Source organism: Hippocampus zosterae, chromosome 6 (genome assembly GCF_025434085.1).
Source record: "Hippocampus zosterae strain Florida chromosome 6, ASM2543408v3, whole genome shotgun sequence".
Classification (NCBI taxonomy): Eukaryota; Metazoa; Chordata; class Actinopteri; order Syngnathiformes; family Syngnathidae; genus Hippocampus; species Hippocampus zosterae.
Genome location: NC_067456.1, coordinates 3,611,478 through 3,894,014, shown reverse-complemented (window position 1 = coordinate 3,894,014; position 282,537 = coordinate 3,611,478). Strand labels below are relative to the sequence as shown.

The 282,537-nt window shown below is 45.9% G+C and overlaps 15 protein-coding genes and 2 long non-coding RNA genes across 36 annotated transcripts in view; 8 read left to right on the top strand and 9 right to left on the bottom strand.

Annotated features, from left to right (window-relative positions):
• LOC127601820 (phosphatidylethanolamine-binding protein 4) overlaps positions 1-13,310 on the top strand; it is a 48,113-nt gene extending 34,803 nt beyond the window's left edge. The window contains exons 5-7 of the mRNA XM_052067489.1: positions 3,664-3,709; positions 4,460-4,570; positions 12,887-13,310. Coding sequence (XP_051923449.1) covers positions 3,664-3,709; positions 4,460-4,570; positions 12,887-12,978 — 249 coding nt within the window. The 3' untranslated portion in view covers positions 12,979-13,310. The remainder of the gene's footprint in view (positions 1-3,663; positions 3,710-4,459; positions 4,571-12,886) is intronic.
• A 147-nt stretch (positions 13,311-13,457) lies between these two features.
• On the top strand, positions 13,458-25,599 carry egr3 (early growth response 3). Its single transcript, XM_052067466.1, has 3 exons — positions 13,458-14,728; positions 18,369-18,953; positions 20,718-25,599. The coding sequence occupies exons 2-3, from the start codon at positions 18,800-18,802 to the stop codon at positions 21,794-21,796; spliced, it is 1,233 nt and encodes a 410-aa protein (XP_051923426.1). The 5' UTR covers positions 13,458-14,728; positions 18,369-18,799; the 3' UTR covers positions 21,797-25,599.
• A 719-nt stretch (positions 25,600-26,318) lies between these two features.
• On the top strand, positions 26,319-52,746 carry bin3 (bridging integrator 3). The gene is made up of 9 exons (XM_052069172.1): positions 26,319-26,566; positions 30,069-30,117; positions 30,774-30,814; positions 35,398-35,459; positions 37,671-37,807; positions 41,278-41,318; positions 47,617-47,758; positions 49,364-49,498; positions 51,285-52,746. Exons 1-9 carry the CDS (start codon positions 26,559-26,561, stop codon positions 51,429-51,431), a joined length of 762 nt encoding a protein of 253 aa, XP_051925132.1. The 5' UTR covers positions 26,319-26,558; the 3' UTR covers positions 51,432-52,746.
• A 74-nt stretch (positions 52,747-52,820) lies between these two features.
• acsl2 (acyl-CoA synthetase long chain family member 2) lies at positions 52,821-67,796 on the bottom strand. 2 transcript variants are annotated; one of them, XM_052069169.1, is made up of 20 exons: positions 67,675-67,796; positions 61,706-61,941; positions 61,513-61,627; positions 60,781-60,845; positions 60,616-60,717; positions 59,986-60,085; positions 59,682-59,860; positions 59,566-59,598; positions 59,162-59,213; positions 58,957-59,030; positions 58,591-58,668; positions 57,167-57,301; positions 56,948-57,082; positions 55,754-55,922; positions 55,018-55,106; positions 54,558-54,674; positions 54,288-54,431; positions 53,862-53,963; positions 53,714-53,785; positions 52,821-53,362 (listed from the first exon to the last, which is right to left on the bottom strand). In XM_052069169.1, the coding sequence occupies exons 2-20, from the start codon at positions 61,937-61,939 to the stop codon at positions 53,222-53,224; spliced, it is 2,136 nt and encodes a 711-aa protein (XP_051925129.1). In that variant the 5' UTR covers positions 61,940-61,941; positions 67,675-67,796; the 3' UTR covers positions 52,821-53,221. The 2 variants fall into 2 exon arrangements, with proteins under 2 accessions (XP_051925129.1, XP_051925128.1); XM_052069168.1 differs by lacking the exon at positions 67,675-67,796 and adding an exon at positions 65,362-65,560.
• LOC127602815 (uncharacterized) lies at positions 53,861-78,698 on the top strand. The gene is made up of 5 exons (XR_007962882.1): positions 53,861-53,957; positions 59,814-59,889; positions 59,976-60,052; positions 61,526-61,648; positions 78,107-78,698. It is a non-coding gene; the product is annotated as an uncharacterized LOC127602815 (long non-coding RNA).
• On the bottom strand, positions 68,765-79,910 carry prkg1l (protein kinase cGMP-dependent 1, like). 2 transcript variants are annotated; one of them, XM_052069170.1, is made up of 19 exons: positions 79,721-79,910; positions 79,540-79,651; positions 79,117-79,286; positions 78,007-78,120; positions 74,646-74,751; positions 74,022-74,085; positions 73,711-73,788; positions 73,505-73,596; positions 73,358-73,423; positions 73,207-73,284; positions 72,227-72,326; positions 72,011-72,150; positions 71,630-71,719; positions 71,406-71,547; positions 70,421-70,584; positions 69,666-69,788; positions 69,510-69,572; positions 69,108-69,174; positions 68,765-69,031 (listed from the first exon to the last, which is right to left on the bottom strand). In XM_052069170.1, the coding sequence occupies exons 1-19, from the start codon at positions 79,908-79,910 to the stop codon at positions 68,945-68,947; spliced, it is 2,046 nt and encodes a 681-aa protein (XP_051925130.1). In that variant the 3' UTR covers positions 68,765-68,944. The 2 variants fall into 2 exon arrangements, with proteins under 2 accessions (XP_051925130.1, XP_051925131.1); XM_052069171.1 differs by lacking the exons at positions 79,117-79,286; positions 79,540-79,651; positions 79,721-79,910 and having other exon boundaries at positions 77,996-78,108.
• Positions 79,911-81,815: 1,905 nt separating this feature from the next.
• Positions 81,816-84,678, top strand: ubl4a (ubiquitin like 4A). The gene is made up of 4 exons (XM_052068812.1): positions 81,816-81,997; positions 83,286-83,391; positions 83,545-83,762; positions 84,153-84,678. The coding sequence occupies exons 1-4, from the start codon at positions 81,950-81,952 to the stop codon at positions 84,261-84,263; spliced, it is 483 nt and encodes a 160-aa protein (XP_051924772.1). The 5' UTR covers positions 81,816-81,949; the 3' UTR covers positions 84,264-84,678.
• Positions 84,679-84,819: 141 nt separating this feature from the next.
• Positions 84,820-94,019, top strand: si:dkey-32e23.4 (dynamin-1-like protein). Of its 4 annotated transcripts, none has more exons than XM_052067706.1 (18): positions 84,820-84,989; positions 85,375-85,508; positions 86,233-86,374; positions 86,615-86,653; positions 86,917-86,963; positions 87,024-87,095; positions 87,397-87,483; positions 87,562-87,724; positions 88,608-88,728; positions 88,794-89,132; positions 89,341-89,461; positions 89,555-89,710; positions 89,883-89,972; positions 90,793-90,891; positions 90,958-91,074; positions 91,843-91,952; positions 92,036-92,195; positions 92,289-94,019. In XM_052067706.1, the coding sequence occupies exons 2-18, from the start codon at positions 85,407-85,409 to the stop codon at positions 92,343-92,345; spliced, it is 2,022 nt and encodes a 673-aa protein (XP_051923666.1). In that variant the 5' UTR covers positions 84,820-84,989; positions 85,375-85,406; the 3' UTR covers positions 92,346-94,019. The 4 variants fall into 4 exon arrangements, with proteins under 4 accessions (XP_051923666.1, XP_051923670.1, XP_051923667.1 ...); XM_052067707.1 differs by having other exon boundaries at positions 84,826-84,993; XM_052067709.1 differs by lacking the exon at positions 84,820-84,989 and adding an exon at positions 85,015-85,166.
• A 1,958-nt stretch (positions 94,020-95,977) lies between these two features.
• disp3 (dispatched RND transporter family member 3) lies at positions 95,978-110,264 on the top strand. The gene is made up of 21 exons (XM_052067694.1): positions 95,978-96,320; positions 98,841-99,642; positions 100,195-100,414; positions 100,497-100,633; positions 100,899-101,033; positions 101,125-101,285; positions 101,391-101,530; positions 101,793-101,884; positions 101,971-102,135; positions 103,347-103,508; positions 103,593-103,745; positions 104,387-104,523; positions 105,362-105,531; positions 105,640-105,770; positions 105,841-106,025; positions 106,122-106,248; positions 107,291-107,436; positions 107,513-107,672; positions 107,731-107,844; positions 107,929-108,101; positions 109,454-110,264. Exons 2-21 carry the CDS (start codon positions 98,850-98,852, stop codon positions 109,817-109,819), a joined length of 3,867 nt encoding a protein of 1,288 aa, XP_051923654.1. The 5' UTR covers positions 95,978-96,320; positions 98,841-98,849; the 3' UTR covers positions 109,820-110,264.
• Positions 110,265-115,232: 4,968 nt separating this feature from the next.
• Positions 115,233-148,998, bottom strand: bmp1a (bone morphogenetic protein 1a). Its single transcript, XM_052067696.1, has 20 exons — positions 148,746-148,998; positions 138,558-138,671; positions 137,486-137,611; positions 137,096-137,213; positions 134,170-134,348; positions 133,868-133,973; positions 126,095-126,219; positions 123,296-123,411; positions 123,036-123,138; positions 122,509-122,625; positions 122,030-122,175; positions 121,745-121,940; positions 120,304-120,429; positions 120,010-120,170; positions 119,702-119,882; positions 118,271-118,396; positions 118,053-118,180; positions 116,910-117,123; positions 116,559-116,809; positions 115,233-116,380 (listed from the first exon to the last, which is right to left on the bottom strand). The coding sequence occupies exons 1-20, from the start codon at positions 148,888-148,890 to the stop codon at positions 116,246-116,248; spliced, it is 2,913 nt and encodes a 970-aa protein (XP_051923656.1). The 5' UTR covers positions 148,891-148,998; the 3' UTR covers positions 115,233-116,245.
• Positions 148,999-149,719: 721 nt separating this feature from the next.
• kansl3 (KAT8 regulatory NSL complex subunit 3) lies at positions 149,720-162,921 on the bottom strand. 5 transcript variants are annotated; one of them, XM_052067698.1, is made up of 22 exons: positions 162,617-162,921; positions 161,391-161,665; positions 160,660-160,830; positions 160,488-160,578; positions 159,565-159,750; positions 159,350-159,478; positions 159,139-159,255; positions 158,954-159,052; positions 158,232-158,303; positions 158,072-158,146; positions 157,824-157,981; positions 157,687-157,750; positions 157,394-157,582; positions 156,841-156,994; positions 156,451-156,528; positions 155,275-155,448; positions 154,621-154,708; positions 154,266-154,393; positions 153,796-153,902; positions 153,013-153,217; positions 152,162-152,283; positions 149,720-151,381 (listed from the first exon to the last, which is right to left on the bottom strand). In XM_052067698.1, the coding sequence occupies exons 2-22, from the start codon at positions 161,600-161,602 to the stop codon at positions 151,352-151,354; spliced, it is 2,649 nt and encodes an 882-aa protein (XP_051923658.1). In that variant the 5' UTR covers positions 161,603-161,665; positions 162,617-162,921; the 3' UTR covers positions 149,720-151,351. The 5 variants fall into 5 exon arrangements, with proteins under 5 accessions (XP_051923658.1, XP_051923659.1, XP_051923660.1 ...); XM_052067699.1 differs by having other exon boundaries at positions 149,720-151,388; positions 152,168-152,283; XM_052067700.1 differs by lacking the exon at positions 156,451-156,528 and having other exon boundaries at positions 162,617-162,918.
• A 44-nt stretch (positions 162,922-162,965) lies between these two features.
• LOC127602587 (beta-microseminoprotein J1-like) lies at positions 162,966-164,191 on the top strand. The gene is made up of 4 exons (XM_052068816.1): positions 162,966-163,375; positions 163,518-163,602; positions 163,680-163,785; positions 163,872-164,191. Exons 1-4 carry the CDS (start codon positions 163,355-163,357, stop codon positions 163,999-164,001), a joined length of 342 nt encoding a protein of 113 aa, XP_051924776.1. The 5' UTR covers positions 162,966-163,354; the 3' UTR covers positions 164,002-164,191.
• Positions 164,192-164,985: 794 nt separating this feature from the next.
• On the bottom strand, positions 164,986-183,386 carry LOC127601948 (calmodulin-regulated spectrin-associated protein 1-B-like). Of its 3 annotated transcripts, none has more exons than XM_052067687.1 (19): positions 183,139-183,386; positions 181,549-181,712; positions 177,820-178,082; positions 175,993-176,154; positions 174,716-174,796; positions 174,469-174,501; positions 172,832-172,973; positions 172,502-172,641; positions 172,300-172,396; positions 172,085-172,208; positions 171,218-171,303; positions 171,049-171,133; positions 168,545-170,822; positions 168,131-168,267; positions 167,839-168,056; positions 167,077-167,179; positions 166,886-166,998; positions 166,689-166,807; positions 164,986-166,424 (listed from the first exon to the last, which is right to left on the bottom strand). In XM_052067687.1, the coding sequence occupies exons 2-19, from the start codon at positions 181,709-181,711 to the stop codon at positions 166,128-166,130; spliced, it is 4,641 nt and encodes a 1,546-aa protein (XP_051923647.1). In that variant the 5' UTR covers position 181,712; positions 183,139-183,386; the 3' UTR covers positions 164,986-166,127. The 3 variants fall into 3 exon arrangements, with proteins under 3 accessions (XP_051923647.1, XP_051923648.1, XP_051923649.1); XM_052067688.1 differs by having other exon boundaries at positions 171,218-171,300; XM_052067689.1 differs by lacking the exon at positions 174,469-174,501.
• Positions 183,387-184,903: 1,517 nt separating this feature from the next.
• LOC127602585 (beta-microseminoprotein-like) lies at positions 184,904-185,995 on the bottom strand. Its single transcript, XM_052068814.1, has 4 exons — positions 185,700-185,995; positions 185,510-185,594; positions 185,279-185,384; positions 184,904-185,181 (listed from the first exon to the last, which is right to left on the bottom strand). The coding sequence occupies exons 1-4, from the start codon at positions 185,718-185,720 to the stop codon at positions 185,052-185,054; spliced, it is 342 nt and encodes a 113-aa protein (XP_051924774.1). The 5' UTR covers positions 185,721-185,995; the 3' UTR covers positions 184,904-185,051.
• Positions 185,996-187,911: 1,916 nt separating this feature from the next.
• Positions 187,912-248,842, bottom strand: LOC127601949 (potassium channel subfamily T member 1-like). Of its 4 annotated transcripts, XM_052067691.1 has the most exons (37): positions 248,562-248,841; positions 244,795-244,843; positions 243,854-244,024; positions 227,287-227,325; positions 220,021-220,100; positions 219,068-219,173; positions 218,835-218,900; positions 218,011-218,059; positions 217,098-217,157; positions 216,048-216,122; positions 215,837-215,920; positions 214,383-214,477; positions 212,804-212,984; positions 212,546-212,710; positions 212,307-212,443; positions 211,169-211,232; positions 210,477-210,585; positions 209,676-209,784; positions 208,265-208,414; positions 207,866-208,101; positions 206,768-206,788; positions 206,258-206,471; positions 204,504-204,609; positions 204,254-204,426; positions 202,198-202,269; positions 201,153-201,287; positions 200,959-201,070; positions 200,773-200,874; positions 198,520-198,603; positions 198,297-198,425; positions 196,482-196,502; positions 196,068-196,368; positions 193,168-193,197; positions 192,860-192,922; positions 192,628-192,678; positions 189,534-189,618; positions 187,912-189,274 (listed from the first exon to the last, which is right to left on the bottom strand). In XM_052067691.1, exons 1-37 carry the CDS (start codon positions 248,626-248,628, stop codon positions 189,154-189,156), a joined length of 3,912 nt encoding a protein of 1,303 aa, XP_051923651.1. In that variant the 5' UTR covers positions 248,629-248,841; the 3' UTR covers positions 187,912-189,153. The 4 variants fall into 4 exon arrangements, with proteins under 4 accessions (XP_051923651.1, XP_051923650.1, XP_051923652.1 ...); XM_052067690.1 differs by having other exon boundaries at positions 200,773-201,070; positions 218,835-218,894; positions 248,562-248,842; XM_052067692.1 differs by lacking the exon at positions 193,168-193,197 and having other exon boundaries at positions 218,835-218,894; positions 248,562-248,837.
• On the bottom strand, positions 202,276-204,244 carry LOC127602592 (uncharacterized). Of its 2 annotated transcripts, none has more exons than XR_007962841.1 (3): positions 204,089-204,244; positions 203,001-203,152; positions 202,276-202,688 (listed from the first exon to the last, which is right to left on the bottom strand). It is a non-coding gene; the product is annotated as an uncharacterized LOC127602592 (long non-coding RNA). The 2 variants fall into 2 exon arrangements; XR_007962842.1 differs by having other exon boundaries at positions 202,276-202,606.
• A 933-nt stretch (positions 248,843-249,775) lies between the features above and the next one.
• On the bottom strand, positions 249,776-277,782 carry si:ch73-29c22.1 (kelch-like protein 20). 5 transcript variants are annotated; one of them, XM_052068802.1, is made up of 8 exons: positions 277,359-277,782; positions 258,335-258,495; positions 256,929-257,112; positions 255,215-255,358; positions 254,860-254,993; positions 252,514-252,725; positions 252,318-252,424; positions 249,776-250,758 (listed from the first exon to the last, which is right to left on the bottom strand). In XM_052068802.1, exons 1-8 carry the CDS (start codon positions 277,430-277,432, stop codon positions 250,701-250,703), a joined length of 1,074 nt encoding a protein of 357 aa, XP_051924762.1. In that variant the 5' UTR covers positions 277,433-277,782; the 3' UTR covers positions 249,776-250,700. The 5 variants fall into 5 exon arrangements, with proteins under 5 accessions (XP_051924762.1, XP_051924761.1, XP_051924763.1 ...); XM_052068801.1 differs by lacking the exon at positions 277,359-277,782 and adding an exon at positions 261,411-261,639; XM_052068803.1 differs by lacking the exon at positions 277,359-277,782 and adding an exon at positions 259,261-259,399 and having other exon boundaries at positions 249,777-250,758.
• Between the last annotated feature and the right edge of the window lie 4,755 nt (positions 277,783-282,537).

Below are 282,537 nucleotides of genomic sequence, written 5' to 3'. Positions count from 1 at the left end.
ATTATGAATCTAGACTCCAAACCGAACGGGTCCGTCTTCGGTATGAACAGAAGTTTGCACGCCATGACACACGGGCGACTCGGCGCAACGTGTATGTAAACGGGAGAGTTTTCTCGTCAGCTTGAATTCGCAACCAGCCCGCAAATGAATGAGCGCCGAGGCGACGACGAAGGAGGCACAATCGCGAGCACTTGGCTTCAGTGGAATTGGCGGGAGGCAGGCTACAAGTCCAGCCTCAGAAATAGAGCTGTGAACACCATCTGTCATGCTCTCTCTCCCCGTCTGTTAGCCTGACTGCAGGCAAAAGGGAGAACGACGCGCTCCGAGCCGCGCTTTGGACGGACGTGGGTGCTGATTATCGTAGGTGTGGGCTTGCGGGGTGTGCATGGGAGGGAGAGGCAAGAGGTGGATGCATGAGGAACTCGTGCCGACAAAAGGGAAGTACTCACCCACACACGAGAAGGGGGGAAAAAAAAGCAAAAGGGATGTTGGGCTAGCGGGTATTCCATGTTGAAACCGCAAAGCCTCCCCGCGGACTGCTCCCGTCTATTAACTTTTGCTCCAGGAGTCTTGCCGGAAGTCTTGGACATACTTTTCTCTAACCATTGCTCATCTTACCCGAGAGTAGTTTATCACACCTGTATCTGAGCAAACATTTGACATGGTCTGCCTTCAGCTGCTCTTTGCAACAGTTAGTCAAAAGCCACTTCCTCCAATTGAAGGCTAGATGGGATTTATGTATCGGACCACATTTATTTCTCATGAATATTGCTTTGAATGGTATATTTAAATGCGGTTTTCAATATCGGCCTAATTTTGCGGTATCGTAACAATTAAAATTGACGTCATTTTTGCCAGTACAGTATTGGTCCGATAATTATTATGCGTCCCGAGTTGTCAGATTTTTTAAAGATATCCTTTATTTGTCCCATAATGGGGAAATTACAATCAGAATTCAGAAAGGAAAAACGCTGGGTAGGGAGAGGAAAAAAAGAAACTTCGAAAAATTTCGAACCCATTGTGGCGGTGTATAAAAAAATTTGGACTCTGCCATTAAGCCCCGCCCCCCTCCCTTTGGGAATTGCAGAAGAAATGCACCTCATCGCTGGTTTAAACCTTTAACGTGAAAAGTATAATGTTGATGTAATTTATTCTTTTAATATGCGATCCATCATTTTAATGGTTCCATTTCCTGTTTTGTTTTGTTTTTCGGTTTCCTCCCTCCTACACGCGCCGTAATTTAAGTATTCCCAAATGACAGGGTGCAAGGTGGCATCACATTGTTTTTCTTATTTTAAAGCCATGTATATATGCTTTTTTTTAAGTCGTGAATTATGTTGAGTTTTTTTTTTTTTTTTAATACCTCCAAAAAATCTGTGTGCTTGTTTGTGTGGTCAACACAGAAACCACTTCAATGATTTTCACAAAGTCTCAGAGCAGAGCCGGAGAAAAGTGCAGATCCAGCATTCTTTCTGTGGAGGAAATTGTCGTATGTGTCGCGTACGCCGGGAAAATATCACAGTTTGATTACAGCTCACCCAAAAAAAAAAGTTCAAATCGATAATTCTGTTGATTCAGAATCTCTCTCCTTCACTTTGCAGTAATACCCAAGGCACCATCGTCTTCCTTCACATTTGGGCACATCTCATGTGACAATTGCAAAATCCGGAGCTCCTCGCTTCTAAAAACATTGAAGTTGCGCTCCATATAGGAGGGTGCGAGTCTAGAGGAAAACCGAGGTCCTCTACTAACAAAAACTGGTGGTGGCACAAGGTGGCCATAATTCTCTTAAGGCCCACAGCACCACTGTGTCCCGTTGATGTCTTTTAGTTCTCATCTCATCTCATACTACAACCAGAACTTTTTATTTTTTCAATCAAATAACCGACGCTTTCAATCAATGAGCAGTCACAATGTTTTTTTTTTTTGGAGTGCGATCTGCATCCCGCCTCCACAGTGGGCTCCCCTGAGGTAGGCCACCCACCACGTGAAAATGTCCTGTCGATGAGTGTGAGCATCACTCCCCTTGAGACCATCACCGAACTGTCACGACTGTCCGAAACAAGTGCGGCTTGATCGCAACCGGTCTGGTGTTGTTTTAATGGGAATACGTCGAAGAGAAGTATGATCGCGGCGCAGGGATCGAGCCATCGAGACTCGAGAAGCCGCACGCGCAAATGTTGACTGTGTTGCCACGGCAACGGGCTGGCATCCGACAGGCCGCGGGACTCTCGCTAGTTCTAAATAAAGCTTTTTGTTCTGGCTGATCATTGGGTGAAATGATGAAAATTCTCCCCTGCAGAAAGGACTCTTCAGAAAAGCCCCGCTCGTCGCCGCGTGTAAACAATGGCGGCGTACACTTGATATTTAAGCACGCAACCTCCCGAACAGCGGCAACGGGATTATCGACACAATGACTTGTGCGCCACATCACGCAATAATTAAATTTCAAAGCCCTCACTTGAGTAAATCTTCAACCGTTGCGCCGTTACGTTCAACAAAAACACGATTTATGTCATTCGCGAATGCATTAAACTGGATGAAGAGGGGCAGATCATCTTTGCAATCGTGTCATTTTTCGAGCAATTGTTAAGAGCTCAATAGGCTCGTCGTGCAAAATGCTTGTCGTCCCAATTTTATCGTGAGGGTTTCTGGGTAAATAGGATCCGGAAAGATTGATCATGATCATGGTAGGCTGATAAGGCCGCGTCAAATCCATCCCGTGACTTTCGCCGCGCGGCCTTTGTGGCCTTTCACGGTGTTGCATCGCAGTACCTCGGTCACCCTGCGGGGGGAGCCTGTGCGTGCAGGAATGGGCAAACTCGGGCTGAGGCTGCTGAGGCGAGATACTCCATGCCGCTGACGGGGACTTCCATGTTTACTTCAAGTGCTTTTCGGGCCATTTCACAGACGACATATTTAGCCCTTTACCTCCCACTCGAGGATGCGAGCGTCTCGTCGCGAGCAGCCAAGTCTATTAAACAAACGTTCCTGTGAGCAATTTGCATGGCGCGCAGCATCTGCGCGCTGGCCCGCGATGAGGGAGTTGAACTTGACATGTGCATAATTATTTTTGAAAATGCACATATGACATCTGATGAAGATGCAACCTGCTGTCTCCAAGCGCGTTTCTTTTCCCTGGAATTAATTCATTAGCTTCAGGTTTTAATTTATGACAAAAGCGGCGCCATGCAACAGCCTCGACCGTTATATTTGTTTTAGCAATGCTATCATGATCATTGCCATGGATATGAAGTCGACGAATGCTAAGCTTTTATGATGTGATGTAATTGTATCATTTATTTGAATCTTGTGTAGCTTTGGGACCTATTTTTGTTTTTTCTTCAGATGGAACCGTGGCCTCAGTCAAGGTGCAAAAAAAATTGTAGGAGCAGTTTCCTAATACGAGTTAGTGTTGGCACAGATGTCACAATGTGAATGACTGTTTTGTTTTTTTCACATGCTATGTTCCAAGAGTGCATGCAAGTCTGTGATGAAATCATATTTTACCATTTCTGTCGTTACTACGGATATCCGGCTTCGTGATCGGAATTTCCGGTCCGACATCCCGAGTTTTTGAGTATCAAAATTTCCTGCGTGTTTTGATTGAATTGAAATATTTGACAACAGCACCGATACAAGCTGACACGTTTTGTTTCATAGGGGTCCTCGCTGAAGAATGGAGCTTTAAAAGGGACCATTATTAATGGTAAGTGTCATTTTTATTGATTTATTTTTGGAGTTAAGTGATTCAGTTGACAGTGGACGCTTCAAAGTTCACCAAAAATGTTCTGGGGGGTGTGGGGTGGGGTGTGGGTTGAAGACGAGCTCAGGTGCAACTTTGTATTGCTCTTTTTGTGATGCCAGCCAAGAAGGATACCAAAAATGGCAAAAAGGTAACATGTCATGACAAAGTTGAACTCTGACCCCCAGAAGGGTCGCCGCTCGGCTGCCCTCAACAGTATGAGCGGTACAATTTCGTTTCAATGCAATTTTGTGTAACGCAACCAGCTTGTCGCCGAAAGCGCACTGGCTAATGACCAGCATGGAAGGATCAGAGAACCTTGCCAACACATCTTCAAGCGAGTGAAAATGTTTTGGTATTGGAAGGCCTTAAAAGTTGACCGGGTTGTGTTGCACTTATAGAGGCTCTATTATGCTATGACCGATCTCAGAGGATCCATTCTCTTTACACGACTCGCTCATCAATGACGTCTTAACCCAAAGCGGTAGGCGGCCTTCCATTGCCATATTTAAAATGGATCAATAAAAAAAAAAATACCTGACTCGATTTGCAATGACAATCACGCAGTTTGAGCTCAGACTTGCATCATTGCTATAATCACATTCATCGTTGTGTATGTGTGTAAGAGACGGCATTCATCAGCCTTCGCTTCGCTAATTCCTTTGTTTTTGTACCCCCACCCCCCCACCCCCACCTCCCTTCCCACCCATGCAGACTATCGTCCTCCAACGCCACCGAGTGGGACTGGTTTCCACCGCTACCAGTTCCTGCTGTACCACCAAAGCGACGACATCACGCCCGTCAGGCTGGACTCGGCGAGACGAGGTAATGACTCTCACAGGTCGCTCGACCTCTGACCCCCGAAGCCTCATCTATCATACGAGGGCTAATCAACGCAACTGCCAACGTGTTGTTGAATCAGCAAAAGAGGCAAACGCGGAAAGCGCAAAGCATAACATTTCTATACGTATCTAGCCCACTGGGAATGACGGCGGCCATCTTTGAGTCACTGTGGGAGGTATTTAATAAATAATAAAGTAAGTAAATGAGTAAAAAATATATATGTATACAATTCTCTGAGATGAAATACAAATGTGTTGATTAAGTTTTATGAGAAAAGACCGCAAACTTAGGGATCCATCCGTTTATCCTCATGAATGTCACGGGCGCGGTGGAGCCTATCCCAGCCGTCTTCGGGCAGTAGGTGAGGGACACCCTGAACCGGTTGCCAGCCAATCGCAGGGCACGCAGAGATGAGCAAATCATTCGCGCTCACAATTACACCTAGGGACAATTTTGAGTATTCAATCGACCACTGGGGCGCCCCCTACAGGATATATACAGAAATATTCAATGGAGTGCAGCAAAGGCAGAATTTGAAGTTCAAATGAAATTTTTGAAGAAAAAAAAACATCCACTTTACCTACTGTAATTCCCTTTGCTTAAAAAAAATAGTTTTGAAAATTGACCAACTTGGGTGTCGGTGATGAGTAACATCATGGAGTGTCTTTTGAAAAGACGTTTGTTTAAGGGTGAGCTGTCTTTTGGATTATTTTCCGGAGGTTTTTGTAACCCCAACCCGCTCCTGAAAAGGTGGGAACGTGCGGGCGGGATGCACAGAGCCCGCGCCGGGGAGGCGTGTCTGGCTGTCTCTTCTCGTCGGAGCCCGACTGAGAATTTGAGGTGCAGTTGAGGGCGGTTTGAGTCATGAAGGAGTGCAGCTGCCACTGTTTTTGGAGCTTTGACACCTACGTCACTAATCAATGCAGGCACCCTGTTTGATGTGATGGCTTTGGAGTTGTGCAGAAGCTCAAAGGATTGGCAAAGTATTCGTCATGTCAAACATGGTTAATACAGAGAAATCGTAACGTGAAGAACAGCCTGCTGTTGACAATATTTGATGACTTTTGTGCAAGCAGAAGAAGACATTTTCTGCCATCGGCTCCACTCCCCCCCGCCTCCCATTCCCCCTCCCCATTTTTCTCATAATGAAGCTACTTGGACCCACCCATATTTACTCTGGATTGCTCTAATTGACTTGGATTATTTCCTCTCCTTAGCAAAATCTTTTTACCGTTGAAAAGAAATCCAGTTATAAGTTTCATTCAAGCATAATGTAGCATTTTGTTTGTGCCACTTGTTGAAGGGATCATTGTCACTTTTTTTCTTTTTTGTTCTTTAATCATCGAATGTGCAATGATATGACGTCAATATTTGACAGAATTAACTTGGGATGGACATAATCATTTGAATTTTTTTTATTTTTTTGCTGCAAGATGGTGCGCAAGTTTTAGCAACGGGAACCTGAGCTCCATCAATTGTATGGCACGACTCCTCCCGGTGGCGTGTAGCATCTGCTCCTTACAACATTGGCCCATATGCAGGAGTTCAGAACAAATCGAGGTGTCTGATCCATCTCAAACAAACAAATAATTTGTCATCTTCCCCTGTTGTTTGCCAAGATTTGCTCAAATGCCTGAATTAGCTTCTTTTGGGCGGTCGTATTTTGATTGAACCCAAAAGATCATCGCTCTGCTTCCATTAAGGGCCACAGAAATCCGAATATTTCCTATTGTGAAACCGAGATTGGAGGATTTGGACTATTTTCAGTTCAAGAAATGGTGAATCCATCCAAATATTTTTGGGGGATGATTTGATGACCTGGGCGGCCCGGTAGTCCAGTGGTTAGCACGTCGGCAACCAAACAGTGCAGAGGTACCGGGTTCGATTCCAGCTCCGGCCTCCCTGTGTGGAGTTTGCATGTTCTCCCCGGGTCTGCGTGGGTTTTCTCCGGGTGCTCCGGTTTCCTCCCACATTCCAAAAACATGCGTGGCAGGCTGATTGAACACTCTAAATTGTCCCTAGGTGTGAGTGTGAGTGCGAATTGTTGTTCGTTTCTGTGTGCCCTGCGATTGGCTGGCAACCGATTCAGGGTGTCCCCCGCCTACTGCCCGAAGACAGCTGGGATAGGCTCCAGCACCCCCCGCGACCCTAGTGAGGATCAAGCAGCTCGGAAGATGAATGAATGAAGATGAAAGGATTTGATGACCTGTTTTGGCAGATCTTATTCCACTCACTCGTTCATTGGATGCTGTTTGTAAACCTCGAAACCCACGAATGACGTCAGCAGAGGATTGACTAATAATAACAATAATACATTTTATTTATAAGCGCCTTTCAAGACACCCAAGGACACTTAACAATAAAAAAAAAATCACAAAACAATACGAGAATAGCTGATTATGCCCATTCCGACTTGTCTGCTGCCACACGTTTATACTTGGAGGATTTTTGTCTCGCTTCAGTCGTGCACCTGCCACAATTGGACTGGCCTCCACTTGGCTTTGACAAGGTTATCCCCCCCCCCCCCCACCCTCCGCCCCCCGCTCGCACACGCACAAGCGGAGGGAATCCCATGTCTCTCCACCTCCTCCGTTAAGTATGTTCACTTATTAGCGTCTGTCCTCCCTCCCATGTGCTGTGACACAGAGCGCATTTGTCAAAGCCCGTGACATTAATTGATGTGATTTACAATGGGGAGAGCATTTAGTCGTGGGTGGGAGACTCCTAATGATCATTTTCCACTTCCAGCCGGCGCAGCCACTGACTCAATTTGATTGCAAATATGTTGTCCCTTTATTTATTTATTTTTCTTTCATCTGGGGCCACGTCTTTAGTTAATACAGGGAGGGGGCGCCGTCGCCGCTGTGAGGAATGGTGGGAGTCGTCTGCGTCTCCTGTGTTGAAGTTGTAAATGTGGGTCAGTGACCTGACGGAGACAGTTGGCCTTGTCGCACAAGACACCGCAGGGGGCGGATGGGGTGTGTCGTTCTGCGCTCTTGGCACCGAGAAGAGATCATAGAGAATTCCCCCCCCCCTTGTGCCAGGGTGGGGGGCGGCCATTGGGCTCCACGGCCCTCGTGATGCTTGCTAGCCACTTTGGCAAGCTGCTCAACATGCCGTGCCACCGGGTTTGCGAATACTGTAGATGTAATGGCGCGGCGAGTGGGGGGGGGGGGGGGGGGGATGTTCTCGTCTTTTGGGAACCCGACATCGGCATCGTTGGCTGAAAGCGAAGGTTTCAAAATGACAAGATTCACAATTCCTTGTTCACAAAATATGAACCTGATGATCATACGGCGTGAATGAGTGCATCGCAGTGCCGCGGCTTGTGTGGTGTTGCTCATCTTGCCTTCTCAAGCCCACACTGCCAGCTCAGCACACTCCACAGTAATTGAAGCCATTTGCAATGTTGCAGTGTGGTAATGGGCAGATCCATGTCTACCACCCACCCACAGCCTCGACCATTAATCAGAGCGCCGTGCGGTCGCACAGCCAGGAATTTTGCCTTGTGCAACAGAGAACACTTTGACGTTTTGGCTTCTAGTTTTTTTTTTTTTCGTTTTTTTTCCATCATATATACTGGATATTTGTCATCTCCAAATTTTGCTCCTTTAGGTTCCCTATGTAATATTCGGCCACTCCAAATAATCAACTTAATTACATTGAACAGTTCCTCTGTTAGACGTAGGATTTGGAGAAAAAATAACACGTGGAGGGGATAGAAAAAATTTAATTTGCGTTAGATTTTTATGCCAAAATTGCAGTCAGTTTTTTTCCACCCAAAAAAATATGTATATACGTTTTTTTGATTTTTTTTTTTTTTTTAAACGGGGACCCTACAGCTGAAAACCTGACTGAGATCATTTGTGAATTTTACACCCCAAAGTTAGTCAAGAACAACTGACACGCCTAAACACAACAATTATGTTCCCTCGGTGCAACAATGAATTGTTTCGGTCTTTATATTTATAGGAATGCGAGAAATCCTTCTTTATGAATGTTCGGACCCTCGCCTTTTATTAATGCTAATTATATACCACAGAATCCCGATCCTGAGTGGAGTTGCAATTGCTGACTTGTTTGAACTTCTTGAAACAGCAGACTCGTTGTGAATGTACAGCGCCTCTGCTGGTTATACCCAAGTACTGCACTCTATTTTGCCAGAGTTCAAGACTCGGTTCATCAACAACTACTTTTGCACAATCAATCTATTGATTCTTTTGCCCCCAATTGCATAATAAGGAACTGACAGAATAATAACTGTGAAATAATTTGAGTCTCAAAATCAAACAAACAAACGAAAAAACAAGCCCCGGTTGCTTCCCTTTTCTTGCGGCTTGACAGATGACGTCTGACTCTGGTCAGGTGACCCTGAATTGTCACCCTGGTGTCATTTGCATTCGATGGCTAAAATTAGCCACATATTAACCCCCAGCCCCCGCCCCCCGCCCCCCCCCCTAAAAAAATCCCTTTGAGAACAATCGCTTGAGCCATTTGGTACACCTGCATAATCTCAGGGTTCGCCATCACACCGAATCATGACAGAGACAAAAGAGGAGGCAGGAAGACACGCACATCACCTTCAGGATGCCCACCCCACCGCCCCACCCCACCCCTATCTGTCCTTTCCATGAGCGCTTAGATGGGAGCGGTGGAAACATGCTCGCCGCACTCCCAAACACACGGCGAGCCTATTTTAAGAGCGCTCGGAACCAGCCGGTGATAGCGCAAGATACTAAAAATTTGGATGGAGGGCGGCGCTTGCAGCAGGGAGAGTCTTTGTCATTCTCCGGCAGCCTTCGCCAACGTCCTGCATCAGTGTCAACGCACCTCAAAGTGTTTGTGGGTGTCAATGGAGTCAAATCTACCACTTGACTCGTCCTCCTAGTCAGAGCACGCTCGGTGCCCATCCGATAATGTCTTCTGAGAGTGAAGGGACCTTGTTTCCACACCTGCAAAGGGAATTTAGGCATCTGCGGGGGTGGTGCGCTATCTGCAACGGACGCGGGCGTTACAGGCCGTGCGCAGTCTTTCGGGGAGGTCACTGGGCTCTGTTCCCCTCGCGTGACGATCGGAGCCCTTTCTGTCAGGTCGTCTTACTCGCACGGAGCAGCCATTTTTGTTTTCTTACCATCCAGTCCGTTCATCCGTCCGTTCGTTTTCCACAGCATTTACCGTTGACTCACCATCACCACCACCACAATATAATTATTCATTCATCTTCCGTACCGCTTGATCCTCACTAGGGTCGCGGGGGGTGCTGGAGCCCATCCCAGCCGTCTCCGGGCAGTAGGCGGGGGACACCCTGAATCGGTTGCCAGCCAATTGCACGGGACACATAGACGAACAACCATCCACGCTCACACTCACACCCAGGGACAATTTAGAGTGTTCAATCAGCCTGCCATGCATATTTTTGGAATGTGGGAGGAAACCGGAGCACCCGGAGAAAACCCACGCAGGCCCGGGGAGAACATGCAAACTCCACACAGGGAGGCCGGAGCTGGAATCGAGCCCGGTACCTCTGCACTGTGAAGCCGACGTGCTAACCACTGGACTAATTAGCCATCTCTTATTGAATATGCTAGAAAATGGCTATTTTATTGCACTACCATTGATTAAAATGGTCAAAGTTGCTTCACCAATGCTAAATATCCCCCCCCTAGTCGGCACTTGCACCAACCACCTAAACGGTCACAAAGTTCACGAACCTTCAGAAGAGCAAACAACTCCGGTGACATCATCTTTCCAAACTCGATTATAAAGTCTTTAGAATCATGAAGGACCCCCCCCCCCCCAAAAAAAAACTACGAGATGACTAAGCAGTTTCATAGGCAGAAATGAATTTGCACATCCAAAACGAGCCTGCTCAAATGGCCATAACCTGTAATCTTTGACTCGTTATCGTCTCCCCCCCCCCAAAAAAAAAGACTTTTTCACTCTTGGTTCGACGTCGCTCAGGTAACCGCAAAGTGAGAGAAGAGGCGGTTTTACAACAATTTTCATACAGCTGAACATTCGAGAGCGTCAATAGTTCTGTTCTGTTCTCAAGCTTTTTTTTTTAAACACGTCAAATGGGTTAGTCATGAGTCATTGTCGGTTTGTGTGTGTGTGTGTGGGGGGGGGCGTGTTTTGACATACAAGGTTTTGATCCAGCTGTCATTTCCCCCACCTCCCTTACCCGCATCTCTGTTGGGATCAACGGCACTGACTCTGCTCTCTTATTTGCCGGGGCTCTGTGTGAAATCATTCAACAAAGCACTAGCGAAGACAAATAGCATCCAAATATGGTCGATGATGATTGCCTTTATTGGACGATACTTTAAAAAAAAAAAATTTTAAAGCCATGGCTTAAAGGTGCCTGAAATCTGAATGGATGGCTATGCGGGGAATCTTTCCCAGATGTCCTTTTTTGTGATGCCGGCGGATGTGGACCGTGTCTCCCTGATGGTGAAAACAGCCGCAAACGGCGGAGGCAACAAAGAGTTGGCCGCAGTAACGTTTTGTATCCGAGGCGGAGTCCGACTGAACTGCGAAAGTGTTCTCTCTCCAGATTTGCACCACTTCAACCGTTGGCTCACTTTGTATCGGATTCTTTTCCAATGCTGTCCAGCTGTTTTTTTTTTTTATGGCTCCAAATGGAACTAGAGGAATGTCAGCAATTTACCGTCCAGCAGAATATGCCCCCGTATAGGTCATTTAATACTCTGTGTTGTGTGTGTGTGTGTGTGTGTGTCTACATTTGTAGGGTTGACTGCCACAAAATGGCAACTGTGAATTGGTACTTTTTTTTCCCCCCTGTACAGGAAAAGAAAAACTGTTGGCAATTTAGGTTTCCAAAATCTTAAGCCATGATATTGTCATACCAGCCGGATGGCCGTCTGGTGTTTGTTTAAAAGGAGAGAGTGAAAGGGAGGGGGGGTGGGGGGGTGCAGGCGACTGAATCATATCATCTTGCCAATGCGTCCTTGCGTTCCCACCTCCATCATTACAGCAACATGTTTTATTTTCAGCAGCGCTGTTCTCTGTGACTCACGGCTCACTTAGGCCTTGGGTGCCTTCGGCGTCGACGAGAGCGCCGTGTTACCGTCCTCGTGAATGTTTGCGGAACATTGGTGCCTTGGTGCCTGACCGCAATCCGTTCTGCGACGCCGGTTGACCCCATTTGGTCGTCTTTCAAAACATTTTTTTTTCCCGTTGAAACAAACTCTTTTTAAATTTTTAACACAATTGGCATTTTGGAGCTAATATGCTAACATTTTCATCCCATTCAAAGACTTGCTGTCGACTGAAAAGCGCACACACACCCGTGCCAAAGGGCTCAGCTTGCAAACGTCACATGACCAAACCCAGAAATCGGGTGACCCATGATTGGTCGCTACGCGAGCGACCAATCATGGGTCTATTCTGTCCCTAAGATGGACAAAAACAGGTGGAGTGAAGGCAGCACCGTCACTGAAACGCAAAATTGAAAAGCTACAAAAGCGCTTCACGTCGCCCACAGCAACACTTCTGCTCAGTCACTTCAACGCACAGTTATGCTGCCGGGGTGGGGGAGCGGGGGTCACTTGGACACCACGGGAGTTTTTATTGCTCGAGTTCGACTTCATGCTAATTTCCCGTTTAAAAAAAATAATAATAAGGTTAGCACGTCGGCTTCACAGTGCGGAGGTACCGGGTTCGATTCCAGCTCCGGCCTCCCTGTGTGGAGTTTGCATGTTCTCCCCGGGCCTGCGTGGGTTTTCTCCGGGTGCTCCGGTTTCCTCCCACATTCCAAAAACATGCGTGGCAGGCTGATTGAACACTCCAAATTGTCCCTAGGTGTGAGTGTGAGTGCGGATGGTTGTTCGTCTATGTGTGCCCTGCGATTGGCTGGCAACCGATTCAGGGTGTCCCCCGCCTACTGCCCGAAGACAGCTGGGATAGGCTCCAGCACCCCCCGCGACCCTAGTGAGGATCAAGCGGTACGGAAGATGAATGAATGAATGACTCAAAAAAAAAAGCCAAATAAAAGTTCTTTAATGCTTGGTTGAAATGTGGCCGAAAATGGTGTGCCACAGGGCTCGGCTGGTGGGCTGATGTCATCAATTTTGATAGTGTCCTATGGCCCTACTTTTTCCGGAAGGTTTTGGGTTGGAGCCACTCCAAGCTGAAATCATGTCGCCCGAGATAAGATAAGAAAACCTTTATTAGTCTCGCAATGGAGAAAATTGCCAATTCACAGCAGCAAAGTTATGAAAGGAAGAAGTCGAACGACCAAACAAAAACAAAATGTTTCTATGTGTCTCTCCCTGTCAGGTCAATGGAGACTGGACGCCTTCGTCTCATTTTTTGAACTGGGAGAGCCTGTGGCTAGGGTGCAGTTTCTCACACAAAACTACAAAGACTGAAGATCCCCTCAAAGGTGTCCTTGACCCGCGGTGATGCGCAGTCAACAGGAATTGGAATCACTTTCAAGCTTATGAGTAGTATGAGTCTGTTTATCTTTCTCGTCGCATTACAATCCCGCTTCCTCTTTTTGTTTTCCCCTCTTGGTGGCTTTTGACGATCACATGATCCCGTCGTGCGAGATTTGCGGAATAAGCTTCGGCCTCACTGGGGATTTCTTATTAGTTTCCGAACGCTGCCTGACAAGAAAAGGAAAAGGGCCCGTGATATCACAAGCCGGCGTGGAAAGAGTTGCTTCTAAATCAGGGGAGGAAACACGTCACGGCCCCCCCCCCCCCAAAAAAAAAAACAACCAAAAAAAGGAAGTAGGAGGTGAAACCGAGACCGCAGCACAACCGGATGTTGCAGTGGAACTAAAAGTGACAGGGTGGCAGGGAGGGGAGGGGGGGGGTTGTGGACTCTAGTTTATTTGGTGAGGGGACTTACCACGTTTGTTTACATATTTCCACCCGGCCCGCTGTCAATTGGAAACAAAGTAACTTGGCGATGAAATCTTTTGATTGATTTCCTGAGGTAAAAGCCCCCCCCGCTATCTCAGCGCGTCCTTGACTTTTGACGTGACCGTTCCATTTTGAACTCTGGAGAGTCGCGGCAAAAAGATCCACCTGGAAGGTCAACTTTATAAGCCTTCCACTCGCGGATACTTTTCCAACTCCCGTGCCGCTTTGTAGCAGGGTGGCTCAGCGTAATCGCGAGGAGTATCGGTTTCTAACCGGCACTTCTCCTCTGGGATGGTTCTCGTATCAATACCCCAGATGTCTGGATTTCCATCGCCGACTTTGATGTTGTGATGATCGATCTTCGGTTGGGCTTTTTGATTGACCTCGGTTCGGTGTCTCCGCAGTGGTCCGGGCGGGCGTTAGGTAATGTTCCTTTGGTGGATAAACCAGCCTCGGTAAACTCCTGTGTGCCCTTCTGATGAACCCTCGGAGATCATTGATCAATTTTGTTCCGTGTCCGCTTTGTTTGCTTCCTGGACTTGGCAGTCAAAGCTGCACAACAACTGTTAAGTATCCATCGGGTGGAATATCGTCACTCTCCACCTCGATTTTTACCTGTCAAACATTTTCACAATGGGCAAATCGACTCTAATCCCACACTCATTGTGTAACATGCCAAATGGAAGAGAACTAACCCCCCCACCCCCCACCCCGACCCACCAATCCCCACATAAAACAACAACAAAAAACATCTACTTGGACTGCATTAGCAATCCGGTGCATTGCCAAGATTTTGACTTTCAAAATAAAACCGCCGCTTTGCTTCCATTCATATCTCGCCCCCGTGCTGCCAGAAACGACTGCATTTGTCACCCGGCTTCCTCGAGTGCGTTTTTTTTTTTTTAATTTTTACTCCCAAATGTCAGCGGTGTTGACAGACTGACAGCGGTCGTTCGCCGACAAGCGCCACCCTTGAGAATATTGCCAATGTATTTAATATGTTCCTAATGTATTCCAACCGACATTAATTAAAACCAATTTATTTAATCAACTGTGTTGCCTAACCGAGACAAAAGTGATCTAATAAAGCGCAATGACTTTTTCTTTCTCACCGTTTAAGAGTGCCGGTTGATTTCACTGGAGGATTGGGAACGGAAACGCGACATCAACAAGCTTTATTTGTGACGCTATTGTCTCGCTGCGCAGTGACCTAATGTTGGCTGTGCCGTGGGATTTCAATATTGTCCTCAAGGTAAATTCACTCACACTACCGCTTGTTTGTTTTAATCAACATTCAACACTGGAGAATGCAATGCCGGCTTTGACTTGTTGTTGCGTTAAGGTGTCTCCCCTGGCTGTGTTTGTGACACTAAGGCTCCTCAGAATATGAAGAGTGAAACACATTTTTGGGCCCACAATTCCTCAAAGAGTGACTCCTTGCCCTGATTAGCCAACATCCACAGAAACGTAAATGTGTCCCTCAACTAGATATAATTTCTCATCAAGGATCCCCCCCCCCCCCCGACCACCTCCACTAGCCTACCATCCACCCCCCACCCACACATGAAAACTAAAGAGTGAATGTTCGGAATCTAATGCAGAGCAAAATGTTGTCTGCGGTAGTGTCCTAATTCACAGACCGCGTCCTCTGAAGGCCGCATGACGTCACTTCTCGCGCGACTCGACCGTGCTTTATTTCCAAATTCGCAGGCTGCATAAACCGTGGCGAATTTGGTCAAGTTCACGTCAACTTTATTGTCAAACGTGTGCGACGTACAGCGCATATGAAATGTCATTCCTCTCAACCAAAGGGGAGAGAGGAGCCGCTGCGGGTGCCCGCGCCGCCATCAAAAGAACAGTTCACATAAAATGACTCAAGCGGCTCGGAAGATGAATGAATGAATGAATGAATGAATGAATGAATACAACACAACACATAAGGAGAGGCTTCATGTCAATTTGTACACCACCTGCAGTCGCGTCGCGCCGGAAGTGATGTCATGCGGCCGGAAACGCGGCCTCCCGAGGATGCGGCCTGTCAATTTGGAGACGGCCAGTATTCAATTTGTTCTGTTGAGTCAACTTCTGTTTTAGACATTTCTCTAAACGTTTCATTTTATTTGGCTTCAAATCCCATTCATTCATTCATCTTCCGAACCGCTTGATCCTCACTAGGGTCGCGGGGGGTGCTGGAGCCTATCCCAGCTGTCTCCGGGCAGTAGGCGGGGGACACCCTGAATCGGTTGCCAGCCAATCACAGGGCACACAGAGACGAACAACCATCCACGCTCACACTTACACCTAGGGACAATTTAGAGTGTTCAATCAGCCTGCCATGCATGTTTTTGGAATGTGGGAGGAAACCGGAGCACCCAGAGAAAACCCACGCAGGCCCGGGGAGAACATGCAAACTCCACACAGGGAGGACGGAGCTGGAATTGAACCCGGTACCTCTGCACTGTGAAGCCGGCGTGCTAACCACTGGATACCGGGCCGCCGCTTCAAATCCCATTTCCATTTAAATTCTAATAATCGTCCACGATGAATTGGTTGATGCACCCGACGTTAGTTCCCACTCACTCAATGTGTGAATGCGAGTTTGAATGGTTGTCACTCGATAGGATATGATGGCGTCAACTCCCTGCATCCCTTAACTCGTTCAGTACCAGCCAATTCCAGACCAACTCTGAAAAGACGTTTAAAAACGTCTTTGGGAGTCAATGAGTTAACAGGCCGAATAAACACTGTCCTCCATCTATAGTGGATTAAATAAACATTCTGTTACTGTCAGATTATCATGAATGTATTTACAGAAACAAAAATTTAATAGTTTCAACCATCAATTTTATTTTGGGGGTTGAAAAAAACCACTAAAGGAACAGCTTGAGCCTCCGTTCTGAGGCTTGGAAAAAGAAAAGGTGATTTGACTATGTAGCCCTGGGTTTTCCATGAGCTGTAGATGGTGATTACTTCCATGGAATCCCTGTGTGCAAATGAGCCAGGACGGTGCCGTCAAACATCCCACGTGACGCCGTGTTGGAAATGGTCTCTAGAACAGGAACGGGTACATGTCAGGTGGACCATCTGAGCCGGCCAACTTTCCAAGCAAACAATCACTTAGCCGCGCGCATCTCTCCTGATGGATGACGACGATATGGGCTGCACTGGATGTTTATCATGGACAACGTGCTCTGTTTTATTCGTTTGCATTGATAAACACCACAGCGCTCTTTTATCAGGTTTCCTCAAATGGTGTCTCCTACTCTAAGCGGGGTCCACTTGAGCAGAAACACCTTTCCTCGAATAGATACTTCCTCTCAAGGGCAAGAGAAAAACAAATACACACACACACACACACACACACACACACACTGTCAATCACAGACGCTGAGCTGACATGAGCTCGGCTGCTAACTAAAACGACGGCACCTGCCAGAGCCAGTAAACGCACTCAGATGAATGGATGTTGTTAATCAGTTCTCTCCCTGGTGTTATAGATGATCTGATAGAAGCTAAATAGACATGGCATATTTTCAGCGCAAAGTCAGATTGCATCGAGAATGGTTGTAAAGAGTAGTGCTGTTGATGGTATTTTAAGCCAGCCTTATTTTCATTGTTATAAAGTCGCTCGCTCGACTGCTTGTGTGTTAGTGTACGCACAAAGGCCTCCTTCAATCCACCTTGCTGCTATTTAAGGAAATCTGGGATTTACTGCACACTAGCGTTGCATAAGAGTTTTGTATGGTTATGTTTTTGAGACAGATTCGCACTGTAGAGTCCGCCAACGGTATGTTTAAGTCGATCAATATTATTAGACGCCAATAACCCCGTAACTGAATTTAATAGCATCGTTTATTTTCCTGTTTTGAGTGGCCAACCTGCGACGGGGAGAAGGATACTCCACACTGGTAATCAGCACACGCGGCACTACAACAGTGTGTGTAAGCCCCCAAAACGCAGAGCATGATTCAGACCAACCTACACTCTTTTTACACACTCGTGCTTCATTCAGAAGCTATTATTAATTTCTTGGGTCTGAATTTTCACTTTTCCTTTTCAGTCTTGTGGTGGGTATTTTTTTTCGATGCAAAGCTTTTTCATCCCTAGTCCAAAATAAAATGCATCATGTACAGTTTTGCCCTTTCGTTGACATGTACTGTTTATAAAGTATATACAGTGTGGTAAAAAGAGAAGTTGTTGCGATATTTTTAACTCGTGTTTCCTTCCCACAACTTTGCTTGGCAAAATCGGCGCCGTGACGTTTTGTCTACAGTCATTTTGTCTGCGGCTTGTGATCACTTTTCCACTACAACTTAACCCGGAACTTGTCCATATAGGGCAGAGGAAGGCGGGGAGGGGCGTGACCGGACGCCTCCTTATTTGGAGTTTCCACGTTGTGGCGGTCACGTGGGTCGACCTAACCCCGGCAGCCAAAGCAAGCGCGCCTTGCTGCCTTTGTTGACAAACCGGTGATGTGCGTCAGCCTGCGCTGTCCGTGCATGTTGGCTGTCTTTTTTTTTCCTTCTGTAGCCAAACGTTCCACTTACGAAGTTTAAACGTGTCAAATAAGTCAAATTGATGGAAGAACAGGAAAGCCATGCAATGTAAACATGGTATTCCCCATTCATTGCCTTATTTAAAAGGTAAACAAAAGAGGAACAAGGGACTTATTTTGCGAGAAGTGTATTTATTTACACATATATATCATTTAAGTTCAAACAAATAATTGATGGAAGTACATTTCAGCATCGGTGGTCTTCCGTGAACCTTTTGTAAGCACGCGGACAACAGGATTTCAAACCCGCAACCTCTGAAGTGCGAGGCGAGTGGTGATCACACACTCGTGCCCGCCCCACTTACCCCCCGAAGCCATTTCCTTCTTCCACTTGCAGTTTCCACGGGGTTGTCTGACGCGCGGGGAGCCTGAGGAGCCCAGCTCTCTGTCCTTATATGGGCATCTACGTCACGCCAAGGTTCCAGCCCACTATTAATGCCGCCACACTGAAGTCTCCCAGCCAGCTCCAATAGAGCAAGTACACCGCCAACACTCGTTTTTTTTTGCACAGTCCACACTGGAACCACAAGCAGCTCACAAAAGGTATCCACGTCGGTCATAACACAGTAGCCGCCGGGGTACACGGAAGTGGCGACGCCTCTGGAAGGAGATAAACAAAACGACGACAAAAACTTCGGAAGGCACCGGGAGCCGCCGCCGCCGCCGCCGCCGCCGGACCCCGACTCTTCGCAACTGCCTCCCGGAGGGGGATATACGGGCACGACGGTCCCCCCTCCTCTCACCCATGCCGGAGTGACTCGCAGTGCTATGACCGTGAAAGTGGCGGAGAAGCTTCCTCTTACCATGAGCAGTCTAATAAACAACATCCCCGACAGCCTGTACCCCGAAGAGGACGTCCCCACGTCGATGAACATTTTCACCAGCACGGAATCTATTAACCACTACTCGCAGATGAACACGGGTAAGAACAGAGTGCCGTTTCATCTTCTTGCATTTATTCTGTCTTTTTTTTTTAACTGAAGCCGAATTATTATTTTTTTTTAATGAGAGAAGGAAGTACGCGAGAAGTTGTGCCGGAGCACCTGTTAGCGCGCTGCTCCTCGAGCGCATTCCGCCGCTCGGTGCTCGAGTGTGACCCGAGTGGCGCGCCGGCCCCCGGCAACAGCGCGCACCTGTGGAACTCCGTCACTGCTTAAATTTAAGTTTTTATTTATGACGTGGCATAAATACAATCACAGATCATTTTAAAAAAATCTCCCGCATTTGATAATATTTAATACCGCATTCCCGTGATTACGATTTGTAGATACTATAGCGAAAATTCCCACATAGACCGCCGATTTATGGCAAGCGACGGAAACGTGACCGTTGGAATGACTTTTAAATAAGGGTGCATTCACAATTTAAAATCAAGCTATTATTGGACGCCGACTTCTCAAATCACAAGCGCTGACGTTTGACGCCGCTCGTTCTTCTCGACAAGACTGCACGCAAGGCCCGCGCGAAACCTCCTTTCGTGCGCCGAAACCGCGAGGCCCCCCGTTTTCCACCTTAATCCACATGATCGTGTTTATTTTCCTATTAATTCCGCCGACGTGAATCGTCGCAGTTGGCGCACGCTGGCAGGAAATCAATCTGCAACAATTGTGTGCGCGTCTTCATCCCCGCGCTGCGCACGTCAAGATTTTAATATTTACGCCCACCTAAATTGTGCTGACAAATAAAAGCAACGTCTTAAAAATATAGATGCGTCTATTCGCGCGCGCGCACGGTTTCACGTATAAATATCTCACACGCCTACACCCTATGTATAATTAATGTTAAATTAAAAGGTGACGGCAAATTATTTACACGTGAGACGTGCCATTTGTCTGCCCTAAAAAAAAAAGAATAAAACGAGACAATTACCAAAAAAAAAGTTCAGAATTATAAAACGGCTTTTACACAGCAAGTGCGTTCTCTTCATTCCCACCTAATGCGTTATTTCTTCCAAATATAATGGAATGCACCGTAATGATCCATATTTCTGTTTAAAAATGTCACCCGTGAAATGAGGCATCCATCATTAAAAAAACTGCTTTTAAAATAGCAACGGTCATTCGGTAGTATATGATGATTAAGCATTTAAGGTTTCCCGTTAGCTACATTCCTTTAATTTACAAGGAGTGATATTAAATCGCATCCTGTTCTTGCATTTTGTGTGTGTGTGTGTGTGTGTGTGGGTGTGTGTGAAATGAATGCCTCCTATTTCTGAGGTGTAAGGTATCAAATTCATTCCACATTCATGTTCCAATCTCGTGAAGCCCACGAATGCTTAAAAGTCCCCCACTCCTCCTCTGTTATGTACAGATGTGTGTCAAATCAGTGAGCACGCATGGTGCGGGAGGTGTCCCCCCCTCCCTTCCCGCCCCCCCTCTAAGGAAGTCAGATGATGTTACCACTGAGCTTGGCTGCCCTCCTGAGCGACACAATGGCTGGATCAAAGGGGGTGTTTAGGTTGTGATTTATGAGGGCTTGCGGGATCGCAGAGGGACAGTCGCCGCGGCTTTAGATGCACGATTCACTTCGCTTGACTTTAGCGCTCGGACGGCAGTCGCCTCTCCGTATGAAACTCCAACTTCTTTTTGATTGCGAGGTGAATTCGTGTAACTTTTTACAGTGTGCGCCGAGCGACGCTGAAGGAACCCGTGCGGATGACCTCTTTCTTTGTTTGGCTCTAACCTAGACAATATCATGGATATCGGCATGGGAAGCGAGAAAGCCGGCGCGGAGATTCACTACGGGTCCGGCTTCCAGTCCAACCGCAGCGGGCAGACGGTCACCTACCTGGGCAAGTTCGCCTTTGACACGCCTCCCTCGGGCGGCATCGGCGGCTCGGGCTGGTGCTCCGACAACAACATCATCAGCCTGGTCAGCGCGGGGATCCTGGGCGTCTCTCCGTCGCCCGGCACGGCCAGCGCCCAGACGCCGTCCTCGGCGGCCGGGATGGGAGGACAGAACTCGGACATGGAGCAGGTTTACGGCCCGCCGCTGCCCGCCTACTCCACGTGCGGCGAGCTGTACCAGGACCAGGTGTCCTTCCACCACAGTCCCGCCACCAGCACGGCTCTGGCGTACCCCGCCAACGACTATCACTCCACGTCCAAAGCCTCCATGGACGGCAGCCTTTTCTCCATGATCCCCGACTACAACCTCTTCCATCACCAGGGGGAAGTCGGCGTGATGGAGCACAAGCCCTTTCAGACTATGGACCCCATCCGGGTCAACCCTCCGCCCATCACTCCTCTGGAAACCATCCGAGCGTTCAAAGACAAGCAGCAGATCCACCCGGGTTTCATCGGCGGGCAGCAGCACGCCCCCTCCCACCACCCTCCCCCGCAGACCCTGACGCTCAAGCCCATCCGACCGCGGAAGTACCCCAACCGGCCCAGCAAAACGCCCGTCCACGAGCGTCCGCACGCCTGCCCGGCGGAGAACTGCGACCGGCGCTTCTCGCGCTCGGACGAGCTCACGCGCCACCTGCGCATCCACACGGGCCACAAGCCCTTCCAGTGCCGAATATGCATGCGCTCCTTCAGCCGCAGCGACCACCTGACCACGCACATCCGCACGCACACCGGCGAGAAGCCCTTCTCCTGCGAGTTCTGCGGCCGCAAGTTCGCCCGCAGCGACGAGCGGAAGAGACACGCTAAGGTTCACCTGAAACAGAAGGACAAGAAACCCTCCGACAAAGGCAACGGCGTGCTCGGGAACCACGGTTCTCCGCCCGGCGCCTGCGGGGGGCCCACCATGGGGCCCTCGTGACCATCACTACCCGCGCACGGACTGGAGTCTGACCCCAATGAGGACTCGGGACCATGGGGCCGCGTCCAGGAGAAGAAAAGCAACAGGTGACTCTTCCTCTCGCTCACATCCTCTCCTCACTCCCGTCCGTCTGTTTGGCGATGGAAGCCGTTGGTCCGAGCAAAAGGGGGGTCGGGGGGGGGGGGGGCCTACCGTGCCGACGTAAGAGAATCTTAGTACATTCCGCCCCCAAAAGGCTATTGCGCATCAAGGCTGGCTTTGCCCCCGGTTCCACTTTTTGTACATTTCTTAACTGAGAGCAAGCCAAAATTTATCGCAACCATCCGAGTAAAGAATGAGAGGAGCAAAAGCGAAAGGGTGAGTTGTCTGAGATGTATGCATTCATTTTACTAGGCTGTTGAAAAGTGCAATTTGGTCGTGTTTGTGTACTGTCATGGACACCGAATTAGTGGCACTTGTCTCTTTTTTTTTCTTTTTTTTTTAATTGATTTTTTTGTTACTGTGTAGTGTTTTTTTTAATGTTGTTTTCTCCAATGAATGTGCCAAACGTATTGTGGTAACTCAGCCAAGCTTGTTGTTCTTTTTTTTTTTTTTTTATTGTGCCTGATATTTGCCAAACATAACATGAGCGAGCTCGGCTTCCACGCAAGGTTCAAAGAAAGGCCAGACTCCAAACTATCTCCCGTTCTCATTTGACGACGTCGAAATATCCAGCGAATGGTTCATGGATCGTGCCGGTTACGTGGCTGCGTGCCAATTTAGAATTCCTTGCTGTGGCGTGAAAAAAAAAAACACAACAACTGCGAATTATTTGAGTTTTTAAAAAAAACAATCGGAAAAAAAACAAACACTGGTGTTTCTTTTGGATCCGTACTTTTCATTAGACAGCATTTTTTTTATTTGAAAGGGGTGCCTTTATCAAACTTGCACCAACGCTCTCCATTCTTAGTTCTCCAGTGACACGACACCACAACAAATATGCGACATTGTGTTGCAAACGGGCAGGATATTGAATTTTTCCCTTATACTTGCCAGTGTTGACATCCACTCTTGAAAAACACATTTGCTGGTTTGAGAATCCAAATGATGGGCAGCTAACAGAAGAAAGAAAAAAAAAACAATTCAATATCCAAATCCTTTTTCTTTTTTTTTCTTTTTTTCTTCTTTTTTTTAACGTGACGACTGAGCTAACAAAAGGGTTTCCTCGCTTGCTTTTGGACCAGATTTACATTTGTTTTTGCGGTCCACGCTGATGGAGGATAGTTTTTAAAGTTAATTCAAATATGTCATTTAATATAAGTGGGGGGGGGGCAATTGGGGCACCCTCCATTCATTGGTCAACTCTTCTTCCACTTTGCAGAAGGCTTAAACCACTGCTTTATCTCCTGAACTTCTGCATCAACCCCCCCCCCTCCCCCGCCGCCCTCCTCCAAGTGGTTTTAAGTTGACCAATGTGCTTGAAAGGAGGTTAAAAACACACATCACGTATTCTTCCCTCACATTTGGAACAAAAGACACACTGGGCTTCTTCCACAAATTGGTTTCTATATCACCGGTCATCAAATGCTGACCCCTTTTCTTTTCGACTTATGTAACGAAACAATTAAATCAGCAGAGTTTACTCAGAAAGGGAAACTAACGGCAGAATCCGACGTCGGTTGCCAAAAGGCCACGAGCTGTCAAGTGAAATGACATTATTTAACGCGCATTTTGGGCTGAATATCCCCATTTGTGCGGCAAGACTACTTGTCATTTGATTCCTCGAACTTTATGGACGATCGAATTATCGATGTTCTCAAGAACCATCGAGTTGGGCTGGCAGATTTTTTTTTTTTTTTTTGGAGCAATCAGCAGCGCTTGTAAAATGACACAGTCCATTGTGCTGGAGCGAGACTTGTCTACATGGCGTCATCAAGGGCGGGCGAGTGGATAGAGAAGTCGGGATGAAACGCAGATTGCGGACAAGCGCTCTAACAGAGAGCACGTTGTAGGAGAAGCGTCACTCTCTGCTGGAACAACCAGTTTTCACTGCCGAGCTTCCTGGCGAGTGTCCACTGACTTTCCAATTATTTGGGCCTCACGGGGTCTTTTCTCAACTCATCTGCATGGATAAATGAACAGGAACCCAGAGAATTGAAGATTAACTATACATTAAAATGTTTTAAAAATAGGGTAGGGGGGGCGGCGGGCTCGATTTAAATCACTGAAGTCACCATCGGGTCGTTGGCGAGAGTTCCATGAAGAAATGTCATGTAGCAGCTATTCCCATGCAGTACGCACAAAGCAATATCGTCTATGATGTGAGTAGATAGAGAAACTATTTTTGTTCAATGTATTGATGTTTCGAGCATTAGCCAGTGAACAATGCAGCGGGGGTGGGGAACCTTTTTTTTTTTCCTGTAAATTGACAACCAAAAATCGCATTTAACAATGGATTTAATATTTGTTTTATATACTCGGAGCATGTGCGGACGAAATTGAGCTTTTTTTTGATCGCAATCCCTCTGACGGGTTTCATTTGGTTGGAGAATTTCACAGCCTGGGTCAAAGGTGCTCGCGGGTGATTGGTTCCCCACCTCCGTGAAGAGATTTTTGAATATATTTGACCAAAAAGAAGAAGAAAAAAATGCTATTGTTAAATTGACACTTAGTGAGAATGGACGTGTGTAATTATATCGTGACTGCGGCCTCCTCGCCGTTGCATTGTGTTGAGGAATGCGGCGAGCTGTTTTCTTTCCATGACTAAATGAAGCCATGTAATTACAACCTCACATATTCAATATGTCATCGGTCGCATCCTCTTGACTGTGTTTGTCTTTTTTTGTTTTTGTAATGAACAGATGGATTCATGCTCTCCCTCATTCCCACCCCCTCACTTCTACACTTTGGTGGTAGCAGGAAAATAATCCCCCCCCCCCCCCCCCCCCGCCCCGTGTGAATCCTATTGATTCATTTTGTTTTGTTTTTAAACAGAATATTAAAACGGCCCTTTTCCGAGAACAATATTGTTTATATTTTTTACAAAACTGGAGGGTTGGAATATGCCTCATCTTCCTTCTCGGCTCCATGTTGGAAACGGTCCAACATCAGCAGCCATTTTGGTGCCAAACTGGGTTGCAGGGTTGGCTGATCAAAAACAATATGCGATGAAAACTCCAAATCACAGAGAAAAATAATAATAATAATGTGACCTCAGTCTGCTTGCGAGTGGAAGGCAGCCGTATGCTAATGTTTGTGTTTTAATTGTCCGACTGGGCTTGTGTGTAGATAGTTCAGGCTACTCACGGGGTGGCTTCAGGGATCTCGTGGCTATCTAGGCCAGTGTTTCTCAAAGTGTGCTAACCCCCCCACCCCACCCCCCCCAAAAAAAGGACTTATCAATTTCAAACCTGCACAACCTTTGAAGTTCAGCCAGTCCACTGGATTCTGTTGGGAGTAGTTACCAATGGTTTTGGAGGAGTAGGTGCCAAGCAGCGCTTTTCCTGAGGGAGGGGGGGGGGGGGGTAAAAAAAAAGTTTGAAAAACACTGATCTAGGGCAACACTACGGTGTTCACACGCGCACTGTTTTCTTTCTGTTGTGTTGTGTTTCCTTTTCATGGCAGTATATCCACATGTTTGCATGTGCACGGAAACATTCCCAAGCGCTGCCTGCCCGATGGTGTGGGCGGTGTTCATTTCTTTATTATGCATGAAAATACAACGGGTGGGAATAATGCGATACGAACCATTCCAAGTTGGACAATTTGAGACGCACACTGGGATAACTGTTCCGTTAGGTTTTTTTTTGTTTTGTTTTGTTTTTTTTTTTAAAAGAAAAACAAGAAGTCTTGTTTGACATGTCGTGGGTGTCTTTGGACAATTTTCATGTTTCTATTACCTTACAATAAGGTCCTTTTATGACGAGCTGAATATTGAAATGAATTTTACTCTATCCTTGTTTACTTGTCATGCAAATGTTTTGTCATTTCTATGTAAGTACTTGAATAAAGAAAGATACTGCATACTGAGCATTTGGTCCACTACACATCCATTTATCCACTTTTTAAATATATATATACTGGTAGTTTGATCCAAACGACAAGTTTTTCCCTTTTATGAAATCTGCCCAGCACTTGAATGCATTTTCCCAGCCTTCATGCATTCCTGGAAGGATTCTCACGAGCAGGTCTCCGTCCTCCACGTCTTCAAAACAGGTCCCCTGATGATGCCCTCGACCTTGTGAAGAGGGTTGGGGGGGAAGGATGATACAGCGCCAATTGCCAATTCTCGTGAGTGGGGAGGTTGGTCCAGCATGGCAATGTTCTTCTTTGCCAGGAAATGCCAGATGTTCAAGATATTGTTAGCAGGTACATTGTCCTTCCAACATTCTCACTTCTTCTCTCACACTCCGTGTAACAAATGCCACAGGGACTATTTGTAGATGTGGTGGTGGATCGTCTGGCCACTACTGTCTCGAGGGGGAAAGGTCATAGTTATGAAATATATCTTCAGTGACGCCAGTCCTGGAACTAACACTGCTTTGAACAAACAACCTTTTACATTCGTGCACAAAATAAAAACTATTCATGCCATGGTAAAAATTAATGGTTTTGTCATTTGGGTGAATTTACAAGTTTGAGTCGCGCTGCTTACTTCGGAGGAAACCCAAGTGGCTGATCCTCCAACTTCCTGTTCCATGCCCCGTAGTTTGGCCGTGAGGGATGAGTTCCTTGGAAGAAAACACAGCAACTCAATGAAACTGGATTAAAAATTCAAGCCAACATGAGCTGGTAAGTCGCTTTTCCACCCCAACTCGAACGATTGGATTGTGGTCAGTTTTAATGCAACCCGAAACGATACTTTAAAGTAAGCCGAGCCGGGCTTAGGCTATTTCCTGGTAGCTCTAACGACTTCAAGCTAAATTAGCGCTCGCTTCGACGAAAGACTTACACGCCGCTTTTATATATTCTGTACAACTTCACATATTCAACTGGTAGTTGTCGTGTGGATAGCTAAAGCGTTGTAACTCCGGGGGAACACTTTATTTATTAACCGTGTGAAAACAAGTTCGTGCTAAGCTAACTCGGCTTCGCTACACAGGCGAACTGAGGATTAAGCCAGGATACGTGTCAGTTTATGAATTTCAATTTTATTTTTTATTACGTGCTTGGTATTACCATGACTTGAATAAAACGTTCAACTTAACAAGCAAGTTAAGTCGTAAACAGCTCTCGTCATCTGTTTACATTAGTGCAGCTGTTCCCAGCTCACGTTAGCACGCTCGTCACAGTAACGCTGCACATATGATTGCAGTAATAGTTGTATTTATATCACTATATAGATTTTGCATTGTTATCATTCGTAAATGCACAACGTTGAAGAACGTTACTGACTGAAAAAAGTTTAAAAGTGAAAATAAAGTAAGTAAAGTAGGGCCAAGTGGGAAAAGGAAGTTGGCGTATCGATATCCGGAGCAGATCCGGTACAAAATAAAATGTCAGCAAATACTATAGTTTTCGACACCCAATTCGGTACACTTGCCTAACCCAATGAGACGCTATATCCAAAAACCTCACACTGTGACCTACAACAGCATGGACCGAGAGTAGGAATTTCCGAACATTAGTGCTGGCTTTTCTCTTAACCTTGTGACCGTGGGCATACAGTTGTAAATTGTATTTCATTTGATGCTCTTTTCATGTCGGTGTTTTATTTACATACATACTTACACATTTATTTTGTATGTTTGAAGAAAACGGGTGTGCTCTAGCTTAAAAACCTGACGTGAAAGAGGAAAAAATAGTTGTGGATTCTGCACTAAAAAATTGTTAAAAACAGTTGACGGACTAAACTCAACAAATGGACAAAAGCACATGAATTACTTATAGATAGATCAGTAGATGGATAGATAGATATCCAACCGTATGTTATGTTCATGAACGCAGCTTAAGGATTCAATGGGAGCAACATTAACAACCCTTTACATCCTCGGATGTATCCACACACAATCACTTTTTATGACACTTGGCACATTGTTGGTGTAAAACGGAAGGGCGACGGCTATCGAGCAATCAAGTGACATGGCGTCATTCGGTTCAGTCGGCATCAATGGCTGGCAAGCGACGCTTGGGCCAGCACGCACGTCCAAACACAAGGTCAAGAGTGGGGTGAAGCCGCCGTGAAAAGAGGTCTTTATGGACTCTGCTGAGGGCCGCATTCCAGCACAGCCCGCACACTTGCTCATATGACGTGACAGCTTTGACTTTGGGGTCACCGGCGGAACAATTCGGCTTCCCACCATCTTCAACCGGCGCTCTGTGCTAGCTGCAAGAGGCGAGGTCGCCATTGGCTCTCGCAGCCCGTGCATGATACTCCAGAAGACTGTCACATCTTTGTTCATGCCTACGTGCTTTTGAACGGCGGTGACGTCGTGCCCGTTGCAATAAATGTTGAGTGCGCACTTTGAACACATTGACAGCTCAGTTGAAGGAGCCGACTTCATCCTATTGAGTTCCCATGATGCCGTGATCACACCAACAATACTAGAACCTTTAACACCGCCTGCAAAATTGGACATTTTTTCTCACAGTTTTTCTGGCACCCAAACATTATGGAGGGACAAAACTGGCAATGTTACACATTCAGAGGTACGATCAGAGTTTAAAAAAAAAGTCCTCTCCTCTCTTTTTTTGTAACTGAACATAAATTGTACATGTGAAAGGAGCAGCAACAGTCCCGTAGTCTCAACATTGGTTGGAATTAAACTTTTCGTGCATCACCATATCACCATAACATCATGAAAACAATACCCAATTGACATCAGTAAAATACACTCATTAATTATCTGTAATAACTGTTAGCATAATAGTGATCGAAAAAATACCTGAGTGGACACTTTTCCTTCTTGGCTTTCCTTAGGGGAAGCAGCTATTCCCCCCCACATAGATAATAAGGTCATCATTGAGCAATCATTTGGCATTGCTGCTTTATACTCTGTTAATTGTCTTGTTGGCTGCGATGTGTGTGTCAGTTTTTTTTAAATCGTTTTTTTTTTATGTCATCAAATGGAAATCTACCTCACGTGTGATTTTTGCATTCCTTCCTGGTTGCACAACACGGCCCTCCATCACACCCTCTCTTTTCCATCTCATTAGACTACACACCTTTCTTTTGACGCAGCTGCTGCCTCACCCTGCCTGTCAGACACAACTGTCCATCATATCGCTTAGATTTCAGCCCATTAGCGCCTGTATCAATGACAACCCGGCAGCTAGCGCTTTGGTAAGGCACTGTTGGCTTCGCAAAGCACTCTGATGCTGCGGAGGTACTTATTAAAGCTGGCGCTCAGGGTTTGAAATGGGGATAAAAGAGTGTGTGTTTTAACTAAGGGCGAATAGTGTTCTGACAAAACTCAGGTGGAGGGGGGGGGGGGCTCAGACTTTATCCAACAGTGTAGAAAAGTTTTAGTTCACATATTTACTCAGCGGCACAGAATGACTGGCATTTATGAAGAGGTGCGGCGTTAATTAGACAACCTTGATTGCGCCAAGGGACACATTTTACGTTAGAAACATGTCACCGCATTTTACAACTGTCTTAACCGGTCAGCATTCTTTATTGATAGCACTGAAATAGAAACGGGGGAGAAAGTCACCCGGCAATGTTCCTAGCACCAGACGTAGGTGGGTATGCGAAGCAGGGGAAAATTCGCATGGCCATAACTTTTGTGGTGATGCGCCAAAGAAAAGAAACAAAAGTTGGGCGCACCAGTGCAAAAAGTTCAAGTTCAAGTCAACTTTATTGTCAAATGCGCTCTATGTGCAACATACAGCACAGTAGTTGAGAGCCCTGTCATTTGCATTTTCACACATACGTGAGGTTGTTACTCTGGAAACAAAAGTATTTAAAGAGATACGTTTCAAAGAGTTGTGAACACCCTGTGCAGCAGAGCCCGAACACTATCACCTCTTGCCGGGTCTGCTGGAACTATTTTCCACGGTGTCTGTGTTTAGTTTATCTGATTTAGCATTGGTCTGACATTCGCGTTCCTCTATGAACAGACGATTGTCAGCAAAGGTAATCCATTAAAGTCTGCCAGAGTGAGAGTGAAAGGGAGTGGGAGTGAGAGTGGGAGTGGGAGTATCGGGTACATGTTTCATGAAGTCAGTGTACATGGAATTAACATTTTTAGGTTGTTCTTATGAGAGGTCCCAATTCCTGTTCAGACCTTCAACTTGCACTCTCCACCAGTCATGCAATTGACGACAGATTGGCATCGTTTACTCATTTCAGGATTCCTTTCAAGATCGGGCAGCCCAAGAAGCAGATTGTCTCCAAAACTGTAAGTCGCCGCCAGAACCGTACCTACCTGCAGTGTGTGTATTTTACAAGATGGTCATTTACCGATAAAATATCTTCGCGCTGCAAAAGACCAAGTCGATGGTGATTGGCCCAATTGATCAGACATGCTTTCCTTGAAGCAACCATGAGTAGGTGTTCCAATCTCCCCTGTAATGGAACTCTGGTCCAAGAAATCACCGGCAGCTTCCTGTTTCGTTTTAGACAAGATCAGGAAGAGGTTCTGCGGCTGTCCCTTTGTCAACCACCTCCCTCGTTCGGGCCGCCGTATTTCCATCCAAAAGGCCCACAATGACCACAAGTTGGGAAGCCAAGCTGCCGCTCTGGATGAACGACGCTTTCTAGCCAATGCCTTGCCCAAGAGCACTGAATTAAAATGAGCAAACCCAAGCCCCATAAGAACCGACAAACAACTGTGAGCATGTGATGATGTCGAGTTGGTCCAAATATCCTTCTTCAGATTTATGCACTGGAAATTCAGCCTTAAAATGAGTTTCCTGCCGAGTGAGGTTAAAAATTATTTTTTTCTTTTCCAACACTGTATGCTCAGACTTTGTGATTAGCCATCTAGTGTGATCTCATCATTCAAATGCTGTTAAAAAATGAAATGACTGATTAAAAAAAAAAACTGTATTCCAGGTTGAAAGAGACTTTGAAAGAGAATATGACAAGCTGCAAAAGTAAGTAACCATTTGAAATGAAGATTCATTTTTTTCCCTTAATTTAAAACGAATGAACTTTTTGTACTGTAATTACTCCAAAGTTTACTGACGTTGAAATTCAGGTTTTTAAGCATGCAAATTAGAATTCACATGGTATCTTTTTCTTGTTGTTGATGTTACCATTTGTCCTGTTTTTTGGCAGCAGCAAAAAAAATATCGACGATCCACATTTAAAAATGTTTACTGGCCGCAATACTGTTGCTGTAACAAGGCACCCATGAATCCTTAAAAGATCTGACAACTGAGATTTTTTTTCGATTTAAATCAACAAAACACTGATACCAGTGGTTTGGTGGGGATTCCTGAATACCCAATACAATACAATACATGCTGATTTATATAGCGCTTTCACAACAGCGGCAGCAGTAACAAAGCGCTTCACAAAACAGTTAACATAAAGTAAAATAATAAACACAACACATAACATAAAACGGGCGGCCCGGTAGTCCAGTGGTTAGCACGTGGGCTTCACAGTGCAGAGGTACCGGGTTCGATTCCAGCTCCGGCCTCCCTGTGTGGAGTTTGCATGTTCTCCCCGGGCCGGCGTGGGTTTTCTCCGGGTGCTCCGGTTTCCTCCCACATTCCAAGAACATGCGTGGCAGGCTGATTGAACACTCTAAATTGTCCCTAGGTGTGAGTGTGCGTGCGAATGGTTGTTCGTCTATGTGTGCCCTGCGATTGGCTGGCAACTGATCCAGGGTGTCCCCCGCCTACTGCCCCGAAGACAGCTGGGATAGGCTCCAGCACCCCCCGCGACCCTAGTGAGGATCAAGCGGCTCGGAAGATGAATGAATGAATGAATAACATAAAACACGGACAGTCATGCAGTGCTTTGGAACCAGAAATTCCCTCAGGGTCTAGTGGAATCAATGGAAAAGACACCGAGTAGGAGGACCCTTCATCAGTTAAAGGTGTGGTGCCGATAGACCTCACACATGAGTCAGAGGAGCAAGCATGGACTGGCATTTTGGTGCTCCACCCTACAGATGCTTATCTTTGCATCAAGGCAAATCTTTGTCATAGAAAGCAGTGATTTCACCGAGGCTCTGGTCGCGGGTCAGGCTCGTGCTTACCTGCTTTCTTGTTTTACGAGGTATGATTAGTCAGTAATGGATGTGACATGACATTTTTGCCCTGTTCTTGTTTGCCCTTTTCTTTTTTCGAAGAATAAATTACACTCTTGTTCAGACACACACCGTGTCAGGATAGTTCTTGAAAAGAAAGAGATTCATTGTCATTTCATAAAGATGTTGTCGAACAATCAAAGCGATCATTTGAAAGATTTTTGCAATTCATTTTGAAGAAAGGAAAAAAAAACCCTGACAATGTTAAAATAACCTTTTAACCATCATACTCTGAAAACGTCCATATAAAGTGACGGCGTTATGAAGGGTTGCACCCGGACATTGTCGAGACGTATCAGATTCATATTCACATTTCGAGGAGGCCCGACTCTGATTGCATGCATTGTTTTATTCGATTTGACTGCTACGTTCTTTGAGGGAAGCCATATTCTTCCTTGTCACAAGCGGCGATTGTGTGGATTTGTATTGTTGATTTTTCCCAAAAGTAATTTTTTTTTATAGGAAAGTTGCAGCTTGATGGAGGGTAAGATTTAGGGCAGTGGGTCAAGGAGCAGCAGCTGTTCCATGAGGCCAAGCTATTAGCACCTTTTGGAATACGCTTCAAGCCTCACCTGACTCTCCTCACCCGCGCTCGCTTGCTCTCCGTTCGGTGCCGAGAGCCGCAAATCAACGACAACGGCGCTGAGGGAGAGAGCCATTGTCAAGCCAAACACAAATTCATCAAGTGAGCCAAGCGAGGAATGGAAAAACACACGCTGGCTTGTTTACAGGGTGACGTGCTTTCGAAAATGCATCAACACGAGGATGTCAATCAGTCGAGCCTAGCTAACCGTTTGAAGAACACTCGGTGCAATTTTGTTATTATTTTTTTTTTAATAAAAAGAAATTCCTCCGTTCGCAGCAATAAGGGGTAATGTGGCGTGTCCAATCCTCTCAGAACACACAGGAAGCTGCACCGCAATGACCAGATACTGATTAAATCCTGCCAAAAGTATTGCTAATAATGTTGGCTGTAGCGTTTTACCGCCGAAATCACAAAAGCACATTTGTGACTATGAGAAAACGAAGCTTGTGATTGCTTCAGAGGACATCTGATGCAGCCCGCGAGACCCACTTGCATCTAATTGGTGCGAGTGATATAAGAAGTTACTGTGGAGATTGTTCTGACAGAGCTGCGCCGTGAACAATAAAGCGCCACGTTGCATCATTTGTCGCGCATGACATTTTTGGAACAAACCTCCATCTGGTCGCCGGCGATTCTCTGTGAAATCCTTGAAAACGTCAAGAGGCTCAAAAGCGTGTTATGATAGGTATTAATTAATGAATTCACCCTACCTCCGAGTCCACATGTGTCAAACAGATGGCCTGCGGGACACATCTTGCCCACGCTGTCAAAAAAAAAAAAAAAAAATCCAGTCTGCTACACGGTGAGACTATTAATAATTATTATTGATGCACGTGATTCACAATGTGCGACACGTTTATGGTAGCAAAAGAATAAAGAAACTTTGAGTTGAAAAAAATAGTTTTTCTCCGCGCTGTCATTTTCAAAACCTGCGCTAGCTAACATACGCTAGCTTTAAAAAAAAAAGCTATGTTCTGGACGTTGTAAACACAGTCATGGAACAAATGTCTGAATTCTCGAAACACCTTTTTGGATTTTGATGCCAAAGTGTCACATGATCACACCCGATGGCAGTTGGTTTTTGTGCAACCTTTGAAGGCCAATCTTGAAAAAGAACAAAAAAAAATCGGAATTGTTTTCCGACGTTGAGGTACATTTTCAAGCCATTAAACTACCGCTCAATTCAAGAGTGATTAAGGAAAATTAGTAACGTCTGCGATTGGCTGGCAACCGATTCAGGGTGTCCCCCGCCTACTGCCCGGAGACGGCTGGGATGGGCTCCAGCACCCCCCGCGACCCTAGTGAGGATCAAGCGGTACGGAAGATGAATGAATGAATAGTAACAACGTCGGCGCCTCTGACCCTCATGATCTTTTGGAGTTTGCATTTCAACCCACTCAGAAATTAACAAAACGCAAGCAAACAAATCCATCGTGTTTTAGTGACGGCAATGCGGAACTGTGTGGGTAACTCATTATGTAATCAATTGTAGGTGAATGAGCCACTGTGCTTATTATGCTGCAAAAAAAAAAAAAAAAAGTCTAATGCATTTTTGCCCGTTATGTACGAGTTCCATATTCATTTTTTTTTGCCATTTGAGGAAACGACTCTTCACTTGCACCTTCACTTTTGATTTGTACTTGCAAGGCCCGCTTTTGTACACTTTACGCCAGGCATGTCCAAAGTCCGGCCCGCGGGCCAAATCCGGCCCGCGGTCGAATTTCATCCGGCCCTCGGCCCCTGTCATAAAATCAGTGCCGTCTGGCCCGCAGGTTGGGCGCAATGGAACACGTGTTGCATTGACTCTCGTAGACTGGTGAGTGATGTTTCATAGAGTACTGCTTCCCTCTAGTGGCTAAACGAGTAATAGCATTCACTAAATGAGTAATAGCATTTAGACACTAGAGGGCATCACTCACGAGTTAACAAGACATCACTCTGTGTTTATATTGATTGATTTGCACTCAGGAGACTTCTGTTTAAGAAAAAGTCAAGTGAATAAGCAGTTGCATGTGATGTACCCGTTTCAAATGAACCAAAAGAAATTCTTAAGATTGTTGAAATTAAAATAAAAATGGAAAGGTGAAACAGACTGGCTTACTAAAATTTGTTGAACAATATTGTTGTTCAATGTAAAGAATGTCAGCCAAGGTCGGCCCCCCGACATTTTACCACATAAAATCTGGCCCCCTTGGCAAAAAGTTTGGACACCCCTGCTTTACGCTCTTCATATCCTCGCCCGGATTTTGTCCTGCCCCTCCTCCCCGCCATCTATTCGCCTTCAAATGAGAAATCCTACAAAGCACGATCTGGAAATGAAACCTTAATTTCCTTGTTCATCAAACCAGGAGGAATGATGTGACAGCGGTCTCGAGGGAGATTGTAAACCCCTAGTTTGCCTCAATTGATGTAATGAGCGTCGTGTGTTTTCCTTCGACTCGTAATTGCCATTTTGAACACCCATCAATGGAATATGTACAGCGGAATGATGAAAAGCTCTAAATGCTTTTGGAGCAAATATAGTTGATGTTAACAAGAACACTTTGCCTTGTCTGGTTAATTATCTGAAAGATGCCATAATAACTTTATATGCGGAGTCACTGAAATGTGTAATTTCTTCTCGCAGCGCACTTTCCTTTGTCCAACTTTAGTCAGACTCTTAATTTGTATTGTTTACAATAAAGCAGTTCAACTCTCATACTTGGATTTTTCCGACCACTGTTTCCTGTTCTGTTTTCTCTTTTAAAGCCATTGACCCATATCTGCGGCTCGTATTGTATCGCCGCGGCAGATTGTTGCCGATAATCATTTTCCGTCTTGTCTTCGCGCAGGCTGGAGGATCAGACAAAAAAGCTTCACAAGGACATGAAGAAAAGCACGGAGGCTGATTTAGGTAGGTTCCGCCATCGTCGCGCACGGGCAGCCTCTTTTGTATGCCATCGATCGCTATACTTGTTGATTGGCAGGTTTTTCAAGGCTGCAAAGATATTTGTCTCGTCTCGCTTCGTTTGCCCATGTGCCAGATCTTGGAGCCACTCAACAAATGTGATGAAAGAATGCAGAGCGCCGCCTTTATGTTTCAAAGGGTTTTTTTTTTTCTCAGGCTTGTTGTGTGTGTGCAATTGCGCTTTTGCACGAACTCCAAAATGTAGATTTTTTTTTTTAAAAACCTTGTTCCGTTTTGGTTTTGATTCACTAACATGGTTGTTAGCCATGGTTTTGTGATTTTTTTTTTTTCCGTGTCATCGTTTCTTGTTTCATTATTTGCAATAGAGCGGGAGTCGTACATTGACTGAGATTTCAAAACCATTTAACCAATAGGAAGTTATGGAAATCAAAATACTTTCAAGTCAAACTATAATGGGAATCTTTATGTAGTTCAAGTGTGAACATTCTAAACCGGGAGCGCCCAACCAGTCGAACAGTAGTCCGTGGACTGGTCCTCTTGTCGACCGCGAGGCGTTTCGGAGGACAATAGTCTGATGTACACAATAAAGAATTAAAAAAAAAAAGTAGGTCATCTTTAACCTATTGTGGCGCGTCACAGGAAGTCGCTAGCGGTTAGCGGTCCGCAATTGCAGATAGCTATCCCAGCCATTGAGCTATATCTCATTTTTTGTTTATTCTCATTAAGAACTTTTTTGTTTGATCTGCGATACAACGATGCCAGCGGTAAAGAAAGGAAATCTGTGGTGTCAGGAGCGGCGTTTTAGAACGGCACACGCGAGCTAGCATAGTGATGTTTCTGCACTTAACGCGCTACAGAAGTTCCCTGTGTCAGGTTTCCTCCCACGAAGGTAGGCAGTGATTTCCTTTTCACAAACTCGCAGATCTAGCTGTCTTGTATCTGGTGTATTATTCTGTTTGGTTTGTGTCGGTTACGGCTGTTGCTCATCGTGCATGCGTGACGTGCGCGAACGGGTCGATTGCGGGAGGTTGGCTGCTCGAAAGTGTCCATTGGTGTGAATGTGAATGTTTATGTGGGCCTTGTGAGTGCTTGGCGACCAGTCCAGGGTGTATCCATGCCTCTTGTCCAAAATCAGCTGGGATAGGCTCCTGGCAAACCTTACGAGCCTATTGAGGCCAAGCGCGATAGGAAATGGTCCACTGTATGAGTATAATAATTTAAATCTTTTTGTTTGAGTATCCTGGGGCGGCCCGGTAGTCCAGTGGTTAGCACGTTGGGTTCACAGTCCAGAGGTACCGGGTTCGATTCCAGCTCCGGCCTCCCTGTGTGGAGTTTGCATGTTCTCCCCGGGCCTGCGTGGGTTTTCTCCGGGTGCTCCGGTTTCCTCCCACATTCCAAAAACATGCGTGGCAGGCTGATTGAACGCTCTAAAATTGTCCCTAGGTGTGAGTGTGAGCGCGGATGGTTGTTCGTCTCTGTGTGCCCTGCGATTGGCTGGCAACCGGTTCAGCGTGTCCCCCGCCTACTGCCCGGAGACAGCTGGGATAGGCTCCAGAACCCCCCGCGACCCTAGTGAGGATCAAGCGGTTCGGAAAATGAATGAATGTTTGAGTATCCTTCATTCACAGCTCATTCAAATAAGTAATCACCTCAGTCATCGCTTGTCCCTCATCATGCACATTTCTATCGACGTCACAATAGTATCCAGCGGCGTGTCACTTGTCAACTGGTGAGAAAAGCAAAAAACGCCACGCCGAAGTAATTAGTTGGTTGAAACCGGCCTCCGGAGAGAAGTACGAAAACAGACCAGTGACTCTTCCGCATTTGGAAAAAAGGCCATTTTCACCACGGTCCCTCCTGTCATCTCGCGTCTCCCGCAACGCAGCTCATTAGCGTGCATAGCGAAGCCATAATGTGCCGTGTATGCCACATGTCGAAACGAAGTGCGCCTTAACAGTAATTGGTGCCGTCATGGCCGAGATTCTCGGTGCCTTGGTGAATAACCATCATGGCGGTCGGGCCACTACGACCTCCTCAGATTTGGACAAAAGGGGCAACAGTGTGCCATCATTTGAGATGACTTTAATATTTCACATCTTGCTCATTTTTATTTATTTTTTACATATTTTGCATGTGATAATCAATGAGCTCAGATGTGACGATATCCATTCATCTTTATTTGTACGTGTTCCTCAGCCATGTCGAAAGCGGCGGTGAAGATCTCAGCCGACCTTCTGAGTAACCCGCTGTGCGAACAGGACCAGGCCTTTTTCGAGTCCATGACGGCTTTGGACACAGCCATGAAGACGATGGACTCTTTCAACCAAGAGAAGGTCAGAATCGCACACTATCGCGCTCGCGTTTGTAATCCTGGCTCTCGGAACTGGCTTGGCACGCCTCACGCAAATACGTGGTTTTTATTTTTTGGTCAATATTTCTTTTCATACATACATTAACTCCTAACGCTCCCTATATGTTTTACCTTGACTGCTTCTTTTTTTTTTTTCCTTTAAAGCGTCTTTGGCATCATCCCCAAAGGCTGTTTGTTTGACGTGACTCACAATTGTCAAACGCGACTCAGACAATTGAGGCCTTTGCTCGAAAATAGGCGCAACACAACTCGGAAAGCCTGTAAGCTTGTATAAAATACACATTCAACATTTTTACATGAATATTTCACATATTTATGCTTTTTCTGGCGTCTGTCTCCTGGTATTACTTGCTGCGAAACCCGGCGTTTCATTTTTCTCTTGTGTGTTATTTACATATAATTTAAAATTAATCGTATTTTCCTCTCTGAAAAACAGTCCAAATTATTTTTTTTAATATATATATATATTTTTTTTAAATTCACTAATCTATTTGTAAAATATGCAATAGAAACTTGGGTTGAAATTAACTCATTTCTTTGCTTCCAAGTCTTCCCCAAAAATTATTTTCTATATTGTCAGATGCGTGAGTTTCGTCTAACCGGAACTCATTCGCTACCGTTAACCCTCAAATGTGCTTGACATGCCTACGACATTGATTATATCGTTCATGGAAATGCAGCGCCGTCTGACCGCAGCACAAAATTGCACTTTGCAATCTGCCGTCGTTGTTTCCAGTCGCGCCGAGACAGACACAACAATAGCGACAACGTGGGGTGAGAATCTGAGAGGAAGTCACTGATAAAAGGTCATTTCAGCTCGTTTTATTCCTAAATAAATACGCTGGCTTACTCTCGTCGTTTCACAACATTTCGTCTTCCGTCTTAGAGCGTGCGCGAGTTTTTGAGGAGAATCATGGCCAGTAGTTTGGTTTTTTTTCTTAGTTTTTTCTGTTTTTGCTTTTTTTTGTGGGATCACATGACGCAAACTTGATCAAGAAAGCAAAAATTTAGAAAGTGCCACTGTTCTGCCATTTTAAACACAAAACCATAGAAGACATGTTGACTGGGCTGAATATTTGTCCGCTTTCTCTGTTCCTTCTTGATTCTCAACCTTGGATACGAAAACTGAAGTAACGTCTCCCATAGGGAATAATGGAAACGCAATGAATGTGTTCCAGACACCGACAAATTGCCATGCGTTTCACAGAGACTGTAGTTTTACACACAGAACATCATATCAAATAAATCTAAATCATTTGTGCGTGAGATGCTTCATGTCGTTGCTAAATTTGGTGGGATGGGGGATAAGTGGCCGACTCCCTTGATTTTGGTATAAAAACTCTGCAGCTGTACAAAAACTGTTAAACTGTGAAATGGATTAACGATGAGCTCACTTGTATGGACTCTGATTTGTTCTCTTGCTCAACTCAGTTTTGTTCAGCTAGCATATTTGGCCGCTTTAGGTTGCTCATCATATTTAACCCAACGGCAATCAAACGAGTGCACACGGCACCGTGTGGTCCATGACTTGTTTTGGCTTGAGTTCAATCCAATCACTTATTTTTTTTTTTTCCCTCCCACTCCCTGCGTTTCCTCAACATCCACACAATCAAATCGTCTCATCTCCATAGCAGCCGCGTTCATGTGTCGGTGAGCACAATGCGCAATTTCTCTGTAGACGGAAAAAGGTTGTTGATGCTCAACCGTGTGCGGCGTTTTGCTTCGATCTCGAGTCAGCCAGACACTGAGCCCCGGTCCAGTTGATGGACAACCTTCAGCTAGACAGGAACTGACAGCTCGTCACACCTGATATTCCCCCACTTCTCCCCGTCTGACTAAATAAACTTCCGAACCTTCATTCCGTGTTGACTTTTTCTAAAGTGGCTCAACATGTGCTCGAGGCGAGAAAGACGCGGCGAGCATTTTTTTTTCCCGCCGCGCGGAATCACCTCAGCTTCGCTCGCCGTTTCGCACATCGCCTGTGCGTATTCCGACGGCACCCACAGCGAAAACCCCGGCGCTCCTGCGAAAGCAGACACAAAAAGCAAAAGCCACCCTTGGCTCGGCTGCGCGCCGAGACGAGAAGCGGCGCCGCGGGGCCCGCGAGTGAGCGAGAAGCATCCAGCGCATGAAACGTGGAGCAATAATGAAGGCAGCAGTGGCCCCGGTCCGTGTGTTTATTTCTGGGGCTGAGGAAGGGCGCGCAGCCCCGCCGGCGCACGGCTGCCGAAGCTGAGCCCCAGTGTAGATGGCGGCGGCGCGGTAGAGGATGCTCCGTTTGGAGGGATATTGATTTCCTCTGCGATCTGCGTGTATTTTTGGGAGGCCTGTGTGTCGGGCTGGCCTCTGCCCCGTGACTCACTGATGGAGACTGCTGCTTGAGCGCCGGCCTCGGGCTCTGCGGGGCCTCCGAGGAATAGCGCTGCCCCCCCTCCTCTCTGTGGGAAGGGGCAGAGGGTAGAGGGCACCGGCATGCTTAAGCAAATCTGCCGCTGCTCTTCTTCTCCCTCCTCGCCCGCATGCTCTCACCTTTTAGAAGAAGCGGTGCCGGGTAGGAGCGGAGATGGGGGGTGGGCAGGGGGGGGGGGTTGTTGGTGTGAATATGTAAAACAAAAGACCATGTGAATTCCCATGCACTTGTTTGTTATTGCTTTTTTTTTTTTCCTTTTCCCCCCTCCAACCACAATCAGGCAGTCTGCATCTCAGCATTGCGTTGCCTTCTCATAGCTGGTCGGGGCATTTTCGCATGGCGCAGCTGCGACCTCGCTTCCGTTTGTTAGATTGCCGTATCAGCTGGCCTTCTTTCGATAGCGGGCAAACGTAGGATAGCTCATCGTCGTTATCATCATCGCGCGTAATCGACGCCTCGCAATTGTTCTTCCGTCCCTGTTCGCGTTTGCCCTTCTTGATCCGCGTTCGGCGTGTTTGCGGATGAAGCTCCCAACTGTCATTTGGAGTCCATGAAGAAACTTGATGAATCCTTTGCCAAGTTCTTGTGCTGAGGCTGGAGGCCTTGAAATGAGATGTTCGTTTACCTCCATTTAACACACACACACACACACACACACACACAGCGGGAAATCAGCGGGGCTTTGCTTTCATGTCGGTCCCCTGACAGGTGCATCCTTTTGTATATCAAGCTCGATGAATATTCAGGGGTTTCACCTCGGGGTTTGCGTGCAATAAAATAATCACCAAGTTTTTGTTTTGTTGTTGTGTCGTTTGTTTGTTTATTTGTTTTTTTTTTGCAAGCAACCCCCCCTCCCACCCCCCACACACACACCTTTTTTCCTGAGTGCTCTATTTGAATTGCATGTTGTCATTTGCGCCGCGAGATTGTTGCGAATGAGCGAGACGTTTAACCGCGAGTGGAGCTCAATTTGAACAATTGTAATTTGACGCTGACGTGTTTTCATCTTTATGACACTGCAGGTCAACCAGATCCAGAAGACCGTTATCGACCCTTTGAAGAAGTAAGTTTGTTTTTTTTAATTTATTTGTTTGTTGTTTATTTGTTGTTTGTTTGTTATTTGGCTTGTTGGACAGTCTGAATGGGGGCTGTTACAGGAACCAGAGCCTTCTTGCTTTGTATGTTGCCCCTTTTCAACTCATCATGGCTCTACTTTGCAATTTATACGTTCCCGTTGACAAACTCAGGTTCTTTCATTTTTTTTTTTGCGTGTCACTCTGAGCACTAGCAACCACTGTGTAAAAGCGAGGACAATACAGCACCGTATAGAATATATGAGGAGAAAAAAATAGGAGGCAAAGAAGAACACGTCGTCCGATGCTACGTTAGCTCTGTGTGTTAGCCACAAAATTCATTCATTCATTCATTCATCTTCCGAGCCGCTTGATCCTCACTAGGGTCGCGGGGGGTGCTGGAGCCTATCCCAGCCGTCTTCGGGCAGTAGGCGGGGGACACCCTGGATCAGTTGCCAGCCAATCGCAGGGCACACAGAGACAAACAACCATCCACGCTCACATTCACACCTAGGGACAATTTAGAGCGTCCAATCAGCCTACCATGCATGTTTTTGGAATGTGGGAGGAAACCGGAGCACCCGGAGAAAACCCACGCAGGCCCGGGGAGAACATGCAAACTCCACACAGGGAGGCCGGAGCTGGAATCGAACCCGGCACCTCTGCACTGTGAAGCCGACGTGCTAACCACTGGACTACCGGGCCGCCCTTAGCCACAAAATAACGTGACTAAAAAGAAAATACAAAACCCGCTTCGCCACAATATCACAAGCTATTAAATCCAAATGGGACAGGGCAATGAAGTCATAGTTCATGGCGCGGCGAAGCTGGCGACAGAAACTCTGCTTGCCAGACGCCCCCCGTCTGAGCGTGCTCATCATCCATTTTGCGGAGCATCATTTGCAGTCGGCCAACAAAGTGCGGGTAATCTCTTTACCAACTAGAAGTTTCTCCACGGGGCTGAAATGGCTCCTACTACACCTCCCCGGAAGTTGTGTCAGGCTGGTTAAAATAGTATCTGTGCCATAGTATCGGAGCATGTTTTTCAAGTCAGCTTGTGAGTACCGATGTATCGGCACCGATACTGGTTATCGACCATCCTTAATGCTGAGGACTCATTCGGAACAAAAGCAAAGATTTTGCACAGAGCCATTTTATGTTTTGGTATCTCAAGACGTACTTTCCGAGACGAGCTACAGCGTGCTCTTGGAAAAGAGAACAAGCGTCGGCGCATCGCTGCTTTGCTGTGCGTGTGTCTGGAAGACAGTTTATACGGTTCTTATTCCTAAAAGTCGCCCCCATCTGAGCAGGCAGAGAGTGCTATTCCATTCCTTCAGCCGCTTAAACACACACACACACACACACACACAGGCATGCAAAGCAGACGTACTTAAGGGAGTGGTTGGATGCTCCCACTCATCTTCCGGAGGGCTTGTTAAGGTTTTGCTTCCTCCTGTGGCTCCTCCCAGGACTTTTAAGCGTACACTGCAGAAGAGAGTTCTGGCACACTTGATTTTTCTCACAGGAGCATTTAATATAAGTTGAAACGGTCACCAGAACATAACAAAAAATAAATAAGCTCAACAAAGTACACATGATCCCTTTGAATCCACGTGGGTCAGTGTTCGTGTACGACTCCTTTTTTTTTTCTCCTCCTTTGCTCCGGTGGCGTAGAAATGACAGGATGGAATGGTTCTAATTTCCCCTTCCTGGTGGGCGGCAGGCGGACGTGTGGGCCGGCTCTGAATATGGCAAAAGGCCCGGCTTCCTGGGCCCACAAGCCGTGAATCGGTTGAGAAAAGAGAAGCGTCGCAAGATGGTTGCACGCCGATGCCGTGAAGTTTGCCATTAATGCCATCGCAGTCCGGAACCCTGTTAATGTCATCTCTTCATTCATTAACCATGCGCGTCGCTTTACAAATATTACTACTGTGCGACTTATTAATTTATGCAACAGTCCAGCTTGCCTAAAAGCTCAAATTATTTGTATTTTTTAAGCTTCCATTAAGATTCCATTAGTCCTTCACTAATGAACATTAGCCCCATTGTTTGATTGGCACCCAAAAACTATTAGCGATTTTGTGTTTGTTAAGAATTAATGGAAACGGTACCCGGCCTCAATACTAAAAAATGTGTGGTAAACACATAGGCGCTCTTTCCTCGGTCATCTCGGCCTCTGTCTTTTCTATCTTGTCGCCCAGATGTGCACTTAATCCACTCAGCAGGGTCCCTGAATGACATCACGGTGTTTATTTGAGGGGAGGGGATGGGAGTGCGTGGGCACGCAGGCATTCGTGTTATCTGAGCCTCCTAACCTTACCCTTTTGTACACTTTGTGGCAAGTCGAGTCTGTTTGGAGATTTGCGTTTCAGCTTGGGCTGGGATTGTGCCCCGGTGTAGGCCCGCAACCGACTGGAACCTTGTGCCTCAATGGCTTTGAGGTCTAGGGACTAAGATGGCCACACGGGAGGAACTTGATGGACCATTTTTGCCCTTTTCTGTAGTTCAGCTTCGGCAATCAAAATGTATTTTGGCTTTTAACACATCTTAACCGGGGGTTGCTCATAATTATGGAGGGCACTGTATTTCTGGCTTCAAATCTTAATAAATGCAGTTTTCACTTATAGGGGTGCGTCACTTCTCACATTTTAGCTTCTCGAGGTCAGGCTTGGTCCATTACCACGCCCCGAATAGTTGTATACTGTGTATTTAATAAAAAAATATATTTTGAAATGAAATGTCATGGAATTAGGGACACCCAAAAATTTAAGTGTCAAAAATGTGTATTTTTGTTAAGGAAACTTTTGGTACGAATTTCTTTGTATTTACTTTGGGTGACATAATGCAAATTCATTTAACAAAAAACAAATGCAAATCGTTGGCTTTAGTCTGCCACAAAAAATGCCCAGATCTTTCTTAGTTGAGAGACTACATTGAGCCTCAGTCTCATGTTTGATGACTGTTCAACCTCAAATTTTGGTTTCAATCTAGTGTATTTATTTTATTTTTTTTAATACGTTGCTTTCCAAAGTTGCCCTGCAACAGTGTTTTGGACCTAAGGGTGTTTGCTGTTGCTTTCTTTCCAAACTTGCAGCATGTGTGTTTTGATCAACAAAGCATAAGGCAAGTTGCTGCAGATCAAACTCCCACTCACGTGTTCGTCACGCGCGCGCACACACACACACACACACACACTCAACTGATTTTGAAGCAGGTTGAAGCCGTTGTGCATGCACACCAGCATGTTGACTTCCCTCTCTCTAACGCTCTTCATTTTTGGAACTTAGCACGTAAACAATTCCTGCTCCTGTCCTTCTTTTGTGGTCCGGTGTGTATTTTTTGCACTGGTGAGTTATGTGATGGCTCTGGTCGCAGAGGGACAGCCGGCTTCCTTAGACCCGAGGGTGTTTCGTCCAGACTTTGGCTTGGCTCGCTGGCCCGACTGCCCCCATTTGTGGACTGGCACCGCTTCCGAAACACGCGTTCTCAGCCAGAGGCTATTTCCGTCCTATCCGTTCACCACACCCTGACCCGTCACATGGACAGCACCGTGCGCGCTCCTGGCCCTCGGGTCGCCTTATTTCCACCGAGCCGACCGCATATTGAGGACCCGGCCAGCTAACCGCTGTCAGCTACAGCTTGACTCTAACTCGCGCTCCTTCGATATACCTTTGACGCCAGGAGTGCACAAACATTTTGCTGGTAGATCGACTCGGCTAAGTTGTTTTGAGTAGAACTACATTGACTTTCTATTGAACTTTAATTGACCTGACACACGCCGAGCATAAAGTACATTTATGGCGGGAGTAGCAAATTTTTAGTCGCCATTTCCAGAGATCGAAAAGCCTCTCGTCAGTTCGCCCCCAAAAAATATCCATACCTCCCTTCGCATCGCTCCTCTGTAGATATGGATGATTACAAGATTAGGCGATACACACTGGGTCACATTAACTTCCGCAAACACGACGTTTGTGAGCGACGTCGTCTCTTCTTCTGCTCATGCAGATCTCTTCGGCGATGCATACATGCATTCATACGCCACACAGAGTGCAGTTGCTTGAATATGTACTGCGAAACGCTTACACACACACAAAATATATATATGCAAGGGCCACATGGCCCTTTTTACTATAGGCGGACTCTTGTCATAAAAAGTTTGCACACCCCCGTTCTTATACAGCTGAGTCACACACGGAGCCCTGAATGTCGGCGTCAGACGTCAGCATCCACGGGAGAGGGCACTTGAAATCCTTTTTACATGCTGACGAATGAACGCCAACAACAGGCGAGCGTGCGGTGTGTCATGACAAAATTGGCCCTCGCTGACAGGTGTAGCGCGCACGTGAGAATACGCCGAGTCCCGGCGCGGTTTTGAGATCAGTTTTCCTTGCTGTGTCATCAATCGCTCATTGTAGGGGTGCCGTCATGCCCCGAAGGGCTGTTGCGTAATGCCCTGGCGCGGCAAGCATGTGCACACTGGAGCGCAGAGAGTAGACTTGAGGATCAACATCAAGCCCTGCCACGAACTGGGTCAAAGTGGTTGTTTATAAATAGTGTCGGAGCGTGGGCCGCGGGGGCCGGGCAGAGCTCCGTGATGTCACTCCAAAAGGCCACTCCTTGCTCCGCTTCCTGTCGGGAACAATCCCCGCTTGTTTGAAACCCAGCGCCGGCGCTCATCTCTCTTTACTTGGCCTCCCTTAAGATGTATCGGGGAGATAGACTTGTAATTTGGCCAAAGCCGGTTGGTGGCGGTTCCCCACATCAGGGGCAAGGGTGCTGGCGCGCACAGAGGAAACGTCAGTCAGGAAGCCCACATGTTGATCGTTTAATAACAGCACGGGGCAGCACACGGTGATCTCTTGTCGCAGAGCGAGAGCTCGGCCGATAAAATGCTTAAATGAGTCATTCGAAAAAGATAAATACGAGGAAAAAAAAACTATTTGTAGGTTTTGGTCAGTGACTCACCTATTGTAGATACCTCTGTGAATCATTTTGTGTCATTTTTACACTCCTACTCTAATCTAGTATCTTGAAAATGATGCTCATCTGTATCAGTTTTTTAAGCATTCGTTATTTAATACGAAGCAGTTATTACTGTGTATATGTATGTTTGTTTGTTTGTATGTATATAATTCATTCATTCATTCATCTTCCGACCCGCTTGATCCTCACTAGGGTCGTGGGGGGTGCTGCAGCCTTATCCCAGCTGTCTTCGGGCAGTAGGCGGGGGACACCCTGAATCGGTTGCCAGCCAATCGCAGGGCACACAGAAACAAACAACCATTCGCACTCACACTCACACCTAGGGACAATTTAGAGTGTTCAATCAGCCTGCCACACATGTTTTTTGGAATGTGGGAGGAAACCGGAGCACCCGGAGAAAACCCACGCAGGCCCGGGGAGAACATGCAAACTCCACACAGGGAGGCCACAGCTGGAATCGAACCCGGTACCTCTGCACTGTGAAGCCGACATGCTTGTATGTATATAAGATATCCTTTATTTGTCCGACACTGGGGAAATTTACATATATTACATACTGTATATATATATTATCCCTCTGACTCGCAATTCTGCCTCCAACTATGGACATGTTTTTGCTTTTTACTTTAAAATGACTTACCTTCACTAGAATCCTGTGTCAAATTGTGACCTGTGGTAGAATATTTAAGGTCAGGCATTGATTTGCACATGATGATTAATCGAGGCATGTTAACTTAAACTTTTTTTTTTCCCCTCATCCACGTACTTGTCCATTAACAAATAAATGAAGCACAACTACTTTGAATTTCACAACGGGAGGACTTGAGTGCCTTTGCGAATTGTTAAACAGAAATTAACACCCCAATACAATCAATCCATCTTGCCAAATGATATGATGCACAATGTGAGCACCACCCCCCACCCCCCACCACCGCCCCCATTCAAACGCAGCATCAAAAGCAGTCCAACAAGTCCAGCGATGAAGCGGCCAACTCTGTTGCTAAGTTACAGATGAGTCTTCTCCTATTTTTAGTGGCCGAGACTGAGATTCTCATGGTAAGAACCAGAAAGGATGATCGTTGTCTCAAAATGAAGAGTGTCAGTCACGGGATAACTCATGCAGAGCTGTCCTCCGGGGTTAGACAAATACCTCGACGAGGAACCTTATTTTTGCATTATGACTTCTATTACCAATACAATACAATACAATACATATCTTTTGCAAACTGAAATTCACATCTGCGTATTTAATGGCGCGGTCACCTTTCTGATTTATTGCAAGCGCACTTGCTGATCTTTTCCCAGGTACAGCGCCGTCTTCCCCAGCCTCAACATGGCCGTCAAACGTCGCGAGCAAACCTTGCAAGACTACAAGCGCCTGCAGTCCAAAGTGGAGAAGTACGAGGAGAAAGAGAAAACCGGGCCCGTGATGGTCAAACTGCACCAGGTAAGGCGAGATCACGTGGCCCGGCTGGATAGCGCCCCCTGCCTGCGAATCAGCAGGGGGAGCGGGGAGGGTGGGGGGGCACCACCACCGCTGACTGGATCTGAGCAAAAATAGTTGAGTACATGCGGGCACAGTCCATGCGCGCTCCTTCACCCACGCGAGCTAGCAAGCTCTCAAGTTTTCAAAAAGCCAATGCTGCACATCTACAGGCACGTAATTGAGAATTGGAGACACACACACACACACGTGCACACGCGCACCCGCCATGCCATTACCGCGGCGCGCACATTCACAGATAGCGTTGCCTAAGCTATTGCCGCTAACACATCCTCACATGGAGATCCACCCACACACATTGAGAAAAGCAGCGTCAGGGGAACAAAGACTTGAAGAGGCCCCCTGCACGCCTGCCCTTTGAATCCCCATGCACTCAAAGAGACGATCCGAAACAAAAACACACGGATGCCATTTCATTTTCAAATCAACTCGCTGAGGTGAAGAAAACCATGCCATCGTAATGCAGCCCCCGCCCTATTAAAAAAAAAAAAAAAAAGCAGCAGCAATATGCTCCATTTTAAATATACCGTCTCACTCCCCTCCATAAGTCTCACCCTCTCGCATATTCATCGTGTGTTAGGTGTCTACAGTAGACTGACTACCCACTAATACATTCACACACGCGCACACACACACACGCACCGAACTCGGTGGTGCTGGAGTCCACTCACAGCCAAGTCTGCCCACATTACCCACTCCTCCTCACTGTGGTCGTGATTACAGCCTTTTTTGCAGCTCTTTTCTCCGTGGGAATTAGGCAAATATCTTTCTCGGCAAAAAGCAGACACCAGTGACTTCGGTGGTTAGATTTTCCATAACACTAGCGTCCGATGTCACTTTTTGGGGGTGGGGGGGGGACAACTATTTTATAATGATGTCTAAAGATCAATCCAGTGGTGGCTTGAATTGACCCGGACTTGACCCAAAAACGCCTGCAAAAAATGGTCACATGCTTTTTGTTTTGTTTTTTTTAAACCAAGAAAAATGGCACTCTCCTGTATTTGTCTTCATGGAAACATACACTAATAAGGTAAAAAGAATGGAACAGTGTGTGCATCATGATAAGTCAGTAGGCGTTGCGCTGCTCTTTCTTATGTAAATACCAGAGTCAGTCTGATCCATGCTTACTACATGTAGATTTGATGCTGAAACAGAGAAGACAACTTCGCTGCAATCGTTTTTTGTAGTGGATAAAGAATATATGCCTCGGAGTATTGTTGCGTGCCATGTTGCTAACATTTGTGTTCACAAGGACGTTGGTTAAAGGAGTACTGCGACCTCTGTGCTAGTTTTATTAGCCCGTCTATGGTGTTTTGCATAGAGCGTTAGCATTAAGCTAGCAGAGTCTAGAAGGCAGTTTGGTGAAAATTCAATTCATTTTTTTTTAATAACTTCAATAAGGAATCACAATAAGAAGTTTGAAGCCTCTTTTGAGTAGAATTGTTCTCTCTCTCGATGTGAAATGATCTCGATGAAAAAAAAAAATCATTACACAACAGCCGCCGCATGTTGTATGGCGAATGACAATTCCCGGCGTCGTCCCCGCAGGCCAGAGAGGAGCTGCGACCGGTCAGGGAAGACTTTGAGACCAAGAACAAGCAGCTGCTGGACGAGATGCCCAAGTTCTACCACAGCCGCATCGACTACTTCCAGCCCAGCTTCGAGGCCCTCATTCGGGCGCAGGTTAGTGACTCGCAACTCATCGTCACGCCCCCCCGAGCAGCAGTTAAGTAAGTGAGCGTGTGCACGCCTGGCGGCACGTCTCCTTCGTAATGCGATTAACACCCCCCCCCCCCCGGTGGCGGCCCACGCTCGGGCGTTTGACTCGAGAGGGTCTCGTCTGTCTGGCTCCGGCGTGGCCCCAAACGTGAGGCTTCTTTTTTAGCAGCTGCCCCTCCCCGCACCAGAGCCGCCCCGGCCGTGTCATTTCCTCCATGGCACACTCCTGATTAGCAAACGAGATTATCTCAATCTGCGCTTTGAACTTCTCAGGACGAGGACAATTGAATCTTTCAATTTGCTCCATCCCCCCCCCCCCCCCCCCCCCCCCAAAAAAAAAGTTGCAAAATGGAAGAGGGGAAAGCGCGCATCGGATGAGTGAGGCGGTCACCCTGGAGGAAATGTAATTGACCATTTGAGTCTCATGAATGAGCGCTTACGCACATAACGCACGTGGGTGGCCGGCGGACCTCCCTCGGTTCCGTCCTCCACTCCCTTTTCTCCTCCAGTCCGCCGCGCTCGGCCTCTCCCTGCAGCGTCGGCGCAGGCACAAAGGCCGCCTTTGTTTGCTGCCGCGAGTCCCGTCCAGCGGCGCTTGTCGGGTCGCTGGGGTCCCACCCGTCCACCTGTACGCATGCCGATCAGATGTTTTGCATTTTTCTGCAGCATGTGGGCTCAGTTAAGATTTAAAAAAAGAAAAAAGAAAAGAAATGACAAAAGATTGTCTTTGTTTCTTGAAACATGATGAGCACATCCTGGGACCTGGGATATGAGGCCCGGTTCAAGTTGTTTTACAAACACCAACATTTTCGATGTTTTAGGGCCGCAGCTATCAAACATGTCCGTGTTCCGAGCACGATACATGTCACACATCTGATGCTGAGGTGGAAAAGTGCACACAGACGCCACGCTATTCCGCCTTCCGTCGGTTGGGTGTCAAGGGCAAAAAGGTTCCATTGAAAAATACCTTCACCCTTTGGCTTGGTGTTACAGCAACAAGTTATTTTTTTCAGGGGGGGTTGGTCATCATTTTAGTCTCCTGGTACAATAGCATCAGCATAGCACATCAACAAATCGTACAGTCTGCGCAGGGTGCTGAGAGCTTTCTGGTTCCTCGTACTTCCCCTTCAGCCTCCTCTCATGTTGCTCTTGTAGCGTGCTTAAAGTCTATTAATCATCCAAGCCGCTCTCGAGGGAGGCCTCGCTCATGAACTCCGGGAAGAATGGGAGGTGGGAAGGGTCGGAAAGGCTTTTGGCGAACGCTCAAGCTGACCCTTGTTCCGACTGGGAGGGGCAAAAAAAAAAAAAAAACCTAACTAACAAAAAAACTGGGTTCACTCATCACTGTATCGTTTGCTGTCAGCACTCTGCGTCGTCCAATGGCTGATCGCTTCTCCTTAGTGAGGTGCGGGGCCATCAAAGCCAAATTGCGTGATGCCATGGAGGCCCTTTTTAGGCTCATTAAGGGACTGACCTTAGAGCCCTTTTCAAAATAATAAAATCCGGATGCAGTTTTGCCGATTAAAAATCATGAATATGATTTTAGCGTCTCTTGAATCAGTCCCTGTGCATGATGTTGATTACGTACCCTGTACACTTATTTCCCCCAAAATATCCAATCGGACCTACATCAAAGTTAAAAAAATTTTCACCTTGATACTTTTGGTTGACACACAAACCCATTGAACTTCCACGTCGCAGCCTAACAGTGATCCCCCCCCCCCCTCCCCCCTCCTCCTCCTCTCGGCAGGTGGTGTATTTCACGGAAATGTACAAAGTCTTCAGCGAGCTGACGGATCAGATCGACCAGGCGGGCCTGACCGACGAGCAGCGGCAGAGGGAGAGCGAGGCCAAGCTCAACGAGCTGCGCGCTCTCTCCATCGTGGCCGACGACTGAGACGTCGGACGCTTCGCCAAAGGGAGGCGCCGAACTAAACTGGTTAGTCCTTCTCCACTGCTTGTTTTGTCGGAGGCCACATTAATGAAGCCATCAAGCCAACGCGACTTTACCGCTTTCCTCGAACGGTGGCCGTCCCGCAATCCATCTCCTAAATATAACAACGTATCTTCATAGATGTCGTATGCCCATTTAAATCGCCGGTTAGGTGCTTCTGTGTTGATTCGCAACGGTATCCGTAAAGTCATTCAGGTGTGTAGGACGTGTCATGTAGAATAAATTATATTTCTGACCATTATCTCAGCGAGTGCTATTCTCACACAGACTGTGTGAGCGCGCGCGCCCATTCCAAGTCTGTTACTACCCAAAACAGCAGCACCTCAGTTATCACTCCATGGTTGTGTTCCACTGTCGTGGAGTCATGCTTTTTGTTTTGAACTCCAGATTAATTGACATCAATTGTAGGACAGTACGATAATTCTGTTCATGATTATTTCTTCCATTCTTTTATTTTTTTGGTGCTTACAAGGTGCCTTCATTTGACTGTTTGATTTTATTTATCTATTTATCACGTAAAGCAGACGCAATCACTCTTCTGGTCGAGACTTTTTTTTCACACCTGACGTTATCTTTTCGTTCTCCGCGGCGACATCTTTGTGGCGCACGAAGCAGCAAAATGGCTCAAAAGTTAACGACTTGAAGAAGCGAACGGACTGTGCAGTCGGCCTCCATCAAAATCGAGCCAAGTGCTCCCTCTAGTGGACGAAAAAGCATGTGGTCCACTCTGCTAAAAGAGGTCAGAGGTCACAGATGTACACCGGGTGCTCTTACTTTCCCTTCTCGTGTCATACGATTTGCCTTGTCTTTGAATTATTTTGTTGTTTACTTTAACTTAAGCTAACTATTGATGAATAGTCTTTCGAGCTAATGAAGGCGGGATATTTTCAAGCATTGCCATGGAAAACACCCATATAATGTCTATTCTTTTAACGTGAATTTACTTGACATGTTATTTTTGGTGTAAAATCATTACTTGAAAACGGAAAACATGATTGTAATGTCAGGATAGATCAGGTTACTAATAATTTTATTTTCTTTCACCAAAAATACCTTACTGAAGTTACATTTTTCTTGCATTTACTTTTTTTTTTGTTTGTTGTCAGTGTGACAGTAATAACCCTTTTAAGCAATTAATTGTTTGTTTTACACCAGTAAATACTTTTACCACAGAGAGTTGGCTTTATTTGTTTGTAAACAAATGTGTTTTGTTTTGTTTTTTTGCATACATTAAGAAAATAAATGAGAACTGACTTTGCTCTTTTTGTCCCTTTACTGCGTTTGACTCATGAGTGCCCTGGGGGGAAAAAAAAGGACAAAACAAGTGAGAAATCCTGTTTGTATTTGTTTTTTATTTCACTAAACGAGTCAGTAGTGTCCACTTATTAGAAGCAAAACCGTATTTACATCGCATACATCTCTGTCGCTTGATTTCAATGGATCAAGTGAGGTTTATAAAAGCAAATTGAGGAAATGCACAACAAAGGCCTGTTACAAGTGAGACTTGGATAAACTTGGAGGAAAAGAACATCAAGTGTCTCTGAGGGGTACAAAAAAAACTTGTTTTGCCATTTTTGAAAGTACAACAGCGGGCAGAAGAGCAACGCTTTTGGTCCCATTAGATAATAATGTACACGTTAAATGTTGAACAGATGTCTGTAAACTACAGTGAAGTAAAAAAATGTACACAGTATTGAGGCACTTCCCCGGTGTTTCCAACGTTTCGTCTTTGCTCACACGGCCTTCATGCCGTACATGTTGGCGATCTGCTCCTGGAACAAGCGTCGGATGTCAGCGCGTCGGCTCTTCAGCGTGGGCGTGAGGAGGCCGTTGGCCACGCTGAACGTCTCGGGGTGCAAGTGGAGGTCTTTCACCTGGAATGCAACACAAGAGCAGGTCAGTACGGTGGCACCTTGCTAACTTTTCGTGACAGCAGTCTGCTAGCTTTACGCTAACACAAAATGCACAAGTACGCTAGGGTCGATGATGGCGGCGTCGTAAAGCTTCAAATAATGGAAATGAACATGAGCGCTCAGGACGGCTCTCAAGCTGGTTATGTAAACCTTCTTCAGTACTAATTGCTGCAACTAGGAGGGGAGGGGAGAACCAGAGAAGAGGTAAAAGGTACTCTTTAGGCCTAACGATTTCAAGGCACAACGCGAGTATGTACTGCGGTGTTTTGGAATGTGTGACATTTGGCTGAAACCAAGTGACGGGTTCCTCACTTGTTCAAAGGATTTGAGTCCCGCCTCCTTGCCAATCTCTCTCATGTCCTCCAAAACTGCCTTCTTTACGTCCTGCGAGAAAGACGGTTGATATATATTTATTTATGTGTTCAAAAAGTGTGACAAAAATATTTCATCTATTACTTACAGGAGTTTGACACAGTTCCTCATATGAGTCCACGAATCCTCGCTCCTTAGCCCAGACCACGAAAACCTCACGGTCGGGAACAACAATGCCTACCAGGTAAGACTGACCACAGGGGAAATGCAAGGAACAATCATTAACGTTCAAACTTTGTTTTTAAATGACTTTCGCTCATTTGTTTGTAAATGCTTTTGAAATGTTGTACTTTTCATCGTGAAGCACATTGAGTTACCTGGTATCTAAAATGCACTACAAGAACCCTTTTTTACAGGGGTGTGATAGTGAAAAATGAGAAAATAGATTTGTCCGCATTACAATTTCGTCTCAACTTCCAAATATTCCCCGTGGATACCTTGGTGAAATTTGGAAGGAAAATTGAGGAGGGCTCAAGTTAATAAGAACCTAGCGGGAGCAGGCAGCACACGGTACCTGTAAGCTATCTCCATGCACAAAAACCTGCAGCACAGGCGTACAGCGCGTGTAAATGTTTTCGATCTTCTCCGGGGCGACGTACTCTCCCTGCGACAGCTTGAAGATGTGTTTCTTCCTGTCAATGATGCGCAGCGTCCCGTTCTGATGGTGCAAAAACAGCAACAACGGGATTCGGGGGGTTTTGTTTTGCTTCACTATAAATGACAGACCAAAACTATAGAAAGAAGAAATCAAATTGACGTCTTGAGTTTTAGATGACAGACTTACTGGAAGCCACTGTCCAACGTCTCCACTGTGCAGCCAGCCGTCACTGTCCAAAGCTTCTGCCGTCCTTTCGGGGTCCTTTAAGTAACCTCGGAACACGCTGGGACCGCGGATACAGATCTGGCAATCAGAAAAACGCAAGAATCCGTAGTCAGCAGGCGCCGCCATTTTGTACATTTTTTTTTCAGGCCATGTAAAAACACAACTGAGATAATGCGGTTGCCAAAGTGTCCCTCTAACTGGGAAGCGGCTTTGTTCAGAATTAACTCATTCAGTACCAACCAATTCTAGACCAAGTCTGAAAAGACGTTTAAAAACGTCTTTGGGAGTGAATAAGTCCCTTTCAAAGTTATGTTAAATGGCTTTGTCTTTGACTTGGCGGGGGGCGTTTTTTATAATTAAACACCTGATATTTGAAGAGGGGTTTGGCGACTTCTTCCATTCACACATAACATATTCTCACCTCTCCCTCTCCATTCTTTGCAAAGTAGTTCATGTCTGGGATATCCACCAGCTTGACTGTAGCACAGGGCAGAGGAGCGCCAACGTGTCCTGACAAACACACACTAAATGTCACACCAGTAAAGGAAACCGTCTGTCCATTAAAAAAAAAAACAAAACAAAACAAAAAAAATTATATATAATATATATAAAAAAACTATTTTAGATATACTGTATATAACTTGGGCGGCCCGGTAGTCCAGTGGTTAGCACGTCGGCTTCACAGTGCAGAGGTACCGGGTTCGATTCCAGCTCCGGCCTCCCTGTGTGGAGTTTGCAAGTTCTCCCCGGGCCTGCGTGGGTTTTCTCCGGGTGCTCCGGTTTCCTCCCACATTCCAAAAACATGTGTGGCAGGCTGATTGAACACTCTAAATTGTCCCTAGGTGTGAGTGTGAGCGTGGATGGTTGTTCGTCTCTGTGTGCCCTGTGATTGGCTGGCGACCGATTCAGGGTGTCCCCCGCCTACTGCCCGAAGACAGCTGGGATAGGCTCCAGTACACCCCCCGCGACCCTAGTGAGGATCAAGCGGCTCGGAAGATGAATGAATGAATGTATATAACTTGGTTTTTTTTAAGTAAATAAATTGTGTGTTTTTCGGGAACCATAGAGTGCGTGTGTGAAAGGTTATACTTAATGAAAACTAACCACGAACCTACTATGTCACAAATTGACCTGAAATAGCCGTTCCCCAGCCTAACCTGCCGTCCAGTCTCCCGGCATGGAGAAGGTGCATCCCGCCGTGCACTCTGTCTGGCCGTAGCCTTCAAAAATGAGACATCCCATCGTAGCTCGCAGAAAGGAGAGCACCGTGGGGCAAATGGGCGCCGATGCGGTCAGGGCGAAGCGCAGGTTTCCTCCAAAGTTGGACTGGAACACAGGCAAGCCACGTGACTTTTTTTTTTTTTTAAGCAACAATAACGAGAGCGAGATCCCACTTCAACAGCAAGTCAGACCATATTTTTCCCATCGACCTCCGTCGAGCCAAAATGTTCCGTTGCCAGCGTGCGCGCGCGTGTCTCCAATACACTCCCACAGGCGCAATATGCTGCGTTTGTTTTTGGCACCGCTCACTGGAAGAGCTCAGCTTCTCCGACTAACTTTTCATGCAACATGGTGGACTCGCTGCAAGCTGCTTCGTGCTCTCTGTCTGCTTAAAGGCTGGGTAGAAAACATTGTTTGCTTTATTTCTGAAGCGAATGTAATCACGCTAGAACAGAATTTTAGTGCTGAACTGGCAACATCTGCTTTAAGAGCTTAGCATCTAAGGAATATATTGCCTCTTGCCCAGTGCACTGCAATAGACTCTAGCCAAGAAAATGAACAAAGCTAAAACTGAACTTTAAAAAAAATAAATAAAAACAATTTCCGCTAATGAAATTTAATAAAAAATGAAAACTGTCACTTCCTCTTATGTTTAAAAAAAAAAAAACTAAAAGTGAAAACATACTTCTCTTTCAGTTAATGTCATGCATGAGCATTTGACATTCATTTTAAAAGTATTCATTTTGGAATTGTACCATGTCTTGGCAGAAGAAGGGAGGTCAAAGCATCGTATGAGATTTGTAATTTAACAAAATGTTTTAGGTAATTTTCAGTAAGCCCTTTTTCAATCTTACACTTGGCAAACGCTTCAGATAAAAAAAAAAAACTAAACCTAACACTAAAACTAAGCAAAATTAACCTCAAATTAAGCATTTTTGAAAAAATGGACGAAGGAAAAATAATCAACCTGCTGTAAAAAACGAATTCAACCTGAATCTAAATAAGTGAAAGCCAAAATGAATTTAAAAACCCCCAAACTTTTATAAACCTGTCTCCAACTCACAGCGATCTGAATTACATAACCAAAGAGAAAAGAAGACTGTTAAAAAAAGGTCATTGGCTCCACCGACCTGAATACTGTTGAAGACCAGTTTATCCCAAAGACTGTTGTTGCGTACGAGGCCACTGCTGAGCTCGGCCTGCTTCCTCCTGACTGCAAAGTGAAGCAAAGCTCGCCTCAGCGGAGACGTCACTGAGCCCAGGATCTGAACAGGGAGCGGACTTGAAGAAACATTTTTAAAACGCAACCGGTGATCTGGCGAATGACGGGCGTCATCTGTAAAGCAGACCTTATCATAGATGCGGTTCAGCACACGGGGCACGACGGGGAAGAGGGTGGGCTTGAGTGTTTTCATGTCGTCCATCAGGAGGGAAATGTTCCCTTGGTAGAAGCCCACTCGAGCTCCGTGGCAGAACATGGATACCTGACGGAGGAATAGTCTTCATTTAGACGTCAGAGCAGCCGAAGAAAATAAAGACAGAGTCTAAGTACGAATGGACATTTGACCACAACGATGGAGAAAAAATTTACAATCCATTACCATAATTTCCACAATATTGTAGTTTTCATTTTCTTTGCCTTGAAATGTTTTGACACCTTTTTTTGGAACTGCTTTTAAGTGTTAATTATGTGAAGCACATTGCGTTATCTCGTGTATGTTGTGCTTATGTATACGCTGCCCAAAAACTCAAATCAATCAAAACTTGCATTATGCATCCACTAGATGGAGATCTGGTAACGGGAATACAATATAATACAGCTTTATTGATAGAGCTTTCACAACCTTTGCAGCTGTCACAAAGCGCTTTAAGGAACATTTAAAATACTACGAAGAAGAACTCCGAATTTTGATCCATATAGAAAGCGCATCGGGTTATAAGGCGCACTGTCAGGTTTTGTGAAAAGCCTATCGTTGCACCTTATAGTGCGGAAAATACGGCACATGGAAAACCGACATAATTCCGCACCGTCCCACATTACTTAGCAAGGAAAAACAATCATTCGGTGACCCTACAATATGCAAACTGCTCACCGTTATGTGCGCAAAGTGAGTGCCGCAAATGGCAGTTTACAATGCTAGTAGGCTAATGGCGCTAACTGATCTACGACCAGGGCGGCCCGGTAGTCCAGTGGTTAGCGCGTCGGCTTCACAGTGCAGAGGTACCGGGTTCGATTCCAGCTCCGGCCTCCCTGTGTGGAGTTTGCATGTTCTCCCCGGGCCTGCGTGGGTTTTCTCCGGGTGCTCCGGTTTCCTCCCACATTCCAAAAACATGCGTGGCAGGCTGATTGAACACTATAAATTGTCCCTAGGTGTGAGTGTGAGTGCAAATGGTTGTTCGTCTCTGTGTGCCCTGTGATTGGCTGGCAACCGATTCAGGGTGTCCCCCGCCTACTGCCCAGAGACAGCTGGGATAGGCTCCAGCACCCCCCGCGACCCTCGTGAGGATCAAGCGGTACGGAAAATGAATGAATGAATGATCTACGACCTTACGGGGTATTATAACTGCAGGATACAAGCCCATTTCAGGTTCTTATTTTTGTCATGAATTGATACTCTCATACACATTGATTGATCCCTCTTACACTCCATCATAGCTCACACGTCTTGCTTCTAACGGCGAATAATGAATAAACAATCAACGCTCTTGCAGCTCAATTGCTACAAGACGCCATTAATTAACTTGTTGATGAGTTGTCCTGCGATGAGCCCACCTGGATCATCCTCTCAAACATGTGTGCCAGAGGCAGGTAGGAAATGGAAACGTCTTCTTGTCGGATGACAAAAGAACCCTGGCAGAGGGAAAATAACAAGAGAAATGTATCAATCCTCCGGGGAGACATGACGCCTCGGAGGCAATCAAACACGTTGCGTGTTTTTAACCCCCTCCCTCTTGGGCATTTAGAAAGCAGAATGTCTTTAAAGAGGCAATTAGTTTAAGCAGCTCGCAGCCACATGGCCAATCAAACACTCAGTTAATCATACCATTACACACAGCGGGGAGGAAATAGAGGGGGGGGGACAGACACAAAGTAGACGTGAAGAGATGCTGTGGGAGGAAGCAGGGATGGAAGACGGACCTCCAGGATCTTAATGACAGAGGAAGTGTTCGAGGCGATGTTGCCGTGGGTGATCATGGCTCCCTTGGGCTTGCCTGCACATAAACAAACGAAGACATTAGTGGCGCGTCCCGAGCGCTTTGCGAGCTGTTACAGCGTGGGTCGTAAAAGACGCCGCCTGTGGGCAACGCTGCCGTGATGTGAGCAGGGGATGATTAGGAGGTACCTGTGGTTCCACTGGTGAAGCAAACCACGGCCAGATCCTGAGGCTGGGGGGGCTGAAGCGCAATGGAGGAAAAAAAAAAAAGATGAATACCGAACACCTCCACTAACTCTTGAAGCGTTCAGGGGGAATTTGCACGGCTGATCTTAATGGCCAATTTTTATTTTATTTTTTTTTATTTTATTTTATTTTTTAAGAGAGGGGCATCTTTTCACAAATAATACAAAACAATCCCAACATATCTAGTGTCACAGAAAAAAACAAATCAGCCATCAAATCATTTAATGTGTATAACACTTTAATACACTTTTTTTCTGCTTTTCGTGGATTGATGAATATCTCAGCATGGGACTAAAACATGGAAGTGTGTCACTCACATTGTGCAATAAGAAGAACAGAAAACTCACCAAAGGCTCTTTGAGGTTCTGCCTTCCGAGATCCTACCATATGCACAAGGAGGATGAACGTAAATATGAGTAAAAAAATAAAAATAAAAAGCCTTGAGTGTACACTGTCTGCTCACCATGAGCTGTGTCACTGTGAGAACCTCCACCTGGCAACCACAGGCCCTCTCGGCGAAAGCCTCGCTGAAGTCGTTGAAGAGAACCAGACAGCAGAGTTTGGGAGTGACGCCCTTCTCCTTATTCTCCAACAGGGAAGCGGCCTTCTCTTCGTGGTCGCACACCACCAGGGAGATCTCCGCTAAAGTCCACCGCCACACAAGCACAACTGTGAGTTCTACCAATCGGCAATCAATATCACAAATATAATTATTATCGGGGTGATATGTGCTTATGTTTTCATATCCCCCACATAGGACGTCTTACCCAAGTGGAGAATATGGACCATGGCCTCCAGCCCCAGTGTGTCATAAAGAGGAACCAAGGCCATGGAGTAAGTGTAGCAGGCCAGCTCTGTAATGACCCACTGCCGCCAACAGAGGGAGACAAAGCAGCACTTTTACACTTCCTTGCTCGGTCACTCAGATAACAGCTTTCAAAATGAACTAAAATGTGAGCCAAACTGAAAAAGAGACTCGGGGAAATTTATAATTATGGTTTTGGAGCTAATCTCATTGCTGAAATGGAGCAATTTTTTGCCCTTTTTAGTCTGCCAAAATGCTCTTGCCTGTCGGGTGTAATAGAAATGATGATTACAGCAGCCGACTTGAATGAGGAATCGCTGTCTGGAGACGCACAGTGCCTGCGGCCTCCACATATCGATTTATAAAAGTAAATACACTTTAAGGACACAAAGAAACGGCAAAAAAGGAACTTTAGAGCATCATTCTGGGCTTCCCAGACATGTTTTGTAGTGGACTTTGGTAGAAGTACGCTATGCCAATGTTATGAGGTCACAACAAAGAAAACTTGCCAGTTCATCATCTTGAATTTGGGTCTTAAAGATAGCATATAGCAATGTATTGTTTTTTGTTTATTTTTTTAAACATACTGTACCTCCGGTCTGTTCTGTGCAAATATACCAACAAATTGCTCGGGGTTGGGCTTGCAGCCTCGAGCCAGCAGACCAGAACCCATCATCTGCGCTCGTTCGGCCACCTGAAGGGTGCAAAGACAAATGGTTGAAACGTGGGCTTGAGAATACAAACAAACGTATCATACCTCAGTGTAGGATATCCACTCGTAAGGTTGGCCTGGCTTCCTGAAGCCAAGACATGGTGCGTTACCTAAAAAGTAACACGTAGTACTGTTATTGGTTATGGTTATGTTTTTACATTGTGTGTTATTTTAAGAGGGATGTGCATTATTTTAACAGGTGTGTGTTCAGGGTATCTATCGGATACATTTCAACAGTTTCAGTTGAGTAGTTGTTGATTGATGGGAGTGCCGCCGCTGAGAAAATTCAGTTGAACATTCCTGCCCTGTCTGTCCCAAATGATCCCATTGGTTCCTATTTTTTTTTCTTCTTCGGCAATTAAACTGAAGAGGCTCTGCAGGTAGAGATTGATTGATTGTTGAGCGGTGATCTTATCGTCAATACATCATCCCGAATCCCTATTTCACTACCCGCCCAATGTCGCAATGTCCTTTCGTCAGTTTACCGTGATGACCTGCGGGGCCCAATCACCAACTGATTTCATGTTGCAAACAACAGCAACTGTGGATGCTGATGGGGAGCCATCGGTGCAATGATGCTGCAGGCTCAAAGACAAGACGGGCTGATTGGTTATTGATTCATCATGTCTTGAGGAAATGGAGACAGAATAGGGTTGCCCTCGTTGGCCGCAACTTAGTACTGACTGGAGATGATTCACTCTAAACCCGTTTGCAATCTAGAGACATGAGGTGCGGGAAGTGCAACATCCAGTTTCAAACAATGATCTAACATTCCACCTGCAATCCTCAGGCCTCTCCGGAACATGTCATAAGCCGTCCTGGTGTCGTCATGGTAGAACTCCAGGAGCGAGTCATCTTGAAGGAGAGCTGATCGCCTGCAGCTGGGATCCCCCTACGGCATAACACCGCGACAGTAAGTTCCCCGAAACGACACCGAGCGGAGCCGCGGACGACGCGGCCACCAACGCACATTGACAGCGACAGACTGGGCCTGAAGGTCACAGGGAGGGCGCATGGGCCGCGGACGGGTCACCAGCCAGTATGTGGTGAGCGAGGCAAGGGCTCCGATACCGAGTAGGGACAATGAGGACAGCGAGAAGGACGAAGGCAGGGACAGCGGACACCAGTTTCCAGCCCGATCTGATTCAGAAACTTGAAGTCCCATGTTGGATCGAAGTAACTGTAACCACTCCTGGAAATTCATGGCTGAACGACAGACAGAAAAGTACAGTAAGTTTACCAACATCATATTTGAAAAAGAGGCTTCAAACTGTTTTTATTGTCCCTCCCGGTTGAAGTCTGCTGGCAAACAGAGAATTACACGTTTTTGTATCAGAACCACGTACTGTAGCTTTGCTTTGCTATCCGCTCGCTGAATGCTAACGCATGATAGGAAACGTTTAAGACGGGCTAACAATTAGCATCAGCGTCGCAGCGTTATAACATTTTAAACAACGGATATTTCAACACAAAGAACGGAACTGGACGTAAAAAAAAAAAAAAAAAAACAATACTCACATGCATATATTCGTGATCCTTTTGCAAAGAACGACTAATATTACTGCAGCTTTTAGAAGCTCTAGAGGGCCTGCTTGCTCCATGTACTGTACCGCCGTATGTCTGAGTTATACTGCCACCATGTGGCAAAGGTGCGCACACCAGAAGGAGCAGCACAACGTGCTGGTACATTGAAGTGAAGCCAAAAAAATGGGGCAAAAAGCCGAGAGTAATTCAAAACAATTTAGTGGCAGTTATTAAGTCTACAGGATATTAACGATTCACTTTTGCGAGAGTCATTGCTGTTAATTCCCACCTTTATAAATAAATCAATTAATTCACACACATTGAAGAAGTTTCCAATATTTGAAAATGAGAGACATTTTGCTACCCTAAAGTCAAACGTTTTTTTCCTCCGAATATTTTAAAGAGAAGGCATGCTTGAAAAATGACTGAATTAATTGCAGATTCAAAATGGGGGGTGGGGGGGGGGGACGCACGTTCCACAAAAGTGAGCTACCTCCAAGCCTCTGTGAGAAACTGTGTGAAAAGAACAACTCATGCTGGGACACACACTTGGCACTGCGCATCGACTAAAAGACAAACTGGAGCAAGACTCGGAAGTGATCATGACACCAATGCCCCCCCCCCCAAAACCCCTCACCTCCCTTTAGCCACGCCGTGCCAATTTTCCAATGTGAGGAAAGCGTCACCCTGCGTACGCTGTTTGGTAGCGAAATAGGGGGAGGGGGGAGGACCGTGTGATGGCCCCTCCTCCGCGCCCACCCCCCGTTTCGACATGTCACATCATATTGTTCCTATATTCTGACTGAATAGAAGAGGACGACCCCAAAGAGGGGAAAAACTTTTTAATTGAGACTATTTACTCCAAAATCTGACCCCCTCCACCCCCACCTCAAGTATTTTTCCGAATAAACGAGCACACACACACACACACACACACACACACAGACAACCCCTTTCTCCAACCTTTCACCCACTTTCTTTCTTTTTGACTCAGTAGGAGAGGGGAAGCTTGACAACGACTTGCCTCTGTGGACAAAGTGGTGCCCACACTCAGTTTGGCAGGATTCACAGTCGACCACAGACCCCCCCCCCCCCCGTTTACATGTCCATCAGCAAGCTACAATTTACAGGCCATCCGCAGGTTCAACTTTTTCCACTGCCTGCAGAGTTCCAATTATCACCGAGCCACTTTAGAACATTTCGAATGTTGTGTTCAGTGACATGATATAATAACCGGCCCGACTCAAAGGAAGACTCGACTCTGTTCTATCACCAGCAAAAGAAATGTATTCTTGACTAACGACCAATCAAGAACGTGGGTTGATTTCACCCAAAACATCCATTTCTAACCTAAAAGCGGAGAAAATCACTTTTTGTGAAAAGAAATACGTCCAGCAGAACAGCGACTTTGACACGTTTGTAACACCTCAAACTATAAGACGAAGACGAGAGAAAGGACTTTTGGTGGCAAAATAACATCAATAATTTATATACAGTATAGATAAACACCTTTTTTTTCTTCAAATGATGTTCCTCACCTAGTGAGTGGGAAAAAAAAATGGCACCTGACTCCAGTGTCATTAGTAAACGCGAAACTTTGTGGATGTTAACATGACTGAAAATCCATGCCTGAGGGCTAGCAAAACGTCATTTGTGTATCCTTGAAGCGGCCATTTTGGGTGAATAATAAGTCAAGTCAAGTTAACAGTATTTCTAGAGCACTTTCAAACAGCCATCGCTGCATACAAAGTGCTGTACATGGAGCGATTTAACATACACAATAAACAGTAAGAAGAATCGGTAATAAAGGCGGTAGAAAGCACCAAGCAGTAAAATCAAGAACAAAGAATATTAAGAGGGCCATGTGATTGATTTTGCCATTTTTATAAGCTTTGAACAGATGCTTTCTGAATGAAGAAAAAAAAATGACGGTTGAGGCATCCACTACCCCGCTCCCTCACCCCCCCCCCTCCCATATCTGACCACTATTGCCCTCCCCCCTCTTGTCACCCCCATTCATAAAGACAATTGTCAAGACCTCGACAGGCACCATTGTCTCACAGCTTCGTCTCGCAAGAAAACATCAGACAAAAGGCAGAGGGAAACATTTTGCCAATCTGTTTCTTATAGAACTGAAATGTATCTTTTCAATGAATAGAACAAAACACGGTTTGACCAAGATGTGGTTTTACATAGACAGTACACGGTTGTATTGATCATTCAAATTTGCATTTTAACGTGCTGCTGTTTCTGCTGCGGTGGCACTTCAGAAGTGGCGTAAAATTTGGAGTTGCATCACGACATATTGTCGACATATTGTCTAAATTGGGATTTGTGGTCGAGTCACTTTGCTGAAGTGACGAAAGGGAAAATGAATCCATTCATCAGTTGATTGTTGTGTATAGCGTTACTTTCAATGGGATGGGGGGGCGGGGCTCTCTCTTTTGGAATGTTCTGAACTTCTGTTTCACGAGCGCCGCATCGAGCAGAGGCAGCAAAGTAGTTGAGAGTGAATCAACGGCACCGATCGCGGATTCGTCCATTTCGCCTTGAAGCGCTTCAACAATTAACGTCGGCTAATTGAAACGGAATCTGTCCATTGATTACAGCGCTAATCCACATGTGTGACTGCCGCAAACCGAACTAGTCAGCATCGGAAAATGAACACGCAGTCATGAGTTTTGCCTTTTAGTCGGAAATTTTGAACAAATCGGAGGTCAACCAGTGCTACAAAACAGCTTACAGGTCCGCCTTGGAAGCTCCACTGCATTTTTCTCCAAATATTAGAAATGCCCGTTTGTAAAGCTTTACAGCTTGACACCATGATGAACAACAAGCTCAATAATAAACATCGCTAAAGATTTACACTCAATTGACTGTGCCAATCCAAAATTATTCAGGAACAAAATTGTTATACCCACTCATGCAATTACAACTAATGCAGAGAGCAGAACACGACACACACACACACACACACACACACACACACACAAAACTAGCACGCTAACAATGAGCTCCCCAAACAGGGCATACACACCTTACACTTTTTTTTAACTCCCCCTAAACCTATCTGGCTTCCTTCTGCCAACTATGCCGTGTTACCTTTTGTCGGCGACCGTCTGGAAATCCAGTGGAGTGCAGCCACCTCGTAGAAATTACACGAAAGCCAACCGAGCGCACCGATGACATCCTGCTTGAGCAACACAATAAAAGCCAAAGAATGCAGCTTCCAAGGCACGCGCGTAAGAGCCCGAGGCAACCTGCAGGTCTGTGCACATCCGCGCATGACATCAACCCAGAGATCAACATCGATAGGAAGAAATTTCTGAACTTGAAAAATGTTGGAGGTAGAGACGCGTTTTCCATGTAAATGCCCTAATCCGTTCCAAGCCCACCCCAAAATTCAGACAGAAATGTTTTCTAAAGCATAAAAATGCATCAAACTATGTCACAAATACATGTTACAATTACATCATTGCACAATAAATTGTTATTTTGTCAATGGCAGAGCAGCAATAAGTACGTTGCGTTCAGGAAACTCCTGTATTTTTACCTTTCGTATCTTGAAATTTCTTTTGTAACGAGAGGCAATATTTTCCTGTTGAGGCGTTTCCTAACTTGAAAACTTTGTCTGATGATATTACAGACTCAAATTCGCTTGATACTTGAATCCAGTTTGAATTTCAACTTTTTTTTTAGAGCATCGCCTGTGCAGTTTGCAGATTTTTTGTGTGTGTGTGACAAGTACTTCTATCAGTACAAGAAACAGAGACAGTAAATGTTTGCCTGACGTGAACGCCAGAGCTGCATAGTATCTGACTGACAATGAGAGCAATCCTCGGAAAGTCCTCCCCCCCTCCGCCCCGACCCAGAAAACTGCAGTTGGCAACACTGGGAGGGGGGGAAGTTTTAAATGGGCAAGCGCGTCAGCAACCCAAGGACAAGCTGGAAAAACGAATTCCGCGTTCCGTGCACCCGCAGCCTAGCGTGGCCGAGGGGGGAGATGAGGTCGATGGTTCGAGGGGACAAGTGAAGCTGGCTAGTGCGGCGGAGGAACAGAAAAAAACAGGAGCAGGAATGGAACGCTGCGTGTTTTGTAACTGTCATTCCCAGATGAAGCGTGAAAAAACAGACACATTCGGGCAAGTTTGTCTCTGTGAGAAGGGAAGACTGATTGACTGGTGAAACAAAAACAAAAAAATCCTGCATCCAGAAAAGCGCTCCACTATGAGCAGGAGTTATTTTCCCTCCTGGTGTGATCTGGGGTTTGGAAACTAGCAATGTTCATTTAAAGCTGTGATTTTGAGAAAAGAAAAAAAAACAAAAGCAGGAGTTACTTGCTACCATGTCCATTCTCTCATATTCCCATTAAGATGCCAGTTCTAAAAGTAGATGTATGTTTACAAGGCTTATATTCATGTTTAACATGCATTATTACGATGTTGCTACCCATATTAGTATGTTCATTTGTCAACAAAATCTCAGCGTGGCTGACAGAGGGCTTTTCCCCTTCGAAGTGCATCCATGTTCATTCTCTCGTACCTAAGATCTCATTTCTGTTGATGATAATGCTTTGAGTGCATTCATATTATCTCTATTTTTTTCCCTCTGGAGAGTTGTGCTTTATTCTTTAATCCATTTAATATTTTTCTTATTTTTAACGGGGGTAAAAATTAAATATTCATCAATATCGGCTAGACTTATATCGTGGTAATTTTTTAAGCATTATCGCCCAGCCCTATTTGCCAATTTCAAACTGTCATGTTTGTACAGTTAACAGTAATAAATGACACGGGTTCCTGTATCATTTTACTGTAATTTGTTTGAAACTTTAATTCTGTATCGCAAAGTGACTGTTGGGATTTTTCTCAGAAAAAAATTGTCTTTTTTAATTTTTTAATAATTTATCATTGATTTAATTGAAAGGTGATCTATCAAACGTACTCGTTATTTGTTCGGACACAGATTTGAGTACTCGAACTGGTATTGGTCTGTAAAAAGTGGTACAGTTTTCCTATTGCAGCGCCTCACATAAATCCGAACGACAGTAATTGCAAATTGCGAAATGACGACCTTGCTGGCTACGACGGTGCCAATCAAAATGGCAGGCAGGCTCTTTGTAACGGATGGCACTGGCTCGTGCAGGTGTACCTAATGTGGAAATACGTCGCAAAAGTCGAACGGTCACGTGTGGGGTTTTCGATCAAACGAACCGACGAAAGGCAATGCGATAGTTAAAAAAAATAAATAAATAAAAAGGCTTGGAAACACGAGAGGAAAGTTCGTTCATCATCCAGTGCGACTTTCCAGTCTGAGCAGGCGACGAAGGCCACAAAGCGCAATATTTACCAAACATTAGTGAAGTCTCGTAACAAGAAGAAAAGATATTACGCATGGAGGACAAAAGTAAATCACCTGTTATCCTCGAACTTCGCGCTTGATGGCTTCGCGCTCCAAAAGTACTTCACCGTTCATCCATCGCCAATCTGCTCACTCCAAATGTTTGCGCCGATTATCAACTGTTTCCTGTAGCAACTTTCAAATCAAAAGCTCGATTAACTCGCGTTGGCGAAAAGGTATTTTGAAAATAAAATACTTTATTTGGTGAGTAAAATATAATTTCTTTAATCAATGAAATACATGTGAAATCTGAAACTAGTTTACGGAATTCAGATTTTATTCTCAGAATACTGACTGTGAGAATTCTCACATTAAAGTCTGATTTCTGTGAGTAAAGTCAGCATTCCGACACTAAAGTCAGAATTCGGAGATAAAAGTGAATTATCCTCTAATCCTCTTCCATAGAATACAACTGCATTTCAATATAAGAAATAAAAATTGTCTTCAAATAATTACATCAAAATGTACTGCACACAAAAGTTGAATAACAAATCCACCTCAATATATATATATATATATATATATATATATATATATATATATATATATATTAAAACAATCACTTCTCAAAAACGAAATGGGATGGACAGTATGGAGATGAATTGACCTTCACTGTATGTGGACAGTGATTATTTTGTTTACCACAAGAGGGAACCCACATACCACAACCCACTTAAGAGAATCCCCCACTAAACGGTGTGGTCGCGACACTAGCATAGTACATATTCATTCGTTCATTCATTCATTCATTCATTCATTCATTCATCCTCCGAACCGCTTGATCCTCACTAGGGTCGTGGGGGGGTGCTGGAGCCTATCCCAGCTGTCTTCGGGCAGTAGGCAGGGGACACCCTGAATTGGTTGCCAGCCAATCACAGGGCACACAGATGTCAATTGATGAGCTGAAGGCCGAATTGTTTTATGATGGAGCCCTTGCTTGTAGTGCTATTTTATTTCTCTTGAAATCCAAAGACTTCCTATTCGTTCATTCTTACATTTTTGATTCTCCAAATGATTTTGCCAAGCTACAAGACACGGTTCCAATTAAAATCTCAGAATGTGGAGCTGAAGTTGTTTATTGCATCCGACTGCGATGACATCACAAATATGAGTGTGTGTGTGTTTGTTTTTAACAAAAGAATGAAACGTGCTCTTTGGGGACAACCATGTGTTCCTTATCAAACAGAATCTGGAGGTAATATAAAATCGATGTTTTTCCTGGCAGTGAGTGAATTGTTCTTGACGATTACCCCCTCCCCCCCCCCAAAAAAAAGTTCATCCATCATCAGAAGTCCTGCCATGTTGTGCATAGCTCGGCTGCATCTCCTCTATAGTGAGCACATGTACCGCTGCTATTCCACGTGTGTTTAACCTTAAAGACAAAGCAACATACAAAGAAATTAGGACAAAATATTCCCCCCCCCCCCCCAAAAAAAAAGAATGCTTACTTTGGGGCTGAGCGGTGGACTTAATGTTCTTTTACTTAGTCCCTCCCAGTTGAATCCTTCAAACCATCTGATGAAAGACAGGACATTGTTTTTCAAGTACAACATTTAAAACGTACTAAACAGAAAGGTGGGTAGAGTAGCCAAAAATTGTATTCAAGAGTATTGTTACATAGAAAAAAACTTGAGGGAAGTAAAAGAAAAAGGTTAAAAATGCACCTCCAAATAATTACTTGAACAAGCCTGTGACTATACTCGGTAATTGATGAGTAGCATCGTATTTATTTATTTTTAATCGGCGCATGTTATTACACCATAATGTAAATAATGAAAATAAGATCACAAGGCACCACTTTACTCTGAGTCTCAGGCTTGCGTCTGGCGAAATATAACCTGTAGTCTTACTTGTGCTTCTGAATGTCCTTGGCCCCGTTTCTTCGACTGCCTAGCCTCTCCGAGGGATTGTGCCTTGGCAACGGAGCAGAGAGGACATAAAAATAAGTACACCAGCGTGATTTTGTCAGTCAAGATGTAGCGCTGCATCTTTGGTGCTTTCAACACCTGCACAGCATCTTTATGAGACTGGAGGCAATCTTGCTGATTGCTTTAGGGAAGTCGATGTTGTCAATGCCGCGCACGGTCTCGCTGAGGAGCCTCATCGGGTCAACGTCGTTGAACGGAAGCCTGGGGACGCAAGTGGAGACACAGTTCAAATTCTAAAGTGGATCAGCTCTGAGGTTTAACAAATCAGAATTTGACCAACATTGACTACCGGTTGTGTCAAATAGCCCTTGTTGTGTAAAACAGGCCCTAAGAGTCGGCGAAAATCATATAGAATATATAGTTAGTTAGAAATCACTTTTTTTTCGGCATGATTTTGGTCATCTTTTTGTCATAGTTGTTGAAATATTTTATGATCACATAAGCTGTATATCTCAAAAGGGAGCTGAGTGATTGAACAGAAATGACATTATGATAACTGCTTCAACTTTAGGTCAGTCCTGTCTTCGAGTATGAATATATTTCTTTTTGAAATATTTTCAAATGTAATGGAGTGCGTCACCCAAACCAATGTAAACCCATCAGCAAAAGAAATATTCATATAAAAGTTCTTCTTTTCTTTGCTTTTTAATTCATGCCAGTTAACAAAAAAAAAACCTTTCTTTGGGGTTTTTTTGGGGGCGGGGGGTTATTTTGGATGATGGTCTGGCCCACTCAATAAAAGGGAAGTTGAGCAGTTTAGGGGAATAGATAGTGTATTGTTCCACTCGGTTTCAACCGCATAAGATAATAATAAAGTAACGTGTGAAACTCACCCACCACTCAGGAGCTCAAACACAAAAACACCCAAAGACCAAAAGTCTGCAGCTACACTGTGGCCTTTGTTGAAGATGACTTCGGGGGCCATGTAGCCTGGAGTGCCACAGAAGGTGTACGTCTTTTTACCCACTTCAATCTTCTTCAAACATTTGGAGCCCACCTGAGGTTGACAAATAAGGACATTCGCACTCAGAAGAATGCGAATGAACTACGTACTACTAACCAGCTAGCTTGCGCGGCGGCGAAAGAAAATGTCATTATGCACCACAGGAGGACATGCTCAGTGATTGCCTTAATGGCTGTTTTCGTTTAATTGTTTTATATTTATCGCTAGAATTGGACAAATATTTAATACAAACAATAAATACAAATATTTATTGTTATTACGACTTTATAGTCGGGACTGCGCCCTTCCGCGAAGAGTGGCAAAAAAGTGTAGTTAGCTAGCTAGCTAGCTCATGTCTTTTTTTTTCTTTTAACTTCACTGTTGTGAAGTTAAAAACTTATAGTGCCATATTGTGAACTTATAGTGCCATATTGTTGTATACGTTTGTCACTCAAGAGAAAATCCAGAAAGAGAGGAGCAGAAAAATAAAAGTTGGACTTTACTGTCAACGTGTAGCTTGGTATCGGCATGGCTGCATTATAGCCCCTGTTGGCCATGAGTTTGTGTACGTCACTGGGAGAAAGGTGAAGGAGTGCGGGGGGAAAGTCTAATGTGATAGCCAGCTTGTCGACAAGGGCTTTGTGTCGCCATTGCCATTTTGGAGTGCCTCATTGTTGTGGTGTGGAAAAATAGGTGAATTTGCGAAGTAGGGAGCCACAAATAAATGGAGGATTGCTGTCATACTACATTTCCATAGCTCAGTGGTAGACTGATACTTTCAAAGGTACAAATTCTGGTTACATCGCATTCGTGGGAAAGGAACTTCTTAAAACGGAAAAAAAAAACGTGAACTGATTATTCTTTGGTCCTTTTACCAGTTTGGCATATCCTCGCTCATCCAAAACAATATTTTCAGGCTTGACATCTCTATAGACGACATTTCGTGCATGGAGAAAGGTCAAGGCCTGCGTCACGCAAGCCGTGTAGAACTTGGTGCTGCTCTCATCCAGACAGCCTCTGTGGAATACGGTCACACTTTAGCACTTTTTGTTCAGAGATTTGAAGGTCTTGATCAACTTGCACTTTGAAAAGTACATACTTGTCTTTGAGCAAGCTGTAAAGATCCCCATGGAGACAAGCCTCGGTCAACATGAAGAGGCACTCGGCATCTTGAAAGGTTTTGTGCAACCTTGGATGAGCGAGAGAACATTCTTTATAGATTGGTGCTCCTTTTGTACAGTACATTTTTTCAGTAATCTAAAATGCTCTACAAAAGTGTACATGCCCATCTCAGCATTTAACCGTAGTAATAAACTTTGTCATCACATTTGGGGAAATACATTTGGTGTTGCCATTTTTAGAAATGTTGTGGATCCTACTGGAGCAGGCAGGTGTACCTAATTTTCGAGATGCACTTTCCTCTTTGAGGAACACGGCATGCAAACAAAACAGTCCTGAACAGCCTCTGAAGCGTGACTACCTGACTAGGAATGGACATGCGGCATCCATTAGGATATTCCGTTCTCTCACGACGTGCTCTCGCAGGCCGTTGTGGATAATCATCTTCTTGTCGAGGACCCTCATGGCGAAAAGATCCTTGACATTGCTCTTGAATTGCACCTGGAAGAGGCACCAATCAGGAGATAACATGACAGGAACACCGAAAAACGCAGAGGGCATCGAGAGAGAATCTCACCAGGTCTGTGTGACCAAAGTCCCCTGCTCCTAGAGTGCTGATTATCTGGAAATCGCTTAAGGTGGAGGATGCGAGCGAGGCGGGATCCTTGACTTCTGGCCTGCTCACAAGGGAAACAAATTGAGTCGGAGATCCTTCTTGAATGCGGTAGTGCCTTGTAGTTCCATGGCAGCTACATATCAAAAAGTGACATTTGAAGCGTGGTGCCAGCTTTGCGACTTTTTTTGCTACACTTCGCGACGATTTTTCAAAAACAACAAAAAGTAAAATGATTTTGAGTTTGACCAAAATTCTGGTGAACACATGCCACGCCATATGACGCGAGCTGCCAGCACACCTCAGCCTGTTTTGCTTTTACTGAGAGACTCTTTTGCTTTTTGAGACATTTATTCTTTTATTAGGACAAGAAGAGGGTTGCCATGAAGAACGCAAACTCAGAGGGTGTCCGAGTACTTTTGTCCAATACGAACCAGTATTTTAGTGTCTGAATAGTATGCAGATGATTGCCAGTCAGCAGAAGTGTTGCTTCATTCTTGTTTTATTTTGGTAAGTTTCTACTTCCTGTTTTATTGCCATTCCCTTGAAAGGAGTAGAATAATGACCACGTTTTCTGAATAAAGGTCCTTTCAATTGGATATTCTGGGAGTCGTGTTGTGCATTTCAGTTCATCTGAAACTGCCTTAAAAAAAAAATCAAGCGCGATATAAGCTGATTGAAATGCTGATTGGCTAGATCAAATCTGGTTTTATGCTTATTAATATGAAAATGCAAGATATTTGGGTGGCCCATTTGTCAGGAACGGACTTTTAATTGTTAAAACGGATCAACACAGATTCATACAAACTAGTTCAGGTCGCATTGTCCTTGTGTGAGGAAGAAGAAATTGCAAGCACTTGGATTTTGGCACGTCCGGGTAATAAAGGTTTACGACTGTGACAGTTTGGTCTCCAGGAACAAGTAATTAATCAAATTCTCCTTACTCGTCTTTGCATTCGGTCTTCTGTTGCGTCTCGGGACTGCTGTCAAACACCATCCCTCCAAGGATATCTCTGAAGGTCCTTGAAGGGAAAAAAATAAAACACTTGTTGAACTATTCCCCGAATGGCATCTATCATTGGTGTGATATCTTACTCTCTGTCGATGAGCAAACACGCAACGTCAGTGACCGCGATGACATTGGCAGCACTCACCTCCTCTCTGATTAAGGAGAGGACATTTCATTCCATGAAATTCGATCACAAGCTTGTGATTACAACTTAACCGATATCCCGCCTTTACCCCCACAAAGCTTTCTCTCCAAACCACTGCCTCTCCGAGAGCTTGGAGATGATTTGCTCTTCATCCCCTGCCTTCTTTTCGCTGATTTTCACCTGCGCAACCAAAATGGCAGTCGCACAAAAGCAATGAAGAAAGGCGACAAATTCGATCGGCGCTTTTTCCTTAAGCCGTGTTGACATTTGGCCCTCGTTGCGCCCAGACTTTACCTGGCCTTTGTTAATGACATAAAAGGTGTCCCCCGAGGCGCCTTGCCGAATGATGTAGTCGCCTTGAGTGTAGCGAGCCTGCGGAGAGAAAGAAAGACGAGAGAAACGATCAAACTGAACATAAAAGCTTGTTGATGAGAAACGGGGTCCAAAGTGAAATGAAGGAATTGGCGGGTGGGGGACCAAGAAATGATGATGGATAGCAAAGGTGATGTGTGTGTGTGTGTGTGTGTGTGTGTGTGTGTGTGTGTGTGTGTGTGTGTGTGTGTGTGTGTGTGTGTGTGCAATGAAAGTGACACAGCCTTGTGTACCTCCTCCATGAGATCACACATCTTCATGATGGCATCCTTTGGCAAGGACAGCAGCGAGGGAACACTGCAGACACCGGGCGGGATTCAATTACGGAGAAAGCAACCTCACGACAAGAACTATTTGTTATTTCCCACCACTCGCCAGTTAACACTGGTGAGCCATTCATTCATTCATTCATTCATTCATTCATCTTCCGTACCGCTTGATCCTCACTAGGGTCGCGGGGGGTGCTGGAGCCTATCCCAGCTGTCTTTGGGCAGTAAGTAACCCTGAACCAGTTGCCAGCCAATCGCAGGGCACACAGAGACGAACAACCATTCGCACTCACACTCACACCTAGGGACAACTTAGAGTGTTCAATCAGCCTGCCACGCATATTTTTGGAATGTGGGAGGAAACCGGAGCACCCGGAGAAAACCCACGCAGGCCCGGGGAGAACATGCAAACTCCACACAGGGAGGCCGGAGCTGGAATCGAACCCGGTACCTCTGCACTGTGAAGCCCACGTGCTAACCACTGGACTACCGGGCCGCCCACTGGTGAGCCAGTGATTATGAAACATTAACTGAGCTCGGATTTAAAGGAGAAAAAAAAAAAAAAAGACATCCATTGCTGACATCCACCTGCTCAGCAGCTCCGACGTCCTCGTGAGGCTGTTGCGGCCGCTCTGCATGAGCACGGTCTGGTAACTCTTGCGCTCGATAACCCACAGCTTGCTGTCCGACTGTGCTGAGGAGCAAAAAACAAAAAAAAAAAGTGGGATAGACGACAAAGGCGACACAATAAATCGACTTCCACTCGAGAAACTTGCGCGAAGGGCCTCGGGAAAAAAAATGTGAACACTTATTATTCATAAGCGGACGTTATGAATAGAGAAGAACATCTACCATAAATCTGATTTCCCTAAACTATAATTAAAATCTCTGGATGTCGGAAGCGGATGTTTGAATTAATAATGACATTCTCACTGGTTCAAAGAAGGTGCCTGTGAGCGGGGATGGCAGATTTCCACTGTCTGAACTTTTAAATCGTGTCCACGATCTGATTGACAGCGATGGTCGATATCTTAACCGCGCCATTAGAACACAATTATTAAGAGCGAGAGAGCTGTGCAGGATATTTTCATTTCCTGGAAGATGAAAGGCATACAGCTGACAGCTCTGTCTCCCGTTCCATTTTAAACCGATTCTACGAAGTAAAGGTGTTCAATGGAAAGAAAAAACTCAAGTCAATCTTTTGCCCGGCAACTCAAACCGAGTTTCTCCATCCACGACTTGACGAAAGCTAGGCTGGGTGAAGATCCAAAGCCACTTTTCAGCTACCGCAGGACGACTGCAAAATTCATTCATCTTCTGTACCGCTTGATCCTCACTAGGGTCGCGGGGGGTGCTGGAGCCCATCCCAGCCGTCTCCGGGCAGTAGGCGGGGGACACCCTGAATCGGTTGCCAGCCAATCGCAGGGCACACAGAAACGAACAACCATTCGCACTCACACCTAGGGACAATTTAGAGTGTTCAATCAGCCTGTCATGCATATTTTTGGAATGTGGGAGGAAACCGGAGCACCCGGAGAAAACCCACGCAGGCCCGGGGAGAACATGCAAACTCCACACACGGAGGCCGGAGCTGGAATCGAACCCGGTACCCCTGCACTGTGAAGTCGACGTGCTAACCACTGGACTACCGGGCCGCCACGACTGCAAAATATATTGTAAAATATATTGTAAAATTCTGCGACTGGTCTAAAAAGCACTGAATGGTTTGGATTTTGAATACATAAAGGAATGCTAACTGGATGCGGGTCAGGTCATAAAGCCCACCTTTCAAAGCAAACACGGTGAAGCACCGCTTAGCTGTTATGCTGCATGTAAGTGGAAAAACTGCAATGAGGGAAATACATGAAGTGCCGTAAGAAGTAAATCTTATTTACGTAGTAACATCCACATGCGCACGCACACACACACACACACACACACACACATACACACACACACATACCACACACACCGAGTTTCTCAAGCCATTTTCAGCAAGGCTAGGAGTCGATCCAGATCAGGGGTGCCCAAACTTTTTGGATCGAAGATCTACTTTTTGATCAATTAACCTCACGGGATCTACCCTTACCGGCACGCGCACGCACACACAAAAATTTCAGATTTACCTGCTTTATTTTATTTTTAAAAATTTTTTTTTGGTGAAAATGAGACTGATAAGGGGCGGCCCGGTAGTCCAGTGGTTAGCACGTGGGCTTCACAGTGCAGAGGTACCGGGTTCGATTCCAGCTCCGGCGTCCCTGTGTGGAGTTTGCATGTTCTCCCCGGGCCTGCGTGGGTTTTCTCCGGGTGCTCCGGTTTCCTCCCACATTCCAAAAATATGCATGGCAGGCTGATTGAACACTCTAAAATTGTCCCTAGGTGTGAGTGTGAGTGCGAATGGTTGTTCGTCTCTGTGTGCCCTGTGATTGGCTGGCAACCGATTCAGGGTGTCCCCCGCCTACTGCCCGGAGACAGCTGGGATAGGCTCCAGCACCCCCCGCGACCCTAGTGAGGATCAAGCGGTTTGGAAGATGAATGAATGAATGAATGAGACTGATTAGTCTGCAGCGTATATTAACACAAAAAATATATTACTGTACATGTACAAAGACACACAAATGGTTGTTTGTTTTTTTTTCTTCTCGACACTCCTCGGATCTACTTGGGGACCTGTCTTAGATCTACCGGTAGATCAGGATCTACCTAATGGGCACCCCCGATCCAGATACATCACTGGTCCACTTTTTCTTTTTGCCACACCCTGGCTGTACTTACTTACACAAGACAATCTAGTCACTTAGTCTCAGGCTCCGTCCTCCAGTCGTCATGGTGATGAGAGCAGTATATTACTGAGAATTCGAGTCATCATTATATCATTATAATCAGCAGTAAAATGGACCTTTTTAACCTTGGGGTATTTTTTTTTTGTCACTACATGGTCTTCAAACAAGCAAGACTATTAATGATGGTTGCAGATTGCAGTTTTTTTTTTGTATTGAAGTAAGTATACTTCCAGACATATTTCCAAGGTCACTTGAACAATGGAAAGTATTCCTGTGGATGATTGATCACAAATGCATTCAACACAAGGTTAAGCACAAGCGGAGGCTCATTTCCATTCGGCGGTCACAACATTAGGTACAATCGCAGGTTTAATGACTACGCCATTCCACGCGACTGCAATCTGCAACCACGGTAATCAACATTCAGTCGAATCGATACCGCAGTGACGGCGTAAATCACAACTTTCACATAACATTTCAGCTCCTGTTGGTATGCTGGCTTGTGCTATGCTAATGTGATCTTCCCAAAGGGTGACATCTTGTTCCATCTGTCAAGATCACAGATGGCAAACAAATAATTCTGATGCTGATAAAAAAAAAAAAAAGGAAAGAAAAGCTATTAGAGAAGGGCATGCCGCAAAGGGCGTTTGCGCAGCGTTGTCATGGCGTCCGGTTGCCAGATAAAGAGGGCAAACAAAGTTTTTTTTTTCAATTTCGGATGATCCGCAGCAGCCTATTTCCTTGCCAGAGCGGGTCACGTGCACACCAAGTTGCTTGACACGAGGTCCCTGCAATCCTCTTGTCACGATATGCTCGTCATTTACCCAAACAAAAATCCCGTCACAAGTGTGAAATTCACGGACCCACCTTTGAGATTTTCCGATTTATTATTTTTTTTCTGAACGTGGCATCGCAGGGAACAGATGGACTGTTTTAAATTCAACGCATACACTACGCCAGGAAACCATTCGGTCGGCGTGGCGTTCTCTGTGACCTCCAGCCGCAATACCCCTGCTTCTTATAATCCCCTTTCCCAGAAAATGAATCACATCCATACCTAATCTAAACATTGAAATGCCTCAACAAGCTGACTTATTTATAGCAGCCTGAATATATATATTAAAAAAAAAAAGAAAACAAGACAGACATACATACATGTTTGGTACCTGTGACGGTGTAGATTTGCGTGCAGTTGTAGAGCAGCGCCACCTCTCCGAATACTTCCCCTGCTTCGATCGTGAGCAATTTTTCTCCATCTTTTGTCAGGTCCAGCCTCCCCTCTGTGATGACACACACTCGATCAAGGCGGCGATCATCGGCAGTGCGCATGAGATCCGAAAACATCAAACAAAAAGTGATCTCTGCGCAATCAAACTATTCAGCTGTCAAGCGGCCGCGTTGGATATTAGACGCTTGTTAGAGCAACCTGAGACAAGACGGGTCGTCTTCATCCATTTGCTTCACTTTCGCGCGAGGGTTGAACGATTTTGAAAAAGAATATAGTCGAGGTGATTCCACTTTCAATATTGCAATTGCGATTTCATATGCGATTATTTTTTTTCAAGGTCCTGAACCGACAGTATCATCTACGTTTTTGGAATGATGTCGCCGAAGTAGAAAATTTCCCCATTGCGGGACAAATAAAGGATATCTTAACTTTAAAAACGACACAATTGCGAGGTGAATGTGAAAACTAAACACCTAAAGCTCAGAGATTCAAACCCCAAACGCAGAGGTGGGCAAACTACGGCCCGCGGGCCAAATCCGGCCCGATGGTCTTTTTAATCCGGCCCGCCGAAGGTTGGTACACAACTAAGGTTCAATGTCAACGACTGCATTCATTTCATTTGGACTTGTAATGACAGCATTTCAACGCCAGGTGGCACAGTTACTTGAATTGCAGAGCATAGGGAGGAAGGGGGAGACGATACGGAAGCCCGCATTCGCGCCAAGTCAAGCAAATCCTGTTCGATACAACGGAATAATGTCCTCTTAAAGTCTGAAAAACGTGCCGAAAAATGCAAAATACTGCTTTTTAAATTAAAAAATCCAATTAATATTATGTTGATATTTAGTTCACCCTTTTAATCCGGCCCCCCGTAATATTTTCTGGTTGTCATGTGGCCCTATGCAAAAAATAATTGTTGGGCCACACAGCCGTGTCATGCCAAAGGAGGAGTCTTGAGGACGGTGTCTGCGCTCGTTATTAATCATTTCAAGCACCCGGCAAATCCTCCGACGTGACAAACGTTGCCGCGCGATGAGCACGGCTTTACCTTGTACAACGTAAGCCTGCGAGCCGCCGCTGGTTCCCTGCTGGATCACGCAGCAGCCGTGACGGACGGTCGTGAGTTGCATGCGGGCCGTGACGGCTCTCGTTTCATCTTCGTTGAGGTTCCTCAACAGGTGACTTTTCAAAAAAGCGGCCTGGATCAACTTCTGACTCCTGGAAGCGCAGAGGGAGGAGATGCTAGGGGGGTCATTGATGCGTCATCGGAGTCAGCAATTTGGGATGCAATGATTTCTGTGACTCGAGGTACGACCGACATGGGAACGTTATAAACTCAAACTAATTGAAGGTTGAGGTCCTTCAAGGATCTTTTGCAGTAATGTCTCCAAGCCACCCCGGAGACCAGTTATTGCACCCCGGCCATGTTTTTTTTTCTTCTTCTTCTTAAGGAGAAAAACTGTTTACTCACTCCTCATTTTTGTCACATAAGGTGAAGCAATTCGTCGAATCCAGAGTGAAGGACTCTGAAATGACCGTCTTCTTGTTGGCAACTCGCAGGTCAGCACCATGACTAGAGCAGGCTGCAATGACCAAAAAAAATTTAAAAATCATATTGGCAAACCATCCAAAGAAGAAAATTGTACACCGACCAGCGCTGGCTGCCGAGGGTCCCGGCAAGACAACGGAGGCTCTGTAGCGATCCAATTCCTCCTGAAGTCTCCGAATGAGTTCATCCTTGGTGTCGAGTTCCAGCTCCAACTCATCGATCAGGGTGTCCCTCTGACGGAGCTCCTCAATCTTTAGTTGCAGGGCGAACTGAAGGTCTCGAAGCGTTCCCATCACCTACTTTTAATGGGCAGTCACACGTCACGTTGTAAGTGTTGCATGCAGCCGGCCACAAGTTGCAGCGATCTCGCTGCATTTGAGTGCATTCAATGCCGCTCAAAAGAGGATGCTTCCCGCTTGAATTGGATAGATAGATAGATAGATAGATAGATAGATAGATAGATAGATAGATAGATAGATAGATAGATAGATAGATAGATAGATAGATAGATAGATAGATAGATAGATAGATAGATAGATAGATAGATAGATAGATAGATAGATAGATAGACGAGCATGCACTTACCCTGTGGAGACCCATTCGACAGGTGCACGCAGACGTCCTCTGCAAGTGAAGAGAAGGATGATGCTCCCTCCTCTCCGGTTCGGGGAGGGGGGGGGGGGGTCTGGATTGAGACGGCAGCAGCCAGTCACGTGACCCAAGAGCCAGCCCGGGAGGCTGAGATGAGATGAGAGGGGAGCTAGGTCAGATCGGCTCTTTGGGATAGATGGGAGGGTTTTAGAGAGGCGAGACAGCATGAGAAATTGACTTTAAACTAGTGATGGCTGAAGCGATCATGGTTTACTGTAATGGTTATTGTAAAATAAAAGGGCTTACCGTTTTGTTTGCAGTGTTTAATGATTACGGGAGTGTGTGGTGTGGTTTGTAAATGTTTATTTCCGACTGTAAAATAGGTATGAGTTTTGTGGCCTTGTTTTTAAGTGAACCGAGGGTACTTTTTTCGATTCAGTTGCAGTCAAGCTTTCTATTGCGTTGCTGATTGGTTCATTTATTTATTTCTATTTCTATAGCCACGCCCCCAAACCTCGTGAGGATCAGTGGATCAGTTAATGGGTGGATATTTCTATTGCACTTGTCCTCATTAAGGTTGCGGTGGGTAAGATGGAGTCATCCAATTTCGGACAAGAGACGGGATACTCCTGGACAGGTTGCCATACTATTGAGCCAATTGACAACCAACATACAGTACATACAGGTGTTGTACACAATAATACTACTAATCATAATAATAATTCATTCATTCATTCATTCATCTTCTGTACCGCTTGATCCTCACTAGGGTCGCGGGGGGTGCTGGAGCCCATTCCAGCCGTCTCCGGGCAGTAGGTGGGGGACACCCTGAATCGGTTGCCAGCCAATCGCAGGGCACACATAGATGAACAACCATCCACGCTCACACTCACACCTAGGGACAATTTAGAGTGTCCAATCAGCCTGCCATGCATATTTTTGGAATGTGGGAGGAAACCGGAGCACCCGGAGAAAACCCACGCAGGCCCGGGGAGAACATGCAAACTCCACACAGGGAGGCCGGAGCTGGAATCGAACCCGGTACCTCTGCACTGTGAAGCCGACGTGCTAACCACTGGACTACCGGGCCGCCCCGTAATAATATTATTAATAATTATAATGATAATGATAATAAAAATAATAAGAAGAAGAAAAATACAACTTTTGTGAAAAAAAATACCTTCATGGCTCAAAGTTAAAGTTTGGAAGAAGTAACTGGTTAAGTATGATTGTTGTGCTGGTCCTAATAAGATAAGATATCCTTTATTCGTCCCACACTGGGGAAATGTACAGCCTCCAGCAGCAAGAATGTATGTAGAAAGAAGAAAGGAGAAAGAGAAAAAAAACAACAAACATCTTTCAATTAAATGCAATATGAACACAAAATGGATAAATCGCAGTACTATTTACAATTTTCCTTCACAATGTAATTAATGTATAATAAAGCACTTTTTCAAAAATGATCCGACATAATTTGGTCGCATATTATGTTGCTGACTGCTAAACTACGGTCCGTGGACCTTTGCGGATCTGGGGACCGTAGTTTGATAACTACTAACTTGCGGACAGCCCCCAGCAGCCGTAGCACATCCCGACCAGCCGAGGGCGCCCAAACGCAGCAGCAGAACGTGGGCCGCAGACGAAGAAGAAGCCCGAGTCTCCCTTAGGTAAACTAACCGAGAGATTTTGTCTCCTAATCGCCAAAGCGGTCGCCGTTCACTTGATAATAGTTCGATCCAAAATGATTCTTACTGTGAAGCCGCTTCAGGGAAAAGAATGCAGCGTCCACGTAAGTGTCCCAGTGTCTTGCTGCTGACGTGCTAAGCTAAGTGAAGCTACAGGCGGCTAACGCTTTTGACCGGTGTCCGTAGCCCCCCTAGCCGCTAACCGCTTAGCATGGTCCCTGTCATATGTTGGGCCACTTTTGACAATGTTAACCATCATTTGATTGGTACGGAGTTATGCTTTCTTATTTTCATCAATTGTCGCACCAGTGAAGGGGTGGCGAGTTATAAATCTGGGCACTCAACGGGGGCTTGCTAACAACAGCCAGACAAAGACGCAGACTAACGTTAGTGCCTAATCATGTGCTTAAGTCGGTCAATGTACCACTCTCCTACATAGCGGCAACTTATTTGTTTTTATATGTATTAACTTGATGTCTGGCTAAGCAGGTTCTACTACTAATAATGGTACCTATCATTATAATTATAATAATCAATAAATTTGTGTCGGAGGGCAGGAAGTAAAATGGCTGGTACGATGAATTTGTGCTTCCTCCTTTCTTCTGCTTGTCATGTTGTACTTAAACTATCAACAATACAGTGCTGATAGAAGTCAAACAGGATCCAGATATGACTGATAGTGTCTTCGTTGTATTTATAGTGGTAATAATGGCTGCAGGATTGAACTTGTGTGGTAACAATGGAGAGAAGACAGGCGGCAGCTTGAACATGATGAGATTCTATTTGGGAGTGATGATGGACAGACAAGAGCAGGACTGATCTCATCAGAGGGTCAAGACTGAAAGTTTCAGGTACAAAGGTAGAGGCCTTGTTCGCAGTAGGGACAGTGGATCCGCTGTGTGGGAGGATGCTGAAAATTGATTCACCGGGTAGGGAGGCAAAGAGAAAGAGCAAAGATTTCATTTATGGTTGTGGCCAGAAAAGGCTTGCAGATAGCTGGAGTAACAGCAGAAGATGAAGAGAATGGTTTGCTGTGGCATATGCCTAAATCGGGATAAATGAAAATTGCTTAAATTCAGAGGCACCAAAAGTATTCACAGTCTGCTTAAGTAGTAAGTACTGATACTTGTGTAAACAAAAACAAATTTGGTGAATTAGAATGACCGATTGAACCATTTTATTGCAGTGTAAATAAAGCAGAGTACTGTTGAATACTGTGGTTTAAAATGTCAAATTTAGAGAATAAAAAAAATCACGAGGAAAATAAATACTCAAGTAAAGATACCTTGAAAAAAATCTGTAACGAAGCATTTGTACATTGTTACTTCCCACCGCTGTTTAACTTATATCTCGGTCTGTCGTTCTTTGACCATGTTGTGTGTAATCTTCCAGGTGACTGAAGATGAAAAAGTTTCCACAGTGAAAGAGCTCGTGTCGGAACGTCTCAACATCCCTGCCGATCAGCAGCGGTTGCTTTATAAAGGCAAAGCGCTTGCAGGTACAGTACCTTTTTGTTAACCATGGTGCCTGCTCCATCAACCCAACTCATTTTTTTTACTTTTTAATCCACTGTAGATGGATACTGAAGTACATTATTCATCCAAAAGGAAAATTCCTTCTGTGTCATTGTGACCATCACTTGTCCCTTTAGATGAACACAAACTAAGTGACTACTCCATTGGGCCAGAAGCCAAATTAAACCTGGTCATCCGTCCAGCGGGCGAAAGGACCGGGGCTTCAGGGACGACGGCCATGTGCAGCAGCAACGGCAACATAACACAAGCGGGGGTGTGGCAGAGCGTGTCCACTATCCTTGCAAAACACTTCAGTCCCGCAGATGCTGCCAAAGTCCATGAACAGCTGATTAAGGTACTGTATCCGTTTAGTTTCGGACATGGGAATTTAACAGCAGTTCAATCGGCCTCACATTTATAAAACCAAAGGTCTGTGTAGTATGACAAAAAATAGGCTGCACTTTTGTAAAAATGTTCAGAGTAAAATTGTCTAAGTCAAGGTACCACTGTATTTGGATACAGAACAAAAGTCCAACAAAAAAAAAAAATTGTCTCCTTATTATACAATCCAATACATTTTTGCTGATATCGCACGACAGCTGCAACTTTAGCAAAGCGCTTCACAGATTATTTAACATGAAATAACAATGACACAATAAGATATAATCCTTTGATCATTGCATTTATTTAGCCCGTTGCCCATGCAAGAAGACGCGTTTCAACTTTCCATTTTCCTTTTTCGAAGGATTACGAGCGTTCACTCCGACAACTTAGTCTGGACGACATTGAGCGCTTGGCCAGCAGACTGCTTCACCCGGAAGTGGATGACATGGACACGACGTCGTACATGGACTGAGGGACAGCCGTGCCAGAAGCTGCCTGCTGTGAATGCTTGGACATGCTTAGAATGTGATGGGGAAAGCGCGGTGTGCCTAATCGGTGTGTGAGTGAGCTTTGGATATAGCTTGTTACTTCTGTTACAAGCACCGGCGTATCTGCAGAGAGTTGGTCTGTGTCATTAACACTGCAGTAATGTCACGGGGCCTCATCACACAATATTTGAATACAAAGGAATCATTCATGCTGTGGGTCTCATGTTTTACACCTCCCAGGGAAAGCAACTTTGAGGATATTTATTTTTCATGTGTGGGTGATGCGTGTTGTTTAGAGACAAGGCAGTACATTTCCTCTTTGTTGACTAATGACTAAGGATCATTGTATGCATTGTAAATATTCTGTTTATATTCAGATATTAAAAGCCAGACAACTTATTTCGGTGTACAGTACTCTTGTGTTTACAAAGCTGATCAACTCATGCAAAGGTTGACATATGCACGTTTAGAAGCGGGCTTTGGCAGGCGTGCCAACCAATCAGACGCCGCCTGAGGTTCTGCGTCGTCTGTAACGACCAATCAAATCAACGAAGACTAACGCGGTTACAGCCAATAGGTGATCAACCGAATCGGCGCTCGGATGTCGCTTTGGAACCTAAAACGAACATATTTAAACCTCTGTGTGTTATTTCTACGAACTATGACGGATCGACACGTCGGATGAGACGGGATATTGACGTTGTACGACGGTAGGTGAGAGACGAGCTCGTTTTGTTACCAGGGTTAACCGCAATGCTAGGACAACCTCTCACTTCCTGGCTGCGAACGTAGCAAGCTAACGTTAGCTGATGTGAATATCGGCGCCCCGTCGGCCTTCTGACGCCATTTATCGTCTAATTGCGATGTCATATTGACGATGCGTCAATGTAAGTATTTGTAATAATGTCGTAGAAAATATAAACACGTAGGGGTGTTAAATATTGCGCTTGGCTGGACGATGTGCCGCAGGGCTGCTGAACCCTCTCATCAGCACCACTCCCGATAGTTACATGAAATTCTTCCCTCCTCTTATTGCACTGTGATTTTTTTTCAACATGCTCACGAGTGCGCTTTTTGTTGGGTTTCTGTCTCCAGCTCAGTGAGTCCACTCTACTCTTGGAAGCAGGATGGAGACTTTGATTCCCACCATCAACCGTTTACAAGAGGTTTTCCTCACAGTGGGCGCAGAGATCATTCATCTGCCTCAAATCGTCGTGGTCGGATCTCAGGTGAGATGCTTCCCTTTTCATGTACATTTACTGGTCATCACGTAAGGCTCTCTTGCAAAAGGGGTGGAAAATATTGTTCCACCCCTTTTTTTCCATGTTTGTTTCCATGGAAAGTAAAGTTGGGGACATTTTAGAAATACTCAAAATCGGAAACTTTGGTGCCATATTCATATATAAATATGACAATTGTTGCACATTTGTCACCATCCAGTTCTACGTGTTCAATTCAGGGTGTAGGGTGCAAGATGCAAATTACTGTGACTGCGGTTTATAATATAAACATCTTTAACCGTTTTGCAGTGCTTTTCTTTTTACCGACTATACTGGCAATATAACATTGTTAAATTTATACTGTTCTCCAAGTTTGCATCACTACTCCTTTTTTAGTCTGCATAAGATACTTTGCAAAAAAAAAAAATACAGATGACTAAAAATCAGAAAGGAGCTGAGCCATACATCAGATTTTGGTCAGGATGTGGAAAAAGGCAGAATCTGATTTTTTTTAAAGTCCTAAAATACATTGCCTGGCAACTAGTTTTCTTAATTTCACTATGAATGCACATGAATGGCAAAATGCCAGCGTGAGCAGTACAAAACCAGAATTTTTCATTCAGCTGTGTCGGGTGGCGTGTATGTCATACGAATCCTATGACTGTGAAGCGATGAGTCAAGAGGTGGTGCCCACGCAAGTGTCACTGTGGTATGGTGACTTATCTCCAAACAGAGTAGCGGGAAGAGCTCGGTGCTGGAGAGTCTGGTTGGACGTGATTTCCTGCCCCGCGGCTCAGGGATCGTCACCAGACGACCGCTGGTGTTGCAGCTTGTCAACGTTGCACCTCTGGAGGAGCGGCTGAAAACTGAAAATGGTCTCTCGTGTCGTCATCATAAAGCAGATGAATTGAGAAAATGTTACAGAATTACACTTGACAAATATTCTGTCAAGTCATGATACTCACTCATCCTGTTGTATAGTTTTCCTCCTGCTTGGAGTAGCTTTTTATCTTGTCACTTCGTAATTGCTCACTGTTTGATATTTCTTTTCAGGCTTTCATCTTTTTGTACTAACACTCTTTTTTTCCACTTCTTTTTTTTGTCATGCGTTCCAGGAAATGGGGTTAAACAAACTGCACAAAACAACTACCAAGGTCTCTTCAAGTTCCTCTGCGCTTGTATTCTTCCTTCCTTCTGTCTCTGTCGTATTTGGTCTTAACAGTACACTGGGCAACTGCAAGCATAATATCAAAATTTTTTTGATTGTCTGATTCTTTGTTGAAACAGACTACATAGAGCTTCTGTATTTGATCTCATTTGGTTATGAAAGTTTAGCTACTGTTGTTGTTGCCAGTGGCTTCGCCTGTATTTTTTTTATTTTTTCTTGAGTCTAAACGATTCAATTTTTTCTCATTAGGTGTCAAAGCTGAAGAATGGGGCACCTTCCTGCACTGCAAGAATCAGGTATGCTGCTGATCTCCGTGCCGGACTTTTGAGCTTTTCCTCATTGTAGTCTTTTAAAAGGTGTTCACGGATTTTGGGGAAATTCGCCGGGAAATTGAGGCAGAGACCGAACGTTCTTCAGGCAACAACAAGGTGGGCAGGAAGCGCCGTCTTGATGCGCAATATGTTTTTAATCTCCGCGAAGGGCTGGGGGATAGGCCCCAGCACGCCCGCGACCCTCGTGAGGATGAGCTCTTCATTCACTGGTGTAACAAGTCTGTGCTCGTGTCTTTACCAGTATATCAATCCATTTTCTAATCCGCTCATGCTCACAAACGGTTGTGTGCGTGCCGGAGCCTATCCCAGTTGTTAACCGGGCCACCCATTGTGTCTTTACCAGGTTCAGATACAATAGCTTGATTGTTATTTTGACGCTTGCCTCCGTGTCCACCAGGGAATCGCTCCCGAGCCCATACATTTGAAGATTTTCTCCCCCAAAGTCCTCAATCTGACCCTTGTTGATCTACCCGGCATTACAAAGGTAAACTCACGTGTTCACACATTCGCATTCACAACCGAAGCTCACGTAATGAACTCAAACTGCTCGCTGTGGCCGCAGGTCCCTGTCGGGGACCAGCCCGAGGACATCGAGTCCCAAGTGCAGGAGATGATCTTGTCCTTCATCTCCAATCCCAACTCCCTCATCCTCTCGGTGTCCGCCGCCAACTCTGACTTGGCCACCTCGGACGCTCTGAAACTGGCTCGTGAGGTCGATCCAGATGGTGAGAGAGATGACGCGCAGCAGCCACTCACATTTTTTTTTTTTGCTTCGACGTTGGTTTTTGTGTTACGTAACGTGCTGAAAAGTAGGACACGAGCCACTTTAGGTCATGATATCCGCTGGTCTCGTCATCTTATTATGAGCACAACTAAAACGTGTTCACAAGCTGTAGTGCACATGTCAAAGCAGCAGATGGTACTAGATCTCCCAAATGTTTGCAATAGTCTTACAGTGAAACTCCTCTACAGTGAAATCATGTTTGCAGCAAGACATTTTTCACAACAGGGGGTTTTTCACTGTAGCACATTTGATCACAGATGTAAACACACACACACACACACACGGAGGAAGCAAAATAAATGTCTTTTATTTTGCTTCCTCCGTCTTTCATTTTGATCACTTTTACCCTCTCTTCCGGCGTCAGTTCTTGTCTTAGCTGCTTGACATCCAAAGGTCCGTTTTATATCCATTTTAGCAATGCAACATTCTTGCTGCGTCTGAAACCAACAATAACAAATACTTCCTGGACTACTGCGCATGTGTAAACCAGTGTTGCTGTTGCCATTTCCGAACGAAGCAGTAGAGGTCGCTGTTGGATTAGACTTTGTTGTAGTGAATCTCGTCGCGAGGCAAGAACAGAGAAAAATATTTCGTATAACGCAACAGTTTTTTTTTTCGTTGTATGGGGGGCAGGAGAGTGGGAATGGTGTTAATGCATGAAGATTTTTTTCACACTAGGGGGCATTTTCACCCACGTAGGTTTCATTGTAGAGGAGTTTCACTGTTACTGTGTTAAATCATTTCAGACCAATTAGGTGAAATTCGTATTGTATGCGGCGGGATTGGGAATTATTGCCTTCCATTGCGTTCTCGTGTCCCATCAGGTCGACGGACTCTGCTTGTTGTCAGCAAGCTGGATTTGATGGACGCAGGGACAGACGCACTGGAGGTACTTCTCGGTCGAGTCATTCCAGTCAGGCTCGGGATCATCGGGGTGGTTAACAGGTTAGCAATAACGATGAGCCCAATGCCCCACAATTGCCCACGAATTCATGACTTGACTCTTCCAGGAGCCAGCATGACATCAACACGCAGAAGAGCCTGGGCGACAGCATGAAGGACGAGCAGGCCTTCCTGCAGCGCCACTACCCGTCGCTGGCCTCCCGCGCCGGCTCGCGCTACCTGGCCAAAACGCTCAGCAGGCTGCTCATGCACCACATCCGAGACTGCCTGCCGGATCTCAAGACCCGCGTGACGGTTCTCAGCGCCCAGTACCAGTCGCGCCTCAACAGCTACGGTCAGCCGGTGGAGGACCACAGCGCCACCCTGCTGCAGATTGTCACCAAGTTCGCCAGCGATTACTGCAACACAATCGAGGGCACGGCTCGCTATATTCAAACCTCTGAGCTGTGAGTGTGTATGATGGTGTCAACAATCTCGTCTGTCAGTCCGCTCTCAGCACATCAAATTCCTTTGAGCAAATAGCACCGGAACATCCAGAAGTCAAATTGCGCCAAATAAATAATTCAAGTGATCGTAGTGTTTATAACTTTCAATCGGAGTTACATATTTTATACATGAGTCCCATGAAATGAAGGGATTCACATTGCCTTGCAGCTGTGGCGGAGCTCGCATCTGTTACATCTTCCACGAAACCTTCGGCCGCACTCTGCAGTCCATCGACCCCCTTGGAGGACTGACAGAACTCGATGTCCTCACTGCCATCCGCAATGCTACCGTACGTTCCCGCTTACTCGTATGATGTGTTCACGATAATGGGGAGACGGGGTGGCGGTTACTAATAAAACGTGTGTGTGTTTTTGCTCTTCAGGGTCCACGTCCTGCACTTTTTGTCCCTGAGGTGTCCTTTGAGTTGTTGGTGAAGCGTCAAATCAAGCGTCTGGAGGAACCCAGCCTGCGCTGCGTGGAGCTGGTTCACGAAGAGCTGCAGAGGATCATCCAGCACTGCTCATCCTTTAGCACGCAGGTAATATGACGACCCCTCCCGATGAGAAAGCGCTCTTGAACTGATCTAAATTCACAAATGAACAAATCAAGTTGAATTATTAGTTATGAAACTAAGTCAAGCTCTCGCAATAGTAATTATAGTCAACACGGTCTGTCCTATGGCGATCTTGTTTGTTTCTGATGTTTTCCAGGAACTTTTGAGATTCCCCAAACTTCATGATTCCATTGTGGAAGTAGTGACCGGGCTACTGAGAAAGCGTCTGCCAATTGCCAACGAAATGGTAATCCTCCTTTTAGTTGTTTTAAAAATGAACACTGGCGGTCCAGTGATTAGCGCGTGGACCTCACAGTGCAGAGGTACCAGGTTCAATTCCAGCTGAGGCCTCCCTTTGTGGAATTTGCATGTTCGCCCGGGGACTGCGTGGGTTTTCTCCGGGTAATCCGGTTTCCTCCCACGTTCCAAAAACATGCATGGCAGGCTGATTGAACACTCTAAATTGTCCCTCGGTATGACTGTGAGGGCGGGTGGTCGATCGTCTCTGTGTGCCCTGCGATTGGCTGGTAACCGGTTCAGGTTGTCCCCCTGCCTACTGCCCAGAGACAGCTGGGATAGGCTCCAGCACCCCCCCAACCCCTATCCTTGTGAGGAAAAGCGGATCATTCATTCATCATTCATCTTCCGAACCGCTTGATCGTCACTAGGGTCGCGGGGGGTGCTGGAGCCTATCCCCAGCTGTCTTCGGGCAGTAGGCGGGGGACACCCTGAATCGGTTGCCAGCCAATCACAGGGCACACAGAGACGAACAACCATCCACGCTCACACTCACACCTAGGGACAATTTAGAGCGTTCAGTCAGCCTGCCATGCATGTTTTTGGAATGTGGGAGGAAACCGGAGCACCCGGAGAAAACCCACGCAGGCCCGGGGAGAACATGAAAACTCCACACAGGGAGACCACAGCTGGAATCGAACCCGGTACCTCTGCACTGTGAAGCCGACGTGCTAACCACTGGACTACCGGGCCGCCTGAAAAGCGGATCAGAAAATCGCTGCAATTATCACTTGCTTTTCAAATCACTTCCACTTCTGCTCTTTTGCCAGGTGCATAATTTAGTAGCAATCGAACTCGCCTACATCAACACAAAGCATCCGGACTTCACGGATGCGGCGCAGGTCTCGGCATCAGTCAACTGTCAGCAGGTAGTTGATGTATCATCTCATATCCGTAAGAGAGTTCCGCCTGACTGACTTCCTGTGACCATTAAGGCAGAGGGCCTGGATGGAACCAAGCGCTGGAAGAATGACAAGGTTGCGGAGGAGAAAGCCCCAGCGGCGGGCTTTGGCAGCCCCGGCAAAGGGCAGCCCATTAACCTTCTTGACACGGTGAGTGATGGCAAACATCTTACGTAGCAGTCACCCGTACGCCTTTTTTGATGAATTGGATGTATGCTGCTTTTGAAGGTCACGTTAGCAACGATGCCTTCAAACAAACAATAAGAGTTACTTTAAATACAAAGTGAAAGTTTTTTTGTTTAGGCTGCTAGTTTTTGGGCTTCAAGAAACGAAGCCCTCTGCTGGTCGTGGGTAACTAATACAATCTCTGCGTCCTTCGCCTCCTTGGTCTCTGTAGCTGTCCAAGCTGCTTCACTTTCACAACGTATGATAGATGTCTGCCGCCATCTAGTGGCGGAGAGGCTGAAGCTGACTTTGGAGTCAACTCAAAGCAAGTGTCACTCATTCATCCATTCATCTTCCGTACCGCTTGATCCTCACTAGGGTCGCGGGGGGTGCTGGAGCCCATCCCAGCCGTCTCCGGGCAGTAGGCGGGGGACACCCTGAATCGGTTGCCAGCCAATCGCAGGGCACACATAGACGAACAACCATCCACGCTCACACTCACACCTTGTCACAATTTAGAGTGTTCAATCAGCCTGCCACGCATGTTTTTGGAATGTGGGAGTAAACCGGAGCACCCGGAGAAAACCCACGCAGGCCCGGGGAGAACATGCAAACTCCACACAGGGAGGCCGGAGCTGGAATCGAACCCGGTACCTCTGCACTGTGAAGCCGACGTGCTAACCACTGGACTACCGGGCCGCCAGCAAGTGTCACTATACCTCTGTATTTTTTTGACTTTATTTTCTCTTATAGGCAGTGCCCGTGTCCCGCAAACTGAGTTCCAAAGAGCAAAGGGACTGCGAGGTCATCCAGCGCCTCATCAAGTCTTATTTCCTCATTGTCCGCAAGACCATCCAGGACAGGTCAGATTCCCCCGCCCCTGCCTGGCCAGTGTTCGGCTTGTCCATCAAATTGCTATAACTTATTAGTGTGTCTGCGTGCGCAGCGTGCCCAAGACCGTCATGCATTTCCTGGTGAACTATGTCAAGGAGCATCTGCAAAGCGAGCTGGTGGGTCAGCTGTATAAGCAGACCCTCCTCCAAGACCTGCTCATTGAGTCTCAGGACACAGCGCAGCAGAGGACAGAGGTCGCTCAAATGCTGCAGGTAAATCTAACACACCTGTGTTTTTAAAAAAATATTTTTTCCCGTCCTCTTTGGCCAAAAGGCATTTATTCAACTCTTTTGTCTTTCTCTCAGGCGCTTAAGAAGGCCAATAACATCATCTCTGAGATCAGAGAGACACACCTGTGGTAGCTAAAGGAAGCACACACTCCTCACTTTCTCAACAATCAGTCTGTTTGTGTGTGTGTGAGTGTGTGTGTGTCGTGTGAGATTTTTCCTGGACCAATGAATTTTTTTTTTTTTAGCATATTTCAATCCATCGCTGCCCTAAAGCAGAACCGCCAGGGCTCCTCACTCAGGCCTAAAATGTTTTGTCACTTCACTGGCAATGTGAACAAACTCTCAAACTCCCCTTGTGTCATTTTATCACGCAATGTGTGTGTCTGCTTGTCATACGTGTACGTTACATTTGTAATATTTAAGTTTTGTAAGTGCGAAAATGGCCAACAGACTTTGAGCAGGTGCATTGCACTCCGTTTTAAAGCCAATTGCTGGCTCAAATCTTGTTGACCACAAGGAGACGGATCACCTGTTGATTTGGAATCGCGGTCCAATCCAAAATGTTTGAGAAAGTCATGTCAGAGCACGAGGTTTTTATTACTTGGCCAAGTTCAAATAGAGTAGGTGTAATTTCAACTATATCAAGACCCCCCCCCCCCCTCCCTCCATTGATCTTGATATTCTATTCTTGTTACAGGTAATTTAGGAGCACCTTTTTAGGACTCTCGTTTGTTATGTCAAGCTATCTTTTTTTTTTCTTCAGGGAAAGAAACTAATTTATTTTGTACAATATCTCATTTGGTACATGTTTCTGTTTCACAACTGTAATAGGTGCAACTTGTAAAAACTGAGCATCAAGCTTTTACTGGCAGGGATTTGATTTTGTATGAGACACGATTAAAAAAAAACAAAAAACTTGAAGGTTAAAGGTTAAGTACGTGTTCACTGGTCAAGCTTTTAGTGGTTGTTAAATGCCAGAGAAGGAATCCCACTGTTTTATTACAATGTTCACTTTGAGCGTCATGAGGCGGCGGCGGTGTGAATCTCGTAATGGAAGGCTCACATTCTTTGTCACAGTTTTGCTCGACATCATTTTCCTCCTTGCTTTCTATAGCTCACATGTCAGAGGCAGTTGATTTTGTTGCAGTATTGCCCCCCCCCCCCCCCCCCCTCCAAGTTTGGCACATGCCTCCCTGGGATCGATATTCCCTGGGTCCGTCTTCTCCCATATAGAAAGAATGACATTTTTTCACAGTGATTGAGTGGAGCTGACATTAATTCAATTGTCCGTCGTCCTGAAAGGGGGAGAAAAAAAATCTTAGAGGACAGAGAAGCTCTTCGCTGCTTACAAATGAGGAGTCCAATCGTTCTCATCCGAATACACCCAGCATACAGTAGAATACAGTATTTCCTCCCACTGTCCACATTCCCCCCCCCCCCCCCCCCCCCGCTGCCTTCACCCAAACTCCCTTTAAGAATTACTATAACAAAACATGACCCGACACGTTTCTTTGACTACCCGATGTATAAATGCTTGATTTGTCACTGTCGGTGTTAAGGATCATTCTTATTTACGGAACTTAAGCGCCATCCTCCAAATCAGGGATGTTATGTGAAGGGGTTGTGTGTGTATATTTTGCATGCGGTGAGAATGCAAAAGAGGAGCTGGTATGAACGATTGGGAATTTTGTGTGATTTCACTGTAAATTATTCACAATGCGTGGACTGCCTCTTGAGTTCTTGCCTGCCAATATTTGTGATTTAATGTTTTACTCCTGGAGGCCATTAAACTTCGGTGAAGGACAATGTACGGAGTGGGGACTTTATTGACGACGAATATACACGAGCACACACACACATATATGCACACGCGCTTAGCGAATCTTTTCATGTGTCCACTTGAAAGTGTTTTGGCACCACATTGTCAAAAATAAATACTTTAGTACTCGTACTCATACATCTATTCATACTGCATTTTCCCAAAAGTGCTTCACGTCACAGTCGCTTATAAGAAAATATACTCGAGTTCGTACTGTGCATCTCGACGGCTGTAATTCGGTCGCAGGCACAAAGCTTTTGTCGAAGAGTTCTGAAAGTGCTGTCTATTAGTTAACAACAATAATTATAATAATATCTTGAATTAAAATTCCAACGGGCGCCCCGGTAGTCCAGTGGTTAGCACGTCGGCTTCACAGTGCAGAGGTACCGGGTTCGATTCCAGCTCCGGCCTCCCTGTGTGGAGTTTGCATGTTCTCCCCGGGCCTGCGTGGGTTTTCTCCGGGTGCTCCGGTTTCCTCCCACATTCCAAAAATATGCATGGCAGGCTGATTGAACACTCTGAATTGTCCCTAGGTGTGAGTGGGAGTGCAAATGGTTGTTCGTCTATGTGTGCCCTGCGATTGGCTGGCAACCGATTCAGGGTGTCCCCCGCCTACTGCCCGGAGACAGCTGGGATAGGCTCCAGCACCCCCCGCGACCCTAGTGAGGATCAAGTGGGTCGGAAGATGAATGAATGAATGAATGAATAAAATTCCAACGATTGAAAAATAATTCCGACCCGTCAGAGAACCGTTATTGATATTTATGAGGTTAATTTGAGGTAGTCAATCTTAACTTTGAACTCATTCACTGTCTATCCAGTTAAAATGAATTTTTGACATATGTAGCTGTCAATGGCAGTTACGCTTTAAATAATAGAAACTATACTTATACAATGTATATTAGATTTGTATATTGGGTGGCATGGTGGTTGGCTGGTTAGCACGTCGGCCTCTCAGTGTCGAGGTGCAGAGTTCGATCCCACCCCGTCCCTTCCTGTGTGGAGTTTCTATGTTCTCCCTGTGCCTGCGGGTACTCCGGTTTCCTCCCACATTCCAAAAACATGCACGGCAGGCTGATTGAACACTCCAAAATGTCCCTCGGTTTGAGTGTGAGCCCGGATGGTTGTTCGTCTATGTGTGCCCTGAGATTGGCTGGCACCCAGTTCAGGGTGTCTCCTGCCTACTGCCCGATGACAGCTGGGATAGGCTCCAACCAAATGAACTGTTTTGAACAGCTCTACGGTGACACAAAATTTAAAATTGCCAGTGACTCAATTTCAACCAAATAGCTGAGTCAGAACACCCTGCTGTATAAAATTAAATGTGCTAATTTTTTGATGAACACTTTGGCCTGCTATGCTACTGTATTTGGGGGTTGCTTCTATGTTTTCAAACATTTTTCCAGGTGGGGCTCCTCTGTTAAAAAAAATGGAGAACCACTGATGGAGATGATAAATAACATTACACTCAATGTCAAGCAGATCCGCGGGAGGGAAGGCTGAGAAGTGAGCTGATGGATAGTTTGCTTATGTGGAGTCATTAATGTTAGATGAGAGGCCCTGCAGGGTAAGGCAGAGCCAAGACAAGTAACACACACACACACACACACACACCGTGAAATGAACCGCTTGCTAATAAACTCGTATTCCACATAATTATGCCCAACTGCCTGCACTTTTGTTTCCCACTGTAGCCAATCATTCTGATTTTATAAGCGCGCCTTCGCTTCAACCACGACCTGACTGGATGGTACCAACTCGGCCAAAATACCAAGGGGTGGGGGGGTTGTAGGGTGCTCTCCTATTACATCCCCCACTAAACAGCCCATCTTCACCCTCTTTGATCAGGTGAATCTGGTTGTGAAGATTTTTTTTTTTCTGCATTCCCATCATATTCTTGTTTGCTCTCTGCTGGCAGTGTGTACATAAATGATTTGGTACACTCCTTGCCTGCCTTCCACTCAGAACAAAGCCACGAGAGAGAAAGAGAGAGAGAGAGAGAGAGGAGGGGAGAAATGTCTCGCTGACTCTGTCGCCCGGACGACCAGCGGCGACGAGAGGAGAGCGGCGAGAAACGCCAGTGCAAAAAAATGCAAAACATAGGGAAAGCCAAATATTTTTCTTGTAGGAGTTGGAGTGTTGGTGGCTATGCTTGATGACTCATGACTATAAGCGTCACCTTTCAGGAGAAGCAGGAGGGGATGATACCCCAAAGCGCACATTGCGTGTGGACCCAGAAGGCCTGAACGGACCCCGAGTTCCCCCTCGCCCCCTCCCATCAGCCTCATGTAAGTGCTGCTTGGCTAACATTAAATCCTTTTTGTGTGACATGTTAAGGAGATTTCCTACTTGGACTCAACATAAAGCTTCTTATATGAGAATTGTGAGAGGTGTCCTGAGTAGAAATAGGCACAAAATGAAAAATAACAGCCAAGTACAAACAGGTGCGAGTGAAGGCAAGTAAAGGTCACGAGCATTGACAAAAGGTCGTCGGTGTGAACTCTCACTTTATTGTTGCAGCGTAGCCAAAGAATGGCATGAAGGATTTTCAACGTCTAAATGGTCAGCTAAAATATAGTTCTTCATTTTTATGTACATCGGAGCATCTTTCCCTGTTTAAATGAATGGAAATGCCATTAATCTGTTCCAGCTCCACAAAACCATAATTTTTTTTTGAGCATTTTTAGTACAAATAGAAACCTGCAGTTTTGCACTTTGTAAAGAAACGTACTGTAAAAACATTGTTAAATGGAATGTCATAAAACAACATATTTGAGGATTTTTAAAGTTATGTTCCCAATTTTTAACACTTTGGAATCGGTTAATGAATTGGGTCAATGGCAAATTTTAATCAGAGATGACTGGGAAAAAAAAAAAGTAAAATGTTGACCAGTGTAATTTGTAAAAGTAACAGATCCACATGGTTGGGCAATAGTATCGATGTGGGGAAAAGTAGGAAATTGACCAAATTTGGATGCAGGGGGTTTCTGTCCAACACTGCCAAAAATGTTTATTTAAAAATAGATATTTTTCCTCCTCTATTGTTTTTATGGGCTATGGATCTGAAATAGCCTACAATACGGTAGTGTGTAGTTACAGTATATACGTTTTGTATATATTTTATCACATGGTTAAAAAAAACAGTACATTTAAAAACCACTAAAGAAAGCCAACCTCCGTTTTTCATCCAAAAGCGATTTTTGGTGGTTTATCCCCTATAATGTAATAATTTTTGAGGGTTAAAAAATATATATATACGGTACATATTTTTATGTGTCTATTGGCCGGCATGTGGCGGCCCGGTAGTCCAGTGGTTAGCACGTCGGCTTCACAGTGCAGAGGTACCGGGTTCGATTCCAGCTCCGGCCTCCCTGTGTGGAGTTTGCATGTTCTCCCCGGGCCTGCGTGGGTTTTCTCCGGGTGCTCCGGTTTCCTCCCACATTCCAAAAATATGCATGGCAGGCTGATTGAACACTCTAAATTGTCCCTAGGTGTGAGTGTGAGCGTGGATGGTTGTTGCCCTGCGATTGGCTGGCAACCGATTCAGGGTGTCCCCCGCCTACTGCCCGGAGACGGCTGGGATGGGCTCCAGCACCCCCCGCGACCCTAGTGAGGATCAAGCGGTACGGAAGATGAATGAATGAATGGCCGGCATGTGCTGCTGGCATAGACACGATAGAAAATAGATGGACATCTGTCTCATGAAAATCATAGGCATGTAGATTACTCGTATAAATAGAGGCATCGGAGACAGAACGACTTTTTATTTTTTTTTGCCCACACATACACAGCTTGTAAATGGACTTTGTGTTGCTAACGCGTGCTGAGAAATGGAAGTGTTGAACAATGATGGCAGGCGCTAAACACAAGCTAGTTAAGCCAGCGGGCACGTTGCTTTGCAGACCTCGGCGCCTTCTTATCTCTGTTCGCAGCTTCACGACAAAGCGACAGCACTCCTACGAGTCTGCGCGATGGCACTGTCGCAATGTGCCTCTCGGGCTTTTTAATCTGTCATGTCTTCTTGTCACTTTTGATGTTGGAGTGCAAGAAGACGAACAGCTCGTCCTGTCATTGCAAAAGCAGAGAACATGGATTTTCTTTCAACAGATGATGCGGCGACGCTTGCGTGTGTGTGATCATCCGTCTTCCCTTTATTTTTTTATCGTCTTGTACATCTTCACTCTTGGCTTGTCATCATTTAGCACGATCACGCCTTTAGGCTAATCCCAGACACTCAAAGTAATCCTAATAGCATCGTCGCATCGGTCTGATTGGAAGAATTTGGGAAAGAAAAAAAAAATCAACAAATCGAGCAAGCACTTTGGTGTCGTTCATTGAGGCATGTCGATTTGAGCTGACGATTAGGCTGACTCCATTGCCGCTCGCAATGCTCACGGTTGAATTTAGTCGCGAATCATATGAAAAAGTGACACGCTCTACTGCTTAGGGCAACATTACATTGTCCTATGATATCGTATTATATAATGAACTCTTTCACTCCCAAAGACGTTTATATACGTCTTTTCAGACTTGGTCCAGAATTGGCTGCTACTGAATGAGTTCAAAAGGTTTCCCTCCATGTACCACCTCAAAACGATTAACCCCGCCCCGAGTACCACCATCATGACCAATATTAAAATACACAAGGGTAGTGGGCCTTCGTGTTCATAATCAAGGTTTTTATGATTGGGCGCAGCAGATAATGTATCGGAAAACGTTTTTATGTCCTCTTCATCAGCCGAACATCCCTGACGATTTTGCGTGCAATCGCATTTGACTTTTTACTTGACTTTGTTGATCCCTTCCAGACAACAAGGATGGACGCGGACGACGAGGCGCTGTTGTTTCACACAACCCGGGGAGTAGAGGAGGAGGAAGAGCAGGTGGAGGTGGCGACGGTTGGAGGTTTGAGGCACGCGGTGATAGGCGGGCCGTGGAGGCTTGTGGCCTGGGTCTACACGCGGCCCTGGGCCAGCGGGGCCGTCCTCGGGGGGTTTCTGGTCCTGCCCTGCGCCTTGTTTGCCTTCATGCTCCTCTACTGGCCGCCTCTGGACATCGACCTCTCCTACGGTGCCTTCGAAGTGCACAGTCACTTCTCTGCCGAGCGTTTCGACGCCCTCGCCGTTGCGTTGAAGACCCAGCTGGGCTCCTGGGACAGACGCAAGAGGGACTCGGAGGGCGGCGAGGCCGAGGCTCTGGGGGAGCAACCGAAGGAGAACCCGGTCAACAACGGGACACTTGACGACGCCCCCGAGACGGCTGCGGGCCATCAAGCGTCAGCCCGCCGCGGACGGCGCTCGACCCCCGACTACTACCTCCAGAGTCAGGCCTTGTGGAGGATCGAGCTGGTGTTCGTGGCTCAGGGCGAGGGCGACGGCAACATCTTCACTCCCGAGCGCCTGCGCACCATCCACGAGGTGGAGCGTCTCCTCATGCGGCACCCGCAATTCCCTCAGTTTTGCTGGAAGCCCGTGGAGGTGCTGAAGGACCTCCCGCTGGGGCCCTTGTACTGCTCCCCGCCCAGCTCGCTCCTGTCATACCTCTACCCCAGCGAGCGAGGTGGGAAGATCTACTACGACGGCATGGGTCCAGATCTGGCCGACATACAAGGTGAGCACACGGTAGCATCAAACGCCACCTTAACGCCTCTTTACCGCCACGATAGAAATCGCAGGTTTTATATTTGGAGAATAGAACAACATATAGGATGTGAAAGTTTGGGCGACGGGGCGCTCGACTGGTAAGCACGTCCGCCGCAGAGGCGCGGGCTTCCTTGCCTTCCTGTCAGGAGTTTGCATGTTCTTTCCCCGTGCCTGCGTGGGTTTTCTCCGGGTATTCCGGTTTCCTCCCACATTCCAGGCTGATTGAACACTCTGAATTGTGGTGCTCGACTGGTAAGCACGTCCGCCGCAGAGGCGCGGGCTTCCTTGCCTTCCTGTCAGGAGTTGGCATGTTCTTCCCCGGGCCTGCGTGGGTTTTCTCCGGGTATTCCGGTTTCCTCCCACATTCCAGGCTGATTGAACACTCCAAATTGTCCCTGGGTGTGAGTGTGAACGCAGATGGTTGTTTCTGTGTACCCTGCGATTAGCCGGCAACCGGTTCAGGGTCCCTCCCCGCCTGGAAACCTGACTGCCCCAAAGTCCACCTTACTTGTCCCTGCAGGTTCGTTGAGTCTGGCCATCACCCACCCTCAGTTCTACTGGTACGTGGATGAGAGTCTCTCCCCCGATCACCTCTCCTCCTCCCTCCTGCGAAGCGAAATCCACTTCGGCGCCCCTCTCCCATCCTACTACTCCGTGCAGGACCGAGCCGACGAGCAGAGGAGCCACTTCAAGGACTTTGCGGTGCAGTATGCCGAAATCCTGGCCAAGCAATCCACCAGGTCTGACCAAGTCTTGTCATCGGGTTGACAGCGGTGCAAGTCGTAACCTGCTCTCCGTCTTGGCCGTCTTTGCTGATGTCAGCCAAGTGAAGGTTCTCTACGGGGGAACGGAGCTGTTTGACCATGAAGTGAGGCACACCTTCAGGAACGATATGATGCTGGCAGTCATCAGCGGGGTCTGCATTAGCGTGCTGGTCTACGTCCTGACCTCTTTCTCTGGTACCATTGATAGTCATGCTCGTATATCAAAACCGTTTGCGGTCGGGCGATTCATCGATTTGAAGTATTCATTAGAATTAATCGACCCCGCGCCGTCGGCTGTTCTACGTGCCCCCCCCCCCTTGTAAATGGCTTCCACTGAATTTATAAAAAGCGCGATGTCTTGTTTGATGTTTTTAGCGACTTTTCCAACCCCGTTCGTGATTGTACGTATGAATGTCGTTTTTTTTTTCTTCCCCCCATCCCCCCCCCACACCCCACGCAGCCTTTTTGACCTTCTTCGGGTTGGCCAGCATCGGTGTGAGTTGCCTGATGGCTCTTTTCTTGTACCACGTGGCGTTCGGCGTCAGGTACCTCGGGATTCTCAACGGAGTGGCCGCCTTCGTCATTATCGGAATCGGTAGGGGAAATAAATGCAATTTGGAACTGGCTGGGAGTTGGAGGGGGGGGGAGAGGCAAATGATAGCCATTTTCTTTGCTTCTTCGCTCAGGGGTGGATGATGTGTTTGTGTTCATCAACACCTTCAGACAGGCGGCCCATCTCGGCCATCCGCGGCGGCGTATGGTCTACACCGTCAAGACGGCCGGCCGAGCCACTTTCTTCACCTCCTTCACCACGGCGGCCGCCTACGCCGCCAACGCCCTCTCCGAGGTCGTCACAGATCAAGCGTCCGATTTCCGGTCTCGTCTCGTTGCATGAATAGAAAGTGTTTTTTTTTTCCCCGCAAAGTGAACGTTTCAAGGTTCTTTGACGCAGATCCCAGCGGTGCGCGACTTTGGCCTGTTCATGGCCCTCATTGTCAGCTGCTGCTGGCTTTGGGTTTGCATCCTGATGCCGGCCGCCTTGTGTATCTGGACGCGGAGCGTGGAGCCGCACGAGAACGACGAGTTCCGCTGGTGAGCGAATTGCGTTTGCGCAAGGCAACGGATGCGTCACTCGTGTCATGAGATGTTTTGGATTTTCTTTTCTGGAAAAGTTTATGATCCATTTCATTACCGGTAGTTGAACTACAGTCGTGCTTTGACTTATGATTTGATTTGTTTCATGACCAAGCTTGTACTGCAAAAAAAAAAATTTGCATCTTTAAAAAAAAAAAAAAAAGACAGCAATCTGTAGATCGAATCCCCTCCGCTGTCTCGCTCCCTCTTTCCTCACAAGCTGCAAATCGTTTGGGGGCTTGTCACCGAGCCACGGCCCTCTGTCGGACGACGACGACGACGTGGCCCTGCTGTCGCTGGAAACTGAGCCAGGTGAGATTACTATCCGGCACGGACTCGTAAACGGCCGCTCGTGGACACGTCCGCAACTGCCCTTTGTCGTCTGCATCCGGCGCCAGATCTCCTAGAGGCAGACAGCGACGCGGCCGTTCTTTCCCTGTCGGTGGAGGCACCGCTGAACCCCGCAGGGCACCGGCACCAAGGTGTGGTTAGCGCAAAACTCCAGCGGGCCCTCCAGCGTTTCGTGGTCCGGCCAGCTGTGGAAAGGAGGAAAACTGTTCTAGGTAAGGCCGTCACGGAGTGAACTGGGCTGGAAATTTCCAAGGAGCGCGCTGACCATTTCTACGTTCCAAAAACATTTCTCCGCATGATTTCCGAGCTATAAATATTTTACCAAGGTTGTCTTACCTTCACCTGTGCGAGTCTACATGAGAAAAAGAGCTGGAGGGAACTGCGGGGGTGGCGGAAGGGCTTTTGCTCGTCGACAGACATGAACCAGCCAAAACTTGCACTTTGGTGGCTCATTTTATTCTGTTTCACGGTTGAATATTTAACGTGTTGACTTTTTACGACAAAATTTGGACAAAAAAGTAAAAGTGTTGGAGAACAGGCGTGTATGGGGTATTTGCGACACCAGCATGATAAATATGGAAAAAGAACAAGAACAATTTCAGGGTCCGGCTGATTTCAGCGGATGATGTTAAAATGCTTTTCAAATCAGCAATATTTTGGATACATTTTAATGATTTTAAAAAAAATGAAATACAACATAATAATAATAATAATTAGGGCGGCCCGGTAGTCCAGTGGTTAGCGCGTCGGCTTCACAGTGCAGAGGTACCGGGTTCGATTCCAGCTCCGGCCTCCCTGTGTGGAGTTTGCATGTTCTCCCCGGGCCTGCGTGGGTTTTCTCCGGGTGCTCCGGTTTCCTCCCACATTCCAAAAACATGCGTGGCAGGCTGATTGAACACTCTAAATTGTCCCTAGGTGTGAGTGTGAGCGTGGATGGTTGTTCGTCTATGTGTGCCCTGCGATTGGCTGGCGACCGATTCAGGGTGTCCCCCGCCTACTGCCCGGAGACGGCTGGGATGGGCTCCAGCACCCCCCGCGACCCTAGTGAGGATCAAGCGGTACGGAAGATGAATGAATGAATGAATGAACGGTGTTTGTTGTTTTTTGTCTTTCTTCTTTCTACCTACATTCTTGCTGCTGGGGGCAAATAAAGGATATCTTATCTTAAGACAAAAAATGTAATTCTGACAAATATCAAAATAAGCCAAAAATGAAAAAAAAAATCCATGTGGGTCGATGCCTAATTAATGTGGAAGTGCACTATCAAATATTTCCCCCCGCCCCCCCCCAAAAAAAATCAACAGCTGTTAAACATTTTATGCATTCTTATGTATGCTTAGTACACCAGTGATGCTTTGAGCAAATACTAAGTCGAACCGTACTTGTATTTTGCACGTAACTGTTCACCCTGATTGTCACCCAGGCGTCTTCCTCGTCCTCTTGCTGGTGTCCGCGGGCTGTTGCTGCCTGCTGAGGCCAGCCTCCCGCGCCCCCTTACTCTTCCGCCAGGACACCAACCTCCAGACTCTTCTGGCTCTCAGGAGCAACCTCAGCAGTCAAGGTATCTCCTGCCCCATGTGCTCAGGTAAGGCCGCATCAGCTGCTCCAAACCAGAAATTCCTTCAAATTAAAAAACAAAACAAAAAACCAAGCACCATGTATTCTTCAGGGGTGTTCATGGAGAAGCCGCACTCTTTGTCCCGTCACGCGTCCTCGTCAACATTCGGGATGTCCGCGCATGAGCCGTCCAACAGCGCAGCAGCAGCCGCCTCAATGGCGCCTCCAAACGCAGCACAGCAAAATGCGACCAGCAACCAAACAGGTAAAATGGGTGCGAAAGAAGGAAGGGAAGACATCCGATCCAAAACAGGCCCAATACAGACTTGCAAATTTGACATTATTTTTTTTTTTCAACAAATGTATTGCCTCAACAAAAGATGAAATAATCTTTATGCAATGAATGTTGTGACAAAATGAGTTTTTTTTTTTTCTAAAAATGTGGCTGTGGGTTTGTAGGAAGGTAAGAAGGCAGGCGAGTGCCTATGACAGTGGATATAAAAAGTCTACACACCCCTGTCTGTTTTTTTGTGATGTAAATAAAATTGGAACGAGATAAATTATTTCAAAACTTTCCCACCATTTATGTGAATTATACCTTATAATATATCACTCCATTTAAAAACAGCGACAGCAAAAAAGACATCTTTTTTTCAAGAAGAGGAAAAACTGATATGTGGTTGCACAAGTGTGCACACCCTCTTTTAACTAGGTATGCGGCTCTGGTAGAATAAAAAAAATTGCATTCAAATTCAAGTTAACATTCTACGGGAGCCAGATCTCACCTCTGATCAACCCCTAATAAAGTTCAGCTGTTCTAGCAAACATTTTCTTGAGCTACCAAGCCATAGATGACGAGACGATCCTGTGTCAATGCATTACTGAGCCCTCCCTTTATTTTTGTAGGCTCCTTACTCACGGTCTTCATATCAAAGTTGGAGGCGAGAAGCTCGGACAGCGTTTACCGCTTCTCCCTTAACGCCAGTACTCCTTCCCCGTGGACACTGTGCAGCACAGAGCGCGAGCAGGTGTCTTCATTTCAGGTAGGCACACGTGCCATAGATGGTGGCTAAGGAAACTAGCGTCAACTTTGCGGTAATGTTACACCTTTAACCCTTAGGTCCTTCGAAACAAAAAAACCCTAAGTTACACGTTTTACAATTTTGGAAATGATGTATGTTACAAAATGTATACATTTTTTGTTTTCAAACACTCAAAATGTTCAGAGGCATCTGTGCTATCCGTACATATATAGATTTTATTAGTTATTTGGGATTTTTTATTCTTTATTTTTTGCAAAAGGAAAAAAAAAATTGTGTCTGGAGGTCCCAACCAAGCCCTACTAACAATCCCGACCGGACGTGTTCATGTAAAATGCATTGGTTTGAAGCCCCCTGCAAAAAAGGCAAACTCGTTTGCCTCTGGCGCCACATAAAAGTTGCACAATTGGAATGACCTCAACCCAACAATGTGGCATGCATACGTCTGTCCAAACGAAAACAAAGCGATTGACGTAAAAATCGCGCGAAATGCATGTTTACACGTTAGGTTTACGATGCATTCAAAAATATGAATTATAATGGGTCTCTATGGTGCAAAATATGTAAATTGTGAAGTTTACGGAATCAAAACCTTTTTTATTATTGCTGCAATGCCTGAGAATTATCAGCCGGTGACGTCATGAAATTTCGGCCATTTTAGAACCCCCTCATACGTTTCAGCTCTCTTGTGTTTTTCCGAATGCCTTTGCCTTTGATTCAAAGACATAATTTTGCATTTATCGCAAACGGTGGACTACGAGGGTTAAGCAGGCACCCCCCCCCGCCCCCCTCGGTGTGTCTTTGAACAGAAGTTGTCGTCTTATTTCTCGTATGTGGACAGGCCTTCAATCATCCGTGGCTCAACTACACCAAAAGAATGACGGTGTGCGTCTCCCACGACTACTACCCGTATCCTGGCTGGATGATCACGTCTGGATCCTGTGACCGCCGCCACAGCTGGATGCCTGAATTTTTATTTTATGTGGCGGCATCGGCGCAGCAGCACAGCAGGTAAAGGCATTTAATCAGGCTCTGTCAAGTACATTTCAGTTGTATTTAACTTTTTAGCACGTGACATTTGCACCGGATCTGTTTCAAGTTTCAATTTTGAATTGATAGGAAACTGCATTTTGCCCAGCACAAACTGCGGCCTCATCCGACCCGCGTGTGCGTCAGCCCGCCCGGCTGCGGCGTCAGCGGCACCCCCGACGGACCCACGCGGGGAACCTTTTACGCTCCTCTTCCCAGAGGTGAGACCGAGGCGCAACTGACACGCCGCAAGTTGTCCGCCTGACGATTTCTTGTGCGCTGCCATTCAAGATTCCGCCTCCGCGGCGCCCGAGAAAGCATCCAAGATGTTTGGCTTCAACCCGTGCGCGGGCGGCGCCTGCGGCCGGCCGGCCGTGCGTCCTCTGGTCGACACGGGCGCCATGGTCTTCGTGGTCTTTGGCATCTTGGGAGTTAATCGGACGCAGCGTCGAGGCAATCATGTCATTGGAGACATTGTGAGGCTCCTGCGCCTTCATCGCGTGTCAAGTCAACAGAATTCTGTGAAATCAAGCTGCTCTTTATTTTCTCCCCCGCCCCCCACCCCCGAATAGGGCAACGTCATATTGGATCCCGACTTTGACATTTTCCAGGAAATGGGACACTTGTGCAAGATTTGCAAAGCCGTGAGTGCAAATAAACAACTCGTGAAGCCCGGAGGAGCGCAGTGCTTGCCTTCAGGTAACATCCGACGAGAAATTGCTTGCCTGATTTGTTGCCAAAGCTTTATAAATAACGTCTACATCACAGGTGTCAAACTCAAGGGCCGGGGGGCCAGATTGGGCCCGCCACATCATTTTATGTGGCCCGCCAAAGCAAATCAAAGATGTCAGCTTTCATGATGCTTGCTAAAGTCTCTCCCAAAATTTCTCAAATTCTCATTTGTAATAAATAAGAGGGTGGCCCGGTAGTCCAGTGGTTAGCACGTCGGCTTCACAGTGCAGAGGTACCGGGTTCGATTCCAGCTACGGCCTCCCAGTGTGGAGTTTGCATGTTCTCCCCGGGCCTGCGTGGGTTTCCTCCGGGTGCTCCGGTTTCCTCCCACATTCCAAAAAACATGCGTGGCAGGCTGATTGAACACTCTAAATTGTCCCTAGGTGTGAGTGTGAGTGCGAATGGTTGTTCGTTTCTGTGTGCCCTGCGATTGGCTGGCAACCGATTCAGGGTGTCCCCCGCCTACTGCCCGGAGACAGCTGGGATAGGCTCCAGCACCCCCCGCGACCCTAGTGAGGATCAAGCGGTTAGGAAGATGAATGAATGAATGAATGAATGAATAATAAATAAGAGTGATACTGGAAGCATTTTCTTTTCACCAAACTCCTCACAGTAAATTTAACGTGAATAAACCGTTATTTTTTACTTCATATATATGATTTCAGTCATAATGGCGGTAGAGGGGAAACTGTAATTAAAATCTGGCCCGCGCTAAAAAATGAGTTTGACACCCCGATCTACTAGATGAGGCCTTTTTTTTTAATCACCAGTTCACAAAAACGACCATAACGACGTCTTTTGACATACACACTTATGACTATAACACACACACGAGGTGCAATGATTCATCAACAACTAATCAATTATGCTTGATTATCGAATACTCATTTGGAGACCTTCAAATTGTCCAAGTCGTTTGTCCAAGAATGCAGTTTCTCAACAGAAAATGTTCTCTGTAAATGATGAAATAATGATCATAAAAAGTATCATATGTTTGCTTTGTGATGAGGTCACAAGTTGTCCTCCGTCCTGCCTCTGCTGCATCCGGAATGTCACGCTCTGCCCGAGCCCAACCTGCTCCCGGGCCAGCTCTCCCACGGGGCGGTGGGAACACACGCCGGGAAGGTCCGATGGATCTCCATGGCCTTTGAGTCGGTGAGTCCGCCTTCCGGCCGCTCGGCGCTTCTGGTTCATCCGTCGCCCTTCAGTCCCCCCAGTCCTCTCGTTCCAGACCACGTACAAGGGCAAGTCCTCCTTCCAGACCTACTCCGACTTCTTGCGGTGGGAGACCTTCATCCAGGAGCAACTCTCGGCTCTTCCGCCGTCTTCGGCCTTGAGGCGAGGCTTTCAGACCTGTGAGCACTGGAAGCAGATCTTCATGGAGATCATAGGTACGGCCGCGGTCTAGGTTTCTGCGTCATGAAGCAACCTAACGGGAGTGTGTTATAGGTGTTGAGAGCGCCCTCTGGAGTCTGCTGCTGTCCCTGCTTATCTGCGTGGCCGCCGTCTCGGTTTTTACCGCTCATCTTTTCCTACTGCTTCCAGTCCTCGTCACCATCCTGGGTACCGTCATGAACCTTTCAGGACATTGAAAGCTCCTCAGGCCCGCTTGGGCCACAACGGTGCCACCGTGTGGTCTTTTGTCAGGAGTGATCTGCGTGGTGGGCGCGGCCATGTACTGGTTGGGCTGGGAGTTGGGAGCGGTGGAGGCCATTTCTCTGTCCATCCTGGTGGGATCATCCGTGGATTACTGTCTGCACCTGGTGGAAGGGTACATGCTGGCCGGGGAGACGACACCTCCGGCTGCGGGGCTCGGCTGCGTAAGCCTGGATCGTCTTATCTTGCTTCAGGCGTCATGCCCGTCGACTCTACCCATTTACCTACTTATCTACGTCGCCATCGTTCGTCCGCATATTCTTTGCATACTATATGGTCCATAGTTAACTACTTATTATCCTTCCACCCATCTTTCCGATGTACCTCCAGACCTATTTAGCGATCGTGCATCCACCAGTGTTTCCCATGTTCAGTACCTACACACCTCCATTTTTTTAGCTACAGCTGTAGATACCAATCACCCAACGTTCTTACGTACATATACACCTCTATTACAGTAATCTATCCATCAAACATTCATTTTCTCAAGTATCAACATACCTATACAGGATCCATCCACCATTAATTCCAGATTTACCTTCATACCCGTCTAGGTCATTCATTCATTCATCTTCCGAGCCGCTTGATCCTCACTAGGGTCGCGGGGGTGCTGGAGCCTATCCCAGCTGTCTTCGGGCAGTAGGCGGGGGACACCCTGAATCGGTTGCCAGCCAATCACAGGGCACACATAGACGAACAACCATCCATGCTCACACTCACACCTAGGGACAATTTAGAGTGTTCATTCAGCCTGCCGCGCATGTTTTTGGGACGTGGGAGGAAACCGGAGCACCCGGAGAAAACCCACGCAGGCCCGGGGAGAACATGCAAACTCCACACAGGGAGGCCGGAGCTGGAATCGAACCCGGTACCTCTGCACTGTGAAGCCGACGTGCTAACCACTGGACTACCGGGCCGCCCTCTACTTAAGATGATTATTTTTATTCATTCATTCATCTTCCGAGCCGCTTGATCCTCACCAGGGTCGCGGGGGGTGCTGGAGCCTATCCCAGCTGTCTTCGGGCAGTAGGCGGGGGACACCCTGAATCGGTTGCCAGCCAATCGCAGGGCACACAGAGACGAACAACCATCCACGCCCAAACTCACACCAAGGGACAATTTAGAGTGTTCAATCAGCCAGCCACGCATATTTTTGGAATGTGGGAGGAAACCGGAGCACCCGGAGAAAACCCACGCAGGCCCGGGGAGAACATGCAAACTCCACACAGGGAGGCCGGAGTTGGAATCGATCACGGTACCTCTGCACTGTGAAGCCGACGTGCTAACCACTGGACTACCGGGTTGCCCCGTCTAGGTCATCCATTACTCATTTCCTTGTGTTCCTACATACAGTTCATGTTTCGCTATCTCGCTTGAGGTGCAGCAGCTTCACCAAGTTCATCAGACATGGAAGAAAAACGGCTAAAAGTTTGTGCGGTGCCTTTGAAGGAGGCGAGTTCGACATGAAATGAGGCCCAAATCACCATGTGGCATTCACGTCGCCTTTTGTTGGCAGGAGGCTGCGGCTCGGAGGCAGAGACGCAGCGTGGAGGCAGTCAACCATGTGGGTGTTGCCATAGTGTCCAGCGCTGTTACCACGGTGATCTCCACGCTCCCCCTCTTCTTCTGTGTCATCGTGCCTTTCGCCAAGTTCGGCCAAATCGTGGCCATTAACACCGCCGTCTCCATTTTGTTCACCTTGACCGTGACCGTGGCCACGCTGGCCAGCGTGGCGCCTGCCGACTTCAGCCGGACGCCCGGCGGCGTGCTGAAAGCCGCCGCTGCTGCGCTGGCGTTGGCGAGCGCCGGCGGGGCCTCGTGGTGGGCGTTGGGCCGCGCGGGTTTGCCGGCGACCTGGCTGGCTGACGGTGTGCATACGTGATGATGTCATCGAGCAGTGAGTCTTCTTCAAGTACAGATGAGTTGGATTTAAATTTCAGATTGAATCTTTACTTGTTCATTCATATACATGCTTTATTGAACTTTTATGTGCCGTACGTTTTAATGATTCGTTTAGTTTCTTTTTTTTTTGTCGTTATTGAAGGCAGTGTTTGTGCTCTAAATGCTTTATGTGACTATGGCTTTTCATAATGTTAAATGTACTTTTTAGGGATGAAATCCTTGCCTTGTTTTTTGACACACACTTAGGCCTACTAGGCTACTGTATTTTATGATGTTGGTACCTGGAGAGCAGTGATGCGTCTTTATTTTTAAGTGCTGCTTTGTGTCAAAAGTTTGAGAACCACTGTCACAGAGGACTTCTCATACGAACACTTGTTTGCACTCAGATCAGCTTTAAGTACAGGTTCCACCCCCACGCCCCCCCCCCCCCCAAAAAAAACAGGCTTGAATGCCTTATTTGTGGAACAATATCAATGTTTTTTTTTCCCGATAAACAGCTGAGAAAACTTTTCCTTTGCCAGTTTCTACCAAATGTTATGGAAGAGGAAACCATTATAGTTGTTGGTGCAAATCCAGAAAAGGGAGAAAAGGTTCTGTTCTCGTTTGGCAATGTAAGGGTTGCCATGGCAACAAAAGATTCCTTTCTCACTATGAGCGTTGTAATTTTGGATTGGTTCCGCTGTTTTGTCAGATGTTGTATTTTTTTTTACATAATTGGAACAATAACCGACCGCTGCATTTTGTTGCTGGAAATTAAATGTCATTCAATTAAAAATTAATTTCAAACCAGTCAGCAAAATTGGTCTGGCCCAGCTCTGGGGCAGACACGGCAGTACACTCGGCCCACATACCTCAATGAGTGACGTTCCTGCAGTGGCCCACGTCTGGCATCCATGATGTGGGCCGCATTCGGCCCAGATCTGAGCCGCATTGTAAAACCATATCTGGCCCTACTACGGCCCAACGCTGGGCCGGAACAGGTTCCTGATATGAGCCTGAATTCAAGCTCAACTAAGCCACATCTTTCATGAGCCATATTTGACCCACATTAAAAAAAAGTCTCAAAAACAACTGTTAGAAAAATATGTTTATTGTCATAATTTGTGAACCTCACATATAACAACAAAGTGTATGCAGAAAATTTGTGAAGATTGCACGACTGCCTGTGTCCCATGTGTTGTGTTGTGCTATTTTTGTTATTTTGACTTCAAAATGGCGCCGCGATAGTGGCTGCCTTTCTACCAGCTCCTATATTTTGTTGTTCTACTTCTTCCTTTAATTACATTGCTGCTATGAATTGGGAATTTCTCCATTGCGAGACTAATAAAAGTTTTCTGAATAACTGAAACTGAATTGTACAATCTGAATTTGAAACGGTGGACATTTTTTTCGGCTAAAAACGCCTTACTAAACATTGTCGTTTTTTTCTGTCAAAAACGCCTTACTATACATGGTCATTTTTTCGGCTAAAAACGCCTTACTATACATGGTCGTTTTGTTCGGTCAAAAATGCCTTACTATACATGGTCATTTTTTCGGCTAAAAACGCCTTACTATACATGGTCGTTTTGTTCGGTCAAAAATGCCTTACTATACATGGTCATTTTTTTCGGCTAAAAACGCCTTACTAAACATTGTCGTTTTTTTCTGTCAAAAACGCCTACCTATACATGGTCATTTTTTTCGGCTAAAACGCCTTACTAAACATTGTCATTTTTTTCGGCTAAAAACTTCTTACTAAACATTGTCGTTTTTTCTGTCAAAAACGCCTTACTAAACATTGTCGTTTTTTTCTGTCAAAAACACCTTACTATACATGGTCATTTTTTTTCGGTCAAAAACGCCTTACTAAACATGGTCGTTTTGTTCGGCTAAAAACGCCATACTATACATGGTCATTTTTTTCGGATAAAAACGCCTTACTATATACATGGTCATTTTTTTTCGGTCAAAAACGCCTTACTAAACATGGTCGTTTTGTTCGGTCAAAAACGCCTTACTAAACATTGTCGTTTTGTTCGGCTATCAATTTCGTCGAAAAACGCCTTACTATACATGGTCTTTTTTTTCGGCTAAAAAGGCCTTACTATACATGGTCGTTTTTTTCGTCGAAAAACGCCTTACTATACATGGTCGTTTTGTTCGGTCAAAAACGCCTTACTAAACACGGTCATTTTTTTTCCGGCTAAAAACGCCTTACTATACATGGTCGTTTTGTTCGGCTAAAAACGCCTTACTATACATGGTCGTTTTGTTCGGTCAAAAACGCCTTACTAAACATGCTAATTTTTTTTGGCTAAAGACGCCTTACTATACATGGTCATTTTTTTCGGCTAAAAACGCCTTACTAAACATTGTCGTTTTTTTCGGCTATAAATTTCGTTGAAAAACGCCTTACTATACATGGTCATTTTTTTCGGCTAAAAACGCCTTACTAAACATTGTCGTTTTTTTCGGCTATAAATTTCGTTGAAAAACGCCTTACTATACATGGTCATTTTTTTCGGCTAAAAACGCCTTACTATACATGGTCGTTTTGTTCGGTCAAAAATGCCTTACTAAACATTGTCGTTTTGTTCGGTCAAAAATGCCTTACTATATATGGTCATTTTTTTTTCAGCTAAAAACGCCTTACTAAACATGGTCATTTTTTTCGTCTAAAAACGCCTTACTATACATGGTCGTTTTGTTCGGTCAAAAATGCCTTACTATACATGGTCATTTTTTTCGGCTGAAAACTTCTTACTAAACATTGTCGTTTTTTTCGGCTATAAATTTCGTCAAAAAACGCCTTACTATACATGATCATTTTTTTCGGCTGAAAACGCCTTACTAAACATTGTCGTTTTTTCGGCTATAAATTTCGTTGAAAAACGCCTTACTATACATGGTCATTTTTTTTCGGTCAAAAACGCCTCACTAAACATGGTCGTTTTTTTTCGGCTAAAAACGCCTTACTAAACATGGTCATTTTTTTCGGCTAAAAACGCCTTACTATACATGGTTGTTTTGTTCGGTCAAAAACGCCTTACTATACATGGTCGTTTTGTTCAGTCAAAAACGCCTTACTAAACATTGTCGTTTTTTTTCGGCTATAAATTTCGTTGAAAAACGCCTTACTAGACATGATCATTTTTTTCGGCTGAAAACGCCTTACTAAACATTGTCGTTTTTTTCGGCTATAAATTTCGTCAAAAAACGCCTTACTATACATGGTCGTTTTGTTCGGTCAAAAATGCCTTACTATACATGGTCATTTTTTCGGCTAAAAACGCCTTACTATACATGGTCGTTTTGTTCGGTCAAAAATGCCTTACTATACATGGTCATTTTTTTCGGCTAAAAACGCCTTACTAAACATTGTCGTTTTTTTCTGTCAAAAACACCTACCTATACATGGTCATTTTTTTTGGCTAAAACGCCTTACTAAACATTGTCGTTTCTTTCGGCTATAAATTTCGTCGAAAAACGCCTTACTATACATGGTCATTTTTTTCGGCTAAAAACTTCTTACTAAACATTGTCGTTTTTTCTGTCAAAAACGCCTTACTAAACATTGTCGTTTTTTTCTGTCAAAAACACCTTACTATACATGGTCATTTTTTTCGGTCAAAAACGCCTTACTAAACATGGTCGTTTTGTTCGGCTAAAAACGCCATACTATACATGGTCATTTTTTTCGGATAAAAACGCCTTACTATACATGGTCGTTTTGTTCGGTCAAAAATGCCTTACTATACATGGTCATTTTTTTCGGCTGAAAACTTCTTACTAAACATTGTCGTTTTTTTCGGCTATAAATTTCGTCAAAAAACGCCTTACTATACATGGTCATTTTTTGGGCTAAAAACGCCTTACTAAACATGGTCGTTTTTTTCGGCTATAAATTTCGGTCAAAAACGCCTTACTATACATGGTCACTTTTTTCGGCTAAAAACGCCTTACTATACATGGTCGTTTTTTTCGGCTAAAAACGCCTTACTATACATGGTCATTTTTTTCGGCTAAAAAACGCCTTACTAAACATTGTCGTTTTGTTCGGTCAAAAACGCCTTACTATATATGGTCATTTTTTCCGGCTAAAAACGCCTTACTAAACATTGTCGTTTTTTCTGTCAAAAACGCCTTACTAAACATTGTCGTTTTGTTCGGTCAAAAACGCCTTACTATACATGGTCATTTTTTTCGGCTAAAAACGCCTTACTATACATGGTCATTTTTTTCGGCTAAAAAACGCCTTACTAAACATTGTCGTTTTGTTCGGTCAAAAACGCCTTACTATACATGGTCTTTTTTTTCGGCAAAAACGCCTTACTATACATGGTCGTTTTTCCGGTCAAAAACGCCTTACTATACATGGTCATTTTTTCGGCTAAAAACGCCTTACTAAACATTGTCGTTTTTTTCTGTCAAAAACGCCCTACCATACATGGTAATTTTTTTCGGCTAAAAACGCCTTACTATACATGGTCATTTTTTTCGGCTATAAATTTCGTTGAAAAACGCCCTACCATACATGGTCATTTTTTTCGGCTAAAAACGCCTTACTATACATGGTCGTTTTTTTCGGCTATAAATTTCGGTCAAAAACGCCTTACTATATATGGTCATTTTTTTTCGGTCAAAAACGCCTTACTAAACATGGTCATTTTGTTCGGTCAAAAACGCCTTACTAAACATTGTCGTTTTGTTCGGCTATAAATTTCGGCTAAAAACGCCTTACTATACATGGTCATTTTGTTCGGTCAAAAACGCCTTACTATACATTGTCGTTTTTTTCTGTCAAAAACGCCTTACTATACATGGTCGTGCCCACGAGAAACCCCTCCCAAAAGTGCGCTTGAAATGTTTTCGTTTTCTGCTGTCACATCTTTCGAGATTTGCTCACACATGGGGGCGGAGGGGATTGCATGTGTCCCTTTTCAGACCCTTCTCTTCACACTTGTCATTTATTTGTTTAAAAACATTCATTTTTGTGTGTTGTTATGTAACACTGCCGAGAACGGGTGGTGCCGGACGGCCTCTGCTTTTTTTGGATGACATCACTGGATGCAGCCTGGTGACAAATAAGACTTGTCATTTATGATTTTATATTTGTAATAGAAACTTTTCTACCATCTTCAAAATAATGGGACGCCCTCGTAAAACAGTAATCCAATATAAATGCAGAAGAAAGCGCCTTGAGCACCCGCATGTAATTCAACATAGCCCAAAGGCTACACATGAGACGGCGGCAGTTCTCGGGCTTATTGTATGTATTAACCGTTTACATTATTTCCGAAACGACTATAATAAATAGGCAGGCTCATTTGATTCTTGAGGAATACTTCATTGGAGCACAAAAAAAAAAACACATTTTTTTTTTCACCTGGAAAAGTGTAAAATCACGGACACATAAGTCATATCTTTATTACCCCACGTCACAGGGCACACACAATGTTCAAGTATGCCTGAAGAACTAAAATGGAGCAAGTGGTGGGGAACAATTTTGAAGAGAGATAAAATTCATTTTTAAAAAATAAGTGAACCGGCATTGCATTTCACAAAAATCCATAGACGCTTAATGATTTTGGAACAATTCAATGTAAAGTGCTCGCTGGTTTGAGTTGACAAAAAATGAAGAAAAAAAAAAAGCACATGTTCCCTTGGAAAGATCGCAAGCACACGCGCGCACACACACACACACATACACACACTTTACAAATGATGGAGGTACAGTAATGACCAACCAGAAGACCATGGACCACATTTCATTGATTAGTCCTTTAATATGAAAACTGCTTCCTTATGTTCCTTGGTTAATGCTAACAGTGAGAATGTGGCCGTGGCGCCGCCCGCCCGTTACACATCAAGCCGCTGTTGTCCCCCGCGTACACTTCTTCCTCTCCCGCGACATGGCCCACATCTCCGCTCAAGTCCTTTGTGATGAGAATGATGATCTGTTGCGGCGTTGACAAGAGCAGGGATCGATCCTGCTGATGCCTGCCTTTTCCTACAGGTCCTGAGAATCCACTGGTTTCCTTGTTGTGCCGTATGTTGGGAGGCACGTTTCAAAAGAAAAAAAAAAAACTAAAAAAAAAAAAATAATAATCAGAGTGAACCAGAATGGGAGGGGGGAGGTCAGGTCAATAAACTCCCCCCTTCCAGCGCCGCCGTCCGCCAAAGCCCAATCCTAAGCGTAAAAAGGTCAAAAGGTGTTATCGGAGAATGGCTTTACTCCTCACAGTCTTCGGGGGGAGCTGGAGCCCCTGGGAGCTGAGGTGCGCTTGGCGGCGGACTTGCGGCTGTTCTGCGGCGTCTGATTGGCGTTGGTGGCCGAAGGTTTCCGAGCGGTAGGCGGGAGCCTCCCTTTGGGGCCCCTCCGGGTGGCCCTCTGCCCCGCGCGGCCCCTTGCGGCCCCCACTCGTCACTTGCGCGAGTGCAACGTGTCCTGAAATTTGGTGCTGGTGTAGCGCACGTGGAATCCTTTCTTGTTGATGGTGTCATCCGAGCGGAACTTGATCACGATGGAGTCGCCGGCTGAGTAGATCTCCTCGGGGGGCTGGGGAAGGACGCAATACAAAAAGACAGTGAATTGGAGGGACGGGGGGGCTACAAAATGACAATTTCGACTTTTTTTTGTCTTTTTTTGTGACAAAAACCTGACGTTTCAAGAGTGATGTGTAGATTTTTTGAATCCACTGTCCAAAAATGAGGTCGACAAGAACCGTTGCGCTTACCCCCGAGCCACAGTAGCGTCCGAGCCGCGGCGATTTTGTGTCAGCCCCGTCAAAGAGCTCCATGTAGTCGTAGCCGCAGTCTGCCTCCTCCTCGATCTCGAAGGTCTGGAAGATGAGCTCCACGCCGTAACCTTTCTCGGCCGAGATCACCCATTGGCAGTCGGAGGCTCCGGGGTAGTTGTTGTCCCCGAACTGGGCGTGGGAGAACAGGTCCTTGGTCTTGACCTCGGCCTTCAGGCGACCGCCGCACTCTGCGCATGGGGAAAAAAGTCGAGAGTTCAACTTTCAAATCGATTGTGTTGCGCTGTAAAATCCGAAATGCTAATTGTGTGACGTTAAGACGACGCGGACCTGCGCTGTGGGACGCCTCGAAGCCTTTCTTCTGCACAGAGTTGTCGGAGAAAAAGCGGATGAAGAGTTTATTGCCGCTGGACGTGATGGGCTGCGGCTTCTTTGTGCCGCAGAAGCGACCGAGAGTTTGGGCTTTGCCGTCTTTGCCGTCGTAGATTTCGATGTGGTCGTAGGCGCACTCCAGATGAGCCTCCATGTCGATCTCGTTGAAAGCCTACGAAAGAGGAACGGTCACGTTACATTCACGCGAGTGGCGGGCCACTTCATTAGGTACACGTGCAACACAAAAGGCGGAGCCAGAATGTCGCCTTGTACAAGGGAGCCAATGTGCATGTTTTTCATGTAACAATACTCGTAGGCATACATTCTTTATCTTCCAGGAAAAAAAAAAACGACCAATGCTACAGCATGCTATTGAGTCTCACATACTGGAAGTGCACAACGGTATTATGCTGCCACCCAGTGGCCAAGGCGAGCACACCAGAAAGAGCATCACAATGATTTAAATTGCAACATTAATTCATGATGCACAAGATGACGTTTACGTCTTGACATTTGTCTGTATTGCGCAAGCTTTTACAGGTCACACTGGAAAACAAAAATTGAACATCTCTCCAAAATCTGCCCCCCCCCAAAAAAGGAAGCATTTTTTTTTAAATCTGCATCAAAATACAAGGCACACAAAAACCATCTCTGTTTAAAATTTGCCGTTGGCCTGCGTTATGTTGTTAGTTGATATTTTACATGACACATTTTATTATTTTTCCTGATTAAAAACACAAACGAAAATGCTTTTTTTTGGGGGGGGGGGGATTCTGTAACCGATTCATGCCTTTTCCATTCATTTCAATGGGGAAAGATGATTTGAGATGTGAACGTTTTGAGTTACAAGCGTGATCACGGAACCAATGAGTAACATGCGAGATGTCCTGGTCGGCAGCCAATCACAGGTCGCGTATGGGCCAAAAATCACATTCGCACGACGGACAATTTTCACTTCGTCTAATGTTTTTGGGCATGTGTGAGGAAATTAAAAGCACCAAGGAGAACAATGCAAAGCGCACAAACTCAAGACACCCGGATTAACGTCCTACCCACCCTCACCCGCACCCTCAGAAATGCGAGGAATAACGTGTCACATACTATTTTGATGCGGTGGCCGGGCGTGGTGGTGAGCGCCCAGCTGCATGCCTTCTTGCTGGGATATTTATCCGGCCAGTTGGGACTGGTGATGGTACCGCTCACACTGGTCACCGTGTGATCGCAGCCGGCTGCAATGACCCCCCCACGCCCCCCGCCCCCCGAAAAAAACCCATAAGAATCTTTGCAGAGGAACTCGATGCTGAATTTTGTCAGGATACCCTCTTTGCAGTCGTGCTTGTTCTCGTGCAGCACAAAGCCGCTCCTGCACTGGCAGCTGTAGCTTCCGAAGGTGTTGACGCATTCGTGCTGACAGCCTCCGTTCTCCTTGGAGCACTCGTCTTTGTCTGAGGACGCACACGGGGGAGGGGGGTGGGGGGGGGACAACGGGTGTCAAACTCAAGGCTCGCTAGCCAAATGCAGCCCTCGATATCAGTGGGTGTGGCCAGTAAACATTCATTCATCTTCCGTACCGCTTGATCCTCACTAGGGTCGCGGGGGGTGCTGGAGCCCATCCCAGCCGTCTCCGGGCAGTAGGCGGGGGACACCCTGAATCGGTTGCCAGCCAATCACAGGGCACACAGAAACGAATAACCATTCGCACTCACACTCACACCTAGGGACAATTTAGAGTGTTCAATCAGCCTGCATTGCATATTTTTGGAATGTGGGAGGAAACCGGAGCACCCGGAGAAAACCCACGCAGACCCGGGGAGAACATGCAAACTCCACACAGGGAGGCCGGAGCTGGAATCGAACCCGGTACCTCTGCACTGTGAAGCCGACGTGCTAACCACTGGACTACCGGGTCGCCCCTTATATTATCAAAAATGACAATTTTTTTTCTATTTTATGGGTGTGCTTGTTATCGCCCAGTTAGCATAGCAACAAAGACAGCTAGCACGTATGCTTTAGTAGTAAGACTCAAAATATCATCATTGATTTGCTACCCTGTAACTATAATCACAATTTACCGTTCAAATCAAATACAGCTTTCTTGATTTAATGAAGTCATATTTTTGAGCACCCGGAGAAAACCCACGCAGGCCCGGGGAGAACATGCAAACTCCACACAGGGAGGCCGGAGCTGGAATCGAACCCGGTACCTCTGCACTGTGAAGCCCACGTGCTAACCACTGGACTACCGGGCCGCCCGGCCAGTAAACACGTGAGAGCATTTTTTTTTCCGACTTGCCAGAAAAATGATAATAATATGATGGGATAATTATTGGACTTGCCCACACAGGACATATGAGTGTAAAGGACAAGACGTGTCATTGACTTGTGGCTCTGGCCTGGATTGCAAACAAACACAGAGCAGCTCAGCTTCTGGCGATTGTCAAGGCTAGCTCAAAGTTTTTGAAATTTGACAGCCAAATAATATATCAATGTGCATTTCTACAAATCTCTTTAAGTGCTTCCATTTTGGAACATGTGCTTCTATAATGAGCCTAGGAAATCACGATTGGTGAGAATCGAGATCTTTAGAATCGGCCCGCAGGCCACTCGTGGTTGTACGGAGCCACCTGGTGTCTGCGGACACTGCGGTAGTGAACATTGATTTAGACAAAAGACAAGCAGTGGCTTTGTTTTTCTTGTTTGTTTTTTTTTTGCTTGATGATTGAAATCAATTCCGAACTCGATGAACTCACCCGAGAAGAACTGCGCTTTAAATCCCTTTTTGGACACCGTGTTGTCCGACTTGAACTCAATGCGCATGTTGTTGTACTGCGAGGTGATGGCTTCGGGTTTCTCGGCGCCGCAGAACTTGCCGTGTAGCCTCGAATCCGCCGACAGCCCGCTGCGCACCTCCACGTAGTCGTACTTGCAAACCTGAGCGCGGACACGAAACGGCGGCGGCGTGATTGGACGTGAGTTTTTACAAGCGAGACGCGTAACGGTGACCAAAAAAACAGAACAAACCCACCCAGCGCCGATACATAAGAACCCCGGTGCTCACGTCATTGCCCTCAGTCTCGAAGACGTCAAAGAGCAGAGTGATGCGGTATTGCGTGGGGGCCACCAGTTGCCAGATGCAGTTCTTGTTGGGGGGGTATTCCCTGGGCCACCCGGGGCTGGTGATGGAGCCGTTCAGCTTCGTGATGAAGCCTCCGCAGGCAGCTGCACATAGAACGCAACAAAAAAAAAAATTGCTATTCTTTCTGTCTGATTGTTTAACTTGCGTGTCGTCACGGTTGTCAGCATAAGCCAAAGGTGACAAGGCGCTAGTTCCGAAAAACAGCATCCGACATACCCTCACAGCTGCGCTTGTCAGCGGCCAGCTCGTAGCCCGGGTCGCAGGCACACTTGTAGCTGCCCAGCGTGTTGACACAGCGTTGCTCACAGCGACCGTTGTCCGGCTTGGAGCACTCATCCATCTCTGAAACACAAAAAAAGTACGTTAAGGAGCCTTTTCGCTGGGGCCCCCCCTTTGGCTTCCGTGGCCACCGTGCGAGACATCCTCCAAACAAGGAGGTTCACACGCAACCCGGTGGCGCAATCACATACGGTGCGACCTTGAAACTCAAACGCCGCAAATGTCAAAACCTTGACTCGACCTTGATTTTTTTCCCCCCCAAATGAAATTCTATGAATCCATTTCAGCCTCTCAAAAACCATCTGGATTTTTGGGAGGGTTCTGCTTTAAGCAAAGAAGAACGAAAAAAAAAAATACGGGCCACATTTTAGTTACCGTTTCGCTCGGAGAGTCATTATGACTGAAATCATCGAAAGAAGTCAAGAACAACGGCTCATATCTATTGTTTCGGTTACTGTAATGAGGTGTTTGGCAACAAGAAAATGCGTACAATATCTCTCTTATTTATTAGATCAGAGAATTTAAAATTTTGGTCGAGATTTTAGCAAGTATCACGCAAGTTGACGTGTTTGATTTGCTTTCAAGGGCCAAGTAAAATGACGTGGCGGGCCAGATCTGGCCCCCGGGCCATGCGTTTGACACCTGTGGGTTAAATTATGCAATTACACGTCATGGATTGAAAAATGGTGTGCATCTATGCTAGCAACATATAGTGACCGTCACAACAATGAAATCATCATCATCATCATCGTCATTTCCGTATTTTTTTGTTTGGTGGTGTGCCTTGACGCCGGTCAGTCGCAATACTTGTCGCCAGGTCTCAAAAGAAGAGCGTTTCGTTCATCTTTTTTTTTTTTAAATTACATCACAGTTTTGCTTCTTTCTATGCTTCCGTGACAGTTCGTGTGGAGGGTAGGGTGGGGAGGGGGGGAGGGGTTGGGGGGTTGAAACGTGAGGCACAGCTGTCATGCGGTTGAGTCCAGTTGAGAGTATTTCAAGAGTGTTTTCTTACGCAAATGAATGTCATCATTTTGTGTGCTGAATGAGTCGACGTTTCGGCGGACTCGACAGTCTCGAGAACACAACAAATTTTGTGAACCTCAAGGGCCTGGAGTGATATTTGGACTCTATTTGAGGGGGGAAAAGGACGCAAAAACGTCTCAAGGACTCAAGCCTGAAACGGAACAGGAAGGTTTCACCATAGCAACCTTTAAATTCCAATATTTCCAATCACGGGTGGGTGGGGGGGTGGGGGGGCTGAGTTTGACCTTTAAGGATCCCCCTGCGATTTGGAGCGCTAATGCCAAACACAATACTTCTTCCAGACGTACGCGCAGAAATTCCCCCCGGCGGCGTTCACGACCTTTCGACCCCTGACCTTTGAAAAAGTTGGCTGCGAATCCGGCCTTGTTGACGGAGCCATCTGAAACAAATTTCATCCACAGCTGGTTGGAGCTGGTTTTGATGTCATCCGGCTTGTCATAGCCGCAGAAGCGGCCCAGCAGGGGGCTGTTCTCCGAGTTCCCGTCACGCACCTCCAGGTAGTCGTACGCGCAACTGTCATGTCTCTCGATCTACGTGACAGAAGGTTTGCTTTTTTTGGGGGGGGGGTCGGCTGTCCACTACCAAAAAGCGTGCGCGGCGCTTTGAGTCGAGGCCTTACTTCAAAGGACTGGAAGGTGAGGCCCACGTGGTAGCCTTGAGCTACGGTCACCTTCCACACGCAGGCCTTGTTGGGCCGGTAGTCGTCGGGGTAGTTGGGGGACTGGATCTGCCCACTGTCCTTCTTCACCTCCCCACCGCAGATGGCTGCACGTGACGGGGTAGAAAACAATGAAAACTCGCTTGATGGCAAAATCATCGACGCGTGCCTGAAGAAAATCAAACGTGCGCACGCTGTTGGGATTTTCGCAATGTGGATTAGCCCAAATGGCTCACACACACACACACGAAAACGCAGAAGCTTCTGCGCGGCCTGGAAACAATAGAGCCGATTTTGAGCGCCGGCCAAAATCTGATGAATGCAGCATAAAGTGGCTGACACATCAGCAGCAGCGCGGGTGCCAAAAAAAAAAAAAAAGAGGAGATTCTCGCAACTCGGAGGCGGCGAGTTTATTCGGCGACGAAAAATTGGGCGCTTACCCTCATAAACGGCGGAGAAACCTTTTCCCACCCAGTTGCTGCTGCTGCGGAACTCGATCCAGAGACGGCTGTCGGTGGAGATGATGGGCTCGGGGAGTTTGTCGCCGCAAAAACGCCCTGGAACACAGGAGGTGTGGGGGGGGGGGGGGGTGTAAAACTGCCTCCAAAAACCTGATCGTCGCGCCGCTAGCTGCAACTAAATATTTTGATATACAAAAACAGTGCAAGGTGACTTTCCTCTGCCTCGCTGGCTTTCTTTCTCCAAATCCAAACCATCCCCGACCCCACCCGCACCGATATCGCTTGACTTGCCAAAAACGGATGCTCACGCGGGACACGTCGGGGGCGAAGTAAACTCCTCAAATTCCAGATGGAAATTTTGCTCGTGACGCAAAAGCGAAACGAATGACGACGGACATTTTTTTTTTTTTTCCGGAGAATCGTGTCAAAACAGTGGACGATATAAATGAGCAACAACTCTCGTCTCCTGAAAGGTGTCCCGAACTCCTCGCGCGGATCAAACTGACCGTGGAGCGGCGCCTTCCTCCAATAGCCGTCGCGGATTTCCACGTGGTCGTACCAGCACAGGTGGCTCCTGTATAGATCCATGGAGGTGAAGTTCAGAATGATCTTTAAAAAAAAAACAAGAGAGGGATGATTATTGACACTCGACGGGGTCAAAGGTCACACGGCGATAAAACCTCGGAAGTGAGACAACGCGGGTAACACGGAAGCGCGTTTGTGGAAGAGCGCCGCGCGGCCGATTGGGCTTTTAGCGGCGGCTCACCTTTTCTCCGGGTGTGACGGATATTCTCCAGATGCAGTGCATGTAGGCCGAGTAGCCGTTGGGGAAACCCGGAGAGGAAAAATTGCCGCTGCTATCCTGGAGACTGTCGCCACATCCTGTTCCGGGGAGACAAAACACACAAGGGGACGAGCGCGTTAAATTCTGAGCCGTGTGGAACCGCAAATCAGTGCCACGGCGAAACACCTGAGCCGCAAATTCCGAGCATCCGCGCCGACACCCGCGCAGGAGCCGCCTATGTTGAAATGATAACACCAAAGAGTGACGCGTGGTGAGGTTTTCGGTTTCTGAGGCACTCGCATTAGTCAGACTGACACATTTTGAAGTGGATCGTCATATTTGCTCGTGAATCAGCAGCCTGACGTTTATATTTTGAAGAAAAAAAAATGGACCGGTATTTTCTGACCTGATGTTTGAAGCAGGTCTTTATTTGTTAATTAGATTCGATTTGGGTTGGTAGTGCCGGTTTGAGAAATATTCTAAGGTTACGTTCCAACATTTGCCAAGTTTGGCTGTGATTTGGTGCAAAGGTTTGCCAATTCACAGCAGCTGCAGTTTCGTTTTCCTCAGCGGCATTTTAGTTCAATTATCTTAATGAATAGTCCGTTGCGTGAGAAGGCTGGGTGGAAGAGAAAAGACGTGTGGATGCGTTTTTAAGCACGTGACAAGTTTGGTAATCACAGAGCGTCGGCATATTCGACAAATGCTGAATCCGTCCGTCTTCACCTTGCACTCAATTCAGTAGCAGCCAATTGTGGACCAAGTCTGAAAAGACGGTTAAGACCGTCTTTGGGAGTGAATGACATAACTGCGTTTTTCAGCAAAACTCAATATTTTCCTCACAAATATTAAATATGTCATCCCGACTTTGAAAAAAAAAAAGAAAAAAAAGCAGCATGCACATATTGAAAATGTCAGCGCGACAGAAACGGGCACGTCCCAATTGCGAGCCCCGTCAACCAGGTTCGTGTGGGATTGCGCAATTTTGGAGTGTGGCTCTGCCTTCCCTGACCTTCTGACCCTGAGAGCGTTTGAGAAGGAGAAAGGCGGATCTCTTATGCGAAACATATGGTGAGGCGCTCAGTCCGGATCAGGGGTGTCGGAGTTTGGGATGTTTCAGTAGAGTTACTTTCTATTTGGTTTGGACTTTTTGGACTTTTGTGGACTTTTGTCCAAACCAGCGTGCCGGCGGCGAAACAAGGAAATTAACTCATTCACTCCCAAAGACGTTTTTAAACGTCTTTTCAGACTTGGTCCAGAATTGTCTGCTACTGAATGAGTTAACGATGAGTCGCGGACAACAACCCGAGAGGCTTAAATTGAGTTCGATTGAATTCGTTTCGAGAGCGAGTTTAAGTTTTTATTAGTTGTTGGTTTTTTTTTTCAATAGAATTTGTTTCAGTTTAATTCATACTAGATTTAGGTTTAGTTTTAGTTTTTTTTTGTTTTGTTTAATACATCGGGTTTGTTGGGTGCATGATTTTTAAAAAGTTTTTAAAAGGTCGCAGTTTGACCCTCCTTCTGTACGGACAGAGCAATACCGAACTAAAATGAAAAGATTTTATTTTCCTCGTGGTTATTTTTCACTCATGCAAAATAACCTCGGTCCAGATGACGAGCTAAGAAATGAATCGATATGAGACGCACTCTCTTGAAGCCCGGTCTGAAAATAAAGCCGGCCCGCTATAAATAACTCAGCTCTCGAGAGGATGTGATACATTATGTACGTGATGCTTCTGCTTAACTGGCTAAATTAAATATGCAAAGACTCGATGTTAATGCCGGCGCCGGCTGGGGGGCAAAAAAAGGGGAGGTTCGAGATGTATTTCATGAAGTGAAGTTACGTAGATACAAATCTCGTCGCTCCCTCTTGTTAGTTTAACTCACTTTGGAGAAATGAAAAACACCTCCCCAACAAACAAGGAACCCCCCCTTAACTCCCAAAGACGTTTCTAAACGTCTTTTCAGATTTGGTCCAGAATTGGCTGCTACTGAATCAGTTAATGATGAGTCGCGGACAACAATCCGAGAGGCTTAAACAGCACTTCGGGGCCCGGCGTAGGCGATGATTAAACATTTCCGGGAACGCGATAGACGAACGGGAGATCCTGCGGCCGAGGGAAGGTTTCTCTCGGTTTTCCTGGAAGAACGTCGCCGCCGCCACATCATAAGGGGCTTTCCTCCCCCCCAACGCCCTCCTTGAGCAATGACGTTGAGCAAACACAGATGCGCATACAGTAATCTGTGGATATGCACTGCGTGGCTCCGTTTAAGGTTCCAAACCGGCCATCTCGGGCCTCCGACGCAAAACCCCGCAAGCAGCTGGTTCGACTTTCCGAGCCCTCGCCGTGTTTGACAAGCGCCGCTTATCCTGACCTGACCCGTAATTAACTGCGTGACATCAAATCGACACGGCCGACCGTCTGTTCCTCGTGTACCGACGTTCCACGCCATCCGTTCCGTTTACGCCAAGCGCAGTGTCAACAAAGTGCTCGGCCAAAGCGGCCGGCTTACGTAACCCCCTCCCTCGCTGCGTCGCGCTTCACTTTGTTAGCCATTTGTCCTGGGACGCCGTCGCCAGGCAGTCGCAACCACATCAATAAGTCGAGGAGAGGCTATTCCCATCCAGTAGGAGATACATCGAGGGAAAGCAGGACAACTGCAGATCTCTCACGCAAGTGCAAAAATAGACAAGGGAGGGGAAGGGGGGGGGGGGGGGGGGGGAGAAAAGAAAGAAAAAAAAAAGCCCACAGCAGACAGGATCTGCCGTTTTGGTCTTACTGGAGCATTTGTAGAGTTTGCGTGCCTGCGCGATATCCCCTTTGCTAAGTCTGGTTCTCTGGCCAATGGGGGGTCGCACGCCGTTCACATCGTAGCGCGGCAGGATGGTGTCCAGGAAGATGCCCCTGCGACGCATAGAGAGAGGGGGAGACGGACGGACGTTAGTGCCAATGAAGGATTTTGTGCGTGTGAACACCGGACGAGGGGGGGTGGGGGGGGGTACGTCGTCGCCGGTGCGGTTTACGAATGACTGGAAACAATGCGCGCAGTATAGAATGCGCACAAAGCCTCCTCGGAAATGCTGGATTTTAATCCAGTTTCAACCTAAGACCGCTTAACGACGACCAAATTGTTGTGCGAACCCGGTGACCCCCACCCGCACTATTCATCTGCGCCTTTAAAGCGATGTAAATATGAACAATACCGGTTGTTGTGTGCTTTACGTTCATTGTTTGAATCCACTTGAGCTTCTCTCCTCGTGCTGTTTTTGCCTTTTTATGCATATGTTGTCACAGAATTCATTTTTATGCAATACAGTGGTGCCTTAAGACATGAATACGTTCCAGCCCCCCCCCCCAAAAAAAAATTGAGGATTCAATTGGCCAATACTACAATTAACCCCCAAAATGGCCATTTTTTAAAACAACATATTACAGCATAAGACAAATGACATTTAAACAGCCCCCCCACCCCACCCCCACGAAAAAAAACCAACAACAAGATCAGGCGATTGAATCGTAAAACAAATTCTACAGGACAAAGGACTTTTATTGTAAAACAGTCAAACGTTGAAGGGAACAGAAAAACAAAGTTATTTCATTCAATACACATTTTGTGAATTTATCGTCTGATTAATAGGTTATCTGGATTTTATTCTGTCAAATATTAGGAGGAAATATAATAAATATGACTCAGTAAGATGGTATGTTATTTTTATTATTTTTTTTAATATATATATATATATATATATATATTCATTCATTCATTCATTCATCTTCCGAGCCGCTTGATCCTCACTAGGGTCGCGGGGGGTGCTGGAGCCTATTCCAGCTGTCTCCGGGCAGTAGGCGGGGGACACCCTGAATCGGTTGCCAGCCAATCGCAGGGCACACAGAAATGAACAACCATCCGCACTCACACTCACACTCACACCTAGGGACAATTTAGAGTGTCCAATCAGCCTGCCACGCATATATTTGGAATGTGGGAGGAAACCGGAGCACCCGGAGAAAACCCACGCAGGCCCGGGGAGAACATGCAAACTCCACACAGGGAGGCCGGAGCTGGAATCGAACCCGGTACCTCTGCACTGTGAAGCCGACGTGCTAACCACTGGACTACCGGGCCGCTTATATATATATATTTTTTAATATATATTTTTATATATATTTTTTGTGGTTTTATATTTATATTTTTGGGATTATTTAATGCAGAGGATAAAGAAGACACGGTTGCGACAGTGAGTTTTGTTCTATCTTCGGTCTACATGTGTTGCTGCACTGTTGGTGTTCAAATTTTCCTCATTTAAAAGCCTTTGAACGCCGCCACGCAGATGCTATTTGATAGCCCGTCGATGGTCTTTCCCATCGCGTGTTAGTAAGAAACGAGCAGACTTTAAGGCAATGTTGTCTCTTTGTTTCATGTTCGTCCAGTGGTTAGCACGTCGGCTTCACAGTGCAGAGGTACCGGGTTCGATTCCAGCTGCGGCCTCCCTGTGTGGAGTTTGCATGTTCTCCCCGAGCCTGCGTGGGTTTTCTCCGGGTGCTCCGGTTTCCTCCCACATTCCAAAAACATGCGTGGCAGGCTGATTGAACACTCTAAATTGTCCCTAGGTGTGAGTGTGAGTGCGAATGGTTGTTCGTCTCTGTGTGCCCTGCGATTGGCTGGCAACCGATTCAGGGTGCCCCCCGCCTACTGCCCGGAGACAGCTGGGATCGGCTCCAGCACCCCCCGCGACCCTAGTGAGGATCAAGCGGCTCGGAGGATGAATGAATGAATGTTTCATGTTCGGTGAGTAAAGGCAAAAAGTCCGGTCGCTCTAATCTCAAGGCGCCGTCAAACTTGCTCGAGGATTCCAGTCATCCACGAATTAATTTCACCACAGAAAAGAGTCAAATCACAAAGCACCACAAGAAACTGTTACCAAACTTGGCACAACATTTCTCTCACCTTACTCATTTGTTCATGACAAAAAGAAGCCAGTAATCACATTCCTGGCTTTGTACACCGAAACGTATCATTAACCTGAATCAACACGCACGGCCGCACCTCTATCGGCATTAATTACTCACACCGAAAGTTGGGTCGAAAAGAAAAATGCCATATAAAGCATTATAATTGCAGCGGGGGCCGTTGGCCATCTATACAGTTCTGGCATTGAGGCCGCCCTCTTCATAGGACCGATAGTCATATGTACAAAGGCCACAAGAAAAAAAGTACGTCTTAAAAGACTTTTTTTTTTCACACTGCCGTCTCATTTGACACTTTGCTCGTTTCTCATCTCCATTTCTTTTTTTTTTCCCTCCGACTATTGGCGAGCAGCGGCCCGGTTTCCCCCCGATCGTTCCCATGGCGACGTGCCGATCAATGCCAGGCATGTGCAAACACTGCCGCCTGAGCTAACAGTTTTTAGACTCTTCCCGCTTGCTTGTCTCTCTTTGAGCCTCCGCAAGCCCGTATGCTGGTTCTCTGAGGGAAGGGGGGGGGGGGGGGGGGGAACTCCACTCGAGCCAATGTCAGAGGAGACAAAGGGCACACTGGCAGGTCTCTATTTGAGTTGGCAGAGCTCCACGGGCTGATCCAAAAAAACAATTTGGAGTAAAGTACTCTCATCTTTGGGGGCGAAGGCAACATAGACAAAAAAAACGATGGCGTTGAGGCTCACTTGTCCCGAGAAGACAGCAAAACATTAAGAGGAAGCATGAAATCTCGCAAACAATAGCCGGAGTGAAAGCCTCGGCTTCCCACGGTGATTTACTGTAAAAAATAAAAAAAAGTTTATTTGCTGCTGGCCACAGGTGGATGAGCGAGTGGGAGCGAAAAGGACTGCAAGGCCGAGAAAGTTGGATCAAGTATTCCGCCAAAGGTTTTTCCCGATTCATCATCTCGCAGAGGCTTTTCTTCGGGGGTGCCGCAGCCCAAGGCTCGCTGGATGTTACCCTCCGCCAACTGCCGCTTCCACCAAGGAGCTCGTGTTTTCATCCTGGCTTTTGGTTTGTGACGCGCGACAAAAGATTCCCAAAGTTTTCGAAGGCCAAGGAAAAGGCCAGGGTGGAAAATGTGGCTCCAATTTGATGCGATATGAAAGTCCTGAGCGCAGCCAACTTGAATTTGGAGTCACCCAAAGCTCCCGAAAAAGTCACCAGTTGGTGAAGAATGCCGCTCCTATTCTGGCCTTTCCTCCATTGGCTGCATGGGCGCGCTCAAATTCATTTTAAGATTCGGCATTTTTATTAATTTTTTTTCAAACTCGTCTGATTGTAATTTCCCCATTGCGGGACAAATAAAGGATATCTTAATCTTAGACCATAGGTGTCAAATTCAAGGCCCGGGGGGCCAGATCTGGCCCGCTACATCATTTTATAAGGGCCACAAAAGCAAATCCTTTTCCACGATGCTTACTAAGAGTTGTACCAAAATGTCAACTTCTCATATGTAACAATTAAGTGAAATATTTTCAGCTTTTTCCTCTCATGATAGTAACTTACACAACAAACCGTTATTCCCGGCGCCTTTTCTCTGGTTTCAGTCAGAACAGCCCTCCAAGTGAAACGGGAACTAAAATGTGGCCTGCTACAAAAATGAGGTTGACACTTTAGACACTCTGAAAATTAAACATAAGATTCCGACAACCCGCTAACTCTCCGATTAAATTCACCAAAAAATAAATGGCATTACCATGGCAAAAAAAAAAAAGCAACCCCAAAGCCGATGCTTAATGATTTAAATAAAGCTAATATCGGCTGGCTGATTAATTGCTCAGGCCCTAACATGTCGCGATCAATTTTATTCATTCATTCATTCATTCATTCATCTTCCGAGCCGCTTGATCCTCACTAGGGTCGCGGGGGGTGCTGGAGCCTATCCCAGCTGTCTTTGGGCAGTAGGCGGGGGACACCCTGAATCGGTTGCCAGCCAATCGCAGGGCACACATAGACGAACAACCATCCACGCTCACACTCACACCTAGGGACAATTTAGAGTGTTCAATCAGCCTGCCATGCATGTTTTTGGAATGTGGGAGGAAACCGGAGCACCCGGAGAAAACCCACGCAGGCCCGGGGAGAACATGCAAACTCCACACAGGGAGGCCGGAGCTAGAATCGAACCCGGTACCTCTGCACTGTGAAGCCGACGTGCTAACCACTGGACTACCGGGCCGCCCGCGATCAATTTTATTAGGCGTCATATTGGATTTGAGTTACGTGCAGCGCTTTGTTTTTAAAGGGCTTTCAAATTCCCGCCGGTATCTACGATTCGATGAATCCCAAATGGGCCCTCCCGTTTCTGCGAATCCTCGCGCTCACGTGAGAAGGTTCCATAGGAACCGAGCGTCATCGGTGACCAATTTCTTCTGCATATGCTCCAACGGCGCATGCGCATAGGGAACATTTCAGTGCTTTTCAGCAACGCGCCTGACAGTCAGCAGGGATGAAATAGAACCGCGTCGAGTTCATATCGCCGACTACGATAAAACGACCGTTACGTACGTACATAACTGCATTCCACGCAGCCTCCGACGGTCAGTAGGGACAAAAACAGAATGCGGTTTCGCCTCGATGAAATTTGGATCGCTTTGAGCTCGGCTGCGATCGAGCGGTTTCATTTATTCGCCGCTCTGCGACACAGACGGGTGGTCCAAAAGAGTGGGCCTGCTCCACGGCTTCGCACATCGGTCTGCGGCCTGCCGGCGGGCGGGGGTCGTTTGGCTGGCGCGCTTTCTGTAGAATCTGCAGAGGAGTGAGGGCCGCGTCTGACAGGCAGGTCGAAAGCCAACGCGTTTTTTTTATTTACCGTCTAGGTCACTGTAACCACAAAGGGTGCAATTCAAAAATGAAAAGGTTTCAACCTGTAACGTAGCGAATGCCCTTCGATGCCATACTATTTTCCGATAAATCTAGACGATCAAAACAAACCGCAGCCAGAGCAAATTTCACCTCGACACTAAACGGAGCGCATTCCAGACCTATAGCCACGGTTCTCGGCGCATTGGCTGGCGCCCAGCCGCAAGAGTGTGTGTTTAGACAAAGATTCTCTCTCGGCTTCCTGGAATCCGTCTGCTCGCAGAGCAGCTGATTCGAGAGCAGGCGCGTACACCGGGAGACTCGAACACAAGGCACTTGGAGAGACATTGTGGCTCTTGGAGAACAAAAGAGCAGCTCACAGCTGGTTCTCATATCTGACTGGGGTCGTGATGATCATAGGCCAGGCTCACTCATTTTGTTATTTTGAGTTGCGTGTGACCAGATATCACATTACACCCACGCTGGCTGCTCCACGTCAAAACTTTTTTTTTTTGGGGGGGGGGGGGGGATTTAGGTAGAAGCCCGCATCATCTTGAATGATTGTCGACTGCAGCTGCAGGCCCGCTTCCTCTTTGTATCCATACAAGAGGGCCAAAGGTCATCATGTGGTTTAAATATGCTGGGGATATTTGTTTAAAAAAAACTTTGATCTTCCGTTGCATGACCTCTAATCTGTCAAACTGAATCGGAATTTTTAAAAAAATATTTTTGAGAGGGGAAGTAAACACACACCTGCCAGCATTTAAAGCGATTCTACCCAATTAAAGTTCAGCTGTTCGAGGAGACAGCTCACGCCGAAGTCACGGCCGACAAGCACGGATGAGACTCGTTTGCAACACTTGCCATCCAATGACACGTTTGAAAACGCCACTTTGTGGTGAGCTGCTTTTCCGAGTACAACCGATGACTAAAAAGCCAGAATTGACTCATCATCTTCCTACATGGCGACTTTGGCTCGACAGTCAGTCCTCCAAATAAAGAAACACTTGAGTAACAAACCAGAAGCGATTCGACATCAGCGAGTTTAGCAAAGCGGATGGAATGCGGCCCACCAGGTAGCAGTGGGGCTTTCCCCACACCGAGACAACGAGGCACTCTAAGTGGCCATGCCATGTCAGATTAAAATATAAGCCCCCAGTCCCCCACCCCGCCTCGCTTTTCCATCTTTCTATGTGTCATGCACACACTCACAGCCAACAACGAGGCACTCTAAAGCGGTCACACCGATGGAATTATCTAAAAGGAAGATGGATTTTCAGGGTGTAGGCATAGCTAGTTAAATTTTCAGCAAATCACAATTGGAGGGGCGACTCATGACATTAAAAAAAACAAAAAAACTACAAGAACAATAGGAAAACCGAAACGCTGGAAACAATTTCATGCCATATCGCCACCCTTAGAGACCACATTGGTTGTCATGATGGTGATCCTTGGAGAACTTAGTACAGGGGGGGTCACACTCGTTTTTTGTCGCCGGCCACTCTCGCGCAGTTACGGCTTCCCTTGGAGGGCCGGTGCAAAATCTCAATGTGATTTATTAGCCGCATTTCGGTTCAGATTTCAACAAGAATTACGATAGTTGACGCACGTGATTTGCTCCCGCGGGCCACATAAAATGACGTAGGGGGCCGGATCTGGCCCCCGGGCCTTGACTTTGACACCACTTAGTATTTCTGCTGTGGTACGTGGCGTCAAATGTTCGTGAACATCCCTTTTCCATTCACTACCACTTTAATTGGATAGGTACCTTGAAAACGAGTTTTCAGCCATCGCCTTGCCACGATGTGACCGATCATTAAAAACCTCGTCAAAAAGGTTTTTACTGGATAACAAGTCAGCGGACCAACTTTTATGAGAGACCGCACGCAGCACTGAAATTGGCGCACAAAAAAAAAAAAAAAAAGCAAGGCCGCCGTTGCTACGCGGGGTTGATGCCACTTGATGAGGGGTCTGCCGCCACAAAAGCGCGACGAAGGCTTTGATTTAAACATGCGGCGGCAAGCGGCTTGCACATCCCAGATACTTCGTATAGAGCTCGGAAAACTTGGCGTTTCATTGACAATATCGTCCGCTGGCTCGGGGACACATTTCGCAAAAGTGTCGAGTCTGCACCCCCATGCAGGACAATCACGATAGTGTTTTGTCACCAACACAGCAGTGCAACAATTGCCGGAGGTGCTCCGCAGGGAGGAGTCTCGGGGCCCTTTGCCTTTGAGTCGGCTTTTCTGTTTTTGGTACAAAGTGAAGAAGAAGAAAAAACAAAAAAGTCAGGATTTCTTCTTTTAATCAAGATAATATATTACGAGCGTTGGAATTTGTGAAAAGGAGCAGCTGTCCAAATATGGCACAAATCACACTGGTGCTGTGCTGTGGAGGATGACAAGAAGTAGAGGAGACGGGCTCTTTTCATTTAAAAAACAACCCACATACTTTACTAAAATGTTTTCATAGACGCTCTCAATGCTAATCCGCAAGCAAGCCGACACGGAGGTTGAAAAAAAAGTTTCAAAGTGGATCTTTTTTTGTTTTTTTCCGCGTGTGCCTGCTTTCAATCTCAGCGATGCCGCCACGTCCAACGGAGAGGACACCGATGCATTTGCAGACATTCTGTATACAGCTACGAAACACCAGGTGCACCCACGGAAAACCAGATGAGAGCTTCAAAAGGTTACTGAGGGCACAGCATGACTTGACCAAAGACGAGTTTTCATACGAGGTGGAACGGAGCGCAACTCGGCTCGACTCGTACCTGGAGAACGTATTGCGGGCATAGTGCATGATACTGTCGAAATCGTAGACTTCTCCTAAGGAATCCACCTCCCCGGGCTCCATTTTCAAAAAGTTGTACTCCTGTCCTGTGAAAGGGCCAAAAAAAAAAAAATTATCAAGGTTGAACTGACCACATTAGGTACACATCGAAAAAAAAAAAGAGACAAAAGTCCTACTGGGGTAGATAACGATCTGTTTTTTTTGGGTTTTTTTTTACATTGTGCAAGGAACACAAAACAGCACTTAGCTCTTAGCCGTTCTTGCCAATGTTGGAAAACGTACCTGGCTGAATGTTGTCTCTGATAATGCTGACGTGTTCGTCTCGATCGGGCCGCGTGTGTTCGTGCCAGAAGCCGATCACGTGTCCCAGCTCGTGCACCACGATGCCAAACTTGTCGCAGTTCTTCCCAATGGAAATGGCCTGCGGGCCTCCTCCGCGGCGGCCCACGTAGGAGCAGCACCTGCCAATCATCCGCACAGAGGCGGCGTCAACGGGGGGATAAGAATAAGGTGGACTTGGCAGCTTTTGGAAATGAAACGACACTGAAGTGAAAGCGACGGAAAAATGAGAATTGAGTGATGTCGTGGATCTCAATCACCTTTCCTCTACTTGAGGATAATTCATATGTACAGAGCGGTGACATTCAATCATTTATCGGTGCGCCGCCGCAGATGCGGAGGGTCTTGGCGCTCCCTCTCCGCGTGACATTAAAAGCTTCGGGAAGGGGAAGACGGGCGGGCGCACGCATGCATGGCGGGCCGTTTGGAGCCAGACGGCGCTCTCTAATTACCACAAGGGCCAGCCAGGCTCTCATGAGCCACGCCTTGAACTTTGCAAAGGACAGAGGGGGGGTGAAGGGGGGGGGGGGGGGCTGCTCAATATGCATCAGACTCGGGCATTCCCGCTGCTAACCGCTGCCGCCAGCGTGGATAATGCCATCCCTGTTGCACGTCGGGGGGGGCCGCTTACCGAGCTAAAAATGGCTCGCGACCGCTGACTGGAAAAAAAAAAATTTAAATTCAGTCTGATAAACGACGTCGCCTTTCCGGAATGACGGGCAGTTCGTCAGGTCGGAGGGTTTGACAGTCCAAAAGTGTCGTGTTGTTAAAAACTGCGCTGTATTGGAGACAAAAAAAATAAATAAAATGAAAGAGAATGTGAAGAAACAACCTTGGTGGACTGAATTTGCGTATCGAGTGTGGTGTGTTGGTGTGCCTTTAAGGGGCGGGGCTTAGTCAGTGGCATCATCAAGCATCCTTGCAATTTGTACTCCTGCGTTTGAAAAATAGATATTCATAAATGTTATAGAGGTGGTGGCATGGTGGTTGACTGGTGAGCACGTCAACCTCAGAGTGCAGAGGTGAAGGGTTCGATTCTCGGCCCCCCGGCCTTGATATGTGCTCTCCGTGCCCGTGTGGGTTTTCTCCGGGTACTCCGATTTCCTCCCACATTCCAAAAACATGCGCGGCAGGTCAATGGAACACTCGAAATCGTCCCGAAGTGCGATTGTGAGTGCGAATGGTTGTTGGTCTACCGCGTGGTCCTGCGATTGGCCGGCAAATGGTTCAGGGTTGGCAGCTGGGATAAGCTCCAGCACGCCCCCGCAAACCCGTGTGAGGATAAGCAGATTAGGAAATGGATGGATATATTTATACACTTACAAAAAAAATCTGCGCAATCGACAGCTCGTAACTTGTAAATTTATAAATGGTGGTACTATTCATTCATCTTCCGAGCCGCTTGATCCTCACTAGGGTCGCGGGGGGTTCTGGAGCCTATCCCAGCTGTCTCCGGGCAGTAGGCGGGGGACACCCTGAATCGGTTGCCAGCCAATCGCAGGGCACACAGAAACGAACAACCTTTCGCACTCACACTCACACCTAGGGACAATTTAGAGTGTTCAATCAGCCTGCCATGTATGTTTATGGAATGTGGGAGGAAACCGGAGCACCCGGAGAAAACCCACGCAGGCCCGGGGAGAACATGCAAGCTCCACACAGGGAGGCCGGAGCTGGAATCGAACCCGGTACCTCTGCACTGTGAAGCCGACGTGCTAACCACTGGACTACCGGGCCGCCCAATGGTGGTACTACTGTTGTCCTAAAATGAAAAGACCCCATCCCATGAGCTTGCGAATGGTTTCTTGGCAACGACAAACTTCCCTGTTTAAAGGGAAACGCCAAGCGGACACTTTGAAGGTCATTTCATCCCTAATTTTTTTTTTCCCCCAGACATTTAAAGTCAAGTCAAGACAAGTCAAGAGTATTTCTAGAGCACTTTCAAACAGCCATCGCTGCATACAAAGTGCTGTACATGGAGCAATTTAACATGCACAATAAACAGTAAGAGGCGGCCCAGTAGTCCAGTGGTTAGCACGTCGGCTTCACAGTGCAGAGGTACCGGGTTCGATTCCAGCTCCGGCCTCCCTGTGTGGAGTTTGCATGTTCTCCCCGGGCCTGCGTGGGTTTTCTCCGGGTGCTCCGGTTTCCTCCCACATTCCAAAAACATGTGTGGCAGGCTGATTGAACACTCTAAATTGTCCCTAGGTGTGAGTGTGAGTTCGCACGGTTGTTCGTCTCTGTGTGCCCTGCGATTGGCTGGCAACCGGTTCAGGGTGTCCCCTGCCTACTGCCCGGAGACAGCTGGGATAGGCTCCAGCACCCCCCGTGACCCTAGTGAGGATCAAGCGGCTCGGAAGATGAATGAATGAATGAATAAACAGTAAGACAAATCAGTAATAAAGGCGGTAGAAAGCACCAAACAGTAAAATCAAGAACAAATCTAAAGTCAAAATCCGGTGTCATTGGTAAACCCTTTTTAAGTCATTTTAGAGCCCTATAAATGAAATCATTGTCGTCCTTCACAAATGTCACCGCTGGGATTAAATGGGCTAAAACGAAAAGCGAACGGAGGCTGCGGAAGTCCCCCCCCCCCGACCCCGCCGAGTGTGGCGGTGCGCAACATGCATGACACAAGCGCCCGGTGATGAAGAAGAGATACGGGAAGCGTTCTGAAAGGGCTCCCTTTCTCTTTCTCCGAAGACCGGAGACCGAGCGGGAAGAGAGGAACAATGGTGAAAAGGCCAGCGAGCGGGGAGCGAGGAAACGCACACGGGCGTGAAATCATTAGCCGGGGGCAGCTGAAGAAGGCCCGAGCGGGAGCTTTTTATCGGAGCGACGACCCCCCCCCCCACTCCCGCTGACTCACCCACACGGTCGGTAGGTGAAGACAATGTAGCTCTCCTCCTGCGTCCTCTCGATAAAGGTCACGCAGGTGTGTTTCTCCCAGTGCCGCATGGCTTGGCGGAATATCGCCCGCTGACTGCCTGGATGGGACGAGACGGAGCGTGTGAGACGCCCCCCCCAGAAAAAGCCGTCGCGGGCGGAGTCATTTCACCTTCAGCGGCTTGGTCAGCGCAACCGGATTCGAAACATAGCGTCTCACAAAGGATTTTTTTTTTGCGGTACATTCGGAACTCGCACGTTGCCGTTTTTCATTTCATCGGGTTGAAATGAAACGACATCTCCAGATAGACAAACATCTGGAGCGCATTAGAAGCGTGTGCGATTATTTTTTTCACAAGAAGTTTGAACTTACCACTAAAGTTACCGCTGATGACATACGGAATAACACCTTCGGGCCAAACGCGCTCAGGTCTGGACGTGGCGGCCCGTTTCCTGCGGCGAGAGCCTTGTCGGCTTGGGATATTCTGAATGCTTGATGCTGAGAAAAAAAATGTAAAAATTGGAGATTCAAAGAGAAGTCGGACAAATTTGTTGAATGCAAAAATGCTGTTGAGCGAATAGAAAAAAAAGGGCAATCCCTACGATCACAAAACGATGGCGAGAAAAATCGCAGCTTGCTCTGAATTATTGAAGCCGAAAGCTATTCTTTGTTTTTTTTTTGTTTTGATTTTGTTTGTTGTCTCCTCCTTTGTGAACGAGGAATTGTGACACGACATCGGTTCTGGATACAAAACGCATTCGGGCTCGTTTGAACGAGGTGGCGCGCCGACTCTCTCGTCTCTTTTATGAGATGACAGACGTGGATCGATTTGGATTTGAAGCTTTTTCAAGATACGCTGACTTGCTTAACTCATTCACTCCCAAAGACGTTTTTAAACGTCTTTTCAGACTTGGCGTTAAAAGATGCCTGATGAAGAATAACAAGTCCTGTTTATTTCTGAAAACAATCATCTCATCCTGCTGTTTTAAAGGAGTTTTATCAGCACCTTTTTTTCAACTCATATATTACCCCCCCCCCCCCAAAAAAAGAAAAAACAACATACACATGGCGGCCACAACATGAATGTTGCTTGACAGCAATTTGAATCTCCCGGCCGTTGTCCAAACATCAGTTTTCCATTTCGCCACCAAACGGGGCGAACAATCGCGAGTGTTTTTTTTTCCAAAGGCAGCGAAAGTTGCGCTCACGTCAGAGTTCGTCCGGGTGCGTTCAACGTCGCAAGTGTTCGCCAGATGTTTTGGCAGACGCTCGCTTGTACTTTTCTTGTCGCGAGGGAATTTTCAACAAATCACCTGCGTGTGTGACGCAGGGCTGCTATTTTTAATCGACGGTGGACCATGTTATGGCTGAGCGGATGCTTCGAAACCCCCCCTACCCCCCCCAATCTTGATTTTGCATTCTTTTTGGTTTGTTTTATTTTTACCTGCGCTTGTACGATTTACGCTCCGGACGGTCCTGGAAGCCAAATCTATGATTCTATCCACTTTAAATGATCGTAGGTCCTCCTCATCCAGAGCGATGTCTCCCAGAAAGGCGGCTGAAACAGACACAAAAAAAAAAAAAAAAAAAAAAAAACGGCAGAGGTCAGATGACTGGGAAGTAGAAAGCGCGACTCGCCTGAGGCTTTTCCTGCCGCTCAGACTGAGTGGGCTACACGCACGGCTTGTCGACAGATCAAAATAAAAATAATCTTCATTGACGGACCGAGACACCGAAATAGAGATGTGAATGTTTGGTTAGCGGGGAAGGCCGGCTTAAACATATTGCAAAGGGGGTTGGGTGGGGGGGCGTTCATGGAAAAAAAATAAATGTATGAACTCAGAAAGCCGGCTATCCGCAAAACTAATGCAGACAAGTTGAGACCAGATTCGCGGATAGTTAATAAGAGTCATTGTGACACATTGACCCCGCCTCCACCGAGTAATGTGGGGCACCTTGAACACGTATTAGCTTTTTAAAGAGGCCAAGGAGAAGGAAAAAAAAAATAACCAAAACGTCCCACTTTACGAGGAATGCGCTTTATGGGATTCCTGACTAAATGCCCCATTTCGATGCAGGAAAGGGCTCGGGGTTTTTCTCCTCAGAGACAAGGCGCTCTCACTTTAACGAGCTTTTAACACCAGCACGTTTCCACAATTTATAGCCTGACTTGTATGCAGGCACCGGTGTGGGGGAGGTGGCGGGGGTTGAAGCAGCAGAGGGAGGGAGGGGTTGGGGAGGGGGGGGGCTCTGATGTCCATGACTGAAGCGGAGAGAAGTACGAGAGCGGAAGGCAAGAAAGATGGCACAGGACCCGTGAATAGAGAAGGCAGATGTGGAGGCCAAAAGAAAATGACAGCCCTCTGCTGCGTGCACGCTTCCGGGCCGCTGAGGTGGACCAGAATCCAGAGAGATTATTCCTTCGAAAAGCCAACGCCAGTGATTCCCCCCCCCCCCCTCCTTGGTTGATTTTGAACTTCAATGTGTCATCCCCCCTGAAAGGAAGCCGACTTACTGAAGATGTAAGACAGAACTGGCAGATCTGTGGATACATTGGCTTTCTCTTAAGCACAGAGAGAGAAGATATGTCAAGGGGGGAGGAACAAAAAAAAAAAAGGAAAAAAAAAGGATGCTTCTGGATTGCCACGAAGAGCAGCTTGGAATTTCTTGCGGGCAGTTGAAATCACCACATCAGTGGATGGTTGCGAGTGACACACAGAAAACAGCGACAAAATAAGGTCGTAAAATTAAATTGAACCGCGGGAACCCGGTTCTTTTGTTTCACTTTGGAAGTTATGGTGAATAAATCAAATCGGTTTCAAGTCAAATGGGGGAAATAAAAAAAAATCATCCTTCACGGTGGGGGAAAAAAAATGAATGGTAAGTGATTGACACACTGTCATAACTTGATCATTTTCACAACACTAATTAATACTTAAATTGTTCTGTACAGTGGTAACTCTACTTACGAAATTAATTAGTTTCTGGAAGAAATTTCTCAACTAGAAAATGTTGTAAATAGAGACGCGCTTTCCTTGTCATTGCCCGAATATGGACAGGATGTTGCGTTCAGGAAACTCGGAGATGCGAGTAGCAGCCGATAAGATAAGATAAAGATAAGATATCCTTTATTCGTCCCACACTGGGGAAATTTACAGCCTCCAGCAGCAAGAATGTATTTTTATTTATTTTATGTATGTATTTATTTATTTGTGACTGTATTTTTAACCTTTCGTATCTTGACATTTCTTTCGTAACAAGACAACATTTTCCCGTCGAGGCGTCTCGTAATTTCAACATTTCGAATCAAAAGACGTTCGTAAGTAGAGTTACCACCGCATTGTTTTTCCAACGCAAAACTATCCTCGTAGAATGACTGAATCTGGGTTTTCATTTCCTCGTAGAGCAATTGCTGATTGCAGACAAGGAACCCGGCGATAGCCTGGGGGGGGGGGGGGAGTAGGGGTTAGGGGGGAGGTTCGCCTTTGCGCGCTTCGACGGCTTTGAGAGGAGATGATAATTCTCTCCAAGACTCAAGAGCAAACGCCAGCAAATCGTTCGCCCCGGCAGGACGCGCGGGGAGGGGGGGCGCGAGGGGGGGGGGGGCGGCGTTTGGAAGGAGAGGTGAATGGCAGTAAGAAGACGAGAAGGTGTTGAGGCCGATGACAAGACGGGGCATGCTCAGGGCAGGCGTGAATTCCAGAGGTCAGAAACCATCTTTCATGTGAGCTTGCGCTTAAAAGACACACCGCTCACACAAAAATTGGGGGGGGTGCTACCAGATGACAGAAACACAAACGCTATCATTTCATCTTCATTTTGGTTCGATTCCTGGAAGGGAGTGTTGAAAAGAACAATCTGTACTTTTGTTCCAAAGACGCGAACAATCGGCTGCCATTTTAATCAATCGCCTGGCAGGCTGAGGACAAACCACGAGTCCAGGACGCATTGTGTCCATTTGCAGCAGGTCGGACATGTGCCCAGACAGAGGGCGGGCGGCCGAGCCTGCCAGGTTCGCGTGGGGCCGTGCCCTCCGCCCGTGGCCGAAGACCAAGCGTCCAGCGGAGCGCCGGGACGGACGCGCTCGCTAATCCGCCATGTCATTGTTCTCGGACAACAGCGTCTGATTGAAGTGAGCAAACGAACGGCAGGGCGGCATTAGAACTCATTCCGAGCCCCCCCCCCCCCCACCCCCTCTTTTTCCCCCCCAGTCGTCCTGGAGACACAATGGCGGGTTTAAAAGAAGGGATTTCAAATTAATCCCCCTTGTCGCCTCGTTTTAATTATCCACAGAGATGATTTTTAGGCGGCGTTTGGACACGACTGCGGGCCGGGATTGAGGGCAGGCTCGGGAGAAAGCTTGATGGAGACGCCATCTCCATACAAAGCCTTCTAATGGGGGGGGACGTGTCAACACAGAAGAGTCGGCGCCCTGCAACAGATGGCTCCCCGCACATTAGCTAAATGACAACATCTGGAGTTATCATCCTAATATCCGGACTGATCGGCGCGATTCTTGCCAATTTTTGCTCAGTCCTTCCAGTTTCACACCCGCTTTTTTTCCACCAAAGGCCTTCATACCATGCCATTCGATTGAACTCAAGTCGTCGATTTTTGGAAAGCACAATTTGACATTTCTGACAATCCCAGCACCGACCCCCCCCCCCCCCCACCACCCCCCAGTTAATCTAGTCCGCCATAATCCTCATCTCGGTCTCTCGCCTCCCTCTCAATTTCCATCATATTCAGTCAGATTATACGGCAGATCTCTATCAAATGAATCCCATTTTGATTCACGTCACACCAAAAGCCGTCGACCTCGGCGGTGTCAAACACAAACGCGCCGGGGGATTCCAAATAAATCCCCTCGCTTGAATACCAGACTGTGACATCTGCCACTGAAACCTGCCCGAACGTCAACCCCGAGCCTGTACGGACACTAAGCGGCAGACTATATTTAGAAAATCGGTTAAAACCATTCGGCATGCGAGATCCACCGACGAAGGATGAGCAAGCCGGCCGGGGGCAAAAAAAAAAAAAAAAAGTAAGGCGGGAATGCATGACAATAGCCTGGCACCGCCTTTCGCAAGCTGTGTTTGGTAACAAACGCCACATTTGAATCCCAATGGCAGCCAGCTGTGTGTTGCGTTAAGGCGATTAGCATTTGATGACGGCGTTAGCATCGCTGTTTTCGCTTCCGTTCCGTCCACCTTATTCCCCGAGGGCTCTCGTGGAGAAGCGATGATGAGTTGAGGAGACATAAGCGGTAGTTAAGATGGCAAAGTTAAAGCCCCCTTTAAGCACAAGAGTACTTCGAAAAAGGGCATCCTTCATTTTGGAGCTAGCCTGGCCTAGCCCAAGCGTCTCCAGTTGCCATCTTAACCGGAGCACATAAAACTCAGAATCTGTCCTCCAAATCTTGAAATGTCTTTGCCCCACTTTATACTTCTCGGAGTTGCTCCTCCCCTTTTGCTGCCGCCCAGGTTAGCTGACTAGCTACTTCTCATCTCAACTCATCTTCCGTACCGCTTGATCCTCACTAGGGTCGCGGGGGGTGCTGGAGCCCATCCCAGCCGTCTCCGGGCAGTAGGCGGGGGACACCCTGAATCGGTTGCCAGCCAATCGCAGGCCACACATAGACGAACAGCCAACCGCACTCACATTCATACCTAGGGACAATTTAGAGTGTTCAATCAGCCTGCCATGCATATTTTTGGAATGTGGGAGGAAACCGGAGCACCCGGAGAAAACCCACGCAGGCCCGGGGAGAACATGCAAACTCCACACAGGGAGGCCGGAGCTGGAATCGAACCCGGTACCTCTGCACTGTGAAGCCGACGTGCTAACCACTGGACTACCGGGCGCCCTACCAGCTACTTCTAGAAATGCTAAAATCTTCGCAGAAGATCAGAGGGAGGGTGTCGAACTTTTTCTGCTGCTCGGCGTGCGCTTTGCAATGACCTCATTCTGCATACTAGCCAAACGTCATCGCTGTCCATTTTTTTAAAAAACGGGTCTTAAAATTAATTTTCACTCCTTGGCTTTGAACGTGATTTGAAACAGATTTTTTTCAATGATTTTCTCTTTGTTTTTTTTTGAAGGCCTGATTGTTTTTTTTTAGCATTTTTGCTCCGTTGTTTTAATACATCAACTCATTCCAACAAAAGACAAAGAGAATGACATCGAAACGCGCACGGCATTTTGTTACGCGTGTCGTTTTGGAAGCTCTCTATAAATAGGGTTGTTTGTCAAAGCGGCACCGGCGATTTCCTCCGCAATTATTTTGCTCGACATTCCTCTAACGAGGCAATTTGAGCGCAAGGTGGGAGAAAAGCGAGCCAATTTGCCGAGCTGCTCAGTTGAGAAAGGTACACGAGGTATAATTAGGAAAGAAGCTCTGGCCTCTTGGTCTCATCCGCCACAGTCGGGGATTCGAGTAATTATCTTTGCAGAAGCCTCGAGTCTCATTCGCCAAAGCTGAGATGGAAGAGCGTCAGCGCAATGCAGCTCGGAGCTTAATGAGTGTGAGCCTATCGAGCGAAAGCGACCCGAGCTGCAAAGGGCGAGCGGCAAGCGTCCACGTTGCCTTCAAGGTTTCACCCGACATCAAGCCCGTCAGCGGATTATTGAATTTCACAGCTCACCTCCGCCACGAATTACCGACACGCCTTCCTAGTCGGAGCAACCTATGGTCTGCTAATTTTCAGTTTTTCCAAGTGGGCAAAACGCAGCACTCCAGCACCAGTATACATGGCTGCAATGTTTCATTTTGAGTTCGAAAAACGTTTTAGGATGAACTGACTCGGCGGCTCTGGCGCGTTCTTATCGCCTTACGGTTACCGGAAACGGCATCAAAGTGGCGGTGAATAGTTTGAAAGAAAATCACCGCTAAAGACTGACGCAATGACTGTTAAGCTCCTCATTAAAGCAAGCTAATTAGGCATCCGTTTTAAATGAACCCCCCCCCCCCCACCCCACAACCCGACCTCCACCCCAACCATCCGAAGCATTTCTTCTTGCTCGGGCTCCGCCATCAGACTTGTGATGCAAGATTAGTTATGACCAAGCGCTGACGACAAACATATTGTTCCTGCTAATGCACCGAGAACACGCCAATAGATCGCGGGCCCTAATCACTTCAACCCTGCCGAGAGAGAAGCGGCAGGGGATCCCGTCATGCAAAAAAAAAAAAAAAAAAAAACACCCAGTGTGGGCTCCCCCTCTATAGGGCCTGCGTTCCATAATAAAAGAAAAAGAATCTGCTCGAGCAATGCTTGAAAGTCCCATCAGGAAGTTCGACAGACGGCCCGATGGCGTTAGCGGCGCAACGCCAAGGAATGGAGCTGCATTGTGGACGGAAATAAGCCGCGCGGTTGTTTTAAAACAGGCGACGTGTAATTCTCTCTTTTTTTTGGGTATCAGTTTTCACCAAGTGTATGTGCCAAACTGCTGCTTGTCGGGAAGTGATTGGAGTCACTGCTGAACATTACAACGCTTGTATCTCAAAGTCGATGCTCTCAAGTCAAAGCAAAACAAACACAAAATAGTCCGGCAAAAGATGGCTCGTATCTTGGGGGGGGGGGGGGGGGGGGGGGAGAGAATCAAAAGTCGAGTCATTGCGACCTCGAGGCAGCAACATACTTCATACGGTCTGAAAAAAAAGTGGTATGGGGGCTTCCCGACGAAGCACATTAAAAGGTCTCGTCTTCTGATCCCGTCAACGTGTGATCATGAAACAGTGACAGTGAGGCACAAAAGGAGTGGTGACCATTTCACTGGAACACGTGGCCAACGGGAGGGCTCGTGTATGTGTGTGTGTGTGGGGGGGGGGGGGGTAATAAAATGCAGCTTTCTATAGGTTCCAAGTGTAGCGTATGAACAAGTGGCTCCAGTCGAAATATTTTGATCACCGTTTGCGTTAGCAGGTGCCGAAAAATGTCATCGCTGGTGACGGGAGGAAGCCTTGCCCAAAAGTCGCACTTTTCGGAGGAGGGGGGTTGGGGGGGGGACAACAACAAACAACAACGGCATGTTTGTTGAGCCAATGGGGTTGCATTGTCAAAGGCAGCCAGCCGCTTTCAATGCCAGCATTATGCATACAAGTCGGGCGCCATATAGCGAGACGTGATTTCACAACTCTGAAAGGTTTATGGGGTCAGTGAGAGGAAGTTTTTAATGGGGAACATTAAACAGAGTGCGACTTTTTTTTTTAAACACCTCAAATGGGGGGGAAAAAATTTGTATTTGAAGAGGACCAAACCAGGTTGAGCGCTGACCGCAAAAGGAATGACATAAGTCACCGTTTGTCTGGCCTGCACCTTCCAGCCCCGCTTTCCTTTGGCACAAGGTGAATGACCTACAGTCAGCGTCGGCCAGTCCAAGAGCAGGAGGAGGAGGAGGAGGAAGAGAGCTGAGGGGCTAAGAAAGGCGAGAAAACCAAATTTCATAAAAGAGGAAGAAGAGAAGGACCACTTGGGCTCAGCCCGTCACCAGTGCAGATTAAAAACGTGCAGGAGCCAAAAAAAAGCATGTTCAAATCAACTCATAAATGTTGAAGAGAACGAGATTGCGTTTGCTGTAATGCACAGGTGTCAAACTAAAGGCTCGGGGGGCCAAATCTGGCCCGCCACATCTCTATGTGGCCGATCCAGCCGATCAGATCTGTGTCGAATCTAGTTGTTGCGATGACAAAACCAAAAAATGTTTTGCACGCGTGCGTCGATTTGAACATATTACGCATAAAAATAGGAGAGAAAACAAAAACTATTCTCGATTCATAAACTCAAAGCTCATGTGAAAAAAGGCTAAAAAATCCTGAACATTAAACACGATTTGGGGGAAAGAGAGATGACAATGTGACGCTCGTGTGGTTGTGAAAATCCACAAAAAATAAAAGAAAATTAAAAATCCAGACGTGAAAAAGTTAATAATCCGGAATTTAATGGTATGTTAAAACAACAATGGCACCCCACAGTGCTATATTAGCGTTGCCTATAACGCTTCTCTAGCAAAAGGTACATTTGGAACATCGATAATCGCATCCGGCGGAATAACATGACTTACGAAAGTCTTCAGTTATGACGCACATATGCTGAAAATTTACTTTAAAAGGATTTTGTGCATCTCCACAACATTTTTGGGTCTATTTTCCTGCGGGTCACTTTGACAAAGACACGCTGACAAGGTTGCTGTCATGCAAGTCGAGCATGACTGCTTCTCATCTATTTTTCATTTTGAAAAGAAGTGGATCTAAACCGCCTCCAGTCTTAAATGTCTCCTGGGCCTCCTGCCGAGTCGACACCCCCAGGGGTTGGCTTCCCAAAGGGGGGCTCTTACATCAGACTTATTGCCTCGCCTTACGCCAATCAATCCCATTCTACATCAAGTCATCTTGTCTTTTAACTCTGAAAGTGGCACGGTTGAATTATTAGTGAAAATATTGGTGAAGCTATTGTCTTCCCATTATATTTTTGATGTTTATTTGTGGGACCAAACAGAAGAATAAGGAATACTTTTTTTTTCTTAAATTGGGGAAGCCAAGTTTGCTATTTATATTCAGTCGACGAGAAAACATCACTTTAGCCCTAAAATGTAGCGTGAAGGCTAAAGTGACACTCAAGTTTTGCTTCAACAAGACCACAGGGGACTTGGAAGACGTTTTTTTTTTTTTTTTTAGATGTGGAGTTTGGAAGACATTTTAAGCAATGTGTTTCAACAAAACGAGCTGAAGGTGAGTGGTATTTTTAGATTGGCCATTTTGTTGCAATTTCAACCGTTTTTTTGGTTATTTTAAATAAAGTGCGTTTCTCATCCCTCACTGCATCATTCCTTGAGCACCTCATATCTAACCATAGACTGAAAAGGAAAAAAAAAACTGTGACTTGGCATTGTTTTTTGAGGAACCGCATACCATATTTGTATATTATTTCTTGAAGCACAAAAACATGGCATGATTGTCAAGTAAGAAGCGGATTGCCACAAAGACAAGAAACGGGCAAGATTGTGGCTATTTGCTATTTGCAGTGGCTATTGGGAATGACTGACTACATTCACTCCATTTTGGAGACAGAGACTCTCCGCGCTTAGCTTTCTAGCAACAGGTCAGGTACATACGAAATAGCTACAGTTGACTTTCATTTTAAAACACAATATACAGTCCAGCCAGATGGATTAATTGGCTGGCCCATATTAGCTGTTTGAAAATGTGCCAGTTTTTTTTGGGGGGGGGGGCAATATTTGTATTTATTTATTATTATTATTACACATTACAACATTAAACTACATTTTTTGAGGGATGAAATTTCATGTGCATTTTTGATTTCCTCGTTCCATCTGCAACATTGAACGGTGTCAGTGGTGATTCAAAGTTTGAACAGCAGAATAACGAGTGGCTGAGGTTCCGCCATTCATGAAAATTATGGCCAAACCCCACCCATCAGCGGTGCCACAGTCGGTTTCACTCATGCACCGGCTCAAAAAAATCATCAATGCTTTTCCTCACAGATCCACGCCTGAATTCCGGCATACAAGACATATTGAGGGCAAACAAGCAAAACCGGATTTTTTTTCCCCAGGAACCATCCAAGAAAAAAAAATGGAAACAAGGGCAGCAATACAGTGGTCAAATCATGAGGAAGCAGAGCAAGCAGATAGGTGTCATGACCGTCTTCCAGCTTTCCAAGATGTCAACCACATTACCAATCACTATAACATCTGCCCACTAGACACACTCTGACATGACACAAAACACAGAATCACAACTTCTCAGAACAGGACATCATGTCCCGAAAATCAATATTTGTGCGTAATCACATGTGAAAAAAAAAATGAAAGAGTTAAACAATAACAGGAAGTAGCCCGTTCGCCGGCTATGCACATCTGCAGGCTACCTTGGTTGTGTTTATACAAGGCTTTTAATACACCCTTTTCTTGGGTGTGTGGGGTCGTGGGGTCAAAGATGAAGACATCAGATTAGCGGTTTGATGAAAGTTGCGCTTTCCAGCCAGCTGCCGCATCAGAAATGGTCACAGGCATAATAAGTAAGCTCTTTGAGGATATTGGAGGGCAGTGTAACAGGAATACTTTCAGCAGATGGAAAAAAAATCCCCAAAAGGGATTTGGCAAGACGTGGGAGTTCAGAGTGCAGGAAAATGATTATCATGACAACTCAGATACGTCTTGGCCAAATAATGTGAGCTTCAGCAGGCCAAAGCACTGTCCAAAAATTTTTTTTCCCCGATACTGACACCATCCAAGAAAGAGAGCAGACATTGTTAAAATTGATTTTTCCCTCATCATTCAAAGCATGCTAATCACGATCACAGATAGAGTAAAAAAATGTATGCTGCAACTTTTCAACCAGCAAAAACTTTTTGGGTCAAACACAGCCACTTACTACCTGCCTTTTAATGTTTCAAACTCAGTCCCCCAAAGCCAAACGAATGCACACAATGTCCCTTGGAGCCTTTTCTCCAACTCGCACCACTGTCATCTCGGATCCCCCCCTCCCGCACCCCACACCTCCTCCCCACACGCGCACACAAACAAACACAATCGTGGCACGTCCACGCATACGCGGAAAATCACAGCATACACGTCGATAAAAAAAAATAGGCTTGAAAATCTCACTCACCAGCTTTGCAGGGATCTTTGTAGTCGATCACATCTGATGTGGCAGCGGGCTCCACGAAGTAGCTGGGGTCGATCGCCTCCAAATCGAGTGCCAGTATCACGACGAGGCAGGGAAGGAGAAACAAACATCTCGCCACGAGATCCATGATTGTGCTGGGGGAGACGGCCAAATGCGAGGGGTAAAGGTAAAGGAAGAGGGGATAGCGAGCGAGAGAGAGAGAGAGAGAGAGAGAGAGAGAGAGAGAGAGAGAGAGAGAGAGAGAGAGAGAGAGAGAGAGAAATAGGTTTGGGGGGGGGGGGCGAGATCCCTCCGGAGGGCGGGTTTTAAATCCAACCTCTCTCCGGTGTCTTCTTGGTTGGGGCGGGGGGTGATTCAAGTGATTGCTGTCCTGTACCTGAAGCTCCAGGCGACTGCCGAGAACTGATTGAGAAACTTTGATGATATGGCAGCAGCTCCGGGGGGGAACACTTTGTTACCTGGCTGCATTGTTATGGCTCTTATACGCTTTACTGACCATAATTTGTGTTGTGAGGGATTTTTTGAAAGAATCATTTCCACAAACGAGTGAGCGTGCGAGCACAAGCAACCCCGGTCCGAGGTAGCCTGCTTTTAGCAGCGAGTAAAAGTTGCCCATTCACTGTTGATATTCGCACTTGGTCTGTTAGGGACGGTCAACAAATTTACGTGTTCTACGGAGACCTATGTGGGACAAATCACCCTCAAGCTAAATGTTTGTAGTGTAATGCAGTAGTAGCGGGAAATGCTAGACCACTTACCTGAATGATGAAATAAGAAGCATGGAAGTCACAGTAATAGTCATAAATTGACAATATATAAATAGTAATAGTAAACAAAAATCAGTTGATTTACATTTCCCCATTCTGATTGCTGTAATAGACGGCAAAGATAGACATCTAACTACTGCACTTCAAACAAAGGAGGCCAGAAATGGGAAATTAAACAACACGAACATGTACAATCTGTGTTTTAACGTTAACTGAAGTAAACGCAGTTGATTTACTGCGGTTATTTTGTTAGCTTTAGTTCAGTTGGCCAGTTTTATTAGGCGCACAAGAAAAACGTGGAACGCCGACGTACACGTGTACGCACACGCACAAGCAAAACATACAACAAACAGTTGTTGAAGGTCACGTCTGTACCGCCACCTCTCGGCAGAGAAATATACACAGACAACATTCTAAATTGACTTATTTAAAAGGAAGAGAGGAATTAGAGAATGGAGGCAACGAAACCACGACAATATGACTAAAAGGAAGGAATTCTTCTCCCCCAGCCCCCAATGTGAATCCCTAATTTACAAACCCTAACTCAGACTAGCCCTGATTTACAACTCTGACCGTAAATCTATATATCCAACCTTCCATCCCACGGGTACTAAAAGCTCATATCCCATTAAGATGCGAACGATTGCAACTGTTGGCGAAAGTAGCAAAACGCACAATCGTGTCAGTTTGTCAGGTACACTCAAGGTCCGAAAAGCGTTCGCCAGACGTCCGCCAGCATTTTGAGTGATTTTTCTTGTTGCAGGGGAATTTTGAACATGCTGACCTAAGTTATACTCGTCAGTAGTTGGCGCTATACTGCGGAAGTTTGACACACGTGGTTGAATCATCAGCTGTGTTAATGATGAATGAATTTTGTTATTTTATTTTATATTCAGTTTTCAAAAGTACTAGAAGGTATCTGTGTGCTGTATCAGTGAGTACTCAAACAGTGAAGACTCGTACTGGTTTCGGCCTGAAAAAAGTGGTATCAAACATCTCTACTATCTATCTATCGTTACATCACCTATTGTATGTTTTGGAGGTACAGTAGTTGCTTTATAAAACCAGAGCACGGTCAGCAATACAGTATACTTTTGCGGTGTGGGCCTCTATAGGATTAAACTACAACTGAAAACAAAGATGCTTTCAGTAATAAGAGGCTTGAGAGGCAACTGCCAGCAGGTTTGCCAGCAGTGACAAACAAAGCGTGCTTTATATAAGAGGGAAGGCACACAATCTTCCTGGTCTTATCTGCGTGCAGAATTTAAGACAGGATGTCTGCTCAGATGAGTGGGCTGTATTTATGCTGCTGCTGTAAACATCCCACTTGAGCATTAGATCAGGCTTTCGGGGGGCTTGAGAAAAACACACGGGATGGGCTTATGTAGAATGGAAAATAGCAGGGAAAATTGGTGGGGGTGGGGGGGACCGTTTTACTGAACAGTACAGAAACTTGTAGTGTACACATGGGACATTTGGTGTTAAAGAGAATCTGCCTTAAAGATATGGTAGTCATCAATAAACGTATATTTGGAATGTTGGTGTCCGTGTTGCCACCAGACACAAATATGCTCCTGCTGTCACATGGAGAAAAAAAAATTCCTGCGCACACAAGCAATATTAGTTTCTACTGCAGTCACTCCTGTAAATGTGCTAGGCGTTAATTGTGATTAAGATTTCAGTTAATGTAAATGTGCACTTGTACAGTCATGATGTTCCTTGGAAGCTCAAGCCAAGTTGGAGGCAGATGAACGCTTGTCGAAAGAGGGCTGCAGTAGGTCGAGGCCCCTGAAGTATGTCGGTCCCGTTTGGCTTCTGAGCTCACTTGTAGGGAGGGGCCGCAAAAAAAACGTGATCACTGCAAGAAAAAAAGTCAGAGATATGAATTTAAATCATCACACATTTTCTAGTTTTTTTTTTAAAGCAAATCAATCCCAGCGCCTATTGTTTAAAGCATGACTAAAGGGTCTAGAGAGCATTTTTAGAATAGTCCCTCTAAAGTTTTATTTGTATTTAGAAATGTTGGGCAAATAAAATGTCCGCCATCTATGCTGAAAACAAAAGCATTTTTTTGTATCCACAACATTCAAAAAGCTCCCGAGCTGCAGCTCGAAACAAGCTCAGATAAGATTGAGCAGAAGCCATTATGCCACTTGTAATTTTTTTTATTTTTTAACTCAATTGCACAACGGGAGACAATGAAAAAGGGGCCATTAAATCACTTGCACTTATACGGATGTGCTAAAGCGCACATTTTGTCTTTGCCGATGGAAAAATAGCAACACTCACTTTGTTGTCTGTCGAGGCCTGTCTACATTCAACCTCCCGTCCATCCTTTTTCTAGCGCACTTGTCCTCATTAGGCTCATCTGCGTTTGGGCAAGAGGCGGGGTACACACTGGACCGATATAGACAAACCACCAACCACATTCACACCAACGGACAATTTAGCATGTTGGATGAATCTAAACTGAAAAGTCCGGGGCATGGACCTCGACCTGAAAGGGTCGTCGCAAGGGAGTAGCTTGTGTCAACAGTTTCATGGCAGCGCATAAAGTGACACGAGTCGCCATCGTCGCGTTATTGAAAGCCTCTTCGCCAAACTTACTTTTGAAGACAAGCAACAAACGAGACGTACCCGAGTTTCGCTGTTCTGAGCGGGCGTCACCTCGGCAGCTTGGCTGAGCGATCCCACTCTGCTTGCGGGTTGCGCTCCTCGAAGCATCACTGTTATGGACGTGGGGGCTTTCTGCCCTAATGACAAGACACAATAAAACAAGGCTCAGCACGACATGTGATGGAAAATGCAGGCCAATAAGAGGACGCGGATGGTCTTACTGTTCCATGCAAGTCAAACTGGCAGCTTGACAAAGAAATGAGAACTACAGCAAATGAGTCAGGTTTAGTTTAGGGGAGGGGGTGGGATGGCAAATGCAGTTGAAACTGAAGACAAAAGTGTGTGGAGGGGGGGAAACAGAAGCATTTAACAGCCAGTATGATTCCAGTTTTTATTGCAACAGGGACAGAGGTCGTGTCATGTCAATACATGTCAGCATTTGTGGCATTTATGGACATTACATGCGGGTGATTGAATGGAGCGTTTACAAAACAAGAGTATGGCATGACGAAAGAAATAAACATAAAATGACCGCTTCAACACTTGGGACAAAGGCTAGTCTTTCAAACACCAAAAATAGCTGACCAACTTGACACACACAATTATTTTCTGTCATACAGCTTCATATATTGATACGAGCGCCCTAAACGGGGCACGGAAAACAAACACTGCAAAGTGAAAAGCTTTTTCGCCCTGACTTTTTGAAAGGTGTCACAGTACACATTCTATTGTACTCCTAGTCTGTCCCCAGATGCTGTCTTGGTCATCAGAGCTGCCCTCTTACACAAGCTCCTTGCTCAGCGCGTGCTGGATGAACACCGCTGCCATTCAGCGTGGCCGTCGCCCTTTGGCAGTTCGAGACATACCGGCGGTCTGGTTGGTGATGTGGGCCAAGCCGGGCAAACCGCTGGCAAGCTTGGCCAGTCCGCCATTTGTGAGCAGTTGGTGGATCGCGTTGGATTTGGCCACGCCCCCCGCGGTGACCACGGGCACCGCGCGGAGCAGAGTGCTGCTGTTGGTGGTGGTGGAGACGGCGCTCAGGACCTGACCTTGCGGCTTGCCACAGAACGTCTGGAGAATGGCAGACAGTGTTGCTTAAATGTCCGAATTTTGACTTCCACAAACCTCAAAAAGGTGCCATGATTAACCGAGAGCGAATCAATCACCAAATTAATCAATAAATATTTTTAATAAATGAGTCATTGTTTTAAGACTTTGTAATCTCACTACGGTCATTTTTTTTTTCGATCTTTAATAGGGGTACCGTCATTTCTGCCCATTCCTGTTTTACTATGCTTGTTTTTGTAATTAATTCTGTTGAACCAGAATCCCAAATTAATGTCTGATTTTCATTGGTTGAGTTTTGGTTTCTTATTGTTGGTTGCATTTTTAATATTATTGTTTTGTTCTTTCATTCGGAAGGAAAGTGACTTGATTTGTTTGTCCATGTGTGTACCAATAACACGACCGCAGGTTATCACCCATTTAACGACAGAGGTCATTTTTCATTCCAATGGCGTCACAGTTGCTTGGAAACATATTGACAGCGGAAACTCAGGGAAATTAATAATCCGCGAGCCGATTTAAAGTACAGAGCTAGCCCATATGCGGCTCACAGGCCGCCATACTTTGAATATTCGCTGTCATACCTGTGTGCTTCCAGTACAGGCTTCCGCAAAGGGCAAGCTAGGTGCTTTGGTGACGATCTCCTGAAGACTGAAACTTAGGCCTTGTAGCAAACTGCTGGCGGAAGATGCTGCACACACAAGACACGATCATCAAAATCTTTCTTGAAAAACTCTCCCTGTCACAACCCATGCGGCCCTGCGGCAAGCAACCTCAAACTGGGGTGGACGCACACCGCTCGCGCCACATGTCCAAAAGAATAATTCAGGACAAGTGACAAACAGTGATGGCGTAAGAGGTGATCGAATACATTTAGTTAAAAATGCTCTCACATACAGATTCACGTCAGTTAAAAATGGCCAGAGGCGCCGCGCCCTTGGGGGTGGTACGGCTATCGTAGCACTGCGCGGCAGAAGCTATAGTGGCACAGATGCTCGTGCAATCAAGCGTGGAGGGTGGAAGGAGGGGGGGGGGGGGGGCAGGGCAAAGATACCTTGGGCAGTAGCCGGAGCTTGCACCTGGATTGGTGTGGACGACCCTGACACCATGCAAGGCTGCGCGCTGTTGAAGGAGCTGGAGCCTGAGGACAGGGTACCAGACACCTCTGAGAGACTAGCAGACCTGCAGTGACACACATAACCACCAGTCTACTCAAGAGCCACCTCAGAAAGTGCTCTGTTGGTCATAAGCCTCTGTTTTATTAATAGTGCGCAACAGCCCCTTTGCACTAGACAAGCTATTTAAAAAAAAAAAGTCGGGCTAGGTGGGAATCGGGCATGGGTGGGGTAAGGGAGTTTCGTACTCTACTGGTTATTATGGCTAATGTACAGATAGACAGACTAGCTTACCGTTGGCCTGTGAGAAGTCCGGAGAGCTCAACCGCTCCGGCCACAGTCTGTCCCATTGTCACTGCGAGGGGCTTTGCAGAAACACCCACTGCACAAAGACAACGTCATGGTCAAAATCCTATTAGTTCAGGGGCACATTATCCACGGCAAGGATTCGCAACCACTTATGTGCCGCGGAAGATGAGCAAAAAAACACGTGGCGAACTGTAACTTGGTTACAGTCGCATGTGACCGAACTGGGGAAAAAAAATGCCTACAAGGTCAACAGTCAATCCGAGAGTGTGTGGTGTAATGTATAGAGAAAAAACAACGTTAGGGCTGGTGGCCTGTCGGATTTTGTTACCCCAATGGAACAATGTCACTTATGGCATACATTTGAGTTCAACAACTAGTTCAACAGCCAATAGAATACTTTCGATAACACACGTGTTTTATTAAAAATTAATACGATAAATTTGGTAATGAACAAAAGTGTCAGTCAGGAAGTAGTATGGAAGAGATGGTATGGACACCGGCACATTTTAGACTGAAACCCAAAGCGAGTTCTCCGCGCAATACAGGCTGGAAAACATTGATCTGCGGTATATAATGTGGACAATGTCTCTGCTGGCTGTGCCAAACAGTATATAGGTCAAGATAAAAGTTGATTTGTACCTTCCTGTACAGATGGGCTGATGGTAGCCCCAGCCGACTCGCTTTGGGAAACAAGCGTGACCTTGATTTTGGCCCGCTTTGAGGCTTTGTTCGGGGTGGGGCTCGGGGTTAGGCGCCTCTTGCCTCGAGCTCTCAGTTCATCTCTGTCCAGGGCCTCCATTTGATCGCTTGTCACTGCAGAACAGGACACGGTGGGTTCATATTTTGTTTATTTATTTTTTATTACCTATGGTAAATAGAATGGATATGGATAAATCAAGGGCGGCCCGGTAGTCCAGTGGTTAGCACGTCGGCTTCACAGTGCAAGGTACCGGGTTCGATTCCAGCTCCGGCCTCCATGTGTGGAGTTTGCATGTTCTCCCCGGGCCTGCGTGGGTTTTCTCCGGGTGCTCCGGTTTCCTCCCACATTCCAAAAACATGCGTGGCAGGCTGATTGAACACTCTAAATTGTCCCTAGGTGTGGGTGTGAGTGCGAATGGTTGTTCGTCTCTGTGTGCCCTGCGATTGGCTGGCAACTGATCCAGGGTGTCCCCCGCCTACTGCCCGAAGACGGCTGGGATAGGCTCCAGCACCCCCCGCGACCCTAGTGAGGATTAAGCGGCTCCGAAAATGGATGGATGGATGGATGGATAAATCAAAACACAACCACACAAAAGTCACAAAGGAACAGAGATTTTTTTTTAAAAACAAGGCTGTTGGGGGGGGGGGGGGAAATCACAAGCGGCCTTTTTAATAAATATACATTATACTTCTTGAAGGATTATATATATTGCATCATAATGTGGATCAATTTTACACTGTAACTATAAAGCATGTTGTATTGCAGTATTCGAATTATATCGGGCATGTGTCATGGCAAAATGTAACGTACAAATAGATGATGAATTCACTAAGCATAAGCATCATACTCGTTTGGTATTGAAGCCGAACGTAATTACTCTACACCAACCTACTGGCACAACTTCTATTTTGATGAAGGAATATTCAACAGGCGATGGTTTTGCGGCCTGTGGTCGATCAGAGCAGAAGGCAGGGAAGTCCCTGACACTTCATCTTAAGAGTTGATTTTCCCTGACAGTCATTGTGGAAACAGTGGGGCCCCGACGAGGGCAGTGGAAGCCAAGGAGAAGAGGGGGGACAAAAGAGAGGACAGAGAAAGGAGGGATAGCCACTTACCAAAAATACAAGGAGGAGTACCAGGAGGAAGGTTTTTCCTCACAAGCATGTTTTGTTTCATAAAAGCAGCGAACTGAGCTGTGAATGAATCGGGAAGAGAAAAGGAAGGAGGCCAGAGAGGAAGGTTGTGGAAAAGGAGACAAGAGTATTTCAGTCACGTTCCATCTTGCCCCATCAAGATGTTGTGACGTGAAGAATATTCATAGACAAATTGCATCTTCCTTGGTCGTTGCTTGGACAGCACCCCGTTTCCTCGGCTATGTCATGCGCCCTTTTTTTTCTCCAGTTTTCTACCCCAAGTTGTCAGTTTACATGAGGAACTTTGTTCAAAGTGAGAGCAAAAGCTTTGCACATGTGAAAATGTGCCATTCAATGGCAGTCTCTTCTAACCTTGAGCCTGCTTGTGTGACAGCACTGTGCCAGAGCGTTGCATGTGGGTCTTGAGGAGTTGCGTGGCTGTGATCAGACTGGACTTCTGTGCTGGGGACAGACCGGTCTTGGGTTTGGGACTTGAAGTGGGACTGCTGCAGACACTGGACAAATCCTGTGAAACACAAGGGAGAGGATATTTACCACCAAGTGGCTCTCCATATAATTCAGTTCTACTGTCGCATCTGTGACTCTGAAAATGTATGGCTTTCAAAGGTGGAGGGTATGGCCTGGTGAGTGACGGTGGCGTCTGTGAAGAAGAGTGTAGAGACGGCCGGCTGTTAATTGTGAGTGTGCTGAATGACTCAGCATGAGTGCTAACCACTAGTCCGTCTCACTGTACCACCAAGCAACGCGTTTTCTGAAAAGAATCTACGACGACGGTCAGTGTCCAGCACGCAGGGAGAACTTCCATCGTGAGCCAATAGTTGAGCCTTTCTTGGCCTTTTGTGAAAATCCTCACCACAAATAAGCTTTGGATGAAGACTCATACCTTCAGCCGTCATTAACTGACCTCTGAACCTGACGGAGAAATCGGGAGTCTGAGGGCGGGCGAGGAAGGTCGTCCTCTCTCCATGTCAAAAGGGAACTCTCGTCGAGGCCGCCTCTTCTTCTCTGTGTCTAGGTCCCTCGTTTCCCCCGAGCCATGACCGTGGCTCTCTGCCCGTGTGAGGACACCAGAAAGGAAGTCTGCAATCTCATCCTGCGGATCAGTGAAACATCATCAAGAAAAAAAAAAAACATCGTCATTTTGGGTTTTAAAAAAATTGTGGAAAGCAGAGGCAGAAATCAATTGCAAGCACCAACCTGAATGCAGCGGTCAACCATCGTCTGCGTCAGTCCCTCCGATTTCATTTTTGCAGAACTGATTCTGTCAAAAGAAAACGGACTGATTGCGGTTGGGAATGAATTTGGAAGACATTCTGTCAGACACGATGACTCACCTGACGTTATCGTCGGCTCCTCCCACCACCACCATGCTGTTATCGGTCCTCAGTTTCTCTCGGAATTCCTCCATTCCTTCCACGGTGCACTGCAGACCGTTCTGACCGACAACAAACAACACTGGGGTCTTCATGTCCAGCAGTGGGTCATCTACATCCTGCGAGTCACGCAGACACATATCAACCATTGAGTACAACGACAAAAAAAAATACATCATTCAATAACTAAGGAAATAAGGAAGGCTGACCCCTCTTGGACCGTTGACTGTAAGCAGGGGGAAGCCGAGGCAAATGACGGCAGTCAGATATTCCATGAGGGAAACCTGTCGAGTAGACACCATTAAATCGGCGGAAAAGGCCTCCGTCAACAGAAAAATACAAGAACTTTAAAAATACGGAAAATCTTACGTGACAAGCTATGAGCGCGCCGGCGTTCCAGCCGACCAAGACGATGGGTTTGTGGGGGAAGTGCCTGCGAACCTGTAAGTTTGACAGGCAGAGTCAATCTTTGTAGGAACATCGGAATTCGACACGGTCTAATTGTTTTCATGGTGGTAATCACATCAACATTTATTCATTCATTCATTCATTCATCTTCCGAGCCGCTTGATCCTCACTAGGGTCGCGGGGGGTGCTGGAGCCTATCCCAGCCGTCTCCGGGCAGTAGGCGGGGGACACCCTGAATCAGTTGCCAACCAATCGCAGGGCACACAGAGACGAACAACCATCCACGCTCACACTCACACCTAGGGACAATTCAGAGTGTTCAATCAGCCTGCCATGCATATTTTTGGAATGTGGGAGGAAACCGGAGTACCCGGAGAAAACCCACGCAGGCCCGGGGAGAACATGCAAACTCCACACAGGGAGGCCGGAGCTGGAATCGAACCCGGTACCTCTGCACTGTGAAGCCGACGTGCTAACCACTGGACTACCGGGCCGCCACATCAACATTTAGTCAACCTTTATTTATTTCAGTAAAGCAATTGACACAACAAAGCAAAAGAGAATGTTTTGAAATCTGCGTGCCCTATCAGAAAAATACAATTGATCATGCTGACAACAGCACGAATGGAAAAGTGCCCCCCCCCCCCCGCCCCCAAAAAGCGGATAAACACAATTCTCTCTACCTCAATGACCTTTGCACGAACAGTTCCCAGCATGTGTTCCAGACATTGGGTAATGCCAATATTGGCGCCGCTGGTGACATGAGTGTGTATGGGGATGACCTGACAAAAAAGCCGTTATCAGCACTTTTCTAGAGACAACAGGAGCAGAATTCCTTGTAACGTGAGTGAGACTATACACGCGACACCTTGCCAAAACAGGAGAGCTGCGACTGCCAGAATCTCATTCGTCGTGATGTTGACACGGCTGGATTGGTCGGGCTTGACGGTGCTATTAGGATGAGTGGTGACCCGGGAAGCTTGCTCTGGAACATTGAACAACAAGCATTTATTTTTGGGGGGGGAGGGTTGGATGGGCATAATGCACTACACCAAGTTTTAACAAGGGTTGAATTATACCGGCTTGTTTTGAGACAGAACTCCAACAGCTGGATCCCACGGACGCTTCAGTAGCAACAAAAGGGCCTCGGCGCTGGGAGATCCCGTCTTCGCCGCCGGAAGCAGCATTCTGTCGATCAGCGATGGCAGCTTACGAGACAAAAAAAAAATGAAAATGGCACGTCATGACAAATCCTCGAGCGGAGAGTCGCGCAATCGTCCGAAAATGAAGCCACCTTGCTTTTGAGAGTCTGCAAAACATCCAAGTAGGCAGCCAGCATGGCAAGACTCAGCGATTCAATCAGGGTGGTGTGCAACCACTGCGTCAGCTTGGTCTCCCAGTTGACACTGGCTAAGGCCTGACGCACCTTTCTGGCACATTTGTCCACTGCAATTCGGCGTAATATTGGCTCATTGGATGCCTTTTTAGAATGGGATCACACACACACACACACACACACACACAAAACTCAGCATAACACTGCATGGAATTGATCCGTCAAACGCAGCTTGATTTGTTGGCAAAAAAAACGTATCAATCTTTTGCCACACACCTGCCACCAGGGGGCAGACTGAACAACTACACAGGGAGGTGAGTCATAACACGAAAGTCAGAGACAGCAAGTTTGACAAAAAGCTTTGGATGGTTACTACTGACTGCTAATCACATTGCGGCTTCACTCCTAATTCAGTCACCGGAGCTTCCATCATCTCACCTCCACGGCGGCGAATAAGCTACACTTAAGTATCGTTCTCACAAAGGGATTACGAGGAGTCATTAACAGAGGGAAAGCCGGAGAAGCCACGCTACTTACAAATGTAACGTTATGTCATCGTGAAAGACCGGAAGTAAAAGTGCTTGGGTGAGTGTGTACATTTCAGACAAAATAAAGTGAGAAAAGGTGAGTGAGCAGTCAGTGTGTGTATGTATATATATATATATGTATATATATATATATATATATAACTGAACTGCATGTCATTATCGTGATACAAAATGGCATATACCATGACAGAATATTTATTTTCCATATCGCCGAGCACTCTCTACAACAGGACTAAAAGGGTGCTCTCTATAATTACATTACAGTTGGTTTCAAAGACATTGGGCGCTGTCTTGTCTTGAATTATATAAACACACAAAACAAGCACAACTTACATGTTCATTGGCCAAGCGGGCTAATCTTTCAGCCTGAAGTGCTTTTAGGACTTTATTGAACAGTTTGGTCTGAGCGACGGACCACATCGTCCTGAGAGAACAATACGGTCGTAAACACACAGTTTGATAGAGACACGTTTCTATGGGGACTTGCCTCATGGGGTTGGCTTACTTGTTGATATGTTCCTCCCAGTCATCAGGAGGAGGGGGACCCTCCGCAACAGTGCGAGCAAAAAGGACGTGCCGCTCGCACTCCTTCATCACACTCTGAGCTTTGTGGTTATCATACAGCGGAACCGGCGTCGGGGTGACCGTCTCCACATCGATTACAGTTTCTGAATCTCTGCAATAGAAGACAAAATCAATCACAGTGAAGATTCTTGATAGCCCTTGCGGCCATTTTTTTTAAGGAATTAGGGCTGGGGCTATTATATATTTGCACCATCAATTCTATCCAAATGATTAGTCAGATTAATTTTGATGTTGTATTAATGAAAAAAAAAATAAGCAAGTGAGGTGCATGTGTTATTAGCCTAGCCTGGTGAGTGACATGGGAGCCAGTGAGTGAGAAAGTACAGTTGGCTGTTCAGAGCTCAGGTTAGTGGGTGGCCCGGTAACTTGGTGGCAGCAGCCAGTCTGTATCGTAATTGCTTGGCCGTGACTGTAGCGGCTTGTGTATAAATGTGCTGATGTGTATATTTTGTAACCATTTGTTCAGTAACGGGTTTTAAAGTGCAGCGGCTTGTATCCTTGACCACATGTGGGAGCATTAGAATATGTTAAACTGGCGGCGGTAGGCTACATTAAATTAGCTAATGATGTTTACTTCAACTTGTGTAGGTGCTCATACACATGCGGCTGTGTAACATTACTTATTTCTGCTTTAAATTCAGACCAACTCACTGAGAGACTTCTGGCTGGCGCCGAGGAGTGCCAAACAGCGTTCTTGTGGGCCGCGCGCTGCTGGCGTCCGGGTGAGCATTCCAAGGTTTGGCGTAGCTATGGTCGAGACACACCAAATCCAGCTCCCGATCATGAGCCGACAGCTGGAAGAGCAAGGATGTCCCCATTTTCCGTGCCGAAATCTGGTAGTCCTTATCCCATCCGCGATGCATCCTCCTCCCGGGTCCTTGCAGACCCCGGGAAGGGTTCCACAACCTCTTGGGCTTGGTGTGCAGCTACAGGAGAGTGACAAGGCAAAAAACACTTTACAGAGGGGTCTTTGGTCTACAAGGTTTCCGACTGTGGTTAGGAAGAGAGCAAGAGAGAGATGCATGCTCTGGCATGCAAGCTACAAGGCACTCTTTGGAAAGGCCACGCCATTTAAAGGCGCACACACACACACACACACACACACACACACACACACACACAAACGTTATCAAGTGTGTGTTAAACTTCGGGCGTTCGCATCAATAATCCAGTTTATTCTCGTTCATTATCTGGTTATATTTTACAAAACAGTAATGTTTGCTTGTAGGTAGATGTAGCTAATATACCGTAACGAATTAATCTCATAAACCACGGTAGCGCTGTACATGTAACAGGACGTACTCAAATGTGGTGTGAAAGACTAAAGACATTCTTGACTTACAAAACAGTCCTCATTAACATTACAGTAATTTAATTATTTTATTAATACTGGAAAAAGAAGGAAAATTGAATTTATAGTAATTATCGTCCTTACCGTCATTGATTGTGAACGTGACGCCGTTGTTTGGGCATAAACACCTCAATATGAAAAGCCAATGCGGCACTACAATTGTTACGATGTATATGACAGCTCCAATTACATTTAAATCGTATTTTACAATACAATTAGTCCTCTATCAACGAGGCTGTGGAAACCCATTTTCAGAAGCTTTGCAGGTGCTTTGTCTTCTTCCCCGAGCACCACCCATGCCCTTAATCAAAATAAGGCCATCGTAATTAAGAGGTTACGTGAACTCTTTATGCGCTTGAACGTACAATGAACGTACATCGCATGGCACCACTAAATCAAACGGCGTCTTGCTCTGTTACTAAACACTCGATACCCGCCATAAAGAAAGTGGGTGACTTGTGGGTGGGTGCTTGCTAAAGTTAGCATAGCTGGCTAAAAGCTAACAAACCCCGCCTATGTCACTCACCTTTGCCTCTATCGATCCATTTATGGTCTTGGTCGTTCAAAGTCTTCTTGTGTGCCCAACTAATACGAACGTGTTCATATTTAGGCGTAACTGATATACATTACACTGACGACACAGGCCGGAGGCGTTAGCTTGCTTTCGTTTTTACTGTGTGCGGTGTTGCCATTTACAAGCGGGACCGTCCGCTTCTCGTTTCGTGGTGAAAACCACGTTGGCTAACTAGGCTCAGTAGGCTGCTTTCAAACGAAACTGGCAACCCGAGTTATGGCGCGTGAAGGCTACCATAAAACAAGGGGTGGATTACACTTTGTTAGAGTGGCGTTTGCCCCCCCCCCCCCAAAAAAAAACATTGTGACTGGTGTGTCCGTTCATTTTAATCATGGGCAACTGGGAAAAAAACCTTTGTTTTAGTCACTGGTCTCCAGTATCACATAATTGTGTGAAAGCTAAAGAGGAACAGCAATTTGTCGTTGGAAAATTCTTACATTGGACATGCTCAAGGGATGTTAATCTTCTACCAGAAGAAAGCTAATGTTGGCAGTTGCCCTGTGGAGTTAACCATTGCAGGCACCTTGTACCGGTGACCTAATAACGTGATAAACTGTCCACTGTAGTAACCGCTGTCCCTGAAAGGGTTTTAAACATCTGCCAAATGATCTTTGAGAGCTTGGTACTCTCACTGCCGAAAGTTTCTTGCAAAAGTTTGTTTGCTTAAATCCCAAGCCTCTTTGGAGTCTCATGAGACGAATTGCAACAATGGTAAGTTTAAAGTACGTGGTTTTTTTTGTTGGGGGGGGGGGGTCCCTTTATATTTTTACCTGATACAACCATCTTTGGATGGCAAAACGCCGTTCGCTATTGTCAAAATATACTAAATAATCTTTTTTTGGTTGACCCCTAGAGAACATACCCAACTCTGGCTTTGCTACTGTGTGCAATGCTGTCACTTGGGAATTGTGCTTGCTATGTTAAAGTGCATGATACAGGTAACACGGCAATACTTGGTGCTCTGTGTTCATGAAATAATTGCTGTAGCTCCGCATGTTGTATTATTCTTCATTAGGCGCAGCATTTTGCCTGGACGACGTTGATAATAAAAGGCACCCAGTCGGATCATCTTGGATAAACAGTGACTGCATGTATTGTACCTGCAGTAGTTGCTGCACCACGTGAGCAAAATAATAAATATATCAAAAATCTAGCATTTATATCGGAGTATACAGTTATGGACTATGTATTTACTCTTTGTTCCCAGGTACAGCATTCCCAGACGATTCCCTAGTGATTGCGTGGCCGTGTTTAACAGATCAGCGTGTGAATTCAAAGTGTTCAGGCGGGATGACCACTCTGTTGAATGTCCAATTTTTTCTGCCGTGGGAAAGTGATGTTACAATGACACACTTCACTGACCCTCGCCAGGAAATAAAGCCACGTATTTAATATTACTTACCGGCAGTTGGACTACTCTTAACCTGCAGCAACCTAAACTGATGGAAGAAAATAACATATATAACAATGACGTAATTAAACATTGAGGTTGAATGTGACAACTGAATAAAACACGCAATCCCATTTTGACGCCACCCTCATTATTTTTTCGCATGCATCAACCAAAATAGCAAGCTCTGCAAACAATTTTGAATAAGGTGTGTTGGAAGAGGGAAACAAAACATACGCAGATTTTCCCTTCCCAAATTGCAGCCTTTGCGATTTGAAAATTGCATTCTACTACACTGTCAATTTGAATTTAGTAAATTGTTCAACCCTCTTAAAAAATCTCTCTCTCTATATATATATACAGTATATATTTATAGAGTGTATTTTGCATCACCTGGTGGGATCTACTGCCACACCAGTACGTATCCCTCACCGTCACACTGCGCTCTGCCGCAAACTACTCACCGCAAAGTGTAAAGAGAGAAGAGAATCTTTTGTGGCGAGCTGGACGGACTCACTTCAATTAGAGCTTCATGTATACGGAACAAAAGAAGAATCAAACGTACCTTTTTAATGGATGAGATGCAGGTCGATTAAGTTCTTGAGACAACTTGGACCTTTTGAGGTATTGATTGGGAAAGCGTTACTGTGATGGAGCAGTCGTAACCGTGGTTACGGGAGGAGGCAGTCAAACCGCTGTTCTAGTTAACTGGAGGGGAGGGACGGGGAGGGTGAGGAGGATTTTTGCTTCACTAGCAAGATTGTGAGAAGACAAACAAAAAGGCAAAACCATTAAAAGCGAAAGTGGGGAACCTTTTAAGTCCAAAGGCCACACTAAATTGAAATGCATGGTGCCTCACGGGTTTCACACCCTCGCTTCCAAGTATCTGAGCGTGACAAAAGCAAACGGACAAAACAAGCCATGAGAAGACTAAAAATAAAAAAAAGTGACTTTAATCCAATTTTAACATGCTCATGTATCAAAATAAATAGATGGCATGACCTCAACAGGTATAAAAATCAAAAAGCAAGATGAAAATAAAAGGAGACCAGTGTAACACAAATGGCGACCCCATGCCCATACAATCCGTTTCGATAAGACACCAACGACAAACGCTCGCAGTAGTACGAGAGCCCTTGGCCTCTCTAGTGTTTGATACAAAAGTAAAGTGCTGTTGGTGGTTTGCTGTCGGGTGAAGAAGCACTTATAAGAGACAGACGAGAACACGTGGCATTGTCCGTCAAACCTTGGAGGAATGTTCTTTAATGGCGGCGCTCGGTGGTTTACATTGCACGGTGTTGTTTGTTTGATTGTGACTCTGTGTGTGTTTGTGTGTGTACCTTTTTGTATATGTGTGGCCCAATGGAGAGACGACAACAACTCTCTACACATCAGAGATCTGTTGTGATGACAACGCGCACAACATCAACTCAAAATTGACAGCACGCCACTTAGCGGGAAAAAAAAACACAACCAAAACAACCCCCCAAGCCCTCAAAAAGCATCATGTCTGCACCAAAGATCAGTAATCTCCCTCATTAGACACCCCTTATAAAAAAATTGATTTTTAGATAAATAAAAGTAGTTAAAATGACCGCACTGTTCAAGTTTTTTTTCTTTGCTATACACACGCACACAACCAGCGGGCATTTTCAAAGGCGGTTTGATCGGTTGATGAAGAGTACCACGATGTGTTCAAGGCCAAACGATTCCCCCGCTGCTGTTAACAAAACAAAGAAGCAGTTTTTTTTTTTGTTCTTTAAGTACTTTCTGGGAGGACAGAAGTGGCACCATGATTCCATGAATCAGGAAGGAGTGTATCCAATTAAGTCTCTGTCACCCGCTTCAGTGCTGTGGCGGAGCTGATGAATACGTCGTGTAAACCACGCATGCGCCTGAACGCATCACGCAAGGCAAAGAAGCCAATCCAGGCAGCGTTTCTCTTGTTCGGCAAGCAACTCTCCTTGAGAAAACCGTGCACGCCGGCGAGCATTCAATGTGGGAAACAAAGCAAGATGGCGCTAGATGATTTGCGGGTGGGGTGGGGGCGGGTGCTCAGTGCACCCCCGCCTGCTATTTTGCACTTTTCTTGGACGCAGCACTTCTCTTGGCCTGCCACAGGTGGTTGTGGATGGTCAGAGCATCCACGCTGACCGACACAGTTTTGGCGGGGATGACGGTGAACTGCTTGCGGTCCGAGCTGTACTTGTACAGCTTGTCGATCATCTTCTTGGTGATGCTTTTGGGCCCCGTGCCCGTCAGCTTTTGGATCTCCTCCGTGTCCGGGAAGTAGGAGTAAAGCGCCCGGAACTGGCAGCCGCCATCGCGGAACAGGATCATCATGTGATTGGACTCGCACTTCTCCAGCTCCTGCGGAGGGAGAGATCAGACATTGCATATATTAAACGTACTACAGGTCTCGGTACTTAATGAGGACTCAAAGAGCAAACAGTCGTACTGGTATTGATCTGCAAATAAGTGACAGTTAAGAATGCTGTGTTATTCGTTGTGTTATGTTATGACGTTGATCAAAGTTTTACGGTGGCAACAGTTTGAACTCGGTACAAATGAAACAAATACAATTGTGACTTGATTGCAAATGGGATTAAAAATTGAGAAGGAAGTGAACCTGACCTCAAGGATTTGATTCTTCTGCGGCTCGTTGACTTTCCCGGCCAGACAGCAGTGTGAGATGGCGTTGTGGATGATTGGCTTGTTGGATTTGGCACTCGGCTCCTTGAAAAGCTTTGGACCTTTTTCAAGGCATTTCAGAACAATTCTCAACATATGGGAAATACGAGATAGGAAAAGGATGAATATTATCAACTAACCAGTGTACTCGGCCAGGGATGCGATTGAAGACGCGGTGGAGCCGTTGTCCCAGTCTCTTTCTGCAGCCCGACTGTGGCTACGACTTCCGGGGAACGACTCCACGGAGTCGCAGCTAAAACGCACGACAAGAATGACTGTTGCGCGATGGCAAAAGCCGAGGCATATATGTGACTACGGTGGTGCATCTTACCGATGAGAGCCCGCACCCCCAGAGTGGACGCTGTCAGCCTCATTGGTGGCAGCAGAGGCCAGCGACAGACTCGATCCAGACTGGGCCGTGCTCAGGTTGTCAGCTGTGAGAAAAAAAAAGGAAATTTTAGTTTCGGGAGTGACTTTTGACCTCGTGGCCCAAAGGTTTAAATATATATTACTCCAAAAAAGGGTGCAGTGTTGGGCTTTTCGGGTTCAGGTTCAAGATGAACCTTAACCTGGTCTCTCAGTTTTTGCATGCCCTGCCGCTCTCCAATAAGGATAATATTGACAACAAAATGTTGAGATAATTTCGGGAGAAAAAAAAAAGTTGTTCTCCCCTGTACAAAACATGTATGGAAAGCGTGGTTGTAGTACTGTTGTGCCATGAAAATAAATTGACACTCTCTGAGGTAATTAACTTTTTTTTTTTTAACCCCGAAGCAGATTCAACTCAAATGTTTGACACGAGGAAATAAATAACCATGTTTAAAAAATGTGTGGAAAGAAAAAAAAAAAAAAAGAGAGGCAGTGGAAACAATGAGGCTCTGAGCTCAGGTAGAAATATCCAGTTCAGTAGGTTAACATGGCATGCTATAGAAAAAGGGTGTGGAAGGGCGCGCGCGTGTGTATTCCTTCGTGCACAATGGGACGTAATGCAGAGGACGCGCCACCAGAGGGCAGTGTCTACGCGTGGTGCTTGATAAGACGCCACGGGGGAGACAGATGGAATGTTTTGAGGTGAAACCTGAGCCAGTCTTACGTGTTGAAGAAGAGCACTTGGAGACGTTGTCGCTGGATGACTCCTCCCTGAGGATGGTCTTGGGTCTGTGTTTCTGCTTGGGTTTGGGAGTCTTGGGCTTGACCAGACCTTGCTCCTCCAAGATCTCCTGCTGCTTCCTCCGCAGGTACTCCTGCTTTATCAGCTCCCGCCGCGTCTTCTCATCTTCCTTACGCAGGCGATCCTCCTCGGCTTTCCGCCTGGCGTTGATCAAACGCATATATGAGTGGCTGTATCGCGGGCCAAAGCAAACGCCGATGCTGAAGAATTTTACCGGGCCTCGTCGCGCTTCAGCTCCGTTTCCGCTTCCAGCTGCTGCTTGCGTAGACGGGCTTCCTCTGCTTTCTTTTGCTGCTTGAGCAGGAACGCCGCTCTCTTCTTGGCAAGCTCGTCCTCCGCTTTCTGCTCATCCTGCAGCGTTGCAACAGAACGAGAGCATTAAATCATCAGCGCGGCGAGCCGCGATTGGCCGTTACCCGGGGCAACCGTTTTCAGTCGACGGCAAAGTCTCGCATTGATAAACACGCGGGTTTACGTCACCATATTTTAATCTGGTGGTGCTCAGAGAGTCCAGCAATTTGGTATAGTGCTTGGTGTTAAAAGTTTGATAGGCAGCAATGTAACCGCAGGCCACCCTGCAATATAAATATGTGGTCTTATAAAAATATTTGCTCGTGTAGGCCAATACCTTGAAGAAGAAGCCCATGACTGACTTTTGCTCTGCATCCGCTTCATTCGCGGTGGCGTCGGCAGCCTCCTCGTCCTCGGGGTCTTTCAGCTCCGACATATCGACCTCGATCAAGTGAGCTTTGCTGCGCTGCACTTCCTCCGACGGCACGTTCTCTTTCCCCGAGCTGTCTGAGGAGTTGTCTTTGAGGCTGCTGGACAGGCAGTCGTCAAAGGACACTTCGGGAGCAGACAAAGCGTTCAGGTCCACCCTGGTGGGTAGTCGCATGTTCACGTCGTCGTGAAGCCGAAAGGCGGCGCTGCGTGCCTGGCTCGAGGCCGTTTTGTTGGGGGTTTCTCCCGCCGGAAGGTTTCTGAGGCTTTGCGGGTCAGGATGCTCGTTCCTGGGGGACCTGCCCCCGGCCGATTGCCTCGGATGCATTTGCGTCTCCGGACCACTGTGGGAGGGGGCCGCGGTCCGGGCGGTGTGCCGGCTTTGCTCTTTGTTTACCTTGAGCTCCGCCGGCTTGGATCTGGAGCTTCGGCCTGAGCTCAGTTTGGGGGGTTTCCTCGCGGGGGCGGTGGCGGGGAGGTGTTCCGCATCGTGTGTCGTGTCACTCTTTTTGTCAGTTGCGAGCGGGTGAGGAGCGGCACCGGGAGGCGACAGTACATTCTGCTTCATCATCATTTCCTGCTGAAGAGACAATTGCATCATCTGCTGCTGGATGCTGCCGATGGCTTCGTGCAGCAGCTCGATGGAGCGGTTGCACTCGTTGAGGTCCAGCTCTTCTTCTTGGTAGAAGCTGCCATTGTTTCCCTTCTTGTCTGCATCTAAGGCACCCGAGGGCGTAGATCCCTCCAGCTCTTTGTCGCCTCTCAGGGCATCCGCGCACATATCGTCTTTCGACGACGCCGTTACTTTCGGTCTATTGCGCTCATCTTTGGAGGGGTCGGCTTTGAGCGGATTGGGCAAAGTGTCCCCCTGGCCGCCGCCGCCGCCCTTCTTCACGATATGCAGGAAAGCGGCCTTACCCAGCTTTTGCCTCTGCCGGGCTGACAGCACTTCCATCTTCTTCTTTTGATGCTCGATGGCACGACGCTTCTCCTCGAGCTGCATGCGCAGCTGTACAATCTCCGATGCGAGGACGTTGGCACCGCCGCTGCCGTCGCCGGCACGAGGGCAAAGACCCAGGGGGGACGAGGGACTCTGGTCTCTTTTGAGCCTCCAGGAGGACGACAGGGGCCCGCCGCTCTCGGATCCATCCGGAGTGGTCCTCTGCGAGCTGGAGGCACTGGAGCGCAGGTCGTGGTTACTGCCGAAGCGCTGCTGCTGGGCTTTCCGCTCAGCAAAAGAGGTCATGCGCACACTTCCGCTGGCCACGCTGCTGGCCTGAGAGTAGGCGCTGAGGCATGGGCTGGAGCGACCGCTGCAACCGTTCACGTCTTTGTCCTCGTGCTCCTTGACATTCATGTCCTCCCGAAGTTTGGCGGATTCCTCTTCATCGTCCGCATGAAAGCATTTACTCGGCCAAGCGAGGTCTTTTGCCGGAACGGCCTCATCCAAATCCTCATCCTCTTCGTCCAGGTCTTCAAGATCCGCATCGAGGCTCGGGCAAGGCTTTGTCTCTTCCGAATCGGAATGCAGGTAGAAGCCTCCGCCGGGCTCATTTGGCGAGGTGTCCACGCTGATGGTGGCAAGGGGTCGGAAACCCGCCCGAGCCTGAAGAGGCTCATCTGACGAGTCGGGCTCGTCAGGCGTGGGAGGAAATGTTTTGTTCAGGCTGAGGGGAGCTTTCTTATGAGCTGCAGGAGAAGACCCGTCCCCCTTGCGTGAAAAGCTCCTTCCTGTGGACCGGAGCCCCTCGCCACTCTCCTCTTCCTTGTTCAGGCATACAGACTTCTCTTTAGCTGGTTTCAGCACAGCAGGCATCAGCGGTTCTAGGTAGAAACCATCAGCTGCAGGTTTGGACTTGGTCTCTGCTTCTGCTGCGGCGGACGCTTGGCTCCCATCAGGTTTTTGGGAGAGGGAAGCGACCTCCGTCCTGGCCACCGCCACCAGAGATTCTTCTTCGCAATCCGGGTGAACTTTTCCCACGAGGCCGTGACCGTTGATTCTGCGCATGTGGGCTAGCGTGGGTTGGTGAAGTGAAGCTTGGTGCTTCGGCGTTACGTTGATGACGTTGGACGCCAGGCTGTCTTTACTTATTGAGCGGGCAAGGCTGACACTGTCGCCGGAAGCAACGTCCGCATCGCTGTCAGCAGTTGAATGGAACATGAAGGGGTTCAGTGTGGACACTGGCCTGAGGAAGGGAAATCAAATACGTTCATTCCAATTAGTTCTCAAGTCTTCTGACCACTTCTATCTACTACCTACACTACTGTTCTAGTCTTGCGGGTCTGTGGTCTATAAATAGCTTCACGTCAATACGTTCAGATAAGGATCAGCAGAGACATGCAAATTCCAACCAACTGTTACTGGCACATCACACTCAGGAACTGCGCTTGACACCTCGGAATTATTTTTACCTCTGTCTCTTGTCGGGCCAAGCGACAGCAGAACCTCGGGCCTGTCTGTCCATCTGGGTCAAGGAGTTGGAGCGGTTCCTTAGACCTTATAGAAAGGGGAAAATATTGATTTTAAATGGTACAAAGAGGATTCAGACTGCTCGTCAATTCTGCAACGTGATGCTTTTACCTGCGCCATCATCTCCTTGAGGCTTCTGTTGTCTCTGGCGCAAAGGCAAGAGAGGATGGGAAGGACTAAAGGGCGGACCTCCTCTACTAAGACACAACAAAAACAAAAGAAAACCGTGGGTTTTTTTTTTTTTCCATTTTTGCTAGCCGACAATTTCAAATCGTGTTTTGTCTTGAAAAGAAGAAAGTATCATCCAACAATTCCCTAAAAAAAAAGTATAAACTGCAAAAGGCAGAGGAGCCTAAGGTACTGAGATGAAACTCTTCACTTTCAATTGTATTTTAGGAGAATCGAGAAAAATAAAAAATGAACTAACTTCAGCCATCTGATTCTTGTTGAGAAATATGACTAACATGTCTAATGGAGGCAGCCCGGTAGTCCAGTGGTTAGCTTCACCGTGCAGAGGTACCGGGTTCGATTCCAGCTCCGCCCTCCCTGTGTGGAGTTTGCATGTTCTCCCCGGGCCTGCGTGGGTTTTCTCCGGGTGCTCCGGTTTCCTCCCACATTCCAAAAAACATGCGTGGCAGGCTGATTGAACACTCTAAATTGTCCCTAGGTGTGAGTGTGAGTGCGAATGGTTGTTCGTTTCTGTGTGCCCTGCGATTGGCTGGCAACCGATTCAGGGTGTCCCCCGCCTACTGCCCGAAGACAGTTGGGATAGGCTCCAGCACCCCCGCGACCCTAGTGAGGATCAAGCGGCTCAGAAGATGAATGAATGAATGTCTAATGGAAACGGCACCTAGCGAGAGTGCAAGTCCGCCAAGAAAACAACCAAGAGATTAAAAGAGATCCGGGCAGGTTGAAACACAAACTTCCTCACTCCAGTCATGGAACACGAGTCAATATAATATGGTATGATGAAATCACCTGCTACAGATTTCAGGGCCGCTCTGGTTTTCTGACACGCCGGGACTGGCCTTGAAGCTCCGTTTGGTGGCGTTGGAGATGGGCACTGATGGACGAGAACTCTTTGGCTGAGCAATGGCTCGAGCTACAGGAATGGACATGAAAAAGACTTTCAATGGTAAAGTTAAAGGTTTCAAGATGAACCCTTTCCACTCGCATCAAGTGGGCAAGCGTACCATCTTTCGACTCTTGCAGATCCCTGGGCAGGACAAATTCTGGTTTGACCGTCTCAAACCACCAGAAGAGTTCAGCAATGAAAACCATCACGTTGTGCTGCAAAGACAAGCGATGATTACTGATGGCGTCTAATTGTTGTGCCTGTCGTTACAAGTTTCATCCTTATATTGGGTAATGAATCAAAAGAGTCGGTCAGGCCACCTTGAGCACAGGAGGCGAATAGAGTATGTCTTCCGTTGTCAGATAGAAACTTTTATTCAGATACTCGTTGGCAAACTCTCGGAGCAGATGGATGTTGTACAGGCTATCGGCCATGGAGGGAACTTCCTTGAGGGAAATATCTGATCGGACGGGAACAGAGCAGATCGGATAAGGACTCGACTGAATGGCGCATTGGGAGTTTAAGTCATGCTAAATCTTGTGGAATAAAAATAAATATATCATGTTGTTAAGCACAAATTCTTCAGGGGCGTTGAGAATTTTGACTTTGACAAACTGAACGCAGTGCGTCATGTTATGTTATGGGCATACCCTCCAGCTTCATGAGGTCTGGACAGTAGTAGTGGACAACCGTCAGCAACGCCGCTCCATCACAGACATCTCTCATCAAATCTTCCAGTAGCGGGAAGAAGGGAAGATGACGGCCAGACGCATGCTCCCGACGATACCGTACCTTTTGAACATAAGAGAGCCAAAATCGAATCAGGCAAATACTAGAACAACACTATCAACGGAAATATGACTACAGGGGCACAGAACTAATCTTTTGCACGGCTGAGCCAGTCAAAAGCACATTTGACTCAAGGATGTTTGATCTTATTTGTTGTCTGAAGCCTTCTGGTAGTGAAACATCCCAATCAAGGTTCTCCCTTCCAGAGCACAGGGTTTTAGTTGTATTGATAAGGACTAAAATTCCAGGATGCGGTTCAATGAAAAGGCCCTGTGGCATCATTTGAGGGAGAACCCTGAAGAGGGCTGGTTGCTGATGGTGGGATGGAGGCGCTCACGCAGTGAACAACAGGGAGCCAGAAGCCTATGCGAGAAGGGTGGCAAGTGATGGAGCCCAATCAAAGGGGGCAAGAATTAAAAAAATTGCATCGTGGGGGCAGATGGGTGATCACAAGCCCACGTACGTAAAACGAGTGCAATTTCAAAGACAAAAATCTCCATTTTGAATCTGTATACATGATAGGGCATACGTCTCTCTACTTTAATGCTTCTCCTAAATGTGGTACGTTCAGCGAGACCGCACGTGGAGGATATTGGATACAAAGAGCAGAAACAAGAAATTTGTTTCCGCAGACATCAAGGAATTAATCGACCCCCAAAGGCATGAACTATCATTGATACAACAGCAAAATAATTGTTCCAATACGAAAGTAAATACGATCTATTCACTGTCATTACGTATTTACAGCACAGACAAAGGCAACGGACCAACCGGCTTTTACAAAACACAAAGCAGCCCAATCCGACTGCTTAATGTTTTAAATAGATGCATGTGGACATGCTCAGCAGATCATTTTGTTAAAAAGGGTAATATCTTCAAATTCACTTTGCTATTTGTTTGTGTTTAATCTCATCATCCGCCGTGACTGCGTGAGGCTAAACTTAATTGATATCCCCGACTGCCGCGGTCAAAACCATTGGGAGTACGGCGTTTCGCTTCAAGGCACGGCCATCGGCGAACATGAGGCTCAAACAGTCTTGTAATTCTTTACAAGCAGTTTATCAATCATGCCCATGCCGAGCAAAGGTGTGTCAGAACCGTTTGAGTTATGATCAGACGAGTGTGTGAGCAGAAAAGCGAGAGGTGATGACAGAGCAGGTCAGCGTGAAGGGCGAACTGCAAAGAAAGGGCGTGCCAGCAATGACTTTCATCTGACTTGAAGCAAATACCAAAGAACAAAAACCAACAGGGTTACCTGTGTACTTCAAATAATACCATAAAACATGTGCCAAAATGTGATTTAGAATTTAAAAAAGAAAAAAAACAAGGACAGGGTTTCATCGGCTTGATATCCCCTCGGCTAAAAGAGGCATAGAATGAGCTCGAACAAGCCTCGGTGAGGTGCGCGCACACATCAACACAAAACTATGCGTGCGTGGAGGAGAGGGAGGGTGTGTGAAGGGGTGGGGTAGGGGGGTGGGGGTGGCTTCCAACTTACAGGGACAAGCTTCCAATACCATTTGGAGGGAGACTATCCAGTTTTGCAAGGATAAGAAAGGGAAAGGAAGTACAGATGGGGAGAACAGGAGCAGAGATATTAATTGGTCAAAAGGTATTAGACAAAGGACTGGCGGCTGCATCCAATTTGAACAGAGAAACACAGATAAGGGGACAGAGCAAGACGCGATAATATAGTCAAGGAGCGAGACAAAAAGCAAGGCCTCTTTTACGAGACCTTGTTTTACCTTTTGGTGACTGGGGGATTCCAGAAGGTGGTGCTTGACTTTGTGTTCCTTTTCGCTAATTTCCCTCATTTTGGTGTTGACCTGCAGACATTGTAAAGCGGCGATGTCAACGTACCTCCCAAAAACAAGAGAAAGAGTTTGCGCATGTGTCCCGTTTGACTCATTCCACGCAAGACAAACGGCCGATGTACTAATGGTGTCGTCAGTGCGCGATTTGCTAGATATAAAGATGAAAGGCGAAAAATTCAATTGAGAGATTTTCTGGATTTCCTACAGGTAAACAAGTTTTTGATCACGGTATTGTCACTTTTTTTTTTTTTAAAGTTATATAAAATAACTGACCTGTTTTGTCAGCTAACGCTCGATGCAAACAGATTTGCGGTTACAATATTTTTGAAACATAACTTCAGTCACAATAAATTTTTACATCATAGAAAACTACGGTCTGGCAATTGAGGTGACCATACATCAGCAAATATGGTCACGCTGTACAGCCCCCAAAAAAGGGCGCGACCTTTTTTTGTGCGTTTGTCCCACCGGCTGAAAAAGCAGGTCACACCAGTGCGACCAGTCCAAATGTTAGTCAAGCCCTGCATTATTCACTCATGCAAGCGCTTCAGCTGCACTTATTTTGATGATTTGAATTTGGTGATTAAATTATATGACTGTTAATTGAGCATCTTAATATAATCATGAGGGCGGCCCGGTAGTCCAGTGGTTAGCACGTCTGCTTCACAGTGCAGAGGTACCGGGTTCGATTCCAGCTCCGGCCTCCCTGTGTGGAGTTTGCATGTTCTCCCCGGGCCTGCGTGGGTTTTCTCCGGGTGCTCCGGTTTCCTCCCACATTCCAAAAATATGCATGGCAGGCTGATTGAACACTCTAAATTGTCCCTAGGTGTGAGTGTGAGTGCGAATGGTTGTTCGTTTCTGTGTGCCCTGCGATTGGCTGGCAACCGATTCAGGGTGTCCCCCGCCTACTGCCCGGAGACAGCTGGGATCGGCTCCAGCACCCCCCGCGACCCTAGTGAGGATCAAGCGGCTCGGAAGATGAATGAATGAATGAATATAATCATGGGGTTGCTGTGGTTGGAGTGTAATATATGATTTCAGAAATAGCAAGACGTAAAAAAAAATGCATAAAATACAGGCAAATGTTTGTTTGCGCAGATGCCGCCATGACGCCGCTCAAAACGTAACCATCTCTGCTTCAATCGGAACCGGGAAAAACCTCGGTTGACGTGTGCCTTCTTGTGTTACACAGACTGGTTTCTTTCTACCTTATTGATCCAGAAAACCATGGCATCCTCCAAGTCAAAGGGAAGCTCCTTGGACGGGTTGAAGGTAGAGAAACGCTCCACAGAGGTGACCACTTTCTCAATGCTGATCATCTCCACTGTGTAGGCCATCATCAGGGCATCGATCATGGGGATGTGGGCACTCTGGAAGAGGACAGCATAATAAATCTGCGTTGTGTCAAACACGCGCAGTGAAGACAAACAGATGGCTTACAAGTAAATGCTGTGGCACTAAAACGCTGTTGGGGGATACTGTGCGCAGGAGAAGCTCGCAGTGCCTTTCGGGTTTTCGATCAACATGCTTTGTCTAGTCAGCAAAGCCCGACACGCGGGACAAGCGCTATCCTGCTCAGGATTTTCCATCCCCTCACTGGGCTTTGTGTGGATTATGACATCATGCCGCAAGCGGAAAAAGCAGACTCGCACTGGTCTCCATAGTAACAAACGGGAAGGAAGAGCGCTGAAAGCGACTCAGCCGGTGGTCAATGGACATTCTGTCCAACGATGAATTCCAGTGCGTTAAGACCAAAATCATGGAGCACACCGCAATCTTGTTCCTGAGACGCAAGCTCTGTTTCAAGTTAAACTAAGCTCATTTCAAAACAAATCATTCCATACAAAAGAAGGCTGACTGAACTACAGTAATTTGTTTCAGGCTAAAAAACAAGCTGCCAAAAAAATAAAAATAAAAAGATGGGCAAGCAATTTTAAGTAACAGCTTAAACTCCTATCATATAAAGTTGAAACAGTTAACGAATATGAAAACAGTAACTAAAAAAAAGGTCAAGAAAATAAAAACAAGAGTGCCAATTTACAAGACTAAAACGAACAGTTGAAATCTCCTTGGCTTTCAACTTTTGTCAATGAATTGTAAAAGTGCTTTCAGGGTTCATTTTAAATCTCCGTATTTATTTCGGTAAAACCGTACAGTTGTACTGAAGAAGGAAGGTCAAACAGTCCTTTCTGTGTGAAAGTGAAGTCATCATGTGTTGAAAGCAAAATGGAGCGTACAACCCGGCTGCATTCATCAAGGCGGCTGTTGATTCACTCTGAGCTATAGTTTGTGGACTAAATACGAAGAGCGTGACATCATCTTTGGGAAATGGAGCTGCCGCTCTTGGATAACACTCCTCCAGGAAGCAGTATTCTGCCGAGTACTCCACAGGCGTTGAAACAAAAGTGCTATCTGCAAATCTGCTTTCTATAGTTTTTAAACATTCCTCGTAAATGTGTACTCGGGCGGCAATGGTCAGCACATCCGCCTCACGGTGGAGAGGTCCTGGGTTTGATTCCGGCCTTCTGGCCTTCCTGTGTGGAGTTTGCTGTTCTCCCCGTGCCCAGGTGGGTTTTCTCCGGGTACTCGGGTTTCCTCCCACATTCCAAAAACATGCATGCCACGTGAATGGAGCACCGGAAATTGCCCCTGGGTGTAAATGTGGGCGTGAATGATTATTCATCTACGTGTGCGCTGCGGTTGGCTGGCAAGCAGTTCAGGGTGTCCCCCACCTACTGCTAGATGACCACCTGCTAGGCCCGGGCTTCGATGCTAAGCGCTTCAGCTAACACATATATGCATGAATTGCGCAAATTGTCCTGCAGCATTCATACACTCCCCTAAGGTTGCGTTTGACTGCCGTCTTGATTGACATTGCGAACCCGTTTCAGTAAAATTCCTCTCCGTCACTTAATTGTACAATGACAAGAACAACCTCAATAATCTTGGCAGCCTCGTAAAGGTTAAATGTAATTTCAAGGCGTGCACACAATTGCAAGCGCCTCGCGGCCAACACTTTCCGGAGTACGACTCACCATTTTAATGGGCATACCAGCCAGGTCCTCCTCCGTGACGGCCGTGTCGTCGCTCTCCACGACGTAAATGCCCTTCCTGTCCAGAGATTGGATGACGGAGTGGTGCGACTGGAGGGACGCGGCCTGCTCCGTCTTGAGGATGAGGGCGCAGACGCGACAGTAAAGCTCGCAGGACAGTAGCAGGCGGATGACGGGGGGCTTGATGTGTTCCTGGTCGTACTGGTCTGTGTAGAAGGGATCCCTCAGGTCCTCGGGGATATGGTCTGAAATTACAAGCAGGTACAGGAATGCAGCAGGAAGCGAGGTGGCCTTTTTGAGTCATATTTGTTCACGGCCCACTTCAGTTTACTCGGAGCAACATTTACAAGTGCAAGTTGCAACTCAAGAGACGTGTTTTGAGTTTTGCTGCGGAGACGAACAAATGCACGCATGCACTCGCCTTCAAGTGATTCCATTTGTGTGGATGTGAAGTCACACCAAAGTCAGACATTGCAACCTTATAAGGAGCCGGTACAAAGCACTGGACCTCAGTGTGCCAAAACCAAATGGTTGTACTCAAAATAGCTTTGAAAAACTTTTACAAAATCGCGTTTTACAACGCAAAAGCGCCTTGAGAAATAACCTCGTTCAACTCAATCAGATTTTACACCAAGTGTGTCTTTTCATTCGAAAAACACTGGCGGAGTGTGCGCAAAGTGTTCTTTTCTGACGGGATGAAGGAAGGCGGCCCTCGGCAGTGTCACTTTCACAAAAACAAGGCAGGCGGCTTCTTCCCGCAGCTCGCCAAAAACACTTTGCTTCAGGGAGGATGATCCAGACCGATGTAAGAAAAAGGGAAGATTAAATACAGAATGTCCACGGAAATGAGAATCCATCCAGATGTGGCCAAGATTCTTTTTTTTTTTCATTTAAACAACTGATAGATGCATACTGCTGAATCTGAGCATCGCATTCTTTTGCTAATGCAACCCAGGAATCAATATGAGCTTCTGCTTGGAAGTGCTGGGTCTCCCCTCCTCACAAGTGAAATGGAGATTTAATACCGTACAAATGTTTCAGGTTCTTGATTTATAAATCAATATAGATGGCCTGAATCTGTTCCAGCACCGCATTTTGTTCCTTGTTGAGTGAGCGCCTTGCTCACCAAGGGGGAGTAAAATCCAGACAGACATCCGTATGTACACGAGGAAGACACGACTGCTCGGGACGCTCACGACTGATATTTGTTTCTCGCAGAAGATAAAAAATATTACGTACTGTATACTGTATATCTGCCCGTGAACAGGCAGAGGTCGATTACCAGTTTGACGGTTTAGCAAGTTTTTTAAAAAGTCACGGTTTCAATAACCGCAAAATAGCCGCCGCTTTCAAGTGAATTGCCTCCAATTAACATTTCTCCACAGGTGACTATTGTTTTTTTTTTTGGTGTGTCTACTTTTGCTGAAAGGATTTATGACACCACAATACATTCATTGGCCCATGTAGTGTTTCACATTGTGTGTTAGCGTGAAGCTAACAGACTTTATAGTTAAGGCAAAGTGATGTGGTTGTTTGAAAGACATCATGTGTCATTATTTGTTTTGTTCAGCTGGACCGTAAAGTTCAACTGCGAGCGGTTGAGTTTGCCGCCATGATCTTACGCCGGTGATTCCGAGAAAGTTTGTAGTTCTATAAATACTGAAAGTGTGCGATTGTGTGCGCGATAAGAAAGGAGTCTAGACGGGAAAGTGTTCACGTTTGACTTAATTCCGCAGACGATGACACCGCGTGGCAGCTGCACCCTCCTCTTTCTGATGCCATTAGGACGGCTCTGAACATAAAGTGTAGCCACTCACGGGGGGGGGGGGGTTGTCACGAGATGAGCTACATGAGAGTTAGCCGAGCGTATTACGAAGCACAAGCAGAGTACAAGCAACAAGGCTTGGAGTGTGACAGGTGCACACTGTGCCTGACGCCGTGTCTGGCCGTCTGCCACTCAGGCTTGGGGAGCAGCTGTGGCAGCCTGAGGGGGCCAGGCAGTCAACATGAGTACACAAACAAATACGAGTGGTACAGTGTTTGTTCTTGAATGCCACGTGACCGCCAGAATCATCAGGCATTAGTATTTGCGTGCCCTCGCCCAAAAAAAGCACTTTTGCTGAATGTGATGCTGCTCAGCTGTGTCAAGAAAAAAGAAAAACGGGCACGTAATGATGACTAATGACATTAAAGAAACGTCACATGAGCCACCGGTGCGTAGATATTCAGTTCCCAAAGGGGACCAGCATCCCGTTGGGTCAATTAAGCTCTAAAGGGGAAGGCTTTTGTGCTCTATTTGAGCAAAATCCCCGTGTGCATCGTTAGCCATGGCCCACCCTGAAACGATGTTAATTGACGGATAGATGAACAGATGGGATGCCTTATTTTTCATTTCGTTTGCCTTCGACAGTGCGAATGAGTTCGTTTCTCAACTTGGTCCAACGGCCTCTGCTGGTTTGGAACCAAAATTCCTTGCAATGAACCGCAAGTGATTGCTTTCGTCTTATTTGTTGCAAAATTGTAAGCAGGAACGTTCGGCAGGCCCCTCGCTCGCTCCCCATCTTTAACGCTGGCCTTAAATTTCAGACTTTATTTTATTTGGACTGTTTTTGTGCTTTCCACCGTCTTTATTAATAATTTATTGTTGTATGAATTCTTTTTCTTCACGTATAGCACTTTGTATACAGCGGTTGTGGGTTTAAAGTGCTCTATAAATACGGCTGAGTTGAGTTGACCATTTTGTGTTCGCTAAGCTAAATATGGCTATCCTTGTTTGTTTGTCTCATCATCAGCCAATCAGAAAAAAGGATGTTTTGTTGCTATGGGATAAGATGTAAAGAGCATTCATACAGGTGTGCATGAAGACACCGAGTGGGATGAAAGGCAAAGTATTCCTGGAGTGGAACAACAGCTACACAGGGCGATTTAATCATGCGACTTTGCTCGCTGCCGTTGATTGAAAACTCTGCCAAGCAGTCAAGAAATTTAGTTGGTTAGTGGTATGTGTTATGTCAGAAGCGGCTCAGGAAAAGTAGGCCAACTCGTTCCTATAATAGGTTTAGTTTCCATGATTGTTGGAATCTAAGTGATATAATAATAATAATAGGCAAGCGGCTCTACACTGCTCCTTGCCACTCTGTCAGAGCAAAGAGTGTTGAGGCAGCAAATGCGGTGTATTGACGTTTTGTGTTAATGGGACAAAGCGGACGGTGGAGCAGCTCAATTACGTCGGACAAAAGTCCAACTGTTATGTAATCCTTAACCCGATTTGGAAGAAATTTCGCTGGCCATGTTACAAGTATGAAAATGGTACTGCCAGCCAGGCATTGGATGTTAAAGAGAGTATTCAGTGTTGGCTGGAGCGCAGAAATACTTCCTGCCTTTAGACTCGAGCTGTCAATGTTTCACCAGCAAAGCTCAACATATTCTGCTGACTGAGTGTCTTGAGAAGAAGGTTTCTACTGGTCCAACTCCAAAGCACCAGACTAAAAAATGTATGACATTGGACTAAACAGCTGTCAGCCCTCATTTCCAAGGCTAACGTGACACTTCTACACGTGAACATTGTGAAAATCATCTTCGGCATTTGTTCTATTTAAATACAGTTTTAAGTCTGTGAGGACCGATATTTCACCGGTGAGAAGTGCAAGCCACAACACAATCTACATGCCAATTAGAGTTTGTTGAATGGAAGCAAACAGAAACACTCACCAATGCCGTATGCTTTAGCAAATAGCCACCGCAGGTTGGCAGCTATTTTGGCTCTGGCAGAGTCATACATCTCCATTGGGATGACATCCATGGTGCCTTCTGCAGATCCAGTCAAGTCCACCTTCCTTCTTGTACTGTCCCCGGCACCCAAATCAACATCCATCCTTTGGGAGTAAAACGATGTTATTAGTTATGCAGGACATACGTCATGATGCAAGTACAGTGCACTCCGCTTAATAGAACACCGGTTAATAGAGTAATCCGCTTAATAGAGCAAAAGGCTCTGGAACCGATTTGCCTAATGCAATTTCCTATAAAGATACTCCGCTTAGTAGAACAGATCTCCGCTTAATAGAACAGGCCGTAAGCAATGAACATTGTAAACTAGTGGTTTTCGAAGTGTAGCTATCGCGAGAAGTGGAGCTATCGCGATACTGTACCACTATCGCGAGAAAACGCGGTAGTTCTAGCCGTATACAGTAACAGGTAGCACGCTCACTCCACACATAGACACACGCACGTCACAATGGCTTCAACTTCATTCAAGAGACGAGGGCTATCACCTGCGGATAAGAAGGACATACTCAGACGATACAATGCATTGCCGGATTCTCAGAAGGATTGTACGCCCGCGGTTTCCAGGACTTCCCTCTTATCCAGCGCATTGAGAGGGAAGTCAACCGCAAAATTACGGACTCCTGTTTCCAGACAAAAGTAACGAATTTTTTCTCGTGATTTGAGATGTTTGACTGAAGTTGATTAAAGTTGTTGTTTTGTTGTTTGATTAAAGATATGGACGTCCACAGTCGAAATATCTCTTCTAACTCGTCAGCAGGGGTTTTTCTGCGTGCATAACTTGGTCGTCGACGTGTCTGAAGGTGTACCTAATAAAGTGTCTCCGGTTAATAGAAACCCCGCTTAGTAGAACAGAAGCACTTCGGCCCAATGGTGTTCTATTAAGCGGAGTGCACTGTACTAGTGTTTGTATTTAAATGTAAATGTTCTAACTGTGCATAACCTTACAGCCGTTCAACTACATTCTAACAATGGTTATGATAGTGATCCTAGAGGGCCAGAGTATTTATTACGATTATTATTATTTAGATGGCAGGCTACGTTGTGTCAAAAGAACAAGAAACAGTGTAAATCTCAAGAAACTCTACAAATCTACCTGTAAAAAGAGATGGACAGTAGAACAAATCATTGGAAACGGTGTGAAGCAGTGCAACGTTTCTTTAGGCACACTGGCCCGAATTTAAGATCACGCCAGAGTCCCACAATCGTCTAACAAAGTTCCATTACCTGTAGAGCAAACGCAACCCAGTGTGAATGTTACCGTGAACGGCCCAATGCTAGCTTGACGGACAGGCTGTCATTGCCACCGAACTAATTCAACGTTGCTTATAAGCATTTGTATTTCACGGTGAATTCTGAAATCTGGATGTGGAACTATCTATTTACCGACGACACAGCAATTAGCTAGCAACCCAATTGGCTAAACAGGCATGCATGCAAATGCACGGCCAGCTAACCAAGCTAGCTACGTTAGCGTGCATTACAGTATATTACAAAAAGGTAGCTTTATTTTACCTTCAAATGTGTAGCTCCAAGTCCCCCTACGATCCAAACGGGGTTAATAATCAACCAAGAACCCGCCTTTCTTTCCAGTGGACCGCTGCGTAGAAAAGCCCCCGCCGCCTGCAGCACATCTTAGCCGCCAGCTAATGGTGCTAACAGGGGAGGCGAGTCAGAATGGTCTCCCAGCAACAACACCCCAGTCGCGGCCTTACTGACAGCGACCCCGCGGTAAATGTGTACGATAAAAAACAACCGCAAAGCCGGGCCCCGGGTGCTCAAAATCTGCGATGTGAAAGACGACGGCGCATAAATTGAACACCGGGGCAGGGAATAACACAAGCAGTGAACCAGCAGGGCGTTCGCGCTCCGCCACCGGAAAAAAAGTTATCACAATGCCTACTGCGCATGCGTGATTACTCAACGGACTCAAACTCATCCATCATATCACTATTAAGTTGCATTAGTTTCATGTACTATCTCGTATTCGTGTTTATGACCTGTTTTCACGCAGTCATTGAGGACAAATCTGTTCCACAGTCACACCAACTGGCACAACACAAAACCCATGTTAATTACACAAGCAGTGTTCCAAGTAAAATTTTAGCATTCTCAACCACCATACACGTGTAAAAATAAGTTAACCCCTATGTAATGGAGCAAAAATAGAACGCGAAATGATGGGGGAACGGGAAGGTGATTAGAGAGCAATGCTGACACCTTGTGGCCTACGGTAGAATAGGCACAGTTATTGTGTATCAATGTGCAAACATTATATGACTGTATCAAGCATCTCTCTGACAGTATTTAGAACTAGTTGCATTGACATTTAACCTTATCCATCTATCTCTATATATATAGATATATGTATACATTAGGCGGCCCGGTAGTCCAGTGGTTAGCACGTCGGCTTCACAGTGCAGAGGTGCCGGGTTCGATTCCAGCTCCGGCCTCCCTGTGTGGAGTTTGCATGTTCTCCCCGGGCCTGCGTGGGTTTTCTCCGGGTGCTCCGGTTTCCTCCCACATTCCAAAAACATGCGTGGCAGGCTGATTGAACACTCTAAATTGTCCCTAGGTGTGAGTGTGAGTGCAAATGGTTGTTCGTTTCTATGTGCCCTGCGATTGGCTGGCAACCGATTCAGGGTGTCCCCCGCCTACTGCCCGAAGACAGTTGGGATAGGCTCCAGCACCCCCCGCGACCCTAGTGAGGATCAAGCGGCTCGGATGATGAATGAATGAATGTATACATTATCTATCTATCTATCTATCTATCTATCTATCTATCTATCTATCTATCTATCTATCTATCTATCTATCTATCTATCTATCTATCTATCTATCTATCTATCTATCTATCTATCTCTCTCTCTCTCTCTCTCTCTCTCTCTATATATATATATATACCGTATATTACACATATTTCTAATGCTACTCAATAGAGTTAAAAAAGCAAGCAAAAAAAAGAGCACTTCAACTTTTTTTAAGTGAGTAAAAATAACAAAGACTGAAAAAAAGGTAATTGTCAAAAATAACTGAAGTGAAGGACAGTAGAAGAACCTTTGGAGTTAAATAAGATAATGTCAGGGTTGGTCAACTGGTGGTCATGACCTCTTTATGTGCAAAAACAGAAAACGTCGCACATTAAACCCCATTTCTGGCACCACTTAGTCCTACAACATTTCTGAACTGTGCAGACGGCACATTTTAACATTCTTTCCTGTCATACAAGTGGGACAGTAATTCAGCCGTATCGTCCGAGCATAGAGACGCTACACACAAATTGTCCAAAGGGAATTGATGTTTTATTCATTTCCACTTTTGATCATTTTCTTTCTGCCAAAAATTCACAAAATATCCTTGATTATATATAGTATCACACAAATATCATTGTTGTTGTAGAGGAGTCAATGACCGATGCTGTTGTTCCGTCACTTTCCAACCATACCCCTAAATGGACATTCAATAGACGGGTCATTCCTTTTGAACACTTTGTATTCACATGCCTCTTTGTCAAGCATTGATACGCAGTCATCAGGGACGCCTGTGGGAACGCCGTACCTGCAAATAAGCAGTGCGCCAAAAATAAACAACTGCATTTTTTTTTTTTTACAGAGATAAAAACACAAAAAGGAAAACGTGCGATTCTTCAACTTACGCAGAGCAACAACCGCTGCAGGAACAATCCATGCATTCACTGTTCCTCCAAGTTGTTCCCTGAGGGTGCCATAAGTTGTCAGCCGGATCCAGGCATTGTGTTGCACCTACACATGGGTAGAAAGAATTATGACAACACTTTATTTTTCACTGTTGATTGATAAGACATTGGAAAAGAATTTAAGTCACTTCTTGAAAACAGAGCAATCAAGATTTACAGCTTTGTCTTTACCTTCTTCCACTTCAATTGGATAGCAGTGGCCGTTTGCCAGTGACAGCACTGCACTCAGCACTAAAGCCAAACACAGGTATGTTCTCTAAGGGAAAACGGGGGGGGGAAAAATGGAGAGATTTTTTTTTCTTTGTTAAGATGTCAAGAAAGAGCGTTGCTGCCATTTACAGTTCACACAAATAAAACTCACCATTTCTGCAAGAGGTTTCATGAAACCGGAGAGAGGGCTCGGGTCCCAAACGTGAAGGACAGCTGAAGATTTATATCGGGCAAAGTCGGGGGGGGTTTGTTTGTGGTCACCACCTCTTTATGTCAATAAAGGCATCATTCACCAGGAAGCATGTTTGGCAATCACATATTACGGGATTAAAAAAAAAAAAAGACTCAAAGTTCCTTTGGCAAAACTTTGTTCTGTAAGCTACTTGTCAACATAGCATTCAGGCAGTTGAACATTTACATATAATCCTCTAGGAACGTGATTCCAGACTTTTGAAAAAAAAAATCTGTATTTATACTATATATATATATATATATATATATGTGTGTGTGTGTGTACACACATGTGTAGAGAGAGAGAAAATTTGGAATGATCCTAAATTTTGTCACAGCATAATCGTTGTTGACATTTTACAAATTAGATCGATCTAAACTATATAAACTAGCCTTACTTCCGCAAACTTACATAAAATATGTCCACTAACAAACTTCAGCCAAAAAAATCTGCCAATTATTATTTTGCTGATTGTTGTTGTTGTTTTACTTTTAAACATATCTGACATATATCGGAATCGGCCTTAAAAAAAAAAATCCACATCGGCTCTCACCGATTCACCAAACAAAATTTGTGCGTGAAATAAAAGCATGTTGAGTGTGGAGTTGGCTGCATGCAGCTTTTATTTGTTGATGACCTTCAAACTTGACCTTCCCATCATAAGAAAAACAGTACAAAATGCATGTAGTCGAACACTGAGGTGGCAAACATGACACGCGGGCTGCCGACACGTAAACAACATGCATGTTCCGTTCATATCAGAACGACGGCGTATCAAATGGCGGTTTCGACATTGGCTAACAGGGACACTTATTTATTCTTGGCAAGCTTGGATATATGAAAAAAAAATCATGCTGTTTGTTTAAAATCCTTTGAACATGCCCTTGAAAGACTGTGGAGGGAAATAGAAGCACACGTGATGGGGATCACCGTGGAATGTTGGGAGGATTTCAATTCCTCAGGTCCCCAAACCTGTTAAAATGGACCCACGGATAAAGTTGAATAAGACAAAATAACTTTACAAAATAAAGAAAAAAAATTCACATTCATGCTGGGATGTTTGCTGCTGTTCGTATTTGCCTGCGAAGGAAACAAAATGTGTGGAATGTTTCACAAAGGACAAGAGCAGTGATGATCTTGGAGATTAAAGGGTCACGCCATAAAGATTCCATTGGTGCAAAAATAGTTATCTTTCACGTCTCCTCGCAAGACAAACAGGGGTGGGAGATGTGGGGTGGTTCGTGTGCGCATCAAGTTATGCACACACACACACACACACACACACACAGAAAGCAATCTACGCTGACACTTGGAGCATCACAATAAATAAACAAACCTTATGCCCTCAGTCGGAATTCAAGTTGAAAAAAAAAAGACATTTGAGGCGGAAAATTTAGTGAGCCATGATATGATTGCAAAACTGCGAAGCCAAATTCAAATGCAAATCGGAAAAGGATGAGTATCGTGACTTGTGGGACACCTTTTTTTTTGATGGTGACAATTTAAAGTCTGGAACCAGTTTGAGCCTGGAATGAATGAATTCAGGCGGCCCGGTAGTCCAGTGGTTAGCACGTCGGCTTCGCAGTGCAGAGGTACCGGGTTCGATTCCAGCTCCGGCCTCCCTGTGTGGAGTTTGCATGTTCTCCCCGGGCCTGCGTGGGTTTTCTCCGGGTGCTCCGGTTTCCTCCCATGTTCCAAAAACATGCGTGGCAGGCTGATTGAACACTCTAAATTGTCGCTAGGTGTGAGTGTGAGTGTGGATGGTTGTTCGTCTATGTGTGCCCTGCGATTGGCTGGCAACCGATTCAGGGTGTCCCCCGCCTACTGCCCGAAGACAGCTGTGATAGGCTCCAGCACCCCCCGCGACCCTAGTGAGGATCAAGCGGTACGGAAGATGAATGAATGAATGAATTCATTCATTTTTCCATTGGAAACTATTTTTAAATTACAACAATTTGGAAGTCAACCAGCAATATGGAACACAAGGTGCTTAACGTCAGAGTTCCAGTGAATTTATTTTGGCCAATTCATTTTTTTAAAAATGTATTTTTAAAGACTAAGATGAGAAAAAAAAACGATAAGAAAGCCGGCCAGGCTCTGATATTCCCTAAAAGGGATGAGAAATGGCACATTGTGTACAAAAAAGTATTTACAAATAAATAATGGCACAAACCGCAGATCATTCGAGGACACTTAAAACACTGAAATCATTGAATAATACTGTTGTTTTTTCCCCTTAGCACAGCAAAAATTATGTTTCGAAACACTTAAAAAACAAAAAACAAACACACCCACCCACACACGATATGGCTGATAAGCGCCACTTAGTCTTTCTCTCAGATGTGTGCATTCTGATAGCCATTGGGGGACGCTGAGAGAGTTCCGTAAACATTTCCAGTGCTTCAACATCGCTCTGGTCAGGAGTCCAATACAGCAGGTTGTTGCCGAGGCGACCAGTCACTCGCCATTGAATCAGAGTCCACCAACCTGCCATGACGTCATGGCAACTATTGTCCACTTCTTTGACAGTCAATGGCGCCCCCTACAGAGCGGTGGCGTAAGATGCTTGTGCTCCTAAACGTGGTGTTGACTACAAAGCAAAGTAATCGTTGCAGTTCTAATCAAATATCAAATGCATGAGTGTTAAGATCGAGTGAATTGGGATGTCGGCTGCCCTGATGGGTGCCCCACCAACGCAAGGCACAAGGGCACAAAGCGTGCGTGTGCAGTTTAAATAAACATAATATACAGTACTTACAGAAAGGTAGCGATATCGGGCTTTTGGGGGACATTTCAGGATGAGCCGAATATACCTTCGCAACTCGTGTACACAAAAAATATAACTGTATTCATAGTCATATAGTCTTTATCCTCCGCGTGGAACCGCTGATATAACAGCCACACTGTTGATTTGTCCATCAGTTTTATACAAAGTGGCCAATGGAAATTCAATTGGTGCAATGTGACAAAATCTTTTAACCGTTTTTTAAAAAATTGCATTTAATTATGTCATCACTGTATGTTTTTATCAAGTAAAATATTTTTGGAGTCCCGCGAACAGCTCTAACTTTTGCGAGTAGTGCATATTAAGGAGCATTTATGGGGGCTTTTTCATGACACTTTCTCTGAGGTTTGAGTTGGTTTTAGAACAGCACGCTGGGCCAGATTAAATGCCGCATACAGCCCACGAGCCCTATATTGTCCACCGCGGCTGTCCTCCAAGTGGTAGTTGGCAATGTGAGGTGCGGTATCGACATCTCCGGATGTCGAGGCACTCTTCATGCATCCTCCCGCAAATATATGCGGCGGCTCAGTGGAAGCAAGTAGCAAACGTGCGTGTGTGTGTATGTGTGTGTGTGTGTGTGTGTGTGGCTCATAGGTGCGTCTCGTCTCTGGTTTCTGAGACAAAGTGCGTCTGGTTCGGAGTGCTCCGACTCTGGCCCATTTGGGATTCCTCGGGCATGTGCGCCAGCGGGTCGGAGCGGATGATGTATCTGAAAAACATGTCACTCGACTCAGTTTGGGACGGGGTTCACAAACCTAGAAGAGAGTCCACCGAGCGGAGCTTGGGACTCAGAACCTCAGCAGGATTGGGAGGCAAATGTGCTACTAATATAGCCTGCGTGGATACTTGATTGATACGAAAACGTTGAGACTTTGAATAAACCCAGGAAATGCTAGCGTTTCCAAAAAGTGACAAATCAATCCGCCGTACGTTGGTGTCAAAGCGAAAAGTACCGGCGGCTTTCTTACACGATGTCATTGAGCTCGAGCATGGTGTCCGGAGGCGGGTTGATGAGCACGTAGGAGAGCGTATTCTGGTGGTCGTTCATCTCATCTGCGGAGAGAAAGTCGGGACGGGTTTCAGGGTGGCTCGTTGGGGGAGGGGGGCGTTGCCCCGCCCTCTCCCCACACGACAACGGTACTGCTCGTCACATGACGGAAGGAAAGAAATCAAAGCGCCAACGTGGTGACTTGATGCGCTGCCATAAATGAACATAAATAAGGAGTATTATGCAGGACATCACTGAATGACAATATCAGAAATTATTTCTTTTCATTTCAATCGGGGCAAGAAAAAGCATGGATTAAAAAATAAGAAAGAAAATCATTGATATCACCTCATTAGATTTCCTGATAATTTATCAACAATTTGCGAAAAGGTTTATGGCATTGTATTGTTTTTTTAAAAAAATTGGATTTATCCTTATGCAGTACATGTGCATGCCGTTGCTCGATTGCTTTATTGGAGTGGAGAAGGAGCTCATTTGAATATTTTCAAGTGTGTTTTGCCATTTTTAACAAGTTTGAAACAGGTTCGACGTGTCTCCACGACAACCCACCTGCTTGTGGCTCTTTACAAAGAACAAAGGGTGAATGGGGGGGAGGCGGGAGAGAGAGAAGGGCCAAGCGTTACTGACAGGCACTGTGACATGGACGGGGGGCTGGAGTGGGGGGAGGGGGATGGGCGAAAGAGAACCAGAGGCGCATGCACAGCTTCAAACATGCACACAGCGCCCGTAGCCGCACATGATCATCATCATCATCATCATCGTCATCATCCCTATTGCATTCCACGCGAGATCTGACTCCATCCGGCGAGGCACGAGGTTGCCATGCCGACACACACTCACACTTGTAGAAGACATGCTCCAGCATCCGTCAAGACTGAACCATACGTTGGAGTGCGGATAAAATTTAAAAACAAACAATAAAAACAAGCTAGTGGAACAGAAGGCATCTGGAGTGCGAGGGCGGAAGACGCCATCTTGGACCCGAGTGCCGAACCTCACTGAGCCTTGATGGCCTCCAACATTTTCAAAGTTAAACCAACTGCAAGCAACACTACATTATCAAGAGTCTAGGAATATATTGTATGTATTCCTGCATGTAGCTTCCCCGCACCTTCTGCCGAAAACAGGCTCGAAATTGTGACAAATAAATGTGAGAGTGAGTGTGAATACTTGACTGACGACCAGTCAATGCAGTTTTGTGTGTGAGATCCAAGATGGGCTCTTCCATCCACAGGCCATTATGCGTTCTGCTCCAGAAAACAAGCCAAACGAACGCCCTTCGGGACTCCATCTTATTCTTTTTTTTTCTTTTTCTTTTTTTGGGGGGGACGCCATCTCACTCACGTGAGCACGATGCAGAGAAGGCCAGAGAAAGAAATCGAGAGAGTGACAGGAAAGTGAGAAAACTGGCTGCTAAGCTAACTATGAAGGACAGTCAGGGACATAATTCAGGATTAGCTCTCAGACACGCTACTGTGTATTATGACTGAATTTTATTTGCCTACTCCTGAGGTATTTCGGTAGTGTATGGGAGAGCATTTCAAGAGAGTGTGTGAGAGTGAAAAAAAGTCCAGTAGCATCAGAAACTGCGTCTGAGGAAATTGTTTCTGTGTGTGTGTGCATAAGTGCAATGCAGTAGTGTGTAAGCAAAAAAAATGTCAGTCTGTGTGGGAGAACATTCCCGTTGTGTGTGAGAGCATTTTGGGCGTGCGTGTGTTAGAGTGTTTCAGTTGTGTGTGTTAGTCAAATAAATGTCATCGGAGTGTCAGTGTTTCAGTATGAGTGAGAGAGCATTCACTTTTTATGTGAGAGAGCAATTTGGGCGTGCGTGTGTGAGATTGTTTCAGTTGTGTGTGTTAGTCAAATAAATGTCATCAGAGTGTCAGTGTTTCAGTATGTGTGAGAGAGCATTCCTGTTTTTTGTGAGAGAGCAGTTTTGGGTACGTGTGTGTGAGAGTGTTTGAGTAATGCGTGTTAGTCAAATAAATTTCATCAGCGTGTGAGTGTTCCAGAAGTGTGAGAGAGCATTCCCGTTGTGTCTGAGAGAGCATTTCGTGTGTGTGTGAGTGTTTCAGTAGTGTGTGTTCATCAAATACATTTAATTAGGGTGTGAGTGTTTCAATACAATAAGAGAATTTCGTGTGAGAGCATTACAGCAATTTCTATGAACAAATTCAGTTGTGTGTGTTTGAGAGCATTTAGTAGTGGGTGCGAGAGTATTTCAGCGGTGCCTGTACCTCAAAGAACCAGGTGTAAGCTAATGATGTTTACAAAAGACTGGAGCGGAAATTCCCAATTTACAAACAGCGTGATCCAACGAGTCGACTAATGGCGACTAGTCGCCTAATGGCGGCTATCAGTGACTAGTCGACGAGCAAAAGAGTTGTGTGTGGCATCCTTAGAACAAGAGCATTTAAAAAGTTTGTTGAGAAGCCGGGCGGCCCAGTAGTCCAGTGGTTAGCACGTCGGCTTCACAGTGCAGAGGTACCGGGTTCGATTCCAGCTCCGGCCTCCCTGTGTGGAGTTTGCATGTTCTCCCCGGGCCTGCGTGGGTTTTCTCCGGGTGCTCCGGTTTCCTCCCACATTCCAAAAATATGCATGGCAGGCTGATTGAACACTCCAAATTGTCCCTAGGTGTGAGTGTGAGTGCGAATGGTTGTTCGTTTCTGTGTGCCCTGCGATTGGCTGGCAACCGATTCAGGGTGTCCCCCGCCTACTGCCCGAAGACAGCTGGTATAGGCTCCTGCACCCCCCGCGACCAAAGTGAGGATCAAGCGGTTCGGAAGATGAATGAATGAATGAATGTTGAGAAGCCGTATTGGTAGCGTGTGAGAGCGCTTCAATAGTTTGCATGTGGATAAATTCAGCATGGCGTGAGCGCGCTTTGGCCGCACGTCAAGAATGTTCCGGTCGTGTGCGTGATGTGCAAAAGAGCACGTCAGAGGTGATCCTGAATGATATCCCAGATGACCTGTCATATCTAACGCTCATCCACATTGGACACACACCCACTCTCACACATGCAATATAATAGAGTGGATGAACCGGCTAACCTGACGGCCGGCTCCCGTCTGTATACGGCTGCTCTGATATGTCCTGCAACTCTGAGCAACGGTATTTACGGTTAACTCGAACCACACAAGTGTCAACGTGAAGCGCACACATCTTGTAGAAAGGAGGATGCTGGTGAAAGGACGAGCTCCTTTCGCCCACACGCCCACCCCCCTTCGACACTCACACGCCGAGTGGACAAAGAGCACACACGCACGCGCGTGCACACGTTACCTTGCAAATATCCTAGATTTACTCGATTCATCACATCGCTCGCAGTGAGATTAGAAACATCCTCTTTGGGCCAAAGAGGGTGGGGGGGGGGGGAGAGAGAAAAGTCAGAGAGAGAAAAAGAGAGAAGGAGGAGGAAAGGAAATAGAAATAAAAATCAGGCAGGCAGCGAATGCATTTGCGCTTTGACCATAAGAAAGGTTCAACAGGTGAGAGGATGCAAAAAAAAAAAAAAAAAAAAAGTGAGAAGAAGCCATGCTTCAGTATGCACAGAGTCACTTCCAAATGATTCATCTGTTGTGGATGCTCACTCAGAAGGTCAGGAGCGTTTGGGCTTCTCCCTGGAAGCAGCGTGAGCGACACAAGTACACAAGATTCAGCCAGCACGACACATAGTTAGGCGTCTTCTTCTTTTTTTTTTTCCTTTTTTTTAAACTTCACTTTGTTTTGGAAGCGTGACACAACAACAAGTGAAAATGTGAGCAGATGCCAAGGCAAAGCAAACAGAGAAGCGTGATGCATTCACATGTTGCAGGGTTTCTACAGGTGTCGGCTGGGTATGGTCAATTGGATATACATCTTTTTTTTTTTTAATAAGAGTTCTCAAATGTGCCACATCATGGGCAAAAGCGACCAACTACTTTTGTTCATGATTATGTTGACCTATTTGCAATGAAAAGGTTATTAATGAAGTTCATCGTGAGGATTCGCCCCACTCCCTGTTTCTGTTACTATTTATCGTCCACAGATGTGGGTGTTATTTTTATATACTGATTTTGAAATTACTGAACAATTTAAAGTGTTGAAAATGTCTCTGATGATGCAACGCTCATGACTGAAATGTGTTTTTGTCGCGTCCCGTGTTTGCCAGCAGGGGTCGGGCTTTCTCTCCGCCGCCTGCACACCTGTTACTCATTTGTGAATGATTACTCTGCCTTTATTAGGACGCTCTGGCAGTCTACTCACTGCCGGAGAATTCCACGCCGCGCCAATACTCTCTCGCTCAAATTCCTATTCAGATTATTCGTTGCCTCTTAGCCTTGTGGCTGTTATTAGGCGCCATTGTTCCTCTTGCGTATGAAATGTATATAATTGACTAATCAGACCTTCCTTGCCATTTGTTTTCCGCAAGCGTTTTCTGTTGTTCTCTTAATTCTACCCCTGGTCCTTATTTTGACCTGCGTTTTTTGTTATTCTCCCTGTCGGGTATTTTGTGTTCGTTATTAAAGACTCCTTTTGTTCTCTGACAAAATCTCCTTTTGTGTCTGCTATTTCGGGGATCCATTTCCTTATTTTGTTGTGCACGAAGCGATCATTCTATCGCTTTGGGCACAACGTGACAGTTTTTATGGGCTTATGATGCAAATTATTGTATTTGTCTCCTAGCAACACACCATTTTTTGTTAGTTTTTTTTCCCACTAATGTACATCAATTGCAAGAAATGTATGTGTTCAAGTTATTCAGCAGCAAATATGCACAGCGAAGGTCAATATTTTGGTACGAAACCCAATGCTGGCCAAAAAGATGAACTAGATTTTTTTTCTCCATTTGCCATGGCTATGGCCTGGTTAATTGAAGCTCCTCCCGGCATTTCAACATAGTTTCTTGGCCCCAAGATGCCATCAGAGGCTCAAAAGAAATATTTTTTAGACAAAGCTTTGGCCTGAGCATAAAAGCTAACTTTCATACCCTTCATTTTGATTGTAGTGTATCATCCAATTAGTTGGATTTAATATTTTTAGGTATAATCCTCAGATTTACTTCTTGGACCAGTGGAAACCCGAAGTGGACATGATCTTGATGATGGGTAGCAGATGACTGCTTATATGTTTTTGTTTTGTTTTTTTGTAGTAAAAAAATGGTTGATGAAATTGATGCATAATTGATGTCTTAATGCTAGTGGAGTCTGACTGTGGCCATGAAGACAGGCATGTCCCAAAAGGCCATGAGATGAGACAAACACAAGCACAGATTGGAGTTCCACAAGAATACACAAAAATAAGAACATTGGTTGACGTTACTGTGGGTAGAAGCTATATTTAATCGTAACAACATAAAAAAAAAGGGAAAAAAAGTATCTTCCTGCTTTGTGGGGCTTTTTACAATCTCGAATTCCCGATGTGGCTACTATAAATAGGCTCAATAACATTTTGCAATTTCCTTATGAATAGACAGATAGTCGCATTGGGCAAGGCATAGGACTTTTTTTTAAGGCCACTATCATTAAATTTAAGACCTCTACCTCACTAAATTTGACCATGAGGAATGGACAGTAAGAAAAACTAAAAAAAAAGAGTGTTACATTTATATTAATTCATATAATTACAAATAATATGTATCAGTACAGTATAATGGTAATTGTACAAGTACAGTAATCCCTTGTTTATCGCGGGGGTCACGTTCCAAAAAGAACTCGCGATAAGTGAAATCCGTGAAGTAGTAGAAGTTTTTTTTACTATTATCACGTATACAATACAATCGTGTAGTGAATGAAACCCAAGATTACACCTTTTTTTCAGGTCCATGCATAAAAAAAGAAAAAAACACCTAAAATATCAACATTTTCTGACAGTTTTTTAGAAATACTGTACAGAACGTGTTATCAACATTGTGGCTTTTGTCATGGAGAAAATTTGTCAAGCTGAACAGCGACGAGGCGCTGAGCCTGTTGACATTGGTCTACAGTCCCTTAGCCAATCAGGATGCAGAACACAATGCACACTAAAAAAAAAAAAAAACCTGCACGAAAAAAAATCTGTGAAACAGCACAGACATGATAGATGAACCGTGTTATAGCGAGGGATTACTGAAAACACCTCACCAAAGGCCCCCAGCCATTGTGAGCCGCCCTATCCAAATAATCTTATCCCAACTAATTGCAAATGAAGCCTTTCGTTTTGGAAAATGAAATGACACTTTTTTTTTTAGGATCGATGGATCCCTATTCACATCCTATAATTAATTACACAGTCTCAAAAAATGTCGTTCAACCAGAATTTTAAACTCCACCCCCTGAGATGAAAGTGAGTTTTCTTGTCTGAAACTCCAATCTGCAAAGAAAATCTACATTTTGTTTCCTGTTCGAGAATCATGATGCAATGGTGAATCATTGGTAAACAAAAGCAACAATGTGCACCAATGAGATCACGTTGACAGAATGAATGAAAGACCGTATGTGGTTCCGATAATGCGGCTGGTGGTTCTACTGACCGTATCCCACGGTGGGCAAGCCCAGGTGCTTCATGCGGTTCTTGACCAGCTCGGACAGCTCCTGGCGCTCGGAGCGGCGGTACAGGTTGAGGCGCTGCTGCGAGATGCGCTCGGCCCGGCTGGAGGGCTTGTTGGTGTTCTTCCTGCTCAGGCGCCGCGCCCACTGCATGCTCTTCTTCCTCAGCAGCGGGTTCTCCGACTGCTCGCTGGCGCTGGAGTTCCGGTGCGCCGTCTTCTCCTTCCACGACTCCTTGCGGTCGCGATGCTGCTCGCCTTGCCCCACGTTGATGGACACCTGAGACTGGGATCGTAAAGAACCGGTTGGAACGCCGTTTTGGAAAGCGGGTGATGGCCGTGACGCCACGGGTGTTTGATGCCTGCTTTGAGCAGAGTGGCGCATGTTGAGAAGCTTACCTGCACGTAACTGTCCTTACACTGAAATAAGAGAAGGACAAACACACATTCCAAAAAAAAAAAGAAAAAAAAAAGGAAAGACAGGTTCATAATAAGCAAAGCAAAATGATTAAAACAACAACAAAAAAAAGTACATGAGAAAAGTGATTACACAACTCACAAAAAGTTCAACAGATTTAGAGAAGGTTGCTCTTGAATTCATTGTTGGAGAGCAAAAATGTTGTGCCAAAAGTAGAAAAACACGGAAAAGCTAGACAGTCATTCATTCATTCATTCATCTTCTGAGCCGCTTGATCCTCACTAGGGTCGCGGGGGTGCTGGAGCCTATCCCAGCTGTCTTCGGGCAGTAGGCGGGGGACACCCTGAATTGGTTGCCAGCCAATCGCAGGGCACACAGAGACGAACAACCATCCACGCTCACACTCACGCCGAGGGACAATTTAGAGTATTCAATCAGCCTGCCATGCATGTTTTTGGAATGTGGGAGGAAAACGGAGCACCCGGAGAAAACCCACGCAGGCCCGGGGAGAACATGCAAACTCCACACAGGGAGGCCGGAGCTGGAATCGAACCCGGTACCTCTGCACTGTGAAGCCCACGTGCTAACCACTGGACTACCGGGCCGCCCTCTACTTAAGATGATTATTTTTATTCATTCATTCACCTTCCGAGCCGCTTGATCCTCACTAGGGTCGCGGGGGGTGCTGGAGCCTATCCCAGCCGTCTCCGGGCAGCAGGCGGGGGACACCCTGAATTGGTTGCCAGCCAATCGCAGGGCACACAGAGACGAACAACCATCCACGCTCACACTCACACCTAGGGACAATTTAGAGTGTTCAATCAGCCTGCCATGTATATTTTTGGAATGTGGGAGGAAACCGGAGCACCCGGAGAAAACCCACGCAGGCCCGGGGAGAACATGCAAACTCCACACAGGAGCTGGAATCGAACCCGGTACCTCTGCACTGTGAAGCCGACGTGCTAACCACTGGACTACCGGGCCGCCCTCTACTTAAGATGATTATTTTTATTCATTCATTCACCTTCCGAGCCGCTTGATCCTCACTAGGGTCGCGGGGGGTGGTGGAGTCTATCCCAGCCGTCTTCGGGCAGTAGGCGGGGGACACCCTGAATTGGTTGACAGCCAATCGCAGGGCACACAGAGACGAACAACCATTCGCACTCACACTCACACCTAGGGACAATTTAGAGTGTTCAATCAGCCTGCCATGCATATTTTTGGAATGTGGGAGGAAACCGGAGCACCCGGAGAAAACCCACACATGCAAACTCCACACAGGGAGGCCGGAGCTGGAATCGAACCCGGTACCTCTGCACTGTGAAGCCGACGTGCTAACCACTGGACTACCGGGCCGCCAGCTAGACAGTCATGATTTAACAAATTAGAGAAGGTCAAATTAAGGTTAAAGGTTACTAGAAAAGCACCAACCCCCCCGCCCCCAAGATGCTCATAAAACATCAACATCATGCTTCTAGTATGTACACAATCACAGATGGCGCCAGAGTAACGCTTTAATTGCTTTGCCCCGAGTACAAGCACCGCGAATAGCCGAGACTTTCAGTGACTATCTAGCAAAAAAAAACAATAACATATCTGCAAATTCACAAATATTGAATCGCAGATTTGCAGAAGTTCACTGTCGTGCATCGTGAAATTTCCCGAACTTTTTGTGAGTCGCGAAAGCTGTATTTATTGCCAAGCAATGTTTCCGAGAGAGAAATGAAGCGATTTTGCAAAGGGATGACGGCCAAAGCAAACGCGAGTCATCCGTCGTCAGATCGTAGCAAACTCGCCTCGGATGTGGAGAACATGTGCGACTCGGTGCGGTAGATCCCGATGGGGATCTCGGCGCTGGAGGAACACAGTTTTTGGAAGAGTCTGCCGTATGTTCTGATCCACAAGTCCTCCTCTGTGATCTTCATCTGAGGGGGAATTTGTGAGAGAACGGGGGTTAGCGCGCGGCAAACAGAAAAAAAAATCTCTCCGAAAGAAGCTTGTGGAGGTAGTCGCACTTACAACGCATAGATAACCGGAACCCGGTGTCGTGTCCAGACCAAGAAGAAGCCTGGCGATAACTATCATGTAGTCTTTCACGAATGACTGTCAACACAGACGGAAAGGAATATTCGTCGATGTTGAAAGAGACAACAGTGGAGCGCAAATACATTCATCTATCGCGCGCACTCACATTTTAAGCTATGAACAATTCAATGAAGCTAACGCTACGTTTACGCAATGTGCCTGCTTGCCACGGCAGCCACTTGGGATTTTTTTTTTTAAGTTATCAAGTCTTCCTTACAGTCAGTGACAAAAAACGACTGAATCCCGGAGACTCGAACGCACGCTAGGTTTCAGCAAACGGTCTCGCACGTACGCCGGTGTGCTACATTCTGGCCTGTCATGTTGAGGAAGCGTCCCATCACGTTTCTCCTGTTCTGATCAGGGTCAAACGCATTTGTCAGATTTTGTCAAGGCTTTCGACTGAAATGCGGGACATTGGGCAGCTTTGGAGCAAACTTACTGTGCGAATAATAATATTACTAGCTAGTTCGCCGCCCTCCGGGGCGGCTCATCAGCTAGTTCCTGCGGAAGGCTTGTAAGGTGGGCCTTCGGCCCACAAAAGTGTTGTTGCTTGGTTCAACTTTTTGTTCATCTTCATTGCTTATCGCGAAAATAAAGAGATGTTTAGCTCTACTAAATAACTAACAATTTCATTGCAATGCTTGTGGGTAGACAACATTTTTTCGCTAAGATGCCCGCGCGATCGTAGTGAGCCACTGCCTGAGCGGCGCAGTGGCGGCGCGGTGAAGTAGGTACGTTTTGAAAAGGGACAGACGGAAGGACAGACCGCGTGCGGGACGACGCGCAATATATATATAGATAATAACTATCTGCATGACAATGAGATACAGGTGAAATACATACTGGACAGGTTCCGACATTAACAGTGGCCCGATGGCCCGGGGCCAACACGTCTGATTGTACATGCTTACTGTCCCACTACTCACTTCCAAGTTTTGTTTTCTCCGAGGAAATCCCGAGAAAAGGTTTGTTGCATTAACCCCATTTAACTCGAGCCGAAAAAGTTTGAGAGTGCCATCCCAAATTCTCTGACAATTAATTTTTTTTTTGAGCAGGCATCCACGGCAACTTGCTGGTATATTAAGATATTTTGTGATGTTTTCTTTAATCAATGTATATCTTCTCAGTGAAAAACTGCTTTGAGATGATTGCATGACTTAGTGACTTGCTTGCCTAAGCAATTTCAGAGATGGACTCTGGAGCCTGCCTTGACGACTTCAGAGATAAACTATTGAGCCTGCTTTGACGACTTCATAGTCTGCTTTGCTTGAATTGTCAAAACTTGATTGTGATCAATGCCACTTGATTACACAACAGTGTGGCGTAGGGAGGGATGAGAATGGCCACTCACCCCTCCCGATGCACACACTTTAGAGCAGGTGTCACCAACATTTTTGAGGGTGAGAGCAACTTCATGTGTACCGATTGTGTGAAGGGCTACCAAATTGATACACGTCTGAAATAACATATTTGTCCAAAATACCTTCAATAATATGAGGATGTGTTATTTTTAATACTTGATGATTTAAATTGTCAGACTTTGATCGTGTTTCGAAATGTCTCACAGTACTGCCAATGTTTGCATTTTTAAATCATAATTTCTACTAGCAAATCACAATGTCCAGGCACTGGCGGGCTACTCAAGTGGTCTTCACGGGCTACCTGGTGCCCGCGGGCACCATGTTGGTGACCACTGCTTTAGAGGATAAAAGGAGGGGAGCGATGCTCCTCAGCAGAGTCCGCTGTGGGTTAACGTACGAACGCCCAGCTCGTATTGATGCTCATTCTGCTGAGGGTGTTGGCTCTCCACCCTACTGGCACACGGTAAGAGTTCTTTAGCTTCATACAACTTATTTGAACTGTGTTATCATTTCTGTGTGGGACCAATAAAGTGTCTATTGTTGGTAGCCAGAAGTGTCTTGTCGTTATTTCTGAGTGCCTATCTCCGACGATCCTTTATAAAACTTGATATTCATTCAAATTGAGTATCAGAAGTGTTTCAAAACACTTGCTCACCAAAATCCCACTATGATCTCTAGCTTGCCTCATACGAATGCTTTTAAAAAAAAAGGAGACACTTGGCAGCAGGAAGCTCGGCACGCTTGAAACCTACTCCAATGGAACGGCGTCAAAAGCGTGTCGATCGGGTAACGTGGAAAAGGGGCAGAAGTCGTGTTCTTGTCCCACCTGGTAGAGCAGCGTATCCAACATGCTGATACTGAACACCCGGCCCGCTGCAAATGGCAAGCGGAACATGAAGGCCAGATTGGAGCCCTTATCTCGTTCTATCTGGAAAAAAAAAACATGGCTAAAATGAAATGAAGTTGAAATGTCTGGATTTGCGGCAGTACCGTTTTTGTTTGTCTTCCGCACCTTTTCGAGTTTAGAAAGCGCGAGCGAGTAGCAGTCCTTGGCTCGGAACTGCATGAACCTCATGTTGGATGGATGCGTGAGCTCAGTGATGATGCTGAGACTCGGGAACAGTCTGACAACATCGGATGACATAGATGAAGTCAGGTCGCGTGGACTTCAATGTTGATTGTGTTCGACTCTCTTTTTCCCGCTACCTGAACATCGTCTGGACATTGACGATGGTCTTGGCGTCGGCCATGTAGTCCTCCTCGGCACTCATGGTGCTCTCCTTGTCCACCACCACCAAATTGTCAGCGTAGATGATTCCACACTGCAGCAGGTTGTCTAAGCTGATCCATTAAAAAAAACAAAACACACACACACACAAAACAAGCAAAACTTATTTTCCACAACATTTTATTCATTCATTCATTCATTCATTTTCCGAGCCGCTTGATCCTCACTAGGGTCGCGGGGGGTGCTGGAGCCTATCCCAGCTGTCTTCGGGCAGTAGGCGGGGGACACCCTGAATCGGTTGCCAGCCAATCGCAGGGCACACAGAGACGAACAACCATTCGCACTCACACCTAGGGACGATTTAGAGTGTTCAATCAGCCTACCACGCATGTTTTTGGAATGTGGGAGGAAACCGGAGCACCCGGAGAAAACCCACGCAGGCCCGGGGAGAACATGCAAACTCCACACAGGGAGGCCGGAGCTGGAATCGAACGCGGTACCTCTGCACTGTGAAGCCGACGTGCTAACCACTGGATACCGGGCCGCCCACAACATTTTATTTTAAAACAATTTTACAAAAGTAAAGTTGCAGTTGCCCAAGAAAACGTCATAATCTTTCAAGTTTACTGTTTTCGTAAAAAAAGGTTTGACTTCATTTTTAACGGTACGTATCATTGTGGAGAACGTGGGAACTGCAGTTCACAATGAAACAAATGATCTCTCTTCTTCATTACAAATTTACATTTTATTTATTTACTGACCATTTTATTGTGATGATTATTTTTGGATTACCATGACTTTATTTCGTCTCACTTTTTTTATGTTCAATGCACAGCACTTTGATACGGCTTAATTTGACGTGAGGGGTAAAATAGTAAAAGAAGAGTTGCTGTAAAAAGTTAACGGTGACATATCCCGAAAATGTTTCGATGTTGGCGTTCATGAGGTCAGGATGGACATTTTGCATGACAACACGCAGCATGTTTTCACCGACATTGTCGTGACTGTGACTCCACCACATACTTATCGATGGTGCCGGCCATGAAGTAGACCATCGGGAAGCAGCAAATGGCCTCTAAGAAGTGGTTGTCTGGGCTGAGGTAAACAGGAAACATCACCGGTTAGCAAGCCGCATGAATCATGGATCACTTTTGGAGAAACCTGGAGACATTTTGAGAGGCACTTCCTGAAGTATTCAAACTGTGATCGCTCCCTTTGTTGGCACTCCATTCGTGTATTTTTATTTTTTTTTCCCAGTTAACTCCCGTTATTCACGGGGAATCGGACAGAATAACAAAAATCTGCTTATGATTGCCTATGAATGCCAAAAGGTGGAGGCAAAGCACTTTATTTGTCTAAATTTAGCCCCTTAACTTACTTCACGACTTAGTTCCAGGGTACCAAGATGCCACAAGATGGTGACAAAGCACTACTTTTGTCTAAATGAAGCTCCTCAACTCACTGCGACATAGTTCCTGGGCACCAAGATGCCACAAGATGGTGACAAAGCACTACTTTTTGTCAAAATGAAGCTCCTCAACTCACATCGTATAGTTTTTTTAAGACACCAAGATGCCATCAAAGCACTATGTTTGTCTAAATGAAGCACCTCAATTCACTGCGACATAGTTCCTGGGCACCAAGATGCCACAAGATGGTGTCAAAGCACTACATGTGTTGAAACGAAGCTCTCAACTCACACCGTATAGTTTTTTTACACACCAAGATGCCATCAAAGCACTATGTTTGTCTAAATGAAGCACCTCAATTCACTGCGACGTAGTTCCTGGGCACCAAGATGCCACAAGATGGTGACAAAGCACTACTTTTTGTCAAAATGAAGCTCCTCAACTCACATCGTATAGTTTTTTTAGACACCACCATGCCATCAAAGCATAATGTTTGTCTGAATGAAGCGGCTCAATTCACTGCGACATAGTTCCCGGGTAGCAAGATGCCATAAGATGGTGTCAAAGCACTACATGTGTCGAAATGAAGCTCCTCAACTCACATCGTATAGTTTTTTTAGACACCACCATGCCATCAAAGCATGATGTTTGTCTGAATGAAGCGGCTCAATTCACTGCGACATAGTTTCCGGGTAGCAAGATGCCATAAGATGGTGACAAAACACTACTTTTTGTCAAAATGAAGCTCCTCAACTCACATCGTATAGTTTTTTTAGACACCACCATGCCATCAAAGCATGATGTTTGTCTGAATGAAGCGGCTCAATTCACTGCGACATAGTTTCCGGGTAGCAAGATGCCATAAGATGGTGACAAAACACTACTTTTTGTCAAAATGAAGCTCCTCAACTCACATCGTATAGTTTTTTTAGACACCACCATGCATTCAAAGCATGATGTTTGTCTGAATGAAGCGGCTCAATTCACTGCGACATAGTTTCCGGGTAGCAAGATGCCATAAGATGGTGTCAAAGCACTACATGTGTCGAAATGAAGCTCCTCAACTCACATCGTATAGTTTTTTTAGACACCACCATGCCATCAAAGCATGATGTTTGTCTGAATGAAGCGGCTCAATTCACTGCGACATAGTTTCCGGGTAGCAAGATGCCATAAGATGGTGACAAAACACTACTTTTTGTCAAAATGAAGCTCCTCAACTCACATCGTATAGTTTTTTTAGACACCACCATGCATTCAAAGCATGATGTTTGTCTGAATGAAGCGGCTCAATTCACTGCGACATAGTTCCCGGGTAGCAAGATGCCACAAGATGGTGTCAATGCACTACATGCATCGAAATGAAGCTCCTCAACTCACATCATATAGTTTTTTTTTACACACCACGCTGCCATCAAAGCACTATGATTGTCTGAATGAAGCACCTCAATTCACTGCGACACAGTTCCTGGGCACCAAGATGCCACAAGATGGTGACAAAGCACTACTTTTTGTCAAAATGAAGCTCCTCAACTCACATCAAGATAGTTGTTTGGCACCAAGATTCCAGAAAAAAACACTTTTTAACCCTGAAACGGTTGTTTGCCAATGGCATCAAGAGAGAAACACTCAGACTTACATTCGCAGCTTTGGAGAGCAACACAACTTACGGGTAGTCCAGCAGAAGCACAATGGGATTGAGCTCCTTCCGGGGTCGGTAGTACGCTCGGAGGGGGACGATGAAGTTGTACAAACCGTTGCCAGCCGTCTCGGCAGACACGATGATCAGCTTGTTCTTGAAGCCGTACGCTTTGGCATCTTCGAAGCTGTTGTGCGTACAGCCCTGCGAGGCGTCGTCACGTGTGAAGTGGGAGTTGTACTCACGTCGATGTTTGTGCGTGCGAGTGACAAGTCGCTCACCTTGTCAAGGCGCAGGCAGCAAAATGGCGCCTTCTGCGGAAGGAGGTGGCACAGTGTCGGCGAGCTGCCGATGTAAGGGGAGTTGGGAGGGTAGCCCTTCACGAAACTGCCAAGACGGAAGCAAGATGATCAAGTCAAGCACAACTTTCTTGTCAGATGAAATTTCCTCCCTCTTAAACAGACATCAAATGATGAAATGATGTGACAGTCGATGTGATTGCAATATAAACTGCGCATATGTAACCATTTACATAATGTCCTGTAGCATAGAGAGACTTAATCGTCTCCCTGATCAACGCCCGATGGCACTGTGGTGCTTTTCAGGCATGAGCATCCAGAGAGCTCATCAAGATTAATTACTACTCAGGCACCGAGAAAATAAACAAGCAAGGAAATCCATTTACCGTACTTAGACAAATAAATGTAATGAGGCAATGTGGTTTATGTTCTTTGCGGAACATTTAGTTTGATGTACGGCCAACTAGACGAATTCAACGATGCTGTCAGCGTAGAATTTATGTGAACACACAAAAAAACAAGTTTTTGTGAAGAGACATTATTTTACGCACAACCCCGATGCCTCAAACATCTGAACAGTCCTTATCTTCTATAAAATACAAACTGCATGAAAATGTGCTTTTGATGGATAAATCATGTAAAGTTTATACAAATATCACCAGTGTAACAGTTTTACATTTGACCAACTATTTATTAGTAGTAGTATTTAGTAGTGTGTGCGCGCATGCATCATGCCGTGCTCTCTCTAGTGAGACTGTTTTTTGTCGATTCAATGTGACAGTTTGATCAATCGATTTCCAGAGGCCCGCATTGTTAACATGCGCCAAGCACATTCGTCGAGCGTTGTTTGGCTGTTTCAAATACACCTTGTGTAACTCTGTTTAATTTGATGCTAAACTTCAACGGAGGATAACATTAAATGGCTTGAAGCACTTCTGTTTCGAGGCACCACTGTCGTCGGCTCCGGACACGTAACAATGCACCTAATGTGTCCACTGGAACTATTATATCCATACTAGCTGGTTCGCCGCCCTCCGGGCGGCTTATCAGCTAGTTCCTGCGGAAGGCTGGTAAGGTGGTCCTTCGGCCCACAAAAGTGTTGTTGCTTGGTTCAACTTTTTGTTCATCTTCATTGCTTATCGCGAAAATAACGAGATGTTTAGCTCTACTAAATAACTAACAATTTCATTGCAATGCTTGTGGGTAGACAACATTTTTTCGCTAAGATGCCCGCGCGATCGTAGTGAGCCACTGCCTGAGCGGCGCAGTGGCGGCGCGCAGCGGCGCGGTGAAGTAGGTACGTTTTGAAAAGGGACAGACGGAAGGACAGACCGCGTGCGGGACGACGCCCAATATATATATAAAAAGATGATGATTTTTAGCTTGAGTGATCGCGGCAAAGATGGGCGTGGAGAGTGGCGGCCTTTCTAACCTGCTGAACTCCGCTACTGTCTAAGTGTTTGCTCGACTGATAAACGACCATTGATGTGGACACTTCCTTTCACGGCACATGTGTTCATCATTGTTAGGGTCGAGGCCTTTCATCGCCATGGCGCACCGATTACACGCCAAGCTCATCGATCTCACCTTACATGTCCCCGTGACACCTGAAGAGGTGGAGGACATCAATCCTTTAGCGTGTCTATTATGCTAGGTTGAGGCTATAGGGACTAAATGGGCAGATGTAGTGGCTCTGCATCACAGCAGCAGAATTTATGACTAACCGCGCCACTTACTCTGACCCGACGGAGCCCTCCTCATCCGATTGGTTGGTCTCGTCTTCCGACTGGTCGCTGAGGAGGTCGCACGGCAGAATGGCGGAGGAGTCCGCGATCTCGAGGACCGGCGCGATGCTTGGCCTGCGGCTACCGGCGCCGTTCTCCGCCGGTAAGGTCAGCTTACTGGTTTCTTCCGGGGGATCTGGGTTCTGGAGGTCAATGGCCACGGTGCCTGGACGCAACACGCACATCACGAACGACTTAAGTCACATCCTGGACGTGCGCTTGACGGTCTGTCAACATCAATGAACACACAGCCGTTTAATCTCTTGTGAACATTGTCAACTACAATCCTCTTGCAACGTACTCGGGAGCAGTGATGCATGCAGAACATAATGACTCATATTTGTTGACAAATACTGTGAGGCTGAGGAGCTAGCGTTGGGTCTGTCCCATGCAACGAAAAAATTTTACGGACTGCAAACTGCACTACGGCTGCAGGAGGTGATGTGTTATGTACAAACTTACCATATGAAGTGGCCTGATCAACTTTTATAGATCAAAGAAAAAAAAAAGCACAAGACAGTGAAGTCAGCCAGGAAAGTAAAAAAAAAAAAAAAAAATAGCATGGAAGGAAAACAATCAGCGGACATTGTATCGGTCTGTCGTGGTGAAGAAGGAGCTGAGCCAAAGGGCGAAGCTCTCATTTTACCGGTCGATCTACGTCCCAACCCTCACCTATGGTCACGAGCTATGGGTCGTGACCGAAAGAACGAGATCCCGGATACAAGCGGCTGAAATGAGTTTTCTCCGTAGGGTGTCCGGGCTCTCCCTTAGAGATAAGGTGAGAAGCTCAGTCATCCGGGAGGGTCTCAGAGTCGAGCCGCTTCTCCTCCACATCGAGAGGAGCCAGATGAGGTGGCTTGGGCATCTGATTCGGATGCCTCCTGAGCGCCTCCCCGGTGAGGTGTTCCGGGCATGTCCCACCGGGAGGAGACCCCGAGGAAGACCCAGGACACGCTGGAGGGCGAAGCTCTCAATTTACCGGTCGATCTACGTCCCAACCCTCACCTATGGTCACGAGCTATGGGTCGTGACCGAAAGAACGAGATCCCGGATACAAGCGGCTGAAATGAGTTTTCTCCGCAGGGTGTCCGGGCGCTCCCTTAGAGATAAGGTGAGAAGCTCGGTCATCCGGGAGGGTCTCAGAGTCGAGCCGCTTCTCCTCCACATCGAGAGGAGCCAGATGAGGTGGCTTGGGCATCTGATTCGGATGCCTCCTGAGCGCCTCCCCGGTGAGGTGTTCCGGTCATGTCCCACCGGGAGGAGAACCCGGGGAAGACCCAGGACACGCTGGAGAGACTATGTCACCCAGCTTGCCTGGGAACGACTCGGGATCCCCCGGGGAGAGCTGGAAGAAGTAGCTAGGGAGAGGGAAGTCTGGGCTTCCCTGCTAAAGCTGTTGCCCCCGCGACCCGGCCCCGGATAAGCGGTAGATGATGGATGATGATGATGGATGGAAAACAATCATGCACAAGTGAGCAAAAGCATCAGCACATGCGGCCGGAGATGCATTTACACCGAACGCCATTCAAGCTTCAACGGATCATCGCCGGCCGCTCTCACCCATGCTGGCAATGATGCTATGCACGGGCAGCCTGGAGGGGGCGTCGTAAAGCCCGGCGACGGACAGGCTCTTGTTGTGCTTCTCCTCCTGTTTGAAGATGAAGGCCGAGTTCTCCTCCTTGGTGATGTTGATGTAGTAGCAGGTGTCGGTGGCGGCCATGATGTGGCGCGGGCCGGGGTTCAACAGGATGCTCTTGTTGTCCTCCCGCTTAACGCCGATCAGGCACACGCCGTACCTGGCGGACCGCAGGTGCAAAGAAATGAGAGCCAGTGCGAGAGTCAACCGAGCTACATTACTGACCACGAAGCAACGAACGGGGATGTTGTAAAGGGGCGATTGTATAATCTGAGCAGGATGGTATGGGAGTGTCAAAATGACCCCGAGAAAGTTTTGCTTACTTCTTATGCGCATGGAAGGAGGCGTAAGTGAAGCTCTTGCCGTCATATTCCCCGAAAAACTTGCTGTCGCACAACCGGATGTGGTAGACCTCGTTGCCCGAGCAGCGCCCGTACATCCTTTGCCACTGCTCCGGTGACAACTGACCTTCCCTGAAGAAATATTGGCAGAAGGATGACTCCGGTGACTCTTTCACAGGTGATTGATTTGGGAATGATTTTAAAGTGGGGTGGAGTCAAAATGACGTGTCATCGCCAAGTCAGCAGAAGTGAAATGGATTTTTTCTACTGTGGTAATTGATCAGATACAGTATATGGTTCGGCTTCAGTGTGAAACGCAGCTGGATTTAGAACCTGACTATGAACGGTGGAAGAGTTGTCGTGATGAGATTCTCATCGGAAATCACCATGAAGAAAATAACTTGAATGATGTACAACAGGCATGTCCAAAGTCCGGCCCCGGGGCCAAATCCGGCCCGCGGTCGAATTTCATCCGGCCCTCGGCCCCTGTCATAAAATCAGTGCCGTCTGGCCCGCAGGTTGGGCGCAATGGAACACGTGTTGCATTGACTGAGGTCTCGTAAATAACTTGAAGGATGTACAACAGGCATGTCCAAAGTCCGGCCCGGGGGCCAAATCCGGCCCGCGGTCGAATTTCATCCGGCCCTCGGCCCCTGTCATAAAATCAGTGCCGTCTGGCCCGCAGGTTGGGCGCAATGGAACACGTGTTGCATTGACTGAGGTCTCGTAGACTGGTGAGTGATGTTTCATAGAGTACTGCTTCCCTCTAGTGGCTAAATGGGTAATAGCATTCACTAAATGAGTAATAGCATTTAGACACTAGAGGGCATCACTCACGAGTTAACAAGACATCACTCCGTGTTTATATTGACTGATATGTCATATTTCAAATGATCCTTGCACTTGTGGATATGTGTATTGCATTTTATGTTTCAAATCAATCAATTTGCACTCAGGAGACTTCTGTTTAAGAAAAAGTCAAGTGAATAAGCAGTTGCATGTGATATACCTGTTTCAAATGAACCAAAAGAAATTCTCAAGATTGTTGAAATTAAAAATGGAAATGTGAAACAGACTGGCTTACTAAAATTTGTTGAACAATATTGTTGTTCAATGTAAAGAATGTCAGCCAAGGTCGGCCCCCCGACATTTTACCACATAAAATCTGGCCCCTTTGGCAAAAAGTTTGGACACCCCTGATGTACAAGCATTCCTGCCGCTGTAATGAATAGCTGTCATTGATCGAGAATGGATGTCGCTATAACGAATGGGCCTACTGAACCAAGAAGTCAAATCCCAGCGAACTGGCTCGGCTACAGCATAACACCCTAACACAAATATCGACGAGTGGAATCGAACGGAGATGGAGTCTCAGAAGAGTTTGCGCACTTACTGTCCTCTGGAGGTGTGAACGAGGAGCGTCACTAAGGTGGACATGGCCGGACACACGCAGTTCAGTGCAAGCATGGCGTACTTGAACTCCTCTTCGCATACGACGTGATCTGGAAATGCAGACGGTAGGGAAATAATTGGATAGCCTTGTCATTTCAACAATAATTGAGTTAAAAATGTAAAGGGGGGCGGCCCGGTAGTCCAGTGGTTAGCACGCGGGCTTCACAGTGCAGAGGTACCGGGTTCGATTCCAGCTCCGGCCTCCCTGTGTGGAGTTTGCATGTTCTCCCCGGGTCTGCGTGGGTTTTCTCCGGGTGCTCCGGTTTCCTCCCACATTCCAAAAAATATGCATGGCAGGCTGATTGAACGCTCTAAATTGTCCCTAGGTGTGAGTGTGAGTGCGAATGGTTGTTCATCTCTGTGTGCCCTGTGATTGGCTGGCAACCGATTCAGGGTGTCCCCCGCCTACTGCCCGGAGACAGCTGGGATAGGCTCCAGCACCCCCCGCGACCCTAGTGAGGATCAAGCGGTTAGGAAGATGAATGAATGAATGAATGTAAAGGGACGAGCAAGCCATTCTTCTTTTTACTTTGCTCTCTTTGCAGATGACTTTTTTTTTTAGTACAATATATTTCAAAATGATGCCTTTCTAAAGTTCCCCAGTTTGACTTCCATCGAAAAGTCCTGAAAACGTGCCAGAAAACGTACCAGAAATGTCCCACTCCACTATGGATTGATTATTTTCTTAAGGTGCCCATAGGATTTTTTTTTTTTTCCAAAAAGGAAATCTGTAGGTACTTACCGGCAAATTTAACATGAAATTTGTTTTCCGGCTTGAGAATCTGTACGTAGAGCGGACAGTTAGGAGCAAAGTCCTTTGCGGCCCAAGCCCTCAAAATAGTCTGATGGTCCTGTGGAGGAGAGGCACCCAAGTGAGTTCAACAGAAAACAATCATAAATAATCCAATATCCTGCACCGAGCCGTGTTTTCCTCTGAGGTGCAAAGACACTTTTTGACAGTGTGTCGAGGTACAAAAAAATAAAAATAAAATCAATAAATTGCTCCAGTAGGCCCGGTAGTCCAGTGGTTAGCACGTCGGCTTCACAGTGCAGAGGTACCGGGTTCGATTCCAGCTCCGGCCTCCCTGTGTGGAGTTTGCATGTTCTCCCCGGGCCTGCGTGGGTTTTCTCCGGGTGCTCCGGTTTCCTCCCACATTCCAAAAACATGCGTGGCAGGCTGATTGATCACTCTAAATTGTCCCTAGGTGTGAGTGTGAGCGCGGATGGTAGTTCGTCTCCGTGTGCCCTGTGATTGGCTGGCAACCGATTCAGGGTGTCCCCCGCCTACTGCCCGGAGACAGCTGGGATAGGCTCCAGCACCCCCCCGCGACCCTCGTGAGGATCAAGCGGTACGGAAAATGAATGAATGAATGAATAAATTGCTCCATTGTGTGATGTCACAGTTTGAGATTGACAAATGGTTTTGTGACTTACCGCAGCAGTTCGGTCGCCCTCGTTCCTGCTGCTGAGGATGAAACAAGCCTCGGCATCGTCCATTCTGAAACAGATGAAGATGGTTGACAATCATTAAAATCAACTAATTCCTATATCCCTAAAATGAGATTCCAGTGGTGCCTTGGTTCAACAGTTTAATTAGTCCCCTGATCACGCTTGCAACTCAAAATGCTTTTGCATCTCATATCTTTCCGTATTAAAATGAATAGAAATGCTATTTATCTGTTCAAACCGTCGCTAAAACTCGCATTTTGTATGGCACGTGACGGTATTGCAATTTATAAAAAAAATATACACCACGGTAACCACATAATTACATAAAATGAAAACAATCAAACAGTTTTTGCATGATGATGTCATTCAACGATTGTGGACTCCTGCTGGTGTGTGTGCCTTGACCAACAGGGGGCAGTATTACACATGCGTAAGCGTATATACATGAACTCCGAAAAAAAAAAACATGAGGACTACTGTAACATTATTTAGAGTTTCTGATTTTAAACGGTTGCAGGTTTTGTTCTATAAAAAAGGGGGCACAGGCTTGATACGATGTAGCTTAAAATAAGATGGACCTGACAACTTTTTGATTGACTTGTCTCCCTGAAAAGAACTCTGTATGAACTGTTTTTTTAAAAATTGAAACTGATCAAATCAATCAATCAGTCGATCAATTATAGATATTTTTCATCCGCAGAGAATTTTATATTTTCAAAGACAAGTTACGGTAGTCCAGTGGTTAGCATGTCGGCTTCACAGTGCAGAGGTATCGGGTTCGATTCCAGCTCCGGCCTCCTTGTGTGGAGTTTGCATGTTCTCCCCGGGCCTGCGTGGGTTTTCTCCGGGTGCTCCGGTTTCCTCCCACATTCCAAAAATATGCATGGCAGGCTGATTGAACACTCTAAATTGTCCCTAGGTGTGAGTGTGAGCGTGGATGGTTGTTCGTCTCTGTGTGCCCTGCGATTGGCTGGCAACCGATTCAGGGTGTCCCCCGCCTACTGCCCGGAGACAGCTGGGATAGGCTCCAGCACCCCCCGCGACCCTAGTGAGGATCAAGCGGCTCGGAAGATGAAAAGTTACATGTCAGCGGTGGCTAACGCGGCATCCTTGCAAGACTCACTTGGCCCTCATCAGGTCCTGGTCTTTGAGGGCGGATCCTTGAAGGTAGATGACCCTCTGGGACCACAGCGGTATCTGGAGAATGCGGCGAACCTGAATGTCTATATCGGTGGGACACAGGATCACCACGTAATAATCCTGCAAGACAGAGGAAAAGTCATGATGCTATAAAAAGAGTAAACAATCATCGAGCAATATGCGAAAAGACAAAGCCCGCGATTCGCTCTCTCTAAAGTGTACCTGCAACCTGGGATGAGCATAGAACTCATTGAGGAAATCCATCAGCAGGTCTATCTTCAGCGAGCTGACGCACAACACCACATGCTTCTCCGTCTGTGCTCGGTGGCGACTGTAGTTTCCGCCTAATTTCTGGCTCTCCATCCAAAGGTACGCAAGCTCTTCAAACTGACAAACGAAAATACGATTTTAAGGCCGAAAGCCACGAAAAAGAACGAAGAAGCACCGAAGCCCCTCGAGACACCGGTGTTGACTTGCTACCTGCAACGGGAGCACCACCAGGGCCACGCAGATGAGGATGACTACCAGTAGTTGTGAGGGCCAGATCTGAGGCGTCACGTCTCCGTAGCCCACGGTGGAGAAGGTCACGATGCAGAAGTAAAAGGAGTCAAACAGGGTCAAGTGCTTTCCGGCTCTCTCTAGGTGCTGGATGCCACAAGCGCTGAAGACAAAAGGAAACATCACAAATGTGTTCTAAAAAAAAAAAAGAGCTGAAGGAAGTTGCTTCTGTAATCAAAATCAAAGTCTGCAGGATTGAAGTCGCGACGCCATTTACAAATTGACCGCTTGTATTAATACGATTTTTGGTGATTTAAGGTGTGCGATGGGTGAACACCACAGCAGATTTTTTTTTTAAGTCTAAATTGGCGGCTAGAGTGTCCCTACAAAGGAAAATAGATTGCAGCAATACCAAAACTAAGGTAAAGAATTAAAAGCAACAACAAAAATATGATTCATACCGCTTGACTGGTTGCATTTCAAAGAACATATTTACTCATTCATTCATTCATCTTCCTAACCGCTTGATCCTCACTAGGGTCACGGGTGGTGCTGGAGCCTATCCCAGCTGTCTCCGGGCAGTAGGCGGGGGACACCCTGAATCGGTTGCCAGCCAATCGCAGGGCACACACAGACGAACAACCATCCGCACTCACACTCACACCTCGGGACAATTTAGAGTGTTCAATCAGCCTGCCACGCATGTTTTTGGAATGTGGGAGGGAACCGGAGCACCCGGAGAAAACCCACGCAGGCCCGGGGAGAACATGCAAACTCCACACAGGGAAGCCGGAGCTGGAATCGAACCCGGTACCTCTGCACTGTGAAGCCGACGTGCTAACCACTGGACTACCGGGCCGCCCTAAGACTCACTAAATATTCATTCATTTTCCGTAACGCTTGATCCTCACGAGGGTCGCGGGGGGTGCTGGAGCCTATCCCAGCTGTCTTCGGGCAGTAGGCGGGGGACACCCTGAATCGGTTGCCAGCCAATTGCAGGGCACACAGAGACGAACAACCATTAGCACTCACACTCACACCTTGGGACAATTTAGAGTGTTCAATCAGTGTGCCTTGCATATTTTTGGAATGTGGGAGGAGACCGGAGCACCCGGAGAAGACCCACGCAGGCCCGGGGAGAACATGCAAACTCCACACAGGGAGGCCGGAGCTGGAATCGAACCCGGTACCTCTGCACTGTGAAGCCAACGTGCTAACCACTGGACTACCGGGCCGCCCAGAACATATTTAGTATTTTTGTATTCTTATTGAGAGGTAAGATATTTACCGATGTAAAAACCAATTGTGGCAAAGAATGAGGACTTCTGTTTCGAAACTACCCGCTGCTAAATTAATGCAAAACGATGGATGGCTATATCTATTTAGCTCCATTAGCGTGATTTAAAGATTTAGCCCTGAAAAAAAAAAAAGTCAAATGCCAGACGTCAAGATAATAAATGTCAGACGTTGAAACGGGTTGTTATTTTACCGGCAATGTAACAAAATAGCACAGTGAGTTTTCTATTATGTTTGGTGCGTCAATATATTTATATGCACTCACCCGGTGAAAACCAGACACAGTAAAGTGCAGAAGAGGATGAACACCTGGTTGAACATGGCCGAGTGTGTCCTTTGTATGGCACGGTGGAAGTCATTCTGAGGACACGACACAAGAAGCAAATTTTCACCGCTCATCTTGACTCCCCCCCCCCCCCCCGTTACATCAACGGTGGTTGTTAACAGTTGTTCCATGTTAGCATGCTTGAAAATCTCGCCACCTGTTCGGCATGGCCTTTTTCTGCTTGGCAGCAGTTTACACCAGCTGGCTGGAAGCGCTTCCTCAGAATCTCATGCCACTTTTTACCTACCTTACATCCTGAATGTGGTACCAGCAAGGGTGAATGTTAAGATTTTGCAACACCTTATCTTCAACAATACAATACATGCTGATTTATGTAGCGCTTTCACAACAGCGGCAGCTGTAACAAAGCGCTTAACAAAACAGTTAACAAAGTAAAATAATATTCATTCATTCATCTTCCTAACCGCCTGATCCTCACTAGGGTCGCGGGGGGTGCTGGAGTAAAATAATAAACGCAACAAATTAATACATATTTTAGGTGCAGCCATGATAATCAATTCACTGAGAGGAGGCGGCCATTTTGTCTTGTACTGCCACTTGCCATCGACCCAAAATGACATCGCAGTGCCAAAGTGCTCAGGTTGCTGCAGTCATCTGACCAAACCTGTGACCCCTGGATGACCCTGGACGGGTCTATGTTTTGGTGTCTACCGTCATAACTTTTGTTTTACTCTTTCACGGTTTTGAGATTCTCTTACACACGGGTCAAACTGGACTCGGAAAAGCCTCAACCTTTGTAGTACTTGTATGTTTTAAAACATTTGGATTTTTGTGTATGTTGGGTCATTTTAGGAAACATGCTCAAATTTTTTTTTGAATTGCGGACGTTGTATCGGTCTGTCGTGGTGAAGAAGGAGCTGAGCCAAAGGGCGAAGCTCTCAATTTACCGGTCGATCTACGTCCCAACCCTCACCTATGGTCACGAGCTATGGGTCGTGACCGAAAGAACGAGATCCCGGATACAAGCGGCCGAAATGAGTCCGGGCTCTCCCTTAGAGATAAGGTGAGAAGCTCAGTCATCCGGGAGGGGCTCAGAGTCGAGCCGCTTCTCCTCCACATCGAGAGGAGCCAGATGAGGTGGCTTGGGCATCTGATTCGGATGCCTCCTGAGCGCCTCCCCGGTGAGGTGTTCCGGTCATGTCCCACCGGGAGGAGAACCCGGGGAAGACCCAGGACACGCTGGAGAGACTATGTCACCCAGCTTGCCTGGGAACGACTCGGGATCCCCCGGGGAGAGCTGGAAGAAGTAGCTAGGGAGAGGGAAGTCTGGGCTTCCCTGCTAAAGCTGTTGCCCCCGCGACCCGGCTGGATGGATGCTCAAAATTCAGGATGAAAGAAGGATTTAGCCCCCCATATCTCAAACGGATACTTACGATCATGTTTTCCAGCGCTCCTTTGGCTAGCCAGCAGTTAAGAAAAACAGGAACAAATATGTTTCGCAAAGGAGGCCAGAAGATCTGGAAAAAGCACAGGCACAAGGTAAGTCAGTAAATGGCGGGGGGTGTTTTCTTCCACCGATCGAACACAACCATGAGATACCAAACAGATTTAAAGACGAAAGAAAGGCCCGCGCTCATGACTTACTGTGATAATAAATGGCACTGTATTGATCATCTCCAATATGAAGGATATCTGGAATAGCTGCTCCCAAATGTTGCCCTGCGGAGCAAATTGATGATCAGTAAATAAATGTGGTGCGAGAGTTATAAAAAATAATAACATAAAAACGGTTTCAACTTCGGCTATTTCACCCCGATTATTTTTCTGTGTAATTACAAATACAAACGATCTACACCAAATTACTGAAGATCCATAATAATGACGATGATTACAAAAATACTGAAGTCCACAATGACTCAAATACTGTGCTGGTCTGACTTAGGCTAGACAATTTAAGCTTTGTCTTTGCTAGCGAATTAAAATTTGAGTAACAAGCACGAGACGGTTGCGGCAATCTAATGAATAAGCAGCAGTTTGGGAGGAAGTGAACAATTCTTCAAAAAGGGCCAAGGCTTGCTTCAAGCTGTTTTACATTTTCTGTCAAACTAAACATAAAATTAAGAAAATTACACGCTGCATATTGAACCAAGCCACATCTCTTTGCCTTACAGAGGTACGCTAGATTAATGCTACCGCGATGCACAATGCCACAACAGTACTGTGGTATAATCCCTAGGGAAATGGCTATGTAAACACAAACGGCACAGCAACACATGTAGACATACAATACAATAAATTTCTACAACAATAAAATTCACACAGGAATATCTATTCTTTAACCATCGCTTAAAACCAATTTACTGCAGCTTACTGGGCTGTTGCGACCCTTATTTTTGAGTATTCTGTTTCACTGGAGAAAGAGAATTTTAGATGCATTTAGATGCAAGTGTCTTGAATTGGGAGTCTGGTCACAAAATGAATTAAACTCATAAGTCAAGGCCCCACTGTGCTCAGTGTGCACAAGTGAAGATCAGAAGTCAGTGAATGAACTTGTCATGGCCACATTTGAATCTGACATGATGTCATTCATTCTTGTTGTGAGGTCTTTAATTGTAGCTGCCATAAACGGCTTAACAAAGTTGGGGGCAGGCATCAAGACACGTTTGGAAGCCGCAAACTTTTTTTTTTTTTTACCTTGTAGCTGAGATATGTTATCAGCATGGTCTCCAAGAAACTGATTAAAGCCACTGTCACCTGAAGTGCAACAGAAGAAGAGTTCAGTGAAACTTTGGAATTAAAGAAAGGTGCTGTGCTGTTTAGCCTTCACAGGGCAATAACTACTCTTTGCCTTTTGTTTAATCAAGGTTGTGTAACAGAACGTGATTTATTGTTTACGCGATTCGGGGCGAAGGCAGCAGGGAATCTGTTTGTGGACTGTGTGTGTGTGTGTGTGTGTGTGTGTGTGTGTGTGTGTGTGTGTGTGTGTGTGTGTGTGTGTGTGTGTGTGTGTATGTAAAAGCCACGTAACACAAATACAAGTCAGAGAAGATCAAAATTCATTCATTCATTCATCTTCCGAGCCGCTTGATCCTCACTAGGGTCGCGGGGGGTGCTGGAGACTATCCCAGCTGTCTCCGGGCAGTAGGCGGGGGACACCCTGAATCGGTTGCCAGCCAATCGCAGGGCACACAGAGACGAACAACCATTCGCACTCACACACACACCTAGGGACAATATAGAGTGTTCAATCAGCCTGCCATGCATATTTTTGGAATGTGGGAGGAAACCGGAGCACCCGGAGAAAACCCACACAGGCCCGGGGAGAACATGCAAACTCCACACAGGGAGGCCGGAGCTGGAAGATCAAAATTGAATATGATAAAATAATCCATCCATTTACTTAAGTGCTTGTCCTCATTAGGGTTAGAGGTGAGCTGGAGCCGATCCCAGCTGGTTTATCGCCAGCCAATCGCAGAGCACATTCAGACAAACAAACATTTATGCTCACAGTCAAACTTATGGGCCATTTAGAATCTTCAGTGAACCGAAAAAGGATGTTTTTTTTATGTAAAATTTAAATTACATGAAAAAAAATGTATACACTCACCTGTATTGCCCACAATGGATCAGGTCTCGTCACCCATAAAATCAACTTCCTTTTAAAAAGTACAAGTCCATTAGTGCGAGATACTATACATGCAGTGCATCTTAATGTTGAGCGATGACAAGCACTTGATGACATTTTCAACATTAAAGGGAGTCAGCATGTAAAGTTGAAATAAGTAGCCAAACAACCAACGAAAAGATGCTTTATCGTGCCGCCTTTTTAAACAATTATCTTTATTTACGTCATGCCAGAACACGTCTGCTCCTGAAATGAATGCATTTTCAGTTTTTTTGTGCAGTTATCTTTTTCTTTCTTTTTTAAACCATGCGAATAACGAAAGTGAGGAAGTGAATGATGTTCAATGAATTAAAGCTTGAAATCAAAATCAATGTGAGTGATGTGTGCCTGGCAAGTCTGTTCATGCGTTGCACATCTACACATTATAATGAGGCGTTAAAGAGTAGATCAAGGCCAACCAAGGGTGTTAAATAATTTCTAAGTTGTGTATGAAAAACCAAAGAAGTTCCTCAAAGTGGGGAAACTTGGCGGAAAAGCCAAAACAAAAAGCGGATAGAGGTCAGTGAAAGTCAGGTTTCTGTATGTATTAAACTGCCCCCTGGTGGCTCACTGAATTAATGCATGAACTCATGATGCATTATCGACATCATGTTTTGCGTCTTTCTTGTTACAAAAAAATAATAAAATAAAACAAACCGCAAAGAATTAATAGGATTTGTATTTATTTAGTTGATTTGTGAAATAGAATGAATTAAAACTCGAAAGTCAAGGTACCACTGTATGTTGCAATAGAAGGGTGAACGTACCAGTTGATTTCTGGTGACTCTGCTGCCGAATTTGGCCAGCTGGCGTTTCGAATGATTGCACTGTGACTGAGAAAAACAAAAAACAAAACATGAATACATGACTCACATCAAATATGACCATGATTTAATGTGCGCTTCTTTAATTCAGCTGCTTGATCATTACAAAATGTCCCTTTTGTCCAGTCAAATCCATCAGTACAAAGAGGTGACGAATGAACTTAGGTGACCCTCACCATGGGTTTTCATGAGTCTCCTTGGGGTCATCCAGGCTGACTCTCACTGTGTAGAGGACGCAGGTGAGGATCTTCAGGGAGAAGTTGAACAGGCGGATCCTCAAGCCTGTGGAAACGCAAAAAACACTTGACCGTGCTCAACGTAGGTCCGCGCTTTAAGCACGCGTCCACTACATTTCCACATTTATGGGCTCAGCGTTGTTATTTTGTGGTGAGGTGTGGATAATAAAACTTCCCACTGCTCTCGCATTCCGTCACCGCTAATTTCCATGAGGAGATTAGCTTTTAAATGCTAAAAGAATAGCACGACATAACTTCGGGGCTTTCAGTGTGAAACAAATTCAGTGATTGATGACGATTAATCAGAAAGTGGGCTGCAGTGGCTTTTATCGACCAGATGGTGGTGCCACCTGTGTTGCCCGATTGCTGAGGCAAGGCTGGCGTCGATGTTTACTTATTCCGTGCCAGCCATTTTCAGAACCTTCTCTACCTTACCATGTTAATTAAAACAAAAAAAAACATACCTGGGATTGAGTGCCTGGATTCTTGAAAAACGTGAAAAAAACGTCCTCGGCATTGAATGAGTTTTAAAATGATTTGGTAGCGGCTGAGCATCGATCGCTAACAAGGTGGCCCCGCAGCAAACGTTGACATTTTCATTAAATTCTGTCGCCTTTTGTGGTAGGGCTCCTTTAATGGAACGGATCCTGAGAGCTTTACCGAAGGACAACCGGTGTGAGAGATGTTTTGATCCTTTGTTTGTTGCATTTCCTCATTAGAACAATTTGCCGCCATTCCTCTCAATAACAAATTATAGCCGCAATATGAGGCCTAATGTAATCATCAAAAAGCCCAAGTGAGACAGAGATTAGATGCTTCATCATCGAGCAAATATGCACTGTGAGCCCTCAACCATTTGCTTCGCCGGATATTGCGTTGGCTGCTCTACTTACTTGACCTTTGGTTTTTGATGAAGAAAAGCTTCAGCCTCTCCTTGAAGGTGTTTTCGTTCACGTAGAACTCCACCTGCACCCTGTCGGGAGATCAGTCGCATCTTATCTGAAATGTTCATATTCACGTTCGAAAGCCAAGTGCGATGGTCTTCGAAAGCAGTTCACGAAGCTTTGATTTGGTGAGCACTCATGTCACATTGTTTCCGAGTACACATACTGACACAAAGGTGGTTTCCTACAACCGTTTTGGATCCGAAACAGCCCAATTTGGCAGAGAGGAGGGGCGCAAGCGCAAAAGGTATCATTGTTATTCAGAACATTTTCATTTTCAACACTTGTAGTAAGAGTTTATATCCATCCATCCATCCATCCATTACCTGAACCCCTTTATCCTCACGAGTGTCGCGGATGTGCTGGAACCGATCCCAGCTGCCTTGAAGCAATAGGCGAGGTGCACCCTGAACTAGTTGCCAGCCAATCGCAGGGCACACAGAGACGAACAAACATCTACGCTCACACTCAATTAGGGACAATTTAGAGTGAGCCATTGACCTGCTATGCATGTTTTTGGAATGTGGGAGGAAAGCGGAGTACCCGGAGAAAACCCACATGGGCACAGGGAGAACAGCAAACTCCACACAGGAAGGCCACAGCCAGAATCAAACCCAGGACCTATTCCAGTGCGAGGCGGATGTGCTTAACCAGTCGCCCACCATTGCCGCCCGAGTGCACATTTATGAGGAAATTTAAAAACTATAAAAAGATGAAGGCGGCCCGGTAGTCCAGTGGTTAGCACGTCGGCTTCACAGTGCAGAGGTACCGGGTTCGATTCCAGCTCCGGCCTCCCTGTGTGGAGTTTGCATGTTCTCCCCGGGACTGCGTGGGTTTTCTCCGGGTGCTTCGGTTTCCTCCCACATTCCAAAAACATGCGTGGAAGGCTGATTGAACACTCTAAATTGTCCCGAGGTGAGTGTGAGCGTGGATGGTTGTTCGTCTCTGTGTGCCCTGCGATTGGCTGGCAACCGATTCAGGGTGTCCCCCGCCTACTGCCCGAAGACAGCTGGAATAGGCTCCAGCACCCACAAGATGATTTGCAGATCGCACTTTTGTTTCAACGCCAGTGGAGTACTCGGCAGAATACCGCTTCCTGGAGGAGTGGCATCCAAAGAGCGGCGGCTCCATTGCCCAAAGATGATGTCACACTCTTCGTATTTAGACCACAAATTACAGCTCAGAGTGAATCAACAGCCAAGTTGATGAATGCAGCCGGGTTGAACGCTCCATTTTGCTGATTGATGACATAAAAATAAACAATAATTTTACTGATTAAGAAATTGATGATTATACAGGGTGGCCCACTTAAAAGTAGCCCGGATTTTTTTTTAAATTAAAATATTTTTTTAATTTTTTTCAAAACATGTATTTAATTACGTGAATGTTACAAGTGACCCAAGTCTTTCCAAAACCTGTTTTTATTACTTACAGGTTACAAGAGATGCTGGAAGTGTTCCAAAACTGCTCCGGTTATACACGTTGGCGCTGAGCCAATTTTTGTTTGTTTTAGATTATACACGAACAGTAGTGCTCCTACCTTCTCCGGGTAACCTGTAACCTTGTAACCTGTAAGTAATAAAAACAGGTTTTGGAAAGACTTGGGTCACTTGTAACATTCACGTAATTAAATACATGTTTTGAAAAAAATTTAAAAAATATTTTAATTTAAAAAAAAATCCGGGCTACTTTTAAGTGGGCCACCCTGTACCTATCCCTGAAATACATGGGAGGAGGAGGGCATTTTCCCACTATATATAAAACCAAATAATGGGTTGAAATGTGTAAATATTTTTTTTCTTTCCTCAAGTTGTTAAATCAGTCACCCCGTTTTCTGTCATTAACAACAGAAATCTAAAGGGAAGGAGACAGAACCCGTTTTAATGACCCCGGTGCGACGAATGACCGCTTAAGCTGTGATGATGATGTCGAGGCTTTCGCTCCGATAAATGCGAATTCCGTAATGCGGTACGGCTCATTGTCGCTAACGAACACGGAGGGAGTAATTAAAGGAACGTGGCGCTGACAAGATGGGAAAAAAAAGGGGGGAGGAGACGAGAGAGCGGCGGTGCCATTGTCGCCGACGACCTGAAGTGTGGGAGGACGACAATAAGAAATGCAGCATTCCCCAAGGCTGATCCCCAGCGGTTGCAACCAATTGGCTCTGTCGCCATGGATACAGCTTCCAGGGCAGGAAACGCTCACTCACGTGTCTGTGCGCTTTCAAGAACAAGGAATTAATGGCGAGCTGACAAGCTGAAACCCACAGGCACTCCCATTCCCCGGGACTCCATCCCACCCGAATGCACAGCTGTGAAATCACCTCTGATCGCATGATGTCGTGCAGTGAATTGACGATGAATCCGATCAATAATGTATGCAGGCTAGGTGGTTTCTAATGAAATCACCTGTCAGACGAGACATACAGTATGTCGCAGCAGAAAAAGGCAGAGAGTTTACCGGTGTTTGCGCGGAGCAGCGTGAGCATCCACGCAGTTGCACTCCAACTTGAAATCGGACTCCAAAATAAACTCCCATCTAATAATAATTGCTACGATGTCACGCTTTGTTCGAACCGGCTCAAAGACCGTGCTGCGTGTTTGTCTGCGTCCGCGTGTGGGAGGGTGAGACGAGAGTAGTAGCACACTGCCTTGGATGGAAAAAAGAAAAGTGCTTGGTGTTGGGACAGGCTTCAAATGGGAATGAAACAATTGGGTTGCATCCCTTCGTCGACATTTTTTTTTTCAAATTCAAATTGACAGAAGAAGCCGGACCTTGGACTGCTTACGAGACGGTCAACAATCACGGGGACGATGTGAAGAACACAAAGAGTGGGACTCGCAATTGTCAGATACTTGGAACCGTGAGTCGCAGCTTGGAATTGAAATGGATTTCCATGGGACAGGAGAAGTGACCCAATCTCTTTTTTCGTCAATGGATGCTACAGCTTCTTGTTGACTTTGAAACTTAGCTTGTAGCCGACGTGTGCACATTTTGAGCATGACGTCTCTGATCCACTGGTTAAAGGACACTTTGATTCTCTCCTCTTTCATCTCAAACCGCTTCAAACAACAAAGCGTGTGATGGAAAAGTGGTTAGGACTGCACGACTGTCCGTGTTTTATGTTATGTGTCGTGTTTATTATTTTACTTTATGTTAACTATTTTGTGAAGCGCTTTGTTACAGCTGCCGCTGTTGTGAAAGCGCTATATAAATCAGCATGTATTGTATTGTATTGTACCAATGGAATACGAAATTGTTGTGATAATTGAGTCGTCCGCTCACACAAATAGACATTCGAAGTCTTAAATTAATGTTTTTGTAACGTGGGAGGATGTCAGAGTAAACGGGTCAAACCCAACATGAGAGAGAGAACACGCAAACTCGGGGAAGAGATTCAAATCCAGGAACTCAGAAGTGTGCGTAAGACGCGCGAACCACTTGAACACCAGGCCGTCGGGATAAATGATTAACAGTGAACTCCCACATATTCGCAGGTCAGCAGCTAACCTTCACCGTTTGCGAAGGAATTTGTGTATTTGCTGTTTTCGTTCTCGATCCAAAGCAAAGTATTACTTTGGCGCCATCTACGGTAAATTCATCTAAGCGTTGTTGTTCGCTTTAATTTTTTTGAAAGTGATTTTTCATTTGCGTTTGAAATATGCTCTATTTTGATAGCATAGCAGTGTCAAAGATCAAACTAAAGTAGTACCGGGATGTTTCTACTTCTTTCCAGAGGCAGCAACTAATAGCCAGTGTCGTCTACTTGGCCTTGAAAATTAGCTCGTATTCCCTTAACATAAATTAGTCCATCTAAATGCATAAAGGTACGTTTATTGACGAAATACGGTTTGTTTAAAAGATTTATTTGTGTTTAAATATTGTATACATACAGTAAATATATATATTTTTTATCCATGGGTGATGTCATGTCAGTTTGTGCTAGCGTGTCACTCAGGCTAGTATGCTAGCTAATGCTATTGATGAGCCTCACATGATGGTGGCTTATTTGTGTCGAATAATTTAACTACTAAATTACTGTTCATGTAACACAGGCACATCACTATGAATACCAGAAGCATGGTTTGTTTGTGTTGATATATTTTATAATTTTATTTTTTTACCCATGTGTAATGTCTCTGTGCTCGCGTGTCATTGAACAAAATGTCGGGATTATTCACTGTATATTTAGGTGTAAACAATAACTGATTAAAAACCCAGCAGTGCATTAATTCCACTCCAGGTCACAAAAAGAGCACCCCGTCTACAGTTCATGACCATAATCCCACCGCCTTACTTCGCCAATCTTGCCGTGACAGTTTCCAGTGGCCTGTTGACATTTAATTAACTTAAATTGCCTTGTAGGCAATATGGAAGCTGCACAGCCTCACTCTTTCTCCTTCATCGCTTGAACACGGTTTTATTTATAATTTGTTTATTCTCTGTGGCAAATAGACAGGCGCCATACCTCAGATGTGATTTAAAGGCTGCAGCCATGCTAAAAATATGCCTTGCTGTCCTGAATATTCAAACGCCTGTATTGTCTTTTCTCATATCCTCCTCCCCCGCCTTCGGAGAAGATATTACGGGACTGGCTCAAATTCAGAATACCGAAGAGGGAAGTACATCAATTTGGCATAATCACTGAAATTGGACCTTATTGGCAAGCGGCCCAAAGATATCAAGGGAAAAGTGGAGGTGTCAGTCACTTTTGGTCCTCTAAGTGATCATTACCTGCTGTAAGAGACTATGACAAAAATAAGGGGAGCAGTGGAGATGTAACAGGCACAAAATGCTGAAGCACCTGGACCAACCCGCAGAATTATAATCTAAAACTCTTTGCGGTAGTTTCCTGATGACTGCGCATTTCAAGTGGGACAAGTGATATAATGCAGTTGTCAAAAGTCTTGAGATTTATTGTGCCATTTGGACTCAAATGTGCAGTAACAGCAAGATGTCACCAAAGTCAAGATTTTGAGAAGCCAATTTGAATAAAAGGTCAGTGTGCAAGACTACCAGTGGAACTTCAAAAGTTGAATACAAGTTGTTGCAGGATAATGGCAAAGATCAGATTTTTCTGGATTATAAAGCAGAAGTTCCTATTCAAACATAGAAATAAAAATCATTTCATAACCTAACAGGTGTCTTTTCCAATAACATTTTATACAAGTGTAACAATAAGTTAACCACATTTACTATCTGTGTATGAACTTCAAAGAAAGAGTGATACCGTGGCTATGAAAAGTCTACACACCCGTGTTCAAATGGAAAAGAAAAATGAGACCATGATAAATAATTTTTTCGGTAACATATAACCTGTACAACTTCATTGAAACAAAAACATGCTGCCACCACTGTGCTTCATTGTAAGTATAGTGTTCTTTTGGTGTTTGTGCCAAAACATACTTTTTGGAATGATGGCCGATGATTTCAATCGCGGTTTCATCGGACCACGGCACATTTTCCCACATTAGGGAGATTTTAAATGTGTTTTTAGAAAATGAGCCATAGTGTGATTGTGTGAAAATGTGGATCAATTTCAATCTTGTAAGCCAACAGTGGGCCTCCGACTTGAGAGGCCTCAATGTATATGCACTGATGGCACCAATTTATTGAGATTAAAAAAAAAAAAAGAATCCATGTGATGCGAATTGACAGCCAATGCTTTTTATTAGCTCCCAAAGGAAAAATAGAAAGCAGGATATCAGGTGCTTGGGGTTGCACTGACCGCAGCCATGTTCAAATATTTATCAGACTCATTCCAATTGCTCCTGTGATTCTTCTGATTCAGAAAAGGAGGTGCCAATAACATCAGTCAGCGTTTTGACAGAACCAGCGCCGAGAGAGTCCAGGAGTGAAGGAAAAGAGTGCACGTCAACATGCTAAGCACGCACCACTTGGTATGCCCCCGGGGGATCAAAATCCATTTTCTACCACCCATATTGTACGGCATCGTAAACACATGAATGCTGTCGTCAGCGGAAAATGCAAAAGAAAGTCATTGTTCCGAATACAATATATCAGGCATGTCCAAAGTCCGGCCCGGGGGCCAAATCCGGCCCGCGGTCGAATTTCATCCGGCCCTCGGCCCCTATCATAAAATCAGTGCCGTCTGGCCCGCAGGTTGGGCGCAATGGAACACGTGTTGCATTGACTGAGGTCTCGTAGACTGGTGAGTGATGTTTCATAGAGTACTTCTTCCCTCTAGTGGCTAAATGAGTAATAGCATTCACTAAATGAGTAATAGCATTTAGACACTAGAGGGCATCACTCACGAGTTAACAAGACATCACTGTGTTTATATTGACTGATATGTCATATTTCAAATGATCCTTGCAGTTGTGGATATGTGTATTGCTTGTTCATTTCCCCGTTGTTCGAGTCAAAGGTTTTGTGACTATTGAAAAGTCATGGTGATGACATTTTATGTTTTAAATCAATCAATTTGCACTCGGGAGACTTCTGTTTAAGAAAAAGTCAAGTGAATAAGCAGTTGCATGTGATATACCTGTTTCAAATGAACCAAAAGAAATTCTTAAGATTGTTGAAATTAAAATAAAAATGGAAATGTGAAACAGACTGGCTTACTAAAATTTGTTGAACAATATTGTTGTTCAATGTAAAGAATGTCAGCCAAGGTCGGCCCCCCGACATTTTACCACATAAAATCTGGCCCCCTTGGCAAAAAGTTTGGACACCCCTGCAATATATAAATGCTGCTTCGTTGAAGTACGATTGGGAAGTTGTAACATGCAAAGTTCACGCAACTGTCTCGCTTACGAAGGGATCAATGCTCAGTCATATTGACAAATGGAGATTGTGAGGAGCGACTGACAGACAACTCAAAAAGAGTCGGCCTTTTTTGACCCGTGTGCTGCCTTTTCACCATTTTGTGTGGTGTTATTGAATATTTTTTTTTTTTAAAAACCTGTCAATTTGCTTTCTGTTCTTTGTTCTTGTACGTTTTCTCACCACAGCAACTGTTGAAAAGGTAGCCATGAAAGGCAACGACATTATCAGTGTTGTGCAGCAATATCACTGCTTAAGGCAATAAAAAAAAAAAAAACGGTCGTGGCGATAGTTACACAATCGGCGCATAAAAGTGAACAGCGTGACGAGTGCCTCCGTTTATTTTCCCGGTGCCTCCTTTTGTGCCGGGTAACCCTAGGAAGACATAATCCATGCCATGCAAGCATGATGCTGCCAGAGACTTACTGGGCATTGGTTGAGTCCATACTGTACTCCTCCTGATACCTGGACGCAGCACACACGGACACAGATAGGCACCGGTTAGGACAGCGAGGGCAAGGGAAGGACACGATAGGGACAGAGAGAAGAGGATTCCGCTGCAGATGGCTCTGCTCGGCTTGCGCGCGGGAGCAACAAAACCCGATGGGATGTTATACCCGAGGAGTAAAAACACACTTCATGCAAACCATGGGAGACCGGTGAACACACGCAGTGCCGGCACACAGTCCCGATATGGATAGCCGGGAAGAAAGCCACGAGCGGGGCAATTTTTTACTGACAAACCACTATTGTTAAAAGCTGATCGTCTTACAGTTGAGGCTATGCGGTTTAAAAGTTTCTGACAAGGAGTCAACGCATTTACGCCTTTCGAAATGGGCTAATGGAGCGTCCATTAAAGCCGGGAAGCAAACGGCTAACTCACGAGGGAAGGACCTGCACATCCCATTAATCTGAAACATCTCCTGCATATCGACAACATGGCCGAGTCATTGAAGCAATACTCATGACTCAATAAAATTCCCAATTGGGGTCGTTTGTGAACAGCAGCTGCTTTTCGCAGAGTTTCTAAAACACTGAAATGGCCACGGCGCTCATTCACTTCCAATTTGTTGAATCTATTCACTTCAGTCGGTCGGTTTGGAGTGAACAGTCTTGCCTTGAGTCTCACTCGTAACAAGGCAATTCGGTTCAATTGATCTGATTCAGAAGCAAAACAACCACCACCAAAAAAAAAAAAAACGTAGCGTACACCCGATAAAGTAACAGTGGTCTTTTGACAATAAAGCTGATTGGTAGATTGTCAGACAGCCCTGGCAGGGCTACAGTACAAGCAACAACAACAAAGTCTACGAGCTCACTGACAGCAACGCTCGCACGGGCAATTTACAGCCGAAAACGCATTCGTGATGCATGCAAGAAAATAGGCTTGCTAGCAAAAACAACATCAATCCAGATTCATCCAATTAGCATCTCTGTGCGCTACGGAAATCATCTCTTTGATTTGAAACGTTGGATGAAGCATAGCGCGCTCAGCTCACCTCTGCGTGGTAGATGTAGAAAGAAAGAAAGAAAAAAAAACAAGCTGGTGCTGAGCGAGCGAGACAACAAGTGGAAGGCAGCACTTTGGAAGCACGCTTTCAACCACATTCGAAACTGTAACGGATCTGAAGAGGGAGGGCCTCGGCTTGTACACAGGCATTATCTCTGCAGCACTTTCAAGGGCAAATGGGATTTGGATTTTCATTTGGGGGGGGGGGGGGGGATGCCACTACTGCAAAAAAATGTGACCCGACACTATTAAGGCATATTTAAAGACTAAGTTGGTAATTGTAATTATGTACCGTATTGGCCCGAATATAAGATGGCCCTGATTATAAGACTCTTCTATTATATTCTTCTCTTTCCTTTCTTACCACTATTTTTTATTTTTTTTCTTCCTGCTACCGCCATTTTTATTTTTATTCTTCGCGGCAGGGGTTCACTTTGGCCTGGGGCGTCAACTTCATCATTTGCTTCAATGATATCTGGCGCCATCTAGCGTCGTGAATGGGTATAATGTCTAGACCCCGAATATAAGACGACTCCCACTTTTTATTTTTATTTTTATTCTTCGCGGCAGGGGTTCACTTTGGCCTGGGGAGTCAACTTCATCATTCGCTTCAATGATATCTGGCGCCATCTAGCGTCGTGAATGGGTATAACGTCTGGACCCCGAATTTTAGACGATGCCACTTTTTCAGTCTTATTTCAATGCAAAAAACACCGTCTTATATTTGGGCCAATGCGGTAGTTAAAATTAAGCTTGCCCCATGTAGCAATATTGTTGAGCCCGCACGTCATCCCTCTGTGTGGGCATGACTACGACAGGGAATCGACTTTCTTGCGCATCTGTGCCGTTCCATGGCCGTGTGTCAATCATTCTGGTATTCATCATCTGGTATTCAAACTCGAATCTGTGAAGGATTTTGCAGGCGACATCCTTGAGATAAAGTCAACCGGCCAAACAGCTTCATGCCAGACTCTTTTGGGCTGTACACCAAATAGAACATCCGTTCTGCCTGAACATCGCTTTAAAATTCAATAACATTTCTAATTACATTTTCTGCTTCCTCATAGAAATGCTCTGAGCTTTCTGGATGAGTCAGACATCAAATGGAACATATATTTTAAAAAAAACCACTGAGATAATTACTCATTCTCACTTTCCCCAAGCCTCCGAAATGAATCCATATAAAATATTGATCTCAAGAGCGCAAATTAAGGAGACTCACGAAACTCACTGTCTGGCATGTATTTGTATCTTCATTTACTCAATACTTTTTTTTTTTAATTATCGGTAGTTCATTTTAAGGCATGCTCATCAAGGGAATCTTCAGTCCTGACTTCATTATTAAAGACGACGACGATGCTGGCCATTATATAAGATAATCAGAGGAGCGCTTGAAAACAGCTCATTAATACCCGGGGTGGGATTAGATCAAATGAAAGTGTCATCGTTCTGTGGTGGACAGGAGGGCACAAATGATCATAAAAAGCAATGATGCGTGACTTTGTATTACCAAAAAAAAAAACTGTGGAATCATTTGCACAGACGTAGCCACTGTGACTTGTTCTGATACCTGTGCACAACGGAAAGTAAAATTTGGGATATTTAATAGAGGGGAATTGACACTGAAAGTCATGTCCAATTGAATTATACTTTATAATTCATGATATGCTTACTTGCTTTGCTTGCAAATAATAGCTCAGTCGCAAGAACTCATGTTGGACATTTCCCTCCGGATCAAACTTTTCACGTAAGAGTGGGAAAGTGGGAAATGACAGAACCGATCCATCAAGAAGGTGACGGCGTGCTAAAATGTGGTTGCCAGGAATGAGAAAACAAACAGGGAAGCAAATAATGCAAGTTGATCAATAGCGAAAGTGATGCAAACGGGCAGCGACGGCTGCTCTGCGAAAAGATCAGCTGAGGGGCGGGATGCGGTTCGGCCTTTCTGTCAATCAACAGCCCCGATTTGCTCTTTGTCAGATTGCTTCTGAGATGCTGGCTGACCGTTTAGTAAAGTGCTCCAATCAGTCAGCGGGATACGCAAACTGACCATTCAAATGATTTGTTTTTGTACAATGTATGGATTCCAAATAGAGTCCTCCCAGCAAGGCAAGGTAGAATCAATCTTCCTGTTTAGACCACATTCAGCTGTTGAAGATGATACTGACCAATTCTGAGCAGTGAAATATTGCCCGGGGTTTTTGTTTCGTTTTTTTTCCACTTCCACACAGAAACAATAACAGGGTGAATAATTTAAGTCAAAATACGTGCATTCTGCTGCTGCGGAGGATCACTTTATTCCTCGGCCAGCCATTATTATTTTTATTTTATTTATTTATTTATTGCAAACACAAATCCCAAGGTGACTGTATTTCACGAGCGAAATGGCCTCGAGTCCGGTCAGCATTCCGTGGCTCGGCTTTCAATTGAACAGACTGAAAGCTGAAGCTAAAGTAACGCCATGAAAATGGCGTTGAAAATGAGAATCAGCTTGGCTCCTGATTCATCTAAAGTTCTAAACAGTAGTCACCATTAAAAAGGTTCCTGGGGACCCCCCCACCCCCACCCAAAAAAAAGAATACGCTACATGAGGACATCTTAGGAATCAAACTAATTTTCATCTCGAGCCACTTTGTAGTTGTAGTTTCACTCAGATGGACCATATAAGTGTCTAATCTCATTATATTAAATGTACAGTGCACTTACGCCCCTGCATTTGATTGACTGGTGCCCGGAGATGAGAGTTTAATTCGTTCCTTGGCCATGCTTGTGTAACTGAACTGTAATAACATCATTAAACAGAATGTAAAGAAATAAGTAGCTTGTGCATCATCATTTCATGCTGCAACCTAGCTCATTGTGCTGCTCCAACTGGTGTGCCCGCATCGGGCAACAGGAGGCAATATAAGACCGATACTTCTTCTATTACTACCGTAAGTAACTCAGTAAGATTCTGTAATATTATCCGTTATTTCGAAAACCGCTATAATCGATGCTAATGTTAGCACGCCAATGCCATTTCCTATTGATTGTTAGCAATAAGCTTAATGCCAACAAAGCTATGGTTGTTCTAAATAGCTCTTGTTTTACATCTACAGGACTTTTGTTTGTTTTTTTTAGACAAGAAGTTGAATTTGAAATCAAGTCTTGGGATATGGGTCATTCAGGAATTGACATTTTACATCCCTCCCATCAAATTTTAACAGCAAAAAAAGCTATAAGTATAAGTATAAGATAAGATATCCTTTATTCGTCCCACACTGGGGAAATTTACAGCCTCCAGCAGCAAGAATGTATGTAGAAAGAAGAAAGGAGAAAGAGAAAAAAAACAACAAACATCTTTCAATTAAATACAATATGAACACAAATGGATAAATCGCAGTACTATTTACAATTTTCCTTCACATCATTTGATTATTATTATTATTATGATTGTTATTTTTGAGAGAAAGCTAAAATTTGTCAGGTTGTGCAACTGCGTTACTGTGATTACAGTGACAGGTATGGGAAACACCAAATAATTCACGTCATAAAAATTGGACCATTGATCTGTGCGGAATTAATCAAGCCTTTGGTAGTTTATTTACTATTATGGAAGCCAAAATATTCATCCAGTTCCAGAATGACCCATATATCAATCCATCCATTATCTGAACCGTTGTGTCCTCATGAGGCTCATATAATGCCAAGCAAATATTTTAGTGCACAACTATTGTTGAATTTATGTTGATCGAGAGCTGCTGAAAATGAATAAAGTGAAAAGAACGTTGCAAAATGTTGTTTCATCTCTGGCCCCTGGTCTTGAATTTTAACATGAACGGTTCATTCTCAATGGTGCTTATTTTTCCCAATTTGTCTGGTCAGTAGTCCAGGGTGCCTCTGCTTGAATTAGCTCCAGCCCATCCATGACCCGAATGAGGATAAGCGGCGATAGAAGATGGATTGCTCATTGGATGAAACAGGACTAAAGTATTCATCATGTTGTGGTTAGCTCAGTGAATCATTGCAGCAATCATGTCGGCATAGACAATGAGACAACGAGACCGAAATCAACACTGTAAAAAACGGTAAACGCCGAGCTCGAGTCTCCACTGCAGCAGCAGAGTTGAGCAGTGCTCTCTGAAACACAGCCAACCCCCCCCCCTCGTCCCCCCCCCCAAAAAAGCACACATTTGTGTAGTGTGCTGCCAAACTGGCTTTAAATATCATACAGTGTTTGGAGTGCAAAAATGATTGCATCAAGCCGATTTGCTTCTTTGATAGCTGTCAATCAAATAGTACATCAGTGTCCTCGATCATACATTTGCGTAATGCCAAACAATATCACCCATGGTTTGCATTTCACATAAATAAGGTTGCATTACGTTTAAAAAAAACTTGTTGGAGAGGCAAGTGGGAATGCAGCATTGATGGAATTATATAATCACGGAAGTCAGACTTATGGAATGCATGTGATGCCGAGATGTGTTTAAAAAAAAAGAAAAATGACAATCAGGCCGTTTTGTCGAGCCCATGTTCCTCCTCGCGTAGCTAACTATCACGGCATGGGCACGGAAGAGGTGGGGGGGGGGCGGGGGGCGTTCAGCATTAAACGGTGATTCAATATCAATCAACAGTTCAAGTTTGGCCGCGAGCTATTTGCATGTAAAAGACGAATGCATGTTATATGCATGGTCCGTATCGTGCTGCAGCGCGATCGATACCTTTGGCCGATATCGCTCCCAAACGAGTCCATGCTCCTCAGAGGGTTGGACGAGCGCACCCAGGTGGGCTCGGGAGATTTCCGCACCTCGGTCTTCACGTCTGGGTCGATCTCCGAGGGCGAGGGTGTCAACTTGGCGCCCGCCATGCTTCTACCCCGCCACCCCGCCCCCCAACCTCGCAGGCGGCACAGCTCGCTTCAGCGCATCTTCTCCTCGCTCGGGCAGCACGGAGGAGTCGCGGCGGGGCGAGAGGCGCACTCCCTGTCGCAACGGCGGGTGTTCTCGGGAGAGAGGAGGATGTGAGGAGCTCCCGCTCGCTTCCTGCTTGTCGAAAGCTCGTCCATCCCTGACGGAGAGGAGCGCAGTCTCCCCGCGTCGTCACGACGTAACGTCAAAGCTGCCTCGGCCAAACGAGTCTCTCCGTCTTACGTCACTCGGAACTCATTTTCGCGTTTGTTTGTTTTCATCGCGATTGATGCGCGGTTCATATTCCAAGTAAGATGTTTAGGACCCTCGCGAGTATCGACCACGTACATCTCAATTATTCAGACGCTCCGAGGCTTTTGTTGTGACAGCCGGCATGAAAAGCAAACCGCAGTCAAATAAGCAGGTGGCCTCTTAGAACACGTTTGCATGGCAGCGAGGTAATACGATAAAGAGAAACGTTTTATTATTATTATTTTTTTTTTGCATGGACCACATTGTACAGTAGGTATGAAGTAAAGTAAAAATCTGTTCAAATGCCAGGTTTCTGTGATATTTAAAAAAACATATACCGTATTTTCACGACTATAAGGCGCCATTAAAAGTCTTAAATTTTCTCCAAAATGGACAGGACGCCTTACGGTGCGGAGCGTCCTTTGTATGCGCAGAGTTCCAAAATCTGACTGACAGCCGACACGCTGTTTATATAGAGAAAAGGCGGAAGTGACTGTGGCCAGGCATGCGGGAAAGAAGTCGGCCAATCAGGGAAGGGTATTTAAAATCTTACAATTCCGTGTGGGAAAATTAATGGGTGATAAAAACCAGATCTAACTTTCTAAATAAATAAAAACAAACAAACAAAAAAAAACATACATCATTGGTGTCCAAATTACGGCCTGGGGGCCATTTGTGGCCTGGCTACTGTTTTCTAACAGCCCACTGCCACATTTAACATGGTCCACAATGCTATTGATAAAAATTATAGTTAAAATAGTCATAGAATTTCTGTGCCTAACAAAGATTATACCGTTTCAGAAACAAACCTAATTTTTTCTCCTCTTATGGTCAGCTGACTACAGATTGTTTTTGTCTTGGTTCTGAATATGGAGGTAGTATTCAGCTCCTGCTCAGTAGATCCACTCTAGTGGGATGCAATGCACCCCCCACTGCCCCCCCCCCAAAAAAACCCTATTTGCCCGATCACCTTTTGGCATGTTCAGTCAGGTAAAATAAAAAACAAAATTGGCCCGACTTTTCCTGTATGAGGAAAAAGTTTGGATACCCCTAGCATAACTAAAATGAAGCATGGTGGTGGCAGCTTTGGGGCAGGTTTTTTTTTTCTGCCAGAACTGGAGTCTTATTGACGGTACGGGGAATTCAAACCAGTTCCAACTACTGGCAAACTACAATAACAATTCCATCTTCATTCAAATCGCAGATGATCTGGAGCCTCATCCAGCTGGCCGAGAGAAAGAAATATGACCTCACTACAGATCAACAAAAGCGAGCCTCATTTGTCACGGCAGAATTTCTTCTCTGCTGATGCGTCCAGTCTGTACATCATTTGAATGTTCGAATTTTCATGAAATGAGACTCACTACAGAGGAGTTAAATGACTTGAATAAGCATGAACCCGTTACAAGCTGTTTCCAGTGGTTTCAATATATGCCTGCAGCAAGAAAAAGGAGAGAAATAATACAATTAAATGTCCTCTTACTGATGCATTGTTACAAAATGCTGACGCCTCGGAGCACCGTGCTCATATCCTTTGTGTCTTTTTAAACAGTCTGATCCACGTGAACTTGACTACAAATCAAAAGGCGGGCGCACTTCTGGCACAAAGTCGGCAATGCTTAAAAAAGACATCTGCATGTTCGTACTTTTCATAGTTCTCTGACATTGAAAAATTGAGATAATTATAAAATAAGAACAGATACCAAAGCATTCCCCTTGAGGAGATAAGCGCCGCCTCCGATTTAGATTAGAGAGCCAAGTGACGGGTTTGTTTCATAATATTGATCGGGACTGACCTCGAAAAATAAACCTGTATCGCCCATAAATTGAAAATGATAAATCAAACAGCAATACACATCGATGGTCACAAAACCCCATGAAGTACAAAGAAACTGCTGAGTAAAAGGAACAGGCAAAGACTGTCGGCTTGGTTGGATGAGGGCACGGAAGGACGATGCGCAAGTTGGAGTCGAGAGACATCTAGTGTCGTGATGGGGAACTGCAAACTGAGGCGCACTCAAGAGCATCTGATTGAAAAGACGCCACTGCTCAACAGACATTCCAAGCTTCATGCATTCTACAGTTTAAGACACAGGTGGCAGTAGAGCCACTGTTTTGGAACCAAAGGCAACCCCCCCAAAAAGATGCTTTTAATTCATTAGAGAAGCACAGAATAAAAAGATCCCCACAGCACAATGCTTGGCTGAGTCAGTGTGCAATCCATCCACAAATCATCCAAAAAAAAAAAGAGACACATTACAGCACACTCAGCAGTGCTTGTCCCAAAACGTAGGATTGCGCGGGTTTAACAACACACCCGATTGAAATGACAAAACTTCTCTTCCAGAGCAACATTATCATCATTTGCGCAGCTACTTTGTTTCGGAGCAGCACATGAATTTCCCTTGATCAAGCTGTGATGGGAGCAATCGCGACAAAATGTCTGCGTCCCAGAAAGCGCCACATGACAGGACGCTGAAGCTAGCATGCGCTACGCAGCAGATGGGCACTGACAGCTACGATGATGCGTCTTATGTCAAAACATATTAAGGCAGCAAACTGGCACCACTGTAGGCGAGCAGCAGAAGTCTCCTCTGTGCCACTGGCAATCATTGGCACAAGACACACACACACACACACACGCGCGCGCGCGCGCAATTCCCTCCAGCGGTGCGCAAACATGACTACACTGCTGTTTTGCCATCAGCCGTTCTGTTCAGAAAAAAAGGACGCACAAGCCATTTCACGGTTGTCGGTTACCTTATGTTTGCTCCACAAATGGAAAATGCCGGAAATAATGGTCACTACAGACGACTTGATGGTAATTTAAAATAAGTACACAAACGAAAACCGGAGCTCTCGAGTGCATTTTCGTCGCCGAAAAGCCCACAATACAATACAAAATATATCTGTTATAAGTTATTTAATTTAGCATCAACTTTATTGCAAATATAAGCTTATGTTACATTATTGATTGCCATTTTATGTTTGAGCATCATATTGTAAGCGTTAAATTGTTAATTATTATCATTTTATATTCATGCATTATATTCTTTTATGTTAGTTACCTTAATTATACTCTGTTTAATACGTCCTGAAATATTCGTAGGTTGCTTACATGTGATTGGAGAAGAAAAACAGGAAGGCGGGTCGTTACCGGAAGGGGGAGTGTTGGTTGGAGCGTTAGCGGGGAGCGGTTGAGGAGAGAAAAATAAAAAAGAGAAAGAGCTGTGTTCAAACGAAGTCGTCCTCTCCTTTTTGCCCATTCTAAACGTAGAGCAATCCATTTAAAACCTGCGAACCCCTCAACTTACAATATTATTCCATGCTTAGATGACCTAAATTGCATTCTGTTGTTTAGTAATGGCTTCCCCATGTTTTTAGGTTGACCGATTCTGATTGGCTGTTGAAGTAAAGGAAAGCAGGAAGTGATTTTAGTTGCCGATAGAGGTGTGTTCTCGATCGTGCTGCGGGGCAGACGACCTTTTTTTTTCTTCTCCCTTTCACTAAAACCGCATTCAAATGATTCCGTCTCTCCTTTTGCCGTTTGTAATGTCGAGCCATCCATTAAAAACAACAAACCCCTCAACTTACACAACTAAAAAGTCCACAGTCAGGGCGTGTGTGTGATGTTGCACAAACTAGACCAGGTTGCCTGTGGGTGAAATGAGCCGCATGCCATGGTTCATATCCGTTCTAATAGTTGCTAGTTCAGCAAAACGAAATACCGAACACAGTCAGCTATGTGGCGTGCTTGAATGCAATTTGTTCTCTAAGAAGACGCTCTTCTCCAGTTAAAAAAAAATAAATAATAATAATTGCATTCATGTGTCACAAACAAAAGAGGATTTATTAATCATAAACCATTGTCCCAATTGCTTTTTCCTGGCGAATCCCAAATGGATAAATCATCTGATGATCTTTGTACATCATGAATGACTGATGATTAAATAGTTGCAGATTTTTAATAAGCATTTTCCCCAAACGGGCACACCACTCGAATGCAGCTCCAGTCTTCAGCATTAGTCTCATACTGCTATTCCTAAGTAATAACACCGGAACATCACCCCCCCCCCCCACACACACACACCACCATCCCCAAATGGCCTCATTCAAATGGCTGCATCATTAACACTGCTTATCAAAATTTAAGAACCCAACACCCCCCCAACGCTAATCAGGCAAGCGAGACAAAGCACGGAGGCTGAAGAATAAACACAGGAGGGGGGGTTCTCCGAGCAAAGCTGTAATAGCTCAAAAGAAAATGATTTCTCTCGGAGCATCCATCTCATCGTACACAATTCTCTGTAGTTTATCTTTAATTGTCTGCTCTGTTTGAGTCCTGCGTGCTTAGTCCCGATAATGTTCCGGATAATTTCAAGCAATAAAAGTGCGGCAAGAGAGACAGTCGGATCTGGTCGATGCAAACTGCGACACGGACTGATGATCCCCCGGATGGAACGAGGGATCGATCCCGAGCCTAACGTTGCATTTTGCGATTACACGTGGCCTCGCGGAAACGCCAGAAAACAGAATGAGCGCGTTGGCCGCCTGCACTTTGCCACGGCAATAACAATCATCATCAAGGCGAGAGCACATCGCAGCCTCTCCGAATGCGACGTGGCCCACGAGTGTCGCCCACCCACTCGGTGCCATCGGCGGCCCAAAGTGCAAACTCGGTGAAGCCGAAACACGCGGGTCCCCGAGAACAACGTGAGGTCTGTGAAACATGTCAGAAGATGATTGGGGGGGGGGATTTGGAAATGTGTCATCCGAGTCCACGTCCAGTTACAACACATACTCGCTAAGTCGCTAGCAGGCTTCATCCAGCGCCAAATGTGATTTATCTCCCTTGCCTTTCGTTTAGTCTTACGTTTTTCTGTTGTCTTCTTCTTCCTTTTTGTTTACCAGGCCATTTATCAAACCGAAAGGCTGCCCAAAGATCACTTAACCAAGCAAAATATGGAAACATTTCCGCTCCTCAGCGAGGAAGCGCTCAAAGGTTTCACATTCTCTCATTGCTATGCGTGCTAGCGTAACCGTTAAAAGAGCGTCAAGTGATTTCAGGGATTTGTTTTTGCACACGTTAAATATATTTGAAGGTAAGTGCTGAAAAGGTGTAAAGACTGAGAAGAATCGAGGACAGGAGTTAAACTAAAATACAAAGATATTTGAAAGCGACAGGCCTAGCGGCAACGTTAGCTTAATTCCTTTTCATACAATAGAGAAACTTTATTCCGAAAGTCCACCCAATCTAATTTCAACCAAGGACGCGGCCGGAATGAATTGCAGTCAAAAGAAGCCGCGGTATTCGACGGCATTCGGGTTAGTCACTGAACAAGCAGAGCAAACGTTAGGTTTGGAGATAAAAGATTCTGTTTATACGCGACGCTACACGGCTGCTCTTCACTGCCGGGTCGCCCATTCTGAACACGACTTCTTGACTCACAGGCGAGGCGATAAGAGGTGATTTAGTGGCTAATTAACACCGCTCGTCGTGTCGACATCTCTCCCTTCTGTGCGGCGTCTCAATCGCATGGGGGGGGGGGGGTGGCAAGATTATACACAGAGAGGAAGAAGATGGATGGAACTAATTTTCCACCCGCAACTCTTTTGTGTTCTTTGGCTCTCTCTGGATGTATAAGAGACTCACTTCTATTTCTGACGGTGGCTGAGACAAGCCCGCTTTCACCGGTTTGACACGCCGAGAAATAAAACCCACGCACTCTCCGAGGTCTAATCAGAATGACACGGGGGCGCGTGCACACACAAGCGCACGCAGACATACAAACACGCGCTCATGCTAGCTTGAAAAAAACAAAACAAAAATGGCTTTATTCCCACTCGCAATCATTAAAGTCATCAAACACGAGAGTCTGGAGATAATGACCTCGGTAGAGGGGGGGATCCCCTCCTCCCCGCCCCCCACGCCCAACCCGATGTCCACACAGGATAACACATATTCCATCTTTCCGCCACTTTGCACAAGTGGATGAAACAAGGGTTGGGCGACTTGAAAGAGCCACAATGACGCTCATTTACAGCACTCCACTTTCACTCTGGGACTCCACTTGATTCATGTTGACAAAATTGTTCATTTTCGAGCCCGACAGTTCATCTCCCGGCTGCTATTTTAGCACCTATTTCATTAGCCCCCCCCACCCCCCACACACACTCGTCACTAGAATAGTCCCCCGACCAGCCCCCCGCCCTCTCCTCTGATTAGGTGACCGTCGAAAGGCTGCGATTCGTGGGCGTTGTCGGGCATCAAGCCGATGACTGTTTTGACGTCTGTGACAAGTCGACTTTTACTTTTTTTAAAAGAGTAATGCGAAACTTTTCTTTGAATACACGTCAGCCTCATAATTATATACTGGTAATTCGATGACATACGATAACTTTTGACACTGAGGGAAAAAAAAAGAAAACACGATAGAGAAGCCTTCTTTCGACTTTTACTTTAAAAGTCGATAGGAGGAATTGAATGAAAGCATTCTAATTCAAGCAATCCCAAAATAAATTGGGTTTGACATTTATAGTTCTACAACAGATTAGAGTGGGGGTTTTTGGGACTATAAATCGCACCGGTGGGGGTGGAGGTGGAAATTCCAATGATAAAGAAAAAAAATACAAGTCGCATTTTGGCGGAAAATATAATTCACCAAAAAAGCTGACAAAAAACATTCACCAAAACCACCATTAGTGAGTTCCGAAATACCGAGTGCACGAGCGCACCCCCGCCCCCTCTCTGAACACACTCAGAGAAGGATGAGGGCATCAGAGTGAATTTCCGAATGTACACCGCGCTGATGACAACAAACGAGGTACTAAAACCTCCGCTTCTAATGACGTAAAAGTTTGCCTTTTTAGTTTAAAATGACTTCCCTTCAATAGAATCGACGCGTCGCATTGTGGCCAACGGTGGAAATCCCGGCAGGTTACTACGGCTCTTGCCGCTGTAAATCCTTGTCGTGGCGCAAGGAAGTCGCATGCTAAACTAGCGAAACGTCACATCGGAATTGCTATGATGACTCTTACTACTATTACTTCTTTTTTTTCCCCCCCATTTCTTCTTCTATTTGCTTTTGACAGTTTATAAATAATTATAAATCCGCCGAATTTGCTTTATCAAATGCAAGCAGCGGTCTTCAACAATTTTATGGCATTACGTTCTCTTTAAAAAGTAACAAACCGCATGGCTTACAATTGTCACGTTGTACCCGAAGCGATAGAATAATCGCTTTGTGTACAACAAAAAAACTAGGAGTGGATCCCCGAAATAGCAGACACAGAAAAAGGTTTGTCAGAGAACAAAAGGAGGTTTAATACAAACACAAAATACCCGTCCGGGCGAACAACAAAAAGCGCTGGTCAAAATAAGGACCAGGAAATAATTAAGGAAACAACAGAAAACGCTTGCGGAAAAATAGCAATCTATAGGTGAACGAGATAATCTAACATGAGCGAATATAAGATAAGATAAGATAAGATAAGATATCCTTTATTCGTCCCGCAATGGGGAAATTTACAGCCTCCAGCAGCAAGAATGTATGTAGAAAGAAGAAAGGAGAAAGAGAAAAAAAAAAAAACAACAAACATCTTTCAATTAAATACGATATGAACACAAATGGATAAAAATTATTATTATTATTATGATAATAACACCAATAACCAATAACCAATAATAAGACGCGCAATAACAGCCACAAGGCTTCAAGATAACGAATGGAGTAGGGATAAGCGAGCGAATTGGCACGGCGTGGAATACTCCGGCAGGGAGTCGACTGCCAGAGCGCCCAAATAAAGCATGGGTGACAGGTGTGCAGGTGGCAAGCAGGAAGCCTGCCCCCTGCTGGCAAACACGGGACATGACAACAATAAATAAAACTGCCACTTCGCCGGACTTCGCCATAAATCATCTTTACTGCTTCGATAGTCGAGTCCACGGCGGTTGAATGTTACAACCCCACCGGATTAGAGATGGTAGGCAAGCAGACGCCAGAGGCCATCAAGACGAGCGAGGGGGGAGAGGCTGCGCGTCTCCCACTGGGGGCTAATTTGTTTCCAGGCTTTGGAATTGATGAGACTTGAGCAGAGGAAATAATTAAGATCACAAAGCGTGAGGATACGGCGGATCGACTAATGGCTGGTCCCTGAAGCTCAGCGACATCATTTTGCTTGTCGTTTGCAAAAGCAGCAATTATGGGACCGCGCCATCGATGGCCGCCACCGCGTTTGCATCGTCGTTTACAGTACATCCGCATCATCATGTGCAAAGCGCAAGAGGGGGTGTGTGTTGCACGGCAGCTGTCGCAACAACCGCCGTGTCCGTCGACGGCTGAATGTAAACGCTCGCAAATATCGGGGATGGCAATGGCTCGTGATGGAAAAAAAGCGGAAAGGGGCGTGGCCTGGACGGGGCGACCAATCACAACAAGTAAGACATTATACACGTCCACTCGCAGGGCTGGATGGAAAGACTGATCGGGAGAGCTCGTGAAAACTCGACGATAAGGTCCCTGACCCCCCCCCCCTCTCTAAAATTTTCTCAACGGATTTAGACGATTCACAAAAAATGATGAATTTAAGAAATAAAACGGCAGATTTCCGCGGAAAATTGCCATCCCTGAAATATTCAAGGCATTTCTAATGAACCTTTGTGAATTCATCTACAAAACCTGTCAGGCATTCTCTGGCACAAACAATGACAAGATTCAAGTTTACATTTTCTCCTCTTTTGCCGCAGCAGTTTGGATTAAAAAAAAAAAAAAAGGAGGCAGTTTCATGAATAAAAGAAAGCTTTGCCATCCAATACATCCTAGCACTCCAAGGGAAAAAAGGCGGCATGATGTCGGGTGTCCCTCGTGGAGGGCAAAACATTGGAGCGCAACTTCAAAATGTTACGTGGAGACAAAATAATCCCCCTTGAGGTAAATCTCAGTGACAACAGCGCACAGCAGGGAGCCTCTGAAACCGACGTCAAGCGCCACCGCAAAAGAGAGAACGGCGATTGATCTCACACCAGACTCGTCACCCACGTCGCCTCGCGACAACGGGCGGCCGGACTAATCGTCGCGTTGACGCAATTCACTGGATCAATGAGCTAAATGCAGAGCGCAGCAGGCGTCCAAACAACCTTATTGATTTATTGCTGCAATATTGCTTGAATCTGCAAGCAACTGGGAAGCCCCCCGGGGTGGGAAAAATAACGCAGACAATGCGCCGTCTGTTGGATACAGTCAATAAATTATCAAACAACCTGGTTGCTATAGAAAGGAAGAGCGATGCAACCCTGCTGCGTTAGCGAAGGTCGCATGACGGCATTGTGGGGCATTATGAACACGCGGATGAAGCAAAATAAAAAATATATCTCAAGGCCGAAACAAAAATGTCACCAACGCAGATACAGAGGATTATTGCCATCTAGTCACGCATGACCTCGCTGGCATTGATTGATGATCAAATATATTATCGGTGGTGAATAAAGAATTTTTGGGCGGCCCGGTAGTCCAGTGGTTAGCACGTCGGCTTCACAGTGCAGAGGTACCGGGTTCGATTCCAGCTCCGACCTCCCTGTGTGGAGTTTGCATGTTCTCCCCGGGCCTGCGTGGGTTTTCTCCGGGTGCTCCGGTTTCCTCCCACATTCCAGAAAAACATGCATGGCAGGCTGATTGGACGCTCTAAATTGTCCCTAGGTGTGAGTGTGAGCGTGGATGATTGTTCGTCTCTGTGTGCCCTGCGATTGGCTGGCAACCGATTCAGGGTGTCCCCCGCCTACTGATCGAAGACGGCTGGGATAGGCTCCAGCACCCCCCGCAACCCTGGTGAGGATTAAGCGGTTCGGAAAATGGATGGATGGATAAAGAATTTTTGGAACAATTAATTGAAATTAGAAAGTTCCCTGTGGCACACCAGATACTTCCTGGCACACTGGTTGAGAATCGCTCTGTTATGTCACGCTCAGGCAGCAGGTTTCATGGCAAATGGCCAACATGAACACCAGATCGAGAAGCGCCTATGTTGCTTAAAAGTTTTTATAAAGTCATGATAATTAGCCTCATGGTGGCTTTTGTTTTAATTCAGCCGCCAAAAGCAATAGAAAAGCCGACGGGCCATTTGCTCTGCGGCTGGGCTCAAATGAGCCGAGAAGCTTGATTTCAGCACCACGGAGAGCGCCGCCGATGCTGGGCTGTTTTTTTTTTTGTTGTTGTTGTTGCAATATTCAACCCTGGGGAGACTCCCAAAAGCACTCGCCAATGCAGCGTGGTGTCGTACATGCATTTAGTCTCCCAACACACACCTGCGCAGATAAGGGCTTCAAATACAAGAGCCGTCACGCTACCTGTCATCATTCTGAAACGTCTGGTCCCCCAACAGCAGGTCCCTGAAGCGGTAGCGAGGTGGAAGGGGAGGCACTTCGGTATCCACTTCAGCCATCTTGAGAGCCGAAATGTCCAAAATAACACCGGAGTTGCTGCTGTTGTTCCGCTGCAGGGTCTCCGCAGGGGGCCTGCTGGATGACCGAAGGAGAGCATGCTCAACATGTGCATCCGGGAAAAATATTTGGATATTGTTTTGGGTGTAATTGGGGAATTTTTATATAGAATGTTTATGAAATAGGGCGGCCCGGTAGTCCAGTGGTTAGCACGTCGGCTTCACAGTGCAGAGGTACCGGGTTCGATTCCAGCTCCGGCCTCCCTGTGTGGAGTTTGCATGTTCTCCCCGGGCCTGCGTGGGTTTTCTCCGGGTGCTCCGGTTTCCTCCCACATTCCAAAAACGTACGTGACAGGCTGATCGAACACTCCAAATTGTCCCTAGGTGTGAGCGTGGATGGTTGTTCGTCTATGTGTGCCCTGCGATTGGCTGGCAACCGATTCAGGGTGTGCCCCGCCTACTGCCCGGAGACGGCTGGGTTGGGCTCCAGCACCCCCCGCGACCCTAGTGAGGATCGAGCGGTACGGAAGATGAATGAATGAATGAATGTTTATGAAATATTTCTGTGTGTTGTGTATGTGTGTGTGTGTGTGTGGGGGGGGGGGGGGGTATGACTTCTTTTTGCAAGACTTTGTTTTTCTGTATTTGCTCTGTGTCGTCATTAAAATTAATAAAATGGACACACTGGAGAAGTTAAAGATGCAAGGATACGAACACGCCTGAATGCATTTATGTGCACGCTGTAAACAGACAGCGGTGGCCGCATATGGCGTAAACAGTAGCAAGTATGCCTTCCTGAGGGTGGGTTGGGGATGGGGGGGGGTGAACCAAGTGCTCCGGGGAAATTACCTGTCGCCATGGGAACTCGATGATCGGCGTGGAGGGCTCATGGCTGCCTCTTGTGGAGCATTCCGCAACGACGAATCCAACGTAAGAAAAAGACAAAAGAAGAATTCATTTGAGGACTAAATCACAGACGTTGAAAAAGCTGTTCATTCATGCCTTGTCTGTCTAAGCCTTGTTGATCTTATTTTACAAGCGGCCCCACATGCCCACTCATTATCCGAGATAATTTCGACAATCGCCCACCGTCCATCCATGCATGCATTTTGGATTGCGCTCGGCTCATTGGAGTCGTGGATGAGCTGCAGAACTCTCGACTCGAAGGCAACCATGCTAAACACAATCGCACCGCCCTTGCCCATTGCGGCACTAATAAAGGCGGATTGTACCCTTTTCTATTCTTTAAATAAAATGAGATGTCCGAGCAAATGCATTTGCTCGGGTAATGCACGACAAAATGAAACTTATTCTGAGCGCAGGGTTTCCCCAGTCCAGCCGTTTCACAGCTCAAGACCAAATCTTAAAGTTTGATTCTTCAAAAAAGACCCTAATTTCAAGGACCATATCATGGAAAACCGAAAAGCCAATTCTCCTTCATATTATGTCGTGTTGATTTATATTAACGCTACACTTATTTAAAAAGGAAACATTATTTCCATAAGACCAGGGATGGCGTCGTGCTAAATATTGCAATCATATCGATACACAACACCCGCATTGCATATTTTTCCAATATCGTGGAGTCCTAAGGAAGGACTTACAAATGTTAATAAATAAACAAAAGAGCCATGACTGTCACGCTCGCTTATTTCTCAGTCAGATTTCCTCAAAACAATCACATCACTTTACAACCGTGTTTTATTCTTTATGTAGGGCATTTGTGACACAAGGTAACTTAAAATAAGATTTTGGAGAACAGGGTTTTTTTAAATGCTTTGACAGACCTTGTTAATTGGTGTCGGAAGAGTATGTATTTAAATACATTTAAACTTGGGGTTGACCTCACTTCGATTGGCAGCTTATACCATTTGCATGTATCCATCCATCCATTTTCTAATCAGCTTATCCTCATGGGGGGCATGCAGGAGCTCATTCGAGCTGTCTACAGGCAGTGGGCGGGGTACACCCTGAACTGGTTGCCAGCAAATCGTACGGCACACAGAGACAAACAACCTTTCCCACTCACACTCACACATAAGGACAAATTAGAGCGTTCCATTAACCTGCCATGCATGTTTTGGGAATGTGGGAAGAAACTGGAGTACCCGGAGAAAAGCCACACAGATACGGGTAGAAAACATGCCAACTCCACTGCACATGAGGCAGACGTGCGAACATCTAAATGCTTCTTTACCATGCTTGCTTTGAACTCTAGGATCCACTAATTGATCCGAGTCTGCAGAACCCAACTGGGTTTAGATGCTATTTTCATTTCTTTTATATAACCGGGAACTACAGACTTCAGCGATTTATAGACCATTAGCAGAATTTTAAAATCTATCCTACAGCTGACTGAGACTGGAGTCATATATTTAGAATTGAGCAAAACATAACAAAATACATAAGCGTGGCATCAAGATGAAAAGTCTAAACGTCATTACAATTTGACATGACCCAAGAAAAAAATGACCAGGGACCCATTTAATACCACGAGCCAAGTTTTAGTAAAAAAAACAGCATAATTATCGAAATGATTTATTCCTCTCATATTTCTACCAGAACTCATCCCAGAGTTAAAAGTAGAGCAAATTAAACAACTACATTTGGAAATACAAAGAAATCCTCCTCAACTTCGTATCACAGCTGCAATCGACACAATTGGACGAGCATTGTTTCACAAAGTACTGGAACACGGTGGCCTTGTTTTAGCTCCATTTACCTGCCTGCGTCCCCGTCCCCAATCGAGGTCCCATCAGCGTAAACTTGCTCTCCGGCGTTGCTTCCGTGACAGCGATTCTGCCCCACAACCGTGTCCGTGACCAAGCCGTGTCATTTTCTCCCCCCAAAACGTCGCCGAGAACACACAGACAACACTCGGGACGGCAAGAAGTTCCGACAGTGTTTGCGTAACATGAACGCAGCACGCCTGGGTCAAGCTAGCCGCCCGCCTGCAGCAGTCATTCGTTCGATCTTTCTTCCAAGGTGGGTTGTGGCAGTCTCAAAAAGTAGTTCGTCTTCTTCACCTCTGATTGGCTGACGCGCTATTCGGGAAAGATTTACAACACACCTGACGGCTCATTTGAATATCAATCCGCCAGCCCAACCCAGTTCCGCGTCAATGCGGAGTGACTTGCGTGTCCCTTAGCAACAACTTTGTTAGTTAGCTAGTTAAGCAACTAACATTAGCCTGCGTCGCTTCCTTATTTCACTCCGTTCGTCTCCGAGCAAGCTACCGCACCAGGCGACGCCTCTTGTTGTCGACGAAGGAAACACACTGGCGAGATTAATGCCGCTGTCAGCATCAGCATCTGCACCTCTGGAGGACACCAGATGAGGAAGACGAGGAGGAGGGTGGAGGGAGGAAGGCACTCATGCCTCATCCTGGAGGCACCGATGGCCGCCACGCCATCTACCGACCAAAGCAGTGACATATGTTTTGGGGGATGGACACTTTTTGATGATCGGATTGGATCAAATCTTGAACATTGGTTGTTCAAAAGGGAAAAATGGATTCTAAAATTGGACTGGGTCATGTAATCCAATTCCTTGTTTTAATCTGGATTAAAAGAAAAATCATTTAATAAGGTTCATGTCAGCATGTATCAGTGCCTTTGTTCATCGGAATCACAGTCATCATGAAAAGGAAAACAGAATAATGAAACACTGAGTATTTATTATTATTATTATTATTATTTTGCATTGGATCGACATGATTCGGGTTAGTACCACACACCTGTCTGCTCTGTGAAATAAATAACTTGGTATCATTTCATTGCTTATTTTTTGTAACTGGCTTTACTGTCTACTCCACAACAAGGTGCACACGGTACTTGGTAAAACAAGTCATTTTGATCATGGATATTCCATTTTTATTGGCACTTTTGGGCACGCATGATCATACGTCAGACAAGCAAAAGGTTGCATCGTCTATGCGCATAGGCATTCATGCACTTTCTGATTGGAACATTATGCATCATTTTAGAGTAACCGGTAATGTCAGGGCCGATGCTCTCCAATATAACAGACAGGAAATCCCCACATGTTGTGGGCAGAGGCAGACGGATAGAAATAAGCGAGAATCCAGAAGAAGAGCACCTCTGACGTCACACCTGTTGGATGGTCTCCAGCACATTTCAATTTCTAACTAAATCGCTTGCGTATGACGTTGCTAGTTATAAATTTTAACTCGTCGTCAGCCTGAGCGGCGCTTTTCAAGAAAAAGAAAGTGTGAAACTACATCTCAATGGCACCTCGTGGTGATTTTGACTCAATAACGCAATTGTAGCTCAGTTATTACACACCTCCAGCCCTCACATTTATTTTCTTTCTGCAAAGGAAAACAAGACTTTAAAAAGTGCCATTGCAAACACACACACACACACACACACACAGTTTTAAGGTTTGGGGGTCGAATCTCGGCTTTCCAGTGTGAAGCTTGTACGTGCTCACAACAACACAACATCGTGAGATTCAGCGAAGACTCAAAATTGTCTACAGGTGTGAATGGACCCGCAACTTACCCCGAGTCAGGTGGGATAAGCCGCATTTGGTTACCAATCAATCAAGAGGACAAGCACTACAGGAAAAAAAAAAGTAATTTGCCCGTTTCCTACCTGGCGCTGCTCTGTCCTCCACCATCTGTCTCACAATGGACCCCCTCAAGTTGAAGAAAACATTCATTGTGGGAGCGGGGCTGAATGGCCGACGTCTCCAGGAAAGCTGTTTGCGGCTCCGTGCGCGTATTCCTTGTGCTCAGCCAGCCTCTCACCGCGTTTCAGCCCATTATCCTCGAGGGGCGAGAGCGCTCGGAGCGTCATCGTTTTTAAAGCCCACACAGCCACTTATGGTGTGCCGTGCTGCCGGCGCATCTCACCCACTTTCTCGCCTCACTCTGGAGCTCCATTTCCTCCAGATGCGTCGGAAACGTGATCTGTGCCAGCCTTGGGTTTATGTTTGCACAAAGAAATTTGTGAACCGTGTAGCGATACGACAATTCACGTTTAGAACATTCCGTATTCTCTCTGCACTTATTACAGCTTCTCAAAACCTCATATGGCAATTACTATTCCCGATTTTAATTTTTTATTTTTACTCTAGTCTTTGCTTCTTCTGAAATGCTGTCACACAAAGAATCAGTCCAATGGTCCAGTCTGAGACAAGTCTGAGTCAAATGCCAAAAGGAGTCCGAGTCAAGTCCAAGACGTCAAAAAAAAAAAAAATCGGGACAGGAGTACCTCAGGGCGGCCCGGTGGTCCAGTGGTTAGCATGTCAAGCTCACAGTACAGAGGTACCGGGTTCGATTCCAGCTGTGGCCTCCCTGTGTGGAGTTTGCATGTTCTCCCCCGGGCCTGCGCGGGTTTTCTCTGGGTACTCCGGTTCCCTCCCACATTCCAAAAACATTCACGGCAGTTGGGATTGAACACTCCAAATTGTCCCTAGGTGTGGGTGTAAGCGTGGATGGTTGTTGGTCTCTGTGTGCCCTGCGATTGGCTGGCAAGCAGTTCAGGGTGTCCCCCCCGCATACTACCCAGAGACAACTGGGATAGACTTCAGCAACCCATGATTAAAACGTCATCACTCACTCATTCACATTTCCACGTCAACTTTTACCCATTTAATGATGATTTCGAGGCATCACGGAAGTCCTCGTCCTCACCGAGACTCCGGCGAGGTAGGCAAACATCACACATGATTTTGTTTTTATGCTACCACCGCACTTTAAGTTTTGCTTTATTTTGCCCCCAAAACGCAGCTGTGGGACTGTCAAAAGATGAGGCCAGTGATTGAAAGTGTGGCATTTATAAATTAAAAAAAAAAATCACTACTTGAATACATTCATTCATTCATCTTCCGAGCCGCTTGATCCTCACTAGGGTCGCGGGGGGTGCTGGAGCCTATCCCAGCTGTCTCCGGGCAGCAGGCGGGGGACACCCTGAATCGGTTGCCAGCCAATCACAGGGCCCACAGAGACGAACAACCATTCGCACTCACACTCACACCTAGGGACAATTTAGAGTGTTCAATCAGCCCGCCACGCATGTTTTTGGAATGTGGGAGGAAACCGGAGCACCCGGAGAAAACCCACGCAGGCCCGGGGAGAACATGCAAACTCCACACAAGGAGGCCGGAGCTGGAATCAAACCCGGTACCTCTGCACTGTGAAGCCGACGTGCTAACCACTGGACTACCGGGCCGCCCTTACTTGAATACAGTTCAGTTGTATTTAACTTTTTAGGTCCATATTTGGAACAAGGCGACCTGGTCCTCACAGTTGCCTTTTTGTTGTGGTTTTTGCATGTTGTTCATATGAACCGTCTTGAACTTCTTTGTAAACCTTCCTCTCAACTCTTCTGCCATTATTTTCTTTATGAAACATCGTTTTGAAATCCCCGAGGAGGTTCCGCTGCACTTTACATAATGCACACACAACTCTTTTGTCGCTTCCTCTTATTGCGTATGGACCACCTCCAAAGGATCCATTTTTCGACGCCAGGCGGAGGACATAAAAATAGCAGTGAGGTAACCTTTTAGCCTATAATGCGCTTCAATTCAATGCGCGGAGTTGTTTTGGACCGGCGGTTTACTAATGCGACTCCTTTTTGAGCAAACTGTTCAATTATTCAGTCATTACGTTGCCGGGGCTCGAAGCTTATCCCAGCACGTCCCGCAGCGTGCCACTGGCATCCATTAGCCGGTCTTTTCTCTATCGGTTCTTTGTCCCCGCTCATGTAATGACGTTCCATTGTTAGGTCTCAGTAAAGCACGGCCACTCTGCCTCCCGGATGCTTGCTCTTCATACTTCCAAAGTGTCTAAAAACAGACAAAAGAAGGCAAGCAGTCAGACAACGAGGCGCTCCGATGCAGGATGCAGCCTCAAGGCTTTATGTAGGAGCCTCGCATGAATCACAAAGTCACGCCGTCTCGACGCGAGTCCCGCTCTGTCAGGTATTTTTTTTTTTTAATTTCAACGTTGTTGAAAGTAGCGTCAACATTAGACACATTTCTAACAAGCTGTACCTGTCGCAACTTACTGGCTCGTCTGTTATGTCCTTCGATGCTATTTATTCAACCTGTGACGTGAATTTTGATTTCTGCTCCCCACTCTGCATCTTTTTTTTTTTTTTTTTACCGTGGATGACAAACAGAAACGATTACACAATGGAAAAGCTTTTCAGATTTTTGGGCATGTTGTTTCCTGCCAGCAATGTCGGCGCCGTGCGGCCGTACATCGAACACGTGTCGGGAAATCGTCGCCGCCTGTGCCAATGGACAATTTTGTGCATTTACAGCCTATGGACTTGCAGCAAACCGAACAATATGCATCGAAATGACAAAAGGTCATTTGCCAATGTAAAAAAAATAAAATAAAATACTCTGTACAGATGCAAAGTAAGATAAGATATCCTTTATTTGTCCCACACTGGGGAAATTTACAGCCTCCAGCAGCAAGAATGTGGGTAGAAAGAAGAAAAAACAAACAAATACCATTCAATTAATTAATTCATTCATTCATCTTCCGAGCCGCTTGATCCTCACTAGGGTCGCGGGGGGGGGGGGGGGGGGGGGGGGGTGCTGGAGCCTATCCCAGCTGTCTTCGGGCAGTAGGCGGGGGACACCCTGAATCGGTTGACAGCCAATCACAGGGCACACAGACGAACAACCATTCACGCTCACACCTAGGGACAATTTAGAGTGTCCAATCAGCCTGCCACATGTCTTTGGAATGTGGGAGGAAACCGGAGTACCCGGAGAAAACCCACGCAGGCCCGGGGAGAACATGCAAACTCCACACAGGGAGGCCGGAGCTGGAATCGAACCCGGTACCTCTGCACTGTGAAGCCGACGTGCTAACCACTGGACTACTGGGCCGCCTCCATTCAATTAAGTGCAATATAAATACAAAATGGATAAATCGCAGTACTATTCGCAATTGTTTTTCACATTTTACATTGGTTTCACATCAACAAATGTACAGAAGAAGAATTGAATGCGGATCCAATGCCGTGCCAGTATCCCAAATTCCTTTTTGCATGATACGTGTAAATATGTTTTGGGTGAGATTATACAAAAGCTAGAGTTGTCTGCCAAAAGAGTAAAGCTCCTGCTTTGCTTTGATTCGGTTTTATTTCAGAACCTTTCGCGTTCACGTTTTTATTCCATCATGTGAGAGTCCTCTCTTGTCCTTTTCAAAGATTCTTTTTAGAATGCTTTGTAGAACCTTTTGAACAGGGAGTATAAAGCAATGAAAACAAATGATGCAAAGCATCTGCTTAGCAACGAGTTAGCGCACGCGGAATGGAATGAGGCAATCGACTCCCGGCTCGGAAATGAAACGGTCGGGGGGGACTGCGGAGTTTTCTCCTCTTTACCTCCACGAGTTGCTTTCGCCGTTGTAAACCTCGATGGTTTTCAAATCGGACACTCCGTCGGTGCCCCCCACCGCCAGCAAAGCACCGTTGAACACCACCAGAGACACCTGGAACAGAAATATTTCATTCCACTCGGCGTCGTCGCCTCTTACGGAAAAACCGTTCCCGGCCTCAACTTCCCCGCACGCTAACTTACGTTGTCTCTCTTGCTTCTCATGCGTTTGACAGGAGTCCACCTCGTGGTGTCCGGGTCCAGGCGCTCCGCCGAGCACAGGCCCAAGCCGAGATCATCTCTGCCCCCGGCCACGTAGATGTGGCCCAGGTGCACTGCGCAGCCGGCGTTTTCTCTGGGCGTCGACATGTGGGAACATACGGACCAGGTGCCCTCTTCGGGGTTGTATTTCTCCACTGTGGAACGTTTCACGGTCAGCGGAAGGCTTCATTTTGCATGTCCGCTGCGACATATGCGAATGATTAGGTACACACGGTCACTGTACCGAATGGGTCCACATAAGAGCAGCGATACCTCTCCGTTTTTTTAAATGAGCCCAAATGATTGGAGCGGAGTTGCAGTAAATGAAAAATTCAGACCTTGAACTTGACCAAAAATAAGTTGTGGGAATTTTGCGAGCGCGCACTTCTCACAGACGAAAATAGTCAAAATGGGCTGGCAGAGCGACATTACTGGTTGTTTATCTTTGGGAAGGGCAGCCTCTATGTGTGTGTGTGTGTGTGTGTGCGTGCGCGGGCGCGGGCGAGAGCGAGAGACCAGCGAGTGTGTGTGTGTGAGAGTGCGGTCCTGTCCACTTGACGTCAAAGTAAGCCGACTTTACAGTTTCTCAATTACACAAACGGCGGTCAGCACGTTAGGCGTTTTGTTGTTCATCTAACAACGTTTATATTTGCCCCTCCTGTGGTGTGAAACCGGTGGCCATGTTTTCACTTTTAAAATAAAAACTCTCAAGGTAATGTTTTCGGGGCCACAACCCACGTGGATTTTAATGACGGATGAATCTGTCGGTAATGTGGTCGATGATTTGATTTTAAAAACCGGTAGTCCAGTGGTTAGCACGTTGGCTTCACAGTGCAGAGGTACCGGGTTCGATTCCAGCTCCGGCCTCCCTGTGTGGAGTTTGCATGTTCTCCCCGGGCCTGCGTGGGTTTTCTCCGGGTGCTCCGGTTTCCTCCCACATTCCAAAAACATGCATGGCAGGCTGATTGAACACTCTAAATTGTCCCTAGGTGTGAGTGTGAGCGTGGATGGTTGTTCGTCTATGTGTGCCCTGCGATTGGCTGACAACCGATTCAGGGTGTCCCCCGCCTACTGCCCGGAGACGGCTGGGATAGGCTCCAGCACCCCCCGCGACCCTAGTGAGGCTCAAGCGGTACGGAAGATGAATGAATGAAAAAGTTTGAATTCCCAATTCTCTATGAACTAACAAAATCTTTTTTTTTTCAAATTGACAGGGCAAAAATAATAATAATAATAATAAAATATTGGAAATGTCTTATTTTGAGACGATGCAAATATAATGTCTGCTAAAATGGAGCATTTGCCCCATTTTAAAATGAACAAAGTATTGAAAGAGGACATGAATTTTCGTGGTTATCGTTTCATTTGATTTATCGATGACTTAATCCTTGCACCTTGACATGTTTTGTATAGTTCAGTAATTGCAGGACCTCAACGGCGAGGCAAACGTCCGGATCCCGACTGGACTGCGCTGCACTGCTCACCCGAGTGACAACTGTGACGCCAAAAATCCTATGTTCTGAGAGTATTTATTTTCCTTTTCTTTTTTTTTTTAAGATGAAGGAATTTTCCCATTAAAAAAAAAAACAGTCGGGGCCAACCAGTCTCCATCGTTAAAACTTTTGATAACTGCAAAGTTGAAAGCATGATATAACCTCAACAGTCACACAATTGTAAAAATGATGTCCATGAGAGTGGTCTTTTTTTTTCCCCTCTTCTTAAAAAATAAAATAAATTTAAAAAAGTGCAAAAACACTCCCTGTGCTGTATTAGCTCACCTAAGATTGAGCCCCCCCCCCCCCCATTTGCTCGTGTTGACATCCCGTCTAAAGGTGCTTTGGAGGTTTTGAGGGGCTTTCGACTCATACTAGTTCGTCAGATTTCAAATTGGCTAACTTCAGGGCCATTTGACTTTGCAGGAGGAACAAAGTACAAAGATTTATTTATTTTTTTTTGCTTCGGGGCTCCCTCAAATTCTGCGAAGCAGCATCTACTTTTTATGACACCAATAAACAGCGAGTGGCAGCAAAGCTGCAATGGTTAATTAAAAAAAAAAAAAAGGTCACGAATAAGCCAAGTCTGTGAAAAACACTCACGCCGCGGCCAAATTTCCACTATGAGCAGCGATTCTTCGCATTTTGCTCATGAATAAGCAATTAAAGCCTCCAAGTGATTTCGAGGCTCATATTTTAAGGTAGAACTTCCAACATTTATCGCATTTATTTAAGCCACGATTTGCGAAACGTGAACTTGTCGAGGGGAGCCCGTACAACAGATGTTGACCAGCACCTGAATTCAGAGCCAGGACTCCATCGTTGCCTCCGATCACATACAACTGATCACCCAGCACGGCGGCGGCGGCTCTGGCGCGTCTCGTCAGCATGGGCGCCTGCTTGCTCCACGCGTTCATCTTTGGATCGTACCTGCAGCAAGCAAATCAACGAATCGCAACGCTCATTTAAACAGCTACGTTGTTAGTCAGCGTCAGAATAATTGTTTGGGTCTCCCCCCCACCCCGAGTTGTCTTCAACTGTGTTACATAAGATGCTTTTGAGGAGCATTCATTGTTTACGTATCACTCGCCACAGTCTTGAATAATGTTTGTAGACGATGGAAATAGAAAAATAAAATCGTGCCGCAGTACCTCTCCACGGTATTCATGGCCGCAATCCCATCGTGTCCTCCAATAGCGTACAAGTATCCGTCCATGGTGACCACGCACACTCCACTGCGGGGGCTGCTCAAGGGTGCTACATCCGCACTCCAGCTGTCTGTGTCTGGGTCGTACCTGCCGGGGGATGGGGGGGGGGGGGGTCGGGGTGTCAGAGTGAGCGCTCCGGGCAAAACAAGCAGCTTGCTTCCAATTAGTTTTGCGATGACAACGCGCTCAGTAACGGAGGCGGGATTTGTGCGAGAAGAAATGTCGCGGCGCGGAAGGACTCAACTTGTAAAGGTCACATGACCTGAGCATACTCAGAATACAGTTGACCTGTGATTGGTCGTTTCCGGAGCCCCGAGCGACTGTGATGTCATTGCCGCAAGTGGCAAAATGGCCGCCCCCCCTCAGATGGCTCTAAACGTGTGGATTTTTAGCTGCCACGCTCAGATTGCACAAACACGAATGGAATCAGAATTTCATGTTGAACATAGTGGGGATGCAAAGAACTTTTTTTTTTTTTAATTAACTGCCCCTGTATGTGCAGTAAAGAATCTTTACACCGACCATATGTGAACTCAAATGTTGCTATGCCGAAACGACGACAAATATCCTCGACCGTTGAGCACCTGAGTGTCATACTTGTTTGCGTATCGTATCGGCTCGACATTCTCGGCTCACCTAGTACTGGAAATAGGACCCAGTATTAGCGGTTTTGCCAATGTCAAACAAAGTAAGGAGAAGAAAAAAAAAGCCCATTTTGTGTCGCCGTCACAAAATGGGCTTTTAAAAAAAAATTTACATTCACCCCGGAGACTCGCTGGCAAGCCATCTCCTTTTTGCCCCCCCCTCCCGCCCTCCCCCCCAGTTAGCTGGCGTAGCCTCCAGAAAATGACGCACACTTGAGCATCTTCCTCGTGACACTTCCAATTCAATTGGTGTTTGGTTGAAAGGCACACAGACAAGCCTTTGAAATCCCCACGGCAGCACTCGAAGCGGCCTTCGGGGAACGCCGACACACAAGGTAGGCTGGAGTGGATGTTTCCCCAACTCTTTGGCTCATCATGAAGGCTCATTTTATTAAGTGCCTCTTCTGTGGGAACTGGAGGGGCGCCAACCGCTTCAAGCTATCCGAGCGCGCTGGAGCCAAGCATATAAGCGTACGTAGCCCTGGTGAAAACGTCGCACATGACGCATGTTGTCGGCAAGGCCGCAAATAAATGCGGGCTTCATGCTGACCCTCTGCTGTTCGGTGACTTGTCCGGCGACAAATGTCCGGAATTGAGAGTTGTTTACAGTTGGCGCAAAACACGAGCCAGCACAGAGCCCTATGGAGCCATCTCGAGATTGACCGATTTGTCAGAAAAGTGACTCTAAATGGCTTTTAGTGCGATGGAAGGTTTTAATGTTCTCGCCAATATTTCCTGCTTGCTTGTGGTCGCAGCTCCAACCAAAGGTTTAAAACGCAGCATTTGGGAAGAGCGCAATAAACGTTGAATTGATTCTGGCAATTGTTTGGAATTGGCACTTGCAAACAATGGCGACCCTGTTGATTCAGTCTAATCAAGTTTATGGTCTCAACAAAAAAAACGGTGATCAGATGTGGAAAATTGAGCTACTGCCAAATGCCGCATGAATGTGCTCAGTGCAACAGTGACATGGAAATGGGAGCCATGGGAGCCCCCACCACAAAGCAGCTCACCTCTCCACGTTATTGTAGCATCGGATGTTGTCCTTCCCACCCACTGTGTACATCTTGTCGTCCAGGGTGCCGACGGCCACGTCACCCCGCTGCCTGACCATGCGAGCCGCTGTCCTCCACTCGTTAAACTCAGGATAGAACTGCTCCACCGGGCAGGAGGGGTCGTCCTTGGTCCATCCGCCCACTTTGAAAGCAAAACAGCAAAAGCTCCATGACATTTGTTATGAAAGCTATGCCTCCCAAGCCTGACCGACCCAATAAATATTACATGTTGCAAAACAAACTGGTATGAGTGAGGAGAATGTGGACAGATGACACGTTGTCACCTCGGTTGATTTATGAGTGGTTTTAATTTAAAAATGCATTTCCATCGAAAATAATGCAAAGTGAATTACAGTCTCAAACTGTTGCTGTTATATAATCCTGTCAGGTGAGTCAGTCACATTTTAACCGTCACACTGTAAATAGAAATTAACCACTGTAATCAGACTAAAACAAAGTAAAAGTGCTCAACTGTTGAGGGATGAAGAACTGAGTGATATTGTCACCTAGGGATGTTTTATCGGCATTACTGGGAGTGTTGTGTTGCGTATTGATTTGTAAAATGGATGAATTTATTTGTTTTTACTGATGGCGCTATCTAAAATTCCAGGTCACACAAACACAATAAATAAACATGGAAATGAAACTCGATGCACGTTTTTCAATTTCGTATTTTTGATCAAAACCTAAAATATATATATATTTTTTTTAATTCCACTTTTTCTTTTATTTGAACAGTTAGGTTTATAAACTATTGACAAATCAATCACTATGTCGCCCATTACAAATGGAGAGAGCAAATGATGCACAGATTGGGTCATATATATATTGAGACTATAGTGACCCCGTTTTACTTTCAAATACATCTATTGATGTAAACCGTTTTTTTTACGAGTTAATTTAACTTTTTTTGTCAGTAGCTGGGAGTACGTGGTTTTCATAGCAAAAAAACGACAAAGTGGACGCAATACTATCTTGCTCTTGGTATTCAACGACACTACTTTCGCCGTAGTTTTAATTTAGCATGTGAGCACTTTTGCCACATCGGACGCCATTGGGACCGCAGCAGAAAGCATTTTATAAAAAAGAAAAGAAATACGAACAGCAAAGTAAACAGCGGTAAAACCCCCGTGACGCCTGAAACAATCTACCACTTTTGTTTTTATGAAGGTCCTTGAGGAGGTGGTCTGACAGAATGTCTCATTACGATGAAGCGGGAATGTCTCCCTCGATGGAGACTAACAAGCTGGCACCATCATGGCGACACGAACGCCTGCTCAACTTTCTCCCATACGCCCGTGACTCTTCGATAGGGTTTAATCATACCCTGCATATCGTCTCCCACGACCCGAGCAGACACTGACCCATATACATCTTGTCGGTGACGACATCTTTGGGGAGAGTTTTGCTTTGCCTTGTGCAACAAGAGTCCGATGTCGACGTGCGGCGGTGGGGGGCGGCGGCGCCGCTGCCTTTGCGGTCCTCGATTACCATATCCTGATTTTCTGGCAAATCAATGGATGCCCTGCAGAGGAAATTACGATAGAAATGACACAAAGACGTGAGAAAATGTGGACTTGCTGGGCGACACATTGAAGACTGACGCCAAAATGGTCTTTTACAAAGAGAGTAATGCTCAGCTATGGTGGATGTGCACGAAACCAACCCAAGGCTGAAGAGAACGACTCTAAACGCACTTAAGTGGCAAGGTTTATTTTGGAAACTCACTCAGTTCGTATGCTGGAGGGCGACTGGAAGTGGACACAACAAATGTTATTTTTGCTTACATATACCAGGCTAGGGGACAATAAAAGGGACAGTTATTTTCATATTCAGATTTTGACATGAGCGAAACTCTGTTGCCCTGTTAACTCGCTTTTTTTTTTTTTTTTTTTTTTTTTTTAGAAACGGCGTATCATTATCTCCATGGAGAAACAAATCATGATATAACTCTTTCATTGGCTCTCATTAAACTGTGCATACGTACGTGGTGTGCCGGCGAGTATTGAGGGACTTGGCAAGAATCTCAAAATTATGAGCATTCAAGATGACTATTTTTAGTGGTAAGCAGGCAATAATGTTTTACCAATGTTTTTCCCCCCCATATATCTTCGAATTTCATCAAAAATGATAAGGTGCTACAGTCCATGCTTTTAATTGAAGATCAACAAGGAGCGTGCTTCTAGAATGACAAATAATACAAAGTAAGAATTATTTAGATCGCTAATTTTTTTCATCTATTGACATGATGACAGCCAATGACAAATGTGTACAAAGTTGAGCCCCTTACCCTTGTTCATCACACACTCCCATGTTTTTAATTCCAGGTTTCTACCTGCACCAAGGCTGTCTTTCGTCTACTCTAAAACAACCAGCTCCCCACACATTTGTACTCAGAGTAACCCTCGGGCGGTTCAAGGCGAAATCTCCCTCTCCTTCCCAATGCAAGCCCCCCCTCAAGTGATTCACTCTCCCCTCACCCCATCGCTGCAGCTTGAAATACAAAACTCCTCCTAAAGATTTATATTCGTCAACTGTCACGCTGTCGGAATTCTCGACATGCTCTCACTTTTACATATAGGACTGCACCAGTTGTTACTGAGACACCCGGATGAGTTTTATGTCGGTTACGCAAAGGAACACGAGCACCACACTGAAAATAAAACTACAATCACAGAATGACACAAAAAATGTATATATTTTGGAGAAAACATCTACTTCAATGATGGAATCAAAAGATGTTTTGCTAAGCTACTTGTAACTAGCGCCAAGACTGAGTTGTTGGTTGCCATGACAACAAAAATATAATTTATTTTAGGCTTGTTGTTTTGCAAAAGTATTTCATATTTCTAGGTGAACTTTAATATTTGTTTTTTTCCTTAAATCCTCTGAATGTTATTCGGAATGTTTGTTAAAAATCACTTCCGGGTCAAGTGCCGTGTATAGCGAGGAATGAGAGAAAGATCGAGAAGACAACGGGAGACACGGAGAGAGAGAGTCAGAGACAGAACTACGATACCGTGTGATCTACGTGATTTATCGTAACTTGATCTACTTTCGGTTTACCAAGGTGCACACGGTATGTCATTTTGTGATATTTATTTAATGTCCTGTTCTATTATAATTTTGATTGTTGTTCGAAATGTGTTTTAGTTTTCACGGTGTTCCATGATTAAACGTTTTGGACATCAGTACGAGGCGTCATCCTTGACCGGGGTAGATACACTACTCAAAGACAACACAAGCAAAAATTAGACACATCATCGTGAGAAAATGTCTTCCACGAGCCAGACATTGGAACTTTGGTAGAAGTCAAGTCAAGAGTATTTATAGAGCACTTTCAAACAGCCATCGCTGCATACAAAGTGCTGTACATGGAGCGATTTAACATACACAATAAACAGTAAGACGAATCGGTAAAAAAGGCGGTAGAAAGCACCAAGCAGTAAAATCAAGAACAAATCTAAGTCATGAGTAGTCGAGCGCCAAAGAATACAAGTGAGTGGCTACTCAGCTACTATATGGAGTCTTGTGATTGTCTCTTTGCACCATCATTACAAAATCCACTCACTTGCAGGATTGTCCTCCTCACTCACATGTTCCAAAAGTAAAAAATGAAGAGAAAAAAAAAATCTATCTGTATATAAACCCCCAAAACGCCACCCGGAGGTCTCCAATATGATAACATGTATTATTGATGACTTCCATGACAGTCACATCCAAGTAAGCCCTGCGCATAGAGGCAACCAATCCGTGCAGCAACACCTCACGAGGTGCAAGAACGACGACAGCAAGAATGTTTCATGCTTGCCTGCCAGATGCATTATGCGACTCACAGATACTGATGCAGAGAGCCCAATGCTGACATTTGAAACATTATTCATTATCATCATCATTATTCCACAAAAGTTAGTAGTCACATGCAAATACAAGCGCCCTTGACCTGACCCATGACGTCAAAGCTCTGTGATTTCAAACATTGAAAATGAAACTCCATTTGTCCACAGCGGACTGGGTTCTCCGAGCTTTCAAGATGTATCCCGACATCAGTCGGTGGTTGAATGATGGCGTTGACGACTGAGTCACACTGAAGGCGTTAAAAGAAAAGGAAAAAAAAACGCTTTTCTGTAACGTGCATTTCTAAATTCTGCAAAAATGACCTTACCATCACCAAGCTGTTCTATTGACTCATTCGACTGGAATGCTTGAACGTTTTAACTGTTAATTTAATCCGGAGTCCGGCTTTCGAATGCCCCAGTCTGTCAATCTGTCACCTTGGTTGTGTCTCTAAAGTTCAAGTTCTACAATGACTCATGTCCTTGACTCATCTCATTTGAAGAAATGAATGGCCCAAACCCTCAAGATGCTCCAAAAGCAGCCCGTGTGTGAGAAGTAACCAAGCGATTCCCCCCCCCCAAAGTCAAACTGACCCGAACGCACCAGGCGAAGAGAAGACGGATCCCACCGATTATCCAGCTCGAAGTGGCCGAGATTTCCCCCGAGGCCCCCCAGCTGAGATGATCCAAATTTGCCTTCCCGGAATCAACACCGAAAACACTTTGGCTGGCAGCTTTCATTTGGTCACTTTATGAACTCGGCCGCTTTTATGCACCCACCCGGAGGCATTCCGGTGTGAAAGACCTCATTTTCACGAGGTCAAGGGATTTGCTGAGGCCTGGGGGGGGGTTTAAAAAAAAAAAAGACAGCTGCCACTAGACCAGAAGCGGCTACTTCACGTCCAGTGAGTTTGTTTCTTGGCCCACACTAATGCAGAAAAATTGAAAGAGCAAAAATCTACTTTCCTCCCTTTAAAATCAAGCATCCTTTTTTTTTCCTTACGCCGAAAGCATTTCACTAAGCTTGATGGACGTGATTTTTTTTTTCTTTCCTTGAAGTGGCTGTATAAATTAAGAGCACACACGGAGGGCAAGCAAGCTGTTGATCATGCGCAGGTGGTGCGAAGTAGCTGATAGATATTTCACAGGAACAGGTGGATGCTCCATTTTTATCCATCACATGATCGAGCTGACGGCCGTCTACCGACCTACTGGGAACGCTGAAAAGTATACAGCACCTCTAAAATGGAGACCTCAATGACGCCAGTTTCACCAGCATCGACAAGTTTTAACCAGGTGACTTTTTCCACTTTTGAGGAAGTCAACTGGCGAGGGCCAGTAGACTTCCTCAAAAGAGGAGAAAATACACCAAAAAAACTACATGAATAAAAAATGTTCAAAACAAGGTATGACTCCAGTTGCAGATGGAGTCACATTCATTGGACTGCGCATCCCTCCGTAAAGGACAGTTCGACGCGGTTTTCAATACGTGGGGTGTGAAATGCCTCAAGGACGGTTTGATTTGAAAGTGGAAGGATTCAATTCGCTTCGTGTCATTGGGGTTACTATTCGATTCGATATGGTGCGACTCAATTTGAGAGTATATGACACGGTGACTTTTTGGTTATTTTACATTTGAATAAACTTGTCAGGACGGTAAATATGCTATTTCGTTGTAAGATATATTTCTCCAATAAAAGACGATTTGGTACATATTGCCAGAGACGGCAATACGCCGTTCACGACATTGTGACCCCCCCCAAAAAAAGGGGTCCGTAGGTACTTTGTTATATTCTATGATTGTACATTAGGAGGCTTTGTTGCTATAAAAATACTGCCGAGATGAAATAGCCTGTTAAGAAAATGCATTGTTAAGCTACATTCTGGCTTTGTTATTTTTTAGGGATGGACGAAAACCCACGTCTGTGCTGGCTTAACCCCTTAAAAAAAAACCCCAAAACATCTCGTTCCCCGTCCCAAATATGGGCGCGATCGATTCAGTTTGATGGACTGGCATCTTTTAAATCAAAATACGACTTTCCACTTCACACCTGTTTTTGTTACACTCCTAAATGTGTTATTTATTGATTGAACAAAATCGACTTTGTCTGCACACAACATCATGAAACACAAGTTATTTTTTTTCTGGTGATCTGGTTTGACATAATTGCTCAACAATGTTTGGACAATTATAATTATACTAGCTGGTTCGCCGCCCTCCGGGCGACTCATCAGCTAGTTCCTGCGGAAGGCTGGTAAGGTGGGCCTTCGGCCCACAAAAGTGTTGTTGCTTGGTTCAACTTTTTGTTCATCTTCATTGCTTATCGCGAAAATAAAGAGATGTTTAGCTCTACTAAAAAACTAACAATTTCATTGCAATGCTTGTGGGTAGACAACATTTTTTCGCTAAGATGCCCGCGCGATCGTAGTGAGCCACTGTCTGAGCGGCGCAGTGGCGGCGCGGTGAAGTAGGTACGTTTTGAAAAGGGACAGACAGAAGGACAGACCGCGTGCGGGACGACGCGCAATATATATATAGGTATCTCATGGTAAAATGTAATCATATAATATGTCAAAGAGCCTCCTGGAACAGATTTTGTTCTAGGCTCCACCAGAATGTTAATTCTTCTCAGATAAATGTTAATGCATTGGTCTTTGTATTACTGATGGGCACCATCAGTGACAATTTGTATGCCTAAGTCTGACGTCAAACCATTAACATTAAAGGTCAGCCTCGCCATGTCGAAAAAAAAATGGAAGACCTGCCACTTAGTCAAGAGTGGTGCCTCTTTTGTGTGTGTGTGTTACTGTATGAGAGGTTGTCAACACTCAGTTGGGGTGAAGGGAAGGTCCTGAAGCTGGGACAAGAAAATGTTTGTAAAATCGCTTTCCTCTAACCTATTTCAAGAAAGTGAGCCCTCATCTTCTCAGAGTTTTGAGACGTCTCGCATACCAGTGACCTGCTAGCCAGCCGGCCGGCCGGCCCCTGAAACGCTAAACTTCCTGCAGCTGTCCCGTGTGGCCTGCTCGCCAAATGGATTTCATAACAATAAAAGCAAGGCGCCAACGTAAGTGATCTTTGACCTTAGCTTGCCATGAAATCATTGCTTCGAATGTGTCAGGTGGTGGCAAACTGCAAATGCTGCTTCGGCATTTTGGGTTGCTGGGCCATTTTTGGACTGGAAGAAGATGGAAGACAAATTTGACTTCCAGATCCTTTAGAGGAAACCGTTTTCATCTTAAAAGGTGTTGGATGGCCACCTTGTCATGCTTTAAGCAACAGCTTTTTGAATATTTAATATTTTGACTGGAAACAATATAGAGTATGGTTTTTTTTTTTTACACTTTCTTTTGGGGAGGGGCTTGGAACGGAATAATAGCAATTCCATTCATTTCAATGGGTGAAGCTAATTTGATCAGTGAGTTACGGGCAAGGTCACGGAACAAAACAAAATTATATCTCAAGGCACCATGAGCTTAGTTTTGCACCGGAACAATTGAATAGTGGCATACAGGGGAGGCCAGGCACCATCATTGACACCGCTGGATAACTGAGGGACCTTTTATCCATCCATCCATCCATCATCTACCGCTTATCCGGGGCCGGGTCGCGGGGGCAACAGCTTTACCAGGGAAGCCCAGACTTCCCTCTCCCTAGCTACTTCTTCCAGCTCTCCCCGGGGGATCCCGAGTCGTTCCCAGGCAAGCTGGGTGACATAGTCTCTCCAGCGTGTCCTGGGTCTTCCTCGGGGTCTCCTCCCGGTGGGACATGACCGGAACACCTCACCGGGGAGGCGCTCAGGAGGCATCTGAATCAGATGCCCAAGCCACCTCATCTGGCTCCTTTCGATGTGAGGGACCTTTTAGTGTAGAAACAATCCTGATACCAACAGGGGGAAAAAAGAAAAATACAGTTCCACAAAAATAAGAAACAAGCAACGTAAGAATTCTTCATCCACTCTAAATGTGACAAGTGGTATGTCTGTATTTGGGTGTTGCTTTCGTGCGAGAGCCCATGTGCAAATCAAAGCTATAAATGGGTATGCCCTTCAACAACCTCTTATGACACCCACGCTTCACGCGCTGCGCTTTTGAAAGGTAAGGAAAGCGTTTATGACAACAATCTCAAACCTACAATGTGAGAAGAAACCGCACCGAAAGTGAGATGACGAGTTGCCAGTCTCCAATCTTCTAAATCCCGCAGATGACACAAATCCTTTTTGGGAATTCATTTGAAAACATATTTTATATCTTGTATATATATATTTTTTTGTTGTGAAAGTGAGACTGATAGGATGCCCAGGGTGCATTGTGCGCTCACACAAAAATAGATCGTATTAATAACACGCACACGACAACTCTTAAGTACCTCTTTTCATGTTGACTTTGTGCAATCCGTTGTTTGTCCGGTGACGGATGAGAACATTTTGACTGTTTATCCAATACTCTCCGCATACTCAGATGTTTGACCGAGACATGTTCGGCACACTTGCTTCATCTGTTGTCATTTGGGTTTCCTTAAGGAAAAAAAAAAAGTTTGTCATCATAACCGGTGGACCTTTTTTCATCCATCGGAGTAATGCTGTGTCAGGTGGAGGTAGAATGCCCCGCACTGGCCTGGGATAATGATGTCATAAATGGTCAAAGATGGATGGATGGATGGACTTGAATAACAATTTTTTTTAATGTCTTTCTTTGTGTTTAGCATATTTCCATGCTCCCGCCAAAGCTTTTAGCTGTACAGGGAGCATTATTATTTCTGGAGGTATTGATTAAGTGTCGCCAGTAATGGGGTTTCCATGCAAATGTTTTTCAGTGAAAGTGCACACAATTGAGCAGGCAACTTGATGCCCTCTACCATTTGTTATTATTTCATAAATATAGAGAGAAGCGTATATGGCGCCATGACATGACTCAGCTCAACTCGAGTGCATTTATAGAGCACTTGAAAACAACCACCGCTGTATACAAAGTGCTGAACATGGAGCAAATACATATCCAACAATAAACACCAAAACAAGTGAAGAACAAAGATAAAAACGGTAAAACTAAAAATTAGGTCAAGGTCATGCTTAGTCAAAAGTCAGAGAATAGAAATGAGTATGGAGAAGGGGTTGACTGTCAACAAACATTGTGGACAGATTTCTGATCAAGCTTTCGTGGTTTTGAAGAACTTTGGTCACAGTTTGTTCACGGTGGGACCGAGCCGCCGTAAAAAGACGGCGGCCATGACGGTTGATTATATCGAATATACTGTAGGAGGGAGATAAAGACCATCTACCATATCCCTATCTTACTTTATCGTACGCTGTTATTTTCTTGTGACTACAGTATGCACTACATCTGTACCATTTATTCGTAAAACCTGTGGCCATCAACAGTATTTGTATTTTTCTTTCATTGATATTTGAAAAATCTACCCCCTGGAGCTGTAAAAACTTCCATCCGACCCGCTTTATCCTCATAAGGGTCACGAGCGTGCCAAAGCCTATCCCAGCCGTCTTCGTGCAGTCTGCGGGGGACACCCTGAACCGGTTGCCAGTCAATTGCAGGTGCAAAATATGTCAATTCAGACGGTATAATGAAGTACTGCACAGGTAAAATAAAACAATGAGAAACTGCTCGGTCTTCTGGCACCCTCTAGTGTCCAAACTCTGCGTTGCAGCGCCAACTCAAACAGCAGAGTTCAGAGCTTCCCCCCGCCCCGCCCTGCCAAAGGACTCCAAAAAGGCTGCGTAGTCCAAGTCTCTAATCATAGCACAGGCAGTACGTACAAACCACAGCCAGAACCACAACTTCTAGGCACTGAGCTACGGGGCAATTAGCATGCTCACAACTGTTCTGTGCCTCTCCTGGGCAACTCCAGAGGCGGAGCAGAGACCAAACCCTCTTGAGAGGACTGGTTCTGGAGCCCGAGCTTTAAGTCAAGGAGAGCCGGCTGATTATTACTAGTTACTAGAACCTCTCGAGCTCACACACCAGGCTTTTTACCAACCGGAGGGGGTGACATTCCACAACCCTGGAGGTGGCTTCTGTGGTGGTGAACTACAATGACACCTAGTGGTACGAGTAATTATAAAAAGTGCCGAGTATTACTGGCGTTATAGTTTCCTTTTTTGCTGAAGGCAAAAAAAAAAAAACAACAACATTTGGGTTACTTCATTGGCTTCGTGAAGAGGCAAACGTAGGGTCAAAATATTAGAAACAGCTAATCAGAATGATATTACATTTTATACATGGCAGTTTCCAATCAAAATTAGGCATGATACAAAAGGGCAAAATAACTCCATTATTTAGCCGTGAGCTTTGTAATTAGGCAAGAACCACCGACACATAAGCAGCATGTGAAGGTTAAAAGGTTGATCATTTGGGGAAGTGACAGCTCAGGTGTCACTTTTTGGAAAACTAGAGAGGCGACAGGATCGCATCGCCACCTGACAAGACAACGGGGTAGGTTCCCTGTTCGGTGTCCTTTTTAATGAGCCCGGTTAAAAGTTAAAACCTCTTTCAAGAAGGCATTCCTGTGCCATTAGAAACATGTTGTGTACACAAAATTATGTGATTTACCGGTACTTGGACCCGCTGACAAAAACGATGCTGGATGGATTTAGATGTCAAGATTGGACTTTGTAGGGGGCAAACGATAAAATAAATACCCAACGTAAAGTCACGCTTGATTGCAGTTTAGGAAACATATCGGACGTCCTGAGCTGCTTTTACTCATTGCATCATGTCTATTCCTAAACATACACTGTATTTACTGCAAAGGAGAGTCAGACTTTTTCTGTTTTTTTTCCTGCCATCTACTGGCCATCTGAAGTCAACGCATGCATTTCACTGGACAATAATAATCTGCTGACTCATATAGTGAAGGCAAGAAGCCAAGCAGACGACAGTGATTGGGTTACATTGGGTTATTCAATGGAGGCGTGTGAGCGTGCGAGGAAAAAAAAAACCCATCAAAAATCATTTTAACCTTATTCCTCAGGCTAGATTTATATTTGGTTTTGCAATCAAGTTTGAGTGAGAGGCACTCTCTCTTTACTGAGAACAGCACAGAGACTCAAATACGAACGCGGGTTTATTAATTGAGTTGTTGAGCTCCGTTTGAACACCGTTTCTCCGAGCTGATCTGATATGAAGCTAAATTTTGATGGTGTCTACCAGAGTACAGCGAAAAGAAGGAGAAAAAAAATCTCTTCAGCTACATTTTCTCATACGGACTCAAAATCATTTTCAAATGAATGGAAGTAATCAAAACACATTGGGCTGGTTTATTCATTCATCTTCCGTACCGCTTGATCCTCACTAGGGTCGCGGGGGGTGCTGGAGCCCATCCCAGCCGTCACCGGGCAGTAGGCGGGGGACACCCTGAACTGGTTGCCAGCCAATCGCAGGGCACACAGAGACGAACAACCATCCACGCTCACATTCACACCTAGGGACAATTTAGAGCGTCCAATCAGCCTGCCATGCATGTTTTTGGAATGTGGGAGGAAACCGGAGTACCCGGAGAAAACCCACGCAGGCCCGGGGAGAACATGCAAACTCCACACAGGGAGGCCGGAGCTGGAATCGAACCCGGTACCTCTGCACTGTGAAGCCTACGTGCTAACCACTGGACTACCGGGCTGGGCTGGTTTAAAAAATTAAAAATTAATTAAAACCTGGGCGGCCCGGTAGACCAATGGTTCGTGCGTCGACCTCACAGTGCAGAGGTACCAGGTTCAATTCCAGCTCCGGCATCCCTGTGTAGAGTTTGCATGTTCTCCATGTGCCTGTGTGGGTTTTCTCCGGGTATTCCTCCCACATTCCAAAAACATGCATGGCAGGCTGATTGAAGGCTCCAAATTGTCCCTCGGTGCGAGTGTGAGTGTGGCGGATGGTTGTTCGTCTCTGTGTGCCCTGTGATTGGCTGGCAACCAGTTCAGTGTGTACCCCGCCTACTGCCCAAAGACGGCTGGGATAGGCTCCCAACGACCCTTGTGAGGATTAAGTGGATTGGAAAATGAATTAAAACCTGGCATTTGAAGTCTAATCTTCATAGATCACAGATACCCTTTTTTACTCTTCCCAAATCCTTTCCTTCTGAGGTTTCTTCAACTCATCACTTGTCCGCTTTTATCAGTTGGCCCGGTGTCATGGAGTCCTACCAGAAGGCATCACTTCGAAGGATCAGACGACACAGCCAAATACTCCTGCAGGATCTCTTATTTCGCAGTGGAGGCAAAGATACTCCGGTAAGTGTTTTTCATATACTGTCCAAAAAAAAACCCACGCAACTTGAAAGCTACTTTTGACGTGTTCTTCAGATCTTAGTTCAGTCAGGTCGAGACGGAAAAACAATCAGTTTGTCCAAAGCAAAGAGCAAACTCATCCACCCATCTCATCTTCACACTTAGAGTAGGCTCTATTTTAGCAACGCGAAAGCGATCTAACGCACTCGATCATTTGAGGGTCCATCACGCAATATATTTTCATCGCACATTTATTTACATAACTTACGAAATATAAATCTCTCAAGAGCGCTCTCGGCAAAGAATGTATTTGCTAGTAACGTCTTTCCAGCGAGGGCGCAACTCAACGTTTAGCGATGTAACGAGACTGACAAAACCTGAACTACTTCTGTTATGATCCAATAGATGGCGCTACGCTAAAGGGAATACAATACAATACAATACAGCTTTATTTCTATAGCACTGTCACAACTGCAATAGATGGCGCTACGCTAAAGGGAATACAATACAATACAATACAGCTTTATTTCTATAGCACTGTCACAACTGCAATAGATGGCGCTACGCTAAAGGGAATACAATACAATACAATACAGCTTTATTTCTATAGCACTTTCTCAACTGCTGCAGCTGCAACAAAGCTCTTTACGGAACATTAAAAACTGCTAACCGGCTGTCCCGGCTCACTGGTGGGATTCCTCGTCACAGGTGGGACTTCAGCACAATCCCGGCCGGCTGAGACAATAAATTGGGCAAAACGCGGCGGGTGTAATTGGACACAGGTTGCATGGCAGAAGGCGCTAAGCTATAAAGCGCGACCATTTTTTTTTTTCTTCACGGCAAATACAGATCTTGCCAGCAACTGAACAACAGCACAAAGGAGACCTCAGTTCCCCGTCTACTGCGCCGCATTGCCAACGGTACGTAGCTGGCAAAACACAAGCGCTGGCATTTGTTTTGCTTATTCGTCTGCTGCCCTTTCACATTAGCACCCAATCATCAATTTAGAGTTGAAAGGCGAGACAAAATTTGCAGAGAAGCATAACTTTTTGGTTTTCCCAAAGGCTCTCGAGTTGTGTCCATCATCCAATCTGTTTATCACGACCAAACCGGAGAATACGTCTGCGAGGGGGCAAGAAGAAATGTCGCGGACAAGGCTGGTGGATCCACGCGGGCAGCGAGGGCCCTCGGGCTGCCGGCATTAAAGAGACCTCCAAAAAAGACGAGACGCAAGGGTCAAATCAATCAGAGCGGACGGACGGGACAGCGAGGGCTCCGGGGGTGGGACGACCTTGTCTCAAAAATATGAGGGCCAAGCTTCATCTGCCAGACGCATTTGTGGGGATAAGATACCGTAAAAAAAAAAAAAAAAAATTCAACCGTGTTTTTTTGTTTTGTTTTTCCAAGACTGGTTACCGGATGAGGAAGTACTGACTAAGCAGAAGCGGCAGACGCCGAGGGAGTCGAATGGGAAAAGCAGGGACGGGGGGGGGGGGGGAATGGACAGACGGTCTTCGATGAACAACGTGTGCAGATGAGCGGCGAGCTGGAGACGAGCCCGAGCAAGCACGGCTCGTCCCAAGCAAACAGTGAGCAAGGAAATCGCAGCCAAGTTGGAAAGAGCCGGAAAACATGACACCGGCGCGATTTCCATAATGGGCACGGAAGGTTAAATGTGGAAACAAAGCGCGACAGAAGACGTTGGACGACGCGACCTGTCAAAAGTTTGGAGACGCTTTCGAGTGCTTATTGAATGAGACGCCGTCTCCAAACCTTGGACGAGGAAAAGTAAAACAATCCCATGAATGACATTCATGTATTATCAATAAATGTCACATATTGATATAGTGGGGGAAATAACGTCCGGGGATTTTGATCAGTTCATGATTTCACCAGCGATGATATTTGCCAAACAAAAATAGAACAAAATGAAGACGGCAGAAAAGTTTGACAAAAACGGATGGTCGGCAGTTGATAAGGTTTCCCCGCCCTTTTCATTGATTGTCAATATCCTACCCACTTCCCCTTAGAATCTAAGGGGTGTCCAAACTTTTTGCCAAGGGGGCCAGATTTTATGTGGTAAAATGTCGGGGGCCGACCTTGGCTGACATTCTTTACATTGAACAACAATATTGTTCAGCAAATTTTAGTAAGCCAGTCTGTTTCACATTTCCATTTTTATTTTAATTTCAACAATCTTAAGAATTTCTTTTGGTTCATTTGAAACAGGAATTTGAAATATGACATATCAGTCAATATAAACACGGAGTGATGTCTTGTTAACTCGTGAGTGATGCCCTCTAGTGTCTAAATGCTATTACTCATTTAGTGAATGCTATTACTCATTTAGCCACTAGAGGGAAGCAGTACTCTATGAAACATCACTCACCAGTCTACGAGACCTCAGTCAATGCAACACGTGTTCCATTGCGCCCAACCTGCGGGCCGGACGGCACTGATTTTATGACGGGGGCCGAGGGCCGGATGAAATTCGACCGCAGGCCGGATTTGGCCCGCGGGCTGGACTTTGGATATGCCTGCCTTAGATTGATTATGTCACAACCACGCCCCGTCACTAAGACCAACCAATGATTTGTATTCTTTGCGCAAAGTGCTCCAGAGGCGTCGGCTCCAGATGAGGCCGTCGCTGGGGGCCAAAAGCCCCCAGCTGGGATGTGGAGCATCGCCAAGAGAGCAACACCCTCCTGCGGGCAGATGGCGAGACAAAGACGAGGAGGGCGAGGGAGGAGAGGGCAAGAGTCAACAAAGCCTGCCGACTCGGTTGTGTAGACATAACTTTCGTTTGGGCTCCCTCACTTCAGCCACATTGAGGAGTGTCATTAATGGCAGAGCTAATCATTTATATCTGAACCCCTCCCCCAATCATTCTGGAGCATAACAGATTCCATCCGGGTGCATTTTGGCATCAAGCAGAAATGAAAACTAGGCGCGTCTTCATTGATTTTCGATTTACTGGGATTTGAGATGAAAGCAATACTGCACAACTGCTACAAAAAAAAAAAAAAGATGCTTTCACAAGGACTGAATGGTTCCCGCGTCAATAGGGGGCAGTAGATTAATAGGAAAAGAATGATCAGAAACATGAGTCTTTGCATTTTCGAGGAAAAGGCCTTTAGTGTTTTTTTTTTTTTTTTGGCTATCCAATTGTTTATTATGCATTTGGAAAGAGAATGATGTACTTTGAGGCGATTGATTTGTGGGCTGTAAAATTAATGAGAAATTCCTCTCAAGATCATTTTTGAACACCCTCAATGTGTAATTTACAAATGCGTTTCTCCAAGATGGATCCCGATTAATTAATTAACCTTGCGGTTAATTAATCGGATTTCGATGACATGCCGGGTTTCTCCGCATTCTCCCAGGGAACTTTGACCCGCGGTGTGAAATTGCTCGAGCTGGCTTTTAATTCCCCCGTGACCTTTTGAAAAGATTAAACAACTCGGGTCCCCGTCATATATCCTCCGTCCAGGAGCACCCCCCCTTGTGAGGATAACGCGGATCAGAAAATGGATGGATGGATGTCGTCTCCAGGAAGTTGCGATGTGACTTTCTCTTCTCTAGCTTGTTTGGAAACAGATTACATATCTATGGAGCGCGAGCCCTTCTGAGTGGCGTCGCCTGCAGGAGAAACCTCGCCAACCGCCGCCATTCAACAGCAGGGGGCGCCGTCCAACCTCAACACTGCCTGGATCTCTTTCAAGGCCTTTTCACTTTTGGAAATGGCCATGGAGGGGAGGGGACGACCTGACCGGGGAGGGGCTGCTGAAGGTGCTCGCATCCTACATGAGGCATCACTCGCACTTGCGGTATTTAGGTCTGGCTCAGACCGGCGGCGTGGAGCTAGCAGCCTCAAAAGGAAACGGCTCGTTGACTCGCATCATTCTAGATGAGAACAACCCGGGGCGACGTCGCGGTCAGGCTGCTGGCCGACGCGTTGAAAGCCAACGTCCGTCTGCGGATGGTCGACCTGCAGGGGAACAGCGTCAGCGACGTGGGAGGGAACGACCTCGTGTGGCGGCTTTGCTTTGCAGGGGCCAGTCTCCGATGAGGCGTCCGAGTCTTGCCGAGAACAACATCAGCTCTGGACTCATGTGTAGGATACAGGAAGAGGTCAAGTGCCAATGAAATGATGGATATATACAGATATTTTTTTTTCGTGTGAACCGTTCCATCCCTAATATAATTTATTGGTGTCTAGATAAGCGCAGGCGGCCCGGTAGTCCAGTGGTTAGCACGTCGGCTTCACAGTGCAGAGGTACCGGGTTCGATTCCAGCTCCGGCCTCCCTGTGTGGAGTTTGCATGTTCTCCCCGGGCCTGCGTGGGTTTTCTCCGGGTGCTCCGGTTTCCTCCCACATTCCAAAAACATGCATGGTAGGCTGATTTAACACTCTAAATTGTCCCTAGGTGTGGGTGTGAGCGTGGATGGTTGTTTGTCTCTGTGTGCCCTGCGATTGGCTGGCAACCGATTCAGGGTGTCCCCCCGCCTACTGCCCGAAGACAGCTGGGATAGGCTCCAGCACCCCCCGCGACCCTAGTGAGGATCAAGCGGCTCGGAAGATGAATGAATGAATAGATAAGCGCAGTGCTTCAGGGAAGTTCACGAAAATCATGAAAAAATGAAAAGTCGGGAGTGCCACGAATTGGTGGGTCATTGCATTTTGGACTTCCTGACTTGCGTTTACATCTGAATTTGGGTGAAATTTGTCGCAATGAACGCTGAAGAGATTTTGCGAGGCCCGTCATTACCCAAATTCCTCGGGATCTAACCGTTCAGTTAAGCGCGGCGCCAACACTTGAATCCGTTCGCCTTTGGAGGTCAGAGTGACTCATTTGACCTTGACAAGGGACACAACAAAGATTGCCTCCTCCTCCTCGGCGGATGGACCCTTTGAAGCAAATGTTGCCTTCAAAGACGGAGTTCGTGAATGCTGCGAAGAGATCACCTTGTTTACATTCTCACCGATTTCCCATCGTTTCTTCTCGTCAGGAGACCACCGTGACTCCACACTTTGAAAGCTGTCATGAACTCGACTTTTTTTTTTTAAACTTCTGGTGACACCCCCCTCCACCAGCAGAAAAATAGACAACAACCAGAGTGACTCATTCCACCCACTGAAAACACAAAAACTCACAGATGCCTAACCAACAGCTCTTTCCCCTCCCTCTTCTCACAGTAGCCGTCGACAGATTCTTGTCCAAGCTCAGGCGAACACATTCACGTTGACCTTTTGGGTCTTTTCGTGACAGTGCTTCTTTTCAAAATCCCAAAATAGGGGAGTCGGGGGGGGGGGGGGGGGGGTGCGGCGAATGTCCGCATTTTACGTGCTGTCAATTTATTGTTCTTTCAACTGTGGGAGAAGATTAGCCGCGATCAAAGCTTGTCAAGGTGATAATTATCTCCCCGCCTCGACAGTGAGTCTGCTGAAATCAATCCTCCTTAGATTTGACCGGATGCTCTTTTTGAGGATTCCTCGCTGTGGAACGCCGATAAAAAAAACAAAAAAACGGGCTCACCCGAAGATAAGCTCCGTCGAAACGTTGTCCTCATCTACCACATTCCGACGAACATTTAAAACCGCGCGCAGATGCTCGTGGGTTTCATAAAGTGCCCCCCCCCGCAAAGTGTTTACCGTCTCGTTGACTGTTGAACTACGCGGATTTCAACAGGTCCATTTGCGCTCGACAAAGTGACGGCTGAGCCGTAATTCACATTCTCCTCTGATAAGGCCGTCTCCGTTACATATAAGCACATCGGGATCAGTGACCCCCATTGTCCGCCCCACTAGTGTAATCTTTAGCTGGCTGGAGACAAATTCCGCCCCCCCCCCCCACCCCCCTGCCTCAGTCCCGGAAAAAAGAAAGAAAAAAAAAAAGGGCCTTCAGGATGCAGCTCCATTTGAGGGGAATTTGCTGGAGAGTTTCACCTTTCAGACCTTTTAGGCTGCCGTGTTGCTCCTTATTCGTTCTTTACCCATTAAAAAAAAAAGAACATCAATCTGCGGTCAATGCGATCTTAAGGAAAGAAATTAACTTTTTTTAAAAATTTTCCACGGGAGCACGCCAGCGCAAAAAATGCGCAGCGAGCACTTTAATCATTGAAGACTGAGTGCTTTACTGCAACCGAGCCACGTACAAGAAAATGAGACTGAAAGTGTCGGTTTTAAATTTCATGAAGGTTTTACGTCGGGACGTTTTCAACGTGGAACACGCGTCATTCATTCCGATGGGAAAATTTGCTTTCGATTCTGACAGTGCAAATCGAAAACAAACGCGTGCCAAGGCAGAGTTTTGGATGCAAGTGGGTGAAGCGGATTAGTTTTTGTGACATGGTAGCTGCAACGTGACGCCAATGTGGGCGTATCGGCCTGGGAGATGCACCCGACAGAGTGACGACTTGGTGGCTAGAAGTCACTCTTTTAACCTTGCGCCGCCTCAGAACACGTCTAAATACTGCTGTAGCTGCTCCAACGCGATTTTGGTCAATTTGATCGGCGCGCAGGCAGATTCTAAGCCAGGGGTGTCCAAACTTTTTGCCAAGGGGGCCAGATTTTATGTGGTAAAATGTCGGGGGGCCGACCTTGGCTGACATTCTTTACATTGAACAACAATATTGTTCAACAAATTTTAGTAAGCCAGTCTGTTTCACATTTCCATTTTTATTTTAATTTCAACAATCTTAAGAATTTCTTTTGGTTCATTTGAAACAGGAATTTGAAATCTGACATATCAGTCAATATAAACACGGAGTGATGTCTTGTTAACTCGTGAGTGATGCCCTCTAGTGTCTAAATGCTATTACTCATTTAGTGAATGCTATTACTCATTCAGTGAATGCTATTACTCATTTAGCCACTAGAGGGAAGCAGTACGCCATGAAACATCACTCACCAGTCTACGAGACCTCAGTCAATGCAACACGTGTTCCATTGCGCCCAACCTGCGGGCCAGACGGCACTGATTTTATGACAGGGGCCGAGGGCCGGATTTGGCCCCCGGGCCGGACTTTGGACATGCCTGTTCTAAGCTTTGCAGACATGTGGGTGGATATCAGACCTATTTATTCATAAGCGAGTATTGGAACAAGTGGGAGGGACAGCTGGTCTCCAAGGAAATGCATTTCAAACTCTCTTATTGCACTGTGAAATAGCTCCAGCATTAAAAAAAAAAAAAAATTAAGCGTACGGCTCCATCATTCTGCATGACCACGCAGCTGAACAGGACAAAAGAAGAAAAGAAAAAAAGTCTGTGAGGAGCATATGGTTCTTTTGACCACTAAATCATCCCACGCCAAACACAACTTCAGGAGCTCCCCACAGGCTCGTGCGGAGCGCTACTTAAATTAGCACCAAAGAGACCTGAAAGTGAGGAATTGAACAGCCTGGTCAGCTTGGAACGTAGATGCTCGGATATTTGTGTACACTGGACCCGTTCCCACCCACTCATATTTATAAGCCGAGGTGGTTTGTTTGAGGAAGGCCAGCATATCTTCTGTTGGTTCCATTTCTAAGCGCATTTGTTTCGCTTCCTCCTTATTAAAGACGTCCGGTCTGCTGTGCAGCAAAAGCAACGTAAGCAAAATGCATTCAGGTGAAGATACGAGTGTGTTTTGCACCGTATAATCAGAATTACCTTTGAAGGGAGGAAAAAAAAAAGCTTAGCGGGTTAAATTTGAAGCCTTTATTGTGAGATTTGGATCAGTAAACAGCAACAAACGCGAGGATGGAAAAATCTTGGCGCCGCATGAAATTTGGCTGTCCACATGTGCGAGATGTAGCACTGCCCTGGGATCCCCACATAACAGATCCGCTTTTCTATGCCTGAACGCGAGAGCAATTTTTAGAGGAGATCAGACGCCGCCATCATGACGCACGCACAAACGCTACGACCCAGAAAACGACACACGTTGAACCCGACTACGAGTCAACAACACCAGATTGTGCTGACAATGCAATGTGAATATTTTCATGATGATGGCATGAATAATCAAAATCATTCATAAATTCTTCATGAGCCTCATTGGGGACACGGCACACTCAATTAATTAAATGTTTGTCTTTTTTTCAAAGGAGGCAAGTTGAGGCAAATTATGCAAAAACATGCAAATCTGCAAGCCCTTGGTGTGTAACAATGTGGAATTATTAAAAACGAACTGCAATATAATACGTTACGTAAGGATTCGATTTTAAAGGACAGTGGACACGCTGCTTGTGAAATAATGCAAAGTCAAGACCAATCCCCAAGTGTTGCCATTATGAACACGGACATGTTGGGCGCACGCCACACGGCCACATACCTTAATTGTGACGACTGCGAACGAAGACTTGAGAGTCGGCTCCGCCAAAAACGGCCCCCGCCGCTGGTTGACATTTTGGCAGAACGGCGAGCTTTTCAATATGGATTATTCATCACAGCTTTGATCCTCTGCGCAAATGTCAGCGCAACAATGCTCCTGACTTGGCAGCAGCTTCCGCCTCTCCTCAGCTCGACGGGGGTCTGACAATAATGACCCTCGCTATCCAATTTATTGCAACGAAACATAATTGCCATCAGTTTCACAGTGGATCGAAATTACAAGTAGAACTCACAAAGGCCCAACGGAGGAGCCTTTGAATGAGACCGAGGGTGCGTTTGTCTTTCTTGAATGGCTGGAAATAATATCATTACGCCAAAAATGGCCATTTCTTCATTCGTTGAGGCATACTTCTTCTTCTCGCGTTTTAACTCATCTACTCCAGGTGCGCTACCTGGACGCACGCACCACACTGCCCCCAAGAGGTCGCCAAGGCACGCATAGCAGGAACAGCACAGTAAATAAGGCACACGTAACTGGAGAAATAATAATAATAATAATAATAATAATAATAATAATAATAATAATAATAATAATAGGGACATATTTATATTTAATAACTCAACACATTGTTACAGCAATTGATTTGATATTTTACCGTGGACATGTTAAGATGGACCAAGTCCATCTGCGGCTTTCCCTGATAAACTGACTTCGAGGGGATAGCCTACAAACGGCAAGGGTCGGTGGTTTTGTGGTTAACATAGCTGCCTTCCAGGCAGTTGACCAGGGTTCGATTCCCAGCCAACGCGTAATTTACGAGGCTGAGAAGTACTAGTCTACAGCTTGGCAACAATGGAAGTTACTTGGGGAAAGTCCCCTTGGTATTTCTTCTTGCATATGTGTGGTTTGCAAATAAAAAATTACACGGTGTGAATTCTCCCTTTGAGGAAGTATAAAGAGTTTCTGATTTAAAAGCTATTTAAAGAGGAAAATTGTTCCCCAGCATGTGGTATGTCAGGTCCAAACTTTTGCACTTGATTCCTTATATTTTGCACTGGATACTGTCAAAGTTTAATAGTCATTAGCCACAGTCATAGAAAATGTTAAATGAATGAATCTGAGCATTTTCCAGTCACTTTCTTAAAGCAGCCCATGTATTGGATGTTCAAGTGTACTCAATCGTTTTGGCTGCTCCGGTTATGTCCCAGTTGCATTCATGCACACATTCAAAACATTTCAGTACATGTGACAAAAAGATGAATGCAAACATCATATTAGAACATTTTTGGGCTTTACAGGACCGGGGGTGGCACAACACCAGGGGTGCTATAGACCCGTCAGAAATCGGTCTGGCCCCATTTTAGCCTCTGCAACTTTTTATTTGACATGATAAAATATATTGATAAATTCTTGTTTCAGCCCCGCTATTTAATCGGTCTAGCCACCCTTTAGCCTCGGGAGGAGAAAAAAAAAATATCTGGAGCCATCCCTGCACAGGAGTGAACAACAGTGCGCCATTAGCATTAGCAACGGTTAATCAATCATTGAAAGCAAGTAAAATGTCTCATCTGGGGGCAGCAGCGCTTTTAAGCAAAGCTCCTTATTAAATTTAGTTAAAGTGGAATCCTCTGGTGGATGTTAAATTTCCCGTTGTAACGTATGGAATTAGTAAGCAGCACCGGTGGGGGTTGGGGGGAGGGGGGGTCAGCCGGACTTCTGAAATGCATAAATATGTCTGAAGTATATTAACGGTTGATTTCAATTATCCGGTAAGCGTTTAGGGTCCAAAGAGCCACAGGACATCTCCCCACCTGTCAATAGTTACCCACAAGGAGGACGGACGGGATGGCGCTCACGTCGAAAAATCAAACAAACACGCTCATATTGAATATCTGTTTAGTTTTTCTTCCCTCTCGGGTTTTTGGTTCCAGTCAATGGTTTTTCGCTTGCATTAGACCGAAGATGGCCCCCGTGGGCCGACATGAAAAGAGACGTCAAGTCAAGGAGCGCCGTGATGATACGCATGAGACCACAACAACCCCCCTCTACCAGTGACAGCAGGAAACAGATGCTAAGTACATTTTGTAACCTGCTCGTTAAATGGGGATGAGACCGAGTCCTCTGTTGGGGTTGAGCATTTAAGGTCAAGTCACATTTAAGGAATGAACACGTTTCCCATGTATGCCGAGCAGCTGCGACTGCGTATGACAATTAAGGGAAATTAAATATTCCGATTATTTGGGACGTAAAAAGAGAAAACTGACCAAATAGCGCAAACTTTGGGGACAAACTGGTTCATAGAAACAATGGAATAGAAAGAAATGACTCTCAAGTCCTCCAGATGATGTATGATACAGTTATGTGCTGCTAAATATGGTGGATTAACCCTTTCATGCACCCTGTAACCCCATTGTATCAAACATACGGCCCGTGGGCCGGAACCGGACCCCAAGGAGGTTCGATCAGGCCCGCGGGATAATTTAAAAGTGAAAAAAAATGCATTAAAGACACGGAATTAATATTTTTCATAAAATGCACTTCATGGATTATCCACTAGGAGGCACACCGTTTTGATCAGAGTAGAATACAGCATTGTTTTGATCAGAGAAGAAAACAGTAGTCTCAGTCTGTCTCTGAGACAGACCCAAGTATCAATGTGCCAAAGCTTCTTTATACCAAAACAAAGGAAAGACGTGATATTTTGGTTATTCATAGCAGAGTGTGGTACGATGTTAATGGTCCGGCCCACTTGACATCGACCGAGTCCGTATGTGGCCCACAATGTGAAATGAGTTTGTCACCCCTGCACCTGGTAACATGATAAACTAGCCACTGGAGTAACTGCTGCCCCTCAAAGGGTTCAATCGGATAAGTGAAAGCAGAGGTACTAAATAAACGGCCCGCCATAAACTAGGGATTTGAAGGCCAAAGAAAAAAAAAATCACTTTGGGACCCACCACATGAAAATACGATTTTCCAGTACCCCTGTCAATCACATGCCCTGAAAAACCAACATCACTCTTCTCCCCTGCAGATACAGTACTGACAGTATCTCTCTCTGGTCCTCCACAAGTAGAAGTTACATGGGAGGGATTCTTTGACCCCCACCGCCCCCCCCCCCCCCCGGCCCCTTCCTGGGTCGCAGTGGGCCCGCGGAGAGGGGAGGGGGCAGGCCCTCTGCGTAAAGAGGCGGGATCCAGTTGCAAGCAGCTGAATGGGCGCTCTGTTGGGTTTCCCCCCTCGGACGCCGTCACAGCGGGTCAATGAGGACTTTCTCCAGCGGAGGAATTTCACAGCACATGAGCGGCGCGGCGCTGACCTGCTGTCACCGTGGCGAGAACCGACCCAAGTGATCTGGAAAACGAAGGTTGCCATAAATAGACAGTCTGTGTGTTGACACCTCGTGATGTCATTTTTGAAACGCAGGGGGTGGTGGTGGGGGTGGGGGGCAAGGTGAATGTGACAGAAGTGGACTTGACCTCGAGCGAGGTGTTTACATACGCATTAGTCTGTCCAATAGATCAGGATTACAAATGATGTGGCCAGCCACAAGAAGATTGTCGAGGTGATTACATTCGAAGTGGCTTGCAATAAAAAAAAAAATAGAGATAAAAATCTCACTTATAGAAACTCTATTAATTTGCACTTCCACCCAACAGAGCGCACTGACTTTCACAGCATGAAAGACATCAGAGATTTACAACCAAGATTATTCGAACCAGAACAAAATAAATAAATAAATAAATAAAAATATAAATTAAAAAAATATTTTACATAAATAAATAAAATCGAGTTGATCAAATGAACGAATTATACTCAAGGTGTTGCCTAATTTTGTCATTGTCACATAATTGCGACTCTCTTCCTGAATGAAGCCTGCACACGAGCAGTAGGAAGATGGAATTTTAATATTATGTACTATTAAAATTCGATTACACAAGTGGCTTTCAATAATGTATAAATTCAACAATGTAATTCCTTTTCAAGGATTTGTTTTTGAAATATCATTTCAGCTGGACATTTGGGTGGAAATTGTGGTTTTGTGGTGCGGGATGTAGAATGTGGAAAGGGGATTTGTACAGGAAATACAGCTGCGGTCAACTCAGTCTTAACTCGTACGAATTGCTCTTAACCACTAACATTGTTCGAAAAAAAAAAAAAAGCAAAGACAACATATGCCAAATGCAGTGTCGGCTGTAATATGTGCATCTGGCTCTTTGGCTCACTTTGCGGACAATTGCAAAGGAGACTGACTTTCGACATCCTCATGTGTCTGAACCATCATGCAAGCGGGAAAAGTAGTTTGCTTTGAACGTGGGTGAGCTAATGTACATATTCTTTTTCGCTTCTTATCTTCGTCTTTTAAACTGGTTGCGTGATTTTTTTTTTCCGGGTACTCCCACATTCCAAAAACATGAATGGTAGGTTCATTGAAGGCTCTAGATCAGGCATGTCCAAAGTCCGGCCCGGGGGCCAAATCCGGCCCGCGGTCGAATTTCATCCGGCCCTCGGCCCCCGTCATAAAATCAGTGCCGTCTGGCCCGCAGGTTGGGCGCAATGGAACACGTGTTGCATTGACTGAGGTCTCGTAGACTGGTGAGTGATGTTTCATAGAGTACTGCTTCCCTCTAGTGGCTAAATGAGTAATAGCATTCACTAAATGAGTAATAGCATTTAGACACTAGAGGGCATCACTCACGAGTTAACAAGACATCACTCCGTGTTTATATTGACTGATATGTCATACTAGCTGGCCCATAACTCGGCCCATGGGTTATTGTTGTTCAATATAAAGAATGTCAGCCAAGGTCGGCCCCCCGACATTTTACCACATAAAATCTGGCCCCCTTGGCAAAAAGTTTGGACACCCCTGCTCTAGATTGTTCCCTAAATGCAAGTGTGAGCGCGAATGGTTGTCAATGTGTGCCCCGCGATTGGCTGGCAACCGGTTCAGGGTGTCCTCCGCCCACTGACCAAAGTCAAGCTGCGATAGGCTCCAGCACGCCTGCGACCTTCATGAGGATCAGCGGATCAGATAATCAATGGATGGAAGTTGGGCGTCACCATTTTAGTGGGTTGTTCAAGCGATATTTTGTACGTTTAAACAGCATTCTTTTTCCATCCATACCTAAGACGAAGTTCTTTTAGAGCATTTCTATAATCCATTTGCCCTTGCACT

What these genes read in the sequence shown, in the direction of transcription:
- si:dkey-32e23.4 (XM_052067706.1), top strand. Translation starts at nt 85,407, where the DNA reads ATGGAGACTTTGATTCCCACCATCAACCGTTTACAAGAGGTTTTCCTC. An exon ending in TCCTGCACTGCAAGAATCAG is followed by an intron (nt 86,964 to 87,023) that starts GTATGCTGCTGA and finishes GTCTTTTAAAAG; the next exon opens with GTGTTCACGGATTTTGGGGA. An exon ending in CGCAAGACCATCCAGGACAG is followed by an intron (nt 91,953 to 92,035) that starts GTCAGATTCCCC and finishes CTGCGTGCGCAG; the next exon opens with CGTGCCCAAGACCGTCATGC.
- LOC127601948 (XM_052067687.1), bottom strand. Translation starts at nt 181,711, where the DNA reads ATGGATGTTGATTTGGGTGCCGGGGACAGTACAAGAAGGAAGGTGGAC. An exon ending in AATCCCCCAGTCACCAAAAG is followed by an intron (nt 174,502 to 174,715) that starts GTAAAACAAGGT and finishes AAAACTGGATAG; the next exon opens with TCTCCCTCCAAATGGTATTG. An exon ending in TCTGCAAGAGTCGAAAGATG is followed by an intron (nt 172,209 to 172,299) that starts GTACGCTTGCCC and finishes CCATTCCTGTAG; the next exon opens with CTCGAGCCATTGCTCAGCCA.
- acsl2 (XM_052069168.1), bottom strand. Translation starts at nt 65,545, where the DNA reads ATGCGCGGATGTGCACAGACCTGCAGGTTGCCTCGGGCTCTTACGCGC. An exon ending in GGTCCATATTCTCCACTTGG is followed by an intron (nt 59,861 to 59,985) that starts GTAAGACGTCCT and finishes GGTGGACTTTAG; the next exon opens with CGGAGATCTCCCTGGTGGTG. An exon ending in CAAAGAATGGAGAGGGAGAG is followed by an intron (nt 54,675 to 55,017) that starts GTGAGAATATGT and finishes TCTGATTGCCAG; the next exon opens with ATCTGTATCCGCGGTCCCAG.
- LOC127602587 (XM_052068816.1), top strand. Translation starts at nt 163,355, where the DNA reads ATGAGACGAATTGCAACAATG. An exon ending in TGAGACGAATTGCAACAATG is followed by an intron (nt 163,376 to 163,517) that starts GTAAGTTTAAAG and finishes GTTGACCCCTAG; the next exon opens with AGAACATACCCAACTCTGGC. An exon ending in TGTTAAAGTGCATGATACAG is followed by an intron (nt 163,603 to 163,679) that starts GTAACACGGCAA and finishes ATTCTTCATTAG; the next exon opens with GCGCAGCATTTTGCCTGGAC.
- bmp1a (XM_052067696.1), bottom strand. Translation starts at nt 148,890, where the DNA reads ATGGATCTCGTGGCGAGATGTTTGTTTCTCCTTCCCTGCCTCGTCGTG. An exon ending in CAGAGACAACATTCAGCCAG is followed by an intron (nt 133,974 to 134,169) that starts GTACGTTTTCCA and finishes GCCCTTTCACAG; the next exon opens with GACAGGAGTACAACTTTTTG. An exon ending in TGACAAGCGCAGCTGTGAGG is followed by an intron (nt 120,171 to 120,303) that starts GTATGTCGGATG and finishes TTCTATGTGCAG; the next exon opens with CTGCCTGCGGAGGCTTCATC.
- disp3 (XM_052067694.1), top strand. Translation starts at nt 98,850, where the DNA reads ATGGACGCGGACGACGAGGCGCTGTTGTTTCACACAACCCGGGGAGTA. An exon ending in GTCGCTGGAAACTGAGCCAG is followed by an intron (nt 101,885 to 101,970) that starts GTGAGATTACTA and finishes ATCCGGCGCCAG; the next exon opens with ATCTCCTAGAGGCAGACAGC. An exon ending in TTACGCTCCTCTTCCCAGAG is followed by an intron (nt 105,771 to 105,840) that starts GTGAGACCGAGG and finishes CTGCCATTCAAG; the next exon opens with ATTCCGCCTCCGCGGCGCCC.
- kansl3 (XM_052067698.1), bottom strand. Translation starts at nt 161,602, where the DNA reads ATGCATCGCGGATGGGATAAGGACTACCAGATTTCGGCACGGAAAATG. An exon ending in CGCCAGCCAGAAGTCTCTCA is followed by an intron (nt 160,831 to 161,390) that starts GTGAGTTGGTCT and finishes CTTCTATTGCAG; the next exon opens with AGATTCAGAAACTGTAATCG. An exon ending in TTCGTGCAAAGGTCATTGAG is followed by an intron (nt 158,304 to 158,953) that starts GTAGAGAGAATT and finishes TCAAACTTACAG; the next exon opens with GTTCGCAGGCACTTCCCCCA.
- egr3 (XM_052067466.1), top strand. Translation starts at nt 18,800, where the DNA reads ATGACCGTGAAAGTGGCGGAGAAGCTTCCTCTTACCATGAGCAGTCTA. An exon ending in CTACTCGCAGATGAACACGG is followed by an intron (nt 18,954 to 20,717) that starts GTAAGAACAGAG and finishes GCTCTAACCTAG; the next exon opens with ACAATATCATGGATATCGGC.
- ubl4a (XM_052068812.1), top strand. Translation starts at nt 81,950, where the DNA reads ATGATTCTTACTGTGAAGCCGCTTCAGGGAAAAGAATGCAGCGTCCAC. An exon ending in TAAAGGCAAAGCGCTTGCAG is followed by an intron (nt 83,392 to 83,544) that starts GTACAGTACCTT and finishes TTGTCCCTTTAG; the next exon opens with ATGAACACAAACTAAGTGAC. An exon ending in TCCATGAACAGCTGATTAAG is followed by an intron (nt 83,763 to 84,152) that starts GTACTGTATCCG and finishes CCTTTTTCGAAG; the next exon opens with GATTACGAGCGTTCACTCCG.
- bin3 (XM_052069172.1), top strand. An exon ending in TGATGGTCAAACTGCACCAG is followed by an intron (nt 47,759 to 49,363) that starts GTAAGGCGAGAT and finishes TCGTCCCCGCAG; the next exon opens with GCCAGAGAGGAGCTGCGACC. An exon ending in AGGCCCTCATTCGGGCGCAG is followed by an intron (nt 49,499 to 51,284) that starts GTTAGTGACTCG and finishes TCCTCTCGGCAG; the next exon opens with GTGGTGTATTTCACGGAAAT.
- LOC127601949 (XM_052067690.1), bottom strand. Translation starts at nt 248,628, where the DNA reads ATGAATGTTTTCTTCAACTTGAGGGGGTCCATTGTGAGACAGATGGTG. An exon ending in GAGGGCTCCGTCGGGTCAGA is followed by an intron (nt 204,610 to 206,257) that starts GTAAGTGGCGCG and finishes CCGTCTTGGCAG; the next exon opens with TTTCGTGAAGGGCTACCCTC. An exon ending in TGGATACGCTGCTCTACCAG is followed by an intron (nt 198,604 to 200,772) that starts GTGGGACAAGAA and finishes CTGTGTTGACAG; the next exon opens with TCATTCGTGAAAGACTACAT.
- LOC127602585 (XM_052068814.1), bottom strand. Translation starts at nt 185,720, where the DNA reads ATGAAACCTCTTGCAGAAATG. An exon ending in TGAAACCTCTTGCAGAAATG is followed by an intron (nt 185,595 to 185,699) that starts GTGAGTTTTATT and finishes GTTTTCCCTTAG; the next exon opens with AGAACATACCTGTGTTTGGC. An exon ending in TGCAGCGGTTGTTGCTCTGC is followed by an intron (nt 185,182 to 185,278) that starts GTAAGTTGAAGA and finishes GCTTATTTGCAG; the next exon opens with GTACGGCGTTCCCACAGGCG.
- si:ch73-29c22.1 (XM_052068801.1), bottom strand. Translation starts at nt 261,547, where the DNA reads ATGAAAGCTGCCAGCCAAAGTGTTTTCGGTGTTGATTCCGGGAAGGCA. An exon ending in ATCCGTCTTCTCTTCGCCTG is followed by an intron (nt 258,496 to 261,410) that starts GTGCGTTCGGGT and finishes TTTCCTCTGCAG; the next exon opens with GGCATCCATTGATTTGCCAG. An exon ending in TGAGAAGCAAGAGAGACAAC is followed by an intron (nt 252,425 to 252,513) that starts GTAAGTTAGCGT and finishes TTTCTGTTCCAG; the next exon opens with GTGTCTCTGGTGGTGTTCAA.
- prkg1l (XM_052069170.1), bottom strand. Translation starts at nt 79,910, where the DNA reads ATGGGAACGCTTCGAGACCTTCAGTTCGCCCTGCAACTAAAGATTGAG. An exon ending in AGCGAGGATATGCCAAACTG is followed by an intron (nt 70,585 to 71,405) that starts GTAAAAGGACCA and finishes TGTCAACCTCAG; the next exon opens with GTGGGCTCCAAATGTTTGAA. An exon ending in AAGGACATTCAGAAGCACAA is followed by an intron (nt 69,175 to 69,509) that starts GTAAGACTACAG and finishes GTCTTTCATCAG; the next exon opens with ATGGTTTGAAGGATTCAACT.